Source organism: Staurois parvus, unplaced genomic scaffold (assembly GCF_062004578.1).
Source record: "Staurois parvus isolate SC_StPar_1 unplaced genomic scaffold, SC_StPar_1.0 ptg000397l, whole genome shotgun sequence".
NCBI lineage: Eukaryota > Metazoa > Chordata > Amphibia > Anura > Ranidae > Staurois > Staurois parvus.
The window spans coordinates 2,574,455-2,862,812 of record NW_028318193.1 but is presented as its reverse complement, the minus strand read 5'-3'; the positions used below and the strand labels follow the sequence as shown (position 1 = coordinate 2,862,812).

The following is a 288,358-nucleotide window of genomic DNA, read 5'->3' as shown; positions in this document are numbered from 1 at the left end:
TCTCACCAAATTTGAAGATTCACTAGTTTGGAACAGTAGGGTCTTTGCACAGCAGCACTAGGAAAGTAGCACAGTCTCAGTAGCACTGCTCACAGCAGCACATGGCTCTCTTCCCTTCGGTCACTGCAGGAAAATGTTGTTAGCACAGTTGGTGGCAGCATGTGATCCAGCATATCTTTTAAGCTCTGCAGCTCTGTCTAACAGCAACACATGGCCACGGGAAGGGGCGGACTGACAACTCATGGGGCCCCCGGGCAATAGGGGATTACGGGGCCCCTGTGTCCTTGCCCAAACTCAAAAAAGCCTATGAAAAAGGTACCAGGGGCATTCATGGGGCCCCCTACTGACCCCGGGCCCTCGGGCAGTGCCCGAGTTTCCAAATGGTCAGTCCGCCCCTGGCCACGGGGTCATGGCACACTTTGCTCAGGCATGGTACAGTCCATGTGCTCTCCTCCAAACTCTGCAGCAGCAGCAGTCCCAAGACGTCTCTCCAGGTTATCCATAAGACTGCCCCAGCTCACAGCCTTTCTTGTCTGCTCAGAACCCCAGTTATACATCCGCTTTTTGTGGGTGCTGACAGATCTCTGCCCTATATCAAGTGGTGGGTGAGGTGAACTCCTGTCTAGTCCCTAGCTGAGGCAAGAAACCAATGAGAGTCTTCTGTGCTATTTGCTTTGGCTGCAATGGCAGCCAATCTATATCCCTTTCAGCATCTCCACTGACCATGTGGTCTGTCTCTGGGCAGGGGACAGCATCAATCTTCCAGTGCCCCTAACAATCACAAAATGCACGAGGTAGTCCCAGCATTTGTATCTACATAGTCCTAGAGGACTTACCTATTCCCTATAACTATGACCCTTGCTTTAACCTTATATCTTTCACATCATTCTTTTCACAAACTTGCAGGAATTTATGAGCAGAGGAAAAAATACATTGTAAAAAAACAAAATATAAACAGTCCTTGCTTAATTATAAATTATATGCAGTTGGGCACCATTAACACAAATCAGAGGAATAAGGTATGACAGGACAACAGAAACTCACTGAAATGTCAAAGTACTATGTCTAGCTGTCTTATGATATCCATTACTGTCTATTTGAAGAAGGTGGTGTATTATCATACAATAAATTTGGTCATGAAATTTTGAAAGTTGGATGGATCAAAGGCATTTTCAGTCTAGGAAATAAGCACATCAATGTGTGTCTTTCTGCCAAACTGGAAAATGAGATTATGGAAATGGCTCTGAGGATAAAAAACTGACAGCCTCAAATGTTCTTCACAACCACAATTTAAAGCTGACCCTTCTTTTACAGCTTACCTTTTTGCAAAGTTGTACAGGCCCCTCTCCTGTACTGGAATTGCCTACTATGATTTCACTGCACATTGCAAGCTTCTCACATTGCACATTAGAAGCTGCAGCAAGTTAGAGCCCACCTCACTGCCTGGGTGCAGAACAGCCAGCATCATCTAGCTCTCCCTTCTCCAGTCTGACAGTGCCTAGGTTCAACTGCTTGAAAATGCAGTCTGCCTAAGAATGCCCACTACTCCAAATTGACATCAACCCATCCAGGCATATAGATATTTGTATAGCTCCTCACATGAGCCAGCTCACTGCTTGTATTTAGGCTAAGAGCTCTTGAGAGGAGTACTAAGGCATGGTGCTGGGATGTTTTCAAGATGCTATGTACAGTACTATTCTGGCCCTCTCCCACCAGACATGGTATGCCTGAATTGCATGGATAAGCAAAGAGTTGGTATAATTGGGTCTAAATTAAGGTATGCAATGGAAACACAGAGGTTTTATTTGAACTTTTCATTAGCATATTGATTGGGGGGGGGGGAGGAGGACCCTGAGAAAGCTAAATATAAGCAGAATAATCTTCAGCTGTAAGGTATGAAAGTTTACCAGTGCTATCAAGTTGTCATTTTACACCTCGGATGGTCTTCCCCAAGCATGAAAACCGAATCTGCAAAAGGGTAATGCTAAATATCCTCTCCACAGAATGATGGATAGAAGCCAGTAAAAGTAGCAGAATTCATTTTTTTCTAAGATCTGAAGCAAGGTAATAAATGTATAGGTAAAAGGAAAGAAATTGACAGGAGGTGGCTAGTCTGTCTACTACATCGTGTATGGGAAATCCGGAAGATCATAATGATTTCTAATTATCAAAATTGACAATTTCATATTGTCTTCATTTGTGTTCTTTTTCTAAACTCATCTAAAGAGGAGCTGTAATGTATGTATGACATATACAAAGTATCACAATGTTACCAGGGGGTGATTTGGGCTCATATTAAGGTGCAGAGTCTAAGAAATGGCTAGGCCACCACATGGAGCATTGGAATTGGTAAAATCTGGTTGAGTTCTGACAACTGTTTCCTTGGCATGCTAACCAAAACTATAAAAAAGATCTGGCTGGAGTTCCACTTTAATGAAAAATATTTTAAATAAAACAATACATCACTTCCACAGGAGAAATTAAATCAATAATTCAAACCACTAAGGACAGTGTTTCTAAAGTGCCTAAGATTCCTGTGTGTCTTTTTGACCATGCGGTTTCCAGTATGTGGATCATACTTCGGGATGAGATGTGTGGTGGTGTGAATTGCATGAGAAACGCAATGCGGCTGCATTGATTCCTGCACCTGCAAAAATCCCGCAGCATGTGGACTAGTGTGAACCTAGCCTTACAAGGTCATGTTCAATTGACAGAAGAATCAGGCTGTTCAAACACTCATTGTTCAACACAGATAGTTTTTGATTAAGGATAATTTGATGAATGATATATTTCCCTCTGTAATTGAGATTGAAAGGGTAGAAGAAAATCTAAAAGCAATGCAGACTTCTCTAAAAATTCCTTCAAGAGGCAGATAGATTGCAGGTAATAATTCAAAGAGACCCAGATCCTTGGCAAGTTACTTTTCATGGATTTTCTGAAGGTGCTGTCATTCTGCCAGTAGGGATTCTGTGATGTCACAACAGTAGATAAAGCTGAGCATTTGCATGGATGTTTTCAGTTCTTCATTTGAAAGGGTCCTCAGATTCAAGATGGGAACAAATAGCATGCAGACGTATTCCACTAACTTAAAAGTTTGATACAAGTCTGAAATGATGACATCCATTGTTGGGAAGAACATAACTTTGAACTTTGACCAAACTGCATCAGCTGTGGAACTCCAACTGGTGGTACTAAAGCCATCTAAAAAACACAGACTTTGTCAAGAAATAAGTTCTATCTCCTAGGACTGTTGCTGGATACAATATACGGTACAGTGTACGGTATTTATACTTCCAAAGAAGGTCTTCATTTCAGAGGAGTTTAAACCTGCATGTACACTAACAAGATTCAATTAATGCAGTGCACAAAACAAAACAAAACCATTGCATACTTGTGATGAATTTTGAATCTTATACCTTTATTTCTTCCTGACATGTTGACTCAGTTATCGTATCCCTGACCTCCACAGTGTTTGACATCAATGCCATGTCCACATAATCTTAAGAGCATAATTGTGTCAATGTGTTCACCAGACTTCTCAAAAAAATCTAAGAATTCCAGGAGCTTCTCTTGAATGCACCATTTTCCTTTCACTACATATCCAGAATAACATTTTGTTCCAAATATATTATACTGTATATGGCGCTACATCAAAAATCATAGACAAATCATATAATTCTTGCCTTTCAGAAAGTATTATGAATTTGTTTTCTTTGGAAGATAATAGATAATGTACAGGTAGGTTTCCTTTTTCTTGTCTGTTTTTCACTTTCTCCAAGTGGTCCCTAAGTACATTATAATGTTTTGAGACAAGTTTGTGTATTGCAAAAAAGTTACCATTATTAATGCCTTCAGTTGTTTGAGAACCTCTTTCTCAAAACCCTGGCTTGATGGCTGGTGGGTCTGCAGGCCTTTAACAATAAGGGGACCCCCAGATACCACCACTCTATGTAAATGAGAAGGGGTAAATAATGCCCTTACTCATTCACGCAAAAAAAGTAAACTGTAAATAAACAAACTGAAACGTTTTAACAAGTCCTTTAATGAAACAAAAAAATCCCCAAATGTCTCCCAGTTGAAAATCCATTCTCAATCATGTCATTTAGGAATGTAGATCCAAGAGGACACTAGTGTATTTGATGGTTATGGTGGAAAGGTGCCGTATAGTCAGCAGTTCAGTGTGTTTGCAGAGTAAGCCAGCAGAACGAAAACATTGTTTGAGGTCCAATCCCCTGTACAAATCATTAGTAATACCTCATCTGGAATATGCAGTTCAGTTTTGGGCACCAATTCACAAAAAGAACATTGGGGAACTGGAGAAAGTACAGAGAAGGGCAACCAAACTCATAAGAGGCATGAAGGAGGTCAGCTATGACGAAAGATTAGAGGAACTAAATTTATTCTCTCTTGAGAAGAGGAGATTAAGGGGGGATATGATCAACATGTATAAATACATCAGTGGTTCATATAGTGAACTCTGTGTAGAGTTATTCACCCTGAGGTCATCACAGAGGACAAGGGGGCACTCTTTACTTCTGGAGGAAAAGAAATTAAAAGAAATTTAAAGTTTATCCAGGGAATATCCAATAATTTACTAGCAGGTGTAGTAGAGTAATAGAAATCCAACAGACCCAACAGTCATGACATGCATGCTGCTGATTCTGTGTAATTGAATCACTAATTGAAAGGGGCATGTTCAAAATAATAGCAGTGTGGAGTTCTATTAGTGAGGTCATTCATTTTTTGAAAAACAGGTGGCAATTATTGCCCTTATTTAAGGAAGGAAGGCAGAAAATGTTGTACATGCTGGTTACAGTGCATTTCTCTCTGAAATTCGGAGGAAAATGGGTCGTTTCAGACATTGTTCAGAAGAACAGCGTACCTTGATTAAAAAGTTGATTGGAGAGGGGAAAACATATAAAGAAGTGCAGAAAATGATAGGCTGCTCAGCTAAAATGATCGCAAATGCTTTCAAATGGCAACCAAAACCTGAAAGACTACCATTTGAATGGATAAAAGAATAGCCAAAATGGCAAGGCCTCAGCCAACAATCCGCTCCAGGAAGATCAAAGAAGGTCTAAAGTTACCTGTGAGTACTGTTACAATTAGAAGATGCCTATGTGAAGCCAAGCTATCTACAAGAAGCCCCCGCAAAGTTCCACTGTTGAAAAAAAGACATGTGCTGAAGAGGTTACAATTTGCCAAAGAGCACATTGACTGGCCTAAAGAGAAATGATGCAACATTTTGTGGACTGATGAAAGTAAGATTGTTCTTTTTAGGTCTAGTGGCCGGAGACAGTTTGTCAGACGACCCCCAAACACTGAATTCAAGCCACAGTACACTGTGAAGACAGAGAAGCATGGTTGCGCAAGCATCATGATATGGGGATGTTTCTCATACTACGGTGTTGGGCCTATTTATCGCATACCAGGGATCATGGATCAGTTTGAATACATCGGAATACTTGAAGAGGTCATGCTGCCTTATGCTGAAGAGGAAATGCCCTTGAAATGGGTGTTCCAACAAGACAACGACCCCAAACACACCAGTAAACGTGAAACATCTTGGTTCCAGACCAACAAGATTGACATTATGGAGTGGCCAGCCCAATCCCTGGATCTTAATCCAATAGAAAACTTGTGGGGTGACATTAAAAAATGCAGTTTGAGGCAAAACCAAGAAATAGAGAAGAACTGTGGAATGTAGTCCAATCATCCTGGGCTGGAATACCTGTTCACAGGTGCCAGAGGTTGGTTGACTCCATGCAACACAGATGTACAGCAGTTCTCAGAAACAGTGCTTATACAACTAAATATTAATTAAGTGATTCAAAGGAAAGCAAAATCTTCAAACATTTTTCAGTTTATATAGTGAATGTTTGAGTTTGTAAAGAAGAATACAAAACACTGCTATGTTTTTGAACAGTTTAATATTCACTTTTCTTCAATTTTTTTTAGAGGAACAACATAAATGTGATATATTTTCCTTCAGGTTTTGATTTGGAATAGAATGTGTAGTGTTCCCAATGCATTTGTGTGTATGGAAATAAAAGCTATTAGAAGGATTTTGAGCTTTATTCACTTTTTTCAACACACTGCTATTATTTTTAACACAACTGTAGCTAGAAATAAGACTCAGGCCCAAACCAACTCTGCCCTAATAAACACAAAAACATACCCACAGTGTGTGAAAATGTGTTACAAATCACTACGCAGCATTATATCAAATGTAAAATGAAAAGCTGGCAAAATAATTACCCACATGCAGATAATAATAATAATCTAACACCAAACATGTAATGTGCTATCCTTGGTGTTCACAAACATAAAACATAATTAATATCCCTTTAAATCTACAATACACCATGTGCAATGTATGTTTTAAATAAAGTCCAAAAAACTCCTTTTATTATTCAATTTAATAAAGTGATAAAAAGTCCACAAAAGTGCTTGTGAAAACAGAAGCAAACCAATGCAGCCACCACCACCAGAAAAGATAGCCAAACTTCTTACCCTGTAATATGACCCCTATATTACAAGGAGCTCACAAAGCGCTAGCTGTTATACCACCATTCCACGTTCCTTCCTGCCCCAGACCAGCTGAGATACTTTCCCAGGATCTCATGGACAACTCACAGGGCCCACATGGATGGTTTCCAGGGCATACATCCAACACCAAGGACCATGGGACCGCCGGTATTCAGCCACTCAGGCCGCTACACCTCTTCCTGCATGGACCATATAATTAAAAAGGAAGCACACTGCACGTAGCGTGATACTGTTTAAAAGCTGCTAATTAATCTTAGCCTATATGCTTTCAAATAAAACTTTGTATGCAAAATCAGAAAACATTAAATGATACTTGTGATGAACAAAAGGGCACTATCGGCATCAGTAACCACATCGTATGCATGAAAACATAAAGATGTCAGACACTGTGCCCCTCCTGCCCCAACGTGGCAGTTTGTTACCAATAATGTCTTCAGGGGAAATGGAAGCCTATGTTTGATGTTTGTGAACCCTGAGGATAGCGCTTTACATGTATGGGTTTAGATATCCATTTCATCAACACTCCTTTTCTTTGGAGTATTTTTTACTGTAGATATCTCAACATATCTTTTGAGGTACAAGCTCACTACCTGTTAAAAACAGCACATGCACAGCGTGCCCAACACTCAACTATAATTAAAAGTGGTGCAGAAGGAAAATGTATACAACTGCTCTATAACAATACAATTTAATTAAGATTTAGATGTGATAAACTGGTATGTTAATTCTTTTAATAGGACAGATCAGTTAAAGACTTGGAGAGTTTTTTTCATTGAACCAGCCAAGTCTGAGATCTCCCTCCACCTGATGGACTGCAGAGATCGATGCAGAGATTCCTCAGATTTCACAGTGGACAATCGCTTATCTAGCTCTTCTATTCTTGATGAAATGTGGAGTAACTCAGTCTTTTTGTTTTCTATCTAGACATAAAAATAGAAATATGTTATCATTAATTGTAGTTAGTGTTAGTAGTAGTTATAGTAGCAGAAACAGTATAATTTTTAAAATGCGTCAAACTATACAAATATCTGACTAATTAGACTTATCCCAACCATCAAGTCATAATTTACATGTAATTTTTTAGTCATCACCGAAGAAATACAACAGTATTTATCTAAGGCAGGGGTGCTCATCCTTTTGAAGAGTGAGGGCCACTTTAGTGATTTAGCAACTGGTCGCAGGCCACAATGAAATTAAATGGTTCAGCATTTCAAAATATTTATTTTGAATAGCATAATGAACATTTTCCTCCTGCAGCTGCTGAATGCCAGCAGGAGGGAGAGGAGGAGAAGCCGAATTTCAGAGGTTGCAGGAGGAAAATGGAGAGGATCTGTTCCTGTATATGTTGCCCCCACTGCCCCTACTGTGCAAGTGTACAACAGAATATGACAGGGAGGATGCACAGGCCCCCTGGTGCATGGGGCAGGGTCGCAATTGCGATCCCTGACACTACACCAGTGGTTCGGGGTGTGTGGTAAAAACACATCTCAACTATGGGGTTTTATCATTCCCCTAAGCTTACTGTCCTCATCCCCCTATGAGGCTACATTCGCATTGATGCGCTGCTGTTTACTTGCACAGCAGGGGTAGCACAGTGCAAATTTCCTGCAGGTTAGCTGCTCTGTCATAGATTTCTATTACACCTTGCGGGTGTTGTACACTTTCTGAAAGTGCACCAAAACTCCTGCATTCAGTTTTAGGCCACATCAGAGGGTTCCAAGGGCCACAGGTTGAGCACCCCTGATCTAAGGATTATTCCATTTGGTGAATTCAGGATTTCCAGGACAAGCTCGACTTGCCAGTATTGCTAAACTTGCCACCACCTTCAGATCACTCCAGGTGAACTCAGTGGACATCACCTTGACTTTGATTTACGTAGTTTAAAATAGTGCCAGTTAAATGTGATTGTGTCTCCCACAATCTATTGCTTATAAATGACCCTGTCATATGCTCTCCCACAGGAAGCTTCTGTGCTGATGTACATTGCCTAGGAACATTTTACTGTTACCTTTTTAAAAAAAATCTGTGAAAAAAATGCAGACTACAAAAATTAGGAAATATGTCCCATGAATTACACATGCAGTCTGTTATTACTGTAATACAAAGGAACAGGTTTTCAAGAGGCTGTGGGACATCAGCAGCATTTCGATGTGATAAAGTCTAAAAAACTGCTTCCATCACCCCAATCGCCCCAATTTTCTAAGATACACAGCATTTTGCTACTTACAATATAACAAATAATGGTTTATATCTGCTTAAACAGTCCTGCCAGCCTATACAGGCACTACACTAATATCTTCATATGCCACCATGTCAGCAACATTCCCTATGTCTTACCTGTCACAGATATAGCTCTATCAATATGGCTGGTCTTAACTCACCCTTTAGTGAGGGGTCTGGCTTATCCAAAGCTCCCTTATTGGTCTTTCTAAGCCAGCTGACCTAAGTTCAAAAGCCAGGCAGTGCATTATGGTTACGAAGAATTCAGTTTGCTGAACTCCAGCATTAATTTGTCAGGACCATAAATCTCAAACATGCTGAATTGCCTTCAACCCATGGTGATGGCAAACCCGAACAATACCCCTTGTCAGAGTAAATAGCAGTATGTCTGAAGAAAACAAAACACTGCATAACCAATAGGAACACCTAACCATAGCTGAAAAATATGATGACGGGAGTACAATGATGAGGGTTGCCTTCCTTCCCCAGCTTGAAACCTCATGAAATGTTAAAGCTGATGTAGCTGGGTCAGGCTATGTCTTTCTGCAACTCAAAGACATTTGCTGCACAGATGAAGACTCCCTTTCTTTCACTCTAGTGTTCACTGCAGAGTAATCATATATTTTCCTGCCGAGCTTCTGAAAAATGAGTTTGACGATGGAGATTCAGATTCAACTGAGTTGGCTAAAACAAGTGAGAGGGCCCAGAAAGTCTCAGGAGTCTCTCCAAGATCAGTGTACTGACCAGTGTGAGCAGGCTTTCTGCCAGTTGAAATGGAGCCTAATGACTGCTCCCATCCTGGCTTAGCTTATGCTGACCCAACCAAGCTGTATGAACTGCATGTGGATGCCAGATGGACAGACTAAGAGGGGTGTTGTATCAAGAGAAAGGTGGGCACCTGTGACCAGTTGCTTATGAGTACAAAACTCACCTTTGCTAAGCAGAATTATCCCACACATAAGTTGGAATTCCTGGCCCTGAAGTGGGTAGTGGTGGATAAATTGAGAGACTACTTGTATGGTGCAGACTTCGTGGTCAAAACGGACAATAACCCACTCACCTATATCCTTACCACAGCCAAGTTGGATGCCACCGAGCACAGGTGGTTGGCCGCCCTGTTAGGGTTCCACTTCAGTTTGAAGTATCGTCCTGGGGCCAGGAACAGAGATGCTGATGCCCTGTCAAGGAGACCCTATGATTCAGGGACCTCCTTTGAAGAGTAGACCCAGCTGACGCAAGAAGGGACACAAGCCTTGTGTGGAAAGCAGGATGTCAGGCCAGAGGGACAATCAGGGCCGAAGCCATTGGGGTCTCAGCTACAGGTAGTCCCAAATACTACTGTGATCACTCCCAAATCAGGGATGAAAGCCTACCAAAACTTTCAAGCAGGGATTTGAGGAAGGATCAGAAGGACAATATTCTCTGTGGTTTAACCCTGGAGGCTCTGTAGAGTCAGAACCCAGACCGACTGCTGACAGACTCTCCAAATGAGGAACGTCTAGTACACAAGGAATGGGACCATCTGCAGTTACGTAACGGGATGGTCTACCGAAGGGGCCCCTCGGATGATCCTGAAGACAAGTGGCAGCTGTTCTTGCCAAGTAAGTACAGTGAAACAGCGCTGACTGCTCTACATGACAATCATAGTCACTTAGGGCCAGAAAGAATGTTCCAGCTAGTAAGGGACCGCTTCTATTGGCCCTGCGTGCAGGCTGAGGTTGAAGGAAACTGTCAGTCCTGCTTGCGATGCATACAGAGAAAGACTCTACCTAGTAAAGCTGCTCCAGTGGGCACCTTCAAAGCCAGGGGCCGATGGAATTGGTGTGCATTGACTTTCTATGCCTGGAGCCTGACTTGAGTGGACAGGGGAATGTCTTGGTAGTAACCGACCATTTCACCTGGTATGCCCAGGCCTTCCCAACCAGAGACCAGCAATCGTCTACAGTAGCCAAAGTCCTGGTTGAGAAGTTTTTCATCCACTATGGCCTACCTCAATGTATTCATTCAGATCAGGGGAGAGCCTTTGAGAGTAGACGCATTAATAGACTACTAAGAAATTAAATTTTGACCTGAAAGTGAGAGTTCATGATCTACAACCTGGAGAAAGAGTGTAACGGAGGAACCTGGGCATCCCTGGGACATATCGCATATGGCATATCGATGGAAATCACAGCCCTATATCATTTGCAGACAGTTGCCGGGGTTGCCAGTGTATCAGATTCGCCCAGAAGTGAACACAGGCCCACTAAAGACATTGTAATCACTTACTGCCCTTATCGGAAGCAGTCCGTGTGCCCCAACAGCCCAAACCACAGATTCAGTCCACCTCTCAAACATCACACACCTCAGCCAGGTCTCAATGTGTGTCAACAAGCCCAGATGAAGAGGACAGTGAGGATGAAGAAATGGGTATGGATTGGTTGTGGCCGTCATGAAAGTAATGTTATTAATAAAACGTAGATTACAAAATGTTAAGTTTTACTCAAATTAGTTGATGCAAAAATAAATACACCCCACAACAAGCACTACTACAGCTAGTATTTTGTATGTCCTCCATGATTTGTAAGGACAGCACCAAGTCTTCTAGGCATGGAATGAACAAGTTGGCAACATATTGCAACACTGATCTGTTTCCAATCTTCAAGAACGACCTCTTTTAGAGCCTGGATGCTGGATGAAGAGTGATGCTCAAATTGTCTCTTCAGAATTCCCCATAGGTGTTCGATTGGGGTCAGATCAGGAGACATATCACTTTCACCCAGTTCTTCTTCAGAAATTGTCATGTGGGAAAAGTGCACGACGACCAAGGGCACAGAGTGATGGTAGCATCTTCTCTTTCAACATAGAGCAGTACCTCTGTGAATTTATAATACCATCAATGAAATGCAGCTCCCTGACACCAGTAGCACTCATGCAGCCCCACAGAAGGACTCTTCCACCACCATGTTTCACTGTAGGCACCGTGCATTTTTCTTTGTACTCCTCGGCTTGGCGATGCCATACAGTTTTGAAGCTATCAGTTCCAAAACATTTATCTTGGTCTCATCACTCGAGAGTAGAGTCCCAGTAGTCTTCTTTTTCAGCATGGGCCCTGGTAAATTCTAGGAGGGCTTTTTTGTGCATGGGCTTTAGGAGAGGCTTCCTTCATGGACGACACCCATGCATACCATTCCTTTGCAATGTATGTCGTATTGTGTCATGGGAAACAATCACCCCAGTTTGGCTTTCTACTTCTTTAGCTAAGTTCAGTGAACATGCATGGTGATTTTCTTCAACCCTTCTCATCAGAAGACGCTCCTGTCGAGGTGTTAACTTCTGTGGATGGTCTGGAGGACTCTGTGAGATAATTACATTTTTATATCACTTTGCTACAGTATTCTGACTGCTAAGTAAAGCTTTGATGATCTTCGTGTAGCCTTCACCTTTCTTGTGTAAAGAAATTATTTTCTTTCTCAGGCCTTGTGACATTTCTCTTCCATGTGGTGCCATTGTTGACAGCAAGAAATGGAGAGGGGTTTTCTTTGTTAAGTAACGCCTTTTATAGTCAACTATCTGCTGGACACCTGTTCAATGAATAATTAGACTCACCTGTAGTTGAATTCTTGTTAATTAGGATTTTGTTGTCCAAAATTTAGCTTTGCTCCTAAGACTTTCATTAGGGTGTAGTCATTTTTGCAACATGGTCTTGAATGAATTTGTTAGGGAAAAATACTTTTTTGTGTGTGCAAATTAGCAAATCTTGTTTGGAATCAATAGCCCGCATTTGTGGGAGTATTTGGCAGTATAGTATCCCATAGAAAATGTTGATTCTGAAAGGAAAGTAAAGGTTTTCTGACATATCTGTTGGAGTGTACCCATTTATGCTGAGCACTGTATATTTCCTTGCTACAGCCATGTTAGTTCTCTTGGCACGGGGACTTGGAGACTGACAGTAGGGGAGTGTAACTTCTTCCCAGGAGTTCAAGACCACAGTTCAGCGGTGCACCAAGTGAACCCTGCTCAGGTGTGCTGTACCATATCACAGTGCAGGGCAACCCTCAGGATTCCAGGGACTGTGGCATTTTTTTGAAGATTGGACCAGGCATCACTGAGCATTGCGCAGGCCTCTTCACCAGTGGGTTGACCGGTTACCTGGAGGCCATAAAGTGGCATCCTGTACTGCCAAGAGCCAGACATCATGCAGCAGAGTTCGGTTGCGCCACTCTCCAGAAACTTGGTGAACGGGTGTATAGCCAACAATCCTCCTTTTTATAGACACTGCATGCGGACATCTTTAACTTCAAAGTTGCTGTTGAGGAGTACTATCTGCTAATTTCTTTCATCCAGTTGTTACTATTGCACAGTGACAAATCTGTGCCTCATCATAAGCAGGCTAAAATTAAGGAACACACTCACCGTTGAGACTCCCCTATCCAAAAAGACTCCATGTGTGGGGAGGCTGCTGACTGTATATTAATATTGATGAATTACTGCTTAGATATTTAAAAGAGAAACTCCTATTTAGAGTCAATATATTGTGTTGTTTTGCCTGTGGTGTCAGGGCCTAGAGGGAGCTGACTGACCAAGGGTCTCCTCTTCCCCTTCTTGCCCCTGGGATCATAGATCTGCTGAAGATTTGACAGTGTCTCAATATATATTGTTATAAATCTGTGAGAGACTGATGTTCATAGCAAGAGAGTATATTTGTTGGTTCAGGGTCTGTTTCATTATTGAGTTAATATATCCAGTAAAGTATTTTCTAAAATTCTAATATCTGTGTTGGTGTCTGCAGTGAGTCTTCTAACCTGGTGTGCCAGAGGGGTAGAGGTTGTTCTTGGGGTTGAATCAAAGCAACAAGGGACCCAAAATATTCTAGCAGCTCCTTCAGGGGTAGCACTACAATGAATTTCAGGATGTTTGTTTGTTATCTAAGGCTCTGTTCACACTTGTGGACTTGTCATGTGACTTTGGACATAATGTCACCCATTCGGATCTATGCAACTTGAAAGTCGCAGCAACTTTGGAAAGGTTCCTGCACGACTTTGATGTGACGTGAGTGCCAGGGAGTGTACGGTCGCATCAAAGATGTATTAAAAGTGACACTGGAAATCTTGCAACTTTGAAGTTGTACAAGTGTGAATGGAGCCTTAAACTCAGGCAGGAGGCTCTTTCAGGTTACATGGCAATAATCACAAGCTCAAGAATAAAGCCTGAGGGTTATTTAAACTTTAGTTTACAGCCTATCTGTGAGATTGGAGTCAGGATTCTGGTCAGAATCTTGATTCCAATTTCTCCAAAATGCTGTGACGTGATTGGATGCTTGCAAGATATTCCAAAAATATACAGAAGCTGATAAAACATTGTTTACAGAAATGGGTCAAAAATACATTCTAGTTATTATGGGGTTGATTTGCGAAAACTGGAGAGTGGAAAATTTGGTGCCGTTGCGCATCGTAGCTAATCAGGTTCTAACTTCAGCTTTAACAAAAAAGGAAGCCGAGCTACATCAGATTTTGCACTTTACATTTGTTTCAAATAAAAGTGCTTTTATCAAATATAAGGATTTACCTTTAGCTTCATGCACATGAGCACATTAAAATACTCCTTTCTATGCTGGATTTTTCTGCCAGGATCTGGAAAATTCTGCATGAAAATGCTTGTTTGGCCAAGTAAGTTTAAAAAGCGTAGGGCGTTTAGAAGCACTTGCACATAAACTTATTCTATTGGCTAAAATATTCATTCAACCTGGCCACTGGTATTAAATTTATGCTCAAAACATAAAAACAAAGAGGGCGCAAATGCCTAGCGATGCAGCCCTTCTCAGAACCGGGAAATCCAACACTATACAAGACCTAAAAACAAAGAGGGCGCAAATGCCTAGCACATTAACCTTGACGCTTTATTACAAAATGTAAGAGACAAAAAATATACTCACAAATCCAGTGAGCTAAAGGCAGATGCATATAATACAAGAGTCCGCTCTCCACCTCCCCCTGGAGACAGGATGACAAAAAGCATCTGACATGTTTCGAGGACCCAATCCCCTTCCTCTGAGGAAGGGGATTGGGTCCCCGAAATGCATCAGCTGCTTTTTGTCATCCTGTCTCCAGGTGGAGAGCAGACTCCAATATTGTGTGCTTAATGCATCTACACAGGGGTGGACTGACAACTCATGGGGCCCCCGGGCAATAGGGGATCATGGGGCCCCTGTGTCCTTGCCCAAACTCAAAAAAGCCTATGAAAAAAGGTACCAGGGGCATCTCATGGGGCCCCCTACTGACCCCGGGCCCTCGGGCAGTAGCCGAGTTTCCAAATGGTCAGTCTGCCTCTGCATCTACATGTTCACTAGTTCTGTGAGTATACTTTATGTCTCTTACATTTTGTAATAAAGTGTCAAAGTTAATGCGCTAGGCATTTGCGCCCTCTTTTTTTTAGGTTTTGTATAGGGTTGGATTTCCTGGATCTGAGGAGGGCTGCACCGCCATCTCTTTCCAGTCCTGGTTGTGTTAAGAACATGTGATATTTGGTTTATGCGATGAGTGTCCCTAATAATTTCTGAGCACTGAAGTGTCAATTTTGTACTCTCCTTCCTTATTAATTGATGCACATCCACACACATGTATGCACATTCATGCTCGTATATATGTAAATTATAGCTGTAAGCTTCTAACCTACCCAGCAAACACAGCAACCAGGCTACAATAAGAACTTTGAATAGAGTAAGAGAGGGTTATAACCCCTGTCAGATTTTTTTGACCATCCGTGTCCCATTTTGGAGATTTACTTTTACTTCCTGTCCCATAACCTAACAGGAAGTGAGAGGAAATCCCTGCAAATTAAGGGAACCCTTTGGGGACCCCCTATGTCACCAGAACTAGTGTCCCCCATTGAAAGGTTTCCCCTCTGTTACTTTTCTGGATACAACCCAAAATTAGGGATTTGCTTTTACTTTCACTTTCAATGATAATGGTAAAGAGGACAAAGAGAGGGAGTAAATCTCCTTAACCACTTGCCGCCTGGCCTATGGTCAAATGACGGCTGGACGAACACTTTGTCTCTTCGGGAGGGCGTCCTTCCCGTATCGCGCCTTGCGCGTGCTAGCAGTGCTGCGCTGTGGCGAGATCTGTCACTGGCCGTGTACCTCAGACACTGCCGATGACAGATCTGTGTACCGGCCCCATTGCCAGTACCATGTGACCTGCTGTGACCAATCACAGCAGGTCACATGACAGTTGTATACAATGGATGGCTTCCTTTCATGCCAACCATTGTATACAAGTGTGTCTAGCTGTGAATGGTCACAGTGATCACATGCAAAGCCCATCTGTGTCATGTGATTAGTTGTGGCCAATCACAGCTAATCACAACAAAAAAACTTTACTTAAATCGATTTAATTCAGTTAAATGCTTGCTTATAGCAAAGAAATTCTTTGCTATAAGCAATCAAACTGTGTAAAGAAAAATAAATACTGATCACTTCCTAAAAGTAGTACAATGTTACTATGATAACATTATACTAATTTGGTCACAGTGCAATATGAAAAAAAAACCCTTAAAAAAATTTAATAAAAAAATAATAAAAAAATTATCTTTTTTTTTCGTACTGTCACCAGTCAGTGTCCCTGATCACCCCCACACCAGTTATATGCTGACACTGTACTGTACTGTACTGGAGACAGTATGTAAAAAAAAAAATTGTGAAAATAATTTTAATTACTTAAAAAATGATGACAAAAAAAATTATAACTTCAAAAAATTTGCCATGCCTCTTATGAAATATGTCGGACTGTCTACTTTGCAAAAAGGGGTCATTTGGGGGATATCTGTACTGTTCTGACATTTAAGGCCTCAAAAAACTAGATTGGCTGTCAGTACTTCAGGATTGATCAATTTTCAGATATATCCCATAGTTTGTGAACGCTATAACTTTCCTACAGATTAAAAAATAAACACTGATTTGGGTTATTTTCACCAAAAGAAATGCAATTGTCATTCAAAGTGTGAGAGCGCTGAAACCTGAAAATTGGCCTGGGCAGGAAGGGGGTAAAAGTGCCCGGTACTGAAGTGCATATTGGGGGTACAGACTGAAATCAAAACTGACAAGGGTTCTAATCTCTCTCCATACAAAACTAAAAAAAAAAAAGTTTTGCCTTTAGTTATACTTTAATCTGAATTTTCTGTAACCTAATGCAGTCATGCTCTACAGAGTACAACACAGGGTCAGTGGGGATTTACATCATTAGGGTGGTGCTGAGTAACATCCTCTCTGCTTTCCATATCACTGATCACATTAAAATGTCCAATGCAGCCTCTGATAAACACATGATTTACAGTATACTGCTTGGTACTGTCTAATCTCCTACTGCATGTAAACACCTTTTGAAAGAAACCACTGATTATAGTCTCTAATTAGTGTCAGATTTATATTTTGGCAGAGAATCTGTTTTCTTTAAAGATTTTGTCAAATGCATACAGTGTGTGTGATGGTGCTGAAACTGATAACCCCTACGCACACAAAAAGGCTCAAGAACAAACTGTTTCTCTGCTACTTGACGCACAATTTCCAGAAAAAAAAAAGCAAAAAAAAAAAGCACACTTCAGTTATTTATCCATCAGTATGATAAACAATATAGCTTAGGGCCCATTCATAAGGTCATTTTTTCTTGTTGTGGTTTACTACATATCCAAATTTCATTTAAAGGGATTGAAAAGAAAATGAAAAGAAATCCTGCACTTTGCCTGCATTTTTTCCCAAACCAAAGAAATGAACAGCAACACACTGCACACAATACATGATGAATGCTGCTGGACATAAAATAAGAGGAAACCTTCTCTTACATATTGGAAAATACATGTTAAAATGCTTGCAGAAATGTATTAAAATGTAATTGCAATGCAAAAATATTCTTATAGAGAACCTAGGCATCAGGTCTATTTTTTCATAGGGAGATTTTGCCTGCTTTTCCCTCCAACAAGGTGGAGCCATCTTTGTTTAGGCATCGTCGATAGTCAGCATTTACTTACTGAGATACTGTCAAGTAAATGCTGGTGTCTATGCAGTTCTTGGCTGTGTTCACAAATGTCTGACACAGATTAGCCCCCTGCTGCTGCTCTCACCTTGTGACCTGCTACATAGAAACAATGTTACCATGTGATTAGTAGGGAAGAGGAGACTGAAAATAAGCTTTCTCCTACCTGCAGGAGCATGACCTTGGCCTAGATAGAGCCATTTGTCTGCAACTAACAAACCCGTTAAAACAAAAAAAAAATGTCAGTTTGCCCTTTCATTACAGCACACAGGTCCGGGACAAGGGGTGGGCAGGAGGGACAGCTGCCCTGGACGCAATGGATTTCTGTAGGGATGGGGGCACCTTCCTTCTGTTGCAAGGCTGACAGGTGTAGTGACAGTGGGAATGATTTTGAAAAGTGAGTGACTGCTGGGTGTAGGATCCCCTATGCTTGCATATCATGAATGGGATGGGGGTGCAGTTTGGCATCTTTGCCCTGGGACCTGGAAGAGCTTGTTCCGGCACTTACAGCACATATCTTATACTGATCAATCTACATCCAGTTCCTTTCTGTACAGTGCATACACTATATTGCCAAAAGTATTGGGACGTCTGCCTATAACAGCTTCAACTCTTCTGGGAAGGCTGTCCAAGAGGTTTAGGAGTGTGTCTATGAGAATGTTTGACCATTCTTCCAGAAGCGCATTTGTGAGGTCAGGCACTGATGTTGGACGAGAAGGCCTGGCTCTCAGTCTCCGCTCTAATTCATCCCAAAGGTGTTCTATCGGTTTGAGGTCAGGACTCTGTGCAGGGCAGTCAAGTTCCTCCACCCCAAACTCGCTCATCCATGTCTTTATGGACCTTGCTTTGTGCAGTCATGTTGGAACAGGAAGGGGCCAGCCCTAAACTGTTCCCACAAAGTTGGGAGCATGAAAATGACCTAAATGTCTTGGTATGCTGATGCATTAAGAGTTTCCTTCACTGGAACGAAGGGGCCAAGCCCAACCCCTGAAAAAACAACCGTACACCATAATCCCCCCTCCACCAAACTTTACACTTGGCTCAATGCAGCTAGGCAACTACCGTTCTCCTGGCAACTGCCAAACCCAGACAAGTCCACTGGATTGCCAGACAGAGAAGCAAGATGGTCACTTCAAAGAACACATCTCCACTGCTCTAGAGTCCAATGGCAGCATGCTTTACACCACTGCATCTGAAGCTTTGAATTGCACTTGGTGATGTAAGGCTTGGATGCAGCTGTTCGGCCATGGAAACCCATTCCATGAAGCTCTCTATGCACTGATGTTGTGCTAATCTGGAGGCCACATGAAGTTTGGAGGTCTTTAGGTATTGACTCTGCAGACAGTTGGCAACTTCTGCGCACTGTGCGATTCAGTATGCGCTGACCCCACTCTGTCACACTTTGTGGCTGAGTTTCTGTTGTTCACAGTTGCTTCCACTTTGTTATAATACCACTAACAGTTGACCGTGGAATATTTAGTAGCAAGGAAATTTCACGGCTGGTGTAGAATATTTGTAGAGGTAGTCTGCATGCCTAGGTGCTTGATTTTATACTCCTGTGGCCATGGAGGTGATTGGAACACCTGAATCCAATGATTTGGGGGGTGTCGCAATACTTTTGGCAATATAGTGTATCTTATACCGATCAGTCTAGTACCTTCTACCTCCATCTGTCATATTTGAAAGAAAAAAGTATCTAGTTGTAACAGAACATATCAATTTTTACCTGAAATGCATCCAAATTGGCCTGTCTAGTTTTAAAATTAAAATCACTGTTAATGAGCGCAACTTTTGAATCTATTCAGTTTTTTCTAAGCCTGAGAAACTACAGCACATGGTACAGCAACCTATTTGAAAGCTCATGGCACTGCTTGCAGTAAAGATTTATTCTGGCCAGTGACCCATTATGCATGGGCACCATGCCAGTCATTCACTGCATGCCACAAGCCCCAAAGACTTGTAGAGAACCCTACCCCTGGCTATGTAAGTGTACATATAAATAAAAGTCTTCCATAGTGAATTAAACTATTATGATTAAGTGTTTCATCTTTATACAGTACAGTGATAAAGATGATTAAAAATACATTTAGTCATTTTTACATGGCACAAATTGTTTCCCAGAATACTTTGGAGGTAATGCAGCATACACATGCCTTTGATGAGATTCAGGTACATTGTGCCATCTGGTGGCCACAGGCTTTATTACATAGCATTACAGTATAATCAGGAAGGTTACTAAGAGCGTCAAAAAAGTGTAGCTCTGCAATCTTGCACTGGTGAGAACTAACAGGCTAGACGCAGCTGTATGCAAGCTGGAGACTTGGCTTTATATTTTAAACTGTGAATATGCTATAAACTAGTATTTCTGGCACATTTGGCCCCTGCAGCATATAGGAATCGTTGCACTAGCTCTGCCCATTATTTTTTTAGGAATAAATCTTTGTCTTTGTGACAGTAATGGCATGTACTGTAAATACCTTCAGTAAAACACTACTGTACTTTGTAAAACATTATGTATATAGTTTCAGTTTAATCTCTACCTGATCGTATAATACATATATGCAGTGGCGGGATAAGTGCACTTTAATGCCCAGCTGCAACACATATGCGCCCCTTGTGGTCTATGGTAGTCCAATTGTGGCTGCACCGATTACAGTGGTCATATGACTGGGTGGCCACTGAAGCCTCCCTGTATTAAAGGAACTGAAAGTGTTACTAAACCCAGGACTCTGCATTCACTCTATCTGGCATAGAAATGCTATTATTTTAGTAAATATAAACTGCTAAATACATTTTCTCATCAGAAGGTACAGCAGTCTTGTGACTTCTATCAGTTTCCAGCAGAGCACTGGTTAAAGCTTGTAGGAGGCGTTTTCTTTCTGCTTTAAGTGGATGCAGAACCCATGGCCACATTCACATTCCCTCTCCTAAGACAAAAAAAACCTCTCTAGGAATACACACCAAACTGAGCATGTGCAAAGTGTCTCCACATGATATGTCTTATCAGGAGATAAGAGGGGGGCACTGGAAGAAGGGGAGGATCAGAGAAGTCAGGGTCAAACAGCATTTTTACACAATGCAGAGGATTAACCCCTTAGGTTCCACAGTGAGTATAACAAGCATGCTTTACTTCATACACAGACTGATTTTACTGTTCTGGGTTTAGTAACACTTTAAGGGGCTGCAGTGAGGAATGAGCAAAAGTACAACACTGAATTCAACAAACTATGTAAATCAGTGAAAAAATGTCTATCTTGTCAATTCTCCTGGTTGTTAATGCTATATAGCAAACACTACATCTGTAAGAAAGTGCAACCAGTTTTTAGTTCTCTGTGCTCCATTGTAGTCAGAATGTATACAGCTATTCACATGTAGGATAGATACAGTACATCTCATTCCAGAGGGCATTGATCTAGATTTTCTCTCTCTGGTCCATTAGAAATCAGATTCAAATTTGGTTATTCCTCACTTCTCCAGATGGCCGAGAGGGGTGTCCTGTTTTGTGCAATTCCCTTACCTTCCAGTTACAGCAACCCTCACCCATTTCCTCTTTCCTTTTGCTTTAATATGCCAGTATTTACTATATAATGGTTGTACATTTCCCATTAGATCCCAGAAAGGCCTCAAGACTGCAAAGCCACCGATGGTGGGGACCTTCTAGGCTATGTTTGCTTGGGGGGATGGTATAATAGTTCCCCTCTTCTCTTTCCTTGGGTGGGCACAACTTTTTCTGTTTTTTTAAAACTGTTTTTCTATGTCTGTATCTTTAGGATGTTTGTAAGATCAAAAGTTGTAAAGTTCAGAACATTTCTTTCTACTTGCTTATCATGGTCCAGTTATTCTTTGTGGACTGTGTGAATATGCTGACTTAAATAAAGAATTAAAAAAAAAAAAATCAGACTCAAATGATAACATTTAAATAACTAACTGTCATACAATTTAAGTGTAACCATGTTAGTTACACTAATTACTTTAACCTTTTTGCTGCCCTTGACATATATCATAATTCAGCAGCAAGGAGAGGTTCAACACACACACACACTCCTGGCTGCTGTAGTAGCATACATGTGAATCTCACAAGCCCACTGTTGGCACTCTGATAGAAGGGACTGGGAAGCTGTATAGCTGCCTGCTTGCTTCCAGAGATTAATTGTATTGTAATTGGTCATTACCTGATTTTGCAGCTGACTAACATGGTCAACTAGCAAGGTCTTGTCTCTCCATAATTCTGTGTTGATTTCCTCTTCTTTGGCCAAAACAGCTTTCAGCTCAGCAATCTGACTACTCATAGTATTTGTATTTAGATCTTGAAGTGTGTTGCCACTCAGGAGCAAGTTAATCTGTAACATGGAAAATAAAACTGAAACAACTATTTATTTGGTTGAACACCAAGGGCATGTAATGTATTTGGTTTCTTTTTAAACAATTTTAGATACTGTATATTTTTTTAAAATATGGCACATTCATTGTCTAACAATAACAAAATATTATTTAAACTTGCCACACACATTACATCTGTATCTTTTTACAGTATCTTTAGGTTTTCTATCAGTTATGCAGTGTGAAAACCTCCAAGGCCAACCAAGGCAGAGGCAAGAGTGGTTCCTGCCTTGAGCTCTGTGCTGGGAGAATTGCAGCTACTGTAGCAATATGTTATATGCTGTGTATGGCCTCTAGGGGTCTCACTACTTAGATACTGGTACAACTGTGTTATTCCCTCTCTTTGGTTGTAGTTCTTATGCAGACACATGTATAATGGCAGCTAGGAGCATCTAATAAAATGTCTCCTGTTAACTACAGTGTGTGAGCATCTGAGCAGGATCCACTAACAGAACAGCTACGACCAGAGTCTCTCCTGCCCGTTTGTTATCCCCAGTCATATCCAACACTGTGCTGCATTGAGCTGTCAGACTTAGAGCTCATTCATGCAGATTACCCTGGAAAAGCACTGTATAATAAGTCCTGACACTGTTCCTGATACAGAGCTCAGCAGTCCAGCTGCCAAAGTGACTACAGTACTCTGTTGATTACACCAGGAGAAACACTCTTCCTGTCATCTGCAGAGCTCGGCTGTCAGTGTGACAAACCTGCTCCTCACTTTTTTATATAATTTAAGGCTACTCTTGTAGCATTCATTCATAAACCACTGGTATTTGTATATATGTTACTATTATTTGTAGAATGTATTAAAAAAAGTTTCTTCTTTATACAAAACGTTAGGTCCTTGTGGGCTTAATAACCCTTTGGGTAACCCTAATTATTTTTTTTACTAACTTCTTCATATCCTTAACTTAGGGGTGTAGTTATAAAAATGCATAGAAATTTGACCAGTAAAAGTGCAAGTACATTTGTTCTGTATGAATGGGGCAATAAACAGGTTTAGGTTATCTCCTGTGCCTTTTGTATGTTTTAATTACTTAAAATGGAAAATGACACATTTGGCCACTAGATGGCCCTAAGTACCACAGGAAATTCCTTTTAACCTTAGCGCCTTCTAATGGCCAAATGCAATCTTTTTTTTAACATTTTATGTCAATTAAAGACATTTGAGCAGCACAGGAAACAATCTAATATAATTTTCTTTCTCCAGATTTTGCACTCTCCAGTTTTAGTAAACAAGAACAAAAAGAGGAAAGCTCCAAAAGGACATAGGTTCTAACCCTTACCTGTTCTATTCAAAGCTAGAAAAAACATTTTGGGTATATTTTTCTTGCCTTCCTTGTCTTTGTCCTGTAATTACCTGCTCCATCAGATCTTTTAAATGTTCCTTCTCTTGTAACAGAAGAGCCTCCTGCCACTTTAGCTCCTTGCTCAGCTGCCCTTCTCTGTCCTTGACACTTAGAAGCTGAGCAACACTAGAAGAGTTATGAGTATAATTCTCTTCTTTCAGTTGTCTCTGCTGGAAATCAAAAAGTAGTACTGTTAATATATACTGTATTACCCGCTGCTATCTCTCACTATCTGGCAAACATTACAGTATGACAAAATTAAAGTTATATACAATTCTGAATGGAAAAATATTTTGCAGTTATCTGCGCCAATTTAGCAATTTTAGAAAACTACTTTCTCACCAGGGTCTGGTGACGTCTATGCGTTCTAGACTTCAGGCTGTAATTGACTGCAAAGGATTTGCAACGAAGTATTAAAAAGTGAAAGTTTGATTTATGATTATTATTCTGTCCCATTACTTTTGGTCCCTTAACAAGTGGGAGGCACATATGCAAACTGTTGTAATTCCTACACCGTTCACCTGATTTGGATGTAAATACCTTCAAATTAAAGCTGACAGTCTGCAGCACATCTTGTTTGTTTCATTTCAAATCCATTGTGGTGGTGTATAGAGCCAAAAATGTTAGAATTGTGTCGATGTCCCAATATTTATGGACCTGACTGTATATATACACATACATATTTGATTTTAAAACTGAGGAAATATACCATTTTCAGAAAAAACTAAGGTAAAATTGATGGCAGCAACATGTCTAAGAAAATCAAGACAGGACAAAAAAAAGCTGGCAAAATATGTGGTAGTACGAGGAAGATCTGGAAGAACATTTTGCAACAGGTCAGTAACATGACTGGGTATAAAAAGAGTATTTTAGAGAGTCAGAGTGTCTCAGAAGTAAAGATGGACAGAGGTCCAATCTGTAAAAGCTGCATCTAAAAATTGTAGAGCATTTTCAGAATAATATTTTTCAATGTAAAATTGCAAAGACTTTAAATATGTCATTATCTACAGTACATAATATCGTCAGAGAATCTGGAGAAATCTCTTCGTGCAAGAGACAAGGCTGAACAGCAATACTGGATACCTGTGATCATTGGGCCCTCAGATGGCACTGCATTAAAAACTGGCATGATTCTGTGATGGACATCACTGCACTGAATGGGTTTAGGATTACTTTCAAAAATCACTGTCTGTGAACACAGTTAGCTGTGCAATCCAAAAGATGCAAGGTAAAGCTATATCCAGAAACAGCACCATGTTCTCTGAGTTAAAGAAGAATTGCAGGCAAAATTGTTATTTTCCCATGCAGTGGAGCTGTGCCTGCACGGCTTGGGTTAAATGCTTGTTTTTGTCTACGGGCTAGGAAAACAAAGATATACTTACCTAATCCACCAATCCTTTGAGTGCAAGACTGATCCCCGCTGCTCCTGCCCCCCACACACTAGCGGTCTTGTGAATGGGCTGTTCCTGACATCATCACACCCATAGACCAGCTCCAGATGTGAGAACGGCAGGAACAGTCCACTGCTAAATGTGGGGGAGCATAGTTTTCCATCGGATTGGAGGACGGGGCAAGTATAGCTTTTCCCTAAACCCCCTAGACAAATGAACATTTAACCATGCAGTGTGGGCACAGCCCCACTGCATGGGAAAATAAAAGTTCTGACTGGAGGTCTAGTTTAAAGCTCATATAAAATGGACTGTTGCAAGGTGGAAAACTGTTCTGTGGTTAGACAGATCAAAATTTGACATTCTTTTTTGGCAACCATGGGTACCATGTCTTCCAGAATAAAGAGAAGAGGGACCCTCTGGCCTGTTATCAGTGCTCAGTTCAAAAGTCTGCATCTCTGATGGTATCGGGATGCTTATTAGTGTGCATGGAATGGGGAGCTTGCACATATAGAAAGGCACAATCAATGCTGAAAGATATATCCAGGTTTTAAAGCAGCATATACTACGATCTAGAGAACATCTTTTTCAGGGAAGGCCTTGAATATTTCAGCAGGATAATGCTAAAACACATGCTGCATCTATGACAACAGCATTGCTTCATAGTAGAAGAGTCTGGGTGCTTTACTGGCCTGCCTGCAGTCCAGACCTTTTACCAATTGAAAATATTTGGCACATCCTGAAACGAAAAATACACCAAAGGAGTCCCAGGACTTTTGAGCAGTTAGAACCCTAAATCAGGCACAAATGGGACAACATTCCTCTCCCAAAACTCCAGTAACTGGTCTCCTCAGTTCCCAGTCATTCACAGAGTGTTTTTAAAAGAAAAGTGGATACTTCATTATGGTAAACATGGCCCTGTCTCAACTTTTTGAGATATGTTGCTGTCATCATAATTTCCCGTATTTTCCTTAAAATCGTACAATTTCTCAGTTTAAACATTTAATGTTTTCTATTGTAAATAAAATATGGGTTTATGAGATTTACAAATTACTGCATTCTGTTTTTATATAGATTGTACACAGCCTCCCAACTTTCTTTGGAATTGGGAAGATTATATATATATATATATATATATATATATATATATATATATATATATATATATATAATTTGTTCGCACATACTATTGCATGCCATACTTGCTAAGAGAGTACTGTATGTTATGTGTATCATGAGTCAGTTATTCTACATTAACATGTTTAGTATTCTAAAACTACATCTGTTGCTTGGCAATCTGAGAGGTCAATATAAGTGGGAGTCAAGAGAGAAAGCAAGAGAGAAAGCAAGAAACACCTAAGTGTCCCTCCCATTTAATCATGTACCAGTGCAATACAGGAAGAAGAAAAACAGCTTGTCATTGGAATGATCTTGAGTACTGACACATTAAACTCTTAATTTATTTTTTTCTGACATGGATGTTATAGTGTATGGATGTTGTAGCGTATGCTTACAAAGTGACTGAGGACAGGCTATAATGCATTTGTTTATTTTCTAACTGAATAAAAAAGAAGGTCTGGGTTTTTCAAAATTTTTCCCTGGAAAATCAATCATTAAAAGCGGAGTTCCACTCACTCTGTAAAAAAATAAAAGTCAGCAGCTACAAAAACTGTAGCTGCTGACTTTTAAAAAACAGCCACTCACCTGTCCCACAATCCCGCATTGCCCCCACTGCAGCCTGTTTCACCAGCCATCTTGTATTCCAGGCGCCGGCATCTTCAGTGTGGGCACCCGGCTCTGACAGCTTGCAGCTTCACAGCCGGGTGCCCACTGCTCATGCGTGAGTAGTGCTGCACTTCCTGAATGGCCCAGTCGTCTTCTGGGACCCGTCACTTGTCCCACAAGACTTCAGGGAGGGAGGGTAGGAGGACAACTTCTGTTTCCGATCGCCTAGGCAATCGCAGCATAAGTGGGAGCGGGTACATGTCAAATTCGGGTACCCGTTCCCCCCCACTCCCCAAAGGTGCCAATCCTTAATGGGGAGCGGGGGACCAATCTTTAAAGCGGAAATTCCCCTTTTGGGTGGAACTCAAAGACCGTTGGCAATATAAAAGGCCATTTTCAATGTAGATCCAGTTTTCATAATCCATTATTTAGGGAGCTTTTTAAATTAATATTTATTTGGGACTGATGTTTACATTTTGGTTAGACAGCCAAACTTTATAGTTTAAAGTGGCACCAAATGCAAAATCACAATTGACAAATGAGATGCATTGGGGTTGATTTACTAAAACTGATGCAGTCAGTCTGTGCATGGTAAACAATCAGCTTCTAACTTCAGCTTGTTCAATTAGACTTTGGCAATAAAACCTAAAAGCTGACAGGCAGATGGGTTACTTCATCAGTCACAGCCAGGCTATGAATTTTGGAAATCCCTCAGGTTCAGTTTAAGGAAGAAATAATTAAAGTTTGGTCATAATAGCATCTGATGCAATGATCTTACCATTTCCAGTTGCTTGATAATTTCCAATAACTGAGCCTGCAATACACTATTTTCACTATTAAGGGATGCACAGTCATCCATCATTTTCTTTCGCAGAACACGGTCCTGTTCAGACTGCAGATCTTTCTCTCTAAGCTGCTGGTGAAGGAAGCTTATTTCATTCCTAGAAGTCAAAGTATATAGACATTTTGTAAAAGCCTTATATGCTTCTCTACAAAGCAAAGAGGTTGACATTACCAACTTTGTTGGAATTAAATACAGTGTAACCTCCTTGCATCAGTCTGCTGATGCATAAAGTCCGCTTGCTACTGTAAGCATGTTCCTTGTGTTAGAAAACTGTGCGCAATGCAATAGAACCTTATTGACTGATACTGATGCTCTGCCCTTTCCCAGTCTGAATATTTGGCTGCAGAAGGTTACATGAAGTTGTTGATATAAAGGCAGATTCATGTGCGAATACCAGCTGTATTTAACCACTTCCAGTCCGGACACTTTTACCCCCTTCCTGACCAGGGCAATTTTCAGCTTTCAGTGCTATCGCACTTTGAATGACAATTGTGCGGTCATGCAACACTGTACCCATATGAATTTTTTACCATTTTTTTGAGACAGATAAAACTTTATTTTGGTGGTATTTATTCACCGCTGGGATTTTAATTTTTTTTGCTATGTAACTGAAAATGTCCAAAAATGTTTTAAAAAAGTGTATTTCTTATAAAATTTTGCAAATAAATAATATTTCATCATACATCTTGGCCAACATTTATTCCGTTATCTTTTTAGTAAAAAAAAATAATAATAAGCCAAAATTAGTTTATAACCAAAAATTATATTTTTTTTATATTATTATTTATTTTATTATTATTTTTTTTTTTACATACTGTCACCCTGGCAGTACAGTGTCACCATGGTGACACTGTACTACTTTTGGGGGGTGAAGAAGATTTTCTTTTTTCTTTTTACACTGATTGCTTTTACATCCATATAGGATGTAAAAGCAAACATTTCTCTTTCTTTCTGTCTGCATTTTTGCAGCCATTGAGAACTACAGAGTGAGTTGTGATTGGTCACAGCTTGTCACATGGTACAAGGCTGTTGTGAATAGCCTTGTACCATGTGACCTATGTGATCATTCGCAGATTTCACACGTAGTAAGCAATGATGTCAGAAGTGACATCTTGCTTACTACTTTGCATGTGATCACTGATTGACCAATCAGTGATCACATGATCGGGTCTTCGTATAGAGGTCCTGTCCGACGATCGGTGTTTCACTGTGTCTGGAGGGGAGCGCACACAAGTAGGGTGCGGGAGGCGTTTATAAACGGCCACCCGACCCTGCACTGCCACCGTCTGGCCGTTTATATACAACGGCCGGTCGGGAAGTGGTTAACACCCTAAGTCCTCATGCAAACTTGACATTTTTACAGCTGCTGTTTTTGATTTGTAAACTTTTTTTCTACAGCTAGTAAACCCCCCAGCATGTTATCCTATGTGTCCATGCACTCAGACTATAATCAACGTTTTTTGGCTGGAATAAAAACCCAGGACTAGTGGGTTTCTAGAAGAGTTTTCTAGCTGCAAAAATGCTCTAATGCTGAAAAACGCAGCCAAACGTAGTAAAACGTGTGTCTGTACCAAGGTCAAACATTCCAGGGTATGTAAACTTTTGTTCATGGCTATTTGGGTGATTTCTGGTATCATTATGATTTAAAAAGAAGCCAAACAACTATTTGATAATAAATGGCTTCATATGATCATCATCCTTCAATAAAAGAGCATTTTTTTGGTTTGATTAGCCATATTTTCAATATCAATGCCAACATTTTACAATTTCTGCCAGGGTATGCAAACTTTGAAGCACAACTGTATTTATAAAGCCATGAATCTGACATAACTACATGTCTACCTACAAATTTTTCATTTTTTTAAAATACAAATTTGACATTCTTTCTTCTGAGCCGTTGATTTAGTATTTTTTTTCACTCAAAGAATATCATTCACATCATATTACACACGTTAAACAGTTTTAGTTTGACTTTTGTTTGTGTGTATATCTGGGTAATTTATGTGAAAACGGGTCTCTGCACTATATATACACAATGATCACACAGACAGAATTTTTTACCTTAAATCAAGTGTCAGTTGGTTGTTGGCTGTTGCTGTGTGTTTAATCAGTTTATCCTCCATTTCATGCCTGGCTGAATTTGCCTTCAGCAGCTCAATTCTCTTCTGTGACAGCTGGTTTTCCACCTCTTTCTGATTTTCCAATCTTTGCTTTAGCTATTTAAAAAAAATGGAAAAGCCCAACAACACACTGACATCAGAAATGTTCCAACTTTTAATAACAATAAAAGCAGTTCAGTGGTTGAACTGGCAATTGTTTACTTCATTACGAACTCTAACTCAAAGGCTAATCCGTAAGTCTGGCCATATATGCAGCAATTTTCAAGCAATCTATACTACTTTCAATCTGCAACTGTTACTGGTAGGTTGCAGTGACCACTTTCTTCTTGTTTAGGACTAAAAGCTGGTAGCTAGTTAAAAGTGGTTGAATTTGCAGGAAATTAATATTTGTATGACTTTATGAGCTAGATTTATACATTTCTCAAGTGTGATTGCTCCACAATGATCAGTTTTTCACCACATGGATTTTATTATTTGTTTGTTTCTACAGTGAAGGAAATAAGTGTTTGATCCCCTGCTGATTTTGAATGTTTGCCCACTCACAAAGAAATTATCAGTCTAAAAATCGAATGGTAGGTGTATAGTAACACTGAGAGACAGAATAGCAAAAAAAAAATTCAAAAGAAATACATGTCTAACAAATTATGCACCGATTTGCATGTTCATGAGGGACATAAGTATTTGATCCCCTATCATTCAGCAGGATTTCTGGCTACCGGGTGGCTTTCATACAGGTATCAAGCTGAGATTAGAAGCAGACTCTTAAAGGGAGTGCTGCTAATCTCATTTTGTTACCTGTATAAAAGACACCTGTCCACAGGAGCAATCAAACAATCGGATTCCAAACTCTCCACCATTGTAAAGACCAAAGAGCTGTCCAAGGATTTCAGGAACAAGATTGTAGACCTACACAAGGCTGGACTGGGCTACCAAACTATTGCCAAGCAGCTTGGTGAGAAGGTGACAACAGTTGGTGCAATCATTCGCAAATGGAAGAAACACAAAACAACTGTCAGCCTCCCTAGGTCTGGTGCACCATACAAGATCTCACCTGGATGAGGAGGAATACTAACTATGACCCCAAGAACACCATCCCAACTGTCAAACATGGTGGTGGAAACATTCTGCTTTGGGGGGGTTTTTCTGCTAAGGGGACAGGACAACTGCACCGCATCAAAGGCATGATGGACGGGGCAATGTACCATCAAATCTTGGGTGAAAACCTTCTTCCCTAGCCAGGGCATTGAAAATGGGTCGTGGATGGGTTGTTCCTAGCCAGTCTCTAGACCTTAATCTGATTGAAAATCTGTGAAGGGAGCTGAAAGTCGAGTTGCCAAACGTCAGCCACCAAACCTTAATGATTTGGGAGAGGATCTGCCAAGAGGAAAGGGCCAAAATCCCTTCTGAGATGTGCGCAAACCTGGTGGCCAACTACAGGAAACATCTGACCTCTGTGGTTGCCAACAAGGGATTTGCCATCAAGTACGAAGTCATGTTTTGTGAAGAAGATCAAATACTTATTTCCCTCATGAACATGCAGATCAGTGCATCATTTGTTAGACATGCATTTCTTTTGAATTTTGTGTTGCTATGCTGTCTCTCAGTATTACAATCCACCTACCATTTGAATTTTAGACTGATCATTTCTTTGTGAGTGGGCAAACATTCAAAATCAGCAGGGGATCAAATACTTATTTTCTTCACTGTGTATGGTCAATATCATGAATATAGAAATGTACCGTAAACTCAACTCTGCATTATTGGCTCTATAGGACTTTAAGGTTCTAAAGGCTGAAAGTTTTTTTACCTTCATGCATTCTATGCATGAAAGTAAAAAAAAACTTTCATTGTGCAGCTCCCCCACCACCCCCCTTATACTCACCTGAGCCCAATCCCCATCCAGTAATGTGCATGACAGCAAAAGCTCTCCCGGTCTCTGTTTCTCAGTGGCTGAGAGACAGCAACAGAAGCCATGTTATAGACACACAGAGGCAGCTCGGGAGTGAGCATGCATGACTGCCCCCGTAGCAAGTGGGTTGCTCTGGGGGCACTCATCAGTGAGGAGGGGCCTGGTGCGCCATCAGGGGCCCCAAGAAGAGGAGGATCAGAGCTGTTTTGTGCAAAACCATTGTACAGAGTAGGTAAGTATTTTGTTATTTATAAAAAAAATGGAACCTTTACAAATGCTTTAAATGATTTAGGCATCATGCATATACCATTTTAATATATGCTCATTCTTGCAGGATTATCATTTTATAAATAGTCTAGCATACCTAGTGGAGTACACTTTTGAATGATCAACAACAGTAAAGATGCTCATATAAGAGGCCGATGAAACACACAGGTCATCCAATTTGACAATCATTCTATGTGTGGAATACAAAGAACTGACCCACTAAATTCACATGAACATATTTTAGAGGGGATGGATAACAGAGTCATATGATGACCAGATCTGTCTATGCATTCACCATGCAGCTTTTTCTTCCCTTGTTCCCGCTGCTAGTTGTGATTGCAAGTTAAAAGACAAGTAGAAGGGGTCTGCCCCACCAATCTATCTGCAGTTTGCAGACTTGCTGGACAGATGTCATTTTATCTTGGCCTGGCCAATCAGGATGACAAGACTCTGAGCCCTGGTTCACACTGATGTGGTGCGGAATTTGCAGCATTTTCAGTGTGAATTGCACACCGCATCAAAATCGCACCCCGTTCATGCGAACCGATGCGGGTGTGTATGTTAACAACACCCCAAAATCGGTCTGCAAAACGGAGTGCGATGTTCAGAATCGAATTGCATAGGTGTGAATAACCATGCGATCCAATTCTAGTGCGGACCCAAAAAAGGGTCCTGCACCTTTTTGGTGCGGGTGCGGTGCGATTTGAGCCATACATAATGTATGGCTCCGATCGCACCGCACACAAATTGCATGTTATTTGCACAGGAATGAGGTGTGGTTCCTGTGAGAATCACATGTGATATACCGTACCGCATATATGTGAACCCAGGCTAAATGTTAAAAAACACCAGGTGAAGATGAGACTGTTGAAAAGGGCATCACAAAATAAGCATGTCATAATAATTTGCATATATGCTCAGCATACTTACACATTTTTGCAAAAGCCCCTGGAGGCCCCAACATTTCTAACAGTTTAATTCCACTTTAAAATTAGGCATACATCCAGAGATATCCCGCTGATGTTATCTGTATAGCTGTAGCATCTACATGTTCTAAACATTGACACCAAATTTGCATAAAATGGTAGGTATTCTCTGGCTGCATATATGGGCTTGAGATTCAGGGGGACCTCATTTACTTTTTTGTGCTGGTTGGTAGGCTGCAGTCTTTCCAGTGTAGCAGTATCAACTTATGTCAATTATTTAAAAGCATAGGTTACCTAAACAGTATTACCCACTTCAGCCTCTGCAACATGCCAGGTTGAAGGGATTATAACAGGATGATGCCTTCAGCTTTTTTTTTTCTGCCGGTGATGCACTTTTATGTAAAAGCAATCCTAGTGGCTAATTAGCTGCTGGATCACTTTTACAGGCGGTGGAAGGGGGTCTCACTGGGAAGCATGGGACTGAGGCCAGCAGTTCTGCCAGATGACCATAGAGGTGACCAAGGACTGGAATGTTCCCAGTCATCTCTATGGTCTAAGAACCTGGAAGCATTGAGTATTTTGTCATTTTGTCAAACTGACCTGGGTTTGATCCTATGCTTTGAAGGGCGGATGAGAGATCTGGGGTCTAAATAAGTTGACCTGTCACTGCTCCAGCTATCACAAAATATTCATCCCTTGTGAAAGCAATAAAAATGACAGTGTCAAAATAAAAAAATTAAATAAATAAGAAAATGAAAAAAAATTAAAGCACCCCTGTCCCCCTGTGCAGCAACCAGTCTTCCCATTCTACTCTGACCTCTAACATCAACAAGGCATTTTCGTCCACACAACTGCCGCTCACTGGATATTTTCTCTTTCAGACCATTCTCTGTAAACCCTAGAGATAATTGTGCATATAAATCCCAGTAGATCAGCAGTTTTTGAAATACTCAGATCAGCTAGTCTGGCACCAACAACCATACCTCATTCAAAGTCACTTAAATACCCTTTCTTTCCTTTTCTGATGCTTGGTTTGAACTTCAGCAAGTCATCTTTACTAGGTCTAGATGCCTAAATGCATTCAGTTGCTGCCATGTGATTGGCTGACTAGCAATTTGTGTTACCAAGGAACTGAACAGGTGTACCTAATAAAGTGGCAGGTGAGTTATTTATTTATATATATATATATATATATATATATATATATATATATTTGGTGCACTAGATGGGCAACAATGAACAATGAGACGACCCCCAAAAAGGAATGGTTTTACAGTTGAAGGCCACTGAAATTCTTTCCCCTTTCTTTTCTGACAGTTTTTCACTAGTTTTTCATTTGGCTAGCGTCAGTGTCACTACTGGTAGCATGAGGAGATACCTGGACCCTACAGAGGTTGCACAGGCAGTCCAACTCCTCCAGGATGGCATGTCAATACGTGCCATTTCCAGAAGGTTTGTATCACGTACCTAGTGATGGAGGTCAATGGAGAGAGGGCTTCCCTTGCGGCTAACTTCCGGACTCCCCTGAGAGTGGGACAGCGGGAGTCAGGCCCAAAGTTGCACAGGTCGCCTGTAGGAGTGCTGGTTGGTGGTCCACTCAGAAGCACAGCTGGTGCACGGATACAGGTCTGCAGACAGGAGGCGCCTGTGCGTGGTATGCAAGCCCTTCCGGGATTTAGATGTTTACTGGGTAGTCGGTTCAAGCCAAGGTCAGGTACAAGGTAAGGATCAGAGCAGACGTAGTCAGATGGGATAGTCAAGGTCATACACAGAGGAGAGAGAGAGTATCCATAAGCCAAGCCAAGCAAAGGTCAGATCAGGGGTAAAGCAGAGTAGACAGGTCCAGGAGCAAGCCTAGTCGGTATCAGGAAATCACAGGTCACAATCACAGGAAACAGGAAAAAGGCACGGGGAGCTAGAGATCATCCAGCGACTTGAGGAAGTGATGAGCCTCCTTATAAAGGCCATCTGGCACCAAACTGAGGCTGATGTGTGCTTCTGCGGCCATGCAGGGTACTGGCAGAAATGCCAGATCTTCCAGAACCTCTGCCGTGGACAGGACCCTGACAGTTTGCTGTGTCTCCCAGTACAATCTCAAGAGCATAGAGGAGATTTCAGGAGACAGGCATTTACTCCAAGAGAGCTATACAGGGCCGTAGAAGGTCCTTAACCCATCAGCAGGATTGGTATCTGCTCCTTTGTGCAAGGAGGAACAGGATGAGCACTGCCAGAGCCCTACAAAATGACTCCAGCAGGCCACTGGTGTGAATGTCTCTGACCAAACAATCATAAACAGACTTCATGAGGGTGGCCTGAGAGCCCGACGTCCTCTAGTGGGCCCTGTGCTCACTGCCTGGCAACATAGAGCTTGATTGGCATTTGCCATTTGAACACCAGAATTGGCAGGTCTGCCACTGGTGCCCTGTGCTTTTCACAGATGAAAGCAGGTTCACCATGAGCACATGTGACAAACATGAAAGGGTCTGGAGAAGCCATGGAGAATGTTATGCTGCCTGCAACATCGTTCAGCATGACTGCTTTGGTGGTGGGTTAGTGAAGGTCTGGGGAGGCATATCCATGGAGGGACGCACAGACCTCTACAGGCTAGACAATGGCACCCTGACTGCCATTAAGTATCGGGATGAAATCCTTGGACCCATTGTCAGACCCTGCACTGGTGCAGTGGGTCCTGGGTTCCTCCTAGTGCATGACAATGCCCGGCCTCATATGGCCAGAGTATGCAGGCAGTTCCTGGAGGATGAAGGAATTGATACCTTTGAATGGCCCCCACGCTCTCCTAAATCCAATAGAGCACCTCTGGAATATCATGTTTCCGTCCATCTGATGTTGCCAGGTTGCACCGCAGACTGTCCAGGATCTCAGTGATGCCCTGGTCCATATCTGGGAAAAAATACCCCAGGACACCATCCGTTGTCTCATTAGGAGCATGCCCGGCCCTGTCAGGCATGCATACAAGCACGTGGGGACCATACACACTACCGAGTACCATTCTGAGTTGCTGCAATGAAATTTCAGCAAAATGGACTAGCCTGCTGCATCATTTTTTCACTTTGATTTTTGGGGTGTCTTTGAATTCAATCCTCTGTAGGTTAATCATTTTCCTTTTCCATGAAACGATGGGGCATCCTTACGTTCCTAACACATTACCCAATCTATATCAGCATAGATGTCCAGCATGATATTTTTCCCCATTGAGATCTGATATGTTTTCAAAGTGTTATTTTAATCTTTTTGAGCAGTGTGTGTATATATATATATATATATATATATATATATATATATATATATATATATATATATATATACACATACATATACACACACACACACACACAGTTGTGCTCAAACGTTTGCATACTCTGGCAGAAATTGTAAAATTTTGGCATTGATATTGAAAATATGGCTGATCATGCCAAAAAATGCTCTTTCATTGAAGCATGATGATCATATGACGCCATTTCTTATCAAAAAGTTGTTTGACTTCTTTTTAAATCATAATGATAACAGAAATCACCCAAATGGCCTGGATCAAAAGTTTACATACCCTGGAATGTTTGCCCTTGGTACAGACATACAAGGTGACACACACAGGTTAAAATGCCAATTAGAGGTTAATGTCCCACATCTGTGGCTTTCTAAATTGCAATTAGTGTCAGTGTATAAATAGCCAATGAGTTTGTTAGCTCTTACGTGGAAGCACTGACTAGGCTAGATACTGAGCCATGGGGATTAGAAAAGAACTGTCAAAAGTCCAGCGTAACAAGGTAATGGAACTTTATAAAGATGGAAAAGAACATAAAAAGATGTCCAAAGCCTTGAATATGCCAATAAGTACTGTTAAATCACTTATTAAGAAGTTGAAAGTTTGATGATCTCTTGATACCAAGCCAAGGTCAGGTAGACCAAGAAAGATTGCAGCCATAACTGACAGAAGAATTGTCCAGGATTCAAAGAAAAACCCACATGCAACCTCAACAGAAATACAGGCTGCTCTGGAAAAAGACAGTGTGGTTGTTTTGAAGGAGCACAATATGATAACACTTGAACAAAAATGAGCTGCATGGTCAAGGTGCCAGAAAGAAGCCTTTACTGCACACAAAATGGCCTGGTTAGACATGTCAAGGTGTTGTCATGCATATTGTAACCAAGCTTTTTTGTGGCATTGGTGCAGTAAAAGCTTCTTTCTGGCACCTTGACCAAATAGCTCATTTTTGTTCAAGTATAACCGTATTGTACTCCTTAAAAACAACCACACCATCTTTTTCCAGAGCAGCCTGTATTTCTTTTGAGGTTGCCTGTGGGTTTTTCTTTGAGTCCCGAACAATTCTTCTGTCAGTTATGGCTGCAAACTTTCTTGGTCTACCTGACCTTGGCATCAAGAGATCCCCGAACTTTTCACTTCTTAATAGGTTATTTAACAGTACTGATTGGCATATTCAAGGCTTTGGACATCTTTTTATGTCCTTCTCCATCTTTATAAAGTTCCTGTCAGGGCTCCCGGGTATGACCAGAGGTGTGTGACTGACGCAGGGAAACGCAGACTTCAGATAAGTTATAAACAATTTATTAACACTAACAATACAAACATAAACGCAGTGCAATACTAAAACATAACACAGTGCAAACGAACCAAACCAAACCACCCACAGATAACAGTACATACAGTGCAAGCGTCGTCAGGCAGGCCGGGTAAATATCAATCGGGCAGGTAGGTACAGGGGGAGCAAGCGGAGAATAGTCAGGTCACGAGCAGGGTACAGCAACTAACAGGCAGGTAGGTACAGGGGGTCAGGCAGAGCATGGTCGAGGTCACAAGCCAGGGATCAGAACAGGAGAAGTCAGCAGAGGTCAGAATCAAGCCGAGTCAGCAACAAGACAGGGACAGGAACAGGAACAGGAGCAGGATGCAGGAACAAGATACAGGGCCCAGGAAAAACACAACACCAAGGCAGAGTCTGCAGGTCTGCAATGTCCCTTAAATACACCAGTATAATTAGTTCCAGGTGTTTGACTGGCTGCAAGGTTGAGTCTCTGATTGCTGGGAGCACCCGCTGGCCAGCCCCGGTACTGCAGCTCACAAGGCAGGTGAGTCCCACCATTGCTGGCCAGTCCATTCCTGACAGTTCAGTTACACAGGACTTTTGACAGTTCTTTTCTGATCCCCATGGCTCAGTATCTAGCCTAGTCAGTGCTTCCATGTAAGAGCTAACAAACTCATTGACTATTTATACACTGACACTAATTGCAATTTAAAAAGCCACAGATGTGGGACATTAACCTCTAATTGGCATTTTAACCTGTGTGTTCTGTCTCTCCAATCTAAGCATTGAAAGTGTGATCTCTGTAACTTACAGTTGTGTTGAGATAGCGATAACTCCAATCTTAGTTGAATGACACAGCCAGTGACTCAATCCAGAAGACATCTTGTAGATCTTGTGAAGTTTATTCCATAAACTGAGAGAATCTTACAACAATGAACATCGGATAGGTCAAAAGATCATAATGTGTCCTGCTTCATGACATGAGGCTAGAGCTGCAATGCATTTCTGGTAAAAAGGGTGGGCTATCTATACAGCATTAGCTAAACCAGAGGAAAGTTAGGAGCAGAGACAAAATATAGAGAACACTTAAATGCATATGACAGTCATGTGAAACATGACACCGTGTGTGTCACCTTGTGTGTCTGTACCAAGGCCAAACATTCCTGGGTATGTAAACTTTTGATCATGTCCATTTGGGTGATTTCTGTTATCATTATGATTTAAAAAGGAGCCAAATAACTATTTGATAAGAAATGGCTTCATATGATCATCATCCTTCAATGAAAGAGCATTTTTTGGCATGATCAGTCATATTTTCAATATCAATGCCAAAATTTCACAATTTCTGCCAGAGTATGTAAACTTTTGAGCACAACTGTATATAATGTCAGAATTGGCTGGGGGCTGAATTGATTAATCACTAACCAAGAACAAATATGCAGATAAGGACTTCTGACTTTACTTTGACTTTCTTAATATGCATACCTGCTCCAGATCAGTGACTGAGAAAGTATTGAAGGCAGAAGGTCAGTATAACAGCCAAGCAACTAGCATTTTCAAAAGAAATTCACCAATGGCAGCCCTTATGAAGGTAGAAAGGTCTGCTTTAAATTTATCAGCTTAAACACTAGAACAGTGGTACAAAGCTAGGGCTGCAAGAACACAATCCCCAAATGTGGGTCAACATTTGAAGACAAAGATTTAAGATTTCCTTCTTTGGTGTGCTTGCTGGCCTAGGGGAGGAAAGAGAAAAAAAAAAAAAAAGAAGGAGCAGAAATCCACTCCTGCTACCCGCATGTACATACATCAGTGCACATTATACATAGAAACCAGTTTTTTTAAAAACCTTACCACAAATTGATATGATTGAACGGATTTCTTTTACAAGTATTTTTAAAATTATTGAAATTTCTTTAAGTACAAAAGCACTGCGTTTGTGGATAAGCAGTGTTTAAAGTGTAAAGTGTTGCATTTTCATTTTTTAAAATAACAAACATGTTAAACTTACCTGCTTTGAGCAATGGTTTTGCACAGAGCAGCCCCAGCCCTCCTTTTCTAGGGTCCCCCACCAGTGCTGTCTGCTCCTCCCCCCATAGAAATCCACTTGCTATGGGGACACTCAGGTGTGCTTGCTCCTGGGCTGGCTCTGTGTGTCCACTGACATACAGAGCACATCTCGGCCTTGCCTCTTGCTCCCTTCTCACTGGCTGTAATTGGCAGGAGCCAATGGCTACCACTGACTTTCTGTCCAATGAGAAGAGAGAGAGCCAAGAGAGCCACTGTTCCCGTGCTCATCGCTAGATTGATCGCTAGGGCTCAGGAAAGTAATAGGGGGAGAGGGGGGCTAGCACACTGAAGGTTTTTTACTTTTAAGGTAAAAAACCTTTAGGCTTTAGAACAGCTTTAGGAAAAAACTACAAATCAGATCTTAACAGCTTACTTTCTTTATATTTGTGGTAAGGAGTTAGCACTCATGAAAGTTGCAGTTTGGTGCTACTCCCACTGCTGACCTTGCTGCCATAAGCACTTATAACAGGAGCATATATAGTAATTTTACGGGTTTTTTTTTAGATAAACTTGAAAATATCAGCTCATTGTAAATAATCAGTACATCTTTAGGTTTCAAAGACATTTTGATTATGTATTATTTGAAATTGTATACTATATCTACAAGTGGGTAGTTATATTGGTTACCTTTGTGATGAAGACTCAGCTTCTTGCTTTACAGTGCATCACAATAGCTGTGCTTTACACGCAGCTGACTCACTGAAAACAATGCACTCCCTGTGTGACTGATATCTTATCTCAACTGTTGTAAAGAGGCACACAGCACAATTGAACTGTGCCACTGAGTTCTCCTTAGTGGCTAATCTACAAATATTTGCATTTAATAAGATAACAATATAATATTTTACATGCAAGATCATGAAAAACTAATATAAATGAAAAAGTCTTTTAAAGCTAAACTGAGGGCAGATATGAAACACAGAATGTAATGCAATGTTACATTAATTAAAAATAAATATATTTTAAATGCAATTTAAATTTGTCTTGATATCACTCTTTTGTAATCCCCTGTTCAGTAGGAGAAGGAAGGTCAATACACTGAGCCTATGTACACAAGCCCTAAATCTTTGCACAGGCTGGACAAATTTATTAGAAACGCTTCGGCAGATAGTTTTGTATTTTAACTGTGAAATTAGCTAGCTAGAGTCCAAATTTAAAGTTACTGTAAAAATATATTTTTTAAATTAAATTAAAAAAAAAACATTAAATTAGAAAAATCAGTTAAATAAAAAAAATTATATACTTACCTGCTTTGTGCAAGTTTATTGCACGGAGCATTCCCTTACCCCCTCTGCTGGAGTCCCCCAGTGCTCTCGACTGAGCAAGCCATAAACTGAGCGGGCAGAGTCGGGCTGTGTGCTTCCATAGTGGGGCAACAGATGGTGGGGCATTTTTACCCTAATGCATAGTTCTGCAGTGTGTAATTTTAACTCTCCGCCCCCTGTTTTCTGAAAGCGCAAATGCGCTTTATAAATTCTGGTCTTTGAACAGATATAGAGAAGAGAACACTGCAGATAACTTATGTAGGAGTATTTGTTTAATCTCTATGTATTTATTACCTGAGGCCAGTCACTTCATTTGGTAAATGTAAGGGTTTACAATCACTTTAACCGCCTCCCACCCGCCATATAGTACAATGACGGGCGCAATGCGGTTCTATCGTTCTGGGAAGACGTCATATGACGTCCTCCCATTCTAACCGCGCATGCGTGGCGATCGGCGGTGCGCTGTGTCCCTCGGACACAGCGGATCACCGATCAACAGAAAAAGCCGAACATGTCGGCTCGGTCATGTGATCAGTTGTGTCCAATCACAGCTGATCGCATGTGTGACGGAAGCGTAGGCCGGAGAGAACACACAAAGAAGATGGTAAACACACAAAGCTTTATTGAACTATGGAAGGCACTCAATCGGGGCAGCTCTTGGCACTCCGCAACATGTGGCTTGTAGGGACAATCACGGTAAGCGAGCTCACGGGGACTCAACGGGACCTTGACTATAGGACCTGGCCTCAGCACAGCTCCCACACACAGCTTTCTAGGGACAACAGCAGCCTCACAGGGACACAACGGGACTTTGGCTGTGGGGCCTGGCCTCAGCACAGCTCCCACACAGCTTTCTAGGGACAACAGCAACCTCACGGGGACACAACAGGACTTTGGCTGTGGGGCCTGGCCTCAGCACAGCTCCCCAGCAGTGCCACATGTCAGTGTCCATCAGTGCCAGCTGTCAGTGCTCATCCATGCCACCTGCCAGTGGCCATCAGTGCCACATTTCAGTGCCTACCAGTGCACATCAATTCCACATATCAGTGCCCATCTGAGCTGCCTTTCAGTGTCACCCATCAGTGCCACCCATCAATGCCAGTCAGTGCCACCTATCAGTGCTGCCAATCAGTGCCACCTATCAGTGCCAGTCAGTGCCGCCTATCAGTGTGCATTAGTGCCGCCTAACAGTGCCAGTCAGTGCCCCCTATCAGTGCCTTATATGAGTGCTGCCTTTCAGTGCCCATCAGTGATGCCTGTCAATGCCCATCAGTGCCACCTACCAGTGCCTCCTCATCAGTGCCACCTATCAGTGTCCATCAGTGCAGCCTATCACTGCCCATCACTGCAGCCTCATTAGCGCACATCAGTGAAGGAGAAAAATCACTTATTTACAAAATTTTATAACAAAAACAAAGAAAAAACTTTTTTTGTTTTTTTCTAAATTTTCAGTGGTTTTTGGTTTGTTAAGAAAAAATAAAAACCCAGAGGTGATTAAATACCACCAAAATAAAGCTCGGTCACAAAAATAATGATAAAAATGTCATTGTCATTCAAAGTGCAACAGCGCTGAAAGCTGGAAATTGGCCTGGGCAGGAAGGAGGTATAAGTACCCTGTAGGCTAGTGGTTAATGCATTAAAGTGGAACTACACTGTATATGAGCAACACAAGCCGAAAGTGCTATTTATTTCATTTTTAATATTCAATGCAAACTCCCCCATCCAACCATGTCTGCATGCTTTATTTTGCTCAGAAATCACTTGGAAAAACACCCTCCTAGCATTTCTGGCCATGGCCATCTTGAGTAAGTGCTAGTGAATCATGTAGCAATTACTTCCTGGAATACATCTGCCCTTAGCTCAGGCATGCACACAGGAGGGTGTGTTTAGCTGAGAAAACTCCTCTTCCCCTTCTAAAGACTCCTGGAATGACATGATTTGCGTAGGCATGGAAACCAGGAAGTGACTAAAGAAATGTAAAAAAAACTGTTTAAAACAAGTAAATATGATATACTTTACTATCTATTTAGTAATACTAGCAGCATAAGGATTTAAAATAGTCAATGTTGATTGAGACAGTGAAGTAAATCTTTATGGTACAAAATGTCTTGACTTTAGAACCACTTTAAAACATGCACTCACTAAAAATATACCAACTTTCCCATTAAAGCAAATATGACTCTGAGGCCCCATGTTGACTGTAAACGTGTAAATACTGGTTGTGCATACCTGTGTCTGAAGAACTTGCACTTTTTGGTTAGTGTTGGCTAAGCTGAGAATCTCTCGGTCAAGCTCCTGTTTGCTGTGCAGTATTTCCATCTCCTTATGTGCAATCTGTCTGTTAGTGAGCTCTTTTGTCTTCTTCATTTGAACAATCTCCTCCAGCAACTGTTTTTTTCCTTTAGAATGAGAAGCTAAAAAGACAATGCAAAACCCGCTTATTTATAACCATCAGTTACTACCATTGTCTCACTCTTCAATAGTGTTAATAAAGATAGAAGCTAGAGAACAAAACACAAAGATGTGACCTCTATTTTTAATCTAAATGTTGGAAATAGTATGTCTCTCTGGTAGATAAGAGGACTGAGTAATGGCAAATGTTTGTGCTGTGTAACGTGTTTTCCACATTAACAAATAGGTTTCAATCTTGTTCAGTATAGCACTGCATAGAGCAATGATAGTATACAAAGTGCAGTAATCAATACTAGTAAGGTTTAACTTTACTGTAGTGAGATCAGTAAAATATGAATACTGATTGGTTGCTGCAATGTACTGTACAGTGCACACTTGTCAGGCTATTAGTGGTATAATTCAAATACTGTAATTATTTATACTTACCTGTAAGTTCCATATCTCGGAGTACAGTACAACACACAGGCAAAGTATTCGAAGGCCCTGTATTACAGGCTCATACCTTCAGGTGACTGGTTACTGTAAAGATTTTGGGGACACGCCCAGGGCACCTCACCTGCTTCACTTCATGATTCCTCAGTTTTGTAGTCCTGTTTGGTCTTGTGCTGTACTCCAAAATATGGAATTTACAGGTCATAATTTCTCCTGGGAGGTTCTCACGCAATGAATGAGAGAGATGGGTAACAACTAGGCAAACAGAACTATGCCATCAGGCCCAATAACGACACGGGTCAACATACCCAACTTCAGAGAGCCACTAAAAGAAACTTGTGGCTGAAAGCTGCATCTGCAGAAGTTTGGTCATCCACCTGCTAGAACTTTGAAAAGTATGAACGGAAGACTAGGTGGTGACCTTGCACAGATAGCCTACAGATTTGGCTAGATGCCAAAATGCCCTGGAAACTCCCACCGATCTGGTGGAATGGGCACATAAAAAGCACAGGAGGAGATTTGTCCATGAAAATGTCAGCTCTAGAAATCAGATTTTGTACCCATCGGTGGACTTGGAGGCAGGGCGTCCCTTGCAAGGTTCTGGGGACAGTACAAATAGGAAACCTGTCTATCTGACCAAGGCTGAGCTTTAAGATAGACTGTAATGTTTCTGAATATGTCTAGACAATGAAATTAGGTTTCTTTTGGATGCTTTGGAACTGGGCATAAGGATGTTAGGCCTCATTGAGGTGGAAGACTGATACCACCTCGCAAAGAAAGGATTGTCTCTGACGTAAGACAACATTGCCTTGCTGAAGTATGAGAAACGTCTCCTTACAGGAGAGAGACACACCAACTCAGGGACATGTCTGACCAGTGTGTTTAAATAACAACCAAAAGGATACTTTGCAGTAGAGGTTATCTAAGGGAATATCCCTAATGAGTTCTGAGAATGGTTTCTGCAGAGAACCAAGTTGAGATCCCACGGAAGCAATAGAGTGTTAATGAGAGATACACCCTGAAGAAAAGTTTTTACAAGGGACAGTGAAGCAAAAGGTCTTTGAAAGAGGATGGAGAAGGCCAAGATCTGTTCTTCAGAGTGCTTACGGCCATGTTCTGGTCAAGACCTGATTGTGGGAAGACCAGAATGCAAGGCCTGGAGTAACCTCTATGCTTGAACTGTCTGTGTTCAGACCAGGTGAAGGAGGATTTCCAGGTACAGTAGTAGTTCTTCCTGTAAGTGTTTTTTCTTGCTTTTAAATTGAAAAATAAGAAAGAAGTTTGCGCCAAGCTTCTCTGGACAAAGGCAACACAGCTGTGGTTACTTCAGCCAAACATTTGGTACTATATGCTAACATATAACATATTTTGTAACTGCGCTCTTACCCAACCCTCAAAAAATATACTTAAAAAATACAGTGAATCCAAATTATATAATCAATAAATACCTACAAACATAAATGCATCAAATGACAGATATTCCATAAACATCAGCGTAACAATTATATCCAAGTGTTCCGTAGTCAAAGTTTCATAAATTCCTCAATTCATGTGTATCAATTTTAAGTGCAATGAATAAATATATAAATAAAAATGTATCACAGTACAATAAAACAGGTTCATCAATGTGCAAATATGAAAATGAATAATCCAGTGTCTTTATGCAAGAAAGCCCACCAAAAATGCAATAAACCAAAACTGCATCAAAGGGCAAATACAAAATAAATAACCCACGTGACTTTATGCAACAAAGTCCTCCAAGAAACAAAATGCCACTGTGCTGCGTTGTGCAAAAAACTTTTCCTTAGTGCCCTTAATGCACCATGTGTGCAGCACCTTCACACACATACTCGACAGTAATTGAATGAGATATCCTCAGTGTCCAGATTAACACATACATATGTAAAGGCAATTGTTTTTATATGTGTGTGTCATCTAAAGCAGGTGTAACAGGATCCAACTGAGGCAGAGAAATTGGAGTAGGGGAAAAGGCATGGTGTTTTTGGTCTCTATTAAAGCTTTACTTGTCCAAGGAATTGTGACATAGATGCAGAAAAGTTTGCTTTTGTCAGGTAGGGTGCTTATTGCATTCTTGAAATACAGCTACAGTGGGGATCGAAAGTTTGGGCACCCCAGCTAAAAATTTGTATTAATGTGCATAAAGAAGCCAAGGAAAGATGGAAAAATCTCCAAAAGGCATCAAATTACAGATTAGACATTCTTATAATATGTCAACAAAAGTTAGATTTTATTTCCATCATTTACACTTTCAAAATAACAGAAAACAAAAAAATGGCGTCTGCAAAAGTTTGGGCACCCTGCAGAGTTAATATCTTGTACTGCCCCCTTTGGCAAGTATCACAGCTTGTAAACGCTTTTTGTAGCCAGCCAAGAGTCTTTCAATTCTTGTTTGAGGTATCTTTGCCCATTTTTCCTTACAAAAGTCTTCCAGTTCTTTGAGATTTCTGGGCTGTCTGTCACACACTGCTCTTTTAAGGTCTATCCATAGATTTTCAATTATGTTGAGGTCAGGAGATTGTGAAGGCCATGGCAAAACCTTCAGTTTACGCCTCTTGATGTAATCCCCGTGGATTTCGAGGTGTGTTTAGGATCATTATCCATTTGTAGAAGCCATCCTCTCTTTAACTTCAGCTTTTTTACAGATGGCATCAAGTTACCATCCAAAATTTGCTGAAATTTTATTGAATCCATTTTTCCTTCTGCTCGTGAGATGTTCCCTGTGCCACTGGCTGCAACACAACCCCAAAGCATGATTGATCCAACCCCATGCTTAACAGTTGGACAGAGGTTCTTTTCATTAAATTCTGTGCCCCTTCTTCTCCAAACATACCTTTGCTCATTCCGGCCAAAAAGTTCAATTTTAACCTCATCGGTCCACAGAACTTGTTTCCAAAATGCATCAGGTTTGTCTATATGTTCACTTGCAAAGTTCAAACGATGATTTTTGTGGTGAGGACGTAGAAGAGGTTTTCTTCTGATGACTCTTCCATGAAGACCATATTTGTACAAGTATCTCTTTATAGTGGAATAGTGTACCACAACTCCAGTGTCTGCCAGATCTTTCTGGAGGGATCGTGCAGTCAAATGTGGGTTTTGAATTGTTTTTCTCACAATCCTGCGAGCTGTTCTGTCTGATATTTTTCTTGGTCTTCCAGATCTTGCTTTAACTTCCACTGTTCCTGATGACTGCCGTTTCTTAATTACATTCCGAACAGAGGATATCGACATCTAAAAACGCTTTGCTATCTTCTTATAGCCTTCTCCAGCTTTGTGAGCGTCAACTATTTTCAGTTTCAGTTTTCTAGACAACTGCTTAGAAGAACCCATGGTGCTGATTGTTGGGGCAAGGTCAGATGAGTCTGGGCATTTAAAACCTTTGAGATTGACATAACCTGGTCTTCCCAGACGATGATTGAGAACAATCCATGACACTGGCAGGTCTCAGCTTGGCAAAGGGGGCAGTGCATGCTATAAATTCTGCAGGGTGCCCAAACTTTTGCAGACGCCATTTTTTTGTTTTCTGTTATTTTGAAAGTGTAAATGATGGAAATAAAATCTAACTTTTGTTGACATATTATTAGAATGTCTAATCTGTAATTTGATGCCTTTTGGAGATTTTTCCATCTTTCCTTGGCTTCTTTATGCACATTTATACAAATTTTTAGCTAGGGTGCCCAAACTTTCGATCCCCACTGTAGAATAAGATGCAGAGGCCTGTGCTAGAGCCAGCTCCTGCTCCAATGCAAGGAACGCATCGTCAACGAGGTTAAGTGTTGTGGGGGCCTTTGGCAAGGAGAATATTTGTCTTTGGTTTTGCAATAGCTACCTTTCGCCTGGGTTCTGCTTCAGCTACGTATGAGGGTATTCCCCTATAGGGTACTCATGGAGTAGGGTGCAGCATATACAGTAAGCAAATCCATGTGTAACTAGAATAGATTGATAATGTTACAATGCTGTTAAGTAGCTCCAACACCTTGTCTTTCTTGGAAGAAAGTAGTAAATGTAAACATCCTATATTCTGTAATGAGCTTTTTCTTACTGATTTGCTACTCAGTAAAAGATTTAATGGAATTATTCAGTACAAATCCCCTGATGAAGCCATGTGATATGTGATGCAATGCGTTGGATGGAAATGGAGTTCCGAGAGTGATTTTTGGTACTTACATTCCGTGTAATGAATGCAACATTACTTTTTATTGTACGTGAGTGCAATTACTTTAATAGAAAGGGTTGTTTTATTTACTACACTAGATTCCTAATGTACTCTTGAGCCTATTGTAGTGAACACGCTGAACCCCCCCTTACCCCAAAGGGGAATGCACATATAAGAGGCTTGATGTGCCCAAACACAGGAGAATGACATCTGATATATTGGGTATCCTGGGAAAGGGGTGACCTATGTGCATTGTGACCCATGTTTATGTGGGTCATAATCTGGAGGTGAGGGCACAATTCACATAGAGGTGGAGCAAGTTACTTCATATGTTGATGTGCAGTACTGGAGGTTTTGGTTACAAAATCCATTGATAAGAGGATAAAAAAGACTTCACAGTTATGCAGGCCATAGACAGGTAGTTTATCGGCCGAATTTTCGTCCGCACACAAAAAAAAAACAAACAAAAAAAAAAAACCAAAAAAACCCCCAAAAAAACCCCCCAAAAAAATAAAAAAAAAATCGGCCGATATTCGCGCCGTTGGTGGGGCCAGCCCGTTGGCCATTTTTTGCGGATCTCCTCATTTATTTTTATCGGTCATGCTGGAAAATTGGTGGAAGCGTCGGCAACGGGGCCGACCGATTTTTCGTTTATCGGCCGAATGCCCGTCTATGGCCTGCTTTACTCTTTTACATTTGGACTTTATTTGTCACATACTGTTTAATGTGTCTATTATTACAGTACTGGAGCTGTGGGTTCACAAAAGATAAGGATTTATTAATACAATTCATTGATAAGAGGATATTCAAGATTTCAGAGTCAAGCTTTTTTATATCTGAACTTTGTTACATACTGTTTCATTGTGTTTATTGTTGCAGCATTGGAGTTTTAGGTTCACAGGAGATTAATATTAACTAATGAGTCAAGTGTCATTGAATATTTGTATTTTATTTTTTTTTTTATTTATCGTATATATCAGAGACGAATTTGAGTTCTTTGGCACTATAATATTATAGTAATACAAAAAGAAGTGTTTACATTTTCTATTTAGAGTAGCATTCAGTAGACTGAGGAGTATTTTTTACCCAGGCCTCCACAGAAAAAAAGCTTTCTTCCTTATTAAATGTAATTTAATTAAATATAGAATCAGTTACCTTCAGCTTCTCTGATCTGCCCTTTCACATGTTCTAGATCGCGCTGCAGCATTAGTGAATTTGCATCTTTACGTTTCACTTCAAGCTTCAATCCTTCACCCTCTGATCGAAGGTCCTAAGAAAAATGGTAACAGTATAACTCTACTTGTTTTACAGCAAAACTATCTTCCCTGTCCTAGACTGCACATACCTTTAAAATGTTTAGGCACTCCATTGGAACTACCACCCATCCATCCTTCTGTTCAATGTCTTACAATACTCCTTACAAATTTTATCTAGTGTTCTCTGATCGTACCAGTGTCACTTGCTTTACTTAGTATTGTCCTGTACTTGACTTCACAGATGGCTGGTGAAAATGTAACTGCAGATCTCTGTCACATGAAAACCAAGGAAGGGGTACTTTCTATTCTTACTACATAGAGGAGCCTGAAATAGGCAAAGGACTTCGAATTTGCTTGTTTTTGTAGCTACAACATTTGACATTATGCCTACACTCACTGGGGATCATTTACAAAAGGAATAGAGCCTGTTCACTTGTAAAAATGAATGTTTACTGAGCTTAGTAAATAAAGTGACACGTGTATTTACTACCAAAAATGACCAAAACCTTTTCTAACATGATTGTCTTCTGGGTCAGGAAGGTAATGTGGTGAGTGATGTGTGCTGCACCCAATAGCAGGTGTGCTTAAGACTCAGGACTGCAATTCTCAGGAGTGCATATCGCACAGAGTGCGGGACTCAGGAGTGCATATCGCACAGAGTGCGGGACTCAGGAGTGCATATCGCACAGAGTGCGGGACTCAGGAGTGCATATCGCACAGAGTGCGGGACTCAGGAGTGCATATCGCACAGAGTGCGGGACTCAGGAGTGCATATCGCACAGAGTGCGGGACTCAGGATCACACAGAGTGCGGGACTCAGGATCACACAGAGTGCGGGACTCAGGAATGCATATATCACACAGGGTGCAGGACTCAGGATCACACAGAGTGCGGGACTCAGGAATGCATATATCACACAGGGTGCAGGACTCAGGATCACACAGAGTGCAGGACTCAGGATCACACAGAGTGCAGGACTCAGGAATGCATATATCACACAGGGTGCAGGACTCAGGATCACACAGAGTGCAGGACTCAGGAATGCATATATCACACAGGGTGCAGGACTCAGGATCACACAGAGTGCAGGACTCAGGAATGCATATATCACACAGGGTGCAGGACTCAGGATCACACAGAGTGCAGGACTCAGGATCACACAGAGTGCAGGACTCAGGAATGCATATATCACACAGGGTGCAGGACTCAGGATCACACAGAGTGCAGGACTCAGGATCACACAGAGTGCAGGACTCAGGAATGCATATATCACACAGGGTGCAGGACTCAGGAGTGCGTATCGCACAGGGCTCAAGAGTGCATAACACTTAGAGCTCAGCAGTGCATATTGCACAGGGCCCAGGGCTTAGGAGTGCGTATCACACAAGGCAAAGGACTCAGGCAGTGCATACTGCACATCATGCATATTACACATGGTGCAGGATTCAGCAGTGTGTATCACACAGTACATAGCTCTCCCCCACCCCTCCTTTTCCCACAGCACAGACAGTACAAAGCTCTCCCCCACTCCTCTCTTTTATCCAGTATAGAACCCTATAAGAACGTGGCTGTAATGCCCTTTTTCATGCTTTATGAATTCCCTTATTATATTTCCTTTGGGAATATATGGTGCGGTACTTAGCTATTATCATTCACAGAAATGATGTAAAAAAAAAAAAAAAAAATCAGACACTGTACAATTGATACCAAAAATCAAATCTATCACATATAAAAGGAGGATGAGTCCATTTATTCTGCCACTGCAGAATAATGAGCAGGGTTAAACTGGCTGCTTTGATGATTTCTATTTAAAAGAGGACTTGTACTATTACAATAGCAGCCTCAGACAGACATCTTTAATGCGTGGCATGATATACTGTTATAATAAATGGTAAAAGATGTGCTTAGATGTGCTGCTCCTCTTGGCTTCTTCTGGTGCCAGTCACCCTACAAAACAAACCCTGAGAGATTAGTCAAGTCATCGGGATGAATAACTCTTCGTCCACCTCCTCCTGAACTTCATACTCCTAAACTTCATGGCTGAGATTACATGAGGAATATCTCAGCATGTGTCTGATACAGGAACAGGGCTTTGAGCAGTGGCTTCTTAGCACATTTTTTACCTCTTTATACTAGGGCAGGGCAGTTAGGATGGGCATGGTTTGTATAGCTTTGTTCAAAGTCTGCTTTTAACTCTATTGCAGAAAGCTGCATAGAGTTGGGAGAACAGCATACTGCAGAAAAAAAATATGTACAATATGTTTGCTTACATAACATTTTAAAATATAATATCCACTCAACAAATCAGATTCTAATATTCAGCAGAAAAAAATTATCAGTTTATATGAAAAAAACAAACAAAAAAGACTGATATAGTGAGACTTTCATGGTACGCAAATTATTTAAACAAGCATATGCTGTTAAAGGTTTATTATATATATTGTGATCAGACCATAATATAAGATATATAAGACAAATCATACAAAGACAAATATATTTTTGATTTGTAAATGACTGCATGTACAGTATTTGTAATGGGACAGGGCCATGTTGGAAGCAATAATTGTGATACTGATGCAATAATCCCAGATAGGCATTTTATATGTCTTATTTTGTATTAATTTTGGGGTGTAGGTACTAGTGATGTAAGGCCATCCACACTAGAATTCCAATCTGATATATAAAATGATCAATTATATAGCTTACTTTACAGGTCATGATCATTCACATATATACCCTAGAAGTATGGGCTTTACTGTATATTTACTATAAATAAAGTAAAAAAAATTGTTTATTACCATCAATGTCCTGAGAAGGTGCTCTGCCTCCATGGTGAGTTGTGGTGAAAGTACTTTGGCCTTTTTAGTCTGCCCACGAGTGAAAATCTGGAGTTAAGAATAAGCTCTCTAATAGTAAGTTATTTGACCAATCTATTTTCTTTTTCTTACTAAAGTAAAAATTAGCTAGTATACTAATACTAATAATAAATGATTATTTATACACACACTATATTGCCAAAGTATTGGGACGCCTTTCTTTACACGCAAATGAACTTCAATGGCATCCCAGTCTTAGTCTAAAGGGTTCAATATTGAGTTGGTCCACCCTTTGCAGCTATAACAGCTTCAACTCTTCTGGGAAGGCTGTCCACAAGGTTTAGGCGTGTATCTATGGGAATGTTTGACCATTCTTCCATAAGCGCATTTGTGAGGTGAGACACTGCTGTTGGATGAGAAGGCCTGGCTCGCAGTCTCTGCTCTAACTCATCCCAAAGGTGTTCTATTGGGTTGAGGTCAGAACTCTTTGCAGGTCAGCCAAGTTTATCCACCCCACACACACTCATCCATGTCGTTATAGACCTTACTTTGTGCACTGGTGCGCAGTCATGTTGGAACAGGAAGAGGCCATCCCCAAACTGTTCCCACAAAGCTGGGAGCATGAAATTGTCCAAAATGTCTTGATATGCTGATGCCTTAAGAGTTCCCTTCACTGGAACTAAGGGGCTAAACCCAACCCCTGAAATACAACCCCACACCATAATCCCCCCTCCACCAAACTTTACACTTGGCACATTGCAATTAGGCAAGAATCGTTCTCCTGGCAACCGCTAAACCCAGACACGTCCATCAGATTGCCAGACAGAGAAGCGTGATTCGTCACTCCAGAGAACACATTTTCACTGCTCTAAAGTCCAGTGGTGGTGTTACACCACTGCATCTGACGCTTTGCATTACACTTGGTGATGTAAGGTTTGGATGCAGCTGCTCAGCCATGGAAACCCATTCCATGAAGCTCTCTACACACTGTTGCTTTGCTAATCTGAAGGCCACAGGAAGTTTGGAGGTCTTTAGCTATTGACTCTGATGATAGCTGGTGACTTCTGCGCACTGCACTTCAGCATGCGCTGACCCTGCTCTGTCATTTTATGTGGCCTACCATTTCGTGGCTGAGTTGCTGTTGTTCCCAGTTGATTCCACTTTGTTATAATACCACTAACAGTTGAATGTGGAATATTTAGTAGCCAGGAAATTTCATGGATGGACTTATTGCACAGGTGGCAACCTATCATGGTACCATGCTTGAATTCACTGAGCTCCTAAAAGTGACCCATTCTTTCACAAATGTTTGTAGAAGCAGTCTGCATGCCTCAGTGCTTGCTTTTTTTTACACCTGGGGCCATTGGAACACCTGAATCCAATGATTTGCATGGGTGTCCCAATACTTTTGGCAATATAGTGTGTGTGTATATATATATATATATATGTATAAACAAAAACATAGATTGGAATGGTTGCAACATCCATTTTCCTTTTTTCAGGCTTCCATGAGTCAACAGCCAAAGACATCACAGGAGAGTTGGATGTATTGGCCAAGTTGAATTATGATTGTGACCTTTTGGGTAAAAGTATGTAAGTTTTTGGGTTAACCAAGTGTGCACATTTATGGAAGAATCAAGGAGAGAATGCAGCCAACCTGGCAGCAAGAAGGGAGCACAGCCAACCACTGCTTGTCCTAGAGGAGCCAAAAGCGATCAAGAGTTTCACTGTTGCTGATAGATCTTCTCCAAAGTCATTCACCTGGGAGTTTCTGCTATACCCATAAAACCACTAAAGTTAGCTTCCATAACCATTTCACATGTATAGCCTGTTTAAAAAGTAGGGAAAGGCTGCTTGCAGTGGTTAGCTGACACCTTTGGGTTCCTGCACACTGCCTCTGATCGCCTTTAGGTGGCTCCAGAGTGCCCAACATCTGACTGCACCGTAATGCAAAATTCCAACCACCTTACTGGTTGACATCTATGGAACATCTGTTTTCCACCTCACTATATCCTTACTATTTACCTTGTTCTGTGTTGGGTTGGAAGGGTCAAAGCACCTTGTCCCCCCATGCATACACACAAATCCAAACACGTGCATAGGTCCAGCATGTGTATGTAAACAATGATTGGACCATACATGAGGTATTGGTGCGAATGTCAGATTGAGAGCAATAATTCTAGGGCCATAATTCATAGTTAAAACTAAACTGATAACCTGTAAAGGCTTTTAAAGCGTAAAAAAATAGAAAAAGTATAGCTTTGTTGCCAACTATAAGTCTTGCCATGTTTGGTATCTATTTATGTGATGCAACATCATCTTTTAAATTGTATCAAAAATATTTTAGCGTATTTTTCTCCTGAAAATTTAAATTGATAAATGGCTGTGTAAATATTGTGCAACAAATTTTATTCTCCAGGGCCCCTGCTTTTAGAAAATATGTAATGATTGGGAGTTTTAAGCAACTCTCCATCAAAAAATGCTGATTTTAACCACTTGCCAGCTGCCTTATAGCAGATGTACTACGCAAAATGATGTGTATATATATACGTGAATTGCATTTTTGGGTAGGGGGCATGCATGCACCGCCCTACCCTTGCCGCTATTGGCTACTGGGGATATCAACCACCGGGTCCTAGTTGGCAATTCCCAGCCGGAACTCGGTGATCATCGGCAAATCTGACAGGGGAGAGACCTGTGTGTAAACAACTCTCTTCTGTCAGCATGGACATGCTGCTTTGTATCTCTCTGCACAGCAGAGAGATACAAAGCAGCATGTCTCCCAAGTAAAACAGCACAGAATGTAAAACACATACAGCACACTGTTAACCCTTTGATCACCCCCAGGTGTTAAACCCTTCCTGCCCAGTGTCATTAGTACAGTATCACTGGGGATGTCAGTGGCAGTTAGTCAGTTGCCACCCAGTGTCAGAATACCAACTGCAGTCCCGTTATAAGTCGCTGATTGCTGCCATTACTAGTTTAAAAAAAGATAAAAATAAGAATTCCATTATATATACCACCATTTGTAGACATTATAACTTCCACGTAAACCAATTAATACAGACTTATTGGGATTTTTTTTAGCAGACATGTAGCAGAATACATTTTGGCCTAAATTTATGAAGAAATTTAATTTTTTTAATTTTTTTTATTTGATGTAAAAAATATTGTTTTCTTTTTCAAACTTGTCTTTTTTTGTTTATAGCGCAAAAAATAAAAACCGCAGAGGTGATCAAATACCACCGAAAGAAAGCTCTATTTGTGGGAAAAAATTACATAACTTTCATTTATGTACAGCTTTGCATGACCGCGCAACTGTCAGGTAAAGTAGCGCAGCACTGTATCGCAAAATATGACCTGGTCGGGAAGGGGAGTAAATCCTCTGGAGGGCAAGTGGTTAATACGTGTGCAATGACAGCAAGTAGTTTTGAAATAAAAGCTAGGCAACTAGCATTTTAATAAGCTGATTTCCGCTCTTCTAATATGACGGTTGCCTTTTAACCAGGGACTGACTGACAACTCATGGGGCCCCCGGGCAATAGGGGATCATGGAGCCCCTGTGTCCTTGCCCAAGCTCAAAAAAGCCTATGAAAAAGGTACCAGGGGCATCTCATGGGGCCCCCTACTGACCCCGGGCCCTCGGGCAGTGCCCGAGTTTCCAAATGGTCAGTCCGCCCCTGATTTTAACGCATTTACTGCCCTTTTACCTTACATAAGTCCCAGCAACTGAACGGAAAAGGATATAGAAAGCTGGCCTCCATTTCAAGGAAATAGATTTGTTGCTGCAGATTCTTAATATACTGAGCTTCCATGGTGAATGTAGTCGAATCCATTCTCTGTAGACAACGCTTTGTGAAAACCTAATAAATGCACAGACACATACTGTAATATATAAATACTAAACACAACCAAAGCTCTCAACTTTACAGATGTATTCCCTGTGGCAGCAACCTGACTGTAGATTTGGTGTGGTAATGCTGCCCTCTGCTGCCCATGTTACATATTACAATGCAATCTTCTGGTGCTGTTTATATTAGTGAAAATTAGACTTCAATATGTGTGCACTGTGCAGTCTAGGTGAAAGCAGAATGATATTCCCTAGTTCCCTGGATAGAAGATATATGCTTTGGTTCTGACGAGCAGTATACTACCATAAAACAGCAGCAGTAGCAGATCCAATGTTCAGTGTGTTGCAGGCTTGCAGCTTCGGTTGCTGTGATGGTTGCCCAGGCAGCAGGCACTTCCTGTGAGGGAGGAGATACTTCTGTGGAGTGACACACACTCAGAGCTGAGCTTTAGTCATGAAGCATGGTGGTCAGTGAGGCTGCCAACTAGGGTGGCCACATCATCCCTTTAAAACCGAACACATATTGATTACACAGGCTCTGTGGCTGATTAAGGTGGTAATTAAACTCACTCAGTGCCTTATCTGCAATAAATCAGCTTCAGAACCTGTGTGAATAATATGTGTTTGGTGTTAAAGGGTTGAGGTGGCAACCCTACTGCCAACCCTCTCCAGACTTGAAGAGACACAGTTAATGACTTTAAGGGCTTCCTGTCCGCCCTATTATTTATTATTTATTTATCTCAGGTACTTATATAGCGCCTTCAATTTACACAGCACTTTACATATATATTGTACATTGACATCAGTCCCTAACCCTCAAGGAGTGTACAATCTAGTACAGTCCCTAACTTACATTCATACATACACATACTAGGGCCAATTTAGACAGGATCCAATTCACCTACCAGCATGTCTTTGGAGTGTGGAAGGAAACCGGAGTACCCGGAGGAAACCCACGCAGGCACAGGGAGAACATGCAAACTCCAGGCAGGTGGTGCCATGGTTGGGATTCGAACCAATGACCCTAGTACTGCCAGGTGGAAGTGCTAACCATTTAACCACTGTGCTACCCCATAAAGCAGATATACTGCTACAGGGCAGCACGGGTGTGCAAAATCACATATATATGTGATTTTGCATTTCTGGGTAGGGCCATTTGTGGCCGCAGCTGTCAGTCACCAGGTCCCAGCCGGTGATTACTTGCCAGCACCCAGTGATTGCTGAGGATCTCCGACGGGAGGGGGGGAGAACTGTTAGTTAACAAAACAGTTCTCCCTGTCAGCTTGTGCACACTGCTTTGCATGCCAGCCATGCAAAGCTGTGTGCTTACAGTGAAGCACACAGACACAGCCCCCTAGTAAAGCACACCCAGCACACAGTTAACCCTTTGATCGACCCCAGATGTTAACCCCTTCCTGTCCATTGCCATTACTACAGGGTCAGTGCTTTTTATTAGCACTGATCAATGTATTGGTGTCACTGGGGATGTCAGTGACACCAAGTCAGTTCCCCCCCAGTGTCAGAATGCCCGCCGCAGTCCCGCTATAAGTCGCTGATCGCCGCCATTACTAATGAAAAAAAAAATCCCAGTTTATATACTGCTGTTTGTAAACGCTATAACTTTCACGTAAACCAATTAATTGGGTTTTTTTTTTTAGCAGCAGCTATTAGACTCTGTAAGATGTTGGTATCAGTACCTGTGTCTTCCATCCAGACCTGGACACTGGTGCCTCCTGCACCTAAGAAAATGTCAGGGACGCGCAAGGGTAAAGCTTGGAAATTCTGACCACCACCGACCACACCACAACAGGAAACCCATGTTCTGTGTTCAAAACGCACTGGGTGTCATCTGCTGCCGGTGTTAATGTACTCCTAAAGACACCCCAGGTGCGGATTGCAAACACTGCGTTTGCACGTACCAGATGGCAGGGTACCACAGTATTATGCGATCCAGTTGCAGTATGTTTTTAATCACTTGCCTATGGGGCACTTTTACCCCCTTCCTGCCAAGGCCAATTTTCAGCTTTCAGCGCTGTTGCACTTTGAATGACTATTGCACGGTCATGCAACACTGTACCCAAACTACATTTTCAGCTTTAAGTGCATGCAACACCTAAACTTTCTTTTTACACTGCTCAAAAAAATTAAAGGAACAGTTTTTATAGTTTTGCATTTGGCTAGGGTCAGTGTCACTACTGGTAGCATGAGGTGATACCTGGATGCTACAGAAGTTGCACAGGCAGTCCAACTCCTCCAGGATGGCACATCAATACGTGCCATTGCCAGGAGGTTTGCGGTGTCTTCCAGGACAGTCTTAAGAGCATGGAGGAGATTCCAGGAGACAGGCAGTTACTCTAGGAGAGCTGGACAGGACCATAGAAGATCCTTAACCCATCAGCTGGACCGGAATCTGCCCCTTTGTGCAAGGAGGAACAGGATGAGCACTGCCAGAGCCCTACAAAATGACCTCCAGCAGGCCACTGGTGTGAATGTCTCTGACTAATCAGAAACAGACTTCATGAGGGTGGCCTGAGGGCCCAACGTCCACTAGTGGGCCCTGTGCTCACTGCCTGGCACCATAGAGCTCAATTGGCATTTGCCATTAAATACCAGAATTGGCAGGTCCACCACTGGTGCCCTGTGCTTTTCACAGATGAAAGTAGGTTCACCCTGAGCTGTAAAAATAGGTATAAGTGAGCGCTAAAGGTAACGAAGCTGCTGAACACAAAAGGTACCAAAAACAACCTCCAAAGATTCACATATAAAAAGGTGCAGCGCTTATATATTAAAACATGCAAGATATCAAAGTGCAAGAGTATATCACTGCAAAACGCAGGCAGGGTATGATTATTATACTGCCCCTTATAGTCTCAACTGACACACAAATATATAGTTCACAATCTCCCAGTGAGTAGGGTGAGGTGAAGGATCAAATGGATCTCTGTTGACACACGGTGATAGCCAAAAAAAGGTGATGTATGGTGATATCCAAAACTGGTAAAAGATTGTGCACTCACCAGATGCACAACCAATATGCGCATGTAAGAGATAACCCCTCTCAAGGTATGATTCCAGGACTCATCAAAGGCAAGATCTGGTCAATCTCTACGATGTAGACCCTCAGCTGTCATGCATGGCTCTGTCCCCTATAGCTCTTTACTCTGCAGGTAGTTGGAAGCTCACCAGAGAGCCCCAGAAAGAAACAAGGAGGCCAGAATAGCGTGATACCGCTTAAACATGCGTGCATTTATTTCATCCAGCAAAAAGGGTATAATAAGACAATACTGACCAGACAAGAAAGTTAGCCGCTGGGACACCAGTGGTGCCGGCGGTGGTAAACGTCACTGTGCCGCAGTTCCTCCCTCTATATGAGATATGAAATATGAGAGCAGATTCACCCTGAGCACACGTGACAGACGTGAAAGGGTCTGCAGAAGCCGTGGAGAACATTATGTTGCCTGTAACATCCTTCAGCATGACCGCTTTGGTGGTGGGTCAGTGATGCTCTGGGGAGGCATATAAATGGAGGGATGCACAGACCTCTACAGGCTAGACAATGGCACCCTGACTGCCATTAGGTATCAGGATGAAATCCTTGGACCCATTGTCAGACCCTGCACTGGTGCAGTGGGTCCTGGGTTCCTCCTGGTGCACGACAATGCCTAGCCTCATGTGGGGAGAGTTTGCAGGCAGTTCCTGGAGGATGAAGGAACTGATACCATTGAATAGCCCCCACGCTCGCCTAACCTAAATCCAATAGAACACCTCTGGGATATCATGTTTCGGTCCATCCGCCTCCAGATTGCACCACAGGCTGTCCAAGAGCTCAGTGACACCATCCGTCGTCTCAGGAGGATGCCCCAACGTTGTCAGGCATGCATACAAGCACGTGGGGGCCATACAAACTACTGGGTACCATTCTGAGATGCTGCAATGAAATTTCAGCAAAATGGACTAGCCTGCTGCATAATTTTTTTCACTTTGATTTTCAGGGTGTCTTTGAATTCAGTCCTCTGTAGGTTAATAATTTTCATTTCCAACAAACGATGAGACATCCATATGTTCCTAACACATTACCCAGTCCATATCAGTATAGATATCCAGCATGATATTTTTCCCCATTGAGATCTGATGTGTTTTCAAAGTGTTCCTTTACTTTTTTTGAGCAGTGTATTGGATAGAATATGTGTTAGAACCAGTCTTTTTTTGGCTGCAGGTGGACAATATAGAGTACCAGCCTGTAAAACCCTTCATTACCAGACGATCTTTCAGTTTCCAGCACTATGATAATTAGAATTACTAGATAATTAGAACTACAGGTGTACCTCGGTTTACGAACGCATCGGTTGTCGTAATTTTCGGTCTACGAATGAAAATCCATTGAAAATAATGCCTCGGTTTACAAATTTTTTACAAATTTTTTTTGCAATATGAAGTGTATGTCAGTGCAGATTTTTAAATGCAATTGCTGGCATTTTTTTTCTTCACTATGGCTCACAGAATAAGCTGTCACTTTCCCCAGAGCTAAAGGATACTTTGTTTCTTTTATCTTGGGAAACAAACTAAAAAGAAACATTGTTACTTTTAACTCAGGGAAATAAATTAAAAGGAAACTTTCTTTCTTTTAGCTGGGGGAAAGTGACAGCTGATTCTCTGAGCTATAGTGAAGAAAAAAAAAGCTGGTAATTACATTTAAAAACCGGCACTGACCTATAGTTACAGCGACTTTTTTTTTTTACTTTTATTCTGACCTCCGGAACTGATTAATTGGTTTTCAATGCATTCGTATGGGAAACCGCGTTTCGGTTTACAAATTTTTCACAATACGAAACATCCTGGAGAACGCATTAAAGTTGTAAACTGAGGTACACCTGTATTGTTACTTGGTCATGCAACACTTTACTCATATTAATTTTATAGAATTTTTTTAGAAAGATAGAGCTTTCTTTTAGTGACATTCAACCACAGAATTTTTTATTTTTATTTTTTACTATAAAAAAGGAAAAAAAGACTAAAAATGGTACAATTTTTTTTTTTTGTTTTTCCTTCAGTCCTTAAAAAAAATTATGCCAGGATACTTAAACTCCCCTCTCGTGCATGATAGACGCTAGAGTCAAGATGGAGCTTAGTGGAAGGTTCCCTTGGCTCTGGCCTGTATTGTTTTGTAGACGTGAAGTTATTTTCATTCCGAATTGAAATTCGGACAAATTTTTCCTTATTTGGAAATTCGGATATATACACCATATGCCAGTGTTTCCCTGAAGACAGGCTGGGATAGAGCTGGGTCATATGACAGCTGTATATCGATTAGGAAAAAGGTACTTATATTTTTATTTTAAATAATTCCATCATCCATATACAGAAAGAGAAGTGATAACATAAATTAAACAGTGTGTGTTTAGTATCACTTTAATTTCTGTTTATTCCACTTTCTCTGCAATAAGAGGAAGGGGGGACTCACAGAGATACAAAGATAAAAACTACATTGTTTACATCTCTGACCACTGTGATTGGTCTCTGTATGACCAATCACAGCGACTGCAAGGTACAGAGCTGCTCCCAGAATGGCTTGGTTTACTGTTATTACCTGGTGAAATGGCCACCCAATGGTGTTGTAGCCAGTGTTGTTTATAAATGGAGCTGGGTAAATAACCATCCACCACGTTACTATTTTTAGACGTACAGTGGTAGTTAGGTGGTTATGTCCTTTTTCAGGGGAAATATTGATGCCATTGTTTAAAGCGAAACTAAAGCCCCAAATAAAAAAAACTGCAAGCAGACAGGCTCTTTTTTGTGGACGAGGCATGAAATGTCTTTTCTGCAATAAAATGAACCTATCTGCCTGTTTTCAGTTATTTGTAGAATGTACACCGAGCTGCGCAGACACAGCTCAGTATGTTGAGCACAGCACCTGTATGTCAGGTGACTGAACTTCAGTGCATGTGCAGGAATAATATCATCTTGTACTGTTCAATCAAGACTGCCGTAGACTGTCACCCGGAAGAAGTAGAGACAAAAAAAATTGCGGCGCTGGTAAGGAACCACGCAGGCATCAGACTGTTTAAGCAGAGGAAAGTATTATGGACTTTAGTTACGCTTTAAGTTCAATGTGTTGTTGTCCTAGCCATGACAAATCACGTTTAGGCACCATTCACACAAGCGTTTAGCCATGCTGTCAATCACAGCAACAGGAATATGATTCTTCCAGGTGGGATTGGCAGCCACTTGCAGATAACTGCGGACCCCAAGCCTGCATTCTACAGGCTATTCATTCCTGCAGCTATTCATTCCTGTTTGCAAAACCAATGATCACATGCAGTGATCATAGCTTGATGCACATGAAATGTGTTCAGCCGCAATCACTGCAGGTAAACCAACTTAATCACTACTACTTTTACATGTAAGTTGTACATACATGTACCTACACTTTAAAGCTGAACTAAACCCATTTTTCAAAAACCGCTAACTGGTAGCCTTATTATGACAGAAGAGACTATATGTCTCTTTTGTCATAAATGCTTCCCCCTGCCTGCCAACTTTGTGATACCTGAGTGTACCCTGAGCCACATATAAGTAGCTCAGTGTTTTGTGCCAGAATGAACAAACTCCCATGTGCATCTGCACTCCCATGTCCAGAACAAATGTGCAGTGTTCATTCCGAACAAACAGAAATGAGGGGGCAAGGGAAAGGTTCTGAAGTTTACGGGGGGATGTTACAGGGAGGCAGAAAAACAGTTAGGTTATGTGTTTGGAATGTTTTAGGAGAATATAGATATTATTTTGTGTCACTTTAATGCCTTGACACAAAATTCCATATCCTGAATTGAAAAGTATTGACTGGCATATTCAAGGCTTTGGATATCTTTTTATATCCTTTGCCATCTTTATAAAGTTCTATTACCTTGCAAGCCTTTTGACAGGTCATTTCTGCTCCCCATGGCTCAGTATCTAGCCTGCCCAGTGCATCCACATGAGACCTAACAAACTCATTGACTATTTATACAGACACTAATTGCAATTTAAAAAGCCTCAGATGTGGGACATTGACCTTTAATTGCCATTTTAACCTGTATGTGTTACCTTGTGTGTCTGTACCAAAGCCAAACATTCCAGGGTATGTAAACTTTTGATTAGGGACATTTGGGTGATTTCTGTTATCATTACAATTTAAAAAGGAGCCAAACAACTATGTGATAATAAATGGCTTCATGTGATCACTACCCTAAATAAAAGACAGTTTTTTGGCATGATCAGTCATATTTTTAATATCGATAGAAAAGATAGTGAGCGCTCCTAGTTTGGCAGCAGCTAAAACACCAAAGGTACCAATAAAATGCCTCAAGTTAAATGAGAAAAAATATGGGTGTAGCGCTATAGTAAATAAACAAATATACATAGGTGTAATGTCCATAAATGTAAAGTTCAATTAGAATAAACTTTCAAAAGGTGAAAACCAGCAGCAGATGAACTTGTGACATCCATTAGTAGTAAGAGTGCGCACTCACCAGAAGCGCATTGGAAATGCTCATATAATGTAAGCCATGAAGGTATCAATAATCTGGTGAAATTTCCTCTATGGTGTAGTCATCAAGTTGGAAGGATTAAGGTATCTGCTGAATCCAGAGGACCCCTTAAGGATGGATACAGGTGCTCAACCTGAGTAGAGGGCTCCTTTTTCTCTGGTGGTGTAGTGAGAGTAGGGTAACCTGTAGGCTAATAGCTCCATAAAGGAGCCAAAAAACAGGTGCCCATAGTGTAGTATGTAAACGAATTTATTAATATGCAAAACAACATAAGTCACAGGGTATTGTATTAAATTGGATAATTTTTTTGTCATATTTTCAATATCAATGCTAATATTTCTGCAAGGGTATGAGAAATTTTGAGCACAACTGTATCTGTATCCAGGAACTTTCTTTGTTCACTTTCATATAAACTATGGTTCATTTTCGCTGCAATTCTATTTAACTTTAGGTTGCTGGCAAGTACTAAAGAACTTCATATCTTCCCAGAATAGCTTGTAATTTTCCACTAGAAAATCTTTCCATCTTTCCACTATGTAGTACCACGGGCAGGGCTTTTTTGCATGGAAACTCAGGGGAATGCAGTTCTGGCACCTGGCTGCTGGGGGATTTATTGTTGCTGGAGGGGAATGGTCCACTGTTGCTGGATCTATTGTTGCTGGGGGGCTCAATCATTCCTGGGAGGGCTCTACTGTTGATGGAGAGGTCTATTAATGCTGGCTGTTGGGAGTCTATTGTTGCTGTTTTTCTTGCCTTTCTTGTTATTAACAAATTCCATACAAGTTACTTAGCACCACAAAAGTATACTTAGTTCTTTATGCTCTAAAAGGGAGGTACTAGGAGGTGGGTAGGGGGTTGAACCAAGGAACGATGCTTAGAGGTGGGTAGGGGGCAGAGACACAGGGTGACTCAGGAGGGAGTTCCTGCAACTTTTCTCTAAGAAAGCCCTGACAATGGGGAATACAGAGTACCTTGAATATTCATCAGTGATTGTGAGAAAATTACTTTTTAGTTCTGGAGCTTTTATCAGATTATACAAGTCTGAGTATATTACGTCCAGGGGCTGTTGGGCTCTGCTTTGCTTTTTTTTTTTTTTTAAGGGTTTCCCTGTCATTTTTCCTTTAACCACTTCAAGTCCGGACACTTTTACCCCCTTCCCAATTTTCAGCTTTCAGCGCTGTCACACTTGATGAATTTTTTAGCATTTTTTTGAGACAGATAAAACTTTATTTTGGTGGTATTTATTCACCACTGGGATTTTAATTTTTTTTGCTATATAAATGAAAAAGTCCAAAAATTTAGAAAAAGTGTTTTCTTATAAAATTTTGCAAATAAATAATATGTCATCATAAATCTTGGCCAAAATGTATTCCGTTATCCTTTTAGTAAAAAAAACAAAAAAAACCAAATTAGTTTATAACCAAAAATTATTTTTAAAAACATTTTTTACATTTTTAATTTTTTATATTGTTTTTTTTTTTACATACTGTCACCCTAGCAGTACAATGTCATCATGGTGACACTGTACTACTTGTGGGGGGTGATGAGGATTTTTTTTTTTTTACACTGATTGCTTTTACACCCATAAAGGCTGTAAAAGCAATAATTTCTCCTTTTCTCTGGCTGCATTCTTGCAGCCATTGAGAAATACTGTGTGAGCTGTGATTGGTCACAGCTTGTCACATGGTACAAGGCTGTTGTGAATAGTCTTGTACCATGTGACCTCTGTGATCATTCACAGATTTCACACGTAGTAAGCAATGAAGTCAGAAGTGACATCTTGTTTACTAATCTGCATGTGATCACTGATTGTCCAGTCAGTGATCACATGATCAGGACCTCGCACAGATGTCCCGTATGACGATCGGTGTTCCACTGTGTCCGGAGAACACAGAGGGCACCAGATCGCAGTGCTGCACGCTCCCTGGAGGGAGGGGAGGCCGTTTATTAATGGTCACCCGCCCCTGCACTGCCACTGGAGGTGCTTAATGCAGTCAATATGTTTTATTCATTGATGGCATGGATCAAAGTCTATGCCAATGCTGAGGTGGTCTTGAGCTGCTCTCGTTGTTGTTACAGGATTCCACAACTCAAAACAAAGATGTAAGGTACAAATTTAGTTAAAATGGTTTCCTTTTTGGCATTGTTAAACATTTCAGAACAGCTAAGCTGATACAGTTTGTATTAACAAATATGTGCAAGTATAAGGCCCCTTTCACACGGGTGGTTAGATTTCAGCTTTTAGCTGAGGTTAGAGGAACTTATTTACCGCAGCTAAATGCAGACAATGCATCTCTATGGCTCCATTCACACACTGCGTTTAGCAACATTTTCGAAACATAGCGTTTTTTGCGTGTAGGAAAAATAAAGTTGACAGCGTCAACTGTACTGCAGCTATCTGTACATAAACACAGTTAATCGCAGTACAAAGAAAAAATAAACAGTTGCTATAGAAAAGGCAAGAATTACTATCGCAGCTAAACGTAAACGCAATGTATAAATGCGAGTGCTCTCTGTGCCAGGAGTGTTGGAATTTCAAAATAAAAAAAACAACCGCTCATGTGAAAGAGGCCTATGGGTTCCTTTTGTGATAATGCAGCTGCCACATTTTAATGTTGCTATATTGCCTTGCTTAGAGAACAAATTTACTGACAATAGGTTACTCTAAAGTAAGTTTATAAAGTACCTTTCTGGTATTTGATAGACAGAGCTATGCAGATAACTTTTCTCTATTTCATTTTTGACCAGCTTATTCGACAGAAGTCAGCTGTGAGATTGGCTTCTGTCAAAAAAAAGGACCCGTACACATGGGCTGAATGTCATCCAGTATCTACTGTTCTGGCTGATTCTGGATGATAATCTGCCCGTGTTAGGGTGCAACAGGCCCAGCAGTTCCCAAAGCTGAACATTATTTCCTGGCAGTTCAGCTGCAGTACTTAGTTGGCTGGAGTGGAAAGGACACTAACAATCCAATTCATGACATTTTGGCCATAATGGATGTGCCTGGGCAGTGAAATGCCATGGACAATCCCTCAAAAGGTGTGCTCTCTTTTACATAATCTGGTTAATTTGTAATCCCTAGACTCAAGTATCTCTTCTGTTTTGGTGGCCTTAAGAAGACTATAGTCATTGTAATGATGATTCAGAATGTGCCTTGATAAGTGCATTCCTTAAAGCCTAAGTTGATGTTAGATGGATGCTTGTTGAGTCTCTTTCTAGATGTCTTTAATAATGTCAACTTTTGCATGTGCCTGTGCTTGCCTCACCACATCCAACTGTATTTCTAGTAGTAGAAACGTTTTAGTTTTTTTCTTTAGCTGGCTTGAGTTGATCTCCAACCTTTAGACTCAGTTCCCACTACTGCAATCCCAAACTACTGCATCTTTTGTGATTTAACATTGCAGTCTATGGCATACAAGTCATACCAAAGTCGCAAAAAAAAAAAAAAGTTAGTTTTTTCTTTTCAATGGACGTCCTTATTTGTATAATTTTCTATTAGTGGCATCTGTTTAATTTCCATTTAGGAGTTATTTAAACTTTTCCTCCAGCTCTAATAAAGGGGGATTGTATGGCTCCCAAAATGCATTGCTTGTCTTTTGCCCTGCTGATTGCAACTGGTTGAACAATAAAGACTTTGACCTCCTAAGCATTTCATATTTGACAATCTCCTTGACCTAGTACACCATCACTGTCAAAATAGTAAAATTCTGGTTGCATCTAATTGAATGCAGCTGCTGCTTGGCAGGTTAATTTTGCACCCAGCACCTTTGATTCTTCAATGTTGGGTGGAAATGTGTCGATCGGATCACCCTGTTACCGGAGTTCTGTTCTTCTCCCAGTTTTCCTTTTGTGTTTGCCAGGCCTGGATGATGTAACTCCTGCACAGTACTAGCAGGAACAGAGGAGACTTACAATCTCTTCCTGTCATGAAAAAAAATCCTTCACTTTTTTTTCTATGATAATAACTTTACACATTTATTTTTCTCTTTTCTGCTCTGGTTAAACATCCTTCAGGCAGCGACAAACTCATTTCCCCAAGCTGAAGAAAGAGTTTGAGCTGTGTTATGCAAGGACAAGTAAAGATTCTAAATATTTGGAAACCATCTTCTGATCGTCTTTGCAGGAATATTGCATCCTAAAGTGAGTTACATACAGTTGTGTTCAAAATAATAGCAGCGCGATGAAAAAAGTGAATAAAGCTCAAAATCCTAATAGCTTTTATTTCCATACACGCAAATGCATTGGGAACACTACACATTCTATTCCAAATCAAAACATGAAGAAAAATATATCAAATTTGTGTTGTTCCTCTAAAAATATTGAAGAAAAGTGAATATTAGACTGTTCAAAAAAATAGCAGTGCTTGTATTCTTCTTTACAAACTCAAACATTCACTATATAAACTGAAAAATGTTTGAAGATTTTGCTTTCCTTTGAATCACTTAATTTTTAGTTGTATAAGCACTGTTTCTGAGAACTGCTGTACATCTGTGTTGCATGGAGTCAACCAACTTCTGGCACCTGTGAACAGATATTCCAGCCCAGGATGATTGGACTACAATCCACAGTTCTCTATTTCTTGGTTTTGCCTCAGAAACTGCATTATTGATGTCACCCTACAAGTTTTCTATTGGATTAAGATCCGGGGATTGGGCTGGCCACTCCATAACGTCAATCTTGTTGGTCTGGAACCAAGATGTTGCACGTTTACTGGTGTGTTTGGGGTCGTTGTCTTGTTGGAACACCCATTTCAAGGGCATTTCCTCTTCAGCATAAGGCAGCATGACCTCTTTAAGTATTCGGATGTATTCAAACTGATCCATGATCCCTGGTATGCGATAAATAGGCCCAACACCATAGTATGAGAAACATCCTCATATCATGATGCTTGTGCAACCATACTTCACTGTCTTCACAGTGTACTGTGGCTTGAATTCAGTGTTTGGGGGGTCGTCTGACAAACTGTCTCCGGCCACTAGACCCAAAAAGAACAATCTTACTTTCATCAGTCCACAAAATGTTGTGCCATTTCTCTTTAGGCCAGTCAATGTGCTCTTTGGCAAATTGTAACCACTTCAGCACGTCTTTCTTTCAACAATGGGACTTTGCAGGGGCTTCTTGCAGATAGTTTGGCTTCACATAGGCGTCTTCTAATTGTAACAGTACTCACTGGTAACTTTGACCTTCTTTGATCTTCATGGAGCTGAGCTGATTGTTGGCTGAGTCCTTGCCATTTTGGCTATTCTTCTATCCATTCAAATGGTAGTTTTTCGCTTTCTTCCACGTCTTTCAGGTTTTGGTTGCCATTTTAAAGCATTTGCAATCATTTTAGCTGAGCAGCTTATTTTCTGCACTTCTTTATATGTTTTCCCCTCTCCAATCAACTTTTTAATCAAGGTATGCTGTTCTTCTGAACAATGTCTGGAATGACCCATTTTCCTCAGAATTTCAGAGAGAAATGCACTGTAACCAGCATGTACAACATTTGCTGCCTTCCTTCCTTAAATAAGGGCAATAATTGCCGCCTGTTTACAAAGAATGAATGACCTCACTAATAGAACTCCACACTGCTATTATTTTGAGCATGCCCCTTTCAATTAGTGATTCAATTACACAGAATCAGCAGCATGCATGTCATGACTGTTGAGTCTGTTGGATTTCTATTACTCTACTACACCTGCTAGTAAATTATTTGTCATGTAGAAATATCATTTCTACCAAAAACAGTGATTGATCAGGTTAGTGTTGTCTGACTGCTATTATTTTGAACACAACTGTACATTCATATTTTTGTTTTTACCAGTCTATATTTTTCTATTTTCAAACAGAATCATTACTGAACTGTCACACTGCTGCCAATTTTTTTTTTTTTATGGAAGATACCATCTCTCTTGAACTGGTACATAACAGTTTGCATATTCACTAGCTAAAGAAATACCAGTCTAGCATTACTGGCCATTTTCCTGAAAAACACAGCATTCATCTACACACATTTGTAAAAGGTAATACTGAGCAGATGTTCAATACAGGAAATGAGAAAGGGTTTTTGTTCATTTTATTTTATTTGGTGTGTTCAGATTTTTTTTTCATTAAGATTTTAAAATTCAAACCCAACTTCAGAAAAATGTAAACTTCCCCCCTTGCAGTGCAGCTTTAGTCTAAAGGCAAAGTTCCACCCACAGGCCAGACCTTTGGGTGGACGAGTAGAGCACTGGGGCCACCCAGAGCGAGGAATCAAGCATTCTACAAGCACTCATAATGAGCAATGGAGGTATTATTTTAAATTCCTGGTGTTGGGCTTTATGATTTTTTCTTAATTTAAAGTAGAACTATAGGCAAAACTTTTTTTTCCCATTTTAGATATAGGAAGGGAGGGCTGTGACACCTGTCAGATTTGGTTTTTTTTTCCCATTGTGGAGATTTCCCTTCACATTCTGTCCCATAGCCAAACAGGACATGAGAGGAAATCCCTGCAAATTAAGGGAATTCCTTGGGGACACCCAGGTCTCCATAACTACTGTTCCCATTGGAAGATTTCCCCTCTACTAATTTTCTTGGGACAACCCAAAATTTGGGATTTTCTTTTACTTTCAATGATAATGGTAAACAGGACAAATCGAGAGTGAATCTTTTAACGGGGTTACAGACAGCAATAGAAAACAGGCATGTTCTAATCCATCTCCACTCTGTCCAGAACCAAAGTTCTGCCTTTAGTTAGTAGTCTTTGAATCATGTGTCCCTCAATGAATAAAAAAGAAAAACTGCTGAGTCATACTGCAGACTACAGGATGATTTGTACAAGGACAAATAAAAACTAGTAAACAGCCTAGTATAAACACTCCCACTCCCAGCACTGAGGGCTGCATCAATAGGAGTGTCACAGGCACACATTCTCCTCTCATTTTCCTACCATTCAGGGAGAGAATGGTAGGAACATCCTGACACTGCTCTTAATCACAAGGGACACACACAGGTCTTCTTTCTGTGGTCCTTACTGCCCACCTACAGTGACCTGGGTCTGAACCTCATTTGCTACCAGCAGTTGGTTAGAGAATATCCAAGACATAACCCAAGATACATTGCCTCTGCTTTGCAGTGCGACAAGTCAGATCCTAGAAACAAAAGGGAGAATCTCTGCTGCATTAAGTTGCACCAGTTAATGATCCACCAACACTCTCTGGAGGATTATACTGCAAGGTTGCAATTTGGGATTTCATGGGCCAAATTTATCTGATCTGCTTATGTCCTTCGCAGCCTCTGAGCCTTCTGCCAGGGAGGCTATGCCTAATGAGAAGTCTTAAAAATCCTTAAAGGATGATGTTGCCTCTGAGTAGCTGCAAGAACTGCCATTGCTCCAAAGCTTAGAGAGACCATTTCAGCTCTTAATGATACAGTAGAAGAACAGCCTGTAGCTCCCACTAGTACTGCTGCCTGTCTAGGATTCCTTAGAGGTCCCAAGACTACTAAAAACATTTCCAGTGCACCCACTAGTCTCAGACATCCTCTAAGGAGACAGACTCATGATAAACTCCTCACAGCTCTCAAATGTTTTTGGGAATCTTTGCCAGATCATTTTCAGGTCACCTCTTGATACTGTAGGTTTCTTTTGTAATAAAGCACTGGTGATTTCTGTGGAGGATGCGTTGGTGTTTTAAGTATCGCATAGATAGGTGTTTGGAGATTGTTTCCAAAACCTTGTTTTTTCTGGCAGGCCCTGCATAGCAACCTGCCCTGGCTGTGACGCTAGTCTTTCAAACACTAGGGGAATGGATTAGGCTCATTAAAAAGGATCCATTTTCCCTGCACACCGATTCCCTATTTTTGGAGTGTCATGCTAGTATCCTTAGGCTACTGTGTAAATGGATAAATTGATGTCTCCTGTCATTTAACATATGGCGGACTCTTGGGCTATGGAGCAGGCAAGCAAAATGTGGTTGCTGTATGTGTCCTTTGAAGGACAGTGCCACTTGGACTCCCATCAAGGATGACACTGTGGGAAACCTTTGCCTCAATTTGAAGTCAAGAAAAGTTTCCTTTGTTACTCCCAGACCTCTACTTCAAAATCCAGATGCCCAATTCAGCCCCAAACCTGCACAGAAATCCTCTCCAGCATGAAAGGGGCATCCCCACATTGCAAGTGGGGGGACATATGTTAGTAGACATCTGCACAGACAACATTTTTGGATATCCGAGTATGGGAGGTGGTTTCGTTTTCCAGGGAATAAGAGTTCCAAGTTAAGAGCTTCACTAGTCACATCTCTCCCCATATAATGCCTTCCAAACTGCCTGAGCTTCAACACAGATCAGTATAACTCTAGCCCTTGATTTTCAGGATCAAGGGGTTATTGCCCCAGTTACCATGGTAAATAGGGTGGTTGAACAAAACAATCATCTATGGGCCACCTAAGAGGCAGATTTAGTTGGGCAAACTGTGGTGCACAGCAAGCTTTATTTGCTGTGCTTTCCAACTTCTTGGGAGATATATGAAACTCTTATGGGTTCAATCTACCAACAACTGAAATATCATTTTTGGCTGAACTGAGCCTTTAAGACCAATCAGTTGATAACAGACTAAAATAAAGACTGTTTAGTGGTTTTGTACATATTTAATTTTTTTTTTTAAATAGAATTCACATATCCAAAAAAAGTTTAATTTTTATTAGGAAATCATATCAGTCAAACCAGCCAGCAGGTTTAGAGCCAAGCTCCTTTTCACATACTGTAAAGTTTCTGTAACTACAGTTTTGTAAAAAAAAGCATGTTGATTACAACTCCACCTGAATGTGTCATCAGACCAGTAACTCATCATTTATCACATTGCATGGCCGAAGTTTCAATCAGGATATGTGGAAAGGGGATCACTTATATTGTGCAGTCTCTTGAGCCAACCCAAAGTTCACTGGAAATAGTTTTGTGTGCGCGCTCGTGTTTTGCATTGGTTACAGCCAGGTGTGTGCGATCAGCCTAAACAAATCAATGACAGGCTGACACTGTCTGCAGCTGTTCGCAAGGAATTGTGTTCATTTTCAGAAAAAATGAAAAGGTGAACTAAGCCTTTAAGTATCATCTTTGCTCACCGCAACCACTTCAATATTTCTAGGCTATAAGCATAAAACCTAAAATCTGAGTGAGTTGCTATGTGTACCAAAATTGTTAATCTCTGAAGAAGTCAAAAGAAGTGCCACTGCCAGTGTAAGATATCATCAATCTCTTATCTTAAGTAGCTCTTATATTAAAGTAGAAATTCAGTCAAATCCTTGCTATGCATTAACCTGCTCTCACCCCCATTTTAACTACCCTGTGAAAGGAAAGATGTCCATACTTGCCTATGCTGAGAGCACTCCGGTTTGGTCACATGATCTCTCCAGCTGTCAGCTTCAGTGAAGAGGAGAGATCACCAACAAAGGCTGCAGAGCCTATGCAGTGAGGTTACCCATAAGCTTACTATGGGGCATCTGTTGTTGGCTGTCCCTCTACATTGATACCAGAAGTGGGAGCTGATCATGAGATTGGACAGAAGTGCCCTCAGAATAGTTTAAGCATAGACATCTTTCCTTCCACAGGGTAGTTAGAATAGGCTTAGAATGGGAATGTTTAAGTATGGTTAGGATTTTACAGGACTTCCACTTTAAGTGTTATGTAGAGCCCAAATTTTTTTTTTAGATTTCCTTGCACTTCCTGGCCTGCTTATGATTAGACATGAATCTTTCAAAACAGCAACACAGACAGAAATAAAAATGCTTTTTTAATAGGAGTATGTTAGAATTCCTTTTAGATTTATATTTTTGTCTTTGTACCTTAGCAGTTTTATTAGAAAGGGAAGAAAAAAATCTGCATGTCAGCGGGAAACAAATAGAAGATAAATTTGTTGAACAAGTATGCAAAAAATAAATTATGTGCACACAATAAATAATATCAATGATATACATGACACAGGTTTATAAAAAAAAGAAAGAAAAACTTTTATTTTTTTTTAAATGTTACCCTGACCATTTATTTATTCAACATACAAGTCTCTTTATGTTCAGCATTTACTACAAGGCTATCTTAAGTATTTTAATAAGGTGGCATGTTAACTCTCACCTACCTCAAACACATATCTACTCAAACCAATATGTCAAAAACGGAGAAACTGAAACATTCTGGCCACTGTCATACATAACTAACAGGAAAAACAATTCAGGAAATAAGGCACTACAGTATATTTAAACGTATGCAACAGCTGTGTGTATTCATATACTATTTGTATACATATATACACCTCTAAAAACATACTTAAAGCACCAAATGGAAGCCTATGGAACCAATGTTTGTATTCAGCTAGAAGCCATGGTTAAGTCATGTGCAATTAATATTGTCTTGTAAAGTGCAGCTTGTACAATATAATTAAATAAATTACATTAGAAAAAGATGGTGTGTAATGCCAAACAGATACATTAAAGTGGAACTCCAGCCAAACAGCTAAAATACAACGTTTAAAAGACTCGTCATTCCATTTAGCCAGTCAAGTCATTCATAAACCCTGCCTCACTGCACAGTCAGGATTGACTAGTCATTCTGCAGTTCCTGGGTCTGCTCTGCTATGAATGGTCATCACTGCACTTCTGTGCTCCTTCCTCCTGTACATTGCCTATATTGGCAGCATTGTACAATGCAATAGGGACTCTATAGCTCACATATCTGCTCAGCAGGTTTTTTTTTTTTTTAATGTTTAGATGCATGAGGGGGATATAAAAACAGAATTTAGGTAGTTATAATAGAATTCATTTAAAAGACATTCATGATTTTAAATACATAACTGGGCTAAAGTTTGTTTTTAATATATATATATATATATTTATTTTTTTTTACGAAGTTCCACTTTAAGTTACAGTACAAGAGACACACACTGATTATTCAATAAGCAATGCAAACAGGAAAGTGCCAAGTGTAAAGTGGAGTAATCATAGCATCCAATCAAAAGACAAACCAGATAGCAAATACACAGATTCTGAGCAGTTGCTTTGGGTATTACACTTCAGACTTTGCTCCTGTGCCACTATATTGAATAATCCAGAAAGTGAATAATTTTCCCACTAAAACAGTAAAATGCATAAATAATTATGGTAAAGAAACGCTAGCATAAACAAATGTAACAATGCATGTAATAATGAAAATATTCCTAAAAGGTTTATACCTTAAATAATAATATATCCCATCAGCAGAGCAGCTTTTTTAAAGAAATGTTGTGATGTGAAAAGAAAAAAACAAAACATGACATAACTGCAGGCACCATAAGGTACCAGTACTCACAACAGCTTTACATTTGCGCTCACAAGCACTCCAGGTATGTATAGAAATGTCCCACAAAGCTTTCCTTCTATGTGCTGGAGGCCATAACCCAACTTCATACCTCAAAATCAATCCTCTATACTTGTTTACTCTATCCAAATGCTGGAACATTTCTACATTAGGGGTGCCCACTCTACAATCATGAGATGGCCAGTATTTGCATGCTGTATTTAGAGGTCCCTTTGAGTGCTTCTGAGGGCAGTTACCATGGATCCCTGCCCCCCCTTTTCCCCAAGTATACTGAAAGAACATCTAATTCCAAAAACTATTTTTTTTTCTGTATTGCAGTTTATAAGTCCTTAAAATGTGATAGCTGAATTAGCTTTCATTTTTCAAGAACATTTACAGCAAGTAGAAAAAATATCTGTTGATCGTGACAGACATGCATTTTCTATGTCACATCCAAGTGAGCTGTAAACACACAGAACCTTATTACTGTGCAAACCACTAACTCTTCAATCCGACATGTAATGGAGAAAAACACGGGCAGGCATGTTTGAAGTGCAGCCTGTGCGACAACCATGGCGCCCACCAAAAGTATAGAAAAAAAAAAGCTTAGTCGTGAAGGAAAAAGTGTTATTCAGATTACAGGTGAAAATAGCTGGCTGAACAAAAATTAAACAAAAACGAATTCCTCCATCCACACAAATGTGGTGGATGGTGTTATCACCCTCCGGGACATTGTATTCCAATAGCTGGACCCTACACTCAGAACACAATGATCAGCAGCTGAAGCCGCTAATGGAGAAAAATTTTGCAACATCACTTCGACAGAAGTCAAACAATCGACTTATGTTGAGTGGGGATGGCCACACATCAATCGAAATTACTCCGGTCCCTGCTGAACCGTCTGAATTTCAGTGTATGCCCAGCTTAAGGACTGGTAAGATGCAATATATTACAGGTTTGTTTTCGGGTTTAGTTATGTTTTAATGGTGCCTGCACTTATGTAATAATGTTTTGCATTTCTTACCCCATCACGGATTTACCCAAAAGGTGTCAGTGCACACTAGTCATTATGTGCACCTGAAAAGACATGCAGTAGCACACATGATGCTGGTCTTCTTCAAACATAAAATTTCTGCTCTTGTATGCAAACCATTCATTGTTATGCTCAGAACTATGAGGGCTGTATTGGGCCTGTTCATTCAGTTGTATTAAATAGTAGCTACGGAAGATACTTTAAAACAGAGATTCACTGAACACTATAGTAGCCGTGTTGCAGGCCTTTCACTGCCAACCTTCCCATCTGAAAATAGCCAGTAAGCAAGGGTCTGGACAGTATACAGCCCTTTTCTCTCTGTGCAAAGTAATAAATTAACAAGGTAAGATGGATATTTTTTTTAAGGAAAGATATATCCATACAGGAGCAGACTCTTTAGTTGGAAAAAAAAAAAAAAAAAAAAGAAGGAGTAGAACATTGTGTTCAGACAAAATCAATTACCACTAAACCAAAATGTCAGATTTTTTTTCAGGGTAGAGAATGTCTACACCGTCAAAGGTTTGCTAATGCCAAATGGAGAATCTGTACTTTTGAAAATGGTTTTAGATTGCCAAATTTTCAGTACGCTAGCCAGTGAAAATCTTTTAATTAGATTTTTAGTACTCAAAATGCTGTTTAGAAAAACATGCACAAGTCTGCCTAGGTATGGACAATATTGTCCACTGTTAGTACTAGAGCAAATACGAAGAAAAAAAAAAAAAAAACCCTCAACTTTTCTAGAATGTTCTATATAATCCAAATGAGACATCCACAAATAAAAAACAGCAACAGTAGCTTTACACATTTAACAGAAACTCCATGGTACGCTATGTCAATGAAATAATTACATTTCAAGATTTAATTGAACTTCTAACAAAGTAAAACATAGGTGAAATAAAAAAAACCCCAAAAAAACAAAAAATAAAAAACACATTTATAAACAGGAATATTCATAACTTGGTTTTGTCATTTACGTTAGGAATATTAAAAAGGTCAAGTACTGCAGATTCATACAAATATTTCATTTCTAGATCATGGTCAACTTAAACTATTTTGCAGCAAAAAGAAGTTTCACTATAGCTACTATATGAGGCTGTAAGATGACACATTAAATAACATGTATTTTCTATATAGTCTTACAGTTATTTGGCGCTATGTCAAAACAATTATAACCTTGAAAACAAGATTCACATTTAAAACAAGTAAAAAAAAAATGACTAGAAGATAATTGTAGAGAACTTTTCAATAAAAATGACACATAAGAGTCAGTGCACTGCAAGGTACTGAGTGACTTACCTCCTAACACATAGGTTCATTTACATATGCATGCTAAAGGTACCCACAGATACACTAAAAATATTCAGACATATCATATATAGTTCATGTAATCCTACAATCAAACTAAAGAATGTGAACAATGGCACAAAGAAAAAAAAGAATTGACTGAGAAGTTCCAGCCAGGATGATAGACTTGATGGTAACGTCAGGAATTGTTTGTGATCACTTCTAGCCTATACAGTCTGATCATTATCAATATCAAACACACACATAGGGACAGAGACTTCCTAATGTCCATGGGTACCCTCAGCACAGGTTTTTCTAACTGCCAATGGAAACAAATATGAAAGGCAATAAGGCAACAACAGTTTGTCTTTTCTGCTTAAGACAACATTTGTATGTACATTCTGGCCCCTAACTGCACATGTAAAAAAAAAAAAAAAAAAAAATCACTGTTTTAAATTCCCTAGAATTCAATATTGTTCCTTATATAAGGAGCTTATGGCTTCCAGATGGGACTTATACTTAAAACAGAATTCTAAGCTGCCTAGGACATCACTGAAGGCAAACATTAAAAAATCAATAGTAATGCATTAACTATACTTTTTTTTGGCAAAATAAACGTTACAATGGCATTTTCAAAAAAAGGAACTCTAGTTAGGGTTGCCATATTTTATGTGTTTTTTTGCATGCAAGTTTTGACCATATGTGTGTGTGTATACATATATATATTTTGTTAAAATGCCAGTTTGGGATTGTCATAGCCACCTAATCAATTATGAGACTGCTATGATATAAACTAATGGTTTTGAATCATGTCCACTATTCACAACAAACGGTATGTATATTTGCAATAAAGGGCAACTTCACTTATAGAGGGTGGATTTGTTATTTTTTGTTTTGGAGTGAAGTAACATTTAAAGCAGAATTCCAGTTGATTTAAAAAAAAAAAAAAAAATAAGTCAGTAGCTACAAAAACCGTAGCTGCCGACTTTTAAAATTCAGACACTTAACTGTCCCTTGGTCCAGCGGTGACCTCACTATGGCTTGTTTCACCAGCCATCTTCTCTCCCCGGCATCTTCAGTGTGGGCACCCGGCTGTGACAGCTTGCGGCTTCACAGCTGGTTGCCCACTGCGCTTAGTCAATTACAGTGGGAGCAGGTACTGGTCAAATTCGGGTACCCACTTCCCAAAGGTGCCAATCCTTAATGGGGAGCGGGGGAGAATGCATTAAAGTGGAACTTCCTCTTTTGGGTGGAGCTCCACTTTAAATGATTCCACGATTATGGAACGCGTTTCATCTTTGCTGTGGTTATGGTAAAGGTGGAAAGTTTTTTCCTTAGATGCATTTTATGCATTAAGATGAAAAACCTTTGTCCAGCACCCCCTACCCCACATTTTTACTTACCTGAGCCCAATCTCTATTCAACACTGTGCCTGAGAGCATCGGTTCTCTCCACTCTTCCTCACTGACCATGGAGGCAGCAGGAGGAGCCATTGGCCTCCTGCTGCTGACAATCACAGCCTGTGGAGGAGAGAGCAGGACAGGGCCAAGCTATGCTGTGTGCGTCTACGGACACACAGAGCGTGGCTCTGGATCGAGCCCACACAAGTGCACCCATAGCACACTGCTATGGGGACACTCTGTAGGGGGGGAGGTGCCAGGAGCACCAGCAGGGGACCCGAGAAGTGGAGGATCAGGGCTGCTCTGTGCAAAACCATTGCAAAGAGCAGGTAAGTATGACATATTAAAAATATTAATAATAGGTTTACAATCACTTTAATGCTAATCTAACAGTTAATAGGTATTTTAAGGTCACCACAGCCAACACAGGACATCTGGAACACATTAGGTTCGGCTTTTATCTACTTAGCGAATCTGCAGGGTATGTGCCGCAATGAATGTTCTAATCAGTCATTGACTAACATCAGCTAAGAATAGAAAAGGTACGCATACCAAGCGCAAACGTGGACAGCTACCAGAACATAAAAGGTGAAAGTACTCTGTGTAAGACTACTTAATGCTTCAGAAAAGAGACACTGCCCCCACCTAGCAAGTCACTGAACTGTAGCCATAAATGAAGGACATTATATATTTCTTTGGGGGTCAGTTAAAACAGGTTTATAATGGCAGCTTCTTCATTTCAATGCTCCCAGGTGCCCTTTTAACTATCTAACCAATAATTAAACTATCTGACCAATAATGATCTAATAATGTAGGCAATGGGAAGTGCTACTTATAGCAGCTGTTAAAAGAGAAATTAACTCTGGAAGCTTTGGCCATAAAAGGCAGGCAGAGGTCAAAAGACTAATCCCCAAGTATTGCTTATGCAACTGATTTCTCATTACGGACTTACTGTGCCTTGTTCTACATTGTGTGTCTGTGTGGGGACAGCCATCCTAGCAGAGGCAGGATGTTGCTTCCTTATGTCAGAACCACTAGCAAAGGGGCATTTTCTGGGAAATGCTTAGGCACATTTAACATTTCTAAATTTTTAATTTTGGAGTTCGGTTGAACTTTAGGAGCCTTGCATTACGTAAAAGGAAGAATCCATTTATCTACTATGTGCAACATCTATTTTCACCCTTTCATATCCTCCAATAAGTATATGCACAGACCTGCAAGTAATCCAACAAAAATATTGCTTATAGACAATATAAAGGGTATTTCCTGGAAAAAAGGAGGTGACAGACCTCCACATTTCTACAAAATGAAGAGAATAGATCCTAATAGGACCAGATTTTGTCTGTAGTTTCACATTCAAAACCTATCTACAGAATATATGTATGCTACTTTAATTGGATGAATAATATCTTTGGCAATTAAAGTGAACACTGCTGCGCATGTTGGCATTACGGCTATTGGCAACTTTCATGATTCTGTTGTAAACTGTCCTGAGAAGTCAATAATTCAAGTAGTGGTTACAGATAAATAAGAATTGAATGTTTTGGATCATACAGATGTGGCACCATTTCAAGAGATTCAGCATCCAATTCAAACTTTCAGGAGCCACTAGTAATAGTTGAGGCACTACTGGCTGAAAAATAGATTACTAGTCTTTGAAGACAAAAACTGAATTATGGTTCAACTCACAAAATGACACTATTTTAAAGTGGAATTGTAGTCTTAAAAACAAAAAATAGCAAGCTGGAAGGCATTTTATTACATACTATGTCCTATCTGCAATAAAGGATTCTCGCTCTTCCTCATTTCAGTCTTAATTTACTTTACACTGTACACTAAGCTAAGCATGTGCAGCTCAGTGTACAATTCCAGCATCTGAGAGGTGCGGAAATGAAATAAATCCAGCATGACTATCGACATCCTGCTACCAGCCAATGAGGACGGCTGAAGAAGGGCTGGGAAGAAGATGACAGGGCTGGCAAGAGAGTTTGCAATGTTGAATTGGAGGGGAGTATTGACAGATTTTAGTTCTGCTTTAACTATAGAAACAGCATTAAAACTTCATATGGATGATTTTTCAGAGAACAGCAAATCTAAATTATTTTTGGTTGGAGTAACAAATAGCAACTGTGGCATCAATTACAGAGATTTCTCTGTTTCTGCCTTGTCATTGGAGCAGAAGCAGAGAAGGAAATGGAGAAGGAAATTCAATTTACTTTCCTTCATTAACATGGAAAAGGATTAGAATGATAGCAAAGTTTCTATTACAGTCTGTGTCACTACTTAGAATGTCTCTGGGGCAGGAAGAGGGGACATCTTCCGTGTGCCAGGGAATGACAGGAAGTGAAAGCAAATCTCCTACGCAGGGATTCAAACTGCAATAAGAACCTGCTAGAGGTTCTGTCTACCCCCAAATATATTAAAAACTAACTTGTCCTTAAAAACTGACACTGCAAATATGATTGGCTAGTGAGAAACACTAACACTTTCCTTCTCTCCAGCATTTGACTCTTCCACAAAAATATGCATCTTTTATGCAACTCTCAAGACAGTCATTTACAAATTTGAGTACTAAATCAGATACAAACATAGCTGTACTTGAACATTTTTGTTGCCAAGTGGGACTGGACTTCAATAAAGATTCAATATGCAGTCTCATTGTTAACTTGGTACAGAGAATAGATTGGGAGGAATTCAAACAAAATGTCAGAGAATACTAAAATATGTGCATTCCTTAACACATCAAAGTGGAACTTTAAGCAAAATTAAATTATGACCCATTCTAATCCTCCCCCCTACACAATATAAAAAGCTGATCTATTTATTATTTTGAATTGCCTTTCTTTAAAATTAAACTCACCCCTGCCTTTTGCATAGGTAAAAATGTTGTTAGCCTTCTCTTGCAGCCTCCCAGGATACTAGCATCACATTTTCCTGGAGGCATGAACTTCCACATAGTAATGGAAGAAGGATCTGGCACTACATGATCAAGGGGAAACTGCAAGAACTGGGAAAAGACAGCCAGCTCCCAAAAATGTAAAGATGGTGGCACTGGACCAGGTGTCCAGAGGTGGTTTAAAATAGAACAATGCTGAATTCACTGGGCATGCAAGTATTTTTATTAAGGATTACCTTGCTTAAAAAGATAAGAAGAAACTTTATTTTTTTCTCTTTTACAATGAAGGTGGAATTTCTCCTTTAACGTTTGATTAATTTTTTGGGGCTTTAGGCAGCTACAATGGTTTTGAAGAAGACTATATTAATAAGGTCATCATTTACATAATCTTGTATGGAGTGAGAGTATAGCTGTATATAACCAATAGAAACCAAACTTAAAGTTTGGCTATGCTATGGACATTCAAATCTTTACACATTGCGAACAACCACTCTGAAGACATTTTGCCATCGGAGACACTAAGAGAAGAATTCATCTTCCTTGGCTAAGCCTGGCAGCCTGCCAACCTTCTAAAGCAAGCAAACAGCAGGTTCTGACCTAAGCCCCTTTCACATGGGCAAACTCCGCAAAGCGGATCCGCCTGCTCAGCAGGGAATCTGTCCTCTGATCCACACTGAGCAGGCAGATGACAGCTCTGTGTCCGCTCCGCTTGTGCAGAGCAAACAGAGAAAAAGCCAGCTGTTCTCTGAGGCGGTTGAATGTAAACGGACCGCCTGTCCATTCACATCCAACTGTCATCCGATCTGCTAGACAGATAGGGAACGGATCCCCCATCAGTCTGTGTTTAGCAGATTGGATGCAGGTGGCTGAAAACGGACACATGTCCGTTTACATCCACCTCACCATAGAAAACAATGGAAGGTCCGATCAGGTCTGCCTGTCTGTTTTTTGGATTGGTCCACCCAGTGAAAGAGGCCTAAAACCTGACTTCATTCTACGTTGTGATGTTTGAGGATGAATTGCATTACAGTGTCTGAAGCTACAGAGGTCAGAGAGGGATTGTTATAAGTGCATTTACTACTTGTTCAGAATATGTGAATACTAAAAGGGTCCATTCACATGTATATTACTGCCTGATACTTGAATGCACATACCACGGTACCATTTATTTTGAATGGCACCCTAACACACCAAAACAGTAGTGAGCAATGTGCCCCCAGCACTGCAGGGCACCACGGTGCAAATTCAATGCCATTTATAAAAATGGGTCATGTATTTAACTTGCATAGCGTCAAGGCAGTGTATCCATTTTGAATGGGCTGCCAAAGCATCACAATGCAGCCAATGTGTGATTCAACACACTGCAACACATTCCTGTGTGCAGCTGTGAATGGGCCCATAATGTCCATAACCTGGCCACAGGTTCACATTACATTTACTGTAGACAGATTAGTAAAGAGGCTGGCTGCTATGAATTACTCCACACTACATATCATCACTGTGATTTACACTATAATAATATGCATGCTTTCAACTACTGGTGTACTTGTCTTAGAATCTCTTCTCTAATGTAGTAAAACCTTGTTGTGTACACTGCTGGTTCCTTCCAGAGGTTAGAAGACTTTGCATTGATTTCAGCAGGGTACATATTTCAGTTCAGTGGTGCACATAATATTTCCAACTGATTGAAGGAAACCAGCCTCCAACTTTCATTTTACAATGCAGTTGAGAATTAAAAGAAGAAAAAAAAAATCTAAGGGATGGACAACAAAACCACTGCTTTTATGTCAGGCACAATAATAAATATGGCTCACTGGGGTTGCCAACTAGAACTGCAAAAGATGCCTTAACCCCTATCCAGGATCCAGTATGTTTATGAAACCTCAAGGACTGACCTGTGCAGTGATTGTGATGAAAACATGGCACTATCCTGTATTCTAACTAACTGTATTAACTTTGCACAATGTTCTTTAGATTTTCCAAAACTAATATGGCTGTGTTGTGGTGAAAAAATGTGTATCCAATCTGGCAGGACCTTGCACTACACTTTTGGTAATTCCAACGTGTGGTAAGCTTAGTGATTGGGAAGTGTGAGATACATACAAATGTGATCATTCATAAAACAAATCAAATTGTCACTAGGTGATATACAATGGCGCTTAGTGTTTTTATCACCCAACAATAAAATAACTGACATATCGCTTCTCAAACATGTCAAGCTAACTGGTACACAATATATTACCAATTTTTACTGCAAATGTTTGTTGTAATTATATCTTACTGCTACACATACAGAATGCGTAAAGAGATTCACATGAACTTCAATGCTGATGATGCTTGACCACGTTTTCTCCCTACAATAGCAGGACTCTTTATGATTTCTTCAGTAACTGGTACAGGAGTTTTCCATATATAGATTGGTTCTTTGACAAAGGCTTTAGAGGGAGACACAGGATTTGTCAAGTCTTCGCGTTCCAATCCAAGCACTCATTTGATTGTCTAACCAATGGGAGTCTAGTCTTTAGCCTACACTTCTAGGAAGGGAATGGCAATTCAAATAATGTTCCAAAATAAACATACAAAATATTACAAATAAAAAAGAAGCAGCAATTCTGGGCATATCCAGCTGGGAGTGCACCATGAAGAGGTGGCTTTATGGTCTGCCTTTGGGGGTGGTACGGAAAGCAAAGCATCAAATGGTACTGTGCTCTACAGTCCATCTTCTGGAATTCTGCGTTTTATTGATGATAAAGCTCTCCAGTACACAGTATTACCCCCTACAGGTCTGTTTCAAGCTTTAGGCGGTCCCCTATCCTTACCACGGCATACCCGTCCGTGTCCTTTTCCGTTTCTTTTTACAAAGGCAGTATATAGGCAATCCAAATAACCCTAAAAAGAAATGAGAGTTTGGGTTAAAAGACACACCAATTTGCTTTATCACTAGAAATAGTATTAACATCAATCTGGTCTCACACAGAGAGATATAAATGTAAACTACAGAATTCCTTCATCACAATTAGTGTTGTTGAACTCAATGGATAAAATGAAAAGAATATTGCAGCACAGTGGTTAAGGGGTTAGCACTTCCACCTAACAGCACTAGGGTTGTCCATTTAAATCCCAACATAGGCACTGCATGCCTGGAGTTTGCATGTTCTCCCTGTGCCTGTGTGGGTTTCCTCTCAAACTCCAAAGACATGCTGGTAGGTCAATTGGCTCCTGTCTGAATTGGTCCTGGTATGTTTATAAATGTAAGTTAGGGACGTTAGACTGTAAGCTCCTTGAGGACAGGGAGTGATAAGAATGGAAAATTATATAACATACGCACACATATATATATATATATATATATATATATATATATATATATATATATATATACAGTCATGGCCGAAATTGTTGGCACCCTTGATATTTTTCCTGAAAATCAAGTATTTCACACAAAAAAGGTATTGCATTAACACATGTTTTGCTATACACATGTTTATTCCCTTTGTATGTATTGGAACAAATATAAAACAGAGGCAGAAAAGCAAATATGACATAATGTCACACAAAACCCCAAAAATGGGCTGGACAAAAGTATTGGCACCCTTAACTTAATATTTGGTTGCACACCCTTTGGAAAACATAACTGAAATCAGTCGCTTCCTATAACCATCAATAAGCTTCTGACACCTCTCACCCGGAATTTTGGACCACTCTTCCTTTGCAAACAGCTCCAGGTCTCTCTTATTGGAAGGACACCTTTTCCCAACAGCAATTTTAAGATCTCTCCACAGGTGTTCAATGGGATTTAGATCTGGGCTCATTGCTGGCCACTTCAGAACTCTCCAGCGCTTCTTTGCCATCCATTTCTGAGTGCTTTTTGACGTATGTTTGGGGTCATTGTCCTGCTGGAAGACCCAGGATCTTGGACGCAAACCCAGCTTTCTGACACTGGGCCCTACAGTGCGACCCAAAATCCTTTGGTAATCCTCAGATTTCATGATGCCTTGCACACAGTCAAGGCACCCAGTGCCAGAGGCAGCAAAACAACCCCAAAACATCATTGAACCTCCACCATATTTTACCGTAGGTACTGTGTTTTGTTCTTTGTAGGCCTCATTCCGTTTTCGGTAAACAGTAGAATGATGTGCTTTACCGAAAAGCTCTATCTTGGTCTCATCTGTCCACAAGACGTTTTCCCAGAAGGCTTTTGGCTTACTCAAGTACATTTTGGCAAACTGTAGTCTTGCTTTTTTATGTCTCTGTGTCAGCAGTGGGGTCCTCCTGGGTCTCCTGCCATAGCGTTTCATTTCATTTAAATGTCGACGGATAGTTCGCGCTGACACTGATGCTCCCTGAGCCTGCAGGACAGCTTGAATGTCTTTGGAACATGTTTGGGGCTGCTTATCCACCATCCGGACTATTCTGCGTTGCAATCTTTCATCAATTTTCCTCATCCGTCCACGACCAGGGAGATTAGCTACAGTGCCATGGGTTGCAAACTTCTTGATAATGTTGCGCACTGTGGACAAAGGCAAATCTAGTTCTCTGGAGATGGACTTGTAACCTTGAGATTGTTGATATTTTGCCACAATTTTGGTTCTCAGGTCCTCAGACAGTTCTCGTCTCCTCTTTCTGTTGTCCATGCTTAGTGTGGCACAGACAGACACACAATGCAAAGGTTAAGTGAACGTCTCTCCTTTTTATCTGCTTTCAGGTGTGATTTCTATATTGCCCACACCTGTTACTTGCCCCAGGTGAGTTTACAGGAGCATCACATGCTTGTAACATTCTTATTTATCCGCAGTTGTGAAAGGGTGCCAATACTTTTGTCCAGCCCATTTTTGGAGGTTTGTGTGACATTATGTCGAATTTGCTTTCTTTCCTCCCTTTTTTTGTTTTGTCCCAATACACACAAAGGGAATAAACATGTGTATAGCAAAACATGTGTTAATGCAATACGTTTCGTGAGAAATACATGATTTCCTGGAGAAATATCAAGGGTGCCAACAATTTCGGCCATGACTGTATATATATACACACACACACACACATATATATACATATACACACACACACACACATATACATACATACATACATACATATATATATATGACTTGGTGCAGCTGATCGGCCATGGAAACCCATTCCATGAAGCTCTCTATGCACTGTTGTGCTAATCTGAAGGCCACATGAAGGCTGGAGGTCTTTAGCTATTGATGCTGCAGACAGCTGGCGACTTCTGTGCGCTGTGCGCTTCAGCATACGCTGCCCCCACTCCCAGTTGCTTCCACTTTGTCATAATACCACTAACAGTTGACCATGCAATATCTAGTAGCAAAGCAATTTCGAGGATGGACTTGTTACACAGGTGGCAACCTATCACGGTACCACACTTGAATTCACTGAGCTCCTGAGAGTGACCCATTCTTTCACAAATGTTTGTTGAAGCAGTCTGCATGCCTAGGTGCTTGATTTTATACACCTGTGGCCATGGAGGTGATTGGAACACCATATATATATATATATATATATATATATATATATATATACATATACATATACATATATATATACATACATATATACACACACACACACACATACACACAGTCAGGTCCATAAATATTGGGACATCGACACAATTCTAACATTTTTGGCTCTATACACCACCACAATGGATTTGAAATGAAACGAACAAGATGTGTGTTAACTGCAGACTGTCAGCTTTAATTTGAGGGTATTTACATCCAAATCAGGTGAACGGTGTAAGAATTACAACAGTTTGCATATGTGCCTCCCACTTGTTAAGGGACCAAAAGTAATGGGACAATTGGCTTCTCAGCTGTTCCATGGCCAGGTGTGTGTTATTCCCTCATTATCCCAATTACAATAAGCAGATAAAAGGTCCAGAGTTCATTTCAAGTGTGCTATTTGAATTTGGAATCTGTTGCTTTCAACTCTCAAGATGAGATCCAAAGAGCTGTCACTATCAGTGAAGCAAACCATCATTAGGCTGAAAAAACAAAACAAACCCATCAGAGAGATAGCAAAAACATTAGGCGTGGCCAAAACAACTGTTTGGAACATTCTTAAAAAGAAGGTACGCATCGGTGAGCTCAGCAACACCAAAAGACCCGGAAGACCACGGAAAACAACTGTGGTGGATGACCGAAGAATTCTTTCCCTGGTGAAGAAAACACCCTTCACAACAGTTGGCCAGATCAAGAACACTCTCCAGGAGGTAGGTGTATGTGTTTCAAAGTCAACAATCAAGAGAAGACTTCACCAGAGTGAATACAGAGGGTTCACCACAAGATGTAAACCATTGGTGAGCCTCAAAAACAGGAAGGCCAGATTAGAGTTTGCCAAACGACATCTAAAAAAGCCTTCACAGTTCTGGAACAACATACTATGGACAGATGAGACCAAGATCAACTTGTACCAGAGTGGTGGGAAGAGAAGAGTATGGAGAAGGAAAGGAACTGCTCATGATCCTAAGCATACCACCTCATCAGTGAAGCATGGTGGTGGTAGTGTCATGGCGTGGGCATGTATGGCTGCCAATGGAACTGGTTCTCTTGTATTTATTGATAATGTGACTGCTGACAAAAGCAGCAGAATGAATTCTAAAGTGTTTTGGGCAATATTATCTGCTCATATTCAGCCAAATGCTTCACAACTCATTGGATGCTGCTTCACAGTGCAGATGGACAATGACCCAAAGCATACTGCAAAAGCAACCAAAGAGTTTTTTAAGGGAAAGAAGTGGAATGTTATGCAATGGCCAAGTCAATCACCTGACCTGAATCCGATTGAGCATACATTTCACTTGCTGAAGACAAAACTGAAGAGAAAATGCGCCAAGAACAAGCAGGAACTGAAGAGAGTTGCAGTAGAGGCCTGGCAGAGCATCACCAGGGATGAAACCCAGCGTCTGGTGATGTCTATGCGTTCCAGACTTCAGGCTGTAATTGACTGCAAAGGATTTGCAACCAAGTATTAAAAAGTGAAAGTTTGATTTATGATTATTATTCTGTCCCATTACTTTTGGTCCCTTAACAAGTGGGAGGCACATATGCAAACTGTTGTAATTCCTACACTGTTCACCTGATTTGGATGTAAAATACCCTCAAATTAAAGCCAACAGTCTGCAGTTAAAGAACATCTTGTTTGTTTCATTTCAAATCCATTGTGGTGGTGTATAGAGCCAAAAATGTTAGAATTGTGTCGATGTCCCAATATTTAAGGACCTGATTGTATATATACACATATACATACACAGTGAAGGAAATAAGTATTTGATCCCCTGCTGATTTTGAATGTTTGCCCACTCACGAAGAAATGATCAGTCTAAAAATCGAATGGTAGGTGTATTGTAACACTGAGACACAGAATAGCAACAAAAATTCAAAAGAAATGCATGGCTAACAAATTATGCACTGATTTGCAGGTTCATGAGGGAAATAAGTATTTGATCCCCTTCACAAAACATGATTTAGTACTTGGTGGCAAATCTCTTGTTGGCAATCACAAAGGTCAGATGTTTCCTGTAGCTGGCCACCAGGTTTGCACACATCTCAGGAGGGATTTTGGTCCACTCCTCTTGGCAGATCCTCTCCAAGTCCTTAAGGTTTGGTGGCTGATGTTTGGCCACTCAAACTTTCAGCTCCCTCCAGAGATTTTCAATCAGATTAAGGTCTGGAGACTAGCTAGGCCACTCTAGGACCTTAATGTGCTTCTTCTTGAGCCACTCCTTTGTTGCCTTGGCCATGTGTCTTGGGTCATTGTCATCATGGAACACCCATCCATGACCCATTTTCAATGCCCTGGCTGAGGGAAGAAGGTTCTCACCCAGGATTTGATGGTACATTGCCCATCCATCATCCCTTTGATGCAGTGCAGTAGTCCTGTCCCTTTAGCAGAAAAACACCCCCAAAGCAGAATGTTTCCACCACCATGTTTGACAGTTGGGATGGTGTTCTTGGGGTTATAGGCAGCATTCTTCCTCCTCCAAACATGGCGAGTTGAGTTGATGCCAAAGAGCTCGATTTTGGTCTCATCTGACCACAACACTTTCACCCAGTGCTCTTCTGCATCATTCAGATATTCAGTGGCAAACTTCAGACGCGCCTGGACATGTGCTTTCTTGAGCAGAGGGATGTTGCGGGCATTGCAGGATTTCAATCCTTGTCGGCGTAGTGTGTTACCAATTGTTTTCTTGGTGACTGTGGTCACAGCTGCCTGATGATCATGGACAAGATCCTCACCTGAAGTTCTGGGATGATTCCTCACTATTCTCATGATCATTGACACTCAAGACCTGCACAAGACCTAGGGAGACAGACAGTTGTTTTGTGTTTCGTCCATTTGCGAATGATTGCACCAACTGTTGTCACCTTCTCACCAAGCTGTTTGACAGTAGTTAGGTAGCCCAGTTCAGCCTTGTGTAGGTCTACAATTTTGTCCCTGACATCCTTGGACAGCTCTTTGCAATGGTGGAGAGTTTGGAATCTGATTGTTTGATTGCTCCTGTGGACAGGTGTCTTTTATACAGGTAACAAAATGAGATTAGCAGCATTCCCTTTAAGAGGCTGCTTCTAATCTCAGCTTGTTACCTGTATGAAAGACACATGGTAGCCAGAAATCCTGCTGAATGATAGGGGATCAAATGATTATTTCTCTCATGAACATGCAAATGAGTGCATAATTTGTTAGACATGCATTTCTTTTAAATTTTTGTTGCTATTCTGTCTCTCAGTGTTACAATACACCTACCATTCGATTTTCATTTCTTTGTGAGTGGGCAAACATTCAAAATCAAAAGGGGATCAAATACTTATTTCCTTCATATATATATATATATATATATATATATATATATATATATATATATATATATACACACACACACACACACACACACACACACACACACACACACACACACACACATATACACAAGAGCCCCATTATGCAGCATGTAGAGGACAGGGTTTTTTTACTCAAGCTGTAGCCATTTCAAAAAGAAAAACTGTAAGACAACATACTTCTTTTGTTGTGATGAACCTGGAATATATCTAGCAGATTTAAAGAATATGTAAATCCAACATTTTTTATTCCTAACATGTGTAACATGTGTGTATGAAAAAGTATCCTGCTCTCTTTGTATTGCTTCCTTTATGTAAATTCCTGGGTGTTCCTAACAGTCCCTCTGCTTTTCTATTACAAATTGACCACAATAAGCAGGAGAACACACCGTGGTCAGTTTTCTAGCTGTGCTGGGATTTCAGTGTGCTCTCCTCCAATGGTCAGACTTCTGCCCACATGCCCCACCTGCACAGCCATTCACTGGGAAGATCAGTGTGCTGTTTTTTCTTCTCTCCCAGCTCTCATGCAGTTGCAAACAGAGGGAATGTGATCACTTATAAAAAGAAGAAAAAAAATGTATTTATAATGTTTTTATATCTATACAAAATGTTTTGCCTTTCATTCCTTTTTTAAACTAAATGTGTAGTTTTACAAGATGAGAGTTTACAAATCACTTTAAAACTGAAAGTTCAGTTGTTTCAATTCAACTAATTTCAAGTAGCTTAGTAAAGATTGCCATGTCTAGGGGCAGGTCAACTCCACCTAAGATGGCAAAGTAAATCTTTTCTTGCAAATACAATCAAGAACTCTACATGATTAAATTTACAAACCAGGTTTCCCAGTTCTGACTATATGACATGACCATTACAAAGCAAAATGGTGGAGCCAAGTTCACCAGAATATAGAATAAACAAATATGTAGAGGATGCAGTGTTAGAGAATAACATCTTTGTTGTTTTTGTAAGAAAGAAACAAATGATGAAAAGTCTCAATAATAAAGTCTCCAGGTTTGGAAGCCTGCAGGTCATTCTACCAAGTTGTGAGCACTAATCTTTGGGATCATAGCAGAAAAACCAAGCAGACTGTTCTCAAAGTTGGATCAACAGCCTGGGGTCGAAATTTCCTTACAGGTTGCTTTGTTCCCTCCACCAGGAGGAACCCAGGACCCACTGCACCAGTGTAGGGTCCAACAATGGGTCCAAGGATTTCATCCCGATACCTAATGGCAGCCAGGGTGCCATTGTCTAGCCTGTAGAGGTCTGTGTGTCCCTCCATGGATATGCCTCCCCAGACTATCACTGACCTACCCCCAAATGGTCATGCTGAACGATGTTACAGGCAGCAGAACGTTCTCCACGGCTTCTCCAGAACCTTTCACGTCTGTCACATGTGCTCAGGGTGAATCTGCTCTCATCTTTGAAAGCACAGGGTGCCAGTGGCAGACCTGGTGTTCAATGGTAAATACCAATTGAGCTCTATGGTGCCGGGCAGTGAGCACAGGGCGCACTAGAAGAAGTTGGGCCCTCCGGACACCCTCACCAAGTCTGCTTCTGATTGTTTGGTTAGAGACATTCACACTAGTGGCCTGCTGGAGGTCATTTTGTAGTGCTCTGGCAGTGCTCATCCTGTTCCTCCTTGCACAAAGGAGTAGATACTGCTCCTGCTGATGGGTTAAGGACCTCCTACAGCCCTGTCCAGCTCTCCTAGAAGAACCGCCTGTCTCCTGGAATCTCCTCCATGCTCTTGAAACCTTCTGGCAATGGCACGTATTGATGTGCCATCCTGAAGGAGTTGGACTGCCTGTGCAACCTCTGTAGGGTCCATGTATCGCCTCATGCTACCAGTAGTGATACTGACACTAGCCAAATGCAATACTAGTGAAAAACATGCTACCAGTAGTGATACTGACCCTAGCCAAATGCAATACTAGTGAAAAACATGCTACCAGTAGTGACACTGACCCTAGCCAAATGCAATACTAGTGAAAAACAGTCAGAAAAGTAGGGGGAAAAAAAAGTCAATGGCCTCCACCTGTAAAACCATTCCTGTTTTGGGGGTCGTCTCATTGTTGCCCATGTAGTGCACCTGTTAACTTAATTAACACCAAAGCAGCTAAAACTGATTAACAACCCCCTCTGCTACTTAACTGACCTGATCAGTATCGCAAGAGTTTAATTGACTTGATGCTATACTCTGATTAAAAAGTGTTTAAATTTTGTTGAGCAGTGTACATGAATCCGTACAAACCAAGGAGCTTCAGAAACATATAGTCAACATTAGGATGCACAGAAGGTGTTCAGATTATGTCCAGAAAAAGCAGATTGACCCAGGACTTCATCTGTCAGCGTGCACAAAGCTGAAAATAACCAACTGTTATATTACAGCAGAAAATGCTTTTAATATGCTGAACAACCAGTTGACCTTTTGAATATTAGGTACACAGTTGCTCAACACAGTTGAATGTTATGGTAAGTTATTTGTTAGAGAGATTCATAACATCTATTAGATGCACATTCATAACGAGCTATACAAGCTGATGAAACAAACATGTAATTAAATCACAGTAATATACAGGATATAGTATGCATTACTCTACATGGTGCATCATTATGTGTTCTTACCTATTACAACTGCAATGGCTCCCAAAGCCAAACCTAGGACGAGGAGTAAGGGTGCAATGAGTAACTTGCCGGCTGAAAAATAAGAACTGCCATTTTAAAGAATTCAATAGTTTATGCATCTAGGACTACTTATGTTCTTGAAGACCGCTATTTTATCATCTCCCTCCAACCTAACCGTTTCTTGGCTAAGAACGAAGTTGATATAACTGACTTTAGGGCTGTAAAAGTATCTACATTCCACTCAGTCATAAAAGAAAGCTCTGAGGCCACTATACTTTGTTATAATCAGCACGTTTTAGAGAGAGAGTGCCAGGATCAGATGCCACTCGACTTTTCCTTAGTACTGCATGCCTTTACCACTGTGTTTAAAAAAGATGAAAACCCTTCAGAAGAAATTCCTTTGTAACACTTTGGCTGTGATCTTTTTGACATAACATGGGTCTGCCATGCCTGCAGCTCCATTGTTGAAATGAAAGACTTTTCTTGCAGCTTCCACTGTTTTTAAAAACCTAGTATCATGGCATGACCACAAAGACATAATGGCTGTCTAGGGGTTCTTTTTGCTAAGTGTTACAAACCAGAGCAAGAAGGGAGGCCTGTCTACTCTGCCACATGGAAAGGTCAGAAGGAGACTGTGGATTTCCTTGTCAATGATAAATGCTCTTGAAATGCTGATTTATAAATGATGGTTCCTGATTTTAAAGTGGTATCCTAAAATAAACCTAAGGCAAATACTGCTCAATGCAATATTCAGAGAAGATGACTAAACATTGTTAAAAAAGCCCTTCCCTAATGATGAGCCCAACCATTCATAATTATGGGTAATTATGATGGAATGGACACTTTGGAAACAAAGTGGTACAATACAGATTCGTTATTGTGGTGTTATCCCCAGTAATTGCACTAGCAGAAGTTAGCTGAAAGGGTATTTAATTGTCAAACTAATATCACAAACCATTCAACCAGAATAACTGGGGGTCTGTAATTAATGATGTCAGGTGCCCCATCCTCCACTGATGAAAAGTATATGCTCATTTTTACTAGGTGATGGCTAATATACAAAATACTCACTATACTCTACAATCATGCAGCAGCCAGCCATCCGGACTCTATTGCTAGAATGTGACTGGGTACCTCTACATCTTTATGTATAGTTCAGGATCACTGACAGTCGCTGGTCCTGCATTGCATATGACAATATCGACAACTGGTCAGAGAATAATAAGAGGATTGGCTTCAAGGGACTAGTCGTTACAACCATAACTGGTGGGAAGGAAGACTGTGGATTAAGGTAAATATACCTCTGTATTAGATCACCTCCAAGTAAAAGGGGCATTATATTCTTCATCAGTGGGGAAGATTTGAGGTTGGATGGGGATATAGGAGGAGAGAACACTTTTTGATTTTGTTGCCCAGAGTTAGGCATTAAAAAATACTTTTGACCAGTGGCTGGGCACCCTCACGCACCATAGAATCAGAACTAGCACAAACAGAAAGCAAAGCAAAGGTTTGTGGGAACACAGCCATTCCTGATGTAGATGTCCAAGGTGAAAAAGACAAGGATGGGGATAAGGCCACTGACTGATTTTCACATGTGCTTAAAAAATTAGAACGAGGACCCCAAAAGAGTAAGACCCCTTACATTGCACACTAAAGGTATGAAACATTTTTAATTTAGGTGCAAACACTTCTTCAAACCTACGCAGTGCACCAACATGCAAATAAAAAAAAGGCAGTAACATATATACACACCACAAACAGAGCCTCGCACTAATCTCCTTAGGTGCGGTCTCTCGGGGAGGTAGCGGTATTTGCATCCAAATACACTGAGGTTTGACGTGTGATCACCAAAGAAGCGCAGCTGACGATATCTCTCCCCACAACGGTAGCAGAAATTAGTGTTACACTGGGAACACGTCATATGATCACAGCCTTCTGTTCTTTGAATGTGGACCTGGGGGGAAAAAAAAGCATCACATTAATATAACAGATATTCGGATAAAGTGGAACTAAGGCCAACCCATTCCATGTTTTTATGTGGGGGCTGCCACTACCCCTTCTGGAAATGCTACTTTCCTGACTCTTTTACTGACCCACTGGGTTACGAATACTGAGTTGCTGACCTGAAACAAGTATAATGAGCAATAAAGTCACATAATATTTAGAAATCCTTATTTACATGTTCAAGGTCATGAAACAAAGTTCTATTAAAACAGGGTTACAACCATACAACTAGCATTTTAGAAAAAGAAGGTCAGCAATGGCAGCCTACATATATTTCACCAAAACCAGCTTCCCTCAGAAAATGTAAACCCACATCAATAACACTCCATTCATTGTACAGCAGGCTTTGGACTTGTTTCCTTGTTCCTTTTCTCTACCTTGAAAGTCCTGGTAATTCTGATAATAGGAAAATATGCGGCACTTGCCTACCTTCCTAGAATGCTGTACTTGGCTAGACCCAATCTGAATCACGTCGGGGACAGAGGTGCACTGACAAGATTGGGCAGTGGAAAGGAGCAAAATATTTTGGATTTGTTTTTTATACAAAGTTTTCTTTAGGAAAGGCCAGAATTTAAAATTCCTTTTGTACAATAAACCTAGTTTTTATGCAGGCCATAGACGGGTCGAAAACCGTCCGTTTTAAAAAAAACAAACAAAAAAAACGAAAAATCGGTCGTTCAGTAGGCCAATGTTACCACCAATGGTAGAAAAAAAAAGAAAAAAAAAGAAAAAAAAAAAAAAAAAACAGCCGATTTTTGTCCCATCTCAGCCAGCATTTAAATACTTCTGTCCCTGCAGAGAGCTCTGCTATTATATTTGGCATGAAAAATTATAGCGGTTGCAACATTTATCTATTTCGGATACAAATAGATACAATGTTGCAACCGCTATACTTTTTCATGTCAACTATAACAGCGGACTGGAATTCTTCTTTTTCTTCTTCTTGCAGGTCATGGCTCATGTGCAGATTTTTTATCGGTAAAAATATCGGCAAAATCGGCCGATTTTTTTCCAACTTTACCGATTAAAAAAAATGTGCCAAAATCCCGAAAAACGGCCGACCAATTAACCCACTAACGGTGTGAAAATCGGGCGTTTTTTTTTCCGCCGAAAAATCAGTCGATTTTTGACCCGTCTATGGCCTGCATTAGGATTCATATTACTGTTGCCAGTTCAGAGTATTTATGTTGTTCTTCAAAATCTAATTTTGCAAGGGGTGGACAAACACTAAATTAAATTTTAATAATATAATAAAAAGATTTTTACCTGGACCATTATTTGGGTAGAAGAATGTACTACTGGATGCCGTTACACTGTGCAATGGCTCATTTGGGTGCAGAACACGCAGAAAGTGTATAGTGCAGCTAAAGCCCTTACTTTCTGCTAGAAGCTAAAAATGTTGCAATATTTCTTCCAAACAATAGATCCACATACAAAAAGGCACGGGTAATTGGCTATTCATTTTATTGAATTTTTGTTTGCCCAGAGCTCATTGTGAACAGGATCTGTACTAACGGCTTAGATATACCAGTTTTACATTCCACAGGACAGCCAGCAGAGGGGGCATTAGCTCCAGTTAAAAGTCCTATTCTTTTTCTTGACTTAAATTCATTTGCAGTAAAAAAAACAAAAAAAGTATGTATTTTTTGTATTGCCATTCAAACAGCATTCCCAAGAATAATTTAAAAACTTTAGCTACTGCTTACCTTTGTAGTTGTATCTTTGCAGTTTTAGACACAAGACTTTTATTGTTCAAAATAACATGCACTGTACAATTATGGAGCAGATTTTAAAGGTAAAAGTATCTAAAAGAGCAATACCATACAATGCACCACCCAAGCCTTGAGATCTAAAAGGCAAAAAACTTTTTTTACCTTCATGCATTTCCTGCATCAGGCCAAAAAATGTCCAGTGGTAGTATTATATCCCCTATATACCTAACTGAGACCTATCTTGATTCAGCACTGTGCCTGTCTGCAGCTGCGCTGGTCTGTGTTCCTCTCTGTGCTCCTTACAGGACAGAGGGAACCATTGGCTGCTGCTGCTGTCAAAATCCTGTAAAAGAGGGAACAGGGGCAGGGCCAAGCTGTACTGTGGGTGTCACAGAGTCCAACTCGGGAGCAAGCCCTAACAATTGCCCCCATAGCAAGCGGTTCGCGAAGGAGGAGCAGAGAGTGCAAGCGGGGGACCCCAGACCGATTCAGGGCTGCTCTGTGCAACACCATTACACAGAGCAGGTAAGTAGAACACATTATTTTAGAAGAAAAATTCTTTACAAACACTTTAATCCTTTGTTAGGACAAATCATGCGCACAACTAGTTTATGACTGATAAAGAGATCTGCCAGCATTCAGCAGAAAGGGTTAATTATGGTGGCAAACAACTCTCCTCAGCCCCCTCATTACATAAGGGATATGCCAAGTAGGATGTATCAGCAAGAAGAAAAGGTAAGGGGCACGATTTTCTTTATTTTTTAAGTAATGCTATGTGAATGGGAACACAAAAGTAGGTGTTATTCAAAAATTGGCTGCAAAAGTGGAAATACACTTTAACCTCCCTAGCGGTTTTCTCGAGCCTGGCTCGGGGTTAAATCTAGCTGTCAAAAGGAGCCAGACTTGGGGTCACCGTAAAATACATACCTGGTCCTGAGATCCGTGTCCCGGGTCCTGCAGCCGCCCCGTGCCATCCCCTCCGACCGTCCCATCTCCTTCCCGGCTATCTCACGCTGATCAGTGTGAGACAGCCGCGCTGTGCCGTCGGGGGGAGGGGCTTGCGGGAGGCAGGAGTTTTAAAAATAGACCTGTGTCAAAATAAAGTGTTACTCTAGTGCATACATTGTAACATTACCTCAGATATATCCATAGTGCAGTTTTTCACTTTCTGTGACTAAAAACGGTTTTGCACTCATGGCTTCCAAAAAGCATCTTGCTAGTGCCAAAGTGGTTTATGATGAGCTAGCAAACAGCGACAGTGAGGAGCTGCTTGAATTGAGCGATAGCCACTCATGTGGAGATTTGTCTTCAGACACCGACAGTGAAGATAGTGGCGAATCTGAGATTGACTTGAGTGATCTGCGAACGTGGTGCACTATTGATTGCGGTACGCCAGCGCCACCAAGATTTCGGTTTACTGACGCACCTGGTATGAAAGTCCACATTGAAGGTGACAACCCCTTGGCATACTTAGAATTGTTTCTGACCGATGAGGTTATTGAAATTATCATGACGGAGACAAATAGGTATGCAGCACAACAATTAGCTGCTCCACACAGCAGCTTTTCACGAAGCAGAAAGTGGGAACCTGTGACCAAAGAGGACATTTGGCTGTTTCTCGGTCTAATTATTCTTCAAGGAGTGGTGGGGAAACCGCTGCGGAAGTGGTACTGGACTACCAACAAAATGCTTGCTACGCCGTTCTTTGGCACAGTCATGACGGAGTACAGCTTTTCACTTATTATGACATTTTTGCACTTTGCAAACAATGAGGATTTTGATGAAACAACTCACCCGGCTCCCAAGCTAAAAAATGTGGAAAGTCTCCCAAATAATTGTCAGAAATTTCCAGCAGAGCTATGTGCCAAGAGAGAGACATTAGTATAGACGAAAGTCTAATGGCCTACAAAGGAAGACTCATCTGAATACAGTATATCGCATCTAAGAGAGCACGATTTGGCATCAAATCCTACCTGCTGTGTGAATCCTCTACCAGCTACATATGAAACACAGTTATATACACCGGCAAAGGAACAACATTTGATCCCAAGTACAGCAACTACGGAATGGCAACATCATCCGTCCTGTCACTGATTGAGCCTCTGCTAAACCAAGGCTACTGTGTAACAATGGATAATTTCTACACATCCCCAGAACTTTACAAGGTTCTTCTGCAGCACAAAAACGGATGCATATGGAACCGTTCGGGCTAACCGGCGCAACCTGCCATCAATGTCTGGAAAAACCAAACTGAAGCCTGGAGAAATAGTTACCAGGCAGAAAGGCAAAATGATGGCACTGAGATGTAGAAAAGTATCACAGATGCTTATGTGTAAATGTTTTCCTTTCCATTATCTAGTTTTTATTCACTTGCAATGTGTCTTTGAACGTACAAGAAAATTACACAAATCAATTCTCTAGCACAGCCCTCTCCTCTTCTGGGGATGTCGAATCTATGCTACCCTAGCTCCTTTGCCCCTCCCCTCTTGCATAATCATTTATGTAGCAGATGGGGGAGGAGTGCAGGGAAATACAGATTGGCACTTGAGTAACAGCTGCTGGGGCTGCTGACATTCCATCCAAGGTTGTGGTACCCAACAGCACGTCTCATGTCTTTCAGATGTCTACACAAAGGGAGGCTTTTACAGTTAACCACCTCCCGTCCGGTCATTGTATATAAACGGCTGGATGGTAGTAGTGCAGGGTTAGGTGGCCGTTTATAAACAGTCTCCCCGCACCCTGCTTGTGCGCGCTCCCTGGGAATGCGCAGCACTGTGATCCGGTGCCTGCTGTGCCCTCCGGATACAGTGGAACACCGATTGTCGGGCGGGACCTCTGTGCGAGGTCCTGATCATGTGATCACTGATTGGCCAATCAGTGATCACATGCAGAGTAGTAAGCAAGATGTCATCATTGACATCATTGCTTACTACATGTGAAATCTGTGAATGATCACAGAGGTCACATGATACAACCTTGTACCATGTGACAAGCTGTGACCAATCGCAGCTCACACAGTAGTTCTCAATGGCTGCAGGAATGCAGCTAGAGAGGAGAAATGATTGCTTTTACAGCCTTTATGGGTGTAAAAGCAATCAGTGTAAAAAAAAAAAAACAACATATCTTCATCACCCTCCACAAGTAGTACAGTGTCACCATGGTGACACTGTACTGCTAGGGTGACAGTACGTATAAAAAAAATATAAGAAAAAAAAAAGTTAAAAAAAAAGGTTTAAAAATTATAATTTTTGGTTCTAAACTAATTTGGGTTATTTTTTTTTTTTACTAAAAAGTTAACGTAATAAATTTTGGCCAAGATTTATGATGAAATATTTATTTGCAAAATTTTATAAGAAAAACACTTTTTTTCAAAATTTCTGGACTTTTTCATTTACATAGCAAAAAAAAAAAAAAAAAAATCCCAGTGGTGAATAAATACCACCAAAATAAAGCTTTATCTGTCTCAAAAAAATGCTAAAAAATTCATATGGGTACAGTGTTGGATGACCGCGCAATTGTCATTCAAAGTGCGATAGTACTGAAAGCTGAAAATTGGCCTGGACAGGAAGGAGGTAAAAGTGTCTGGACTGGAATTGGTTAAACAACAAGTATAAAATATACTGTATAAAGTGCAAATATAATCTTATGGAAATATTTTGGTTGAAATTAATTGGCTGGCAAGAGGGTCTTTAAAAAAAAAAGAAAAAACTCCTGTTCAGATCTCCAAGGATTCATATAGCGGTTTAAAACAACCCTACACTGAGAAATATGTTGACTGCTCTTACCCTGCACCTTTTCAAAATTCTTGCTCCCTTGGAAGCATGTGGATACATTTACTTTACATTTACTTAAAAGATGGATTCACATCTGTGTGTTGCTGTTAAACATGGTAACACACAAAACTGACATCAATGTGCTGTGGTAATATTCATTTTGAATGGCACCCAACACACCATGTGAGTGCACCACTACGCATGGTGCATTTAACGGTGTCACTACACACAGATGTGAACCATTTGTGCACCAAATTAAAAAAAAATGTCCATGAACATGCATTGTGGTGGTGTGTTGACAGTCCTTTATAATTTAATGGGCTGCCTTACCACAACACATGTTCCCATGAAGAATAATGCACTGTAAACACCACAAAAAAGTCTGAATCAACTTGTTTTAACCACTTGCCCTCCTGAGGATTTAACCCCCCCCCCCCCCTCCTGACCAGGCCATTTTTTTTGCGTTAAGGCACTGCGTTACTTCAACTGACAACTGCGCGGTCATACAACACTGCACCCAAATGAACTTAACAGCCTTTTTTCCCAACAAATTAAGCTTTCTTTCTGTGGTAATTGAACGCACAACATAAAAAAAAAAATAACTATTTTGAGAAAAAAATATTTTTGACTTTTTGCGATTTAAACATGTCCAGTAAAAAATTTTAAAAATCAAATGTCATCATAAATTTAGACCAAAATGTATTCTGCTACATGTCTTTGCTGAAAACAAAAACCCAATACGTGTAAATTAACAGGTTTACCTGAAAGTTATAGCGTTTACAAATGGCGGTATATATACTAGAATTTTTTTTTTCTACTAGTAATGGCAGCAATCAGCGATATATATAGCAGGACTGTGGCGGGCATTCTGACACTGGGGGGGAACTGACTTGGTGTCACTGACATCCCCAGTGAGACCAATACAGTGATCAGTGCTAAAAACAACACTGACACTGTACTAATGGCACTGGGCAGGAAGGGGTTAACATGAGAGGCAAAGGGTTAACTATGTGCTGGATGTGTTTTACTATGGGGTCCTGTGTTTGAGCTTCACTGCAAGCAGTGTGCAGGAGCTGACAGGAAGGAGAACTGTTTTGTTTACAAACAGTTCTCCTCCCCGTCGGAGATCCTCGGCAATCACCAGCCGGGACCCAGTAATTGGCAGACGCAGCTGCGAATGGCGGCACGGTTAGGGCATGTGCCTCCTACCTGGAAATGAAAAATCATGTATATATACACATCATTTTGCGTATTTGTGCCACCCTGTAGCAGTATTTCTACTATAGGGCGGTCGGGAAGAATCAGGAGGGTAATTGAGGTCCTGTTCTATATTTGGAGGAAATTTTCCTCTACTCTGGGAAAATGGTACCAGTTGCTGGGTGGAAAGAGCTGTTCAGAAGCAGTCAGTGGGAGAAGTGTCGTGTGACTCTTTGATGCAGCAGTGCTATATGTGTAAAAGTCCTTGCACATGTGAGTGGTAGCGTGTATTGTGAAAAGAATGTAGTGAGCGCAAAAGGAAAACCCACTTCATCCACATAAACATATAAAAAGAGAGAAAGTGCAGCGCTAATGTGAGTATCATAAATAACATTAAAAGGATTGTAACATAAAAACTGGTGACATGGGTGATCAAATTATAAGTGCATGGAAAATTATCAAAATCACAAACAATAATGGATGACAGATGTGGAAATCCCTCTAGCAGAACATATGATTTCTCCACAACATAGCTTGGTCCCCGATCCAATATGGCCAAATCCACTGTCTATGAAAGATCTCTACTGCAAATGGATTTTTAAAGGAGACTCACCAAGCCTAAAGTAGTCAGGGGTTTGTACACCATAAAATCATTAAGTCCAGTGAGTGACATTTAATATTCATAAGCTGTGGGTTATACTGCCACCTTATTATTATTGATGGAACTGGGTAGGATTTTTTGGATACTCTTAAAAATTTACACATCAGAACCACAAAGAAAACCCCAAGAAATAAGCCATTCCGGTACACAGAGTTGAAGACCGCACACTGATCATCGGAACTCGATCACTCCGGACCTCGGACCAACATACAAGTGAATCACATCTGTTGGTTGGTAAATTAGATCATGAATTTGTATTTCAATTGTGCATTTGACTATTGCACACATTAAAGCAGGGGTTTTCAACTTTTTGACATTCTTGGGCCCCATTGGAAGAAGAGAATTGTCTTGGGCCACACAAAATACACTTAACATAACCCCTAGTACACACTTGTGCAGCTCTGTGAGCTGTGTTTTGCGTGGGCACGGCAGCTCATCCATTTGAATGGGCTGCTCTGCCTCCTGAAAATGCAGGGAAAAGGTCCCTGCTCCATTTTTGAAAACACAACCTGCAGTGAAACCACAAGTGCAATGCTGTTCCCAGTGCCGGAAGTGGCTGCTGTGATTTCAAGTGAGTGTGGGTACCACTAAGATTAATGGCACCCACACGACGCATCTCCTGCATTTTTCTATTTGAATGGTTGTGGCTGTGGTAACATGAGCAGACCCACAGCAAGAATCACCAACACCAATGTGAACTAAGCCTAAAGGCAAACAGGTGCCCCATCTGCAGCCACAGCACTGTCACAACATATTCCAAAACAGAGGATCAACAACTCTCTGCATATGCTCCAGCCTAGATCCAGCCATGTGGCATTTACTTCCCTGGCACTAGCCAGAGCCCCTGAATCTGCTGTTGCCAGTGCTATTGAAAACCTGGCATCCCTCCAGAAATGCCTGGCTTGTCAATGCCTCTGCTATGCTTGCACAGCATTCCTGGCGTCCCTCCAGACATGCATGGACCAGGCTTGTCTATGCCGGTCGCCTCGGCTGCAATGCTTGCACAGCATTCCTGGCGTCCCTCCAGACATGCATGAACCAGGCTTGTCTATGCCGGTCGCCTCGGCTGCAATGCTTGCACAGCATTCCTGGCGTCCCTCCAGACATGCATGGACCAGGCTTGTCTATGCCGGTCGCCTCGGCTGCAATGCTTGCACAGCATTCCTGGCGTCCCTCCAGACATGCATGGACCAGGCTAGTCTATGCCGGTCGCCTCGGCTGCAATGCTTGCACGCATCACCGGCATCCCTCTAGACGCGCATGGGCCGGGCTTGTCCCTGCCAGCCAAAATGCCTGCACGCATCCTCTGCATCCCTCCAGATGTTCCTGGACCTCATGCTCAACTCTCCCAGGGTGGAGACCTTGGCTTCAGGGAAAACAAGTCAAAAACCTGGGAAATTCAAACTGAGGCATTAAGGAAAAATCATAATTAGAGAAGGGAAGGCAAAATGTGGCTGGTTATATGTAAATGGGAATGTTTCCTATAAAAGTAACTTTCGCCACTAGATCTACTTATTGAACAGATCTGTAACATCTGTCTATGCATTTCATAGCGATCATATAGTCCATATGAGTTGCCCAAGCTGGTAACATGTTTCATTGTAAGCCATAGATTCCAGGTCACTAACAGAAATTGTGCCAGATGGTCATAAAAAACAAAATAATGAAATCATCCAATCTTACAACATAGGTCTAATCTATAAAAAATGTGTAAACTATAATTATATGAATGTGGCAGTAACAGATGGTAAACTATACTATACATACATCATATGTAATCACCCCTCCGAAACACTTGATCTTTTCTCAATCTCCAACTGTTCTACAATACAGGGTATTCCATTCTCCGACTGCTTATCCCACCCACTGCTGTAATCCTTCCGATAATCCGGATTACATTTGTGAAGGTGACAGGGAAAACGGACTGGCACAGTATCAAGTGAACATAGTATTGGTTTCTGTGGCCCAATATTGAGGCATAGGTTTTCTAGGGCAGTCGGCTGAATGCTGTATATACAGAGTACCAAGATCTGCATTACCCCCAGAAGAATAAGAAAATGCTGCCTATCTTTCAAAATGATTCCTCATCCCCCATTTAGCTATCAAACTTGGATATCTCTCATGCCACTAACACTATCACGTCTTTCTCTTTCTGGACTCCCCACATTTTCAAAATATTCATATCACATAGGCTGGCTCCACTCCTTTCCTTCACAAGAATATACAACAAAGCCTACATTTTAACACTTTACAATAAAGTAGAGCAATGTGCTGCATATGTGGTGTAGCATTATTCTGACAGGCACCATACAGTAGAAATGAATGCTAAAAGGCAGCAAAATGCAGATTTGAATGCTCTGTGCAATGTTGTGTGCGGCAAAGTCAAAAATAGCACAGGTGTATTTTTTGTGTTTTGAGGACCAGTCCTTAAAAAGTGAATGCCTCAACACACTAAAAAGTTAGCAAAGTAGTTGCCTACAAGAAATGTAGCTCAATGATTGCCCTCTGCAGCTTTTCTTTTAGCACAAGATTATAGAAAACACTGAAGATCATCTTGTGTTTCATCTGAAAACAGAACGCCTTCTTGCTATTAACACACTCCAAACAATGGTAGCAATCAATAACAAAGTGTGTTTGTTCTTTTACCTTCTGCTCAGGAGTGCACCAGAATTGGACTCATAACTGGGGGTTCCCCACCTGCTCTGATCAGATGGCCACCGAGGCTTTTTTTTTGCCTCAGGCAATGTGAAACTGTAAACTACTTTGTCTTTTGCCAAATCAAAGGTGTTGCCCAAACAAAAGCTTCTATCTCAGACCATGCAGTTGTCAGTCCCGTCCTTCAAAAACACGAAGATCACATACGGAGGACAGAGAGATGAAAAATAAAACCACAGTGGATAGAGATGAGTTGCTTTGTATTGTGGAAGAAGGGATGTTTAGAAGGTCAAGAAATGGGCAGGTGTAATAGATTACTTGAGTGCTGTGGTAGAAAATACTTGATGATAATCATCTGTTAGAAAACAGATAACCACTTGCGGGCTTTTTGGGAAGAAAGACTGGCCCAGTTAAATAACCTCTGGTTACAAAGCAGCCTTTTGCTGCAATGCATTGTAAATTATTAATGTGAGAGTGACGTGGAGTGTAAATACAGATCCAAAGCAATCCTGCTGACAAAAGAGAACAGAGAAAGAGCAGCTCACCTATCACCTTCACCCGATTACACAAGAGCAGCTGAAAGGATTCAGACATGGAATGTTGTGACATATCTGCACTAAAAGAGCAATCCGCTGACAGATGCTCATATGAGAGGAAACGGACATCTAGGAAGTCAAAGTATGTCCACTTTTAAAAGAGAATTAAAAAATTAACATGCTGACCCAGTGGAGAATCCCACCATGTATGATACTATCATGTTTATACAGATCAGTGCACAAGGTGGCTAAATCAGCCTCATGTTCTCAACCCAATTAATGAAACGTGAGCCTCAAAATGGAAAAGCTGCTCTTTTCAGCATATAGGCTTTTAAACTCAGTAGTTGGCAGAACATTTACAAGAAAAACAATCTGAACAGTGATGTTTAGTTATTGTCCATTCTAACCTAAAAGTGTCACCACTGGACAAAAAAGTACACTGCTAAAAAAATGTAAAGGAACACTTTGAAAACACATCAGATCTCAATGGGGAAAAATATGTTGGATATCTATACTGATATGGACTGGGTAATATGTCAGGAACATAAGGATGCCCCGTCATTTGAATTCAGTCTTCTCTGTAGGTGATCATTTTTATTTCCATCAAAGACACCCTGAAAATCAAAGTGAAAAAATGGTGGAGCAGGCTAGTCCATTTTGCTGAAATTTCATTGAGGCAACTCAGAATGATACTTAGTAGTTTGTATGCCATGCCCCCCGCTTGCGGTTTTGCATGCCTAACAATGTCGAGGCATGCTCCTAATGAGATGACAGATGGTGTCCTGGGGTATTTCTTCCCAAATCTGGATCACGGCATCACCGAGCTCCTGGACAGTTTAAGGTGCAATCTGGCGGAGGCGGCGCATGGACCAAAACATGATATCCCAGAGGTGTTCTATTGGATTTAGGTCAGGCGAGCGTGGGGGCCATTCAATGGTATCAATTCCTTCATCCTCCAGGAACTGCCTGCATACTCTCGCCACATAAGGCCAGGCATTGTCGTGAACCCGGAGGAACCCAGGACCCACTGCACCAGCGTAGGGTCTGACAATGGATCCAAGGATTTCATCCCAATACCTAATGGCAGTCAGGGTGCCATTGCCTATTGTCTAGCCTGTAGAGGTCTGCGCGTCCCTCCATGGATATGCCTCCCCAGACCATAACGGACCCACCACCAAACGGTCATGCTGAACGATGTTACAGACAGCATAACATTCTCCACGCCTTCTCCAGACCCTTTCAGGTCTGTCACATGTGCTCAGGGTGAACCTGCTCTCATCTGTGAAAAGCACAGGGTGCCAGTGACGGACCTGCCAATTCTGGTGTTCAATGGCAAATGCCATTCAAGCTCTATGGTACTGGACAGTGAGTACAAGGCCCACTAGAGGATGTCGGGCCCTCAGACCACCCTCATGACGTCTGTTCCTGATTGTTTTGTCAGAGACATTCACACCAGTGGCCTGCTGGAGGTCATTTTGTACGGCTCTGACAGTGCTCATCCTGTTCCTCCTTGCACAAAGGAGCACATACCGGTCCTGCTGATGGGTTAAGGACCTTCTATGGCCCTGTCTAGCTCTCCTAGAGTAACGGTCTGTCTCCTGGAATCTCCTCTGTGCTCTTGAGACTCTTCTGGCAATGGCAAGTATTGATGTGCCATCCTGGAGGAGTTGGACTGCCTGTGCAACCTCTGGAGGGTCAATGTATCGCCTCATGCTACCAGTAGTGACACTGACCCTAGACAAATGCAAAACTAGTGAAAAACAGTTAGAAAAGATGAGCAGGGGAAAAAAAAGTCAGTGGCCACCAGCTGTAAAACCATTCCTGTTTTGGGGGTCGTCTCATTGTTGCCCATCTAGTGTACCTGTTGTTAATTTAACACCAAAAGCAGCTGAAACTGATTAACAACCCCCTCTGCTACTTAACTGAGCAGATCAATATCCCAGGAGTTTAACTGGCTTGATGCTATACTCCGATTAAAAAGTGTTCCTTTAATTTTTTTGAGCAGTGTAATATTTGATATACAGTTTCCGTTACTTCGTTTTGCATAGTAGAAAAGGATGATGGGGCATCAAATTCGGGGCTGTCCGTCAGTGTAACTTGCTGCTATCTCAGAGATGGCATTAGTGTTGTCCATAGCCAATTACTTACCTTTATGAGTAAATGACACTTATTACAGTAATGGAAACCTGTACTTAAAAAAAAAAGTATGTAGACTACCATTGCTGGCTTCATTTTGAAATTGGTATTTTCCTGGCTGTCTATGGATTCAGTATCTTTTGAGCCCCTGAAAGTAGATATACACCAGGATAAGGGTAGCGGTTTCTGGGTCACGTATAAACTTAATCCTCTCTCCTATGGATCCAGCTGACAGTACATACAGTTCCTACAAAGCATACAGGGATGGTCTCTGGCACATCAGCAAAATGTCACCCAACATTTAATTTGCCTTGGGAGACTGGTCCCACAAAGAATGCTACAGAGGAGCTGTGAAGAGGCTTTGAAATGAATGGTGTGTTAGACATGCTGTACATGTGCCTGTACCTGCTAAAGCCAGATATATATATATATATATATATATATATATATATATATATATATATATATATATATATATATATATATATATATATATATCTTTCCAGACTGCAAGCTGCAACAACCTCAGGGATGCCAAGCTATGTGTTCTCTTTGCATTGTAATAAACTATATAAGCACAAGTTCCATTTGCATTAGTGCAGTTCTAGTTTACCTCTATAAATGAACTACCTAAATGTGTAACTACTCACCTTACATCGAGGACATTTCTGGGCATTTCTTTGCCCATGTTCAATCTCATTGGCCCAGTGCCGTAATAGCTTGTCCCCTCTCTTGTAATCTCTACAATTAACGCCTTCATGCCAGGGAGAATGGCACTTAAAACACCATACAAATTGGCAAGATGGGCACTGAATCTGGGGAGAGGAAATAACAAGAAAATGTAAATTTAGGTTGGAACACCATAAATGGACAGACAGCATTCTATATTATGTTCAAAATCGTGTTATGGCTGTTTTCCAATATACTATAACCAAGAACCTGTGATTCCTGAACTATACAGAAGAGTACAATTTATCAGAACCCAATTAGGCCACATACTATGAGATAACTGGACAGTTTGTTATCACTAGTATTGCTCACTGAAGAATGTTGGAGTCTACAATTAAAATGTGGACCCAGGGACATGCTTTCACTAATGACTATTCTATTCCCTGATGTACATGGTGGAATTAATACAATTTGAATAGACTAGGTCACCTGCAAGGATGAAGTATGACCTGAACACATCACTATTGCCCTATACCCAAATTAATAGAATGAAATGTGTTTTAGCAGCTAAGGTATAAGGTCTTTGTGATATTCATTATGCAACTCCGAATGTCCCTTGTGGACCCATGTTATATCTACCACATTATATGGAAAGTAAGTCTGATCACACAAATTGTACTTTTCTCTCAAGAGTGACTGAAGGGGATTTTTCAAGTTTTTTTTACAGTTTGAAACCTTGCTGAACCAATGCACCCACTGTTTTCGAAATTTAACGTGTATGCTTAGGTTTCCTTTTTTAAACATTTTCAAAATCTTTCAAAAAAACAAAAATTGAAAGATGCACTATTAACAAAATGTTGTGCAGAATTTACAAAAAATGCACATTTATCAAATTACGAGATTGTGATTTAAAGTGTTAAAGGTCAGGTTCACCTTTGGGAACATGTTACATGTTCCACCCAGTTTTAGGGTGGAACATGTAACATGTTCCCATAGCCGCAGCCCCCCTGTCTCTGAGAGATAGTACTGGGAGAAGTCTCCCTGTACTGTCAAATTTGAAAACAGCGGTGCCGTGCAGGGCTCCACCCACACAGCTGCATCATTCATTCACGGACTTCCGTAAATAAATGAACTGCAAAACCCGACAGCCTTAGTGGCTGTTGGCTTGTAATTTTTAATGAACTACCACAGCGCTGTGTAGCGCTGTGGTAGATCAATGAAGCTTCCTGTCAGAATATCTGCTTGCTCATACATCTCGTACGGCAAGCAAATATTCTGACAGGTGTGCAGGAGACCTGCATGGCATCAGTGATTTACTGATCGTTGGTGCAATGCTGTCCAGGCTCCTGCAGACAAAAATATTAAATGCACATTTTTTACATGCAAATAAAACATTCATTTATATTCCTCCTCCTTTTGTGAATTGAGTGAAGCCTGCCCTAAACACTTCTGATACTTTTCATAGCTCCATCCTGTCCATTTTTCTAGAATGCACCAGCAGTTAGGACAAGTGCCCCCTAAGAGTAAGAGGGAGTGACATTTTTCTCAGCACACGCATGCAAATTGTACTCTCCTTTGCTTAGCGGCTGTGATGGTAAAGAAAGCCTTAGATTACAATTATGGAACACTATTCATGGACTGCCTTTAAAAGGTGAACGTTAAATCTACACTATAGGTCCAGATCAATATTTAAATGCACCCTTGGGTATGGTTTTAAATTTGTCTATTTAATCATACACAATCAAAGTCCCACTGACCCTCTGCACTGAAAGAAACTGTACTGATGGTAGCGTTGACCCCTTCTTGGGGAAGGGTAGTGCTGGTGGCTATTATTGTAATATTGCATCCTTTGGAATATGTACACTTACTATGGTCAAAGCTATGCAAAAAAAATCCATACCTTGAATTCAGCTTTAATAGCACTATTTAACTAGGCTTAGAGCCAGATTTAAGAAATTTGGTGCAGAGTTTATCCCCAGGGAATAAAACATTAAACTTGTTTGGCTATTTCTGCACTGCTCTCACTCCAAGATTCATTTTGTGAATGACCAGGAGCAGATGGGGCAGAAACTGAACTCCACAGTTGGGATCTACAGGACCTGCAACGTTTACTCCCAGAGTGGCTAAAAGTACACCGAAAGCTGTATAAATCCAACATCTTAAATTGTTTTGCAAGACAGAAATGAACACCAGAGGGTGCAGCTAAGTGCAGCAAGTTTAATAATATATTGATAAAACAGTAAATGATGAACTCACATTTAGTGGAGTAAATAAAGGCATATCATAAAAGCAGACTTGGGTCCCTGGAATGACTACATCTGTTTGTATGATATGCCTTTTTTTACTCCACTAAATGTGAGTGCATCATTTGCACTTTTATCAATAAATTGAACTTGCTGTACTTCGATGCACACTCTGGTGTTCATTCTCTATATTACAGATACCCTTCTTTCTGCTGCTCTAAGGATAAGCAAGCTAGTCTTTTACCCCCTTTGGACTTATGAACTGTGTACTTTATCATTATCAAGGTTATTTGTTGTTTTGAGCAACAGTTTACTTTTATTTTAAGACAGGGAAGAAAGCCTGCATGTCGGGGATTGTTTTTTAGGCAAACCTGCTTTAAATCTGAAAAGGTTATAGTGTCTGGAATTGGGCTTTAGGAAAAGTATCTACATAGAAATATGTATGCAGCCGACACGGCTATGTTTGTAAACAAATCTGATCACTATATCCTAGCAGACATAATAATGGCATGATGATCACATGAATAGTAACTATGCTGACTGGCTCCCAATCATTAGTGGATGCCCTGAGTTAAGAGTGACGGTGCAGTTGCACACTTCAGAGCCCACAGCACTAAATGCTCCAAGCCTGAAAAGAAGAGCGTAGAATAATGTTCTCACAATATGAGTGAATGCCCTGGGGAATATTAATCCACAGATTTGAAGACAGCAAGGGGTTGGAGCTCCCATGGCAAACTGGAAAATGAGCATCTCTAAGTTCCTGCCTTTACTTCTGCTGCAATCATATTTAAATACACCAATTACTGCTTTAAAACTTTAACCACAAAATTGATATACTCCGTTACAATGAGTTAGAGCAAAAAATGTAGCATTAAAATTAAAATGTTCCTGTATGAAATCAAAAGGATCAGTATGAATTTAGGCAACAGTGATGTGCATAGGTAGTATGCTATGTATAGTTATCTAATTAATTTATACTGCATTAGGTTCATTTACTGCATTATGTAACTGCTCCACATACCTAAACCTTTCAACATGCTATGGTTAAGTCAATAGGTTGGTATGCTAAAAATGAATGTGATCCCTGTATAATCCCAAAGGGAATGTGTTCGGTTTGGCACAAAAGAAAACAGAATTAAAAATCAGGCCGTTCATATTGAAACCAATGTGGCTACACAGCCCAGCTAAATAAAACTGTTGCCTCAACATTTATTCATGATTTTGTAATATGAAATAATCTCTTCTCTCCATGTCAAATCTGTCATGTGCTCTTCCCCTTTAAAGCTTTAAATGTTCTTAAAGATGACATGAGAACAGATGCATTTTATAGAAAGTTGATTTATGTTCGTAAGATTTATAAAAATTGAAAAACTGAAACCATAATGTAGGCTAGGTATACAGATGGTATTTAAACCTGTTCAGAACCATCTAGCCTGTAATTAAACATTTTTTGATCATTTCCAAGGCACTTCCCCTGAAATTAAATAGCTGTTAATGCCACAGTAATCCGTGCCCTACTTTTAGGATCACTAATCTGAGTGTCATTGGCTACACATGCTCACTTTGAACTTGCTCTCGGATTTGGTTGGAGTTGGAATGTGACTCTTTCTTTTAAAGGTCGTAAAGTGCTTGCACTGCGGGCAGGGCTTGGTGCTGGAGTCCATGCGGCTAAGTTCCAGGAAGTACTTGTACTTGATGATGTCATCATGCGGCAGGCTGTATAAGACGGTGGATTCATCTAGATGTTTATTGCACTCAGTGATGGGGCATTTAATCTCCACTTGCCCAAGCTGCACCTGTCAATTCAAAACATCAAAAAAAGTTAAAATGCCAATGTCTATTTTTGTCAACTCCTAAGAGTTAAAACATCAGGTAGATATTAAAAAAAACACCAGCTAATTCAGTTATGTATTTATATATACAAAAAGCACATTTATTTTTCATTGCAACTAGTGAAAGTACAAGAATTTGACTTGGTATCAGTCTCCTGTAATTCATTGTACAGTGCATCTCAAACTGGGAGAGAGAGACAAAACTAGGAGACATTCTTCTGTGATGCATACACATAAGCTGACTGGGGGAAAGAGATGGCGATTTTTATTGCCATCTGTATCCTCATTGAAGATTTTAACCCACTTCCTGCCAGGATGACAGGGTGCGACAAGGAAAAGATGGGATCTCTCCCTGATCATTTTTTCCTTATTTGGTGACAGACAGGACGTGAGTGTAAATATCTCTAATGTGGAAACCGTAAGCAATAAATACGTAACAGATTCTCACTCATCTGTTAGCCAAAACATGTTTTCATTTTTGTTGAGGTTAAGCTTTAACCAATTAAAGTGGTAGTAAACTCCACTTTATGACTTGTACCTAAAATAACCCTTACTCTTAGAGGCCGGTAACATCACAGGTACATGCGTACTGTGCTCTGAATGGAAAGCACTTTGGAGTATGCCATCCATTGAGAGCGTTGTGCTGCAACAGTGACTCCATGTGCATACACAGGAGTGACATCATTGCAGTCCCGCCATTCAAAGAGCCTGAGATCACAAGCCCTGAAGGAAGATTGAGTGAAGATTGAAGTGCCGATAGCAGTGACTCCAGCACTGCTGGAGGGCCGTGTTTTAAGGTAAGTCTGTTATAATGTGCTAGTGTGTGGTAAATACTAGCATATATGTCGTAAACTGCCTGGGGGGCCCACATTGTTTTTTTGTTTTACTGTAGGACTTTACTACCACTTTAAGCCAAGTGGAATCTTTTGGTGACCCTTTTTTCCATAGCTTATTATGACCCAATGGTAATAAGAGTATTACTAAATTCTATTTTGTTAAAATTAAAATAACAAACTTGGTATACTTACCAGCTCTGTGCAATTGTTTTACACAGAGTGGCCCCAAACCCTTTCTTCCCAGGTCCCGTCGGCTTGCTATAGGGGCAGACATGCAGGCTTGCTCCCGAGCGAGGCTCTGTGTCTCTATAGACACAAACAGCCCAACTCGGCCCCACCCCCTTTCCCCCTCAGTGGACTTAATTGACATTGACAGGAATCAATGGCTCCCACTGCTGCCTCCATGTCCAGTGAGGAGAGAGAGAGCAGCGATGATGCTCTTGGGCACAGCGCTGGATTGAGTTCTAGCTCATGTCTTGGAAGGTTTTTTACGTTCATGCAGAGAATGCATTAGGTAAAAAAAATGTTAGTCTTAAAAACTACTTTTAGTGTCCAAATGATGGCCAACGACAGCAAAACTAGTTTCTGTGGGTTAGCATACCTTATTGTTTTTTGCAGTATTTTATCAAGGACTGCAGCAGGAGTTGAAGTTTGTGTTTTCAAGGAAATATGCAAACTGTAAAACAGTTTTTACTGCATGTTTACAAACCAACAGTAAAGGTCATCCAATGTCTTATGAACTACTTCTTATCAGATGGAGAACCTTGCACCAACTAGCAGAATTATGTTGAACATCTTACAAACAACAATTTGTTGTGGTCATTATGGCATCAGAAAAGTTTGGCAGTGATGTACATACATGACATGCTAAGTTCCTGAGACCTCAAAGTGAGACTTTGTATACATACAGTTCTTACTTAACCACTTCAAGTTCGGACACTTTCACCCCCTTCCTGTCCAGGCCAATTTTCAGCTTTCAGCGCTATCACACTTTGAATGACAATTGTGAAAACTTTATTTTGGTGGTATTTATTCACCACTGGGATTTTTTATTTTTTTTTTACTATATAAATGAAAAAGTCCAAACATTTTGAAAAAAGTGTTTTTCTTATATAATTTAGCAAATAATCTCTCTATAAATCTTGGCCAAAATGTATTCAGCTATCTTTTTAGTAAATAAAAAAAAATTATATATATGTATAAAACCCAAATCAGTTTATAACCAAAAATTATAATTTTTCTAAAATTTTGTTTACATTTTCATATTTTTTTTTATTTTACATACGGTCACCCTAGCAGTACAGTGCCACCGCCCTGGAAAAAAAAAAATCCTTTCCCTACGATGCCTCTGAACTGGCTTGACAGTTCTTAAATATGTAAGGGGTGGGGCCACCCGGTGACATCACTCATGTGACCCCACCCCATGTGACATGGGGCACGGTCACTCGGGTGATGTCCCTGGGTCGGTGGCAGACATCGTGATTGACGTTGGATCTACTGCAGAAGACAGATGACCCCACGCCATTCTTTTTTTACATTTTGGTGCAAGAGTTCCCCTCAAAAACCATACAAGACCCAAAGGGCTTGATATGGATGGGAGGGGGGACCTCACGCCTTTTTTTTATTTATTATGGTGCTGGTTTTTAAATGTAATTACCACTTTTTTTTTTCTTCACTATAACTCAGAAATTAGCTGTCACTTTCCCCACAGCTAAAAGAGAGAACGTTTTCTTTTAGTTCATTTCCCCAAGTTAAACGACACAAAGTTTCCTTTAACTCCGGGGAAAGTGACAGCTAATCCTGTAAGCTATAGTGAAGAAAAAAATAAGCCGGCAATTGCATTTAAAAATCAGCACCGACGTACACTTCGTATTGCAAAAAAATTTATAAAAAATTTGTAAACCGAGGCATTATTTTCAAAGGGTTTTCATTCGTATACCAAAAATTACGTTACCGAGGCATTCATAAACCGAGGTACCACTGTACTCTCTTCTACAAAGCAATCTAAGTTTATCTCAACAGGCATTAAAGCACAACTCCAGTTGAACAAGTTATTAAAAGCAGTGTGAACATGTATGAAAAAAATATAAATGTATTTCAATGAGCTAGTTTATACACCACTGGCAAACATACTGGAGCACACATGAATGCACCACCAATAAATGTAAATGCAACTTGATATAAAAAAAAAACAATGCCACAAAATGCACAGCAGATGTCCTGCAAATACATTACAAATGGATGTAAAGGCGCATACGGAACTGCACACTTAACAAGAGGATTGAATTGGAAACAAGACCTTAAGCAGATTTAAACATAAAATGCAAACTATACCTTTCTAATAGTGGAACACTTTCATGAAAATTCTAGACTAAAAACAGAAAATTCAGTTTTCACTTGACCGAAATGGACAGTTTTTTTTTAAATATATTTTTTATATACACTGCTCAAAAAAATTAAAGGAACACTTTTTAATCAGAGTATAGCATCAAGTCAATTAAACTCCTGGGATAAGTAGCAGAGGGAGTTGTTTTCATTAACACCAAAGCAGGTGAAACTGAAAAACAACAGGTGCACTAGATGGGCAACAATGAAACAACCCCCAAAACAGGAATGGTTTTACAGATGGAGGCCATTGACTTTTTTTTTTCCATACTGCTCCAGGATGGCACATCAATACCTGCCATTGCCAGAAGGTTTGCTGCGTATCCCAGCACAGTCTCAAGAGCATGGAGGAGATTCCAGGAGACAGACACTTATTCTAGGAGAGCTGGACAGGGCCGTAGAAAGTCCTTAACCCATCAGCTGGACCGATATCTGCTCCTTTGTGCAAGGGGGAACAGGATGAGCACTACCAGAGCCCTACAAATGACCTCCAGCAGGACACTGGTGTGAATGTCTCTGATCAAACAATCAGAAACAGATTTCATGAGGGTGGCCTGAGGGCCCGTCATCCTCTAGTGGGCCCTGTGCTCACTTCCTGGCACTATAGAGCTCGATTGGCATTTGCCATTGAACACCAGAATTGGCAGGTCTGCCACTGGCACCGTGTGCTTTTCACAGATGAGAGCAGGTTCACCCTGTGCACACATGACAGACGAGAACGAGTCTGAAGAAGCCAAGGAGAACATTATGCTGCCTGTAACATTGTTCATCATGACCGTTTTGCTCCTTTGTGCAAGGGGGAACAGGATGAGCACTACCAGAGCCCTACAAAATGACCTCCAGTAAGGCCACTGGTGTGAATGTCTCTGACCAAACAATCAGAAACAGACTTCATGAGGGCCTGACATTCTCTAGTGGGCCCTATGCTTACTGCCTGGTACCAAAGAGCTTGATTGGCATTTGTCATTGAACACCAGAATTAGTAGCTCCACCACTGGCGCCCTGTGCTTTTCACAGATGAGAGCAGGTTCACCCTGAGCACATGCGACAGACGTGAAATGGTCTGGAGAAGCCATGGAGAATGTTATGTTGCCCGTAACATCCTTCAGCATGACCGTTTTGGTGGTGGGTCAGTGATGGTCTGGGGAGACATATCCATGGAGGAACGCACAGACCTCTACAGGCTAGACAATGACATCCTATTAGGTATCGGGATAAAATATTTGGACTGATTGTTAGACCCCACGCTGGTGCAGTGGGTCCTGGGTTCCTCCTGGTTCACGACAATTCTTGGCCTCATGTGGCAAGAGTATGCAGGCAGTTCCTGGAGGATGAAGATATTGATACCATTGAATGGCCCCCACGGTCGCCTGACCTAAATCAAATAGAATGCCTCTGGAATATCATTTTTTGGTCCATCCTGATTGCACCTCAGATTGTCCTGGAACTCAGTGATGCCCTGGTCAAGAGCTGGGAGGAAATACCCCAGGATACTATCCATTGTCTCATTAGGAGCATGCCCCGTCAGACATGCATACAAGCACGTGGGGCCATATAAACTACTGAGTACTATTGAGTTGCTGCAATGAAATTTCAGCAAAATGGACTAGCCTGCTGCATCATTTTTTCACTTTGATTTTCAGTGTCTTTGAATTCAGTCCTCTGTAGGTTGATAATTTTCATTTCCATCAAACGATGGGGCATCCTTACGTTCCTAACAGATTACCCAGTCCATATCAGTACAGATATCAAGCAGGATATTTTTCCCCATTGAGATCTGATGTGTTTTCAAGGTGTTCCTTTCTTTTTTTTATAGCCGTGTATTAAAAATGAATCTATTAAAACAAAAATCTATCATAAAAAAAACGTGCATGGAGTTACCATACACTTTTCTTTTTCTTTTTTTTTTTTTACAGAGGTCAAACTTCATCAATGTTGACTACACCTTAAACGGTGTTGTTGTTTTGCATGACATAGCCACATAGCCTAGAAAGAACTGGTGTAAGCCAAGGCAGGTAACTTGTGACCCACTGATGTCCTGTTTTAATCTGTTCAGCTCATGTTAAATTGACATACGGTTGACAATTCCAACCTGAAGTATCGTCCTCTGTACAAACTGACAGAGCAGCAGAGGTTTAAAAGCTTAGTCATTCTTAATTACATTACATGCAAATGCACAAAAAGGGTTCAGTGCCAGCTAGAATAGCACACAGAACCAATCCAATGAACAAGGATCTAATTATTCAGTATAGTATAAATAGACATATTATAGGTAAAATCTAGTATGTGTCACTGCTTACATAAGAAGCAAGTGCACATCATATGTCAGGATTAAACACCAATGATTTGTGTTACAGGAGCTCACTCTATTAAACAGATCATTCTACGATATCTTAAGAATTTGGGGAAGACAACATAGTTAACAGTTGCCATCAGTCGCAATATAATTACATACTAGACCTCTCACACTGGTTATTTTTTTTTTTTTCTTATTAGAGATTGAAATATTTATAGCATTGCTAATAAAAAATGTCTCAGACTTTTTAGGTCCCATGAGATAGTCACATTCTCCAGACTACGGAAGATACATATGCCATTTGTAACTTGGTAATATAATCGGTCCAATAAAAATATTTGAGATAAAAAAAATGATATACTGTATCTATAGTTCTACACACTTCACCATACTGTGTCCCCCCTTCCGCAAACCACCAGAAGCTGGGAAAACATGAGTAGATTTTATACATTTTTAACAGGCTGAAACCAGGCTTTCAAACATGCATTTGACAATGGATTAGGGCACTGAAATGCATTGTGTATTTACATTGCCATTCATTGCCCAAAATGGTATACTTACATATTATACTATATTAAATGCCACATTTGCATGAAGTATCAAGGGAAGATCAAAGCAGTTATGCAAGTCTCATGAAATAATAATTAGCACAGCTTTTGTTACAGGTTGGACATTTTAGATGTACTCCAGGTAACAAGAGAACCATCTACAAACAAGCTATTACAAGCTTTTAATCTCTTTGAGCATAGTAGTGACAGCCAACTTGTGTAGACAGGTGGGTTTAATGAAACCGATCATTAATTACTGCTATGAAACCTCCTGGCAAGAGCCTGTTACGAAGAAGCTTACTGACTTTTTCCTGCTCAAGTTAAAAGTTAGAGTATCACAAATACACTCTAGTGAAAGTTCAGCTTCAACAAATATGCAAACAAAAACATACAGTAAAGCTTGTGAGGAATACAAAATAGCTAGAAAAAAATGCAAATGCCAAGAATACAAAGTGTTCAGATTTATTTTTTGCAGTTTTTGGCACTTTGTTGAGGCCAAAAAAAATACTAGACCAGGGGTGTCCAACCTGCGGACCAAGACAGCTATGAACGCAGCCCAACACAAAATCATAAACGTACTTAAAAATGTTCAAAATAAAATAATTTTTTGCAAAAATGTCTTTACACTTTGCAAGCACATGCAGCCAGAGAAAAAAATGTAGCATCTCCTTGGACTTTTATTGAAGTTTTACCTTCCCAAAGAAAAATATCCTCACAATCACACCTTATTCATGTCATCAGCTTTCGGCAGCACCTATATTTGTGAGCAACTATTTTCAAGGATGAAGCACATGAAGGGCAAAATTAGAACCAAAATGTCTGATGAGCACCTTGAGTATTTATCAAGAATTGCTACTACACCCATTGAACCAGAAGATGCGTTACTTTTTCAAAAAATATTGCACTCGTTTTACACTGCCTTCTTAATTTTAGAATTAAAAAAGAAAATAAAGAAATTACATTCTATCGCACAGATTAGGCATATTATCTATATCAGTGATTGTTAACTTGTGATCTTGATCTTAATCTTTGTTATTGGTCACCCAGGTCACTTTATGAGCACTGCATACATAGATAAATATGGTATGTGTTACCACATGGCTACTTCATCTAAGCAAACCTTAAATCTGATTCCACATTTTTGCTTTGCGGAAGCGCATGCACTACCGCAATGCATGAAAACATGAAAATGCTGGTGTGCTGTGGTGTCATTCCTTCTTGATGACACCCCAATGCATCTTGCCCTTGGTATGACTTGCATGGACGCACTACAGTGTGTGGTGGTGTGCAGCATTACCAAAAAAAGAAACCTTTATTATGAAAAGCACAAGTTAAATGCACAGTAACTGAAGAAAGCTATACACCAAGCAGTTACCAAATGACTTGCTTGGACACCCATCCCTAACTACAGAAACCCACTCTATGTGCGGATACATGCAAACAGCAACAGTTGATGTCAGCCTGTCACTACAATGTACAGACTGAGCAACCTTTGCTATTTGCATGTACTGGTCATCCCAGCTGCAAGAATCTCCTAATCCTTGCTACCGGAACTCCATGTATGGGAGCAGGCCTAGGTTCACATCTGTGTGGGTGGTTCCGCTGTGGATCCACATGAAAATCCATGCAGCCGCACCACCCGCACAGAGGAATGCGGACCTGTGGGCGGGTGCCATTAGTTCTAATGGCATGCTGTCCGCACTGGGAACCGAGGTTCCCGTGCAGGCTGAATTTTCAGGAGAAGTGCAGGGACGACTTCTCTGCATGTCACGGGGCATGGGAATCTATTCAAATGAATGGGCTCTCTTGCCAGCACAAAACACGACTCACACGTCCACATATATGTGAACCAGGGCTAAAGGCTCATGCGAAGAAGGCCTTACTCTCCCTTCCTGGCTCTCCTAGTGTGCATATCAGAAATCATCTTGCTTTAGGCCCCTTTCAGATGGGGCAGATCCTTCAGCATGATCTGCCTGCTCAGTGGGAAATCTCGCCACTGATCTCCGCTGAACAGGTGGGTGACATGTCCCCTCTGCAGAGCGGACACAGACACTACCCGCTGATTTCAGTGGGACGGTCAGATGGAAACCGGACCGCCTGTCATTTCCACCTGTCATTTGATCCGCTGGACGGATGGGGATCCCCATCCGTCTGTTTTTGGCATAAAGGATTAGATGCCAGCAGGTATCAGAGGACTATTGTCTGCTAACACCCGTCAGTCCATAGAAGTCTATAGATGGACCGATGGGGTTCATCTGAAAAACGGACAGGTGGACCCATCAGTCTGCTCATGTGAAAGGGGCCTTACACCTCCTCCTAATGTCAGCTTCACAATGAGAAACTGTTCAGCAACTAGTGGCGAGACTTGGTGGTGCAGTGGATAATGCCTATTGTTGATATGCCCTGATCAAGTCACTTTGACATTTTTATATTATTAAACTACTTTAAACCTGCACTATCCAGTGTATGTTTATTTTAAAGTATTTCTTTCTACATCACAAGCTGCCTCCAGGTTTGCAGCCATTTTTTACCATTTACAGTTACATTGACAGTGGAAAGTATAGCCCTTGCCATACTTCCAGCCCTGCAACTATGAGAGTTGTGGCTCCTTGCCCCTTGTCCATTCACAGAAAGCCTTGTATTTTGTGAATGATTCACATAATATTGTCAAAGGAAAGTTTTACTAGATATGAAAAAGAAAAAGAAAAAAAAGGTTATAAAATATTTTATAATATATAATATTAGCAGGGAATGGTTAAAACCAGTTCCCCTTGGGGCTCTCATGCTCCCTGACTTGTGCTTTTAATTTGAACACCTGGCACAGGGGTATGTCGGATAGCTGGAGACAAGGGCCGCTGCATTGTGTATGAGGGCAGCAGTCTGGCTCTCCAGCATGCTGCCAGCAGAGTGTTCTAAACTTTGCTGCAGCACACTAGTTCAGTTGAAGGATAAGTTTACCTTTGGAACATGGAACATGTTCCCATAGCCGCAGCAGCGCCCGCCACCCCTCCCACTCTGACAAATAGTACAAGGAAACTTCTCCTCGTACTGTCTGTCACATTTAAAAACAGCATGGCCTTGCGGGGCTCCGCCTTTGCAGCTGTAGTTTTCAGTGAATGGCGCTCCACAGCGCCATGGTAGTTCATTGAAGCGTCAGAATATCTGCTTGCGTGTACATCCCATATGGCAAGAAGATATTCTGACAAGTCTGCAGGAGACCTGCACGTCATCAGCGATTTACGGATTGTTGGTGCAATGCTTTACAGGCTCCTTTGGACAAAAATAAGTGCACATTTTTTTACCTGCAAAAAATGTGCATTTATTATTTTTGTCCAAAATGTGAACTTATCCTTAAAAACAATTTTGAAATAATGTTTACAACTGTGCAGACTTTTTTTTTTTTTTTTTTAAATATTCTCTATTTGTTTTGAGAGTAAAGCAACCAGTTACACATATAAAAAAAATCTGCTTATTTCACAAAAAAAGTCCTATAAATGAAGAATCTCAACATCACAAAATTACCACACATGAAATAAACAAGGCTGAGATCAGATGACATAAAATGGACTTTCTGTGCTTCCTCCCATTTTTCTAAACTATTTAACCAGTTAAACAGGAAGGAACAAACAGACCTGAAAACAGTCGTTGGATTTCAATATTTTCTAAGCTGCTGAACAGGAACAAGTACAGGTCAGCAAAGGCTGTATCTATATTCTCGCAGTACATTCATTACATAACATTATAAACAATGGAAAACAATTACATTTGTTACAGTTGCTGAGTCCACTATATACCAATTTTAAAAAACAGCTATGCTGTATAACCAGAAATGACCAACTAAAATGAATAGACAGAATGACTACCATTACCTATGGCACTTGTGTGCTCTGCTGTAGACAATATGGCGTCCTATTAAGATCTTATCCAGTACAGCTGCTGTCTTCAGCCACAGTGTGACAACCAAATCAGCTACCACAAGAGTGATGCTGGAATGCATCTGCAGAGTCCATTCGGAGGCAGTCACTAGTTCATATGCCTTACTAAGAACTCTATTCAGGCACATTCCCACAGCTAAGCACTCCCAGGGTGGCAGTCACTGGAAAGGACATCATAGAACAAGTACAATCTATCATTCTTGTTTCTGTATACTGTGCAGGAACAAAAAAAAAGCGTGGTTCGTTTGCACACAGCTTGATCTAAATGATTTTACTGGCACAGCGACATTTTTTGTAGATATCTAGGTGAGTAGACATACATAGTCCAAAAGTTTACTTCATCTCATCATTTAAAGCAGAACTCCAGCCAAACAGAAGATAAAAATAAAGAGCTTTAAGGCGGCTTCCAATGTGCTTTGGGCAAAGCACAGCTAGCCACAGTTTTCATGCAAGTTAGCTGCACTTTCTTATAGACTTCTATGATGTCTTGCAGTTTTTTGGTGCAGTTTCAAAAAGAGTGCCAAAGATGCAGCAAATTTTTGGCAAAATCACAGCAGGGCAGTGTGAAGCTGCCCTAAGATAACAAAGCCAGCTTCAATGCACAGATTTCCCCAGCAGTACTCTTTTCTGCAACTAGAGGTCCTCAGACGTATCATTCAACCCACTTCCTCTGAGCCCAGGTAGTTTAGAATCTGCCCCAGCCTGTGACTGGACAGTTAAAGGAAAAGCAGCAAAGTGATGAGCTCATCTCTTTGCCACTTTGTGTTGTCTACCTATCAGCCAAAAACTGGCTTCTTGTGCTGCTTCTTCCTCCAAACACTTTAGCTCTGCTGTATGGGGACTTCAACAGGTTGAAATCATGTACATACATTGATTGTGCTAAAAAATGCATTTAAAGATGTATTTATGGTCACAGAGCTGCATTAGTTTGTGTCTTTTAAATTTGCCTCGAGTTAACATTTACCGCTGGTTCACATATATGCGGCTGTGCAGGACGTGTTTTGCGCCAGCACGAGAGCCCATTCATTTGAATGGACTCCTGTGTTCCTTGACAAGCAGGGAAGAAGTCACTGCACTTCTTCTGAAAACGCAGCCCGCACGGGAACCTCGGTTCCCAGTACGGCTGCGTTTTCCTGTGCAGGCAGCATGCCATCATAACTAATGGGTCCACATTCCTCTGTGTGGGTGGTGCAGCTGTACAGATATTAGTGCGGATCCGCAGCGACACCACCCGCACAGATGTGAACCTTGCCTTAATGAAGCAGCTGTATCATAAGACCACTACAGTCTATATCAGCAATGGGCAAACTACAGCTCGCGGGCCGTATATGGCCCGGCGGACCTTTTAATCCGGCCCGTGGAGCGTGATGCTGTCAGGATGTGTGTAGGCGGGGCAGCGTGATGAACGTGAGGGGAGCTAGGCTCCTCTCACAGTCCGCCCTGAAGACCGGAACAGCGCGGGCACACGGCGAGAGGAACGCGCGGAGCAATGAATGAATTACTATGGGGGATGAATTACTATATGGGGGATGAATTACTCTATGGGGGATGAATTACTCTATGGGGGATGAATTACTATATGGGGGGATGAATTACTCTATGGGGGATGAATTACTCTATGGGGGATGAATTACTCTATGGGGGATGAATTACTCTATGGGGGATGAATTACTCTATGGGGGATGAATTACTATATGGGGGATGAATTACTCTATGGGGGATGAATTACTATGCTTACTATGGGGGATTAATTACTATGCTTACTATGGGGGAATATTACTATACTTACTATGGATGACACATACACATCATTCATCTACTCTTGGTCTGGCCCCCGGGTCCAATATATGAACCCATTGCGGCCCTCAAGTCAAAAGGTTTGCCCACCCCTGGTCTATATGGTTATTCCAAATTAAACCAATTTTGGAATTGGGCTTTACTTATAGGGCTCATGCACACAGGCATCCGTGGCTGTATGCCATAAAATCTTGGTGTATTTCTCCACCCAGGAACCACATGTGCTACGTATGGCCGTCTATAGGAAGCAATGGCTGTAAGTAGGTATACGGCGGTACTTTTGTAAATGTGCACATGCATGCAGACATACAACCCTGTATGCAGACTACGCAAATTTTACGCAATACAACCACACACACTCATATGCAAAAGCCTTTAGCACATAACACATATCCTTGATGAAGGATATGCTGCTGGCAAAATATGCTACAGTCCTGCTGTGTGCTTTCCCAAATTATCAGTAGCTGGATAATTTGAATAAAAAAATGAGGCCTGAGTGTTTCAGGGATAAGAGTGGGTAACAGACTATTGTTTGTTATGAATATTGAATGCACATAATCTCATAAGCCTCCCAGTGAAGTGTCAGACCAAGAAGTCCTGGAAAGCTGCTATGTTTTCCCATGTTGGTATGTGAGCACACTGCTCTAGGTACATTTAAAAACATGTCTGATGCTCAGCCAGGGGAATCTGTGAAGAGCGTATTAATAAGGCAGTGGGTCACTTTCTCTGGCTGCCAATTAGAAGTGTTCTCATGCAGGGTGATTCTGGGGAGCTGCCAGCCAGAATACTTTTTTAATGCAAGAGGTCTTAACAACTACTCGGCTGACGTTAATTGCTAATAGTGATGTTCACATGTTTAAGTATGAGCCATTAAATAGTCGTCCTCTTCTGAGTCATGCATACGGGAAGCACCAGAACACAGAAAATTGCATTTATTCACAGTAGCAAACGCATAGAAAGGAGCCAATTATCTCATACTGGTTCTCTACCAGCCACCCAAACTCTGTGCAACAATTTGTATAGGGCTTCTTCCTGAAGCACAGCTAATTAGACACATGAATTTACACTATCAGATGGATACATATATATTTTAAAAAAAAATCTCTCTCTCTCTCTATATATAAATAGCATTTATTTATATATATTTTTTTAAATCTATAAACATGATTACACATTCTACAGACATTTACAAAATAACGAACATAAAATGGCTTTAAATGAATACATTGCAATCACTAGAAGGAAACCTGGAATGAGAGAAATATGGAAGCTTCTTCTTTTTTTTTTTTACATTTCTGAAAAATGCTAGTTGGCAGTCATGATTTGCTTCAATACATGGGGTCTCTGGCCTGGAAAAATATATTTATGACTTTCCTGCGCTGCATATGCAGTATATCCCGGGGTCAGTAAATAAGAAAGCCAATGGGTCTGCATAACTACCATTCTCCATAGGAGGTCCTGACCATTATATTGTGACCAGAGAAGTGTAGTGTTACCATAGTGCCACCGTACTGCCCTGGGGAGGTGATCAGGATTTTTTTTTTTTCCCCCACACTATAATAGCTTATTACAGTGATGATCACTGTTATAAGCAATACTTTTAATGAATAGTATCCATTCATTGCCAGTATGTACTATTCTGATAGCTGTGACGGGCCGATGCTATCACATGGTACAGATGTTGTGTGAGTGGCCCTATCTGTACCATGTGAGCACTGTGACCAATCAGAGATAATCACAATAGTACACAATGAATGGCTACGAATGAAAGCTGTTCGTTGTGTACAGCTGTCATGTAATCGCTGTGACTGGTCAAAGCTACAACAATATGTCATCTGCGGTGTTCGGTGAACTGATCTTGCCACCGTGCACTATATGACATCCACCCAGAATTGGAAAGTTCCCACTTGGCCATTTTTTTTTACTATAGGCCTGGCGGTAGGTAGTTAAACTTAAAAAAACAATATTGCAGCTTACCAATTCTTAGATACGGTGGCTGAGTTAGTTTTATTTTATAGGTTTTCAATCCAACCACTAAGCTTGTTTTCTTAAAAAAAAAAGAACAAGCTATACTGCAAATATAGCAGTTACATGGATGAGACAAACTATGCAACACTGGCAGGAGAGCTAACAATGATCAGTTTTATTTATGTAAAACCTTTATCCCAAAAGGGGAGAACTGTTGCTGTAATGGCTTAAAAAGTATGAGCTGGAGTTTGGCTTCAATTTGCTAGTATAGTATAGCTAAGCTCACGTTTGCGTGAAACGCATCAACTCTATTTGCTTGTAGAGCTGTGATGTTTGTGTTTTAATGGGTTATTATTGAATCATTTTGGAGTTTTTATATTTTTGAATGCGGTCATCCGTATTCTTTTGGATTATATCATGTTGCTGTGAACTGAACCGGCACCCTGTTACATGAAACTGGATTTTTACAGTCATGCCAAAAATTATTGGCACCCCTGCATTTCTGGCTTTTTGTTTCTCCCCTTTTTTTGTCTAAATACAAACAAAATAAATAAATATAAGAATGCATACACATTTGTAATTGCAACAATTTTCTTGAAGTGGTGCATTATCTGACAGAAATGCAGGGGTGCCAATATTTTTGGCCTTGACTGTATATAGTGGACTGACCTGAAGCGGTGTGCTTGTTTGCATTATATGGTTCTGATTAAGATCAGATGGATTCCAGGAAGTAAATGCTACATAAATCATCTGCCCTTACTCAAGATGGCCGTGTCTAGAAATGCAAGGTATGTGTTTTTCAAAGAGACTTCTCAACAAAATAAAGCAAAAGACATGGTTGGATAGACAAGTTTGCTTTGCAAATTAAAAATGAATTAAATAGTGTTTTAAGTTTGTGGTGCTCAGATACAGTTTAGTTCTGCTTTAATTCTAAAATCCCTTCTCTTTGTGTGGGATGGACTTTGTTACTAATAGCTGTAAATTTTTATCTTTAGAACTATACTCCCCCGCCCTAAAAAAAAAAAAAAAAATCATCACACATATATACACTCTTCCATGCAGTTCAATGTCTGCCTAGTGCATAGTGGTGATGACATGCTGTGTGTATGGCAGATTATGCATGCCTTACAAACATGATGAGGTCTGCCCTACACACTTTCTGGTACATATGTCAACATGGGATGCAAGAAACGAATATGAAGTTTATTGTTCACACACATGCCCCCCCTGTATCACTCTCCATACCCTATCCTTTACACTAACACTTGATCTTACCCCTAAACTAGCACTTTAAATGAACCCTTGAAGGGGAACTAAACTGCTTAGAAATTCTGGGGCCCCCAGGAGCGTTTGTCATAATGTGCAAGTATGCAGAATATATTCACACATTATCACACACACTTACCTTGTGAAAGCCCTGCTCCAAAGATGCGATGGTCATAGCCCCCCTCATCACCAGCACATTCTTCTTCACCTGGTCTTATTCCAGGTTCAGAATTTCAGCCATTTTGAATGGCCAGGCCAGGATGACATAACTCCCACACATGCACACGGCACATGTTACTTAATTTCAGCACAGAATTGTGTCCGGTTTATTTGCTGAGCTGTGCATCAGATTACCCTCAGAAAAAAAAGAACACACTGAAAGGGAGAAGCATTTATGAGCAAAGATACAGTCTCCCCCTGACATAAAACATCTGTCAGCATTAAAAAAAAAATAAAAAAATGTGATTTTGCAATGCTTTGCAGATTGGGTGTCAGTCTTGAGGAGTGGGTGTTCCTGGAAGACTGTATTTGCATGCAGGCCACGCTAGATAATGCCCACATGTGATGCCTAAAGGAAATGAAACCCAACAAATAAAATGTGGAAAGCCAAGGACAATTAGGCAGGGGACAAAACCAACTGCAGCCCAATAAACTGGAACAGATTACATTTGTGTTCTTGGGCTTAGATACATGGTTCTGTGCTTTTAAAAATAATTTTTAATATTTTTCAGTCTCATGCTTTTATTAAAAAATATCTGGGAATTCTCCAATAAAATCCTTGTTTAGGCTCTTCCTGTGACACTCCGTTTCTAAGTTGTACTCCTATGTTGTCTGCAGCTCTTGCTGGGGTGCATTCATGTAGCCTTAAAGTGGCTACAAAAAAGGCTGGATGAGGTCAGCAATGCAGATATGCAACAAAAGATAGAATACAGGTGTAAAAAAAATTAAAGAGGAAAAAAAAAAAAAAACCTGAACATAATGCAGTAAACGTTTTCAAACTGCAGAACAGGCCCTGAAACGTCATTATCTACTAAGCAACACAGAAACAAATAGTATTTTCCAGGTTACTGAGCCATGTATTTTGGCGTTTCCATTGGCTATGTGTAAAATAATGCTGTTGTGACTACCTGGGTGTTTAAAGCCCTGAGGTGTGTTTCACCTTTTCTTCCTCACTTGTCTAAGTAAGACAACATATTTAGTGTGTGACAGGTCATTGATGTGCACATTTACATCACTAAAGATGGTCATACAGTCAGGCAAGATTGTTTGTGAAAATTTTTTTTAAACTGGTAGTAAAATCTCTTTATTTACAAAAATGGTCCCCCATGCAGGCTTAGGTCATCATGTACTAGTATGCACTGCATACTAGTACATCTTGACAGACTTACCTGCAGATGAGGATTATGATGATGGTCCGGCTGCCATCTTTGTGAGTGGTTACCTGTAATTTTGTTTTTATGCTCCATGTGGCTGCAAGAACTTTTAAATAAAATGCTACACTATATTTCGCTGTCTCTGGGCTCTGTGTGTGAGCGCTTTCCCCAGGAGGTACCTCACCCTGGATTTATCACTGCATGGCGAAAGGGAGTGGATGGATGCATCCTTAGGAGTGATTTCCATTCAATGTTGTTTTGCTTCTTGCTTCTGTTGAGTGCATAGCGGTGGAGGATTGTCACAGAAGACACTTTTTATCACTGATCATTATCGATTCACATAATATGTTGGACATTTTCATTGCTGGTCATCATTGACACAGATTATTTTTGGGACACTGCAATACTGGACTTTATGAAAGTGAATATTCACATATTTGTCATCTGGTTTTTGTATATTTATTAGCGCTGTACCTTTATGTGTTTATGTAGTGGAAGTAGAGGGTTTGCCACATTGTACTAGCTGAACATATATTTCTTTACGCTCACTGTTCACATTTTTTTACGTATATATATACACACACGTGATTTTTTCACAGCCGTGCCGCACTGTAGCAGTACTTCTGCTATAGGGTGGATGGCAAGTGATTAATGTAACTGTCAATAAAAGCCTATGGGGTCAATTCACTAAAGGTTACCGCATGCGATAACATGGTCACGTGACTCGTTTGCATAAATTATTGCATGAGCGTAAAAAAAAAAAAAAAAGAAGCCAATTCATCAAAGTAAAATATCGAATGTGAGGTAAATACCACACATTTGTTAAAATAGTGAGATAAATACCACAAAAAAATGAGATAAATCATTAAAGTCAATTAATTAAAAACACATTCATTATTTATTACCAGGTGTTTGCTGGTGGTATTTTAGAAATGTACAAAACAACAATTAGAGGAACTCTGCACTGGCCAGAAAGTGAAAGTATACAATGTATCAGTGTAAAAATGTTCTCCTCTGAGCCCAAGAATGAAAATAAATTGTAACATTTCATCAGAGGGAGGTCATTTTGTGAATGAAAGCACACTACAATGTTTACAGTTTCACAGTATTGCTGTGTGCATACTGGTGCAATGTTAGACTGCGAAGAAAAAAAATGTGAAAAAACACCATATAACGCAAAATTCAAGTGCTAAATATTGCAAAACAAATATTTACCACATTTAGTAAATAATGCATGTTTTTAGTGAATTGACTACTTTTGAAGTAAATACCACATAAGTTATTTCAACTAAAAAATGAATGCGGTATTTATATCTTCGTGAATTGACCCCTTTGACACTTATGAAATGCTTGTAATTATACTTCAGTTTACCCTAGTAACATCTGACAAAGATCTAAAAACACTGAAGCAGCAGATTTTGTGAAATTAATATTTGTGTCATTTTCAAAACTTTTGGCCAGGGCTGTAGAGTCCACCAAGTACAAAAATTTCAGTGCAAAATGCAATACCAATATAAATGATCAAAAGCTGTAAAATGTACACACCACGAGTGCTCACACACTCCTTACCAGATAGATATGATCTCAGACAAACAAATAGCCATACACCATCCAAGGCAACACCACATGCTGTGGCTCCGCACCAATATCATAAGGCTCCTTGTAAATATCACACACACATGTACATGGTTTAAAAAGGAGAACAAAAACTCACTGCACCCGATAACATTCAGTAAAATTTACTTAGCTATTACATTCACATGAGATGGGTAGAATCACAGTATCCAAAAACAAAGATGGTGCCGCCGCAACTTCCGCCAGTGTGTGCAATAATGTCACTGGCAATAAACTCCAACCTGTCCCAACTGACAACTTAAAAATGTCACTTTCTGTACCCAAGACACTGGTCATCATGAGAGAAAGTAAGCATAAATCTCCCTAGTGGGGACATTACACAGGGGTTTGAGTCCTTCCCCATTCTACCAAAAACTTAAATCATAAAATGTTTGACTTTACCATTTAAAAAGGGAAGAAACAAAGTGACATGAGAAAATTTTTATTTGTGTATCTATTATGGTCAGGACTTAAAAACAAACATGACTCATCCATTTCCCTTACCACTCCATGCTGCTCTGTTTAGAGGGCAATGTTTCAGAGGAAACCTCAAAGGGAATAGATTCTGTTCAGTCTATAGATTAAGGAAGCATCATCAACCTGGTCTCACAGTACTACAGGGCAGAGAAATGCTCACATATTACTAGCTGAGCGCTACACTCCAGGAATAAGGACGGCTCACTGCTGTCACTAGAAATGAACCACACTGCAAGATAAAAAAACAAAACCACACTGCAAAAAAACAAAAAAAACAACAACAAAAAAACAACAAAAAAACAGGAGGGGGGCTTCAGGGAAGGGGTACACAAAATATGGAGCTGGTTTGCATGTAAATGTATACAACAAAGATTATCTATAGGTAGTAAAAAAAACAGTTTAAAGACTCAAATTAAAGAAATAAAGTAAAACTGCTTTATCCCAAAAAAAAAAAGAAAAACCACAACAGTGAAAGCAGGTCTAAGCACACCATTCAATGGTTGCACATGTACACAGATGATAAGGTCTTCAACAACTGCAACTAGTATTTAAAAAAAAAAACAAAAAACTACTGACTATTTATGTCACCAGTCCATTGTTACTCCATAAAGCGTCTCATGTTACGGGCTGTTATTCATTTGAGACTTGTGTAGTGCAAGCAGAAATTATTCAGGACACAAGCTAAAGCATATGCTATAAGGAAGCAATATCAATGTGCCACCTGTCTTGGGGAGGCAAGTGATGGGAAAGGTCATAATCTCCTTTGTAATAAAGACTTACCAGAGTAAGTCAGTTCTGTGTTTCTTCTATGGTGATAAAAGCAAAATAATCCACATAACATTTCTGCCTGTTAAATATCCTAGTTATTAATGATGAGGCAGGTTGCATTCTAACACAGATATGATCTAATAAAATAGTAATTTCAGGGCACACATCTCCAAAGATCCAAATTAGCATTCTTGAATAAAGATTCCCCCAGATATCACTAATGCTCAGTTCAAACTTACACATGGTAGCCAAACAAAGCTAAGGCTTACAATTGAACTCCAGGACACTTTCATTTAGATATATTCTTCAGCAGTCACAAAGAATAGAAATCCTGATTGTGCACACAAAATACCCTTACAAACTCAGATATTACCTTGTAAAAATAGCAATGATATCATCACTGTGCTGAGCAGAAAGCAGAGCTGTGGGAGGGGCACAGCAGGCTCTACTCACTCTAGGCTGCCTGTAGAAAGTTACAGCAGGGTGGAGACAGGACCAGTAACCCTGCACAAAGAAAGCGAGCAGAAGGGACTGGTCTTTATAACAGGAAGCTTCTGCACAGAGAAGACGTTTCACACAGGAATACTGCACAGATCTACCAAGAAATATACCCACGTTTTAAGTAAGAATGGGCACGACTCTTGTACTTAAAGTGTTTCTAAACCTACAACAGTAAAACCAGTCTGTGTATGAAGCATGCTTGTTATACTCACTGTGGAACCTAAGGGGTTAATCCTCCGCATTGTGTAAAAAGGCAGTTTAATCCTGATTCTCTGATCCTCCCCTTCCTCTACTGTCCCCAATCCATCCGCTGAAAGAACAGAGCCTTGGGGGCAAGCTGTAAATGATCAGTTTGATGTACATTGCTAGAGAGTTTTTTTTTTCTTTGGAGAGTGCTGCTAGACAGAGGGTCAGGGGTTATGCAGCCTCATAGGACAAATAGGAGAGAATAAAAAAAACTTCTCCTACAAGCTTTAACCAGTACTCTGCTGGACACTGATAGAAGTCACAAAACTGCTGACAAGAAAAGGTATTTAACAGTTTATATTTACCAAACTAATTGCATTTCCATGTTCTATGTATTGTGGGAAAATAGATATAGTGAATGCAGGGTCCTGGGTTTAGTAACACTTTGAGTTGGCTATACATGGCTCAGTTTTTTTTTTGTTCAGCCAGCTGGGAGAGCAAAGAAAAAAAAAAAACACCCAAAATTATTCCCTCATTTACACATTCGAGATGGATGTGGGAATCCTTGCGCTTTGTCATTGTATTCAGGCAACAAGGGAATCAGCTGAACTCCTCCACTGTAAATATACATTGATCAGTGCTAGAGCCTACTGCCTGTACTGCTGTTAGAACTAAAGTTTTCCGGCAAGCCTGTTCATGAGCAGTTGATCAGTAGATCTTGTGAAAAAGGAAGTAAAATGACCAACTCTTCTTTTGAAATCAGCAGTGGATTTTTTTAAAATGAAATTGATAGGGTTTTTAAACATTGGAGGGGCAGTGATTTGTGCCAGCAGATCTCTCAGAATGAAACCAGATGGATATATGAACGCAATAATCTTGTACCATCTGGCCCCAACATCATAATAGGTCTTAATTGCTTTATAACTGATTTTTACTTATTATATAGTGGTGGGATATAGTTTACTCGTCAATATTTTTAGTTTGTATGTATCACTTCCAATATTTCTAATAAGTAGAGAATATGTTGAGCCCCGATTTGACTTTAACTCCTTCCTGGATTTGTGGATTTGGCATAGGATTTATTATCATTGATACATATTTTTTCTCCTTAGTGAAAATTGATGGCGATTTGGTATCTGAAAGCTAGGTGGACTGTTTCACTTACATTAGTTATAGTGACTTTTTATGTTTCAGATATATATTTTTTATGGGTGTTAGAATTTGTTTGTACATTTGCAATTTGCGTATGGAATGTTCACAATCTATATATTTTAGACTTTTTTTTTTTGTACATTTGCAATTTGCTTATGGAATGCTCACAATCTATATATTTTAGATCTCATATTTTAGACTTTTTTTTAACACTAACCGGCCACTTTATTAGTTACACCTGTTCAATTGCTTAATGACACAAATTGCTAACCAGCCAATCACATGGCAGAAACTTAATGCATTTAGGCATCTAGATGTGGTGAAGATGACTTGCTGAAGCTCAAACTGAGCATCAGGAAGGGGAAGAAAGGGGAACGTGGTATGGTTGTTGGTGCTAGATGGGCTGGTCTGAATATTTCAAAAACTGCTGGATTTACTGGAATTTGCACACACAACCATCTCTAGGGTTTACAGAGAATGGTCTGAAGAAGAGAAAATATCCAGTCAGTGGCAGTTGTGTGGATGAAAATACCTTGTTGATGTCAGAGTGATTTATTGCTGCTCACGGGCTCTGGGCTTCAGCAAAATGGCAGCCTCCAGCAAGAAGAAAAACAGTAACAATGCTGGAGGTAGTTTAAAGCACACACTGATTTTGTTAGCACCATTAATAATCTGTAATGTATAGTTCTTGCTAACAAACATTTTTTTTTATCAGACGGTTATGGGTAAAGTTTTGCTTTAAGGCAAGTTAAATTTATTTATGTAGTTATTGAAGCCAACACAACAATTTACAAAAACAACCAATAAGTTCTACTGAAAGTGTTTCTCTCTTCAGACGTATTTAAAAAAAGTTTGATAATAAGACGACACAGAGGGGTTTATTTACTAAAGCTGGAGAGTACAAAATTAGGCTCACCTCTGCATAGAAACCAATCAGCTTCTAACCTCAGTTTGTTTAATGAAGCTTTGGCAATAAAACCTGGAAGCAGATTGGCTTCTGTGCAGAAGTGAGCCTGATTTTGCACTCTCCAGCTTTAGCAAATAAACCCCAGAATATCTATACAACACATGCAGACTCTGTGTGATTGCTACATTGCTTTGCTGCATTTTTTAAAGATGACATTGTTAATGGAAAATTTATGCAGTGAAATATTATTGTACATCTTTTCCTTCTAAAGTAGATTTTTCAATGGGATATCAATGGATTTCTCTTTTACCCCTGAGAATTACCATGGAATGTGGTATCTTGACAAACTGGGCACACATTGGCCTTACTGACATTGCCTGGCTCAATAAACGTCACCTCAAAAATTGCAGGAGCTTAGTGAAAATCTGTCTGGCAAACAATGACTTCATCCCACTGGGGTGAAATCCAAACATTTACAGCAGTCACCAGAACAGTTGGCAAAGAGATATTTTCTAATGGGGACACTTGTTCCAATAACAGCTGTTTAAGGAGGGATTACAGTTGAACTGTAATCTTTGTAAAACAAAATAGACAAATTCAGGATGCATTAAAACATCTATTTTTAGACGCCTCCCTATAGTTTTACTGCACTGCGCTTCAGCAACAGCACAAAAACCATTAGCTGTAGTGTTGTTGTCATGGGTCAGCGGTCTTTATATCTAGGCTACTGCTGGGATTTTGAATTTTGGGCTGGTGCACAATTCTGGAGAAAACTACATTAACACTTTAAAGTAGAACTTATCCCCCCCCCCCCAGGTTTTCCCCCTTATCCTTTGTCGATGGGTTATCTACAAAAAACATTCCTGACACACAGCAAATTCATGGTGTCCTATAGTGACCCACCACTCCGCTGCTGCACATCTAGTCTGGTGCTGACAACTTCTTCTCTGACATTGTTGGGAGCCAGCCGTCTCTTCTGAATTCTTGCAGCTGCCCTCAAATGACACATCATTAGGGGGTTGTCTACGTAATTTTTCGACTAAGCCACGAGGTCCATGGTAACTCTGGAGGAGCTACAGAGATCCTCAGGTGGGAGAATCTCTCCACAGGACAACTATTGGTGGTGCATTCTATAAATCTGGCCTTTATGGAAGAGTGGCAAGCAAAAAGTAACTGCTGAAAGAAGCCATAAGAAGTCCCATTTGCAGTTTGTGAGAAGCCATGTGGGGGACACAGCAAAAGATGTGGAAGAAGGTGCTCTGGTCAGATGAGACCAAAATTGAACCTTTTGGCCTCAAAGCAAAATGCTATGTGTGGCGGAAAACTAACACTGCACATCACCCTGAACACCATACCCACCGTAAAACATGGTGGTGGCATGTTGTGGGGATGCTTTTCTTCAGCAGGGACAGAGAAGCTGGTCAGAGTTGATGGGAAGTTCTTAGAAGAAAACCTGTTAGAGTCTGCAAAAAAACTTGATTTGGGTGGAGGTTCACCTTCCAGCAGGACAACAACCCTAAACATACAGCCAGAGCTTCAATGGAATGGTTTAGATCAAAGCATATTCATGTGTTATAATGGCCCAGTCAAAGTCCAGACCTAAATCCAATTGAGAATCTGTGCCAAGACTTGAAAATTGCTGTTCACATATGTTCTCCATCTAATCTGACAGAGCTTGAGCTATTTTGCAAAGAAGAATGGGCAAAAATTTCCACTCTCTACATGTGCAAAGTAGAAAGTAGGGAGAAATCCAGTGAGGACAACTGTTCTGGTGATAACTATCTAAGAGGGTAAATCTGTTAACGTTGTAAAGTTTCTTCTTTGAATAAGTAGTGCAGTATTTAAAAAAAAAAAAAAAAAAAAAAAAAACCCACCACATGTACTTGCCTACCTCCTGCAACATTGATTTGATACTGCAAGCTGTCCCCTGCTGGCTCTAAGCCCGGAAATTGAGCAATCACATGACCACGGTTTTCTCAGTTCTTGGTCTTCACTGAGTATAGAGTGGTGATGGTCAGTCACCAGCTCTCTACTATGCCCCTCCAGCGCTTACTGGAGCGCTGGGCAGGAGAGAGGGTGGAATTGGGTTCCCTACAGAATCTGGAGTGGGTCTGTGACGTCTGCCTGCTGTTGGCTGATTCTGGGTAACAAGAGAGCACAAGTGCACTCCTGTGACCCACATGAGAATGGAGTGGCCAAAAGAGTTTGGGACATACTTCTCTCAAGGCTCACAACAGAAAGCACTTAAAGTTGCCCAACTCATTCATTTAGAAGCTCCATTAGGAGCTCCTAAAAAGATCAAAACCCTCTGTATTGCAACAAAGATACACTGAGAAGTACTTTAATGCACGGTTGCCATCATTTGTGTCACACAATACAGCATGGTTGGTTTTAATATCTTCAATAGTGGGAAAATGTCTCCCCACAAGCTGTTCTTGGGAAGGCACCCACTTGGCCATTACAGACACTTGCCCTGCGGTCATTTAATTTACCTTTAAAACTTATGCTGGCCATAGATAAATCAAAATTCAGTCAGTTCAGCCAGGACTAGATGAATTTCGATATATACGTGGGCATTCTTGTTCTACAGAAGTCAATCGCAAGATCAACTTCTGTCATACGGGAAAGTTGGAAAACTTTTGTTCATCAGTGGAAGCAGCCAATTGGCTGTAGCCTCTGAGTGTATTCTGGCTGAAAAATCTGGCTCCTCCATTCACCTCACTTGACACATTTATGGCCAATTAACCTTTTCCTGCCGGCGCCTTCTGGCCCTTTAAGAGAATGGAAATGCCAGGAGGTGGGAATTTCGATCATGTAACAACTGTGACACAGTCAGCTAGCTTAAACATGTATTGCAGTGTATCTGCAAAGTTTGCTAGAAAGAGTACATTGCAGAGTGCAGAAGGTTCATCCAGAAATTTTATTGTTAACATGTGGTCACACACCTTTAGCACCTGCTAGATGATATACACGTAGAAGCGTTTGGGATATGAGCACAGGTATATCTTACTTTTATGGCATTGCAGGTCGGTGACTAGACCAGGGACTTGTAGCTCTCCTACAACCTGTTTCTATTTGCCCCATACTGGCACTATATCCAATGTAGCAAGATACCCTAGGGGTATAGGGAGCGGAGGAAATGTAATACTTACCTTATTCCTCACATCTGAGCTCTTCTCTTTGAGGCCCTGTCTTGCCGACAGGCCCTCACATACAATGCATTACTACTGGCCCTTCTGAACAGAGAACATCAAGCCACATAATCTTAAATATTATAATACTACACAAAGGTTTTCAATTACTGTATATACAGTTGTGACCAAAATTATTCAACCCCCACTGAAATTGAGTGTTTTGGCCAGTTTGACATTGCTTTTGATCATTCAGTCATCTTGCTTACATTTACATTAAAGAGGCACTTGTAGGTCAGACAAATATAACATAACAGTTATAATGAAATAACCACAAATGTCTTTTCTGTGCTCACAGCATTATCAGTTTTATTCAACCCCCAAGTGACATTCAATCTTAGTACTTAGTACAGCATCCTTTTACAGTTATAACAGCTTTTAAACGTGAAGCATAGCTTGACACAAGTGTCTTGCAGCGATCTACGGGTATCTTCGCCCATTCTTCATGGGCAAAGGCCTCCAGTTCAGTCACATTCTTAGGCTTGCGCACTGCAACTGCTTTCTTTAAGTCCCACCAGAGGTTCTCAATCGGATTTAAGTCTGGTGACTGCGATGGCCACTCCAAAATGTTCCAGCCTTTCCTCTGCAACCATGCTCTAGTGGACTTGGAGGTATGCTTGGGATCATTGTCCTGTTGAAAGGTCCAACGTCTCCCAAGCCTCAGGTGTGTGACGGACTGCATCACGTTTCCATCCAATATCTCCTGGTACTGAAGAGAATTCATGGTACCTTGCACACGCTGAAGCTTCCCTGTACCTGCAGAAGCAAAACAGCCCCAAAGCATGATTGACCCTCCACCATGCTTCACAGTAGGCAAGGTGTTCTTTTCATCAAAGGCCTTGTTCTTCCTCCTCCAAACATAGCGTTGATCCATGGGCCCAAACAGTTCTAATTTTGTTTCATCAGTCCACAGAACACTATCCCACAACTTTTGTGGTTTGTCCACATGGCTTTTGGCATACTCTTCTTATTCTTTGGAGACAGCAAGGGGGTACGCCTGGGAGTTCTGGCACGGAGGCCTTCATTACGCAGTGTGCGTCTTATTGTCTGGGCTGAAACTTCTGTACCCACATCTGACAAATCTTTTCTCAGTTCCTCAGCAGTCACACGGGGACTTCTCTCCACTCTACGCTTCAGGTAGCGCACAGCAGTCGAAGTCAGCATCTTCTTTCTGCCACGACCAGGTAGCGTTTCAACAGTGCCCTTTGCCTTGAATTTGCGAATGATGCTTCCTAAGGTGTCTCTTGGTATGTTTAACATCTTTGCAATCTTCTTATAGCCATTGCCCTTCCTGTGAAGAGAAATCACCTCTTCTCTTGTCTTCCTGGACCATTCTCTTGCCTTCACCATGTTTGTAACCACACCAGTAAATGTCTAGAAGGAGCTGAGTATCACAGTCATTTTAAAGCTGCCTAATTGGTGCTTATTATGCTTGATTGCTGCTCGGTGACATCCACAGGTGTTTTCAATACCTGATGGAAAGCACCTGTATGAACCTCTGTTCTTCAGAGTGGTAGTCTTTAAGGGGTTGAATAATTGTGGCAATGAAGAAACCACATAAGAACCATTTACTACTGTATTACATAAACAATTGATGTCATTTTAGTTGCATTTGGGTAGTTACAACGTCCTTGTAGGATTTGATTCTGAATACAATTCCAAATGTACACTATAGTCCCTAAACCCCTTTACAGCATTGGGGGTTGAATAATTTTGGTCACAACTGTATTACAGTAGGTTTTCAAGTGACAAAGAGTAAAACACTACAGCTTCTATTTATTTCCTTTCTTTAAAATGACTACATAAAACTGAAGGAGTTTGTTGAAATACAGTGAAATGCTGTCCCAAGTCACATGCATCTGCTCTTGTTGAATCATGACTTCCACACCTACAAAATGCTGTGTCATCCAAGAAATGCAAACAGAATGTGATGCAGATACATAATGCTATGAGCACACCTCTTCCGCCAAGGCCTGTTTAACTAAACATAACCAAAGGATTATGCATCAGATCAGCCACTTTTCTTTACAAGAAAGGCATTTTAAGCCCATTATATAGGTAGCTGCACAAAGGCATAAAGTCACCTCATCCCATACTAATCATATACCACTACATATTTCTTTACATTATGAAGATTTAAACTATTTTCTGCAGCTTTCTGAACAGACAAATTAAAAGGACAACTGTGGTATTGCTTTTCATTCCTGTAGAAAAGCTGTACTCATGGTGGCCTCAAGCAGTCACTGGGAGTACAGCTTTTTCAAAGAAAATATGGGGCTACAGCAGTGCGACCATTTTACAGAGGAAAGGCTGTGCTGCCTAGAATGGGACTACACATTAAACATCACTGGAACAGGGCATGCACTCAAGGGGGTGGGGGGTACATTTAAAACCACAATTGTTCTTAAGGGCTCTTTCACACTGGTGCAGATTTGATACGCCTTTGCAGGGTGACAAGCACATGAAAATTATTAGCCATTAAATCATAGGTTATTGTTCACACTACAGGTGCATTGTGCTTTGAGAAGTCCAGCATGCTGGTGCAGTTTTTCAAAAGCCCACCAAAAAGGCACCTTCCAATAGAAGTCCATGGTAATGCATTAAAGCATTCTCCACCCTCTGCCTGCTGATTGTACAGTAATGAAGCAGCAGTGGAATGAGGAGTTCATCTCTCATCCCTTCAACAGGTTTGTGTACACATGCAGAACACCTGATTGGCTCTCAGTGCTGCCCTTTCCTCTACCATCATGAGTTCTGATGCACAGGGGTTTGCAAGAGGCCGATGCCAATCCAAGTCCTTACACTAGCTGTTTTTAAAGTCAAAAAGGTTTTCTATAACCTAATGCATTCTATGCATTAAAGGTAAAAAAAAAAAAAAAAAAATTTCCAGTTGCTGTTTTTCCCTCCTCCTCCCTAAATACTTACCCAAGTCCTGTATCGATCCAGCACTGTGCCTGTCTGCAGTTCTTCTCTCCCCTCTCTCTGTTCTCACAAGTTTGGCTGAGAACAGCAGGAGTCATTGGCTTGCAATCGCCCCCGCATGTGTGCCCCCATGGGAAGCAGCTTCCTATGGTGGTGCGTGATAAAGAGGAAGAGCTGCAGAAGTATGACTTTTTTATTTTAGTTAAATGAATACAGTTTTTGGATATTTAGAATTGCTCTTCTCAGAGTTTTTTTTTTTTTTTTTTTAAGTCATGTGACCGGTACACAACCAATCAGGGCTATGCAGTCACAGGCTCATACTGCAAACATGTTCTGCTGGTGTAGAGTGCATACATCAGCAGAGTCATAGATGCCATTCCCAACGATCCTTGCCTGCTAAAAGAACAGGAAAGACCGTGTGACAACACAACAGCGCTGCAGGAATAAGGTGCTTGGAGGATTAAAAAATAAATAAAAGAAGTGTGATATGATATATGAGAATATATTATTGTCAAATAACACTTCTCCGTTTAGCATCACTTTAACACACAGGGCCCTATAAATCCAGGAACAGCCTGCCATAGACTTTGGTGCTTTCTTTTAAGGTGTAATTTTTTGTACAAGGGGCCTAAGGCCAGGTTCACACTGGTGTGCTGTGGATGTAAGCAGTTTACATTTATTTATTTATTTTAGGTACTTATACAGCGCTGTCAATTTACGCAGCGCTTTACATATATGTATTATACATTCACATCAGTCCCTAACCCTCAAGGGGTTTACATGATTACACATGCATTTTTTTGCCATGGTCCCAATGACTTCTGTTGGGTTGAGCCTTTTGGCGTGCTTTCACAAAATGCAGCAAAGTCCTGCATGCTGCATCTTTCATGCGCTTTCAAAAACCAAGGCAAAAACTTGTGACCTAACAGAAGTCAATGGGACCACAACTAAAAACACACATAAGCCACGCATACATCTCTGATTCAGCCGAAACGCAGAGCACCAGTGTGAACCTGGCCTTCATCTTGGCATGAGCAACTGTCAAATTCCAAATATGTGATTGGTCTAACTTTACTGACTACTATATCAGATAGAAGGCCTCACATCTCCAGTACTTTAGTGAACTATTTTCTTTAATACAATTGTCTCCTAAAGTCTGATGCAGCCAAGACCTATTCCATGAAGTAAAAGGAGATACCTATTTAGCTTACATAAGCGATAACATACTGCAGGAGTATTTTTGTATACACTGTACATGAGTGAGGATTTTGTCCAGTCAGAATTGAGAATGAAGTCTTAAATGCTTACAAGGAACACGACCTAACATTTTTCATCCAGGAATTGAAACACTACACCCATCTATCCCACTCCCTTTTCTTGGTAATGTGAATCTGGGAACCCGTATTGTTTACTTATCTGTATTTGTAATGCCGAAGAGGTATTCCCTATCACAAACTGCTAGAAAAGAGAGTGAGAGGTATCTCTACAAAACCCAAAAAAGGTTTCCCATACAATTAGAATATGTTCTCCAATAAAAGCCCTCTGTCAAAACACCCACAAAATGTCTTTAAGGGTTTTGCACAGAGTAGTGCTGATCCTCCTCTTCTCAGTTCTCCTGCTGGTGACCTGGGCTCCCCCCCACTGCTAAGTGCTCCGCATAGCAAGCTGCTTGCTATGGGGGCACTCATGCAAGCTCGCTCCCGGGCCTCACTCTGTCTCCATATGCCACACAAAACAGGCTCAACCCTGCCTCTGCTCCCTCCTCACTGGCTGTGATTGACAGCAACGGGAGCAAATGGCTCCCCCTGCTGTGTCTGAGCCAATGAGGAGGCAGAGAGTAGGGATACCAGCCGCTCTCATGCACATTGCTGGATCAGGCTCAGGAATCTATTTGGAGGGGGGGCTGCATAGTGAAGGTTATTTACCTTCATGCACAGAATGCATTAAGCTAAAAAACCTTCAGGCCGTTCACATCTGGCATTTTGGGATCATTCTGCCTGCGATCTCAAAATGCAATGCAATAGTGAGAAAACGCAGCACACGTTCAGGTGTCATTAATTTTCAATAGCGCCTAAATACAGTGCAGTTCTGTCATGATTGTCGCGTGATAAATCGGGCTGCAATCGCAGCAAACCACATAGTGTGAAGCTTCTCGTCCACAAGAAGCTCCTGCTCCTTTTATAGCGACAAGCTTCACATGATGCGACAATCACAGCAGAATAGCACTGCATTTAGGTGCAACTGCAAACAAATGGCACCTGAACATGCACGGTGCATTTTCCCACTATTGCAGTGCATTTTGAGATCGCAGGCAGAATCGCAGCAATTCTACCTGAGATTGCAAAACACCAGATGTGAACGGGCCTCAGGTTTTGCAACCACTTTAATTCATAGGGTGAAATTATTGTAGCTCGATTGTGTTTTGAACAGCTTCCTCTTTGCTTTCCAGCCATTGTATGTATTGTACACTTCTAGGTGTGTAGAATACTTGCTCCCCCTCTGGCCATTGCAGTTCCCACCAGGGTGTTTGTCACTACAGGACATGTGAACCATCAGTAGGAATCCCAGTTGCTGCTGATGGGAGCAAGTACAGTTGAATACTTGCAGAGGCTGGGAAGCGGATTTTCAATATATGGCCTGTGGGAAAGGCAAGTATATAAACTCTTCTTTAACTGGCAACATCTGACCCTACATAAAGCTGTTTTTATTTCTGTTTGTGTCCATTTTGGATAGATTTCCCATTACTTGCTGACAAAAGTCATAATTAGAGTGTTTGTTGGATAGCATTACTGGTTTAATAAATGGTTTCATTAGTTATTAGGAACTACTAAGTGCTATTGGAAACTCACTAGGGGTTTCATTATTTTTTCAAGGCTTAGGAGAAGGATTTGTATCAACACTGTATGATAAAACAAGGCTGCCCATGAACAGTTTGCTAAGCCCAGGTTCACACTGATGCGGAATTTGCAGCATTTTCTGTGCGACTTCTGCATCGCATCACAAATGCACCCCGTTCATGTGAACCACTGTGGGTGTGTATGTTAACACCCCAAAATCGGTCCACAAAACGTGGTGCGATGTGCAGAATCGGATCGCATAGGTGTGAATACCCATGCAATCCGATTCTAGTGCGGACCAAAAAAAAGGGTCCTGTACGGATGGGGTGCGATCTGAGCTATACAAAATGTATGGCTCCAATCGCACCGCACACAATTCGCATGATATTTGCACAGGAATGCACCGCGGTTCCTGTGAGAATCACATGTGATATACCGCACAAGTTTTCAAATTTCAGGATGTTTTCCAAGTCTAGAAGACAGTAACAAGCATTTCTATTGGTTTAAATTTGTTGGAACATTGTAGGATGATTGCACCTTTTATCTGCAGCAAATCAGAGCCAAGTAGATAAAATATTATACATGTGCTAATGTCCGCATTGGAGAGGGGGGGGGGGGTTATAGCAGGAGCCCATGTGAGTCACCTGATTCCTGAAAAGGTCATGAATTAGACGGGCAGTCCAAAGCCAATGTCTACAAGCAATGCAAAGGCCTGTGCCAACTGGCTATGGGCTTGTGTTGATGGCATTAGTTTGACATCAGTTACAGAAGCTTCTGAGATTATTCAAAATTCATCGACAGGTGCATTCAACTTCTTTCTGACCAGCATTTGACCTGCTTCAAGTTAAGTTTTTAAATTCCCACAGATTTGTATTAAGATGCAAAACCTGCTTGAAGTGACCAAAACCCTGTCAACATGGCCTGAATATATCACAGCATCCTTTGCTACTCTGTAGCAGTGCAATTCCTGAGTGATAATCACTTGTATGCACGTAATTCGAAAATGTACAATGTTTTATCTTCTCCATAGTGAAAAGAACAGTTCCTTCACTGCATATGCCCCATATACATGTAGGCCAAGCTGGGAAGGAAAGGGTCACAGTGGTGTACAATCCAGGGAAGGTTCCACAGATCCACCTCTTGTTGCTAGGGGTTGAACGATTTGCTAGCCCATGAGCACGATAACCATTCTAAAAGCTTTTTCACAACCTGCAAATAAACAGCTAAAATGTATTCTACAAAACTAATGGGCATACACTACCGTATCCACTGCTTCAAAGAACTGTCACCACAAGAACCTTTGCTTTATTACAGTAAGGCTACTAAACTAAACGAACACAAAAGAAAAATAAAACTGGTCTGAATGCAATTTTTCCCATGTAACAATCTGCCTGCTATGGTTTAACCAGATTAGACCCTGTTCACTAACACAGAAAAGCAAATACTAAGGCCACTGAAGCAAGCGTACAGTATGGTACACATCACCTTTTGTTCTAATGAAAGCAGTTTCTGGGGCTGTGCCGCTGTAAAGAAACTCTTTGTCAAAGCACACGACCAAACATTTACAGCCTGATAAAATTCTCTCATGGCCAGAATTGAACTGTTACATTTGCCAGGAGCATCAAGGGTCACCAGTCTATCCAGCTGCTAAGGAATGTAACCCATCTAAAAACACATTTACGTTCCTTCCACTATGGGAAACAAGCAACCCAGGGAGCTAGTGTGTACACCTATTTACATACCAACTACCTCATGTAGAAAATTCCCCGGCTTACAAAAATAAAGTTGCCATAGTAATCAATTCATTTTCTCAATTTAGTTCATTAAAATATAAAAGGAAGCATCCGACTGGTTGCTATACATATCTATACAAAATGACATGATTTTTCAGTCTCCAGAAATGTTTCAAGCTTCCAGTATGAAAATTGGACAGCACATGGAATAAATGTGACAAAGTTAACAGTAAATGGTCAAGTACTCATGTATGGTAAACATAGAATAATCTGCATAATCTTAACAAGGCACATTTATCAAAACTTTTTTTTATAGGAACTCAAACATTTGTTCATATATGATCCCCTTACAACACATTTACCACCAGTTCTTGCATCTCTCTACAGCAGTGGTTCTCAACCTTCCTAATGCCGCGACCCTTTAATACAGTTCCTCATGTTGTGGTGACCCCCATCCATAAAATTATTTTCGTTGCTACTTCATAACTGTAATTTTGCAGTGGGAGGAGTAGTGCCACATCATTGGTGTCAGTGAGAGGAGTAGTGCCACATCACTGATGTCAGTGGGAGGAATAGTGTCCCATCATTGGTGTCAGTGTGGGAGGAATAGTGCCCCATCATTGGTGTCAGTGAGAGGAGTAGTGCCACATCACTGATGTCAGTGGGAGGAATAGTGTCCCATTATTGGTATCAGTGGGAGGAATAGTGCCACATTGTTGGTGTCAGTGGGAGGAATAGTGCCACATTGTTGGTGTCAGTGGGAGGAATAGTGCCACATTGTTGGTGTCAGTGGGAGGAATAGTGCCACATTGTTGGTGTCAGTGGGAGGAATAGTGCCACATTGTTGGTGTCAGTGGGAGGAATAGTGCCACATTGTTGGTGTCAGTGTGGGAGGAATAGTGCTCCATCATTGGTGTCAGTGGGGGGGGGGGGGAATAGTGCCCCATCATTGATACTAGTGTGGGATGGATAGTGCCCCATCGTTGGTGTCAGTGGGGGGAGGAATAGTGCCCCATCGTTGGTGTCAGTGGGGGGAGGAATAGTTCCCCATCGTTGGTGTCAGTGGGGGGGGGGGGGAAATAGTGCCCCATCATTGGTGTCAGTGGGAGGAATAGTGCCCCATCATTGGTATTAGTGACACCAATGATGGGGCACTATTCCTCCCACTTGCTGACTCCTGCTCCAGCCTGGGCTCGCTCCCTCCCTCTCCCATCTACAGCCAGCATACCTGGCTGCAGCAGCACCATCTGCACGCTACAGACACTTACCTGTCAGATGTCTTCCTTCTCCGGCCACTCCCTCGCTCGATCTTCTTTGATCTTCGCGCTGCTGCTTGGCTCCTCCTCCTCGCTGGTGATTGGCCGCCTGTGTGCCTCTCCTGAGCTACAGTTCTGGCAGCCAATCACTGGCGAGGAGGCGGAGCTCTTGAGTGATCCCGGGGATGTGGCCAGATGACAGGGGCGGCATGTCATCCCGCGCACACATCGCGGTCCAGGGAAATGTGGACATATTTGCATGTGGGCGGACCCGCCTGGAGACTGATAGAGGAGCGGTGTCTCGGTTCCTAAGACCATCGGAAATATGTTTTCCGATGGTCTTAGGAGACCCCTGTGAAAGGGTTGTTCGACCCCCAAAGGAGTCGCGACCCACAGGTTGAGAACCACTGTTCTACAGTGTGTGATTGACAGCTCAATGCACCATAATAGTCAAGAACAATCGCAACACTATATAGATCACTGAACTGACTTGCCATATTTGTATATCTCTCCTCAAGGCCCCATTCACACCTGAGCTTTTTCTGCATGTGGCCTCTCTCCACTCCAAAAACGTAATAAACAAACTCATGTACCAAATGTCGGTAGGGAGCCAAGCGCGTTTTGCAATGGGTATTTTGGTACGGTTTATTGCACAATCCACGTTTGGGGGAGACATTAAGAAATAATGAAATTCCAAATAATGGAATTGCAAACGCGTCACACGTTTGCAGAAACGCTTGTTTCTGCCACGCCCAGATGTGAACGAGACCTATAAATAGAACTTATTTCTCTCATATGAATTATACTGGAGAAGGACTGTGTGATGAGTCATGCATACCAGACAATTGTTTAAAGATGAACAGCACAGAATTTTAAAAACACAAACTGGCTTAAAAGGCAACACAAAGCACAGGAACTAGAAAAAGTAACCATAGAGACTGACCAGTAGTGCAAGATGTATATGCATCAACCTATATTTATCATTCTTGATGTAAGTACCACATCTAAATTTCTTAATGTTAGTGCCATTTATGCTATAAATGTTTATGAAGGCACATTTATGCTGGCTACACATTATACAATTTTCTTTAGATTTACCTTCAATTATATAGTGCAAGGGTCTGCCTGATGGCATACAAATTGAAAGTGTTTAGGTTTGACCTCATATTATATGGTTTTGGTAAATCTAAAGAAAATTATACAACACAAATTGTATAATGTGTAGCCAGCTTTAGTCATAAATATGACACAATACAGATAAAAAGGCAAATATTACATACTACTCCACCATACAATTTCAGTTTATATTTTAATAAACTCCACCAAAAACATTTCACGCAAGATGAATTTAGATTTTACATAAACTTTTATTATAATAAACAAAATCAGGGATACATATAATTGTGCTAAAACAGGGGTCTCCAAACTGTCTAAGCAAAGGGCCAGTTTACTGTTCTTCAAAACTTTAGGAGGGCTGGACTGTGGCCAGCAGGAGTGGAAATGTTCTTGGCATCAGTGGGAGTAAACATTGCCACATTTGGTATTAGAGGAAGGAAAAGTGTCCTGTCATTGGGAGGAAGAGTTCCCCATTACTGCTGTCAATGAGAGAAATGGTGTCCATTGGTAGAACAGTGTCTTGTATCAGTGGGAGGAACAGTGCTCCAAGGGCTGGATAAAGGCAAGAAAAGGGCAATAGTTTGGAGACCACTGTGCTAAAGTATCACATGCCCTAGACCAGTTATTTTTGTGTGTAAAAAAAAAAAAGAATCTATTATGCCATGAATTGGCTCGAAGGCGAAATAGTGTAGCAAGGCAAACAAAATCAAGAAGAAAAAAAAAGAGCACTCCTTTTATAAAAGGGTCAGAGCTTGTTTTGGTCCTACTTTTTCTCCTGCTGGTTGGGCGATACTAGATCCTCATGTGGGTCTCTCTCGACACATGTAAATTGCCCTTGGTTTCACACATAACCTACAACTGACCCTTTGTACCAATCAACATGAAACTGCATTTTAAATAGGCATAAATCAGGTTGATTAACAACTCTCACTTGCTAATTTATGTAGCTGTCCAGATAGTGTACAAAATGGTCCTAAACCTTCGGCTACATGGGCTAATCTCAGAGATGGCAAAATCTTATTGGGGAAATTTTGCTTTATGTGCTATAGCATGAGATTGTTATATTACATTTATGAAATTAACCTCACAGGGTATACTAAATTAAGAAAATTTGCCACAAATCTCTTAAAGCGGAACTAAACAGCATCTGAGCACCACAAACCAAAAATGCCATTTCATTAATTTTTAATATTCATTGCAAATTCATCCATCCATGTCTCAGTGTTTTATTTTGCTGAGAAGTCACTTTGAAACACATCCCCTAGCATTTCTGGCTATGGCCGACTTGAGTAAGGACAGATGATTCATGGAGCATTTACTTTCTGGAATCCATCTGCCCTTAGCTCAAGCATGCAGACAGGAGGGTGTGCTTAGTTGAGAAAACCCCTCCTGAAGACCCCTGTAACATATGACATTATTTGCCTAGGCCTGGAAACCAGGAAGTAACTGAAAGTAACTGAAAAAGCTATTACTAAACCAGTAGTGCTAGCAACATAAGGATTAAAATAGTCAATGTTGATTGAAAGAATGAAGTTAAAATTGTCAAGCAAGTAATCCCCCATAGACGTTGGGGGAAGACTGTTGTATGTACTTCTTGAATAAAGTGTGCCATGGTGTAATTGTGGGAGCGTGATTGCTGAATCACCCTACTGAAAATCTCTCATGTAGCAGCTAGCATTTAAAGTAATATGATTCAGAATTGAGATCAATCCCGTGAGATTTTAGTGCTGCAACTGAGCTACAAAAAAAAATAAAAAAAAAAAAGTTGTGTAGCTTCAATCGGACACTTTTTGGGCCAGCTTTTAAGGTTCATAAATATTAATTTTACAATATTTTCCACAGATAACATTTACTGAGTGGGTTTCCTCTGGGTACTCTGGTTTCCTCCCAAACTCCAAAGACATGCTGGTAGGTTAATGGGATCCTGTCTAAACTGTCCCTAGTATGTGTATGTATGAATGTAACCTTAGAGATTGTACGCACCATGAGGGTTGGGGACTGATGTGAATGTACAATATCTATGTAAAGCGCTGTGTAAACTGACGGCGCTATATAAGTACCTGTTATAAATATCGTGAGACTATATTGTTAAAGTGGTTTTTTACCTTCATGTATTCTATGCATGAAGGTAAAAAACCTTCTGTGTGCGGAGCCCCTCCAATCCTTACCTGAGCCCTCTCCAATCCAGCGACGTTCTCAACAATTTCTGCTGTCTGGGGACTCTTCTTCCTCATTAGCCGAGACAGCAGTGGAAGCCCATTGGCTCACACTGCTGTCAATCACAGACAGTGAGCCAATGAGGAAAGAGCAGGACCTTATAGACGTCTTATAGATGCATAAAGCAGCGGCTTGGGGATGAGTATGCAGCAGTGCCTGCCCTAGGGGCACATCTTGAGGGGGAGGAGCCAGGAGCCCCAGCATGGACCTGAAAAAGAAGAGGATCAGGGCTGCTCTATCCAAAATCACTGCACAGAGCAAGTATAGACATGTTTGTTAAAAAAAACAAAAAAAAACCCAAAGCTTTAGTGTCGCTTTAAGCTACTCGGGGTAATTTTTCAATTTCCTACAACCTTCCATTCTGGACTTCAATACACTGTGGGATGAAAAATTAGTTGCAAACAAAACAGTGTTGTGAAATGAAAATATATTATTTTGACAATCTTTATAACTGTATATAGGCCACTTCAATATTTTTGCAGATTAAAGTGGTTGTAAAGGCTAAGTTTTTTCTTTTTTGTAACTTCATGCATTCTATGCGTTCCAGCAATGTGCACAACAGCAACAGCTCTCCGGAGTCTCTCCTATCTCATTGGTTGAGACAGCATCGGGAGCCATTGGCTCCTGTTACTGTCAATCACAGCCACTGAACTAATGAGGAGAAAGCGGGGGGAGGGGTCAAGCCGCACTCTGTGTCTGAATGGACAAACAGAGCAACGGCTCAGGAGCCCCCAAAGCAAGCTGCTTGCTATGGGAGCACTCGGCAGGAGGGAGGGGCCAGGAACGCCAGCAGGGGACCCAAGAAGAGGAGGATTGCGGCTGCTCTGTACAAAAACACTGCACAGGGCAGGTAGTTACGACATATTTTTTATTTAAAGCAATATTAAAGGCTGAATGGTTTATTCCACATTTTCAAAAAAAAAAAAAAAAAAAAAACACACACACACACACACACAATTGAATGTAGCAGCTGATCTCATGATAAATGTGCATTTAGGCTACTTTCACACTGATCGGCTGCAAAAACAAATAGGCGTTTTTACCGCGCTGGGCGTGTATAAAAGGACATGCGACTTTAAAACTGCACCAAAAATGTTTCTCAGTGGTGTTTTTGAGGCGCTTTTCAGGAGCTTTCCATTGATTTCAATGGGAAGAGGCGTTTTTTTTTTTTTTTTTTTTTTATTTAACTCCCCAAACATGCCATAAAGATGCTGCAAGCAGGAGTTTTTACACCGCACTGCAAGCACAATGCCTCAGTGTGAAATCATACATAGATATACATTCACATACATAGGGAAGTGTTTTTCTTGAGCTTTTCAGGCGCTTTTAACACAAAAACGCTTCAAAAACTCCTCAGTGTGAAAGTAGCCTTACCCAATTTTTGCATCATTGTGTTATGAGTGCAATGCACAGGCCCTTCAATATCTTTCCCCTGTTTCAGGCCCATACAAAATGTATGGACCTTAGATTGTATGCCCCTTGAGGGTTAGGGACTGATGTGAATGTACAATATATATGTAAAGCACTGCGTAAATTGACGACGCTAAAGTACCTGAAATAAATATGAACCAGCTGTTGAATGAAGAAATGCAGCAGGACTACAGAATGATGAGGGATCACTGCTCATTTCTAGGAACTAGGACTTGCAGTATTTTAATGTAAACAACCCCAGGCATAAATGACATGACCACATGACCATGCTAGGAGAGCTATGTACAGCTGCACTAGATTTAAATCATTACAATGTTTGACAGAAGCACCCCACAATTCAGTTAAGGGGGTAAGGGGGGGGGGGGGGTTGAAGCATAGTCTTAAATGTTGACTTCGCCAAAAGAAAAAAACAAAACAAAACACAACATCTACATGTATGGTGTGCAATGAATTGCGCACTGTAATGCATAATTGAAAGGCAGCTCAGATGGGCACTGATATGTGGCATTGATGTGCACTGGTAGACACTATGTGGCATTGATGGGCAGTGACAGGTGGCACTGAAGGGGCTACACTGATCATCAGGGCACTGATGATCAGTGTAGATGTCCCCCCTGGGGAATGCAGATTACAGACTCTCCTCACAAGCTGTCAGCATGACAGCTCGTGATGAGAGAAATGCTGATAACTGAAATTTCCTTATTTACATGCAATCAGCTGTGATTGGACACAGCTGATCACATGACCGAGCTGAAGTCATTGGCTCTTTCTGCTGATCTGCTGTGTCCCAGGGGGCTCGCATGCCCTGTTAGAGTGGGAGAACGTCATATGACGTCCTCCCAGAACAAGAGAACCGCCTTGTGCCCGTCATTTCCTTATATTGCGGGCAGGACGCGGTTAAATAACAAACATGTTATACTTACCTGCTCTGTGCAGTGGTTTTGCACAGAGCAGCCGTTGTCCTACTCTCCTCAGGTCCCCTGCCAGCGCTCCTGTCTCTTCCCCCCTGCCGAGTGGCCCCATAGCAAGCTGCTTGACACCAAGCATGGCTTCACCTTCCCACTCCCTCCTCACTGGCTGTGATTGGCAACAGTGGGAGCCAACTGCTCCTGCTGCTGTCTCTGAGCCAATCAGGAGGCAGAGAGCCTAGAGATTCCCTGCTCTCGTGCAAATTGCTAATTGAGATTGGGCACATGTAAGTATAATGGAGGCCTGGGGGGAGCTAAGCATTGAAGGTTTTTTTCTATCTAAAAGCAGAGAAAAGGTAAAAAAAAAGAAAAAGACTAAAATCAACTTTTACAACCACTTTAATCTGAAGTCTAAACACTTCACTGACATTTGTGCATCTATCTCCATAAAACTGTCTCCAGAGATCTCCATAAAACTGAAAATAATACACTTGTGTCATAAAGATGACAGACATATGTTGATTACCATAGCAACAAGTCCTAAGTAAATCCCATAAAGTACAGTTTTTCCTGCTTTTTCGCATTACAACTTCCCCTGCAAGTGATGTCAGCCAAGTGGGCAGGTAACAGCTGCATAGCAACACATGGACAAGTTGCCACTAAAGCTGGAGGGGCATAATACATAGTCCCAAAAATGGGGATCAATAAGGTGCTGCTATGATTAAGCTTCTTGTTGATGGGATGGACTGTCACAACAAGACCAAAAACCAAAACAGGAAGTGACAGAAGGTAACCAGTCACAGGTATAGAGACCAGTAACAACACAAAGCATTTGGGTGCAAGGAAAACACAGGCCTGTCAAAAACTAAAAAAAAAGGAGGAGATGGCAGCATATGGAAATATAAAAACAAATCAAGCTATCTGGGGTGCAACGTATCAGCCGGGTAGTGAACTCATCACGCTGGGGGAAGCTTAGACGCCATTTTGACAAGTTGAGTATGCTAATGACCTGTTACATAACACTATGAACTTTTCAAAGTGAGTGGAATTTTTTTGCTTTTAGGTGACCAGGTGAATGATGAAGAAAAGCGCAAGCAACCCTCCTTTTGCAGGGGAGGTCCATGATATAAGGTGAGGAGATGCACGTGAGTTGTGGTGTATGGGCCCCTTACATTAGACGTGTTTTTTTGTTTTATAGGCTTTAACAGCGATATATTTACTGTATTTTTTCGCTCTATAAGTCGCACTTTTTATCCCCAAAATGAATGGGGGAAATGTCTGTGCGTCTTATGGAGCGAATATTGACCAGGACTAACACCCCCCCCCCCCCCATGTTAGAATACCGGGCCAGCCACTCAGCTCTTCTGTGGCAGAAGAGAGGAGGAGTCAGCAGTGCAGCAACACCAGGCAGGACCCAAAGCAGCTGCCCCTTAAAGCAGAGTTCCAGCTGAACAAAAAAAAAAATCCAGCAGCTACAAAAACGGCTGGTTTCCGCGGCCGTCTTCTACCCCTGGCGTCAGCATCTTTAGTGTGGGCACCCGGCTGTGACAGCTTGTGGCTTCACAGCCGGGTGGCCATTGTGCATGCACGAGAAGCACTGCACTTTGTGAATGGCCACGTAGTCTTCTAGGACCTGTCATGTGTCCCAGAAAACTACAGGGAGGGAGGACAACTTCTGCTTTCGATCGTCTAAGCAATCGTAGCGGAAGTGGGAGCGGGTAACTGTCAAATTCGGGTACCCGCTCCCCCCACTCCCCAATGGTCTGCAGTCCCTGGTCATCTCCTGTACTATGTCCGCAGTCCCTGGTCATCTCCTGTACTATGTCCGCAGTCCCTGGTCATCTCCTGTACTATGTCCGCAGTCCCTGGTCATCTCCTGTACTATGTCCGCAGTCCCTGGTCATCTCCTGTACTATGTCCGCAGTCCCTGGTCATCTCCTGTACTATGTCCGCAGTCTCTGGTCATCTCCAGTACTATGTCCGCAGTCTCTGGTCATCTCCTGTACTATGTCCGCAGTCTCTGGTCATCTCCTGTACTATGTCCGCAGTCTCTGGTCATCTCCTAAATATTTTTTTCTTGTTTTCTTCCTCTAAAACATAAGTGCATCTTATGGTCAGGTGTGTCTTATGGAGCAAAAAATACAGTATTTTTTTTTTTCACATTCACACACTTATACTGAATACTAGGGGGATCCGTTTATGATAAAGGGTTATGGTATGAGGATATATGATATTTGATTTGTTATGTCATATTGGAAGCGCTTCACCAGTATTTGATGTAGATTCATTAACACAGTGGAGTGACTGCACAGTTGGGTGGCAGTTGCTTTCCCGATTTAAGTGGAAGTAAAGTCCACTTTATAAGCTGTATCTCCAGGTAAACCGATAATAAGTCTTACCTGTAGGTACAGTGAATATCTTTTAAACTTGCACCATATAGGATATTCACATAGCATGCAGCTGGTAATGTCACTAGCGCATGCCCTCTGAAGGGTCGGTACAGTATGCCAGACCTTCAGAGCTTCATGTTGCAGCCAAGAGCTCCCACTCGCATGCAGAGGAATGATGTAATTGCGGCTTCGACTATTCATAGCGCCAGAGCCCACGAACCTGGAAGACAGTGAAAATGGCGGTGCCGGGGAGCCGTGGCAGCACGTGAGGGCTCCGTGTACAGGTAAGTTTGTCATAATGTACTAGTACGCAGTGCATACTAGTACAATATGATCTAAACCTGCAGGAGGCCTTTTTTTTTTTTTTTCGGGCGGTTTACTACGACTTTAATTTGACTTATTTTACTGATTTATTTATGTATTTATAGCTGTTGATCTAGAGTACTAATAGCATGGATTATTTTCTATTTTTATGATTATATAATGATATATATATATAAATAAATATACACATACATAAATACACACAAGACAAAACTATTTTTTTTTCTACTCTGTATATATTGAAAGCAGTAATAATCTTCCTAGAATTACATCAAGAAGACATAATGCAGAAGCTGCTAACCTTTTTCTTATTCGTAAAATGATTCTACATTTTAAAATACTTACATTTTCCTAATTGCACCCCTGTAATTTATGGCTTTCTGCGCCTAGCTTCTCCGAACTTCCTGTCGGGATGCGCACACACCTAACATCAGTACTACTCACTTTATTAGACTCCTCAGCACTACATGTCCCATCATATGTACCACGAGTGAGCATGAACAACCACTCCTTGCCAAAATTTTGCTCATGTAAGGATGCTGCTTGCACCAACATGTACTGACAGCCAAGAGAATACCACAGGACAGTACAAAGGGACAGCACTGCCTTCGAGAGGGGTTGTCCATTATTTTCCTTTGGAGGAGGAGCATGTCTTTGGAGTTTACAGTCCTCTCAGTCTGCCTGTGTTTGTTGGACACATAGCATACCAACATTGCCCTTTAGTTCAATGCCAGGGGGACATATCAAAAGGGCGGCTCCAACAAGGCTCCATAGGACCCTGCAAGCAAAAGGAGTCACCCTAACACCAAAAAGCAGGGCCATCGCTGAGGGGTCCAGCAGCAGGAAAGCAATACCTTAGAATATTGAAATAGGATGTAAGTTCTGATATCAGTGGTAGAAAAGCAAAGATACATTTTGGCTTTGATATCACTTTAAAACCACTCATATTTTGATCCTTTGAAACAAAAATTGTCTATTTATAACTATAAAGTGTGGAAGTGAAGCAGCAAAGAATAGCATGACACAAGCAGGGCTGAGATGTATGCAGGATCCAGATTGTGCAATTTAGAGGAGCAGGATGAAAGAACTGGTAGTCATTATCTAGAGTCAAGTGTACAGCTCAGTTTTATTTTGATCATAAAGTCTCCAAGAATCCTGTATAATACCACACCTCAGAAGTGCAACTAGTTCCACATTAATACTAAATAACAGCCTATTACAAGTAATCTCTTATTTGCAGACTAAGGACAAAACAGCTTTTGACAACCAATACAACATTCCTGACAGACATTAATGTGCAAGATTTCATTACAGTCAAAACTCCTACTCTTCCACACACATAGTAGATGGCAACCCTAAGTATAATTACAGTTTTCAAAGGCCATCAACTACTATTTTTTCAGATCATTAAATGTATGATTACTGATAGGATAGAGCTAAAGAAAAAAGGTAAAGGGTAAACTGTATTTTGCTCTGGAACCAGCTGAATGGTTAGGGAAAAAATATCCAATCCATTCTGAGAACAAACAGAAGAGATATATATACTATTACAAGTTGAATCTGGTACATATCAGACTCAGATCAAAATTTTTATATAAAAAAGGAAAGAAACATTTTCAAAAGACCTAAAACAGTTTTTCAGATTTTCAGACAGAATTATATTATATTAAGCATGGCTGACTCCATTGGCATAGGCAAGTAACTTGATACAAGCTACCTGCGCCTACTGTTACTTATGCTGCCCATACACAAATTTTTGGTTTGAAAAGTTTTGTTTTAAGAACGTTGGCTCGATTTTCTAAATGTTAGTGAGGTCAAATCAACATTTGTTTTCGATCGCAGTGACGGGAAAATCTGAAGGGGCAGAATAGAAAACTTTAAGTCCTCATGCACACTGGACATTTTTACAGCTGCTGTTTTTGGCTTTTGATGGTTTTTTTCTACAGCCAGTAAACTCCCCAGCATGTTATCCTATGTGTCCATGCACACAGACTGTAATCAACGTTTTTTGGCAGGGGCATTTTTTGGCTGGAAAAAAATGCCCAAAACTAGTGGGTTTCTAGGGGATTTTTTTAGCTGTAAAAACAAACGCAGGTAATCGCGGTAAACTAGCGTTTGTGTTTTTTAGCGGTTTTATTAGATGAAAAAAATTACAAACGCTAAAAAACACTAAATATAAAAACTATTAAAAAAACGCTGAAAAACTCAACTTTTTAACGTGACTTTACACAGCTAATGTTACCAGCTTTATTAAAAACACCCAGTGTGCATGGAACCTAATTGTAATGCCTTATATTACCTCCAGTCTATCAGCTTCTCTGGGTTCAGATGCTGATCTTCCCTGAGAGTCCTGTACTGAGTTGTATGTGTGCTGCATTGTGTATACTGGCATGTATGAACAGTGTACTGAGCTGTGTGCTACACTGTATTTTCTGATATGTAAACAAATATTGTATTCTCTATGTATGTCAACTAATCGGCTGACCAACTAACCCATTATGAAAATAGTCGACAACTATTTTCATAATCAGTCATAATCGATTATATTGATTAGTTGTTTAAGCCCTATACTGTTGGATACTGATACACTTTGTTTATAGCCACAAAAATATATATATACACACCACAGAATTGCCATGTAAAGATAAGAGTTGCTTCTTGACAGAGCTTCTGAAAATACTCACCACATTACAGTAAAGGTCTGATTTTTTATCCTAACATGTGCTACAGATTTCTTTGTTATCTGATGTACAATACCTCTCATGCTTTGAGACATACCTCACAAATCAGGCTAGGTGGTTAGTACTCTTGCCTTTAATGGACTTTAATGGTACCCAAGGGACTAAGGTGGATTTACTAAAGGAGTAGAGGCTGTTAGTTGAGCAAAGTAAATGGCTTCCACTCCTTTAGGACCCGTTCACACTAGAAGCCACACTGAACACATGGCTGCTGGGAATGCACTCTGAGGAACAATGCCAATGAACTGATCCTGCTCCATTGCACGGTTTACTTATTTTTTTATATATTATATATATTTTTTGTGACACTTCGTTACATTCTACTGGTCGCAGCATGGGGCGATGCGGTGGATTGTGCTGTACTGAAAAAAGTCCTGCATGCTATACTTTTTTCAGAAAACACCACCAAGGCATGGTGGAGAGAACTGGCATGAACATATCTGGTGCAGGGGCGGACTGACAACTCATGGAACCCCCAGGCAATAGGGGATCATGGGGCCCCTGTGTCCTTGCCCAAACTCAACAAAAGCCTATGAAAAAGGTTCCAGGTCCATCTCATGGGGCCCCCTACTGACCCTGGGCCCTCGGGCAGTGCCTGAGTTTCCAAATGGTCAGTCCACCCCTGACCTGGTGTGAACAAGCATTTCGTGAACCATCCCTGTCACAGCATGAGGAAGGTACTGCCGATAACTGGCAGCTGTCACAGAGCAGATCAGCACTGATCACCTACTGGTGATCAGTGCCCTGCAGTGCCACCCAGCAGTGCCCAGCAGGGCCTCCCATCAGTGCTGTCCAGCAGTTATGCCCGTCAGTGACCATCATTGTTGCATATCAGTGCAGCATAATCAGTGCCTGCTCATTAATGCCCACCAGTGCCGCCTCATCAGTGCAGCCTATCAGTGCCCATCAGTGCTGCCTATCCGTGCCACCTCATCAATGCCCATCAGTGCTGCCTATCAGTTCAGCCTCATCAACGCACATCAGTGGAGAAAAATTACCTGTTTGCAAAATTTTATAACAGAAAAAAAAAGAAAAATGGTTTCTTTTTCAAACTTTTTTGCTATTTTTTGTTTATAATCAAAAAAAAAAATAAAAAATTTAGTGGCGATTAAATACCACAAAAAGAAAGCTCTATGCATGTGAAAAAAAATGATACAAATTTCATATGCGTACAATGTTACATGACCGCACAATTGTCATTCACAGCGCTGAAAGCTGAAAATTGGCTTGGGCACAAAGGGGGTAAAAGTGCCCAGTAGATAAGTGGTTAAGTGACTTTGAACGTGGCATGGTTGCCAACGCCAGATGGGCTGGTCTGAGTAGTTCAAAAACTGCTGATCTACTGGGGTTTTCACACACAATCATCTCTAGGGTTTAAAGAGAATGTTCCAAAAAAGAGAAAATATCCAGTGAACGGCAGTTGTGTGGACCAAAATGCCTTTTTAAGGTCAGAGGAGAATGGGCAGACTGGTTTGAGATGACAGAATGACAACAGTAACTCAAATAACCACTCATTACAACTAAGGTATGCAGAGTACCATCTCTGAGCGCACAACATGTTGAACCTTGAAGCAGATGGGCTACAGCAGCAGAAGACCACTCCGGGTGCCACTCCTGTCAGCTGAGAACAAAAAACAAAGGCTACACTTTGCACAGGCTCGGCAAAAACGTTGCCTGGTCTGAGGAGTCTCAATTTCAGCTGCAACATTCAGATGGTAGGGTCAGAATTAAAGTGTTACTAATCCCTGGGCCCTGCATTCACTCTATCTGGTCCCCCAAAGTACACAGAACATGGAAATGTAATTATTTGACTAAATATAAACTGAAAATACCTTTTCTCATCAGCAGTTAGAGCAGTCTTGTGACTTCTAACAGTGTTCAGCAGAGCACTAGTTAAAGCTTGTAGGAGTTTTTATTTTGTTCAAGCAGGATGCAGAACCCCTGACCTCTGTCTGGACAGTGCTCATCACATGCACTCTCCCTAGAAAAAAAAAACCTCTAGCAATACACACCAAACTGAGCACACTGGAGGACACTGGAAGAAGGGGAGAATCAGAGAAGTCAGGATCAAACAGCCTTTTTACACAATGCAGAGGATTAACCCCTTAGGTTCCACAGTGAGTATAACAAACATGCTTTACTGCATATACACACCGATTTTACTGTTGTGGGTTTAGTAGCACTTTAAACAACATGAAAGCATGGATCCATCCTGCCTTGTATCAAACGGTTCAGGCTGGTGGTGGTGGTGTAATGGTGTGGGGGATATTTTCTTGGAACACTTTGGGCCCCTTATTACCAGTTGAGCATCGTTTAACCACTTTTCCACCAGGCACTTTTACCCCCTTCACACCCAGACCAATTTTGTATGACAATTTGTATGACAATTGCACGGTCATGCAACATTGTACACATATGAAATTTTCATAATTTTTTTCATACAAATATAGATTTCTTTTGATGGTATTTAATTGCCATGGGGGGTTTTATTTTTTGCACTATAAACAAACAAAAAAAAGAACAAAAATGTGAAAAAATTACAGTTTTTCTTTGTTTCGATTATAAAATTTAGCAAGCAGGTAATTTTTCTCCTTCACTGATGTGTGTTGATGAGGCTGCACCGATAGGTAGCACAGATAGGAAGCACTGATGGACACCGATAGCCTGCACTGATGAGGCGACACTAGAGGGCATTGATGAGGAGGCACTGATGATGCTGCACTGATATGCAGCAATGATGGACACTGATAGGTGCAACTGCTGGGTGGCACTGATGGGCACTGGTGGGTGACACTGATGGGCACTGATTATCAGTAACCTGATTATCAGTGTGGGTGTGCTCTGTGACACTTGCGGCTTATCGGCAGTACTTTCCTTACACTGTCACAGTGTGAGGAAAGTGCTAACGAATAACCAGCAACAGTATTTACTTTGTGATATGCTGTATCATTGGACACAGATGATCACGTGGTAAAAGGCTGCTTTGATTGGCCTTTTTCCATGTCATGTGATCAGCTGTGTCCGTGGGACACAGTGATCACTAACAGGGCCCGGTGTGCATCGCCCGGGGCGCATTCTGGGAGGAAGTCATATGACGCCCTCCTAGGACTGGACAACCGTGCTGTAGCTGCCATTCGGCTATAGCACAGTTGTAAAGTGGTTAAATGCAATGGCCTACCTGAGTATTGTTGCTGATCATGTCCAGCCCTTTCTGACTACAGTGTACCCATCTTCTGGTTGCTACTTCCAGCAGGATAATGCACCATGTCACAAAGCTCAAATCATCTCAAACTGGACAATGAGTTCACTGTACTCCAATGATCGCCACAGTCACCAGATCTCAATCCAATAGAGCACCTTTGGGATGTGGTGGGCCAGGAGATTCACATCATGGATGTGCAGCCGATAAATCTGCAGCAACTGCATGATGCCATCATGTCTGTATGGACCAAAATCTCTCAGGAATGTTTCCAATGCCTTACTGAATCTATGTCACAAAGAATTAAGACAGTTATGAAAGGAAAAGGAGGTCCAACCCAGTACTAGCAAGGTGTACCTAATAAAGTGGCTGGTGAGTGCATGGCCTTGTTCTAGTACAATGTTGTAATGGTGTTATAATGTAAACCCTTCATGGGAGCTGCATGTAGATAAACAATGTCATATCTCTGCTTATGCAATCCAAAGAGAAACAGGTTTTTCTTTACGATACACCCATGTGCCACAATGACAGGTTGAAGCAGTCAGACTTGATTGCCCCTCCCATAACAGATATATGGCAACAACATGTGCCACGGAAGAACACAAACCAGGAAGTAGAACAGACCCAAACAAAACACATGCTTTAACAGGAACACCTGCATGATGTCAAAGTAAGGCTGTTGTATAATAACCTGGATAGATCACGTGTGTAAACTAAAGAGTAAGTGTGCTATCACAGTATACTTACCCTGTGTGCCACCCAACTCCCATTCATGACTGCAAATTTACCAACCCGTCCCTCATTCCTGTGCATACTTTTTATCTACATACTGAATTCTTGCAGTGCTAACGTTTACACCCTACTGGTCTGCCTTTTCATTCTGCTGTCTGCTATCGATCGCTATAGACTTTTATAGGGGCATTTCCTAGGAGGCTGCCCTATAGTAGTCTTCAGGAATCAACTGCAGACAGATGCAGACAAAAAGGAAGAAAATTTGGGCCTGCAGGATGTAAACACTGTAGCAGCTGCAAAATCCTCGTGAGTATGCAGCTGGGGTGGTGGTGGAGGGGGGGTGGCAAATAAAAACCCAACTGAACATTTTTAAATGAACAAAAAAAAACAAAAAAAAAAAAACCTGAACTTTTATTTTACAGCCAAACTCTGGGAAAAAAAAAGTCCTCCCTTGCAATGGGGTTGTACCCACACTGCAAGGGTTAACTGCTTGTTTGTCTAGGGAATAGAATACTTCCCCAATTCTTTGCTGCCCTATTCTCCTCAATGTCCTCATGTCCATTGCAGGGCTATGGTCCATGCATCGGTCTTGATGGCATCAGGGACCACAGACCACCAGAGTGTAGAAAAAAGAGGTTGCAGGCACTGGTCTAGCAGCTAGGAGGAATCTGCTGGAGCAAAGGATCAAGTAAGCAGAAACGGATTTTCCAAGTCCCCTAGACCAGTGATCTCCAAACTACGGCCCTTTGCTTGCCTTCACCTGGCCCTTGAGGCATTATTCCTGCCACTGTCACTAACCATGGTACACTATTCCTTCCACTGACACTAACAATGGGGTACTATTCCTCCCACTGACAGCTATTTCTCCCCCAACACCAAAGATGGGGGATTGTTTATTCCCACTGGGCACAGTCCGGCCCCCCTAAAGTCTGAAGGTCAGTAAACTGGCCCTTTGTTTAGAAAGCCATTAGAATTTGTTTTCCATAAACATCAGCCATAGAAAGAGAAGAATGGCCTGTCCTCTGCCACCATGCCAGAGATGGACTCTTGACTTCTATGGATGATGTGGAGGTCTGACAGGACCCCTGCTGAGTCAGATCTCTTCAATCAGTAGGGTGCATGATTTATGCCGTATACAGAGCTATAACTGACTCTGCAGGAGGTGTATTGGACTTCGGCAAGAAGACCACTGCTTCATAACAGAGATCAAGAATTCCCTCTGCAGCTGTTAGCAGTGGACAGGCTTTTTTACTCAGGACCCGACTGCTTTAGAAAAAACAAAAACATTAAACACATTTTGTTTTAACCCTTTTAGTGCGTTTACATTCGTACATGCAGATATGTATATTTTTTTTTCATCAAACAGGAGACAAAGTCCCCTATGTGATTTGTTTAGGCCCACATATGGGTAAGCAGTGCCCGAATTACATAGCGGGAGCACACACACATGGGGGGCACTTTTACTGGGAGCTGTGGAAACAAGCGGGCTGCGGCACAGCCGCCCGACTTCTTCCACCTGACATGTAGGAGACTGCTTGTCAGTTTTATACACAATCCCGGTGGCTGCAGCCTGGCAGCAAAAGGGTTAAAGCAACTGTATTGTATTTAACCAATTAAAACGAAGACTCAATTAGGCTTGTGTTCTGTGTTATGCTGAAAAATATAGTTACCATTTAAAGTAACCATGCTGGTCCAACAAAATATGTCCACTACAAAAAGATGCGGCCTTTCTGCGTGCTCTAATATAAAGTAGCAGCATTAGCCACGGTGAAATTCGTAATGTCATTCACCCACCTATCCACCTCAGTCAAAGGAAGTCTTGTATTTATCAATAATAAATATATACACTAGAATTCTGGCGCACAAACAGGACCAATACCTATAGCCAGTTTTCGTATTAATCAAGCAAGAACACCCTTCAAATTTACTTAAAATTAAACAAGTCCATATAGACCTAGTTGGCAACAGTGGCAGCCATCCGCACAGTTTGGCCAGCTCTGTATGAATAGGATAAAAGAAGAGAAGGGGAGGCGCCAGCTAAGTGCAGTATTAGTAAAAGCTTTTTATTCGTACCAAATTAAAAACAAACACAAGATGTGTGGGTATACAGGCACTTCAATATATGTTCATCGCTCACTCCCTGTGTACATCAGGAAGTGATCCAGAGGCCTGTAGAAGGAGTTGAAGCTGTCGTAGCCCATCTCCGGTTCCGATCCGCTCTTCCTACCGGTGACGTCACTTCTGCCTGTGTGTTTCACGCTGGTTTCGGTGCACTTCCTGATGTACACAGAGCGTCCTGGGCCCCATCAGTTACATCTCCAAGCTTGGATAGTGGAGGACGACACTGCAGGACTTTGGAGTGAGTGGTGAACCTATATATTTCAGAGCCTGTATACCCACACATCTTGTCAGTGTTTATAATCTGGTACTAATAAAACACTTTTACTAATACTGCACTTACTGGCGTCTCCCCCTCTCCTTTTATTGTATTCATCACTAAATACCAGGGTTCATTTAAATGGCAGTGAGGGCTGCCTGTCTGCCAGCCATCTCTTTCCACAATGTTCTGGATTCAACTAAAACATGCAAAAACTGCAGATAGACCCACACTGCAGCCAAACTGCAGAGTAGCAACATGCAACCAGGCTATGGGTCTATTAAAGGGCTACCAAAAAAAGGCCATTTTTCGCAATATGGCGCTGCGTTATTTAACTGACAATTGCGCAGTCATGAAATGTTGCACCCAAATGAAATTTACGTACATTTTCTCCAACACATATAGCTTTCTTTTGGTGGTATTTGATCGACTGTGCATTTTTTATTTTTTGTACTATAAACAAAAAAAATGACCGACAATTATGAGGAAAAAATAAATAAATTTGACTTTTTGCTATTAACCACATGCCTACAGGGCACTTATACCCCCTTCCTGCCCAGGCAAATTTCCACTGATGAGGAGGCACTGGTAGGTGGCACTAATGGGCACTGACAGGCATCACTTATGGGCACTGAAAGACAGCACTTATATGGCACTGTTAGGCGGCACTGACTGGCACTGTTAGGCGGCACTACTTGGCATTGATAGGTGGCACTGACTAGCACTGATGGGTAACACTGAAAGGCAGCTCAGATGGGCACTGATATGTGGCATTGATGTTCACTGGTAGGCACTGAAATGTGGCACTGATGGGCACTGGCAGATGACATGGATGAGCACTGAGAGCTGGCACTGATGGACACTGACAGGTGGCACTGCTGAGGCTACACAGATCATCAGGGCACAATGATCATCAGTGCTCTGATGATCTGTGTACATGTCTCCTCCGAGGAATGCCGATTACCAGCTCTCCTCTCGAGCTGTCAACATGACAGCTTGTGAGGAGAGAAATGCCAATAACTGGCATTTCCCTGTTTACATGTGATCAGCTGTGATTGGACACAGCTGATCACATGACCGAGCCGACATCTTCGGCCCTTTCCGTTGATCGGTGATCCGCTGTGTCCGAGGGACACAGCGTACTGCTGATCACCGCGCTGCGTGCTCCCGGAGCCGCGCATGTGCGGTTAAAATGGGAGGACGTCATATGACGTCCTCCCAGAACGAGAGAACCGCCTTGCGCCCGTCATTGTACTACATGGCGGGCGGAAGGCGGTTAAACATGTCCAGTAAAAATTAAAAAAAAAATCAATTTTCAGCAAAAATTTAGGCCAAAATGTATTCTGCGACATGTCTTTACTAGAAGAAATATCCCAATACGTGTAAATTAATTGGTGTATGTGAAAGTTATAGCGTTTACAAATAGTGGTATAGATACTGGAATTTAACTTTTTTTTTTACTAGTAATGGCGGCGATCAGCGACTTATAGCGGGACTGCGACCGGTATTCTGACACTGGGGGGGAGACTGACTTTGTGTCACTGACATCCCCAGTGACACCAATACAGCGATCAGTGCTAATAAAAAGACATTGTACTAATGGCACTGGGCAGGAAAGGGTTAACATGAGGGACGATCAAAGGGTTAACTGTGTGCGGTTTTATTATGTGGGCTGTGTGTGCTTCATTGTAAGCACACTGCTATGCAGAGCCATACAAAGCAGTGTGCAGGAGCTGATTTTTTTACATACAGGTCTTTCCCCCGTCGGAAATCCTAGATTGCTGGGCGCCGGCGGGGAATCTCCAGCTGGGACCCGGTGATTGACAGCCGAGGCTGTGAATGGCGGTGCGGGCAGGGCACACACCCCCTGCCCAGAACTGCAAAATCATGTATATATACACACACATGATTTTTGCGACCCTGTGCTGCCGTGTAGCAGTATTTCTGCTATAGGGTGGTGCGGAAGCGGTTAAAGAATATGTATACCCAACATTTCCTATTCCTGATATGTGCCTGCTGTACCATGTACTTATATGAAAAAGTATTCTGTCCTCTTTGTATTGCTTCCTTTGTTCCTGTCAGTCCCACTCTTTTCTTGTTAAAAACTGACCACACTAGGCATGAGCTGCGCATTTGTGGCTCAGATCACATTAGTCGCTGACAGGCAGGGGAGACATTTATGACAGTAGAGACCTTTAGGTTCTCTTCTGTTTTAAATATCCTGAATGTCCACAGATTTTAGATTTCAGGACTTTACTACCACTTTAAGTAGGAGAACATTAACTAGAAGAAAAACCAGCTCTGTCTTATCTGATAATCTAACTGGCCATGTCTGGATGTGACAGGACGGTTTTATTAATTCTGCAAACAATATTACCAAATCAAGCAACATGTTAAGATTCCTTTGAAGCTGACCTCCGGGATACCTACCCACCCATCTCCATTTCACCTATGATTTTTTTTAAATCTTAAAACATTTTATTCCAGAAGAAAAAAAAACCCAAAAAACAGAAGACAGATTTATGAGCAACTGAAAGTATACGAAGATCTTTCCTTTTCCCCTCCCACATCTCCCTAATGATCTTTTTTACCATAATGGACACCCAATAGCATGGTAGGTAGGGAAAGGCCAAACAATATTTGCAGGGAAAGTTAAGATTTGCATATAACCTTACCTGCCTAAATCTATGGATCGTTTTTATGTGCAGTTTCCACTACTTCTACATTTCTTTTATCATATATGCACTGATTTGTCTTGGCTTTTTATAGGTTAAACACATGTGTTTTCTACATGCATTTCCAATTTTGAGAGCATTTTGATCGTAGTTCTATGTATTAAAAAAGCATGTATGATGCAGGTATTGCACATTACATGTGTTTATCATACTGTACCACAGACTCATATGGAAGATATGCTTGCAAGTGAAATGTCTTAAAAATTCACCACATCAAGCATACAATGAAGGAAATAAGTATTTGATCCCTGCTGATTTTAACTGTTTGCCCACTCACAAAGAAATGATCAGGCTAAAAATCGAATGGTAGGTGTATTGTAACACAGAGACAGAATAGCAACAAAAAATTCAAAAGAAATGCATGTGATGCAAATTATGCAGTGATTTGCATGTTCATGAGGGAAATAAGTATTTAATCCCCTTCACATGACTTAGTACTTGGTGGCAAATCCCTTGTTGGCAATCACAGAGGTCAGACGTTTCTTGTAGTTGGCCACCAGGTTTGCACACATCTCATTTGGGATTTTGGCCCACTCCTCTTGGCAGATCCTCTCCAAGTCATTAAGATTTGGTGGCTGACATTTGGCAACTCGAACTTTCAGCTTCCTCCACAGATTTTCAATCGGATTAAGGTCTGGAGACTGGCTAGGCCACTCCAGGACCTTAATGTGCTGCTTCTTCTTGAGCCACTCTTTTGTTGCCTTGGCCGTGTGTTTTGGGTCATTGTCATGCTGGAACACCCATCCACGACACATTTTCAATGCCCTGGCTGAGGGAAGAAGGTTCTCACTCAGGATTTGACAGTACATTGCCCCATCCATCGTTCCTTTGATGCGGTGCAGTTGTCCTGTACCCTTAGCAGAAAAACTCCCCCAAAGCAGAATGTTTCCACCACCATGTTTGACAGTTGGGATGGTGTTCTTGGGGTCATAGGCAGCATTCCTCCTCCTCCAAACATGGCGAGTTGAGGCCAAAGAGCTTGATTTTGGTCTCATCTGAGCACAACACTTTCAACCAGTCCTCCTCTGCATCAATCAGATGTTCAGTGACAAACTTCAGACGGGCCTGGACATGTGCTTTCTTGAGCAGAGGAAGACCTTGCAGGCACTGCAGGATTTCAATCCTTGTCGGCGTAGTGTGTTACCAATTGTTTTCTTGGTGACTGTGGTCCCAGCTGCCTGGAGATCATTGACAAGATTCTCACGTGTAGTTCTGGGATGATTCCTCACTGTTCTCATGATCATTGCCACTCCACGAGGTGAAATTTTCATGGTGCACCAGACCTAGGGAGACTGACAGTTGTTTTGGGTTTCTTCCATTTGCGAATGATTGCAGCAACTGTTGTTGTCACCTTCTCACCAAGCTGCTTGACAATATTTAGGTAGCCCAGTCCAGCCTTGTGTAGGTCTACAATCTTGTCCCTGACATCCTTGGACAGCTATTTGGTCTTTGCCATGGTGGGGAGTTTGGAATCTGATTGTTTGATTGCTCCTATGGACAGGTGTCTTTTATACAGGTAACACAATGAGATTAGCATCACTCTCTTTAAGAGACTGCTTCTAATCTCAGCTTATTACCTGTATGAAAGACACCTGGTAGCCAGAAATCCTGCTGAATGATAGGGGATCAAATACTTATGTTCCTCATGAACATGCAAATCAGTGCATAATTTGTTAGACATGCATTTCTTTTGAATTTTGTGTTGCTATTCTGTCTCTCAGTGTTACAATACACCTAGCATTCGATTTTTAGACTGATCATTTCTTTGCGAGAGGGAAAACATTCAAAATCAGCAGGGGATCAAATACTTATTTCCTTCACTGTAGATAAGCACTGTGCCTTAAAACAAAAACAATGGGATGGAACATGAATGGGTCTTTCCAGTGTACAGAGGTCCTCTGATAAAAAAGCAGAAGGGTATCAGAAAACTTGTGGACATGTACGCACAACCCATCAACCAACATACAGTACATAAACAGCCAGTACTGAAGGATTTGAAGTAGCTGAAATCTACAGGTCCAAGAGACTTTTTCAAGTTATGCACCTAAGCGCTAGACAGATATGAGGGATCATTTCAAGCACATTTAGGCAATAGATGCTGGTTGAGCTCCCTGTAGTAGCAAATGGCTGTGCTGGCATCTCACAGAAAAAGCATAGCAAATCAGAAAAGTCAGTTTTCCAATCTCGTGTACATATTTGTAGTGACACTTTCCTATCAAGCTTGTTTTGTTATGCAACTGCTGCATGATGACATAGAAACTGATTTGTATTCTATGACAATTTACTGTAAATCTGCGCCTAAGGATGCTTGCAAGGTTTACTGAAAGTGCTACAGTTGACACAGGGGTACTCTAAATGTATCTAGTAGAACTATGTTTTGCTACAATGAGCGCAACAAGGCTACATCTTACAGCAATGTGATATGAAGCATGACTAATAGGGTGCAGGTCTTTCTCTCAGGATGCATGATAGGTGAAAAATGATCACACTGAGGAAGCAGGACACTTACAAATATTCACTGCCTGCTTTTATGGTAATCATCAAATCCTATGCTTGCAATTGCTAAAGTAATAAAAAGGATGCATGCATTATAGCAAGGAGTCAGTAAATTACAAATCATTTAATATTTCAAGGGCTCCTTTACTAAACACTATCAGGGTCCATCCACACCACTTGCATTGAGGTAATGTGTGTTGTGCACTGCAGTGCTGTTTACTGTATATGACACCCTAACGTACGTGTGCTGAAATACAACGCAGCACCACACAAGCATTTTGAATGGGCTGCTTAAAGTAACATGCATTACAGCACGTACGCCATTAACACCAAAAGTGTATACCAAAAATGGTATATGCAGGGCTACTAAATAAAGCCCATAATGTGGAATACTTATCAATTTTACAGACATGCACACATATGTATGTAAAAATACAAGTTAAAAATGGTATTCTTTGAATACAGTTGAGTTTGCCTATGCACAAGAGAAAAACAAGTGTCATATAGAAATAATAATTAGTAATAGGACATGCAAAGTGATCTATTTTTTTTAATTTTTCATCCAAGATTCACATTTTTTTTTTAAACTGAATGTATGAATCTTGAATAAAAATTGTGCAAATCTTGGATGAAAACACTGCTAAATGGACCACAAAAAGAAGTAAAGTATTGGTTGTTGGTCAGGGAAAAGCACAATTTTATGCAACTACAGACAGAAAGCAACACTTAAAGCAGTTCTAAAGGCGCAAGGTTTTTTACCTTCATGCAAGGTAAAAAAACCTTCTGTGTGTAGCAGCCTTCCCAGTCCCCCTAACACTTGCCTGAGCCCCATCCTGATCCAGCAATGTCCATGAGAGCCTCTGAGCTCTGGGGACTCCCACTCCTGATTGGCTCAGGCAGCCAATGGGTCAATCAGAGCGTGAGTAAATCAGGAGGGGGCGAGTCGCAGCTCTTTGTGTGAATGGAAACGCAAAACCACAGCTCGGAAGCACGCCTGCTCGGGTGCCCCCATAGCAAGCTTACTTGGGGGCACCCAATAGGAGGGAGGGGACAGGAGCTCTGGCAGGGACCTAAGAAAGAGGGAGATCCGGGCTGCTCTGTGCGAAGCAGGTATGACATGTTTGTCATTTAAAAAAATAAACACACAGACATTAGGATCACTTTAACCACTTGCCCTCCAGAGGATTTACCCCCTTTCTGACCAGGCTATTTTTTGCGATATGGCGTTGCAATACTTTGACAATTGCGTGGTCATGCAACGCTGCACCCAAATTAAATTTAGGTCCTTTTTTCCCCACAAATGGAGCTTTCTTTTGGAGGTATTTGATCACCTGTGCGTTTTTTTTTGGGCTATAAATAAAAAAAGACTGACAATTTTGCACAAAAAAAAAACAAAAACCAAAACAATATTTTTGACTGTTTGCTATAAAATACATCCAGTAAAAAAAAAAAAAAATCAAATTTCATCATAAATTTAGGCCAAAATGTATTTTGCGACATGCCTTTACTAAAAAAAAAATCCCAATACATGTAAATTAATTGGTTATCTACAAATGGCGGCATATAGATTTATTTTTTTATACTAGTAATGGCGGCGATCAGTGACTTATTAGTGGGACTGCGGCGGGCATTCTGACACTTGGGGAGACGGTCACTGACAGTGACACTAATAGTGATCAGTGCTAATAAAAAGCACTGACACTGTACTAATGACACTGGGCAGGAAGGTGTTAACATCTGAGGTGATCAAAGGTTTAACTGTGTGCTTTGCAGTTTGCAGTGCTTTACTGTGTAAGGACACTGCTTTGTATTGCTCTGCTATGCAGAGCAATACAAAGCAGTGTGTTGGTGTTGACAGGGGAGAGATCTGTATTACATACAGACCTCTCCCCTGTCAGTGATACTCGGCAATTGCCGGGTCCTAGCGGGGAATTACCGGCTGGGACACGGTGATCGACAGCTGAAGCCACCCCCTACCCGGAAATACAAAATCACGTATATATACACGATTTTGCGCAGCCCTGCGGCAGTAGTTCTGCTATAGGGCGGTCGGGAAGTGGTTAAAGATAGCAAAGTAACAGGATCTTATTAAAGCTAACCCCACATCCATTAATACTTCCCTTCACAGCGCTCCTTTCTTTGTCACATAGGCAGAACAATTTATAAAGACAAAATGACAAGGGGACATAAAGGTGGCTATATGCTTCCCAATATTAGCAATAGATTTGCACTTCTAATTTATAATTCTCATCATGCAGGAAAATCTCAATGCCTTGTGACCCTGCCCCTTTCTCTATAAATAGAGCTGTGCACTGCTTGTGTACTTTCAGTTGCGTCAAGAAGAGGACAAAGATCTGTTCCTACCCATCATTCAAAATGATAAAACTGCATGATTAAGACTACCTTAGATTACAGCAAACTATTCACAGCCATCTTTATTGTTCAAGTGCTCTGAACTGATAAACTTCCTACAGAAACCAGAGGGTAAGCAGATGTGCCAGCACAACCCACCTTCATCAAACATGAGCAGCTGGTGGTGTATATCCCATTGAAAGAAGCAGCAGAGGCATTTGCCGGATTACATTGTGGTGGGAACAACTAGCAGGGCTTTCTAGACTGAGAGATGGTTATTCTCATCAAGAAGCCTTGGTTAGTGGTGTCTGTGCATAGCATATTGGACACTATCGGGGAAACAATCTAATGCCATGGACCCCTTCAGAACATTAGATCCTGAATGTAATTTGACTATATTAAGAATAAGCAGTGACAAAGCAACTCTGTAAAGGTGGTCTAATAAACCCCATAACAGTCCACAAATGGACAGCTTCTCCTTAACGGACTCAGCATCTGCTTTAATTGGGTCAGACAGGTTTACTACAATGTGTACAAACTGCCTCAAGTATTAATTATCAATATTTTTACTTATGGAAACTAAACATTTTTCAGTTACCATCAAATATACGTTTCAATAGCTGAAACGGATGACCTACCAAGGACTCCCACGTTTTCCTAAAGACTCAAATTGTAAAGAATAATAAAGACATCTCCAATCACAATGTAATATGTTAATCTGAACAAATGAATGTGCCAAATCTAGGGCTAACTGTGTTGCTTATAAGAAATAGACCGGTTATGTTCCAAGAAAAGATCCACAAAATGAGAGGAAAGATCTGACTGGATTAGACTGTTTAATAAAAGCACTGCACAAATGACATTAAATGACAGTCTTACAGTAACACATTGTCATAAAGGGAAAGTTAAAGCAGATGTAAACCCAGCACCTAAAATCTCGTAAATTTACCGTCTTGATGCCAATTCAAAAGCCAATTTTGGTATTTGAAAATCTGCAGTTTCCATTAAAATAACACCTGGTGATCCTGCAGGGAAACCCTCATTCAGACACGTCCTGCTATGGGAGGGACAACAATTTCCTAATCTTGTTCCTGCATTGGTCACACTGTCACATGAAACCCTGGTTGACAGTAGATACAACAGGCAATGCTAACAGTTGTTCACCATTGTCAATCTCAGGAAGCCTGTCCAGAGCAATGACGAATGCATGAAACAGGAAGTTCTGAAAGAGGCTGGAGGAGATCAGCAGAACTGAGACAAATTAAAAAGGTACAAACAGTAATTTATGAGGTGACAAGACATGACAACTGTTTGATGCTTGTGCTTTAGCAAAACAAAGGTCAACCATTAGGGTTTTTATCTACTCAAGCACACATGAGCACTAAGTACACCCAACACTCAATGTTTCTATTTCCTTAGTTGTATAAGCGGTCAGCACTTTCCCAAACTGAAGGACCAGGGCAGTAGCATCAATGCATATGCAGTAAAACAAAACACTTTCAGCCATACACCCTTTTTGTCCCAGCTTCTGGGGAACACTCAGCCATCATGATTAACACTTGACAAGCTTCCCGTTTGACACCAATATTTATATACACTCCCTAGCATTTCTGGAAGTGGCCATCTGGAGTAAGGGCAGATGATTCATGTAATGTATCATTTACTTCCTGGAATCCATCTGCCCTTAGCTCATGCATAGGCTATGCTGAGAATCCTTCCTCCCCTCCTGAAGACTGCTGGGATGTAAGACATTTGCCTAGGCATGGAAAGCAGGAAGTAACTAAAGAAATGTTCAAAAAAAAAAAAGTTTAAAACAAGTTAATATGATATATTTTCCCATTTATTTACTAATGCTAGCATGATTAGAAATAGTCCATGTTGACAGAGAGGGGAATTCCTCATTAATAAGAGACCCTGTCACCAACTTAACCACTTCCATACCGGGCACTTTTACCCCCTTCCTGCCCAGGCCAATTTACAGGTTTCAGTGCTCTCACATTTTGAACAACAATTGCGCGGTCATGCAACACTGTATCCAAACTAAAATTTTAGCATTTTGTTTACACAACTAGAGCTTTCTTTTGGTAGTATTTAATCACCACTGGGTTTTTATTTTTTGCTAAATTAACAAAAAAAGACTGAAAATTTTGAAAAACAAACCCCACGTTTTTCTTTGTTTCGGTTATAAAAGTTTGCAAATAAATAATTGTTCTTCATAAATTTAGGCCAAGATGTATTCTGCTACAATCTATGGTGAAAATAACCCAAATCAGTTTTTATTATGTATCCTGTAGGAAAGTTATAGCGTTCACAAACTATGGGATATATCTGAATATTGATCAATCCTGAAGTACTGACAGCCAATCTAATTTCTTGAGGCCCAAAAATGTCAGAACAGTACAGATATCCCCCAAATGACCCCTTTTTGCAAAGTAGACAGTCCGACATACTTCATAAGAGGCATGGCGAGTTTTTTGAAGTTGTAACTTTGTCATAATTTTTCAGAAAATGAAAAAAAAATATTTTCACAATTGTTTTTTTTTTTTTTACATACTGTCACCAGTGCAGTACAGCGTCAGCATGTAACTGGTGTAGTGGTGACCAAGGACACTGGTGACAGTACGAAAACAAAAAAAATGTATAATTTTTTTTCAATTTTTTTATTACATTTTATTCTCTTTTTCTTAAGATTTTTTTTTTTCATTTTGACCTATGACCAAAGTAGTATAATGTTACCATAGTAACATTGTACTACTTTGGGGAAGTGATCAGTATTTTTTTTTTTTTTTACACAATTTGATTGCTTATAGCAAAGAATTTCTTATATGGTTATAAAACTGAAGGTAAAAAAAAATATCAAGTATATAAAATGCTTACTTGCTGTGTTTTTCTTAACATAAATGGTTTTCTATTCACTTACAATGGGCACTTGAACTTGGCAGAAAATTTTACTTTCTTAGCACAACTTCCCCCCCGCATATCATGGCTCTCTCCCCATCAAGGTTGTCAACTTCTCTCAGTACTGGCCCAGCTCCTCTGCCCCTCCCTTTTCCTCCTACATATTTTATGCAGCAGCTGCAAGATGAGCGAAGAGAACCTTTTTATCACAAAGGAACCCTTGCCAATAATTCAGCTCACTGTATATTAGTGTGGTGGTCAGTGGGAAGAATGCACCCTTATAGATAGGCAGAAATATTATTGGTGTCAGTGGTTATATATCTGAGATGTGGAAATTATTAATTGCTCAAGGAGCCCCTATGAAAGTTCGGAGGAAAAATAGCTGAGAAAGGCTTCTATAAATTGTCATTGGAGTGACAGCTGTGAGTCAGCTGGGGCTGCCGACATCACAACCAAGATGGTGGCACCCAGCATCTTGGGGCTTTTGGATGCCTACACAAGAAAGATATCTAGGAGGTAAATAACATGCATAAAATACATTACCTGCACATATGGGGTTGATTTACTAAAGGCAAACAGTCTATGCACTGCAAGTGCAGAGGACTCTGAAATGAGGTGAAGCTTTGCTGATTTCTTTCATCCAATCATGTGCAAGCAAAAATGCTGTTTTTTATTTTCTTTGCATCTTCCAGATCTAGAGCAACTGCACTTTCAGAGCACTTGGAGTGTACTTGCAGTGCATGGCCTATTTGCATTTAGTAAATCAACCCCATAATCTTATAGGAAGATTTATGTTAAAACAAATCGTCTTGTGGCAGGCTTTCTTTAGAGGAAACCTGTACTGGGAGAAAGAGGAGGGCAAATCACAATACTTACTGAGTCACTGATCAGAACAAGAATGAAGCAAGTAAATCTGCATCGTCATCCAAGGTCAGTGCCTCAAAGTATTATTGTCTACAGATCAATCTGACAACAGTCGTAACTCATTTTCAATAAAAAAAAAAAAAAATAGATCAGCAGGGTCAACCTACGTATCTTCTCACTACAACTTTTGAACTTTTAAAACAAACCAAGGTAACTTACAAGACCATAAATTAGATTTTGATGCTGTCAGGTAGACCTTTGCAGTTTTCAGTGGTTGGTAAAATGTGTTTATCTAACAGACCAGAACTAAATCAAAATCTGTGTGGCCAGAATTAAAACTGTGCTATGGGCAGATATAAAATTAAAAAAAATGTTAATTAATGCAGGTATATTGGTCAATAAAGATATAAACAAAATAAAAAAAAATTCTATGACTGGATAAATACAAATCATTTGGCATATGATGTATTTTATATTTTCTCAGCCATCTAATTAGCTTAATGGAGTTCAGCTTTAAGCAAAATATAATGACAACTGAGGCCAATGCATATTTTGACAATATCTGCCTGTGACTCAAAAGTATAGACCTCTTGACAAGGAAGATTATATGTGCTCTATCCTGCATTGGCTTCAACTGTCAATCATATCAAGTGAAATATATACACAAAGTGATTGCTACCAATACACAAATACCAGTGAATCCCTTGCCCTAAAAACAAACAAGGGGGATCAGATACCATGTGCTTATCCATGTAACACACCATACAGGCCTGTGTGCAGCAGCACCTGTTCCATTGCAATCCTAACATCTTTATGTGGATGATGTCATTTTTGAATAATTTGAGCCTTCCTCATTTGGCATATTTTCTTGATGTTGGTGATTTATATAGAGTTCTGTAAAATGAAAGTCTTTTCACAAAGCGCTGCTAATGTGCTTTGATTAATCGTGTTCAGTATCAAAAGATCTAAGTGCTGCTAGGATGACCCAATGTTTGTGCGCAATGATGTGAACATTGTTTACATGGCTGTAAGAGCATGCCTACAGAGACAAGTACATTTGTTTTTTAGTCATTTTAAAAAAGTGTTAAAAATCCAATTGAGGGTTTTTATACAGTAATGCAATTAGACTGCATAAAAAAAATAAATGTGGGCTAGTTTTTTTTTACTTTTCTTACTGTACTGCACTGTTAAATTGGGCAACTATGTGGCAAATGAGGTTTAATGTTGATAAATGTAAGGTTATGCACTAGGGAGCAAAGAATATGCATGCATCATACATACTGGGGGGGGTACAACTGGGGGAATCAGTGGTGGAGAAGGATCTGGGGGTTCTGGTAGATCACAACCTTAGTACTGGCATGCAATGCCAAGCTGCGGTTTCTAAAGCAAGCAAAATCCTCTCTTGTATTAAAAGAGGTATAGACTCTAGACAGAGAGATATCATATTACCCCTGTACAAATCATTAGTAATACTACATCTGGAATATGCAGTTCAGTTTTGGGCACCAATTCACAAAAAGAACATTGGGGAACTGGAGAAAGTACAGAGAAGGGCAACCAAACGGATAAGAGGCATGGAGGAGCTCAGCTATGAGGAAAGATTAGAGGAACTGAATTTATTCTCTCTTGAGAAGAGGAGGTTAAGGGGGGATATGATCAACATGTATAAATATATCAGTGGTTCATATAGTGAACTCTGTGTAGAGGTATTCACCCCGAGGTCATCACAAAGGACAAGGGGGCACTCTATGGAGGAAAAGAAATGTAATCTCCAAACACGGAAAGGTTTCTTCACAGTAAGAGCTGTGAAAATGTGGAATAGACTCCCTCAAGAGTTGGTTCTGGCCAGCTCAGTAGATTGCTTTAAAAAAGGCCTGGATTCTTTCTTAGATACACAGAATATAACTGGATACTAACATTTATAGGTAAAGTTGATCCAGGGAATATCCAATTGCCTCTCAGGGGATCAGGAAGGAATTTTTTTTCCCTGCAGGAACAAGCAGGAACAAAATTGGATCATGCTTTGTTGGGCTTTTTTTGCCTTCCTCTGGATCAACTGTGGGTATAGGATTACAACTTTGTTCTTTTTTAATAGTTGAACTGGATGGACTTTTGTCTTTTTTCAGCCTAACTATGCAACTATGTACTGCTCAGAAGAGAGAGATCACTGAAGGAAATAATGTTTGGGAAGATCAAAGGCACTATGCGAAGAGGGAGACCAGCTACTAGGTGGTTGGATACATTGACTACTGCTGTGTTGTGACACTGGAAGATCTTGCCAGACTAGCACAAAATCAATTTCTCTTTAGGCACTGGTTCACACTGAATATGACTTTGAAATCGTGTGACTTCACTTAAAGTCACACAATTTCAAAGTCGCATGTCAGTGTGACTGCAGGTGCGACTTGTAAGACATCTGTGCAACGTCATGCATAGATGCACCTGAAATCGCAGAAAATAGACCAGGAACCTTTTTTTCAAATCGGTGCGGCATCGCAAAGTCGGAGTCTCATCAATTTGAACGGTGCCGGTTGAGCTGTAGTTGAGCTTTAAAGCAGAAATTCACATCCAAAAGAGAGTTTGTTCCCTTCCAACCCTGCCCCTCTACGATCAGAAGTGTTTTTTTATTTCTACGCCGGTTTTTTTTCCCTCATGTCCCTTCCCCGCCACCAATCTCACCTAGCAAGAAAGATGTGTCCCTGGTTCTGCAGCTTCATGAGATACTATGACTCTAGGACCAGGGGAAGCAGAGTGGTCAGAATATGCCCATCACAAATAATCAGTGGTCGGCTTTCTACACCCAGAGGAAGCAGCCAGCTCCCATCAGTGGTGACACGAAACCTGGGCTATGACACCTGTACAGTGGGACAAAATTGGATTTGCATGGACAGGTGAGTATATGTTTGGAAGGGGGGGGGGGGGGGGGGAGGAGACACCAGAGGCTGGCAGTGGGGAATGAAATTCCTCTAACACCCCGGTCACATCAGGTGCAACTTGGCATACGATTTGCATGCCATGTGACTTGCAAATCGTATGCCAAGTTGCATCCTATTGTGCGCTATTAGAGTAATCATATCGGTGCGGTTCCAACTTGGCCGGAGCCACATCGATTTCTAAAGTAGTGTATGCACTACTTTTGGTGCAATTAGCATAGACATCTGTGTCAGATGTCTTGCAAATCACACCTCAAATCATCAAGTCACCCGACTTTAAAATCATGCGACTTCATTGTTCAAAATCGGCTTTGATGTGACCAGGGTGTTAAGATACCTATGCTGAGAGAAAAATGCAAGCTGCCATTGCTGATCTATTTCTAGAAATGCTAGATGCCTAGTTTTTCCAGGATTTTTGTTTCAGAAAACAAAGCAAAAGAATCAGCATGAAAGCCATCCAACTAACATTTTCATAAGGCCTCATGCACTGCGCATTAAAAACGCTGCTTTTAGGGTTTCCAGGTGCAGTAGCATTTTGGCAGAAAAAATTCTGGCCAATGAAGTGAATTAATGCAGAAGTACTTGACGCATCTAAATAAGTTTACACGCGGCAAACTTTTTTTCTGCCAAAATGCTGCTGCCAGGAGGAAAGGCATTTAGGAGAGATGGACAAAATGCCCTGTGTGCATGCGGCCTAAGAAGGTCAGCAGTGGCATTTCTAACAGAATACGTATGTTTTTACTCCAAGTTGCCCGCAATGTATATAGTAACGTTTTCAGACATAGTACTTTATACTCTCAGTATAAATTAGTCCTACCTGAGTACTAGAAGGGCAAAGCTGCATTCGTTTCTAGTTCTGTAATAGGCTGTCTCTAACTGCTGCAAGTCCAATACTAGCAAATCAGGAACCAGTCAGCATGGTTCCATATGACAAGATTACCATCACAGTCAACCATGGGGATCAATGGAAATTGCTTAACAATCAAACTTCTTTTAGCTGCAATGAAAAAACAGTTCAAATGCAGGTTAGATAGTAAGGCTCCATTCACACCAAAGCGTTTTAAGTGCTTTTTGCAGAAACGCACTACAGTCCATTTAACATTGTTTCCTGTAGAACAGCGGTTCTCAACCTGGGGGTCGCGACCCCTTTGGGGGTCGAACGACCATTTCACAGGGGTCGCCTAAGACCATCGGAAAACACATATTTCCGATGGTCTTAGGAACAGAGACACCGCTCCTCTGACTCAGACGATGTGTGGGCGGGATGATACGTTGCCCTGTCACCTGGCCACACCTCCGGGATCACTCAACAGCTCCGCCTCCTCGCCGCTGATTGGCCACCGGAACTGTAGCTCAGGAGAGGCACACAGGCGGCCAATCACCGGCGAGGAGGTGGAGCTTGGAGAGGAGGAGCCGAGCGGCAGCGCGCGTAGATCAAAGAAGATCGAGGGAGCTGCCGGAGTAAGTGAAGAGGAGAGCGGCCAGAGAAGGAAGACAGCTGACAGGTAAGTGAGAGAGCGAGCCCAGGCTGGAGCAGGGGTCAGCAAGGTAAGTATCGTTGGTGTCAGTGGGAGGAATAGTGCCCCATCATTTGTGTCACTAATACCAACGATGGGGCACTATTGCTCACCCCACTGACACCAACGATGGGGCACTATTGCTCACCCCACTGACACCAACGATGGGGCACTATTGCTCACCCCACTGACACCAACGATGGGGCACTATTGCTCACCCCACTGACACCAACGATGGGGCACTATTGCTCACCCCACTGACACCAACGATGGGGCACTATTGCTCACCCCACTGACACCAACGATGGGGCACTATTCCTCCCCCCCACCGACACCAACGATGGGGCACTATTCCTCCCCCCACCGACACCAACGATGGGGCACTATTCCTCCCCCCACCGACACCAACGATGGGGCACTATTCCTCCCCCCACCGACACCAAGGATGGGGCACTATTCCTCCCCCCACCGACACCAACGATGGGACACTATTCCCCCCCCCCCCACCGACCCCAACGATGGGGCACTATTTCCCCCCCCCCCCACCGACCCCAACGATGGGGCACTATTTCCCCCTCCACCACACTGACACCAACGATGGGGCACTATTCCTCCCCCCACCGACACCAACGATGGGACACTATTCCCCCCCCCCCCCCCACCGACACCAACGATGGGGCACTATTTCCCCCTCCACCACACTGACATCAACGATGGGGCACTGTTCCTCCCACTGACACCAACGATGGGGCACTGTTCCTCCCACTGACACCAACGATGGGGCACTGTTCCTCCCACTGACACCAACGATGGGGCACTGTTCCTCCCACTGACACCAACGATGGGGCACTGTTCCTCCCACTGACACCAACGATGGGGCACTGTTCCTCCCACTGACACCAACGATGGGGCACTGTTCCTCCCACTGACACCAACGATGGGGCACTGTTCCTCCCACTGACACCAACGATGGGGCACTGTTCCTCCCACTGACACCAACGATGGGGCACTGTTCCTCCCACTGACACCAACGATGGGGCACTGTTCCTCCCACTGACACCAACGATGGGGCACTGTTCCTCCCACTGACACCAACGATGGGGCACTGTTCCTCCCACTGACACCAACGATGGGGCACTGTTCCTCCCACTGACACCAACGATGGGGCACTGTTCCTCCCACTGACACCAACGATGGGGCACTGTTCCTCCCACTGACACCAACGATGGGGCACTGTTCCTCCCACTGACACCAACGATGGGGCACTGTTCCTCCCACTGACACCAACGATGGGGCACTGTTCCTCCCACTGACACCAACGATGGGGCACTGTTCCTCCCACTGACACCAACGATGGGGCACTGTTCCTCCCACTGACACCAACGATGGGGCACTGTTCCTCCCACTGACACCAACGATGGGGCACTGTTCCTCCCACTGACACCAACGATGGGGCACTGTTCCTCCCACTGACACCAACGATGGGGCACTGTTCCTCCCACTGACACCAACGATGGGGCACTGTTCCTCCCACTGACACCAACGATGGGGCACTGTTCCTCCCACTGACACCAACGATGGGGCACTGTTCCTCCCACTGACACCAACGATGGGGCACTGTTCCTCCCACTGACACCAACGATGGGGCACTGTTCCTCCCACTGACACCAACGATGGGGCACTGTTCCTCCCACTGACACCAACGATGGGACACTGTTCCCCCCCCCCCCCCCCCACCGACACCAACGATGGGGCACTATTCCCCCCCCACCGACACCAACGATGGGGCACTATTCCTCCCCCCACCGACACCAAGAATGGGGCACTATTCCTCCCCCCACCGACACCAACGATGGGGCACTATTCCTCCCCCCACCGACACCAACGATGGGACACTATTCCCCCCCCCCCCCACCGACACCAACGATGGGGCACTATTCCTCCCACCGACACCAACGATGGGGCACTATTCCTCCCACCGACACCAACGATGGGGCACTATTCCTCCCACCGACACCAACGATGGGGCACTATTCCTCCCACCGACACCAACGATGGGGCACTATTCCTCCCACCGACACCAACGATGGGGCACTATTCCTCCCACCGACACCAACGATGGGGCACTATTCCTCCCACCGACACCAACGATGGGGCACTCTTCCTCCCACCGACACCAACGATGGGGCACTATTCCTCCCACCGACACCAACGATGGGGCACTATTCCTCCCACCGACACCAACGATGGGGCACTATTCCTCCCACCGACACCAACGATGGGGCACTATTCCTCCCACCGACACCAACGATGGGGCACTATTCCTCCCACTGACATCAGTGATGGGGCACTACTCCTTCCACTGACACCAATGATGTGGCACTACTCCTCCCACTGCAAAATTACAGTTATGAAGTAGCAACGAAAATAATTTTATGATTGGGGGTCACCACAACATGAGGAACTGTATTAAGGGGGTCGCGGCATTAGAAAGGTTGAGAACCACTGCTGTAGAACATGTTTACAGCTATGCTTTTTTGAGCTGCTACATTTTTGGAAAGGGTCATGGACTTTACTGTAGCAAAATTGCTGCTTTTTGCTTTTAAAAGAGTTCAATGCAGAAGCTGCTGAAATGCATGGCAGTGTGTGTTTGCCGCATTTTTGCATTGTTATTCTGCCCAGCAATGAAAAAAAATTCCACTTTAACAAAAAAAAAACAAAAAAAAACAAAAAACAAAACACCTGAACAAAATGCAGTAAACCGCATCAAAAACACATGTAGAAAAACGCAAAACAAACTGGAGAAAGCATAAACGCAAAATGCATATATGTGAACCAAGGCTGACAGCAGCTCAAATACACCTGTCAATTAACTTTGATTAATGTCAGAAGTGTCTCAAAGCATGTCAAGCTGATGCCATCGACAAACTTAAAGCAGAACTACACTGCATTTGAGCACCACAAACCAAAAGCGCAAATCATTATTATTTCCATTTTAAAAACAAACTCCCCCATCCATCCATGTCTCCATGCTTTATTTTGCTAAGAAATTGCTTTAAAAAACACTTCCTAACATTTCTAGCAGTGGGCATCTTGAGGACGGGCAGATGATGTAACATTTACTTCCTGGAATCCCTCTACCTTTAGATGCATGCAGGCAGGAGGATGTGCGTAGCTGAGAAAAACCCTCTTGAAGATGCTTAGGGTGTATGACATCATTTGCCTATGCCTAATAACCAGGAAGTAACTGAAGAAATGTCAAACAAAAAAAAAAGTTTAAAACAAGTAAATATGCTTTAGTTTGCCATCTAGTTACTGATGCTAGCTGCATAAGGATTAAAAATAATCAATGTTGATTGAGAGAGTGCAGTTCTGCTTTAAGGCCTTTTGTACATGGATGCTTGGGCTTGTACAATGTACCATAGTTTTCGCTCCATAAGACACACTTGACCATAAGATGCACCTAGGTTTTAGAGGAGAAAAACAAGAAAAAAAATATTCTGAACCAATGGACTGCAGACAGTACAGGGGATGACCAAGAAGAGACTGCGGACACAGTACAGGGGATGACCAAGAAGAGACTGCGGACACAGTACAGGGGATGACCAAGAAGAGACTGCGGACACAGTACAGGGGATGACCAAGAAGAGACTGCGGACACAGTACAGGGGATGACCAAGAAGAGACTGCGGACACAGTACAGGGGATGACCAAGAAGAGACTGCGGACACAGTACAGGGGATGACCAAGAAGAGACTGCGGACACAGTACAGGGGATGACCAAGAGACTGCGGACAAAGTACAGGGGATGACCAAGAGACTGCGGACACAGTACAGGGGATGACCAAGAGACTGCAGACACAGTACAGGGGATGACCAAGAGACTGCGGACACAGTACAGGGGATGACCAAGAGACTGCGGACACAGTACAGGGGATGGCCAAGAGACTGCAGACACAGTACAGGGGATGACCAAGAGACTGCAGACAGTACAGGGGATGACCAGGAGACTGCAGACACAGTACAGGGGATGACCAGGAGACTGCAGACACAGTACAGGGGATGACCAGGAGACTGCAGACACAGTACAGGGGATGACCAAGAGACTGCAGACACAGTACAGGGGATGACCAAGAGACTGCAGACACAGTACAGGGGATGACCAAGAGACTGCAGACACAGTACAGGGGATGACCAAGAGACTGCAGACACAGTACAGGGGATGACCAAGAGACTGCAGACACAGTACAGGGGATGACCAAGAGACTGCAGACACAGTACAGGGGATGACCAAGAGACTGCAGACACAGTACAGGGGATGACCAAGAGACTGCAGACACAGTACAGGGGATGACCAAGAGACTGCAGACACAGTACAGGGGATGACCAAGAGACTGCAGACACAGTACAGGGGATGACCAAGAGACTGCAGACACAGTACAGGGGATGACCAAGAGACTGCAGACACAGTACAGGGGATGACCAAGAGACTGCAGACACAGTACAGGGGATGACCAGGAGACTGCAGACACAGTACAGGGGATGACCAGGAGACTGCAGACACAGTACAGGGGATGACCAGGAGACTGCAGACAGTACAGGGGATGACCAAGAGACTGCAGACAGTACAGGGGATGACCAAGAGACTGCAGACAGTACAGGGGATGACCAAGAGACTGCAGACAGTACAGGGGATGACCAAGAGACTGCAGACAGTACAGGGGATGACCAAGAGACTGCAGACAGTACAGGGGATGACCAAGAGACTGCAGACAGTACAGGGGATGACCAAGAGACTGCAGACAGTACAGGGGATGACCAAGAGACTGCAGACAGTACAGGGGATGACCAAGAGACTGCAGACAGTACAGGGGATGACCAAGAGACTGCAGACAGTACAGGGGATGACCAAGAGACTGCAGACAGTACAGGGGATGACCAAGAGACTGCAGACAGTACAGGGGATGACCAAGAGACTGCAGACAGTACAGGGGATGACCAAGAGACTGCAGACAGTACAGGGGATGACCAAGAGACTGCAGACAGTACAGGGGATGACCAAGAGACTGCAGACAGTACAAGGGATGACCAAGAGACTGCAGACAGTACAAGGGATGACAAGGAGACTGCAGACAGTACAGGGGATGACCAAGAGACTGCAGACAGTACAGGGGATGACCAAGAGACTGCAGACAGTACAAGGGATGACCAAGAGACTGCAGACAGTACAAGGGATGACAAGGAGACTGTGGACCTTTGGGGAGGGAGAGGGAGTGGGTACCTGAATTTGACAGGTACCCGCTCTCACTTCCGGGGAGGTGTCCTCCCTTTACACGGTGTTCCAAATTATTATGCAAATGATATTTTTCTCATTTACCTAAATAATTGATGTAAATAACAGTCAGCATAATTCTCATGTTATCAGCTATTAAGAGTACAATTCACATTTTATTGAACAAACCTCCTAATAACAGGATTTTTGTTAAACATAAAAAACTTACAATGCACTGTTCCAAATTATTACACACAGTAAGTTTCAAAACACTTTATAGGTTGTAAAGAACTGAAAATTGTCATTTGTTGTGTTTGCAGCATATTTACTGAAATCAAAAGTTATTTCAATCAAACTTTTAACAACATTTTAACTTTTTAAACATTTTAACAGGTCACATTACATTGTAACATAAGACCCCTTATTTGATAGCAGCTTCACAAGTCTTGCATCCATTGAACTTGTGAGTTTTTGGACAGTTTCTGCTTGAATTTGTTTGCAAGATGTCAGAATAGCCTCCCAGAGCTGCTGTTTGGATGTAAACTGCCTCCCACTCTCATAGATCTTTTGCTTGAGGATGCTCCAAAGGTTCTCAATAGGATTGAGGTCAGGGGAGGATGGAGGCCACACCATGACTTTCTCTCCTTTTATCCCCATAACAGCCATTGATGCAGAGGTATTCTTTGCAGCATGAGATGGTGCATTGTCATGCATGAAGATGATTTTATTACAGGAAGCATAGTTCATCCTTCTGTACCAGGGAAGAAAGTGGTCAGTCATAAACTCCACATACTTTGCAGAGGTCATCTTTACACCTTCAGGGACACTAAAGGGGCCGACCAGCTCTGTTCCCATGATTCCAGCCCAAAACATGACTCCGCCACCGCCTTGCCGACGTCGCAGCCTTGTTGGAACAGGGTGGCTGTCCACCAACCATCCACTACTCCATGCATCTGGACCATCCAGGGTTGCACGGCACTCATCATTGAACAGGACTGTTTGAAAATTAGTCTTCATGTATTTTTCTGCCCAATGCAGCCGTTTCTGCTTGTGAGCATTGGTTAGTGGTGGCTGAATAGAAGGTTTATGCACAGTTGCAAGACTCTGGAGGACTCTACACCTTGATGTCCGTGGGACTCCAGAGGCACCAGCAGCTTCAAATGTCTGTTTGCTGCCATGTAATGGTATTTTAGCAGCTGCTCTCTTGATCCGATGCATGGATCTGGCAGAAATCTTCCTCAATGTGCCTTTATCTGCACGAACCCGTCTGTGCTCTGAATCAGCCACAAATCTAATAGTGCGATGATCACGCTTAAGTTTTCATGAAATATCTAATGTTTTCATACCTCGTCCAAGGCATTGAACTATTTCACTCGGCAGCAGAGAGATCCTTTTTCTTCCCCATATTGCTTGAAAATGGTGCTCTGCTTAATAATGTGGAACACCGTCCTTTAGTAGTTTTTCCTTAAATTGGGCTCACCGGCCAATCTAATTATTACAGGTGTCCGAGATTGTTTTCAGTGATCAAAAGAGCCCTGACACACAATGTCATCCATGAGTTAAACTGAAAAACAAAATATTTAATCTTTGTGACACTTAAATAGAATTTGCATAATAATTTGGAACGCGGTGTAGTGTGGGAACCCGGCTGTGACAGCCGGGTGCCCACTGCGCATGCGCAAGAAGCACTGCGGTTTGTGAATGGCCGGGCATCTTCTGGGACACATGACAGGTCCCAGAAGACGCCGGGCCATTCACAAAGCGCAGCGCTTCTCGCGCATGCGCAGTGAGCACCTGGCTGTCACAGCCAGGTTCCCACACTAAGGATGCCGGCGCGGGAAGACTAAGGTAAACTCCTGCAGAGAAGAGCTGAGCGGCCAGCCTGGTATTCTGACACGATGTCAGCAGCGGAAATACCAGACTGGCCGCTCTATATTTGCTCCATAAGATGCACTGACATTTTCCCCCCTTTTTTTGGGGGGGGGGGTGCGTCTTATGGAGTGAAAAATACGGTAAATTCCGGTGCTATGTACAACTGTGCTGTCTGTAATCAGGTATACACCAGTGCTCACATAAACGTGAGTATAGCATTTAGGTGGAAATAGTTTTTCTTATTGCAGCACAGACTATACCAGAATACAGCAATGCACAGCACCTGGGCTGGGGAAATACACTAGAATGTATGTTGCATGGGTGCCTATGTACAAGAGTCCTAATGCCTGTCGACAAAAGGCCCTGAAATGAATTTTTTGAATTGCAGCAGGCAGATCCTCCTGCAGTCTCAAAATCCAAGCTAAGCAGCGTAGATAAGATGTGTCTGTCAAAGTCTGCAGTAACAAAGAAAAAAAAACGTCATGTGATCAATAGTTGGAGAACCCTGATAACAGTGCACTGTTCAAAGCCAGCACAAAGCCTAAGCTTTCTGTAAAATGTGCATAGCATAAAAAGCTGGGAATTTTACAAAAACCCATATGTAACTACTTTTCTCTAATTTACCTAGGCTTCAAGGCTGGATTCATACATTTGCGTTGTGCCAACATGCCTGTTAATGTACAATATTGGATGCTTTGTGTTGGCATGGCTTTCCTTCAGAATGGCACCTCAAAACACAGTAGCTGCCTATGCACCCATGCTACAGTGCACCACAACACACATCTGTTGTGTGTTGAACTGCCGAAAATTCTGCGGGTGTAGTTTTGTGCACTCAGATACATTGCCAGCCAGACCAAACTGAATGGGCCACTTCAATTTAGGAAAAAGTGTGTAGCATGCATACAATAATGGGGTAGGGCTCATTCACACCAGCAAGCCGCACTGTACACACAGGCACTTCCACAGCCACCACATCTATGATTGGTAAGCTGCAATTTATTATGTTTAATATCGCTTTAACTTGAAGAAAAAATGTGCAACAACTAAACAGTGTACAGCTCTCAAACCCACATATAGTACTAGGTGTCAATCAGTTTCTATTGGTGGGAACAGTTTTTTGATCCAATATGTATTGGTAAAGTATAACTAAAGGCAAAACATTTTTTTAGTTTTAGAAAGAATGGAGAGGAATTAGAACACTTGTCAGTTTTCATAGCTGTCGGTGTCCCCCATTAGAGAGATTCGCCCTCTCTATTTTTGAGGCTCCATGCACACTAGCATTTTTTTTTTAAGTTAAAAAAATGATGGGAAAAATGCTGGATAGAAAAACGCTGGTAATAGTGTTTTTTTTTAGTATTGTCCAAGTAGTGTTTTAGTAGCGTTCAGAAGTGTTAGCGTTTTATTAGAGTTTTCACAGTATATGTAGAGAAAACAAAAAAGCTAGATAAAAGCTGTTAAGGGTGTTTTAGCAGCTCTAAAAACTCTACAAAAACAATTGTTTTTCTGCTCCTAGACGCTGAAGCTCAAAAAATTCTAACAGCCTAAAGTAGTGTGCACGGACACATAGGATAACACTCTTTAGCTTCTAGGAGCAGGAAAAAAATATGCTGATAACAGCTTCCAAGAGCTTAAAAAATGCTAGTGTGCATGGAGAATAAGGTGAAAGTAAAAGGAAATCCCAAATTTTGGGTTGTCCCCAGAAAAGGAATAAAGGGGAAATCTTGCAATGGGGACACTAGTTCTGGTGACCTGGGGTCCTCAAGGAATTCACTTAATTTGCAGGGACTTCCTCTTGCCTCCTGTTTGACTATGGGAGAGGAAGTGAAGGGAAATCTCTGCAATGATGGCACACAGATGGCAAAAATAAAATCTGCCAAGGGTTATAACCCTCTCTTGCTCTATCCAAAAAGAAAGAAAAAGCAAGTTTTGCTTATAATTCTACTTTAAGGTCCACATGAAAAAGTGTGGTTTCTATAGAGAGGGGAATGTCACATATCACACATATATTAATAAATAGTTGGTGCTCTTAAACCCACCCTTCTAACTAAAATGTATCACCACTTTATATAAACACATATCAAATATTTCACCTTCTCTAATATCAACATTAGTAATATTGAATGTGATCACATTGTGAATCAACAAGGTGTGTTCCACAAAGAATTTCAATCCATCACAATAAACAAAAAGTCTACAAGTATGCGATTATCTAGTCCACACATCAGTCCATTCACACTTCTGTTACAACATACACTGGAATAATTTCACAATTAAAAGTGACTCCATTAGCCTATTAACCACTTGCCCTCTGGAGGATTTACCCCCTTCCTGACCAGGCCATTTTTTTACGGCGCTGCGTTAATTTAACTGACAATTGAGCGGTCATGCAATGCTACACCCAAATGAAATGTATGCCCTTTTTTCCCCACGAATTGGGCTTTCTTTCGGTGGTATTTGATCGCCTATGCGTTTTTCATTTTTTGTGCTATGAAAAAAATTCTGACAATTTTGGGAAAAAAAAACAATGTTTTTGACTTTTTTGCTATTAAACATGTCCAGTAAAAACATTTTAAAAATCCAATTTCGACAAATTTAGGCCAAAATGTATTATGCTACATGTCTTTGCTAAGAGAAAAAAAAAATCCCAATACGTGTACATTAATTGGTTTAAATGAAAGTTATAGCGTTTTTTGTTTTTTTTTTACAAGTAATGGCGATCAGCGACTTATAGCAGGACTGTGGCGGATATTCTGACACTGGGGGGAACTGACTTGGTGTCACTGACATCCCCAGTGACACCAATACAGTGATCAGTGCTAATAAAAAGCACTGACACTGTACTAATGGCACTGGGCAGGGAGGGGTTAACATGTGGGGTGATCAAAGGGTTAACTGTGTGCTGGGTGTGTCCTACTATGGGACTGCGTCCATGTGCTTCACTGTAAGAACACTGCTTTGCATGGCCATTCAAAGCAGTGTACTTGAACTGACAGGGAGGGCGCGGCACGCCCCCTACCCAGAAATGCAAAATCACGTATCACCTGTAGCAGGATATATGCTATAGGGTGGATGGGAAGTGGTTAATAACCATTTCCCATTCGGCCCATGTAGATAAATGGCCGGACGGGAGTGCTGCCAAAGCAGGTGGACTTTTCTAAACGTCCCCCCGCATCTATTACCTGTGCACGTTCTGCACCGCAATCGGTGCCCGATGTGTCCTCCTCCGGACATAGTGGAACACAGATCGCTGTACGGTAAACATCTGTGTGAGGTCCCGATTCATGTGATCACTGATTGGCCAATCAATGATTACAAGAACAGTAGTAAACAAGATGTCACTTCCTGACATCCCTTACTACTTGTGAAATCTGTGAATGATCACAGAGGTCACATGGTACAAGACTATTCACAACAGCCTTGTACCATGTGACAAGCTGTGACCAATCACTGCTCTCACAGTATTTCTCAATGGCTGCAGGAATGCAGCCAGAGAGAAGGAGAAATTATTGCTTTTACAGCCTTTATAGGTGTAAACGCAATCAGTGTAAAAAAAAGAAAAAAAATTTTTCATCACCCTCCACAAATAGTACAGTGTCACTATGGTGACACTGTACTGCTAGGGTGACAGTATGTTAAAAAAGAAAAAATATTAAAAAAAATTAGAAAAATTATAAATTTTTGGTTATAAACTAATTTCGGTTATTTTTTTTTTTTTTTTACTAAAAAGATAGATGAATAAATTTTGGCCAAGATTTATGAAGAAAGATTATTTGCAAAATTTTATAAGAAAACATTTTTTTTTTTTTTTAATTTATATAGCAAAAAAAATAAAAATCCCAGTGGTGAATGCCACCAAAATAAAGTTTTATCTGTCTCAAACGAAATGCTAAAAAAATTCATAAGGGTACAGTGCTGTATGACCGCGCAATTGTCATTCAAAGTGTAATAGCAGTGAAAGCTGAAAAATGGCCTGGACTAGAAGGGGGTGAAAGTGTCCGGATTTGAAGTGGTTAAATAGTTATTTATGATGACCACAGGAAAAAAAGGTCAGTGTAGCATCCTATTCTTTGAGGGTAAAGCACATCAGGTTATTATAGGCATGTTAGTAGGTACTATTTTTCATTCACTACATTTTTATAAATAGGCTCCACTATGAGGAACTCTGGAATAGGGTCGATCTGGTGCTGAGTTTCCTGCTTCAGCTGAAAGCTGACAAGTTGCAATGGACAACAGCTGCAACTTGGCTCCAGTATCCAGATAAAGAATGACACCCCCACTGTACAGAGCTACATGACAATGTTGCATTAGTGAGTGTGACTAATACAAGGTAGAGTTTTTCTATTCTAATTTTAACAATTTTCTAATGTCTTCACATTCAAAAGTTATTTTTAAAGTATAGTTAAAGGTACATCAAATGCTGAGCAATGCTTTGCTTCTAATTATGGCTTAAGAGTGATTGTAATTTAATCAATGACAAATAATTATAGAACACACGCACAGGAACACACACACAAACACACACGAACACTAGACTTTCTCTATTGAGAAAAAGAAAATACATGCCCATATCCTCCCTGACATTATCTCATGTCATGCTGTGTGCCTGGGACAGGTTGTTTTCCTAGCAGATAAAACACTCAGCCACACAGGAAGTGACCCTGTCACCAAAGCCGAAGGGGGTGGGTGAAACTTCTACTAAAACACAAAAGCGAGATCAGAGTTCCTAAGTTGTAACAAGTCTGCAGGAAAATAACAATTAAATAATGCTGTGATACTGTAACATGCCCTTACAATCACACTACTTTGATTTACTCCACAAGGCCTCCTGGTGTTACTACAGAACTGTACATAAAACTTTTCACAAATACTATATTCTTCACACAACTGCCCTTGTAATGACATTGCACCTCAAATCAAAGTGCCCCCTCACACGCAAAAAAATAAAAGAAAGAAATCAACCAGTGTTCCTCCAGAGGTTGCTAGGTGTTCCCTGAGCACTGTCTCTCTGATGAGCAAACACTGACCCAGTGATCTTTTTATCTATCTGTAAGCCCCGATTCACACGGGTGCAACATGCGATTTACAAATCCCACTTGAAGTCGCATCTAATGTATTTCTATGGCACTGTCTTAATCAGTGCGATTTGAAGTAGCACAATTTCAGAAATAGCTCCTGCACTAACTTTTTCCAATTTCATTGCGACTTGCATTGACTTCTGTTCAATGACGTGGCAAGCCGCAGTGAAATCAGAGGTACAAATCACACTGATCTCTGGCTTCGAATTCAAAGTCACATTCAGTGTGAACGAGGGCCCTGTGTTTAGGGGCATTTAGGGCCCATTCACACTACCCACGTGCTAAGCTCCCATGTGCAAAGGAATTAAAATACATTTCCAAATATGTTTGGAGCCAATATCTAAATGCACCTGAAAGTAGAAAATGCTTTACTATGGAAGAATAAACATAGACATTCAGCTGTGTATAGTTGCATTCAGCCTAGCTGCATTTACATAAAATGTTTCTGCATCTTGGGCCCATTTAGCCTAGTTTTGCAGCTATATGCATGGAAACATGTCTAAATGCAGTTAAGCACAGGAACATTGAAATGCAGGAAAAAGAGATCTGGGAAGTATAAAAGTTGTTTACACTTTCCAGATAACATCTCCTGTGTTTAGCGCAGATGGCCCGTGTACACGTGGCCCAAAATGCCTAATTTTTGCATGAGAGCTAGCGTCTAGTTTGCCAGGCAGCCAGGGGCATTGCAATGCATTGTTTTAGCACATCACACTGTTGTTTTTTTTTACTTGATAGTGTACACTCCATTCATATCCCAGCACAGCAGCACAGTGCAGGGACATAGTCTGCATTTTTGGCAGCTCTGTAGTGTGAACAGGGCACATAGGAAACAGCTGTATTCTATTTGCCCTAGCGGTGATCTCTGTTCTGTGCAGAGAAAACGCAGGTCACTGCATACAGTGTGAAGGAGTCCTTAGAGAAAATAGAATTATGTTCAGGAAGGGTTGGAGTCTGGAGAAGACAAAGACAGGGAACAAGTTACATGAGACTGTTAGAGATCAGTCATTACAGCCCCTTTACAGAGCAATGCTCCTACTACTGACCAATGCGGTCCAAGGAAGGAATACAGTAGCCACATTGGAGTATCCTCCATTCATGCTGTAGAGTGAAGATGGCTGAATTTGTTAGATTGCTTTCATTGAATCCAACTTTGAAATTGTGTGATGCCTATGCAGGTCTCATCTGAACTTGCAAAAAGTACTGCATGAAGTCAGAGTCGGAATCGCACCAATGACCATTTCCATTGCTGGCATAGGGGGTGCGACTTGTCATGCGATTTGAAACTATCAAATACCATGACAAGTCGCACCGGTGTGACTAGAGACTAAAATGAAATGTGCATATGCTGCATAAAATAAACAACAATCATCTGTTTGATGCTCCAAATGAAATGTATCAACCTTATGCAAATAGCTCAAACAAAACAATGATACAACACCCATTATTGTGCAAGTCTGGGATAAAGTCCATAAACAACCATAAAGTCCCGTAAGGAAATTTTACAAGCAAGTGCAGAAAGTATGTAAATTCTGAAACCTCCACCCAAGTGGACCCCTTTGGGCATACTCTCCCCTCAATATACTGACCCTCACAACATAGGTCAAATCACCCTCCAACATGATCAAACAGATCTACACACCCTCAGCTGGATCATCCCCAAACCAAATCGCTCCCTAGCTGTCCCCAGTTGGCACCATCAATGGGGCACTATTCTTCCAATTGATACCAACAATGGAGCACTATTCCTCCTATTAAAATCAATGATGGAGCACTGGTGCCAGAGCATTTTCTACTCCCACTGGCCACAGTCCGACCCCATAAATCCTGAAGCACTTAAATTGGCCCTTTGCTTAGAAAGTTTGGAGACTTCTGATCTAGTGGCTAAAATTTGAGGGCAGTCGGGTGTAAACAGACAGAGGGCCCATTTACCCCAGTCTGCCTATATAGCAGAGTGGGCTGTGTCTGCTCTGCATAAACTAAGCGGACATGGACCTGTCATCCACCTGCTCTGCTCAGCCAGAGCTCAGCAGACAGATCCCCCGTTAGAGTCGTCCCCGAGTGTAAGGGACCTTAGAGATCACTACCATTGCAGTTCCTTTACAAATCAAAGCTCCAACTACTATCAGGCCACCACAAGTACCAAAAGGGCCACAGGTTAGCTGCCAGGATTCTAAGAAACATTGTGCTCCTGGATCTAGTACACTACTGCAATGGGCTGCTTTTTCAGAGAGCGATTGACAGGTGGCAGGGAGATGTCACCTCCACACTGCCTTAACCCTGAAAAGTGGACATGGCAAGCAAAATGGTTATGGCGTGGGCACGTTTGGGCAGGTATGCTGACAAATACCAATAAATATTGTCGTAACGGTGAAGCAAAGCATTGCGCCATGTGTACCATCCCGTTTTGCCCAGATTTGTGCTTTAAGCTATGCCAACTAATTTTTTTTTACCCATGTAGTTGGGCTGTGCTCGCAGTGCATAGGTCAACTGCTACTTTTTTCTAGGGGTGAGCACAAAGAGTATACTCACCTGAACCCTCGGAAAACCGCATTCCCTCACGGTCAAGTGGTGAACTTTTCTTGTCTATGGAGCGTGCAGATTTCAGGTACAAGCCATGGTACTTGTCTGTTAATTCACCGGATATATATATTTTTTTTTATATGTTTTATTTATATATATATATATATTTAAATAAAACATATAAAAATTATATATATAAAGCCGGTGAATTAACAGACAAGTACCCAATCCATTTTCAAAATCGCTGAAGTGTGGGGGTACAGGATTGGTCTTGTGAGAGGATTGGAAGATCAGGTAAATATACCTCCCCTGTCCTCTCCCCTAGATTAAAATGAGCAGTTAACCCATGCAGTGTGGGCACAGCACAGGGGAAAAAAAAAAAAGGTTGCCCGGAGTTCAGCTTTAAGGCTAGGTTCGCACCTCTGCGTGTTTTGATTGATGCTTTACTGGCACGTTTTGCTTTTTTTAACACGCTTGGTTTCTGGGGGGGGGGGGGGTTATATATTCCAATAGGAAAGTATTGACTTTTGATGGGACTTGGGATGGGTGTAACTTGGATGGGACATAGATGCGACTTTGCAAGGGTGTGACTTAGATGCTACTTGAGGACCAGAAAGTGTAAAGTAGCACTACATGAACAGAACGGTCATACGTTCCCATTACCAAAAAAAGTCACATCAAAGTTGCACCCATCCAAATTTGCATTAGGCTCCAGTCACACTTTTGTGACTTCAAAAATCGATTCAAGTTTTTAAATCAATTTTCATTACAACTTTACAGTGCAACTTTGGCCTTGACCAAAGATGATTATTTGCGCTCTACAAAGTCGCACACAAGACACATGTATAGGATCCAGGTGGGACTTTGGAGAGTTTACATTAAGGTCTATGGCGCTCAAGTCACATGAAAGTTGGACCAAAGCAGTGCAGGGAACTACTTTCAAGTTGCTGCGATGTGAACGGTACTCATTGGGAAAGATGGGGTGCTATTGTCATGCGACTTTGGGGTCCAAAGTTGCATGACAATAGCACCCCATGTTTCCCAATGAGTACTGTTTACATCTGTGCAGCCTGAAAGTTGCTGTGATTTGAAGTTGCACATTTGTGAACGGTACTCAATGGGAAACATGGAATGCTATTGTCATGCAACTCGGGACCCCAAAGTTGTATGACGAGTCGCATAAGTGTGAAAGGGTTCTCAAAGTGCCATCAAAGTTAATACTTTCCTATTGGCAACAAAAAAAATGCAAACAAAATTTAAAAATGCACTACGTGTTTTCCTGCCATGTCTCCATTGAAGTCTACTGAACCAAAACGCACCATGCTGCAAAAAGTCCTTTCCAAAAAACGCAGTGGCTGAAAACCGCGTAGGTGTGAACGTGTCCCATAGGAAACCATGGTAAATGGACCGTAGCGCCTTACTAAAAAGAGGTGTGAACCAGGCCGAAGTTGGGCAAGTTTTCCCCCCCAAGTGTGAAGCAGGCCTGGAGGGTAGAGGAAGTCCGGGGAGACGATGAGCAGTGGTAGAGAGCAGGGTGGGATTACCTGGGAGCTGAGATACCTCTTGAGACACTCCTCACAGACCCCCTTCTTACAGCACGGCAGAGGTTTGATGGACTTGTCCTCCAAGCACACCCGGCAGCTCATCATGACTTTATGTCCGCCATCCCCGAGGCTGCTGATCAGGAAGGGGGCCAGTTCCAGCTCCAGGCTGGCAGGACTGAGGGGCAGTTCACCATTGTTCCGGGGCGGGGAGCTCCGGGAAGGGGGTTCGGCCATAGTGCGGGGCTCCCCGGTGTACAGAGGAGGCATGTCCCCGGACAAGTCACTCTCCACACAGTATACAGTGCATAGGACGCCGCATCTCTTCTTCGGCTTGTGGCCCGCAGAGCCTCCCACCACCAACCTGTCTTCTATCGGAGGGGTGCCCGCATCCTCCACCTGTTCCTGGGGCTCCCCACTACTCCCTCCATAGGGGTCTGCCCGCACACCCCTCTCTGCGCCCCCGTCGTCGTCCTCCTCCTCCTCTTCATCCTCCTCGCTGCTTGCGATGTGCATGTGCTGTGTGTGCTGCAGCTCGTCATGCTGATCCCCCATTCCCGGTGCCCGTCTGCCCATACAGCACAACAAGTAGACACTTCTCCTAGTTGACTTGTGCTTCCGGGTCCCTCCGGGGGCCTGTCCCCCTCACAGCTGTGACACCCACAAGGCACTGGGCTCCCCGTCCGTCCTCTACTACTTCTCCCTCCTGGAGACGGAAGCCCCCGTGCATAGCCCCTGTCTGGAGGCTCCCAGGCTCTTCTACTCTCCCCCGAGCATTACAAAGCGGCCAGCACTGAGGAGACAGAGGCGGGGACACAGCGCTGCTGCTGCGGCGGCTTCTGCTGCTTTCCTGCTCTACCAGTGTGTTCAGCTGTTACCGTATTGTGTCTAGTACGGGCATTCAGGTGCTACCGTACTCCTCCTTCAGCTCCGACACACGGCACCAACAACACGGGGTCACTGGCTACCGTATTACTAAGAATACGCGCCTCTAACCCGGGATAGTTGTGTCTGACATTCTCCACTGTTAGGCTGGCCATACATTATACAATTATCTGCAGATTTTTGGTTTAGATTTACCAAAAACCATATAATAGGAGGACAAACCTAAACAACACTTTCAGTTGTATCCAATTAGGCAGGCCCTTGCACTACATAGTTGAAGGTAAATCTAAAGGAAATTGGGCAGAAAATCTGCAGATAATTGTATAATGTATGGCCAGCCTAAGTCCCCCTGCACACAGGACGTTAAGAAAAAATCTAGAAGTCTTCTTCCTGGCAGCAGCGTTGTTGCCGAAAAAACACTTGACACTTGAAAGGGCTCTTTCACATGGGTGTTCAGTATGTCCGTTTTTCATCTGTCCGTTTACAGATGAGAAACAGACACCTATGTATTTCTATGGGCTAGCAGATGTAAACTGATGATCATCGGTTTACGTCTGTTAACGTCCGCATCCCTTGACATTTGTTTTTTTGAATGGAAGAAAAACCTAATTTTCTTCCGTAAAAAAAACAATGGAAAGGATGTAAACGGACGTACAGTCTGTTTTTGCATTGGTAAAGGATGTAAAAAGGTGAAAAACGGATGTAAACTGATGAAAAATTATGAAAAACAGATGAAAACGGATGTAAACTGACAAAAAACTGATGTGAACTGATGAAAAACAGATGAAAATTGAAGTGAACTGATAAAAAACTTAAGTGAACTGATGAAAAACTGACGTAAACAGATGAAAAGCTGATGTAAACTGATGTAAACAGATGAAAAACTGACATGAACTGATAAAAAACTGATGTGAACTGATGAAAAACTGATGTAAACAGATGAAAAGCTGGTGTAAACTGATGAAAAACTGATGTAAACAGATGAAAAACTGACGTGAACTGATAAAAACCTAACGTGAACTGATGCAAAACTGATGTAAAAAGATGAAAACTGATGTGAACTGATGAAAAACTGATGTGAACTGATGAAAAATTGACGTGAACAGATGAAAAACTGACGTGAACTGATGAAAAACTGATGTAAACAGATGAAAACTGATGTGAACTGATGAAAAATTTACGTGAACGGATGAAAAACTGACGTGAACTGATGAAAACTGATGTGAACTGATGAAAAACGGAGGAAAAATGATGAAACACTGACGTGAACTGATGAAAACTGACGTGAACTGATGAAAAACTGATGAGAACTGATAAAAACTGATGAAAAATTGATGTGAACTGATGAATAACTGACGTGAACTGATGAAAACTGACGTGAACTGATGAAAACTGATGTGAACTGATGAAAAACTGATGTAAACAGATGACAACTGATGTGAACGGATGAAAATCTGATGTGAACGGATGAAAAACTGATGTGAACTGATAAAAACTGACGTGAACTGATGAAAACTGACATGAACTGATGAAAAACTGATGAGAACTGATGAAAAACTAATGTAAACAGATGAAAACTGACGTGAACTGATGAAAAACTGACGTGAACCGATGAAAAACTGATGTGAACGGCTGAAAAAGTGATGTGAACTGATCTGTTTTTACTTGGAAAAAACCTGACTGAACTGATGAAAAAAACGAAACACCCATGTGACAGAACCCTTAGGCTTTATGTAAATGAGCCTACTCTGATCGCCGGCCGCGGGAAAACGCAAATTGCGGCAGACCACGGCTGTCGGTCATAAACGGATGTAAACAGGTGAAAAACGGATGTAAACTGATGAAAAATTATGAAGAACAGATGAAAACGGATGTAAACTGACAAAAAACTGATGTGAACTGATGAAAAACAGATGAAAATTGAAGTGAACTGATAAAAAACTGAAGTGAACTGATAAAAACTGATAAAACATTGATGTGAACTAATGAAAAACTGAAGTGAACTGATGAAAAACTGAAGTGAACTGATGAAAAACCGACGTAAACAGATGAAAAGCTGATGTAAACTGATGAAAAACTGATGTAAACAGATGAAAAACTGACGTGAATTGATAAAAACCTGACGTGAACTGATGAAAAACTGATGTAAAAAGATGAAAACTGATGTGAACTGATGAAAAATTGACGTGAACAGATGAAAAATTGACGTGAACAGATGAAAAACTGACGTGAACTGATGAAAAACTGACATGAACTGATGAAAAACTGATGTAAACAGATGAAAACTGATGTGAACTGATGAAAAACTGACGTGAACTGATGAAAACTGACGTGAACTGATGAAAACTGATGTGAACTGATGAAAAACTAATGAAACACTGATGTAAACAGATGACAACTGATGTGAACGGATGAAAAATTGACGTGATCGGATGAAAAACTGATGTGAACTGATGAAAAACTGACGTGAACTGATGAAAAACTAATGTACACAGATGAAAACTGATGTAAACAGATGAAAACTGATGTAAACAGATGAAAACTGACATGAACCGATGAAAAACTGATGTGAACGGCTGAAAAGGTGATGTGAACTGATCAGTTTTTACTTGGAAAAAACATGATTGAACTGATGAAAAAAACGGAACACCCATGTGACAGAACCCTTAGGCTTTATGTAAATGAGCCTACTCTGATCGCCGGCCGTGGGAAAACGCAAATTGCGGCAAACCGCGGTTTTGCTGCATTTTGCGTTTTCCCACGGCCGTCGGTCATAATGTTCCTATCCTGAACGCAATTCTTCTGTGTTTAGGAGAGGGACATTTAGCCTTATCTAAACGACGCAGCAGCGCCTAAACTCTGCTAAAAGCCTTTGTGTACATGGACACATAGGCTTTTATGGAGCTGAGTTTAGAAGCTTTGGTAAAAAAAATGCCAAAAGCTCCTAAACCTGAGTTTAGGCGCAGCAGTGCACATGGAGCCTGAGACCCTTGTCACAGTGGATGCGAATTGGCACGCGATTTGCATGCCAATGCAACTTGCAGCCTATTGTCTGCAATTAAAGCAGTCATATCGGTGCGATATGTTGTGCTGCATATTATTCCCCACTGAGCAAGGTTCTGACTTCTGGTTTGCATTTTGATTGTAGATTTCTGGCAGAAGAAATGCTAAACTCGCCTAAACTGTGTACAAAAATGATCTATATGAGCTTTTTTTCTGCCAAGGGAACTGGCATATTTTTGATGCCCAGGGTACATGGATCCTCCACTAGCTATGGGCAGCTGCAGTTAAAGCTGTAGTAAACCTTGTACTTAAAATGAAAAAAAAAAACTTTTCCTCTGCAAGGGAATATCATAATGTGTTAGTATGCATCGCATACAAGTACATTATGTGAAATTTACCTTAAAACGAAGCCCTCCAGTGGCGCGATGTCACCACTGACAGGGCTTCCATCTTCACTTGGTCCTTCTTAGATTTGCGGGCTTCGGCAGCTTGAATGACCGAGCCATGATGACGTCACTCCCATGCTTGTGTGCGGAAGTAATTTTTTATGGCACACAGCTCTAAAGGAATGGCCGTTCCTTCAGAACGCATGCACCGGTGCTGCTTTACACGTAAATGTCTCCTAAACAGTGCACATTTAAGAGATATTCCCAGTACACACAGGTAAGCCTTATTATAAGTTTTCCTATAGGTACAAGTAATAGAACAGACTTTACTACCACTTTAAACTGTTAAAAAAGGAATACTTACATAATAGTTCCTTCTGGCCTAGAGATAGAAGAATGGACAGGATTATAAATCTAAAATTTCTGAAAATGTTGAAGCCATGGGAAAAAAAACATTTTTCCCTGTTTTTTTTCCAGAAAAAAAATAAATTTTTTTGGAAAAACCGAAATTAAATTCAATGTAGAATAGTTTTGCAAATTGAAAGTCATTTTGTTACCCTGGTAATGTGAAATGCGGTGTCTAAAAAATAAAAATGCGGAGTAGAAAAATATTATGCTTGAAATAAAAGTACAACTTATTCAGTCAATAAACTAAATTTGATTTTTAAAATTGTGTTTTTTTTCATTACAATTGGAATAACAAGAATTATATATGTTAACCACTTCCTGTCCGGACACTTTTACCCCTTCCTGTCCAGGGCAATTTTTAGCTTTCAGCACTATCACACATTGAATGACAATTACGCAGTCATGCAATACTGTACCCATGTGAATTTTTTACCATTTTTTTGAGACAGATAAAGCTTTATTTTGGTGGTATTTATTCACCGCTGGGATTTTTATTTTTTTTACTATGTAAATGAAAAAGTCCAAAAATTTTGAAAAAAAGTGTTTTTTTTAATAACATTTTGCAAATAAATAATATTTCATCATAAATCTTGGCCAAAATTTATTCCGTTATTTTTTTAGTAAAAAAAAAAAAAAATCCAAATTAGTTTATAACCAAAAATTATAATTTTTAAACATTTTTTTTTACATTTTATTTTTTTTATATTATTATTTTTTTATTTTTTATTTTTTTTTTACATACTGTCACCCTAGCAGTACAGTGTCACCATGGTGACACTGTACTACTTGTGGGGGGTGATGAAGATTTTTTTTTTTTTTTTGCACTGATTGCTTTTACACCCATATAGGATGTAAAAGCAATCATTTCTCTTTCTCTCTGTCTGCATTCTTGCAGTCATTGAGAATTACTGAGTGAGCTGTGAGTGGTCACAGCTTGTCACATGGTACAAGGCTGTTGTGAATAGCCTTGTACTATGTGACCTCTGTGATCATTCACAGATTTCACACAGAGTAACCAATGATGTCACAAGTGACATCTTGCTTACTACTTTGCATGTGATCACTGATTGGCCAATCAGTGATCACATGATCGGGACCTCGTACAGAGGTCCCGTCCGACGATCGGTGTTTCACTGTGTCCGGAGGACACAGCGGGCACAGGATCGCGGTGGTGCGCGCCCCCAGGGAGCGCGCAAAGCTAGAAAAGGCGGGTGCCGTTTATGAACGGCAACCCGACCCTGGACTGCCACCGCCCTGCCGTTTATAAACAGCAGGCGGACGGCAAGAGGTTAGGAACATTTTAATTTTACATGAGAACAAGTAACCACTCCCTATTCCTCAAAAGCAACACAAGAAGCAAGAAATCATCAATATAAAACTCCAGAACTCTGGAGGGAAAAGCTACTTGCGCTTTCATTATGGCCCTCAACATTTCATTCCATAAACTATATGTTAATGTCTTTCGGGCACCTCTGGCATTCAGGGATGTATTTTGTCATCCTTGTAGCATTTGGAAAAGAATATTTCTTCTCACAATGTTTGAAAATTGCAACTTTGCTCTCTGCGGAAACTGTACTTTGGAAATGCTTCCAAACTCTATATATTAGTCTCACAATTTTACTGAAAAGAGGAAAAAAAAATACTGACTATACTATAGGTAAACATTATGCTGTGATGATGGAGAAAATTAATAGGAATCATTTAAAGGTTATAAACTAATTTGTGAGACATATTTACCCTCTTACCTGCCAATTAGGGCCTGATAGGATAGAGACTATCATCTACTGTATCCCAACAATCACTCAACTGTAAGATGGACTCCACAAGCAAACTAAACTGAGTCTTTCCCCTGCAGTGCCCCCTAGTGGAAAAAATGCATATTTCTCTTGTTTGAAAACTGCATTGAGACGTACAGTGTTACATGAAATGTATTTTACATCAATTGTATTTTACATAAAGTCTGAGAAATCTTTCAGTAAAATCTTAATTTTATAAAGTTTGAATACCATATCATAGATATATTATCATTGTAAAGGAGCATTTTTTTTATTTTTCCGGAACAAAATAACAAAATGGCTTTGGAAAAAACAGGGAAAACCCTGTTTTTCTCCCAATTTTTCTGTTTTTTTACATGCTGTCTCATCTTTAGACAGGACCAGTGGCTGAGACTTTCTCTCTCTCTTTTTCCACTTCCTCCTTCTGGGTTTTAAAGCCCACCTCCCAGAGTAGGGAAGTGCTAATACATAATTATACATCACACTGTGATATTAGCAGCCAACAGTAGAGGGCAGAAGATCCCTATACCTGTTCTGGTGACAACCCAAAAGTAGGGATTTTCTTTCGCTTTCAAGCTCAGTGAATACAAGAGAGAAACAATTTTTCCCCTATACAAAGCATTAGTAAAGCCTCATCTGGAATATGTAGTTCTGTTTTGGGCACCAATTCACAAAAAGAACATTGGGGAACTGGAGAAAGTACAGAGTAGGGCAACCAAACTAATACGAGGCATGGAGGAGATCAGCTATGAGGAAAGATTAGAGGAACTGAATTTATTCTCTCTTGAGAAGAGGAGATTAACTTCTTGCCAACCGCAGATAGCCGAATGACGGCTACACTGTGACTGGCTAGTTCTGGGAGGGCGTCATATGACGTCCTCCCAGAACGCGCTCTCCTGCGCACACCCGGCGATCTCTGTGATCACTGTGTCTTATGGACACAGCTGATCACGTGATGTGGTAAAAGGCCAATCACAGCGGCCTTTTACCACATGATCAGCTGTGTCCAGTGACACGCTGATCGCCGGGAAATGCAATTGCCGGTTCTCGGCTGCACTTTCCTCACACTGTCAGAGTGCGAGGAAAGTACTGCCGAGAACCAGCAGTTGTCAGAGAAGGGATCGGCACCGATCATCAGGGCACTGATGATCAGTGCCCTGATGATCGGTGCACAGCAGTGCCACCCACAAGTTCCGCCCACCTGTACCCAGCAGTGCCGCCCACCAGTGCCCAGCGGTGCCACCCACCAGTGCCCAGCAGTGCACCCACCTGTGCCCAGAAGTGCCACCTACCTGTGCCCAGGAGTGCCACCCACCTGTGCCCACCAGTGCCACCCACCAGTGCCCATCAATGCAGTGCTGCCAGTCAGTGCCAGCGGTTGTGCCAGTCAGTGCCCATCAGTTGCGCCAGTCAATGACTAGCAGTGCCGCCAGTCAGTGCCCAGCAGTGATGCCAGTCAGTGCCACCTATCAGTGCTGTCTATCAGTACCCATCATCAGTGCCGCCTATCAGTGCCACCTATCAGTGCTGCCTATCCGTGACACCTCATTAGTGCTGCCTATCAGTGCCGCCTATCCGTGCCACCTCATTAGTGCTGCCTATCAGTGCCGCCTATCAGTGCCCTTCAGTGCTGCCTATCAGTGCCCATCAGTGCCACCTATTAGTGCCCATCAGTGAAGGAGAAAAATTGCCTGTTTGAAAAATGTTATAAAAGAAACAAAGAAAAAAAATTTTTTTTTCAAATTTTTTGCAATTTTTTGTTTATGGTGCAAAAAGTAAAGTCCCCAGTGGCGATTAAATACTACCAAAAGAAAGCTCTATTTGTGAGAAAAAAATGATAAAAATGTCATATGGGTACAGCGTTGCATGACCGCGCAATTGTCAATCAAAGTGCAATAGCACTGAAAGCTGAAAATTGGCCTGGTAAAGAAGGGGGTATAAGTGCCCGGTCTGGAGGAAAAGACACCTCCACATATGGAAAGGCTTCTTTACAAGGAGAGCTGTGAAAATGTGGAACAGATTCCCTCAAGACCTGATTCTGGCCATCTCAGTATATTGTTTTAAAAAAAAGAGCTGGATGCATTCCTAAATGCACAAAATATAACTGAATACTAACATTTATAGGTAATAACACCAGAGATTGTTGATCCAAGGCATATCCAATTTCCGTCAGGTGATCAGGAAGAGATTTTTTTCCCCACTGGAACAATATTGGATCATGCTTTATTGGGGATTTTTGCCTTCCTCTGGATCAACCGTGAGCATAGGATTCTGCATTTGGAGATCTATTTATTTTTTTTCTATTTGATGAACTAGATGGACTTGTGCCTTCTGTCAACCTGACTAATTATGTTGTAAAAACTCATTTGCACGTGCAGCTTTACATGCACTTTTACATGCATTTGTGGTGCTTTTGCAGTGCACATGCATCATGCTTGCAGTTTATTAGGGCTCTCTCACATGGACGTTTTGATCAGGTTCGTTTTCCAGGCGGACCTGATTGGAACCTCCATTCTCCTGTATGGAGCGGCGAGTGTAAATGGACATGTATCCATTTACACCCGCTGACATCCAATCCAGTCCGCCCAAAAAGGGACAGATGGGGATCTAATTCTTCATCCATCCATCCGTTGGATCACGTTGGATGAAAACTGACCGCCCATTGAGGAAAGAGCAGCTCTGTGTCTGAGAGATCAGCAGAAAGATCCCCGCTGAGCAAGCGGATCCGCTAAACGTCTCTGTTCCCTGTGAAAGGACCCTTAGACATTTTTTTTTTTTTTTGCTATGTTGCATTTACATGTGTTTGTGGTGCTTTTGCAGTTGGTTCACATGCATTCTGATGTGTTCATGTACAAAAAATAAATGTTTATGCATTTAACGTGCATAAGGTATAACTGAAGACTTTTTTGTTTAGTTTTGGATGGAGTGGAGAGTGATTAGAACTCCTGACAGGTGTTTATTGCTGTCTGTGCCACCATTAGGGAGATTCACCCTCTTTATTTGTCCTGTTTCCAGATTTCCGCCTGGCAGTACTAGGGTTGTTGGTTCGAATCCCAGCCACGGCACCTCCTGCTTGGAGTTTGCATGTTCTCCCTGTGTCTGCATGGGTTTCCTCCGGGTACTCCGGTTTCCTCCCACGCTCCAAAGACATGCTGGTAGGTTAATTGGATCCTGTCTAAATTGGCCCTAGTATGTGTATGTATGGATGTGAGTTAGGGACCTTAGATTGTACGCTCCTTGAGGGCTAGGGACTGATGTGAATGTACAATATATATGTGTAAAGCGCTGCGCTATATAAGTACCTGAAATAAATAAATCACTGAGAGTGGAAGTAAAGAAAATTCCAAATTATGAGCGGTCACCAGACTAGGAATAGAGGGGAAATCTTCCAATGGGGACACTAGGTCTAGTTACTCTGGTGACTGCCAGAGATTTTTTCTCTCTTTGGAGGGATTTTCCCTCACTTCCTGTTTTGGACATGGGTTATAAATAGGCTTAGTCTAAAATTAGGTTTGAACTGAACCTGGAAGCAACCTGTTGATCCTGCCAGATCAATCAGTATCAACCAGGACATTCCTTGCAAAGGGGCAGAGATGCTTGTGACATTATTGACCTAATATGGCCACGTGCCCAAATTTAGACACTAGCAATGACCCACGTGTGTTGTGATAATACATTTTACAGCTCTCAATGCAACACATAGTAATTCATGAAGATAAACTTTGAATGGTACTCAACACAGCTAGGCAGCGTAACACATTTGGGTTTCAGCACGCTGCAACACAGATTTGAAAAATTAGGACATGTTCATTAAAATAAGCATTGCACTGCTTTGGCAGCGTCTTTAAGAATAGGTTGCAATGCATGTTAATGGGCAAAATACTGCATTGGTGTAAACAGGTCCTAAAATTAGTTTTTCTTTCGCACCCTGCCCACAAATAGTGACCCATCAGACAATATCACCAGAATTAGCTGTACTGTTTGTTGCCTGAGCTACAAGAGGAATCACCTATCTAAATTAGTGATGGGTCAAACACCCCCCTGTTGGTTCGCAGTTGAACGGAAGTTCAACTGCAAATTTTGAACTTAATGCAAGTCTATGGGACTTGAACTTGTGAATTCAAAAGTGCCCATTTTGAAGGCTTATATGCAAGTTATTGGCCATAAAAGGGATATGGGGACTTGGGTAATGTCCTGAGGGATCAGGGGCAGACTGACCATTTGAAAACTTGGGCACTGCCCGAGGGCCCAGGGTCAGTAGGGGGCTCCATGAGATGCCCCTGGTACCTTTTCCATAGGCTTTTTTGAGTTTGGCCAAGGACACAGGGGCCCCATGATCCCCTATTGCCCGGGGGCCCCATGAGTTGTCAGTCCACCCCTGTGAGGGATATGAATCAGTGAAAAATAACATGTTCAAAAAGTACCAGTTTTTAAAGGAGCAGTCATTGTCATTGCTAAAAGTAAAAAAAAAAAAAAAAGAAAAGTAAAGAAAAATTTCTTTAACCACTTTACTACCATGCTATAGCTGAGTGACGGCAACAGCATGATAGTCCATTTCTGGGAGGGCATCATATGACATCCTCCCAGAATGGGCCCCCCCTCCCCCATGTGCCCCCTGCGGCGCACACCCCCCGCTGTCCGTGATCGCTGTATCCTTTGGACACATGACATGTTAAAAGGCCAATTGCAGCGGTTTTTGAGAAGTAATTTATTAGAAAAAAAAATAGTTCCATCGTTGTAATCCATCATCAATCATGGCATCCAGCGTTGTCACAATGGCGCCGACTCACTGAAATGAAAAAAAAACTGACGCCCACTGACCCGTCCGCACCCGCTGAGCACTCAGACATTTGCTGGTCAGATGTAAAAAATTGGGTGGAGCGAGTGGTGATGTGTTCAGGCACATTGATTTGGCCAGTCACAATACACTGTCAGAGTGCAGTGCATTGTGGGGTGCGGCAGACGAAGAGCCCGCTGAATGCCAAAACACACGAACGGCCGATGTTCGAGTCGAACTTACGTTATGTTACGGTATGGACATCACTAATCTGAATATGTACAGAATGCCCCCAGCAACATAATTACCTGCTTGTGTGATGTCTGCAATAAGATACAAGTCAGATTTCAGGCATCCCCCGCAACAAAAATGTCATTTTTGGTGAGTTACTCCAAATAGGAAAGCACGTCTAAGCCCCTAGCCGCAGTGGGTGGGACTTGGCATGCGATTTGGATGCCATGCGACTTGCAAATCATATGCCACATTGCACCATATTGTCTGCAATTAAGTTATATCAGTGCAGTTCCGACTTGGTTGGAGTTGCACCGATTTCTAAAGTAGTTCATGCACTACTTTTGGTGCGATATACATAAACATCTGTGTCAGATGTCTTGCAAATTACACCTCAGATCCGGATGAGATCCCGACTTTGAAATCGTGCGACTTACAGTGAAGTCGCACGATTTCAAAGTCAGGATCGGTGTGACCGGGGGATAAAGGGATGCAGACCCTACAATTTCCTCTTTAGAGCTGCAGGTGCAGTAGCTGACTGATAATTATGAAATTACTCCTATTAGATTCACTTTCCACATAGACACAAACAAATAGCTCTTTCTTCAGAATACCAAAAGGTACAAATCTGCAACAACGTTTGTTAAAATCATTGCAATGTATATAGATCACCCAGAGGGGAATGTGTTTTTCTCAACAAAAGTGGAGTTACTCTATAAGCACACTTTGAGGCAGTAATAAAGTGGGGGTTATTTACTAAAACTGGGGCATGCAAAATCTGGTGTAGCTCTACATAGAAACCAATCAGCTTCCAGGTTTTATTGTCAAAGCGTAATTCAACAAATTTAAAATCTGATTGGCTACCATGCACAGCTGCACCAGATTTAGAAAATCTACCCCATTGTGTTGCTGTGCATTTTAATTTATTTGCACAGTAAGAACCAAAATACTTTTTCCTTAGCACAAATCACAATGCAGTATAACACATTGCACTGCATTTAAATGCATATTCTATTTCAGTGTTTCTCAACCTTTTTTCAATCAAGGCACCCTTTAAAATTATGGACAGTCCAAGGCACCCTTTAAAAATATGGACAGTCTTGAGGCACCCCATTTTAGAATCGGGTGCCTCAAGACTGTCCATAATTTTAAAGGGTGCTTCAGGACTATCCATAATTTTAAAAGCGCACCCCATTCTAAAATGTGAAAAACGCTTCTAATAGTTTTATATAACGCAGTAACATCCACACATATAGGACACCCAATGTTAGGCGATTTATTCTTCCAGAGTAAACACACTTTTGCATACTGGTACTGACTAGTATTCCAATGTTTCTCTTCTCCCTCAGTTTTTCTCCATCACTGAGCTAATGTGACCCCAACACTGATGGAGAGGAGCAGGGAAAGGTCAAACTAGGATGCTGTGCAGGCAGCTGACATCCTCCTTATCAACTGATGGTGTCATTGGTTGTCAGGACACCGGCGGCTAGAAGGTTGTAAATGATGCACAATGAAAACTTGCGGCTTTGTGTAACTAAAAAGCAGGCTTGTTCCACCCGCTGGCTTGTATAGATGTTTTGGGCAATTTTTAGACATTTTGCGAAGGCACCCCTGAAGAAAGCTCAAGGCACCCCAGGGTGCCTGGGCACTCTGGTTGAGAAAGGCTATTTCATTTAAACCCACAACCATAAAATCAGTCTGTATATGCAGTAAATCATGCTTGTTATACTCTCACTGTGGAATTTAAGGGGTTAATCCTCTGCATTGTGTAAAAAGGATATTTGATCCTGTCTTCTCTGATACTCCCCTTCTTCCAGTGTCCCACTCTTATCTCCTGAATAAGACATATCGTGTGGAGACACTGCACATGCTCAGTTTGGTGTGTATTGCTAGAGAGTGTTTTCTTTTTCTTGGGAGGATGCATGTGATCAGCACAGAGCCAATCAGCACTGTCCAGACAGAGGGTCAGGGGTTATGCAATCTTATAGGACAATCAGAGAAGAATGAAAACTCCTCCTGCAAGCTTTAACCAGTGCTCTGCTGAACACTGATAGAAGTAACAAGACTGTTCTAACTGCTTATGAGAAAAGGTATTTGCAGTTTATATTTGCTAAAATAATTGCATTTCCATGTTGTGTGGGAGACCAGATACAGTGCATGCAGGGTCCTGGGTTTAGGAACACTTTAAGCTGAACGCACACCAAAGCAGCATGTTGGTGGGCATTAGGCCTATTAGAAACAATGGATTTTGGTTTGTCATTGCCCATTATATTTAAACAAAAGTCTTAAAGCAAAAGATAAGCTATAGACAGGACAGCAGCTAAAAGTGACAAGTGACCTCAAAATCAACCACAAAGTAAAAGACATACAATAAAGTACTCTGATATTACTATAAATGCACCAAATACAGGTGTACCTCGGTTTACGAATGCTTCAGTTAACAGAATTTTCGGTTTACGAATGAAAATCCATTGAAAATAATGCCTCGGTTTCCGAATTGTTTTCGCAATACGAAGTGTATGTCAGTGCCGATTTTTAGATGCAATTGCCGGCTTTTTTTTTTCTTCACTATAGCTTACAGAATTAGCTATCACTTTCCCTGGAGATAAAGGATACTTTGTTTCTTTTATCTTGGATAAAAACTAAAAGGAAATATTGTTTCTTTTAACTTGGGGAAATAAACTAAAAGGAAACTTTCTTTCTTTTAGCTGGGGGGAAAGTGACAGCTGATTCTCTGAGCTATAGTGAAGAAAAAAAAAAGCCGGTACTTACATTTAAAAACCTGAACTGACCTATAGTGACAGCGACTTTTTTTAAACTTTTTTCTGACCTCCAGAATGAATTAATTGGTTTTCAATGCATTCCTATGGGAAACCGTGGTTCGGTTTACAAATTTTTTGCAATACAAAACATCCTGGAGAATGCATAAAATTCAGAAACCGATGTACACCTGTATGTTGATTGCCCAACTGCTAGCAATCAGAATTAAAATACACTTTCCTAACTGACCCTAATCCTTCCCTATATAGTAGTTTGTCAGTTTTCTATATATTTTCCCTGCAACAGCTTTCAACTAACAGTATGGCTGCTCTGTGCCCGTTTCCCCCCTCTTTTATAGTGAGGGGGCTGGCTTATCCAGAAGCTCTGTTATTTCTTTTTCTAAGCCTGCTGGCCATAGTTTAAAGGCTATGCAATGCATTCAAGTGGTTGTAAATCTCAGGCATGAAATATGAACAAAGCATATCCCTCTATTATGTGTGCTTCTCTCAGTTAAGAGCACTAAGTGTCATTTCTGTCTGCTCCGTCATTCTTCTTTTATCAGCATCAATCACTTCTGACAAGTTTTCCTGACACCAAGAGAAAAATGGTGACAGGGGAGGGACTGCCAGCAGATTAACATCCTCAGCTCTGTTCCTGTGAAGGGGTTGTGTCTCTTCCTTCCAATCAGCTCTCAGAGCTCTCATCACGGAGATCTGCAGTGTGTATTTCAGCTCTCCGTCCGCTGTTTTGGGAACACTCAGACAAGCTTTATAAATTCAGCTCTTTGAACGGATGTAGAGAGGAGAAGACTGCAGATAGACAGGTACAGCTTATGTAGGAGGATTTAATCTCTATGTATCCCCTGAGGTCAGTCACTTCACTGGGTATTTGTAAGGGTTTACAACCACCTTAAGGTGTAAAAATCAGGCACAGTGATGGTGAGAAGGGTAGTTGCAGGTGCAATGCAGGAGTGATGCCTTTGAGACAAGCTTTCAGCTGTAACTCCAGATGCAGTTTTTAGGTTGGGCAGAGGGCTTAGTGGTGTAAGTGTCAAGGTCGGCAAATACTGTGCCCGTGTAACCTGCAGCAATAGATGGGGAGTGGGGAGGTGGTGTGAGCTGAAGGGACAAGATACTAGAACAGTGGTTCTCAACCTGTGGGTCGCGACCCCTTTGGGGGTAGAACAACCCTTTCACAGGGGTCACCTAAGACCATCAGAAAACACATATTTCCGATGTGTAAAGAGCAGCTACTGTGTAGAAAGCAGCTACTGTGTTGAAAGCAGCAGTATTGGAGGTAAAACGACACTTCATGAATTATAATTAATGGGTAAATAATTTTATGGTTGGGGGGTCACCACAACATGAGGAACTGTATTAAAGGGTCGCGGCATTAGGAAGGTTGAGAACCACTGTACTAGAAGGTCATGTAACATTACAACTCGGAGTCAACGTCTGCACACATAGGCAATTAGAGCACAATATTATTTACCTTCTTGCTGCTATTGCACATGTGCCAGGTATTGCCACCTTTTCGTCTTATCCCAAAAACTCTACATTACTTACAGAGAGGATCCAGCATTTTGATGCACTGCTGGTGATCTCCTTTAAGCTACAGCATTCTACAAATACGCTATATTGGCAAACAGCTACCTGTATTGTCACCAATAACTTATTTGTGGTTCTTACATATCACATGATCTATTGAAGAGAGCCACAAACAAGGTATTAGGGATGGGAGACTCTGTGCCAGGAGCTGATTGCTGGTATGTGCAGGTATTGCTGAAAGTTTGAGGTGATAAGCAGCACACTATATGTTGGATGTGGCTCCTGATCCTGCTGCCTATGGAACCCTATATGCTTCTATGGGGCCAGGAGACAGATTAGTCTATAGATTTAAGTTTATGAAGTTTTCCTACATGTGCACAGAAAAGGCGAAGTAGAAGACACACCAATCAGAGATAATCGGTTCAGCAGAACACCTGTGGATTTGGTGCCAAGTGTGAATATACAAAGGAGGAGTGAAAGGTGGAAGAAATCTTCAGAAAATGCTGTTAAAAAATATCCTTATCCTTTAAGATAAAAACAATCATGATGCAAAAAAAAAAAAAAAAAAAATATATATATATATATATACATATAATTTTTATATCTATATATATACTGTATATATATATATATATATATATACACACACACACAGTATATTGCATGACAAATGTTTTTAACCAATAATAGCGCCTAACTTATTATAATTCTGAACTGCCCTGAAAAATATTTGCTAAGATCCCAAACATTTTCTATGCCAGCTTAGATCTAATAAGCGTAAAGTTTCTTAAAACATAAGGAAAGCACATACTGCCTGTAATTTTGGGAAGCATTCTCTTAAGTCTTTATAGTCCTCACTTCATATGGCCAACAGTGCAGATAAAAATATTAAGGCCCCTCCACACTATGCCATTCCATAGCAGTGTGCTACAGCATAAGTTACGTGTTTTGCATTATGGCAGCCTTAGAGTTCATAAAGAATGGGCTGCCAGCGCATGACAACAGAAAAACAAACAAACTACACCTTTTTCTTTTAATGCAGCACACCAAAATGCACGGCTGACATGGTCTGGGTTGAGGCTTGGAGACCAGAAGCTATAGCAGTAGAGAGGCTCCCACCGACCAGCAGGATAAGTACACAAGCAGGTCACCCTGGTGGATGATTCGGACTCACCCGAGGCATGAGGTCTAAGCACTAACTGGTTTTACCAGAGCTCCTGATGGTGGAAATGGGTTTTGCTGCATGTTAGTACCATGTTGTGGTCCTCAAGATTACCCCACCAGGAGATGAGCAAGCCTGGGTCCAATAGCAGATATAGAAGATAGGGATTAAGCAGAAGCATAGTTATCAAACAAGCGAAAGGTTGGTAACGAGTGGTTGCAGGTTGGGATCAATCGGAAGAGTAGACAAGGAACAAGCCAAGGGTCAGTAACGAGTGGCAGTGAAGATAAGGACAGCTGCAGATATGCAAAACAGCAAGGTATCAGCTGGACAGAGCACTATAATCTGGAAAACAGAAAGTGTAGAGACATGGCTTATATTAGGAAGTTCATGGGAGGAGCTGAGGGTTTAAGGTTCAAGAGAAACAAGACACAAGGCAAGATCGTCAAAGAAATCAGGTAGTGAGCTTTCAAGCATCCCTGGTTGTTCAGCAAAAAGATCTACTGCTGGATGCAGCAGAGGATATAGGATCAAATTCTGGTACTGGCAATGGCACATGTGTTACAGTGCACTGCAGAGTGAAACGGTTCGAAATGCATGGCATTGCAATGCACCACACAGAGTACCTGGTGCTACTCTTGTGGTAAAACACACATTATTATAATGCATAGGTCTAAAGGAGGCCTATGGGTCACAGCTGGCCATACACTCATCAAATGGGTTGAAATTCACTCCATGGGTGTTCCTGTCGGTAACACTTGGGTCAACAAAAGTAAATTTTTCAATCAGATTGGGTGGAAGCGCTCTAATCCCCACACATGCATGGTATTTCCTCCATCATAGTAGCTCAGAATCAGAGAGAGAGCTTGTACCTGTGGTGATGGGAATGTCACAGCAACATCCTAGCAACAAGGCAGGATGGAGGAACACCATCTATAGAAATTTCTCAGTCAGGCTTTAGTCAGAGCTACACAGGTTTTATCTACAGGTGCCCCTTACCTGCATTGGCAGTTTTTTGTTGAAGGTGATCTCACACTTTAATGTGCTGTGATGAAACAAAAGAAATCGTGTCACCAACCACTACTACTGTTCCCAGTTGATTAGAGCCTGATTACTTTGCAGGTGTACTTCCTGCTTCCTATCACATCCCCTGGAAAAAGCCACGTGTCCCTGTAGCGCAACGCGTTGGGGAGGGGCTTTGACGTCACCACAGCAACCCGACTTCACGGCGCGTAAAGGTCTATGTGAGCGAGTGTGAGCAGCCACGCAGGAGACCTGTCGCAAACACATTTAGCGGTTTCACTGATTTTAACTCAGCGCTTTTTACACTGAATACTTGTGAGTGCATAAGAAGTAGTTGTGAATAAAATTGTTCTTTTAAAAAACGATAAGGCACCATGTACCTTTTTCTTTCCCACTATACCAACGAGGAATAATACAAGGAGATGGAGCACTTTTTATTGCCATGAGAAAAAGCTAACCTACAGACCCACAATCATCCATAATCAACCATCAGGAGTATCCAAGGGAGTCTCTAAAGATATCCAAGATATATCAAGGATAAACATCATAAAGCTGTGTTAGCCCAGTGTTGGACTTAATGGAAGGTGAGCGCATATAAGTATCTATATTCCAGCAAGAATCTGCAATCATGTTTGACTAATCAACTTTAATCGAATTTATATAGACTGTTTTTGGACACTATTCATTTCTGATTTAAATTACTAATATGATATTTTTTTCACATTTTTTTTTTTTCACATTCTATCATTTATTTATTTTGAAGTTGTAATAAGTTGATTTGGAAGGTTCATTATTTCTGGAAGTATTCATATCTCACATTTAGGGCGCAGCAATAAGCAATCAATTTATTGTACTTCCTGCTTTACTCACCATGAGTGGCCAATCAAGTGTGATCCACTGGGGCTTCAGGTACTATATAAGGAGCGTGGTTAAGTGTGTGGGCGTGCCCCTGATGATAGTACCTGTGACGAAACGTGTAGGGTGGAGCCACGAGCACATGCTACTGCGCATGCGCGAACGGCCAATGGCCAATTTGAAAACTGGAAAATTTGGATTTTTTTTGCCAATCAATGTCTAATGATGTTTGCTTGCATGTGAGTGCAACCATACTTTAAATAAATGTTGTGATTATGGTTTTACACTATGTGGAGTGCTCTGCTCTTTCTTTGCATGTTTTCCACTAGGAGTGCAAGCCTTATCCTGAATGGTTTAGCTACCCTAATTAAGGTCCATTGTTTGGAAGATCCTTATCTGCTGTTTTGGTGATCTGGAGGAGGATTTGAGTGACCGGTTTTCTGGATTGTTTAACAAAGCAGGATTGACCACTCTTAACAGGGGGTCATGCCTTTCTGGTAAGTCTTCTGTAGTAGTGGTTGGTGACAGGACAACTGTCCTTGGATTTCTTTTGTTTCATCACAGCCTCTGGGACTTTTCTTTTCTGATGGACTATTTTTTTGACACATTTTTCACTGTTTTCTTATGAATATTTGTAATTTATTAAGCGCTGCACTTTTATGTATTTATTGTTGATTGCCTAGTATCAGGGTTTTTGTGTTCAACTGCTATATGTTTTACACCTCATTTTTGATTATTGATTATCTATTGTGGTTCTTATTAGCGCAGGTTTATATACATATTTATCCTTACTTTAATGTGCTGCAGAGTTAACGCAGGCACCAGTGTACTTCCAGGGAAACTGCGTTGATGAGGACAGTGATAATCGCAGAGGCTCTGCTGAGTCAGGGACTAGTGTGTTGCTGAGTCAGGGGCTAGGGGGTGGTATGTGAAAAGGTTCCTCTAGGTCGATGATTGCAGCACTGAATATTTCCAGGGACATGGTGGTACAGGAAAATGTAGAAGAGAAAAAACATGATCAAAAATATCCTTCATTTACATGTGCTATTTCTGTAAAACAGAAGAATGTTAAGATCTTAGAATACATTTAAAAGTTCCTGCATTTATTTTTCATGCATACCTTTTAGCAGCTTCTCCTATGGTATGTAACTCTTCAGGTCACATTTATTTGGTAAGGTTTTACCGTAACAAACTTGTGCTACTGTTTTTGTATGCACTAAAGAAGCTACTAAAAACAGATATGACCGCCAGCTAGAATCCTTCTGTTATTATAATATTGCTATGACTACAGACCATATGACATATGGCGTATGAATATAGATATATTATTGATGCCATAGCCGTGGGATGGATGTGCCTAAAGCCAATAAACACATTTGGTGGAAATCACAGATACGGTAATTTGTGACATTTAGCAAATATGACATTTCTCAGATTTTTTGTAAGGATCATTTTGTGCTTTATTAGGTTGAGGAAATGACTTTCTGCTGTTCTGTATTACTAAGCAAGGGTTTATTTCCCTGTTCTCTTTCTCAACCTCCCTATAACTTTTTAAAGTTATTTCATTTAACCTTCACTTACAAAAATAGTTGACGGGGGGTTTCTTTGTTTTGATGTACAGTACATTGACAGGATGTGTGTTTTACATTTCATTATACATGTTTTGTGAACAACATTGGAGCCCAGAACTCTAGCAGTTCACTGATGGAGGCAGATTAATTAAAGGACAACTCCACTTTCATGAGAAAAACAAATATAGTGTAGCACTACCCCCTTAGGAGATGCTGAAGTTTTGTGACCACCTATAGTCCTGTACAGCCAGGCAACATGCATTTCCACAACAACTTGAATCCAGAAGTCCAGAAAATCAGTCCTTGAGCTTGTTTCTGATATTTTATTAGGGGGATATCAACTTGGATAGGGAAAGGGGTATATGGGATGACAGACGGAACCGATGAATTGAGGACAACTTCCTGTAACTATTTACAAGTCTACTGCAACACAATTTCTTTTGGAGAGCTAGCCAGCATCTCCCAGTGTATCTCTCCAGACCCCAAATATTCCTTGATGTGGCTGCCTGAAGGAAATCCCTGGACAGGGGATCCAACCCTGCCACTTTAAAAAAAAAATCCCAGTAGGTTTGCTAATCTGGTTTACCACCAGAGTGCTCCTTCCCCTATCATGTCCAGGGGTGTAGGTTTACTGTGCTGCTATTGATTCAGTGGCTGCTACCAGGTCTTCAATCTTGACAGCTCCTCCTCTGCTGCTCAGGTGGTCCTCTCTCAGGGGGGTTGATGAGGGTGCAAGCTTTATTCCTGTCCAGCTTCTCTGCCTATAGGTGAGCCCTTCTCCCATCTGGGACCCCTCCCAGGCTCCTGCACTCCAGCCTGCCTCTCCATCTTCCACCAGAACTCTCCTGCTGCTGAGCAGGCTCAGCTACTCTTAAAGGTTGTCCTGGCTCCTTACCATACCTCCTGTTGGGGATTGGCCAGGATCCCCTAAGAGTACAAGCCAGCCACTCCTCAGATCCACCCAATGCTTCTAACCTTTCTCCAACATTCTAGAGCAGAGGGAAATTCTATGGGAAATTACGTCTAAAGGGATACAGTAAGTAAACAGGCTCTTGCACTACAGAGTGGATAATAGATCGGGAGGAGATTGTACAATCAGATTGTATAGTGAGGCTCCTTTGTTTACACTATTTTATGTTACTCTGCAAGACTTTCAGTAAGCTTGTTAGCTTGTTAATAATGCACCTAGGGAAAAAGAAACCCCTTGTGAGAGTACAACATTGGGGGTACAGTGTTGGCCAGCATTTCAGAGGAAAAGGACTTGGGGGTACTTATTTCAGATGATTGCAAAATGAGCAAACAGTGTGGCCAGGCAGTGGGGAAAGCAAATAGAGGTCTAGGAAGCATCACTAGAGGGGTCATCAGCAGGAGGAAGGAGGTCCTTATTCTCTATGTAGATCTTTAGTTACCCCTGGTTCACATCTGTGCAGGTGGTGCCGCTGCAGATCTGCACAAAAATCCATGCAGCCGCAAAACCCGCACAGAGGAATAAGGACTCGGGGGGCGGGTGCCATTAATTCTAATGACACGCCGCCCGCACTGGAAATCACAACTGTACTGGGAACCGAGGTTCCCATGTGGGCTGCATTTTCCGAAGAAGTGCAGGGACTTATCCCCTGCATGTCCCGGGGCACGGGAGTCCATTCAAATGAATGGGCTCTTGTGTCCGCGCAAAACACGTCCCGTAGGAACGCAGAGATGTGAACCTAGCCTTAGACCTCATTTAAAATACTGTGTCCAGTTCTGGAGACCTCACTTACAAAAAGATATTGATAAGATAGAATGAGTCTAGAGATAGGTTACAAAAATGGTGAAAGGTCAGGGAGATAAAACATATCTAAAACAATTTCAAGAATTATACCATGTACAGTCTGGAGGAAAGAAGGAAAAGGGAGACATGATTGAAACTTTTAAACACATCAGGGGGGTGAATAAGGTTCAGGAGGGCAGTATTTTCAACACGAAACCAAAATCAAGAACATGGGGATATGATTTTAAACTAACTGGAGGAAAGTTCAAAACTAATCTTAGAAAGTATTATTTTACTGAAATTGTAGTTGATGCATGGAATAAACTTCCAGCAGAAGTAGTGAGCCAGTCAACAGTAAATAACTTCAAACATGCTTGGGACAAGCATAGATCTATACTCAAAAAAGTTAACAAAGAAAGAAAAATAAAAAACCAACCCCCCCAAAAAAACACTAAAAGAAGACTAAACAAAAACTCCCCCCCCAAAAAAAAAAACCCAAAACACACAAAAAATACCCAAAAAATGGGTAGACTTGATGGACCACTCGTTCTTTTTTTGCTGTCACTTTTCTTTTACAAATAATTTTATTATAGAATAGATAGGAGCAAAGAATCAATCAAAAACAAATGCATTGACCAACCGAAATAAGGCATACAGGGTATTCATGGAATATTCCAGAATATGTACTGGTGGAGAGACATAGAATTAAACTGTATACTTAAGTGCCATGTATATAAAAAAAACAAAAAGGGAGAAAACAATGAGTAAACAATTAGAGAGCAATGACAATATAAACTTTAAGGAAAAATTGTCACTATATCAGCATACAGAAAGCGGAGAAGATATAAATAGAGCCTCTCCAAATGTAGATAGGTATTCCACACGTAGGGCTCTCGAAGGAGTCCAGCATGAGGATTTAGTAATGCGGGTGCGGCACTCAAAGCAATAATCACAATCAGTACAAATAGTATAAAACAGGTTCGACAAAAGAAAAGAGAGGGATGAAGAGTAAGGAGACGAGGACAAAAACAAAAGCAAAAAGGGCTTCAGGGCGATCGCAACAGAAAAAAGAAAGAAAAATAAACTAATACGTAAATTTTATATCGACAGAAGGGACTGATCGAATCTCGATGGTTGGGCTATATCAAGCCAGGGACGCCATGTCTGCAGGAATTTTGTGTGGGTATCCAACAGTATAGCCGTCAGTTTTTCGTTAACCATTATGAAGTTCATCCTGTTTTTGACAGCCTCGAAGCAGAGGAGGGGAGTCTTCCAAGCCCTCGCAATTGTCAGCTTGGTGGCCATAAATAGGTGTGAAGCCAGCTGCCCTTCGGGACGCAGTAGGTCCACTAATGGTTTAAATAAAAGTGCTTCATACGGGTTGCGCTTAATGTCTGTGTGAAACATAGTACGGAGGAGGGCATAAACTCTGATCCACAATCTACAGACCTTGGGGAAAGTTCACCAGATGTGAACCATAGTACCCATCTGTTGACAGCCCCGAAAACAAGTCGGAGAATATATAGGGATAAAACGAGCCAGACGAGCAGGCGTGTAATACCATCGATAAAGAACCTTATAGGCATTTTCTAGAATGATAACATTCCTAGAACATTTAGATAACGCTTGGGTCATGGTCCGCCAATCCTGTTGATCCAAAGTGCCCCCAAGTTCCGACTGCTAATGCTGATGATAGGAACGGATCGGAGGAGTTCTATAAGAAATAATGGAAGAATAGACCAGAGAGATTACGCCCGGAGCATGGGGTCTGTGTCTACATTGACTTTCAAAGGGGGTCAACCTGTAGGGTCCTGAGTGCGTCCGTATTAGTGTATTAATAAAGTGGCGGAGTTGAAGATAGCCAAAATGTTCCCGCAATGGGATATCATGAGAGGAGCGCAGAGTTTCAAAGGTGAGTATTCGAGTGGGAGATAGCATCGAATGTACATCATGGAAGCCATTTGCTTGCCACCAGGCAAACTGTCCAGGATTATCATGACCTGGGGGGAATAATGGGTTATGTAGCAAACATAATAACGGTAAGTGGGCAGAGATGAGGCCAGCGGAATATTTAATAGAATCCCAAAGACGAAGCGTTATCGTCAGCGTTGGACTAAGGGATGAAGGTCGATGAGTAAAGGGAAGCCACGTTCTGCTGTCACTTTTCTATGTTTCTATGTAACTGTTTTCTGACCCTAGTCTGAAGTTACTAAAAGGGAGCATGAGTGTCATATGGCAGATATTCTAAACCACTGTAGCACTAGAAAGCAGTAGAGGGGTATGAAGTATGTCACACTCCGGAGCAAGACCATTACTAAGGGTAATTAATTACACAACAAAAGACACAAGGCAACTAGTCGAGGAGCGGTACCTGGATAAGGTAGGGTATCCTCTGGTAGCGAGGGAGTCGCTATTCAGCCTCCTTCCCTAGCAGTCCATCTCCCATAGCGACAGGGAGTACACCAGCATCACAGAGGCCCTCAGCCTAACTGTAAGGTACGTCAGAGGAAAAGTTAACATAGGACATATATGAGATCCACTGTATGATTCCGATGGGATCTCATTCTGTTACTAGAGTGAGGTAATCGAGGTACAGTGGTTGGTGGAGGTAGCTGGGTTCGGCCCGCTACTCTGAACGCAGCACATACCAGACACTGGATGTAGAGCTATGGGACAACACTTATAAAGGAACTGGGCTTCATACTACATGCAGTGTCAGCTCATCTCTAAATCGGGAGACTGCCTTAATGTTAGACTGTTCACATGTTTCCGTCTGGTCACAGAGGTCACAGAACCTCTTGTAGCTGGGTCACTAGGGTTGATGATATTTATGGGAATCTGCGCTGCCCTGACCATCCTCTTCACCTCTGGCAGCTTCCTGGATACAGTGGAGTAAGGACTCGGGAGGGGCATCTGTGCCCAGAAGGAACCGGATACAGTACACTTACTGGGCTTGTGTACTAAAGCAGGTGGCTGCTCAGCACAGACACACATCTTTACTCTATGTAAGCTGCCGGAGGTGAAGAGAGAGGGGCCCAGGGCAGCACAACTACCCATAAATATCAACTCTAGTGGCCCTACTTCCACCGCATCCACAGAAGCCACTGAGCTGGCGGTCAAAGTTGCAGAGGCAAATCTGGGACAGGACAGCTGCCCCTTTTGCTGGCCTTGGTTAGGACATATAGCCCCGGCCCACCGGGCGAATGCCTGGTGAGTCCTATGGCCAACTCGGGCCTGTCTCCAAACATTCCAACAAGCCTGATGTAAGCAAATGGTGTGAGGGATCTGAACATGTCACTGGTTCACCAGAATATAGTTCAGATACTCTTTCCTACAAACACAATTCAGCTGTATTCATAACTTGCAAGGGAAAATTTGATGAGTCATACAGGAAACACTTTCCGTAAATAATCAGAAAAGAGAAGGTGAGGCACAGAGTCAAAGGGTGTAGGCTTTGTCTGACTGACCGGCTTCATTAATCACTTAGGAAACCCAGGAATTTTGTGTATTGTAAATCTTATATTTGCTTTCCCTATTTAGAGCCACTCTCTGCCCCTTCTATTTAGAGCACCCCTCATCTACTTTTGTAGCGCTCCCACCCCCATAACTGTTTTTTTGTTGTTTTTTTTTTAATTTGTAGCGAAACATATCTTTTTTTTTTTAGTCATGTAAAGTTGCAGTAATGTGATTTCTGCAGGGTCTGGCTGTGGATATGCTCTTGGACAGTGTTTCTCAACCTTTTTTCCGTCAAGACACTCTTTAACCCTTTTGTTACCAGGTCTGTACAGTGGGGGGTTTACACACACCTACAGCCACTGGGAATGCTTCCTGCCTGTCAGATGGAAGCATTCAGGCAACTGTGCTGCTGCCTGATTGCTACCACATCCCCCAGGTAATGGCGCCCACCCCAGCGCACCCCCGTTATCTATCCTGGGCTCCGCTTGCCCATCTGTGGGCCCAGCATAGCAGGTGCTGCTGGGTAGAGGAGAGGGAGTTTTGCACTTCGCTTCCGGATCTCCATCTCAGTGCCCCAGTCTTTTAGACCCTGGATATCTCATTAAAGAGAAATTATCACCAAAAAGCCACCATATGGGGTTTACTTAAAAAAATTAAGTAAAAAAACTTTTTTATTACATTGTAAAAATGTAAGTTACACCCAAGCACATAGAAAATGTTTGAGGCCCCTCTCCCCCACATTTGCGCACATATGAATGTAAATGCACGTGTCAGGGGTGCCTATGCATGAAAATGTTGATTGTAATATACATGTTACATATCGCTGTGCACACTGGAGTGAGAGCAATATTTGTAACACCCAGGGGCAGACTGACCATTTGGAAACTCGGGCACTGCCCGAGGGCCCGGGGTCAGTAGGGGGCCCCATGAGATGCCCCTGGTACCTTTTTCATAGGCTTTTTTGAGTTTGGACAAGGACACAGGGGCCCCATGATCCCCTATTGCCCAGGGGCCCCATGAGTTGTCAGTCCGCCCCTGGTAACACCAGACCTCCTGGGTAACGCCAAACTGATGACCTATAGTGGACTTTTAAAGCATTGCCTTTGGAAAATATAGCACACTGAAGTTTGTCACCATTTTACAGGTGCATGCAAATTTAAGGTTTGACATGTTGGGTGTCTATTTTCTCAGTACAACCTCATCTTTTATATTTTACCAAAAATTGGATAATTTATTGTGTATGTGTGCCCTAAAATTAACTTTACAACTACCCATATTTTATTCTCTAGGGTGTCTGCTTTCAGAAAATATATATATCATGTTTTGGGTTTTTTTGTGCAATTTTCAGGTCTAAAATGAATTTTGTGTGAAACGGCTCTAGCAGCGAAAAGTTTAAAATTCTGCATACTCTCGAGGCACCCCATTTTACAATGTAAAAAACTAAGCTAGTAGTTTTACAGAAAAAGCAGCAACATCTACACATATAAGACATCGAGCATTAGTAGTGATTTATTCTTTCAAAGCAAATATACCTTTGCACATTGGTACTAACTAATATCTCTAATGTTTCTCTCTGCCCTCAGCTTCTCTCCCTAACTCTAATGTGACCCCAGTGCTGACAGAGAAGGGCATAAGAGGGGCGAACAAGGATGATGGGCAGGTGCTCAATATCCTCCTTATCAACTGATTGCATCATTGGTTGTTAGGACGCTGGCAGTTGGAAGGTAGTAATGGTGCAGAATGAAAACCTGTGGCTTTGTGTAACTAAATATCAGGCTTCATCCACCCACTGGATTGTATAAAATTTTTAGGCATTTTTTAGGCATTTTACCAAAGCACTCCTAAAAAAAACTAAAGGCACCCTGGCTGAAAAAAGCTGCTCTAGAACTATATGTTCCAAGGTGCACAGCCAGCATGATGAATAAGGGTCTGTTTATCACACCTATGGCCAAGAGGAAGGGGCTTAGTTACTGTGGGTGAAACACACTAGGAAGGGGACTAGCTTAGATCCCTCCATGAAGAACCAGCCATTAGATGTGGTGACTGCTTTATTTTTCTCTTTTTAATGTTTTTCCCCTCTGTTTTCACCTGGTGATCTGTCCAATAACAAACCTCCTGTATTAGAGTGCCAATATTCTGGATGAAGGAGAACAGGGGTCACGTTTGGACAGCAGCATGGTCAGTGTAGATGGAGTGTTACAATGCATGCAAATTGGAAGCTGAAATCAACTGCCCTGGATGCTTTTCTCCTGACAGCAAAAAAACACTGGACACTGGTAAACACATATACTCAATTTACCCACGTTTACCCATCTCAAACACTTGGGCATTTATTAATTTCATTGGCCAGAATAATAATTTGTTTCTAGCCATTGAAATGAAAAAATGCCCAAGGTCTAAGAGCGCCTAGTGTTAACACTCATTTAGCCAAGTTTTGCATTTTTCTCCCAAAACACGTCTCTCCTGAATGCGTTTATTCTGGGTTCATTTTACTGCCTCTAAACCCTTCTGCTCCTAAACTGTGGTAAAAGCCTATGTGTGCATGGACATATAGGATTTTAAAGAGTTGAGTTCAGGGGCATTAGCAAAAAACACCAAAAGCTCCAAAAAATGTGAGTTTAGGAGCAGTATTGTGCATTAGATGTATAAGCAACTTTAAATACACCAACAAATGTAAGCCAAACTCCAGCTCACTCTTTATAATTAGTTACAGCACACAGTTTTTTCTTTTTAGGATAAAGGTTTTACATGAATAAATAAAATCTGATAATTGTAAGCACCCCTGCCAAGAGAGCTTGGTCTTTTGAAAAACAACAGACTTACTGGCTGGATCGCCAGATGAAAATAGAAGAAATAAAGTCTAAACAAGAAAACTAATATAGCCATCACATCTAAGAATTGGTGCGCTGCAATATAATAAATATTTGTTTTTGGGTTTAATAGTGGTTTAAAGTGTTTTACAACTCTCACTGCACAGTGCTTTAAAGTGGCTGTATACCTCTCACTTATGAAATGTTTTCCTGACACCAAGAGATAAAAAGGTGACAGAGTAGGGAACTTCAGCAAACAGCTCATGATTGACAGCATCAGTTCTGTTCCCATGCGCTGTGTGAAGGGGTGTGCGTCCCTTCCCTCCAATCAGCTCTCACTGAGCTCTGCAGAGTGTAACTTCAGCTCTCCACCCCCTGTTTTCTAAACTCTCAGACAAGCTGTATAAATTCTGCACATTGAATGGCTGTAGAGAAGAGGGGCTACAGATAAATAGATACAACTTATGTAAGATGATATGTTTCATCTATGTGTATCACTTGAAGCCAGTCACTTCACTGGGTAAATGTAAGGGTTTGCAACAACTTTAAAGCAGAAAAAATAGATGCAGTGGGATTTCAAGCAATAAGAAGGAAACAAAAGTTCTGGACAACATTCTCTATACAAACAGTGGGAAAACCCTGGAGATGGGCTTTAAAGATTTTTTAAGAATTCACAAATGGACTAAATAGTAATGTGTTACATTTACCTGGAACTAAGCCAATGAATAATATCACAGGGTGCATAATCCTCCTTGTAATTGCAGCATGTGGTACAGTAAGTATACAGGAGAACTTCAGTATCTTGAAATGGAATACCAAAAAATAAATAAAGCTGGTGGTCAGAATTTATCAAAAATAAAAACACAGGTTTGTGTGGATTATCCCCATAAATTTTGGAGTGAATCTCTTACTATATTAAGTTTTCAGTTCACTGGATACATTTGAATCACAGAAGTTATTCCCCATTTTTAGGCTTTCCTACCAATATCTCAGCACATTCAGATCATGTATGTGCCAATACAATATGATACAGAGAGACCAACTTTGGCTTTTTATTCAGTTTTTCAGCCAGGAAGATAATGTTTCTTCTTCTAGCCAATAAAAATGTGGCTCAACTGCCTGTTTTTACTGCCCCCAACCACAACTCAAACTAACAAGAAAGCATAGGGAACCTGGGATTGTCTAACTCCAACTTATCTAACACACAGATGGGAAGAAGGGCATGCAAAAACATATCAAAAACAATAAATTACTAAAAACAAAGTAGTTGTTGTGGCAACATGGTCATTGTTTTTTCCTTGTTTTTCTGAAAAACTTTTACCTGTGAATGACCTGACAACACACCTATAACTGTGTCTAGATACAGATATATGCTAAAGGCATTTGTGTCAATTATTTTTTGGTGGCAGCACCATCAGCATCTTGGCCATGGCAGAAAAGTTGATGATGATAAGGGATGAATGTGACAAAGGGTAGCTATTTTTTTTACAATAGTTACACAGTTCAATGCACAGATAACAAAAAAAGCTGAACTTTGAAATCTGCAGCTCACGCTGTCCCCAAACCTTGGTTATCATTCATGCCCGATTTCTATTTATATAGATGTCTTTGGGACTGCTGTCTATCAAGTGAATTGTGTCTAGTTGCCAAGAACTTGCCAGCTCTTTTTTATTTGGGTAGATCTTCATACAGAACTATCTGGAGATCTCATATACAGTAGGATGTCCGTCCTAGACATCCTTTAGAATTCCATCAGGGCACAGCACAGAAGACAAGAAGACAAGAATAAGAACCTGTCGATGCCAGCACTGGACACTCCTTCCCAGGGGTGGACTGACAACTCATGGGGCCCCCGGGCAATAGGGGATCATGGGGCCCCTGTGTCCTTGCCCAAACTCAAAAAAGCCTATGAAAAAGGTACCAGGGGCATCTCATGGGGCCCCCTACTGACCCCAGGCCCCCTACTGACCCCAGACCCCAAGTCCACCCCTGCTCCTTCCCTCCCTCCCTCCCCAGCCTCTGAACCGTCACACTGACAGGCACATGGTTGAGGAGTTAAGGCTAAATTCACCTTTTCCAGAAAATAGCCTAAGCTAAGGGACCCCAGTTCATATTAAACATCTGTGCAGCTCTGTAAAATGATCATTAACCCCTTCACGCCTAAGGGTAAAACACATCTTAATGCCTAAGCACAATTTTGCAACGTTGAAGTGTTAGTAAAACCGTACATATCATCACAATTACTTTGTACATCCAGGTGGATAATACCTTGTTTTTTCAGGACAAATTGGGCATTCATTTGGTGGTAAATTGTAATGGATATCTCCTGATTTTTTTTTTAATTTAGCTGTGTGTTTCTTGTTACTACCATAACCTACCACCAAAGAACAACCCAAAATAAATTTTCCAGCTCTTGACGATCGCAGCAATACCATATATTTGTATGTTATTTGATGTTTGTACCCATAGTACAGCCCAGAAACAATAGTGCACATTTTGTTTTTTGTTTCACCTAAAACACACTGACACTGATACCAATAATAATTAAAAAAAAAAAAAAACCCTGACCTTTGACCCTGACCTCTTGACCTTTAACCCTGACCTTGACCCAAACACTTACCCTGGTATTGAACTAGATCAGTGGTGGGCAACTTTTTTTTTCAACTGAGCCAAATCTCGCCAAAACCACGATTGAAATTTATTTTGAGAGCCACATTTTTAAAACTGAAAATACATCCCCCATATAGTAATTCATCCCCCATAGTAATTCATCCCCCATAGTAATTCATCCCCCATATAGTAATTCATCCCCCGTAGTAATTAATCCCCCATATAGTAATTCATCCCCCATAGTAATTCATCCCCCATATAGTAATTCATCCCCCATAGTAATTCATCCCCCATATAGTAATTCATCCCCCATTGTAATTCATCCCCCATAGTAATTCATCCCCCATAGTAATTCATTCCCCATATAGTAATTCATCCCCCATAGTAATTCATCCCCCATATAGTAATTCATCCCCCATAGTAATTCATCCCCCATATAGTAATTCATCCCCCATAGTAATTCATCCCCCATATAGTAATTCATCCCCCATATAGTAATTCATCCCCCATATAGTAATTCATCCCCCATAGTAATTCATCCCCCATATAGTAATTCATCCCCCATATAGTAATTCATCCCCCATAGTAATTCATCCCCCATATAGTAATTCATCCCCCATAGTAATTCATCCCCCATATAATAATTCATCCCCCATAGTAATTCATCCCCCATAGTAATTCATCCCCCATATAGTAATTCATCCCCCCTATAGTAATTCATTCCCCATATTGTGTCAATTCACTTACCTTTGCTCCGTGCGTTCCTCTCGCCGTGTTCCCGCGCTGTTCCGGTCTTCAGGGCGGACTGTGAGAGGAGAGGAGTTCGTCACGCTGCCACGCCTACATCCTGACAGCCAATGTTTGCCACGCTCCGCGGGCCGGATTAAAAGGTCTGCCGGGCCGTAGTTTGCCCATTGCTGGGCTAGCTGCAGAGTCCTGACTTTTGGGGCGGCCGCCCGAGAGGAGGGAGGGGAGCGGGCGCCCGGCACACAGAAGAGCCGCATTAAACTGTTTAAAGAGCCGCATGTGGCTCGCGAGCCGCGGCTTGCCGACCACTGAACTAGATCAAACCTTGATCTAGGTATTTTTTATTTTATTTTGTAATATTTATTTGTTTATCTTTTTTTTTAACAAACATTTTTTTTCTCTATGCCAGGAGTTAGAGAGATACAATGTATCTCTCTCCTGCATTCATAGAGAAAAAAAAACAAGGGGGCAGACTATACAGTGACTGATCACTGTGACAGCCAATCAGAGGCTATCACAGTGATCTTGTGACTCGGAATCGGGAGTCCCTGGTCCCAATCGTTAGAACAGGACCCAGGGCTCTCAGTGACACCACGGTCTTTGTGCTGGGAGCACGCTGTGTGGCACGCTCCCAGCAGAAAGACAGGTATGCAAATATGTGGCCCCATGGAAAAAAGCCCAGTTCTGTGAGGCCACATATTTGTGGTTAAAGTGCCACTAAACAGGCATCATAAAAAAAAACTATCAATAAATACTTTATTACATGCTGTTCATACTCAACCACTATGAGATTTGTTTTCTATATTCTGCAAATACCTGGTTGATCCTGCTGCTCTCTATTTCCACCTTCTGTTCATGTCCCCAATTCAGCTAGGGATTTCACAGCTGTAGAGGCAACTCTGCACGTGCTCGGTTTTCAGTGAGTTTCTGATTTGACTATTTCCCCCATATCACATCTGAGCATTTGGGTGCATACCCAGTGGTAAATGACAGCCCACTACCTCTCTCCTCCTCCATGCCCATGAACTAACTAAAAGTAAACACAATAGGGGCGAGATATTACATATAGATTAATGGAGCAATTTTATTCTAAGACACAGCTGGTGGGGCGTGACACAGCCTGTGACTGACAGAAATCTGTCCACACCATGTTATTCCCACAAAATAAATAAATAAAGATTTAATTTCAAATATATATTTTGTAAGCCAATTTAAAATAGTTTATTGATATTATTTATTTTTACTCTGTATTCCAAATGCTCTTGTTTTTATTTTGAACATGTGACCAGTAGCAGAGGACTAGAAGCTCCTCCTGCTTATGTTTCCCTGCAGACAGGTATGGAAAGATCTGGATCATGTGACAGCTGTATATCGATTAGGAAAAAGGTACTTAGATTTTTTTTAATTAAAATAATTAAAGTGCCATCATCCGCATACAGAAATAGAAGGGATAATGTAAATTAAACAGTGTGTAGTATAACTTAAATTTTATTGTTTTACCTGTAGACCATTTAGATGTTCTCAGAAGCCTGGCTAAAAGATTCCTAGTTTGCAAACCCCACGTCATAAGTTGTTGCTAGAACGTGAAAACCGTCGGATGTTTACCTCCAGCATTGTAGGCCATACATTGTTAATATAATTAACAATCATTTTACTAAGCTGCGCAGGTTTTTAGAGCGGAAATAAACCCATCGATTTAATGGTTTCAAAAAACAGTTACATTCAAGGCATGCCAGAAGTGCCAGCTGTGGCATTTGCATGTGCTCTCAATCAAACTGTCAAACCATAAAATGGCCAGCGTCATAACTGATAACACATGTGCAGCATCATGGCAGTTATGGATCAAACAGAAGCTAATATGGCAGCTTCCTAGGATAGGAGGGTTTAATTCTACTTTAATATCTACTCGAGTCCCTTGACTGCATTGGCTATTCTCTGGAAAAGGTGAACTTAGCCTTTAAACTAGAGGAGGGAATTGAGAAACTAGTTCCCCATCAGATACCCTTTACTTTTGATTGATGGTGGATGGCAGAGGGCAGATCCATGGCCTCTGTTCAGTCCAACAGTGGCTTTGGAATCCACCCACTGCCATGCACTATTTATCACAGGCAAAGTGGATCTAATGGGGAACTACGTCTCTGAGACTAGTTCCCCATCAGGTCACTATGTTTGTGATTAACAGGGGATGGCAGGGGGAAGCTGCTATTGGACTGAATGCCCGATGCCATTCACTGTCCATCACTGTCAAAGCAGACCTGATGGGGAACTAGTCTATCAGAGTTCCCATCAGGCTCCCCTACTGTAATTTCAGTGTGACTTGCCTCATTGGTTGCTAGGAAGCAGGTGGCCTTCATCCTAGGAGCCAATGCAGTAAATGTAAAACACAAAATATTAATGTAATGAACACATAGCCCCCCCTTCCCTGTAGACTAAATTTGAGTCTATCCTAATTACTACCTGTTCACTGATCTGCGAACTGGCGGTAATTCTTTTAGAATCTTTCCCAGCCATAGTGACAGATTCTAAAAGTAGCAATAGTAAAAAGATTCTGCATCTACTGCAATGTCTGTACCATTACTGAAACTGGTTCAAGGCTTTCATGAATTAGGTGCAAGCAGGGCTTTTTTTCTTAGAGAATAAGTGCAGGAACTCCCCCTTTCTGAGTCACCCCTTGTCTCCGCTCCCTACCCACCTACGAGCACCATCTCTTAATTCCACCACCTACCAATACCATCCCTTTTAGTGAATACAGAACCAAGTATAATTTTGTGTCGTTAAGTAATTTGTATAGAATTTGCTAAAGATAACATAAAAAGCAGTAAAATAGATCCCATGCTGCTAGCAACAAAAGCGCCACAAGGAACAAAATAGCCCCCCAACAACAATAGATCTCCCAGCAGCCAGCAACAACAGATCCCTCCCCCAACAGTAGATCCTCCACAACAAAAAATACCCTTCAGCAACAATAGACCCCTCATCAAGATATCCCCCAGCAACAATAGATCCCCCAGCAGCCAGCATCAATGGACCCTCCTGCACACCACAGCCCCCCTTGCCTTGACATACATTCAGTACCGGTGGTGCCAGAAATGCATTCCCCAGAGTTCCCGCTGAAAGAAAATCCTTGGGTGCAGGCCATATTAGAGTGGTCATATAACCAGAAAAGTAATCTTACTGCTTTATTGAATTCCTCTGTATGTGTCTTGTATAGGGAGCCCAATGTTTTTTCCAGAAGTTTCCATTAATTTTATATCTATTTTCCAACAAGCTGCATGATTTTGTGATTGCCATCTATATATTGGTCTGTGTCCAGGTTGCTAAGCTTATTCCTTTGCGCACACTTTCATATATTTGTGCATTACATAGTGTACATCACACTATTCCTAGACGTTTGCACAATTATGCATGCCTAATTTCTGCCAATACACTATGTATATTGAACCATGTCCAACTGGCAAGGTATATGCATTTGTGTAGATTTCCATACAGAACTACTTGTTCCTAGTTGGACCATACTACTTGCAGATCCCCTCTGTAGGGAAAGTGGGAATGACTGCCATATGGGATTTTGCATACTGATAAAGAGATGTTGTCATGTGGACATCTTCTTCACATATGAGAAGTGACAGTCTCCTGTGGAAATGCTTGTATGTATTTATTTCCTGGGTCTACAACCCCTAGCCAGGGTAACACTTAAAACAACACTGCATTATTTGCATGAAATACAAATTTATTGAAATTGGGCATAGTTTGGAGATTCAGAGGTTAATTTACTGAAAGCAAAAAGTCTGCTTTGCAAGGGAAGTTGCACTTTGCAAGATAATTTAACATAGAACTTAATGAATGGGGTGAAGCTCTGATGATGTCCATCATCCAATCATGCACAAGCAAAAACACTGTTTTCACAAAGATATGGAGAAAATTCACTTTGAAAGTACAACTCCACTTGTAAAGTGAATACCCTATATTCCTGTAGTAAAAAAAAAAAAGAAAACAAAAAAAAAAAACCTCAGAGTTCTTTTGGAATCAGGATTGAGTTATCCATTTTTTGGGGATTTAAGACCCAGTTGTGTCTGGTTATTTATGCAGTGGACTATTATTTAAATAGTGAAGACCACAGAGGGGGTTTATTTAATTATGCATGCAAAATACATATTGAGGATCATATGTACCGAATAATATCATAAAAACAATTGCTATGTTCTTTTCCAGTCAGAGCTGTATGGTTATTAGATGTTTTTAATCTTTTTTTATTCAAAATTTTACTCTGCAAATAATAAAGATTAGGGTTCTCTTGTATAACTTTTCCTCTTCTACAGTATATATGTATGTACATTGCATTTTTTAAGCATATTGGGTTGTGCTGAAGTCCCATAAGGAGAGTTTCTGTGGATTTTATTTAGAAAGTTGCATATTCAACAAGTGATTCCAGATAACAATTATGAGTGTTGCAGCCTTTTATGAGGTTTTGTTATCTATCTATCTATCTATCTATCTATCTATCTATCTATCTATCTATCTATCCATTTGTCTATCTATTCCTCAAGTTTTTAGACTGTTTTCATTAAGAGCTTCCTGAATGCCCTGATGTATGACTAATAAAATCTTGTATTTTCAGCTGATGTTGTCTCGGTCACAAGCATGCGTCACAGATCCCAAATGACAGGAACTCACCAGAGCTTTCCCTTCTGAATGACAGACAGGAAAGTAAGCTCTTGCAGGCAAACAAGAACAGCTGTTGCCTAGAAGAAAGAACAAGCTTATGAGAATTTATCAGAAATAGCATACGTGGAGGAGGTGGATGATAGCAGAGATGGTAATCATATGGCAATAGTCACATGGCAAGTATGACATTTATCATTTATCTGGTTATAAATAGATAGTTTTAAAATTCTTCTACTCTTTATGAAAACATCTAGCTATCTTAAATGGACATTTTACAATGGTTTGCTTACAGATTTCTTAACTTTTTCTGAAACCTTTTTACCGCATACAGTATGTTAAAAATATGTTGTAAACTGTTCCATGTTTTGTATGCAGACCAGTATGGATTGGTACCTCTTATTAAAACATCAAAGGGCAGATTTTAAACTCTATACCATTATAAAACCCCTGCCCTTCTTATTAGTCTTCCATAGTCTTGTGCCAAGACAGACAATGCTAAAATAGAGCAGGACTTTGCATTTCTTCAAATTCCTAATAGAAGGAGCTAGCTGGTGCTGTTAGGCATGGCAAACGTACAGGCCCTTTTAGGGGAGGTCCCTGTTTTTCTGGTTGCCAAGAAACTGGCTTGTCATTCTGTGCATCCAAGTATAGACTATATCTAGATGAGTTGGTGGAGCCTAGACAAAAGGATATGGTCTGCAAAGTGAGTGAAAGAGGGACCCTTGTAAGGAGAGAGAAAGATACACTAGGGGACACTAACTAGGTCACCAAATTGCAGTAGGGTGTCGCTCCTGTTAGTAAACACTTCTTGTTTTATTGGTATGACCTTTGTCACTCAAGTGAGAGAGGAGCTGGGTATTTAAGACAGGAGTGGTCAAAGTGCGGGAATCCATTAGATATTGATCACTGAGTGTGCAACTGCACTACACTTTCCCCTTTGGGGAAACCTGGAGCTTAGATGAACCCTTATATGGGCTTAGAAAAGAGAGGGTTAGAACTTTCTCCTGAGCACTGTATCTTCTCCTTGGGAACACCACAGAGTTGGGACCACTTCCCGCATATACTAAGTCCACAGCATTTAGCTTTTATTACCCAGTAGGATCAAGATGCCCTCATTACTATATCAGTCTCTCTCCCTCATATCCCTTCTATGGCTCTGCCCAGCTTGACATGCCCCCAGATGGCACACTCATGCCCAGGAGTCAACCATTGCTCATCAGAGGACTCCTAAGCCTTATGCACCCCACTACAGGACCTGAAGAAGATGGTCAGGGGATACAAGGTGACCACAGCTGTTTCTTTCTGTGTTCTGTACCATCTCGCCTGGGAGTTCAGCTCTGCAAGGGGCACTCTAGGTCAGTACTGCAGGAGACTACATTTTGGCAGCTCAGGGGTGTATGGCTCCCATGCCCCATCTCTCACTAGCCTCCTTTCTTACTGGCATTTATATGGGCACTAACTACATCCATGACATCTCTAAGGAGGAACCTTTGTAAAAGCGGACACCCAATTACAACATTCCCTTACCATACTATAATGAGACTAGAACTACCTAGTGGCAGGCAAGCCTACTGCACCTGTGAATGGCTATTGCCCTCGGTCCCGCTGCTGCAGACTCCAAGATATGGCATCATCTTGTCAAAACCAGCAGAAATTGTACTTCTGGCCTTACTGGTCCCAACCCTGATGCTCAAAAAATGGCTTCTTTAGCAGTAAGGAATGCGGTCTGCTGCTCTGAACCTCATGAGAACTCCACAGTCATTCTATATATCCCAACAGATTTCTACAGGTGGGAACACTGGAGCCGAAAAATGACTTACAACAGGTCTAACTATCCCTACACCCAAAAGATCTTGAATACTCTCCCCAATTTCTTTGGGACCTCCAGGAAGTCTGTACTGCTTGAGACAGGCTGGCTTTGGTGGAGGAATGTAGACATTTCATATGGCATCTGACCACGGTCTTTATCACCCTAACAGGTATGCTTTGTCAGGATACACAAAGTGTGAAGAATATTTTCTGCTACCACAAGAGGCCCACCTTCCCTTCATAAAGGATAAGGAACCTCCCAATTCCCCTTTCTGAGACTCTCTAACTCTGCACAGGTATACTGGGATTTTCATGTGCAGTTTTGGATATCCTCTATATCTAGGCTTCACAAGGAGTACTGCTTCTAATCTTGACAATTTTCTCCACTAACTGTTTCCACATGTTCAGCAATTCTGTGGTAGAACTCCTATTTATCTAATTTTAGAGAAAATCGGTCTGGTCTTCTGTGCACTTCCTGCCTCCTCTTCCACCTTCTGATTCTTCTCTGTTTGTTTCTGCTTGTTTCCTTCCTGTTTGGCCTTGACCTTATCTACTGTCCTGACAGGTATTGTTTTAGTCTCCTCTAGATCTCCCAACTGGCTTAAAAAGGTAATGGCTTCATGCATCTTGCTGTTTAATCCTAGGCCTCCTGACAAAGACAGCAAAGGAACCCTGAGATCAAGTGGTGCAGACTTCAATAGCTTAGAGCTCAGAGCAGACACATGGGAGTTTATTTACTAAATCTGGAGAGCACATAATTTGGCTCACTTCTGCATAGAAATCAACCATCTTTGACAATAAAACCTGGAAGATTATTGGTCTCTATGCAGAAGTGAGCCTGATTTTGCACTCTCCAGCTTTAGTAAATAAACCCCAAAGGGTTCCATATCTGGACCCATCCATTATGGAATCTTAGTTAATCCAGTTATACATTGCATCTCATGTAAGCTGGCAATACTCTCTCCCATCGTTGTCCACGAGTAGATATTTTCGCGCTCACTAAGACTAGGGTATACTCTAACTATCCCATCTCTCACAAGGTATAACAGTGAAAAATGTGCAGTAAACTCTCTGGCTTTTCACATGGGCTGTTGCAATTGTGGATCATGGGTTAACACACAAACTTAGAAGCCAATTTAATTCTTCAGACCTCTGTATTTTTTTGCTAGCTCATGGAGTTCAGTTTGTGTAAATTCCCTTAACTCTTCAAATTCCACATCTCTGGGGTTGTGGTAATGCATCTCCCCATTTGTCATATCCCCTCTATCATGTTGTTTTTTCCTATGGTTAATAATAAGAGGTCTGTCACACTTTTTCTTCTCCACTGGGTGATCATCATCGGAAATATGAAATTCTATCTCCTCACCCTCACTGTCGTTGGAGGAGAGCACATCCTCACAATCCTAGATCCGGTATGTGACAACGGCATGTACCTTGGTTCTACTAACAGATTTATGGCCCTTCTTTTTCCTTAAGGCATTATTTGATTTGGTAATGAGGGCTGCACACCACTCTTGCAAATCATCAGCCTGACTAGCAGTTGAATGTACACACTACAAAGCAACTGCTAGCTGGTCTTTTAATACCTTAATTTCTGCCTCTGCCTCTTCCCTCCTTTGTAATTCAATATAGAAAGCATGAAGGAATTACCATCTAATTCAGGACACTTTTTTCTTCTCTGTTTTACCTAAATCAAAACCTTCAGCCGGGTTCACATATATGCGATGCAGTACATTGCATGTGATTCGCACAGGAACCGCACCACATTCCTGTGCAAATCACATGCGATTTGTGTGTGGTGAGATTGGAGCCATGCATTTTGGTTGGCTCTAATCACACCACACCCACACCAAAAATGTGCTGGACCCTTCTTTTTTTGGTCCACACTAGAATTGGATCGCATGGGTATTCACACCTATGCGATTTGATTCTGCACATTGCAGCGTGTTTTGCGGACCGATTTTGGGGTGTTGTTAACTTAACAAACACACTCACAGCGATTTGCATGAACAGGGTGTGATTCTGATGCGGTGTGGAATTCACACAGAAAACGCTGCAAATTCCGGACCACATCAGTGTGAACCTGGGCTTAAGGCTAAAGTCTACAAAATGATCTGAGACTTTATCACCCCAAGTCCTATTCCAAGGAGAATTCTTTGCAAATTCCTTAGCAAGAGGCACCCACTGACTGTCTCTGGCCTAGGTAGGCAGGCCACCTTCTGGACACCAGAAACCTCTGCAGCCTTGGCTGTGAAGTGCTTTTCTTAGCACAAGCAACAGAAAACACTACAGGAAACAGGTCTGATTCAATTAAAATTTAGCACAAATCCCACCATGAGCCCCCAATTATTTAGCTTTGTATCTTTTAAGGTCACTTTGTGGTAAGGCAAAGAAGCAATAAAAACCTGTGCTGTATATTATTTGTTTTTATTAAACGGGAATGCTATACATACAAACTAATTACAATTATAGAAAAACAATACAAGACATAGAGAGTATTACAGATATACATACAACACATGCACACAGTACCTAACCTTCCTAGCACATGAACATTAGCAATAATCTGTGTACAATAGGGATACACTAAAAGTCACTTACCTACGTAGGTAATCAGGGCCCCATAACATCTATTTTTTTTTTGTTGTCAAAGCTTAATTGAACAAGCTGAAGTAAGAAGCTGATTAGCTACAATGCACAGCTGCACCAGATTTTGCACTCTCCAGTTTTTGCACATAGTGTGAATCCAGTTTGATCTTTCCTTCCTCTATCTGCATGAGTCACTTCAGACAACAGGAAATCCTTAGAGACCATCCACCTAATTCTTCTCCTTTCTCTTCTATTTTCTCCTTGTAATACCCCCCCCCCCACACCTACAATAATTACTAATAACATTTAACGTAAGGGGTAATTTCTACATTGACCACCATGTTCTGGGTATGCCAAATGTGTTATTCTTTTAAATAAAACTTTCAATAGTTTACTGATTCTTTTAAATAAAAAATAAAATAAAAATTTTACCATGAGACTGAGATAAAATAATTTTTACCATGGGTTCCCTAAGACCTCAAAATTATTTTACGGGTTCCTGCAGTGCAAAAAGGTTAGACTTGTGCACATACTGTAGATGCCTTCAGGCATCTGATGTAAATTGTGGTCGAGGAAAGACAGCTTCAGAATGAATGGTTGTACGTGTATGGTCGTAAACCCCTGAAAGTTGGATTTTGCACTTTGGATGCCCAAAAGTGTCCGTGTGCATGAAGTCCAAATCTGCATCACAGTGTATTATATGAATGACTATATCCCTAAATATTGTGTTTAGTTGACTGTACAGTATGTAAGCAGCTTGATTATGTCACAGTTTAAGAGGGAGAGGTGAGGAAAATTTATCATAAATAAATATTACATTGTATTATCTGGGAAAACAATAGCCACAAATATTTTTTTGCGTGGCAGAGTACTGGAATAGGCCACTCACAAATTTCAGGGCACAGGCTGATTTTCCTCTCTGTATTAAAATCACCCACTGCAATGAAGGCCCTCTCAGACAGCAAACTGGATGCAGGGCAAGCCAGAAACTCAGTACATATTGTGCAAGCACTCTGCCAGTGGCCCAGCCTGGACACCCAGTATTCCATGGGATCCTCACTTCTGAGAGAGTCTGCATGAGCTTTAGGTCTTATTTCCAATCAGGAAATGTAGAAAAGAGGTTCTTATGCAGCATCTCTCTCAAAGTGAGGATATCAGCCACTTTATCCTTCTGTTGGGAATCTAATAAGGTGGTCTCTTTGATGAGCTGAATCGTGGGGTCCTTGCACAGATTTGTTATCATAAAAAGACTTAAAACTGTCAAAAACTGCCAGCAAAGAGTTCTCCGTGTCGCTAAGCATAACACTGTCCTCAACAATCTCACCCTACCCATATATAATACCAAGGTTTTAGAAAGGGTAAAATGTCCCTCTTGAAGTCTGCCATATTTTCTCCTTCCTGTCTATACTATACCTCAACCCTCCTTTATACTGTATATACCTCCTCTTTGCTTCTCTCCATGCTTCCCTTGATGGAGGCAGTAGGCAAAGGTTCCTGCTGGACCTGAGACAGCAGCAGCTCCTCCTCTTCCTTTTCTTGATGTGTTTCTAGTGTCCAGTCTATTAGGCCACACAGTGTGTGCTCTCAGAAGAACAGCTGTGGATTTGTATCACTTCATTGCAGCTCACAAATTTGGTTGTCTGTTGAAAAGGTTCCAGAATGCAGCATGATTCCTGATTGATGAGCTAATGATGTGGTGAAAAGGCTCCTCAAAGCCTGTCCTCGTACCATAATTACACAGAAACTCATTGTTGGCACATTACTGCTGGTGCACCCACTGCAGCATGGCCAAGTTTAGGTTCCCTCATAAAGATCTCTAGCCCCACCTGAGGCATAATTTGTCTCTGGGAATAAAAAACTGTGCTGAGGTTTTTCTCCAGGCAGAGAGGAAAAGGACAATACCATTAAGGCCCTTAATGTTCATCATTGGCTGATGGTTACGCACCAGAAGGGGTTCTTTCTGTCCCTAGATGACAAAAAGACAGAGTGGCCTGGGACTACATGGAGTTAACCCTGCGCTTCCTGGGTATACGCAACAAATTTTGCTCTAGGGTCATGTCTTTGTACACTTCACCTCAGGCTACAGTGTGCACCAACAGCCACCTATCGGATGTCTTCCAGATACATAACGGCATGAGACAGGGATGCTTACTCTCGCCGATTCTTTTTATTCTTACCCTGGAGCCTTTCTATGGGTTCTTAGAGCCAATCCATTGATACAGGGGATCCAGACACAGAGAGGTGAGGTGAAAATAGCTGCCTTTGCGGATGATTTATTGCTGCTTTTGACTGACCCTTGGTCTACCCTACCTGAATCGTTTCGGGACCTGGACAACTTTCAATCCTTGTCCAACTCAAAATCACATGCTCTTAACATATCTTTGGCAGAGGAGAATGTATCCTACTGTGTGAGCCATAATCCTTTTACTTGAAAAAAGATATGATAACATACCTGGGAATCCAATGACCTGCAGATCTGTGGAATCTATATAAATGTAATTTTCAACCACTCTTGTCTAACATAGTTAGAGATCTTAGCAAATGGGACCGATCCTGTTATTCATGGTTTGGTAGAGTGGCCATTTTTAAAATGAATGTACTGCACTGTCTCTTGTACGCCTTTAAGACTGTTCTCATAGCCTTGCCAGCTTTTTTTTCACCCCCCTGAAACATGCTGTGCTTACATTTCTTTGGCATAAGAAATCTCAGAGAATCAATCACGTCTTGTTGACCATGCCTAAGCATAGAGGTGGAATAGGCCTACCAGATGTTTAAAAATATCACTGGGCATGCCATTTAGCTAAATTGGTTGACTGGTCTTTTCATGACCGGGTTAAGCCTTGGGTCCAGGTGGAACAACTGTTTTCCGAGACGTCCCTTTACGCTCTACCTTGGATACCCTCTGCTCAAGCACACCAGGTGTTAAAGGGCCACCCTCTTCTGAGATCGACTCTCCAAATTTTTCGGCAGGTCTGTAAATTCTATTCTATCTTGTTGATATCTGGGCCTTTTACACCTTTGTGTTTTAACCCTGGACTTTCCTTCTGGTGCCTCTGGAAACTTTCTCTTGGGCAGTTGGCCCAAGAGAATACTGAGGGCCCTCCACTTTTTTGATAGAGGATGGTTCAGGGACTGCATGGTCTTCTCTATGCAAGATCCTACTGAATAAATACCTTTTTGGGCCTATTTTAAAGTTAGACATTTTCTTAATGCTCCTTTAACTCGGGCCACATTTGCTCGAACAAGAACAGCTTTTGAAAATGCCTATTCTTTGGAGCAACCTCAGGCTCACATGATCTCCTCCATTTACTCGTCTCTCTTTCCCACTGTGTCATTCTCAGGTGCTATTGCACATTCCAAATGGGAGCGGGATTTGAACGTTACCCTTACTGAGGAATATTGGAAGAACGTATGCCTTAGCACGCATGAAGGTACATTGAATGTCAATAATCAGGAAAATGGCTATAAGCTGCAAACTAGATGGTGCCGTACCCTGACCGTGGTCCACAAGTTCTGCCCGACGGTAACTGACCAATGTTGGCAATGTAAGTCAGCAACTGGAACGTTATTACATATCTGGTGGCAATGCCCAGCTTTAACGAACTTTTGGATGGAAGTCCAACGTATTACCACCACTGTTGCTGGAATCCCCCTGGCGAACACACCTGCACAGTTCTTGCTACACCACTCTGGGTATATCTAAATGTTTATACTTCAAGTCGTTGGTGATGCACATAATCATGATTATGACCAGATTGTGCATCCCTGTCCAAAGTATGGGCATGTTGGCTCCATGATCAAACTCAGCCTGAATATATTGACTTACTCCCCTCTGCAGGGTTAATATACAAGCCTAACCTGCACACAAGCTTGAAGATCAGTCAGTGGCAGTAAGCCCCCCCTATCCTGCTCCTCCGGGGGAAGTGTTGTGTGTGGGCATATCCCTCCCTCCCCCCCACTCAACATCACCCTTTCATTCCCTATTCCTACTCTCTTCCTTATTCTCCTTCTCCCTTTCTTCTTCCTTCTCTTTCCCCCTTACTCCTCCCCCAGCCTCCCCTCCTCCCCTCCCCCTTTTTTTTCCTTTTTTCTTTTCTTTTTCTCTCCTCTCTTCTCTCCTCTTTGCTTTTCTTCTCTTTTCCTCCCCCATTTATCTCTACTCAATTTTTTTTCTTTCGATTTTGTTTCCTTTTTCTTTTATTCCACAGTTTTACTCATTTCATTCAGCTTTCCCCTTTTTTTCTGGTTTTGTTGGGGGTTTATCCCCATTGTTTTCAATGATTATTATTTCGCACAGCCATGTTGGCAAGTACATGGCTGACCCCATAAAGTTGTAGAGGAGTCTTCATTTATCCTCAAAGACTTAATTACTATGAGGAGGCTCCCTTACAATGGCTTACTCTGTTTTTTTCTACCGTCTAGTCATAGAGTTCCATATTTTGTCCTGTTTATAAGAATATTGGATGCTTCCAACGAAGTGCCCTGAGCTTATGAGTTGAGTGTGTATAGATTATACTGTTGTATAAACGCTTTTGATATTTTTGGGATATTTTGCACTTGTGCCTGCCTTGGTTTGCTTGACACAATTTTGTTTGTACTGTTACCTTTCAATAAAACTCTTTATGGAAAAAAAATTGGTAGAAGCATCTTGATTAGCACTCTGTGAGCTCTCTGCCTGAAGCTGATCACCCTCACTATATATAAAACCACATAATTTTATACACTCACATATCTGTTGTTTATTTTCAGGAGCTAATGAGGTTCAGTTTTCTGTGGGAAAATGTGTTTCACACAGGCCATTTTTAAAATTAGCAGTGTTTGTACAAGTCCTGTAATTCAATTTAAAAACAAATTGTGGTATATGTGTGCGGTGTTAATTATTGGCCAAGAAAGTACAGGTTTTGACTATTCCCATTGTTTTAGAGGCAGTCTTTTCAAACACTGGACCCAAGCTTGTTAGCATATTGTCAATAAGAATCATCAGAAGCCTAACTATTTGACATATTTGTCCTATGGAACTTATAGTATTATGCTGCTATTTAGAGTTTGTGGACAGAAATGGGTCCCTGGAAACTGAGGTAGGAACTCAATTTGGGTCATGCCCATGTGGAACTGGTTAACATACTTTCTAAATAATAGGCCAGTAGCACAAGCTGAAAGGGAATTGCACTACCAAGGGGACACACTAGAAGCCACACTACAAGAAAACAAATTTTTCCTCCAGGTGCTTAAAATGCCTGGAGTCCTGTTTGCTAACAAGATCGCAGACCAGCTATAACAGAAGCTACGTCATTTTGTTTGTGTATTCCTTTACCACTGTCAATATTAATTTGCTAGGAAAGGAGAAATAGCATGTCTGTATGTGTATGTATGCATATTTGTAGCACTCCATATGTCTCGTATTGTTTTTCTGTAACTGTAAATAGTTTGTATACATAGCATTGTTGTTTAGTAAAAGCACGTAAATGCTACTACTGAGTCATTTATCTTGGATTTTCTTCAAGAATTTGACAGACAGAATTAGTAAAACGATTTGGATTTGAGTTAATTTCCAATTGAAAATAGGGGTGTCAAAGATGAACTGATTTGCAGACAGCTGATGTTGGTGCTGCATTTTTGCCAGGCTTGCTATGGCTGGTTATGACTGCCATAAGTGTCCACAAGCCCTTCTGGCCTGACAAAGGACTTCCTAGAAGCCAGGTAACTTCATGATGAGCCACTGCATCACCAAGTTGAGTACATGTGCCAAGCAAAGCAGATGGGTTGTGTTTTGCAGGCAAAGAGCAGCCATCAGGTTAGTGCTCTTGACACAAACTACCTTGTCTAGACAAAGGTGGTGTGAGCATCTTTGTCCATGAGTGGCTACTTCCCTCCAGGCATACAAGCTGCAACACAGCATGACAGAGTTTATCTTGTGACATTGCATATTTCTGGAGCACTTGGAGGGGGGCTGCTGGTTCCAAGGAGTCAAAATATTAGGCCAGTGAGGAGTGCATTAAAGTGTCAGTCCTGTCACCTTCAGACAAGACATAGCACCAGCTATCTCAACATGATCCATTCTGCATCGTTGCCAGGCACCACTTGATGTAGCATATCTCAAGTCTCTGAAATCCCTTGTAAGACTTCCATTAGTGTCACTAGAGGCCATAAAACTCCAAGAAAAGCAAAACACAGTCTTAAAACAATTTGTTGAGTCTGTAAACTGTGAATACAGGAATGAAGGTCTTAATTGGTGGTTCTGTTGCTTCTCTGAACTGAAAATATGTAGATCACCAATAAAGCACAGTATATGGACATATAGCAACTAACTCTCCTTACACAGACTGTCAGCTCTCCCTAACTACTCCAGCACACATTGACAAATACCAGCAGGGAACCCACTCTTATTGTAAGGGGGCTAGCACATTGCAAAGCCCCCATTATTGGCAATTTTAACCATAGTGACCACAGTTGAAAGGTCAGGAAGGATATTATGAGTCTTTTAGAATTTGTTGGAATGAATTTCACAGGAAAGAAGTGTTCTGCAGTGCATGTCATGCCTTGACAAGCATTGCGGTGTGCTACATTAAACAGCCCATTCAAAATGAATAGGCTGAAATGCTCCTCAATCTATTACAATCTTGGCCAGGTTGCATTTTTCATTATAGTTCAGTAAAACGCACAGGACACTATGCATAGTGCTGTGATGTGTTGCATATTTTTTGAAGATGTGTTGGTGTGCCATTCACAAAGAATTGCACTGCAGTGCACCAACATACATAACATGTATAACCACATGCTGTAGGGTATGTATGGGCTCTAACTCATACCAAGAGTTAAGGTTGTGAAGTGTAAGTTTGTGAAGATCTGAGTTTTTTTGCCATTTTTATATCCCTAACTTGACCTTGTGTCTGTTTAAGAACAATATTTTATTGGTGAAGCCTTGGTATTATCTCTACCTGTTACACAAACACAGATATAAACATTCACACCTAAAGAATTTAGTACTGTATAGGAGATCTATTCCATCTAGATTGTTTTTTGTGTGTAGACATCGTTCGGTTAAATGGCTATTTAAAAAAAGATCTTTCAATTAAAATAATAAAACGTATTTCTGGATAACAGTAAAGTGATTTAAACAACCTACATTATTAATTTAAAACTGGGCTTTTGCCAGAAACACAATATTCACAACAGAAGCATATTTAACCTATTGTGACTCATATATTATTCATAAAACTGTAATTATCGTCTGGGTTTATATGTTGTAAAGCACAACTTGTCTTTATAAAATCTATATTAGCAGACGAAACTGGGTACTAAACAATTATTTCACAAAAACGCCTGATAATCAGTAGTATATGCTGGTAACTATTAAGACAGAACATTTAATGTTTTAAATTAGGCTGCTATCTTTTATAGAAAAAAATAGCAGCCAGGCTTACAGCATTTTATAGAAAACTCATGTAGATTACTTCTGTGGACATCAAAGAGAAATTTTACTCTCAATAACAGCACGACCGGCCTCTGCAAACTCTGGTGATCACTAGTGGCTAGGGGAAGTGACCATAAGGTGGGACATCTAAGCGGCTTCAGAAAAATGTACATGAATGGCCCTTGTGGCCACCTCAGAGGCATGCGTGGTCATGCAATGCTGCAGCCAAATGAAATTTACGTCCTTTTTTTCCCATGAATTGAGCTTTTTTTTTATGGTATTTGATTGCCAGTGTTTTTAATTTTTTGCGCTATAAAGAAAAAAAAGACCACCAATTTTGAGAAAAAACTATGTTTTTGACTTTTTGCTATTAATCATGTCCAGTAAAAAAATTTAAAAAATCTAATTTCATCATAAATTTAGATTTAAGTTTTATTTTTACTAGTAATGGCGGCGATCAGCGACTTATAGCGGGACTGCGGCAGGTATTCTGACACTAGGGGGAACTGACTTTGTGTCACTGACATCCCCAGTGACATCAGTACAGTGATCAGTGCTGAAAAAAACACTGACACTGTACTAATGGCACTGTGTAGGAAGGGGTTAACATGAGGGGCAATCAAAGGGTTAACTGTGTGCTGTTTTACTATGTGCTGTGTCCGTGTGCTTCACTGATGGCTGCGCTGTGCATAGCCATCCAAAGCAGAGTGCCTGAGCTGAGAGGGAGGAGAACTGTCAGTAAACAAAACAGTTCTCCTCCCCATCGGAGATCATTGGAAATCACCAGGCATCGGCGAGTAATCACCGGTCGGGACCCGGTGATTGACAGCGCGGACGCAGGTGGCGGCACGGATAGGGCGCGCACGGCTCACACGCGCCCCCTACCTGGAAATGCAAAATGCAAACGAGCTGACAGGGAAGAGAACTGGTTTGTTTACAAACAGTACTCCTCCCTGTTGCAGATGCTCGGCAATCACCGGGCACCAGCGAGTAATAACCGGCCGGGACGCACAGCTGCAAATGTGATTTTGTGCAACTGTGCGTGCCTGTAACAGTATTTCTGCTATACCGCGGTCAGGAAGTATTCACCTGTTAGGTGTTTGGATTGTTTACCAGTTCACAGTTTTTTTTCTTCTGCCACTAGGTGTCCTCTGTTCCTAATAGCTTTTGTAGCCAGGTGCTGGCAGTTGGTTCCTTTAAGAGAAGAAAAGAGATTTCTGAGATTGTTAATGTAGGAACAACAGGTCCCAGTATGTTAGACTGCTCTATCTATATGGATGTTATGTATTCTCCACTGATTGGGCAAGCATAAAGCCATGGAGGAGGAGATTTTGCTGAAGGGGATTGTGGGAGATGTAGTTCCACTGTTGGCGATGGCACTACCCTGGTGTAGAAAAGACTAGAATTCCCAGGAGGTCATAGTATGAAAGGAGGAGTAGAAGACTGACAGTGTACTGCCCTGGTGGGTTTGGGGCAGCTGGCACCAGGATGGAGAAGTATACAAATACCAGGTCTGACGTGCTCCACTCACCAGGGCCTCTTTCAGCAGCACGTTCTGAGCAACAGTGTCTCCAGTGAAGAGAGAGAGATTGTCGCCACATCCATCACCCATTTACTCCAGCTCTTACCGGGGGGAAATAAGCAGGATTACCGGTCTCCAGCTACAGCATCAGCATCCTGTGCAGGTTTGATCCATGAGGAGCCCCTCTGCCAGTAGCATCCAAGTCTAAACTGCAGGACTGGTGGGATGTTTCTTAACCCAATACATGCACACTGTTCAGCAGGAACACATCCATACCCTCTCACTTTCTGAGTTAGTGACCATAATGGGTACCACACCATAGACCACCATAGTTATAACAACTTCTACTGAGGATTTTCCCAGTGCTCTGGAACTGGCTTTGCTTTGAATTCTTTCATACCTATTGTCACTGTTCATTTATTCCTTAATCCAAAGAACAAAAGGTATACCGCTCAGGCAAACAATCCAGATCAATCCACAACAGGTGCAGGCTCTGGCTCGCCACCACACACAATGCAATAGGAAGAAGGGTCAGCCGCACACCGGAGGATAAATGAATATAGTGTGTATTTATTGATCCATAGGACACACAAAACACCAGGACATGAATACAGGACTTGTTAACGCGTTTCACATGACCTTGTGCTTAATCATATCATGTGACAGGTCCCAGAAGACTACGGGGCCATTCATAAAGCGCAGCGGGCACCTGGCTATGAAGCTGCAAGCTATCACAACTGGGTGCCCACACTAAAGATGATGAGGTGATGAGGACACCACTGGACCAAGGAACAGGTCGGACCGAGGAGCAGGTTCTGCTGCACAGAAGAGCCAAGCGGCCGGCCCGGTAACATAGCGACGATGGGGGAAATACCGAGCTGGCCGCTGCATATTCGCCCCATAAGACGCACAGACATTTCCCCCCATTTTTTTGGGGGGGGGGGGGAAAGTGCGTGTAATGGAGCGAAAAATACGATCTATATATAATAAATATATATATTATTATTATTATACAGGATTTATATAGCGCCAACAGTTTGCGCAGCACTTTACAATATAAGAGAGACAGTACAATTACAATACATTTCAGTACAGAAGGAATATGAGGGTCCAGCTCGTGGTGTGTGTGTGTGTATATGTATATATATATATATATATATATATATATATATATATATATATAGTTTGCAGTCTACCTTTCACACAGACTAAACTATGTACACCTATTTATTTATTTTAACTAAAGAAATGTAGAAGAATACATTTTGGCCTAACTAAATGAAAAAAGCTTATTTAATTTAAAATATTAATTGCAGAAACTAAGGGAAATGTCTTGTTTCAAAAATATTGGTCTTTTTTTATACAGTGAAAAATAAAAAAACTCAGTGGTAATTAAATACCACCAAAAGCAAGCTTTATCTGTCTCAGAAAATGATATAAAAGTCATTCTGATACAGTGTTGTATGACATATGAATGTAAATGTGCACGCCGGGTGCGGCTACCTAAGAAAATGATAATTGCGCTATACATATTAGGTATTGCTGAGCATGCTGAAATGAGAATAATAATTCTAGGGCCATCATTCATGGTTAACTCTAAACTGATGACTTATAAAGGCTTTTGAAGCTTCCCTATGGACAATTTTAAGCCTTGACATGTTTGGAATCTATTTACTTGGTGCAGCCTCACTTTTTATATTTGACCATACTGGGTGATATATTGTGTTTGTGTGCACTACAATTTACATTAGTGTAATTCTTACTGAAATTTGCGTAAACTAAAAAAATAGCAAATACCATCATTGTTATTATATAGGATTTATATAGCGCCAACAGTTTGTTCAGCGCTTTACAATATAACAGGAGACAATACAGCAACAATACAGTTCAATACAATAGGGTCAGGAGGGCCCTGCTCCTTGGAGCTTACAATCTAGGATGTTCTGTTTTAGGAGTTTTTACTAATATTCCAGCCTAAAATGCACATTTTATCATGGGTGCAAAAAAAAAAAATTTAGCAGTGAAAAGGATAAGGCGAGTCTATTCTGACCCGTTGTGTGTTGCTAAGGATATGTGTTGATTTTTTTTTATAGTTTAGATATGTGATTTTTAAATTACATGTGTTGTGTTTGAAGCTAAGCCTCCCCTATTAATATGCAAATGAACCAATTGGACTGGTTTATGAGCTCAGCAAAGGAAGTCAGGCTACAGGATATGACATAAGAGGAAATGAGGGAGGGGAAAAGGACTTGTGCTTAAACAAAGGGAGAGCTGTTCTGGAAGCAAAAGGGGAACACACTTGTTCTGAAGACAGATGAGGAAACAGTTGGTCTCAAAGAAACATGAAGCATATTCCATCAAACGTATGGTCAAATGCAATTTATTTGGATTCATCACCAAAACTCACATCAGAAGCAAATCCTAGACACTGGCAGAACAAAAAAAGTTTGTTTCATTTTGGATCTATTCGTTAAGTTACTAATTTCATTTTGTTGGATTCATAGCAAAATTTTGTTTCTTTTAGTTGTATTTCATTTATTTGTTTTTGACCGGATTTGAATTTTTCCTATGGATTAGAAGTATTTGAAGTGAAAATATTGAATCAATCTGAATTCAATGTGAATAGCTGGTTCTATTCTATTCAAAATTTGCATTTCGGAAGACTGCTATATTCTTTATATTTTATTCTATTTGAAATTCGAATTTTGGAAGATGGCTATATATTTTGCATTTTATTCTATTCTATTTTAATTTTTCTGTTCTATTCTTTTCTATTCTGTTCCTCTATTCTTTTTCTATTCTGTTTTATTCTATTCTTTTTTTATTCCATTCTATTCTGTTTTATTCTATTCTTTTCAAAATTAGAATTTCCAAAACAACGCTATATTCTTTCTATTTTATTCTATTCTATTTAAAATTTTAATTTCGGAAGATGGCTATATTCTTTCTATTTTACTCTAGTCTATTTTTTTTATCCTATTCTTTTATTTGGTATTCTATTCTGTTCTATTCTATTCTTTTTAAAATTCGAATTTCAGAAGATGGCTATATTCTAATACACACAATCTTTGAAGAACATCAGCAATAGTCAGCAATTTATTCACATCTCAAATTTCTTTTTGAATTTGATTTTGTTTTTGAAATAGTTTTGATCATGATTTGAATTTTGATGATTTATTATTTCAGACAAAATTTCATTTTACTTTTTCTGATTTGTTTAAATACATTATTGGCGTAATTTAGGTACATTTGAATCTCTAAATAATGAAAATTTTGTTCGAATTTCAATTGGGAATGAAACAAACTGCACATGTCTAGCAAATCCTCTTCTCAAAAGCTGAGTTTTCCGCACTTTGACAATTGCGTGGTCATGCAACGCTGTACCCAAACTAAATTTTTTCATTTTGTTCGCAGAACTAGAGATTTCTTTTGATGGTATTTAATCACTACTCAGTTTTTTATTTTTTGCTAAATTAACAAAAAATGCAGAAAATGTTGAACAAATAACATGTTTTTCATGGTTTCTGTTATAAAATTTTGCAAATAAACAATTGTTCTTCATAAAGTTAGGCCATGATGTATTCTGCTACATTTCTTTGGTGAAAATAATCCAAATCAGTATTTATTATTTTGTCTGTAGGAAAGTTATAGAGTCCACAAGCAATGGTACTGACGGCCAATCTAATTTATTGAGGCCTAAAGTGTCAGGACAGTATAGATATCCCCCAAATGACCCCTTTTTGCAAAGTAGGCAGTCCGAGGTATTTAGTAAGAGGCATGGTGAGTTTTTTTAAATCGTAATTTTGTAGTCATAATTTTTTTGAAAATTAAGAAAATAACTTTTTTTTACTATTTTTTGCTTTTTTTACATACTGTCAACACTGCAGTACAGCTTCATCCTCTAACTGGTGTGGCAGTGATCAGCTACACTGACTCGTGACATCATGAAAAAAAAACAAAAACATTTTTTTTTAAACTATTTTTTTACTTTTTTTGTGATTTTTTTTTTTCATAACACACTGTGACAAGAGTAGTTTAATGTTACCATAGCAACATTACACTACTCTGGGGAAGTAATCAGTAATTTTTTTTTACACATTATGATTGCTTATAGCAAATAATTTCTTTGCTATAAGCAAGCATTTAACTGAATGAAATTGATTAATTCAGGTTTTTTTGTTGTGATTAGCTGTGATTGGCCACAGCTAAACACATGACACAGTTGAGTTGCGATTGGCCTAGTCTGTACATGTGACAAATCTCAGCTAGTGACACAATTGTATACAATGAATGGCATGCAGGGAAGCCCCCCATTGTATAAAATTGTCATGTGACCTGCTGTGTTTGGTCATAGCGGTCACATGGTACTGGCAATGGGTCCGTACACAGATCTATCTTCGGCTGTGTCTGAGGTACACAGCTGGTGAAGTTTGTCGCAACAGCGCTGCCCCGCAGGCATGTGCGAGGAGCGATTTAGAAGAATCATATGACGCCCACCCTGATTGACTAGAGTCCTGCTCGGCCATCATTTTACTATTGGTTAAACAGAGAATGGGTGCTCTGGTGAAGGTGGGGGGGGGGGGGGAGCTAGCCACTAAGAGAACTAGAACGACTTCAGTTCTTCTGCTGTGAGCTTTGAGGATGAATTGTTTCATAATGCATAAAAATGGCTGAAGTTAGGCTTTTTCAATCAACCTTTTTCAATCAGTTAATTATTTTCAATGAAATACTGACAAGGTGGAAACCTCAATTTCATAGTTGATTACCAATTATAAGTTTTCAAGGATTTACTGCATTTATGATGCTTTGGTAATTTTAGTGCTGATGATTCAGAAAAGAACAAAATCCTATCAGAGGTTCTTTATATAATTTTGCATGGAGTAATAGTGTGCTTCAGCAGCTTAATTGCATATCTCAGTGTTTATTGTTTACAATATAGAGTCACGTGCTGCTTCAATTAAATTTTTTATGATATTTGCTGCCTGTAAATGCAAAGGCTGGCCTTGTGATAAACAGAAATGAGGACAGATAGAGGAGAGAAGGGCAGTTAAAAGTTAACAGCAGAACTCTTATGATTGTGTGCATGGTTTCTTACCAGCTGGTGTCTGTGTGCATTTTTTTCTGCTCGTGTGCTGTTGTTTATAAAATACCTCTGGTGACTTTGCAACCTGTTTCTCAAAACACAGCAATATGGTGTATTTTCTGTTCATATAGCACAGATTATATGGCATTGAAATTAGAAAAACAAAAATAACTACACAACATGCACACACATTAACCATTTCAAGTCCCGACACTTTCACCCCCTTCCAGACCAGGCCAATTTTCATCTTTCAGCGCTGTCACACTTTGAATGACAATTGCCCGGTCATGCAACACTGTACTCAAATAAAATTTTTAGCATTTTTTTGAGACAAATAACACTTTCTTTTTGCTGTATTTATTCGCCACTAGTATTTTTATTTTTTTGCTATATACAGTTGCAAGAAAAAGTATGTGAACCCCTTGGGATTACGTGGAGTTTTGCATGAATTTGGCATAAAATGTGCTCTGAACGTCATCTAAGTCACAACAATAGAAGAACACAGTCTGCTGAACATAATACTACACAAACATTAGCTGTTGCCATGGTTTGATTTTCTGAAAAATTATGACAAAAAAATACAACTTCAAAAAACTCACGAAATTAGATTGGCTGTCAGTACTTCAGGACTGATCAATATTCAGATATATACCATAGTTTGTGAACTCTATAACTTTCCTACAAACTAAAAAATACATCCTAATTTGGGTTATTTTCAGCAAAGACATGTAGCAGAATACATCTTGGTCTAAATTTATGAAGAACAATTATTTATTTGCAAACTTTTATAACAGAAACAAAGAAAAACTTTTTTTTTTAAATTTTCGGTCTTTTTTTGTTAATTTTAGCAAAAAATAAAAACCCCGGAGGTGATTAAATACCACCAAAAGAAAGCTCTAGTTGTGTGAAGAAAATGATAAAATTTTAGTTTGGGTACAATGTTGTATGACCGCACAATTGTCATTCAAAGTGTGAGAGTGCTGAAACCTGAAAAGTGGCCTGGGCAGAAAGGGGGTAAAAGTGCCTGGTATGGAAATGGTTAAATAATGACTGAAAAAATGCGGTACATTTTTTGCAACTGTGCAATTCACTAAAAATTTTGCGGTAAATAACTCTTGTGGTAAAATATTTGTATTGCGGTAATTATGACATATTTTCATGCAGTAATTTATTGAACGGTAGCTGGTTGTTAAGGAAGCCAACTGCAGCATCCTTAACAAAAGATGACTCATCAGGTGTCCCACTGACAGCTGAATGTAAACAAAACATGCCAGCAATTACAAATGATAAAAAAAACAGTGTGGGGCTCCCCCCCCCATCCTTACCTATCTGTCTGGATTTTAAGAAAAACCCCACACCAAAATTAAAATAAAAAAAAAACAGCCCTTAGGTCTGGTATGGATTTTGGGGGAACCTCACACCAAAAAATTAATTTAAAAAATGGCGTGTGGGTTCCCTTACAATCTTAAGGGGTTTAGGGCCTGTTATGGATCTGGGGGGGACCCCACACCGTTTTTTTTAACTTTGGCGTAGGGTTCCCCTTAATATCTATACCAGACCCCTAGGGGTTGGGGGGGGACCCCCTTGCTGCATCTGAAAATATAATGCATGTGATACTGCCAGTAAAACGCTGGTAATAAATATTGCATCTTTTTTTAACTTTCTGTTCTGCTTGTGAATTGGACTTAACAGCTTACTGCATGGTTTTTTTGTGCGGTATTTACCAGCACATTTTTAATTTTGCGTTAAACACTACAACAGAATCATTATTTTTTTGTGAATTGGACATTTTGTTACCGCATGCAATAATTTATGCAAATGAGTCACGTGAGTGTTATTGCATGCGGCAACCTTTAGTGAGTTGACCCCTTTGTGTAGCATGGTATGTTGAACACACACACAATAGGTAACTTACAAGTTAAAATCAGTGCGTATCAAATAGTCCAGGTCTGCAGCTCCATTTATCCATAGCAGGTGTGCCCTGTCTTAAAATGTTTAGTTTAGCAGCGATTTGTTGGTAGGGGGGTGCCCCCTTAGTGATGTTTCAGGAAGTGATGTCACTTCCGGTCCACCATGCTCTCTAATGACGTTACCAGCTACTTCCTGTTTCCACAAGCATCTGGATTTAACCAATAATTTGCTGCTAAACTAAAAATGTTGGAACAAGATACACCTGCTACCTATGCCATGGAGCAGCAGAGCTAGACTATTTGATACACACTGATTTTTCCACAGATCTGTAAGTTGCCTACTGTGTGTTCACCATGCTGCACCACATATGTCATGTGGCCCTCACACCCAGCGCCAGGGGCAGACTGACCATTTGGAAACTCGGGCACTGCCCCATGAGATGCCCCTGGTACCTTTTTCATAGGCTTTTTTGAGTTTGGGCAAGGACACAGGACTATTTCCTGGGGGCCCCATGAGTTGTCATTCCACACCTGCCCAGGGCTTTTTTTCAGCCCTCCCCCCCCCCCCCTCTCCCCACTGTCATTTAAACACCTGTAAACACAGAAGCCTTCCACCAAAGCTTAAGCTGTTAGCATTGTCAAAGATGAAGAATGTTTGAATTGTATTCCTGCCTGACACTGTTGTCTTGGACAGAGGATTCCTGACACTATTGAGAAGCTATCTAAGTTGCATGCCAGTTGTATAAAAACTGGCCCATGCAGTCATTTAATGAAGTGTGCTAGTTGCATGTAGGAAAAAATGTTGAGGGAAATCTTTTCTCAAAAGTAGCAACAACAGACCTTGACTTCCTCTGGACTTAAATTAGGCCTCTTTCACACGGGCGTTCCGTATGCCCGTTTTTTATCTGTCTGTTTACGGATGAAAAATGGACACCCATGTATTCTATGGACTAGCAGATGTAAACAGATGATCATCCGTTTACATCCGTTATGTCCCTATCCGTTAAAATCTGTTTTTTTGAATGTAAGAAAAATTGGAATGGAGGAAAAATGAATCTAAACGGATGGAAACGGATGGAAAATGAATGTAAACAGATGAAACATGGATGTAAAACTGATGTAAACTGATGAAAAAACGGATGTAAATTGATAAATAATGAATTTAAACTTATCTCTTTTTTCTTTGAAAAAACATGACTGAACTGATGAAAAAAATGGAACGCCCATGTGAAAGGACCCTAACTCCAGGTTTTATTGAACAATAAACAGCTTGTTTGAAACAAGCTGGTCCAAACAAACAATCTCTTTCGCTAACAGGTGTGCTTGCTGTCAGTGCTGTATCAGCTACATACAGTATAAAGCACTGTATTCTGGCAGCAGGATGGAGACTTTCTGTCTGGCTCCTGGAACAAAATTGAGTCTTACTGATTGCTGCTCAGCCATTCACAGTAGGCTTTGTATTTTCTGAATGAACACAGAGCAAGACTGGGTGCAAACAGAAAATTACAAAGGTTTGCTGAGCACTCTGATGCTTTTTATCTGCAGCAGCTTTCCAACATTTTGCTTGTCTGGTTTATAATAAATTTCCTTAAAGGATTAGTTTACTATATAATAACATTTACAATGCAGTCAAGGAGCCTCAGTAGCTAGACCGTTTCTGTGATGATGGGTACACATAATGAACCATATATCTTAGCTTATGTGTAGGATGGTGTGGATCGATCAGAATACTTTTTGTCCTAGATCTGTGACCTACAGGCATTTCATTTGGGCAAAGCTCAATTTCTCGAAATTGCATCATGATTTGGAAACTACTCGGGCTCTTTGATTGCACTGTAAACTTTATTATAAATTTGAACTAACCCTTTTATATGTGGTGACATTTTGTCTTTGGAAATATGAGGGGCTGTCAGCACAAGTCACACATTGCATTAGCAACAGTCATTAGGGCTAAAGGAAGAGGGTGTCCTGGACAGATATACGGTGTTATGCCTGTGATACTTCAGCAATATGGAGAGCAACAGTGAAATGTTGTGCATACTTGCCTTAAACAAGTATGCAGACAAGGGGGAGATTTAATAAAAATAGTGCGCTCTGAATCTGGTGCAGCTGTGCATGGTAGCCAATCAGCTTCTAACTTCAGCTTCTTCAATTAAGCTTTGACAATAAAACATGGAAGTTTATTAGTTCCTATGAAGAGCTACACCAAATTTGCACCATGCAGTTTTAGTAAATACCCCCCTAGGAGTCCTGAATTTCTTATTTTTTTGGATTATTATATCTTTTATTAAATTATTTCTAATGCACAGAAGAATAAAAAGAACTTCACCAGTACATAAATTCCAATTGCGTCATCTTATCCCCTACCCCCCCGCCCTTCCTCCCACCTCCCCCCCCCTCCAATTTCTCCAGTCCATATCCAAATTGCTAGTTTCTACCCCTTCTCATGATTATCTATCTATATCTGTAGCCCTTCCCTTCTATCTTCTTCTCTCTGTCGGGTACTCCTTTAGAACTCCCTCTATTACTCTTCCACCTATATTCCAGCCAGTTCCAGATATCTTTTAGATGTTTTGAAAATTAACCATCTACTCCATGTTTTCCTAAATTTTTCTATTCTATCTTCCTCAGTATGATACAACTCCTCCATCCTGTAAATATTTTCCACGCTGTTAACCCAGTCATTTATTCTTGGTGGATCTGAGGCTACCCATAATTTGGGAATCAGCTCTTAGCTGCACTGATTAGATGGGATAATACCGTTCTTGTAGTTTTACTAAAGGTTCAAATTTATAAAACAAACATGTCCACGGGTCTCTCTGTACAGTAATCCTGCATATTTCCTAAATATATTGTAATGTTCCCTTCCAGTAATCCTGTATTTTTGGGAAATCCCACAATATGTGTACCATTGTTCCCTTTTCCCCACAACCTCTCCAACATAAAGGTGACACATCTACTTGTTTATGTGCCTTACTCAGTGTATTATACCATCTAACCAAACATTTATACAGTAATTCATTTCAATTGTGCTCATATTCGTCACCTTGTGTTAATTTGAATATGTTATTCTTTTGTTGCTCATTCAATTTTGTTCCAAGCTCCTGTTCCCATTTTTCCAAGAACTGGGGATGATCGATACCCTCTATATCCATAAGAATCATATAAATCCTGGAGGTGCCCTGTTTAGGAACTGTAGTTACTAGAGATGAGCGAATTATTCAAAAATTCGATTCGGCTGATTCGCCGAATTTGCGGGAGAAATTCGATTCGATGCGAATTTATTCGCTGCGAATTTAACTAATTAAAAGGGTTTCTAGGCTTCAGAGAGCCTTTATATTAGTGCAGAACACTGTACCTTTAATTTAAATGCCCTTGGAGTCTGCTGGGGAAGAGAAATAATACTGTCAGTCAGTATGACATGCAGATGAGTGCCGTCGATCTTAGAATCACCGCACACTTCACTCATTTGGGCAGTCACGGGGCACAACGAAGAAGAAGAAGAATGAAAAGAAGAAGAAGAAGAATGAAAAGAAGTATGAAAAGAAGAAGAATGAAAAGAAGAAGAAGAAGAATGAAAAGAAGAATGAAAAGAAGAAGAAGAATGAAAAGAAGAAGAATGAAAAGAAGAAGAAGAAGAATGAAAAGAAGAAGAAGAATGAAAAGAAGAATGAAAAGAAGAAGAAGAATTGAAAAGAAGAATGAGAAGAATGAAAAGAAGAATGAAAAGAAGAAGAAGAATGAAAAGAAGAATGAGAAGAGGAATGAAAAGAAGAATGAGAAGAAGAATGAGAAGAATGAAAAGAAGAATGAGAAGAATGAAAAGAAGAATGAGAAGAATGAAAAGAAGAATGAAAAGAAGGAGAAGAATGAAAAGAAGAATGAAAAGAAGAAGAAGAAGAATGAAAAGAAGAAGAAGAAGAATGAAAAGAAGAATGAAAAGAAGAAGAAGAATGAAAAGAAGAAGAAGAAGAATGAAAAGAAGAATGAAAAGAAGAATGAAAAGAAGAATGAACTATATTACTATATCAGTATCTAATGGATGCTGGAGAGTTAAACCCCCTAACACCTGCTGTGCCCATTATGAGGGGTTCCCACCATCCCTGTGCTGAGGTTCTGGGTATGCACACCTGCTGTGCCCATTATGAGGGGTTCCCACCATCCCTGTGCTGAGGTTCCAGGTCTGCACACCTGCTGCGCCCATTATGAGGGGTTCCCACCATCCCTGTGCTGAGGTCCCAGGTCTGCACACCTGCTGTGCCCATTATGAGGGGTTCCCACCATCCCTGTGCTGAGGTCCCAGGTCTGCACACCTGCTGCGCCCATTACTAGGGGTTCCCACCATCCCTGTGCTGAGGTTCTGGGTATGCACACCTGCTGTGCCCATTATGAGGGGTTCCCACCATCCCTGTGCTGAGGTTCCAGGTCTGCACACCTGCTGCGCCCATTATGAGGGGTTCCCACCATCCCTGTGCTGAGGTCCCAGGTCTGCACACCTGCTGTGCCCATTATGAGGGGTTCCCACCATCCCTGTGCTGAGGTTCCAGGTCTGCACACCTGCTGCGCCCATTATGAGGGGTTCCCACCATCCCTGTGCTGAGGTTCCAGGTCTGCACACCTGCTGCGCCCATTATGAGGGGTTCCCACCATCCCTGTGCTGAGGTCCCAGGTCTGCACACCTGCTGCGCCCATTATGAGGGGTTCCCACCATCCCTGTGCTGAGGTTCCAGGTCTGCACACCTGCTGCGCCCATTATGAGGGGTTCCCACTATCCCTGTGCTGAGGTCCCAGGTCTGCACACCTGCTGCGCCCATTATGAGGGGTTCCCACCATCCCTGTGCTGAGGTCCCAGGTCTGCACACCTGCTGCGCCCATTACTAGGGGTTCCCACCATCCCTGTGCTGAGGTTCTGGGTATGCACACCTGCTGTGCCCATTATGAGGGGTTCCCACCATCCCTGTGCTGAGGTTCCAGGTCTGCACACCTGCTGCGCCCATTATGAGGGGTTCCCACCATCCCTGTGCTGAGGTCCCAGGTCTGCACACCTGCTGTGCCCATTATGAGGGGTTCCCACCATCCCTGTGCTGAGGTCCCAGGTCTGCACACCTGCTGCGCCCATTACTAGGGGTTCCCACCATCCCTGTGCTGAGGTCCCAGGTCTGCACACCTGCTGCGCCCATTACTAGGGGTTCCCACCATCCCTGTGCTGAGGTTCTGGGTATGCACACCTGCTGTGCCCATTATGAGGGGTTCCCACCATCCCTGTGCTGAGGTTCCAGGTCTGCACACCTGTTGCGCCCATTATGAGGGGTTCCCACCATCCCTGTGCTGAGGTCCCAGGTCTGCACACCTGCTGCGCCCATTACTAGGGGTTCCCACCATCCCTGTGCTGAGGTTCTGGGTATGCACACCTGCTGTGCCCATTATGAGGGGTTCCCACCATCCCTGTGCTGAGGTTCCAGGTCTGCACACCTGCTGCGCCCATTATGAGAAGTTCACACCATCCCTGTGCTGAGTTCCTGGGTCTGTACACCTGCTCTGCCCATTAGGAGGAGTTCCCACCATCCCTGTGCTAAATTCCTGGGTCTGTACACCTGCTGTTCCCATTATGAGGGGTTTCTACCATCCCTGTGCTGAGGTCCCAGGTCTGCACACCTGCTGCGCCCATTACTAGGGGTTCCCACCATCCAGGAAGCTCCACTTTTTGACAATCTCCCCAGCACCTCTTTTATTTCATTTAATAATGGGATATAATTTTCCTGGTACAGGGCTTTAATTGAAGGAGTTAATTTTATTCCCAAATAGCCTATTTCCTTTTCCGTCCAAGTAAATGGAAAGTCTTTTTGTAGACTCAGCTTCTCAACCTTTGGTATATTGATGTTTAAGATCTCTGACTTTGCAGGGTTTATTTTCAAATTTGATAGCGTGCCATACTGTTTTAATAAACATTAAATTAGGCAACATTATTCTAGGATTTACAATATTGAACAACATGTCGTCAGCGTATGTTGCCACCTTATGCTCCACTTCCCCTATTTTTATTCCTGCTATGTCTACACGCTTTCTTACCCTCACCAGGACAGGTTCCAGGGATAAAACAAATAATAAAGCAGAAAGTGGACATCCTTGTCTGGTTCCGTTAAACATTTTAAAGAACTGAGAGAGAGGTCCATTGACCTTGTCTGCTGCTGACGGAGCGCTATAAAGCCCTTTTATCCACCTTAACATTTTAGGGCCCTATTCCTAATACCTCTAGCGTATCAATCATGAAACCCCAGTTAACCCTGTCAAAAGCCTTTTTGGCATCAATTAACAGGAATAATGTCGGCAGTTTCTTCTTTTTACCCTTTGTAGGAGGAGCAATGATCTCAGGCCATTGTCCCTACCTTCTGTTCCAGGAATGAATCCTACCTCATCCAGGTGTATCCACTCTGGTATCAACTCCTTCAATCTGGTTGCCAATACCTTAGCGTACAATTTAGTGTCAATGTTTAGTAAGGATATGGGCCTGTAACTCACACAGTGTGTGCTATCCTTCCCTTCTTTGAGTATAAGCGTTATAAGTACCTGCAATGACTCCTCCCTCATTTCCAGCCCCTCCCCTATTGCATTCATATATCCACACATTTCAGGGACCAGGAGATCTCTAAATCTTTTATAATAACCCACAGTATATCCGTTCAGGCCAGGGCTCTTTCCTATAGCTATATTTTTTAGGGCCATTGTGGTTTCCTCCAGGGTAATAGGTCTCTCTAGAGCATCTAATTTTTCTTCTGCTATTCTTGACAGCTCCACTTCATTTATATATTTCTGTCAGTTTTTCTTCTTTTCCTCCTCTGTTTGCTTTTGGTTTCTAGGACTCACATCATACAGCCGGCTATATTTTTGGAACCAATTGGCAATATCAGTGGTGGCATACACCATTTCTCCTTTGTCGTATTTAATTTTTTCTATAATGTTTTTGGATTTCTTTTCTTTTAGCTTCCTCATCAAGTATTTTCCAGGTCTATTCCCCCACTGATATATTTCTTTTGAGACCCTGTTGAATATCCTTCTCGACTCCTGTTCCAGATCTTTTAATTCTTCTCTTGAAATAATTATCTTCTGATATACATTTGAACCTGTCTTATTTTATGTGACTGTTCTAACTTGTAGAGCTCCTCCATCACTATCTTTATTTTGTTCCCTCGTTCTTTCTTTTTTTTTGCTCCCATCAAAATCAATATTCCTGTTATATGCTTTATGTGCCTCCCAGATTGTAGCCACCGACACCTCCTCAGTCTCATTAAGCTAAAAAAATTGCTCAGTTTCCTGCCTTAATCTTGTCTCTAATTCAGGATCCTGTATAAGCATCTAATTTAGTCTCCACATAGTTATCTTTTTCCTGATCTCCTCCTATCCATAGTCTCATTGTGACGAGCATGATCAGAACTAGACGTAACCTCTATGTTGGCACTAACCAACAACTCCAGTTGTCTATGCTCGATCATCATATAATCTAGTCTTGAATACGATCCATGTACCGGAGAGAAGAAGGTGTAATCTCTTTCTCTTGGATGTTTTACTCTCTAAGTATTGGTCAGTTGACACTGATATAATAACCTCTTTAATAATTTTGATTTCCTATGCCCCTCTCTCCGCGTACAAGATGATGCATCCATTTGAGGATCCAAACACAGGTTTAAATCTCTAGCCACAACCAGACTACTCTTTTTAAATTCAGAAAGTTTTCTTAACACTCCCTCCAAGAATGTTACTGGATTTTTTTTCGGGCAGTAGATATTAACTAGTGTATATTCAGATCCTTGTAATTTTCCCCTCGGAAATAGAAATTGGCCCTCCGGGTCCTTCATTCTTCCCTCCAGGATAAAACTCACATTTTCAATAGCTCTTTTAACTGGAGAGTCTGTGTAGTACCACATTGCATAGTACTTAGTGTATAACTTAACATTTGTATCATGGGTTAAATGTGTCTCTTGAAGAAACACTACATCTATGGAGTGTTGGTGAATTTCCCTAAGTATCTTATGTCTTTTTGTTGGGGAGTTTAACCCTTTCACATTATAAGTCATAAACTTAATCAAGCTCATTTCAACTATTATTTCCCTACCCTAACAGGATTCCCAACACAAAAGACAGATACAGACATTTTAAGATATGGACTTTCTCCCTTCCCTCCCTACCAAAAACCCCCATTATCCTCTTCCTCCCTCTGTTTGCCCACCCACTACCCCATAGCACACCCTCCCTTCCCCCTTCTCTTTATCCTAAAACCCTCCTGGCCTATATATTGCCCTGGAATCTATCGTGAAATATTCCCACTAGTGGATTCCTAGTATGGGGTGAGACTCAAAACATGCACGCCAACACCAATCTTTAACTCATATCATCCACATTCTTGGCCTTCAGACCGCTCACCAGATCCACGTTCTCACTGCTCCTCCATCCCTCCCACCCATTATCTCAAACTGGGAAGGAAGGGACTGGGGGCAAGGGAACCATGGTGGGGCTGCAGAGGGCCGGGAGAAAGGAGAGGGGGAGAGAGAGAAAAACAGAGAAAGAAAAGGGGGCTCTCTCTCCAAACCTCACCCCCCAACACCACGCCCTCCTAATTCTTTTTCTTAGATACCGGCTGCCATTTTCCTAATCCCTGCCCTCCACTCCCTCTAGGCCCCTCTGACTATGCTTCAAGATCTATTTTCTGTAAGTCTAATTTCTCGCAAAAGTCATTGAGATCTTCTGGGAACCTCAGCCTTGCCTATTTTCCATCTTTCCATCCAATTAAGGATGCTGGGAAGCCCCAGTTATATCAAACTTTTTTATCTCTCATATGCTCCAACAACAGTTTCAAAGATCTTCTAGCCAGTGCCTCTGGAGCAATGTCCGCAAAAATATGCAAATTTGTTTCCTCATATTGTATTACGGCAGAGTCATGCAAACCTTTCGATAGTCTCTCTCTATCTTCTAAGTGATGAAATCGCACTATCAAGTCTCTGGGGCTTTCCGCCGGTATTCCTTTTGGCCGTCTGATCCTTTGTACTCTCTGGATTACATACTCTTATTTTCTCCTATAGATCTCTCTTCCTGTTCCTCTTCTTCTGGTATACCCCTTATCCTTAAGTTATTTCTTCTATTGCGATTCTCCTGGTCTTCCACTATAAATGAGAGCTTTCTCTGTTCTGTACGCATCATCTCCATTTGCGTTTCTAAATTATAATTACAAGTAATTGCGTTTATACCTTCATTCTCCCCTCTACTTCTTCAACTCGAGTTAGTATTCGACCCAAATCATTGCATAATATCCCCATCTCACTTTTCATGGACATCTCTAGTTTCGCAAACATTTCCGCCATCTCAGTTTTTGTAGGTATTTGTGACATGGCTCCTTGCTGTTCCATATTTCCTTGCTCTCTTATACTTTCCATGTTTGTAAATTATTTGGTCTGGTTCTCTTCCAGTGTCCCGAATGACAGTCTAGCTTGATCTACATCATACTTTTTAATTCCTTCATGCTGTTTCTCCATGGTTTGGGTCTCTGGGCCTTTCCCCTCAGGAACATGTATTGATTATATATGATTGTGCTTGTATTTGCATTTAATTGGGGGGCTTCCCCCCCTTTAACAGATCTATTTTCATTTCATTTAAGGATATACCGTTAGAAGGAAAGACCCTTTTTTCTTTTCTTCTGATGGCTCTTACTGCCTCTATTGTACTACTTTAGGAACAATAATAATCTAGCCAATTCTGCCCACAACTAAACACCCCGGTTCATGTAGTCCTTGTATAGTTCTCCTTCCCACCCCAGTGCACAGGTGTATTTTAGATTGCAAAAGTTTATATCAGGAACAACAAAGGATTAAATGTCCTGCCGTTACCTACGGCAGCTCACCACCGCCTTCCGAGCCGACCATACAGGAATGCCCAATCTCGCTGCATCTCCAGTCCCCGCCGATGTCTCCAAGCCAGGCTCCAGGAAGGTCCAGGTGGATCAGTGGGAGGAACTCTATGTGTCAAATGGCCTGGGGTGTTTCAGGATCTCAGGGTCTCCAAAGGCTGCTGTCTCACTGCTCTCCCATTCCTTTAGGACCATTTATCATATTCAAAATTGCCGCCATAGTCTCCTGGGCTGTCACATTGGTGGTCACATGGTCGGTCACCTGGATGCTCTTACTGTCCCCTTCTCCTCCGGTACCGCTGCCTCCAGCTCCCAATACATCGGCGTCCGGAGGGTCCAGCACTCCTCTCCGACCACCGCCACCCGCGACTCTCCCAAGGGCTCCTCCGGGCAGCACTGGTCACCACTGGCTCCTCTCATCGGCTGCCACCAGGACTGCCCACACTCGGGGTCCCCGCGGGATCAGACACTGCACCGGCCCGGACCTCAGGTAAAGCAGTAAACTGTCACATGTGGAGGGCGTCTGGAGCTCCTACTCCTCACAGCGCCATGTTCAGGCCCCTCCCCCCTCTAAAACATGGAAGCTTATTGGTTTCTATGAAGAGCTACACCAAATTTGCACCATGCAGTTTTAGTAAATACACTCCTAGGAGTCCAAAATGTCTGAAGTCACTAGCTGCAAAGTACCAGAGCTAGAGATAATCTATGTAGACTTGTTAGTGCACTGTTGTGATCAGTCATGTAAATCTCTCTCCAATGCATTGTATTGGGATGGTGTAATAGTCCAGCACCAATCCAAGGCTGACTGTGTATATTTGCAGAGTGAAGGAATCTGGTACTTTCATGTTGAGTAAAACAATTCAGAATTATTGCAAAGAATTGCAATTGACAATATTGTTGTATGTATGTTGGTGTCCTAAAATGTACGTATGGTGAAACTTTTTTTTTTTTTTATAATTTTGGATAGAGTAGGGAATGATAAAACTCCTGCCAGTTTATTTCGTCTTGCCATTGTCCTGTTGGGTAGATTTGTCTTCACTTCCTGTCCTGAAGACACAACATGCAGTGAGAAGAAACCCCTCCAAAGTGGTAATGTTGGATCCTCTGTTCTTTGCCTTGACTCCAAGAACAACCTCGGCCCTTCTGGCACATCTGCTTGAATAAAATGACTGCTTGCGGCAAGCAACCACACAAGTGTAAAATACCTGCTTGGCTGTGGGGTATTGCCAATAAATAAACACTCACCTATTTAGTGGTAAACACGCAGGCAAATTAGGACACAGTCTATGTCCAAATAGTGGAAAGACAAAAAAAAAAAAAATAAAAAAAAAATATATATATATATATATATATATATACTGTGTGACTCTGTATCACTAACCAGAATCAATACATAAATTAGTGAGTCAGCAGTAAACAATGTATACAGACTCTAAATGCTGCAAGAAAAATTATAGCTCTACGTTGGTTCTGAGAACACTCTAATGAATGAGCAGGGGTATGGTATCTCTTTAACTAGCAAATGGGTAAAGACTTTGGGTCTGGCATGGCCAAGCAGGACATGTGAGCGGCTGTGCTTCACAGAGCTCCCGCTGATCATCCTGTAACCTATCCTTTACTAGAGAGATTTCTGTCACTCCTGCTGTTTCTGCTCCTTGGTCCCAGTCCTGGCATCTCTACATCCTGATGGTGAACCCTTAGATCCAATGATACAAAAACCAGGAAGATTCGGCCAGCGCAGACTTCCAACATGGTGCTGCTACTCCACAGGTACAGTGTGCACCTAAAGGAGAGGGTGACAAGATGAAGGAGGCTGCTAGAAGGTCTGGTAAAACCCTGTGGGGAAGGAGGGCCCCCAGGACATGCTGTATTACACCCAAAGGCTTACAGGGTCCTAGGACTCAGATGCCCAGGTAGCCTCCACCCTTTCCCTCAATACACAGCCTGATGATCCACCACAGCTGCAGCTTTGAGGGATTGAGGAGGACAAACAGGCTGAGCAGCGTATAGAGAGGGACATTGACCAACCAAAGCAAGAACAGCCAACTCTAGTAGATATCCTTAAGGCTTTACGGCAATGCACTGCATCAGTGCAATCTGTGAAAGAGCAAGTGGGGGGACTGAAGTTAACCGTCTCAGACATGACATCCAGAAAATAAGAGAAAGGGCTACAGCTGTGTAGAGTCGCATAAGTGACTTGGAAGACAAACTTCCCATAGTAGATACCCATTTTACTGTACAGTTAGCCAAGACCAACAGCCTAAGAATGAAAGATCTTGAAAACCGTCTGTGACGCAATAATGTGCGCATTATTGGCCTTCCTGAAGTAACCCCACACAATTCGCCGAAACCTGGCTACTCAATATTTTTGCCAAAGAGGCATTCACTCCTTTTGGTTGCAGTAGAAAAGGCTCATCACACCTTTACACGCCTCGTGCCTTCTGGACAGCTAGACCTGTTTTAGCACATCTCCTCAACTATAAGGATCGGGAGATTATACTCAAATTGGCTAGGAAGCATTCCATCATTCAATTCCATGGGGCTAAAGTCTTATTTTATCCTGTTTTCTGTGTGGAGGTGCAAGAAATTTCTTGAGGTTCAAGGATGCGTCTGGACCCTTCACCTGACTTATGCGATGCTGTACTCTGCTCGCTGGAAAATTATTGCCAATGGTCAGTCACACTTATTTGATTCTGCTACCGATGCCTCAGATTGGCTGGACACCCATGAGGCTCAGCTATACCATCTTCCACATGATCTGGATGACTGATCCTTGTTACCACAAGCTCCTTCTCAGCCTGGAAGAACTGAATTACCTTGTCCATTTATCACAGGGATGTTACCTTTGTGTCCCATTGCTTTACAGAGCTCTATCCATGTTTGCTATCCTATCCTTTGTGGTTTTATTTGCTTGCACCTGGGGGTCAGAATTGTTACCCTGTGGGTAAGCGAGCACTGAGTTCAATAGAATGTCCCTCAGTTTGTTTTGTTGGGCACTGTTGCACTAACGTTTTGACTGAACTCTCATACTTTTTTTCAATTGTTTGCCTTCTAAGCTTGAACAGCTTTTTCTTTAATATGAGCTGTATTACACTTTTCACTATGGTGTCTGGACTCTCTGATTGCTCTGAGTGGGAAATGGACCCCCCCCCCCATGTGCTTCTCCTTCCCTAGTGGTATCCTATCATTACTACCTCTAACCTATGTATGGATGACATACCTTTGATTTCATTGAACATTAGGGGGCCTCAGTAACCCACTGAGGGCAGATTTGTATTCTTGTATTGTAACCTATATCTTATTATATGTGTTCTAGCAGTTGTTTATATACCTCCACATTTTTCAACCAATGTATTGAGACAATTGATAGCGTTTTTACTAGACAAACCTATTGTACGATTGTTTGAGCTGAGTGACTTTAATGGGTATCTAGACCCCGCTCTGGACAAGCACCCACCAGTGGCCACAGGCTCCCAGGCTAGAGGTTCTATCCTCAGTCGGTTCCTGAATGAAGTAGGCTGGGTGGATTATTGGCTTATCCGTTACCTCACCTCCCACCAGTTTTCATGCTTATTAAAAACTCACACTATACTTTCCCACATAGACCTCTGTGTGGGTAACTTGTTTGCTGCCTCCTTAATTAAAACAATTGCTTATGCCCCTAGAAGTATCTCAGACCATTCCCCACTAGTGGTAAAGCAACTAGCCAAGCCGGTATATGACCTTCTTAGGGCACCATGGAAATTTAACGCTTTCTGGTTTAATTTATTCCCTTCCCATGACATCATAGCCCAACAGATAGATGATTTCTTCCACCATAACGATCCCCAAGTAGACCCTTTACTTACGTGGGATGCTTTTAAATAATTTTTTCGGGGTGTGTTTGTGGCAGAAATATCTGCAATTAAAGACTTTGGGTTGGCTATTGCTAGGGGCAGTCTTTAGTCCTGACTCTTCCCTGGCTAAAACGTTGGAGCTCATCGCTGCTCATTAAGGCAGTAAAAAAAAGGGCCTGCAGGCAGTATTAGGGTTGTGGGATAGCTGGTAGGTAATTCCTAATGGTTCAGTCACTAACGGTGGTAACAAGTAATGGCCACAAGGCCCTCTCACCAGACCCATTGATACTGTAAATTAGCAGTATTCTCTGAGATTGGATGTTTGCTCACTCTGGGTTGCCCGTGATGACTCTGGCAGGGGGCATGGCAGTGGCTCTGTCTCTTCACATGCAGGTCACTGATCTGCTTCTCCTAGCTTCTCCACATTGTAGTGGCTTGCAGTGGCATGGTCTCCATCAGTATCTGGAGATGACACCCAATGGCACATCTCACTCCCCTCTCTGTCCTCCTCCCCCAGCTTTTTTTTCAGGCTCCCTGCTCCCTCCTCTGTGGATTTAGCAGGGTATTCTTGGGGCCGTAGTTTGCTCCCTAGGGTTCCAGTGTACTATATGTCTCATAATGTTCCACTCTCTCTCTGGTTGGTCCTCCCTGCAGCCAATGGGGGGGGGGCAGAGCTGGGATAATGTAGAGCCCACTCCTGTCGCATTCTGTCATGCTGCTGACAGCAGGAGCAGGGGTCGAGCAGGGGAGACACACTGAAAGCCCGCAGCTTGCCTCTCCCTTGTCACAGCACCACTCTCTGTACTCTCCTGGTGGACTGAGAATGGTGGGGCTGTCACTGCTCACAATGGCTGAGGGGGGGCTCGGCAGCACCCTACATACATACCACTATATACAGTACATATGCTTCAAGTGGATGATTTACCTTTAGCTCTTGTTCCAGTGACAAATGTAAATTTTGGATTTCCCATCACTTTCTGTCTCGGTGACAGTGATTGCCAAGACAAATAGAGGGGTGCATCTCCCCCAAGGATACACAAGTAACTATAAAAACTAAACAAGGGATTCTAACTATCACTCCTTCCAAATTTAATGTATGCATTGGATATGTATACATTTAATACTTAACCACTGTATATGTCTCCGATGTTAAACTGCATCAGAACAGAACTGAAATAAAAAGACATGAGTGTGGGAGGGAAATCAATTACACTGCTGACTGTCAATGTCACATTGTGTTGTTAATATGGTTTAATTAAGAATTGGATTTCTATGTGACAATATATAAAATATGTAATTAATATAAAGGAAGAATTTGTTGAATGATGATCTAGGGGCTACAGATTGCTCAAGCACATGCTGCAAACTTCAACTGAACCTTAATTCCGTTTGTCTTTTAGGCTTCAAGTTGAATAAACGCACCCTCTACTGGAGAAAAAGTGTAAAATATTTTACAAAATATACAGCTTTCTCAAAGTGAACTGCTGAATTGTTTTGGAAGGTGGAGGCTCCAGGGCTGTCGAATTCTTCCGTTACTAACATAGAACATGGAAATGATTGGTTAAACCCACAAGTACTTTATTTTAGACATGTGCGATTAATTTTGTTATGAATCAAATTCAGATTAAATTTTCGTTATTCAGAGATTCGGATGTATCTGAATTTCTGAATCACAATAGTAATGAATTTCAATGAATCCAAAATAAATTATAACAAAAACAAATACATTCATATTTATTTGTTTCATCCGTTTGTGACTTCAGCTGGTTTTGTAAGATCAATACTATGTGCCACACTCCATGTTACGATTGGCCAAAGTTGCAAAACATCAAAGTCACAAGCAAGTCACATCAAAGTTGCATCAAAATCGCAAGCAAGTGGCATCGAAGCCACAGGCAAGTCACTGAAATAACATGACATAAGAAATGAATCTGAATCCTCTGAAATAACATCCAAAAATACAAATTGATTTGGAGCAACGACTATATGAAATGAATCTGAATATACTAAACGAAATCTGAAAATGAATCATTGTAACATAATGAATATGATGAAATTAAATTACATGACTAACTTAACAAATGAACCTGAAACAAAAAACATTTTCCTGGCCAGCCTCACATGAGCACACCTGGGTTTATTCCTTCTCCGAACCCTCAGGATCACCGTCCCTAGCAGAAATAAAAGAGAGACCCTCCCCACCTGTTCTTTCTTTTTGGTTGACTCCAGGCCACCATCAATGAAGCAGAACGTAAGGACTTCACCGCCACTGCCGCATTCCCCCCCCCCCCGTGTTCAGCCTCTCCTGGGATGGAAGGTCCAGAAAAGATAGAGGTACAGTAAATCCTCTTAAAAAACTGGAAGCCTTGTGTGCTGGGGCCACAGGTAGAGATTGCGTAGCCTCCCTGGCGGTATTCCCGAGTGTAGCTCGGGGCAAAGTTTCAGTACTACAAGCGGTAACCCCGAGCTACACTCGGGCTTACCATGCGGCGCTGCTCCGGGATCCCTCGATCACTTACCTTGTCCTGCGCTCCCACGATGTCCCTCCTGCAGTGTCCCCTGCAATGTAATCCGGTGGATGCCGGCATCTGCCATCTGGGTTCCGTTCCCTCTGAGCGTCGAGACATACGGGGGACGGAACGGCGGGAAATTTGAAAATGACAAAAAGTGACATTCACTAAAAACACTAAAATCACATAGTAAAACATTACTGTATCAAACCATTTCACATACATTTTGTCCCTAATGCTTTGTCCTGTGCCCTGCCTGCATTTTGACTGTTTTTTCTGCCTGGAAACTGAGAAACATCCATGGCGTCCGAAAAGCGTCCCTTTAGGTCAAAAGCGGTTTTAGACCAGCTAGAGAACAGCGATAGTAAATCAGAACCACTTGCAGAATTGAGTGATAATGATTCGTGGGGAAATTCGTCATCAGACATTGAAAACGATTTTACGACTTTGCTCAGTGAACTTGGTGCTATATTTCAAATTTCAGTGTTTTTGGTTTGATTATATTATCAAGTTAAATTTATTATTATTATATTATTTTTTATGATTATTTATTAAATTATAATTTATGATTTCATATTTCAAGTTTTATCCTACCCGGGATGTTTACTAGACTCTTGTTTGGACAGATTTCAGTGAGTTATTCCTAAAAATTACAGGCCTACAATATAAAACGCCAAATTTCCATGCAAAATAATGGTACCACTTTCAGCACCAAAAATCTGAAATAATCATACCACCAGGGAGGTTAAAGAGCATAAAAGTTTGTGTGGCTGTGGCAGCATATGGCAAAATACCTCTCTCTTTCTGTACCTGTCCTGTCCCAGGCTCTTCTAGGAGCTGCACATCCACTCTCCCTGTCCTTTCTGGCAGCTGGTGATGAAGTCAAGGGGGTGGGGGGGCAGAATCAATGCCGAAGGTGGAGGTTCAGACCGCAATGGTGGCGGCTGATGGCCACAGACAGAAATACTCTCTGTGTGGGTAAAAGTGCTACAGGACTGCTGCAAAGGAGGGACAGGGAGATGGTCACATGGGGGATCTCTGGCAGTAACATGTGTGACTTGCTCCAATCCTTACCTAGGATTTCCCCATCTGCTGGATTTCCACTGAGCCTCCAGCTCTGCTGTCACCCTGAGTACCAGCTGCCTTATTTCAAGATAAGATGGAGGACAATTTAAAGGTCTGGTAAAGGAAAAAAAAAATGAGGATGGAGATTTTTTTTTCCGTTCTTTTCTTCTAAAACTTATCTTTTCTTTATCAATTAGCCCTAAGAAGCCCTAAAAGGAGACATTCACGGAGAGAAAAGTCCCGCCAACTATCAACCTCTCCACATATATCTGAGCTGTGTTCAAAACATATGCTGCATTTACCTGACAGCCTAGGTAGCCGCAGAACCAAAAAAAACAGAAGGACGGCTAACTGATGGCCTGTGTTGGGCCTGTTTGGCTCCCTCTATGCTCAGAAAACTCTTATGCAATGAATGCATGAAGGATATAGCCACAGAAAAAGAAGCTGAAGACATCAGAATCAAGGATAATATCCATGAGGGTATGGCTGACAGTGCATACCTGGTCGCAGACATCTTTAAGAGCACATCAAATGCCAGAAGTACTCCGGTACACAAAGTCCACCATTGGTGCTGGGGATATCCTCTGAGACTTCATCGGAAACAGAGAAATTCACCAAACACTCCTCTAATTTTCAGTTGATAGAACCATATGTTACAGCAATTAAGGAAGCCATAAAATGGGAACAGGACTCTCAGTCCCTGGAAAAAGTCAATAGATACTTCCCAAACCTAAAGAGGCAGGGAAATGTATTTCCATTTATGATGGAGATCTGCAAACTATTCGAGGCCAGATGGGACAGACCAGGAAAGAAAGTGAATGCCCAAAATCACTTCGCACAGCTGTATCCTTTTAAAACCTCAGATGCCGAGGAGTAGATGCGGCATTACAGAGTCTGGCGATGCATATGTCCCTTCCATTAGAGGATTCTACCACATTCAGGGACCCAATGGATAGAACGGAAGATCCTGATCACCGAAGGATCTATTCCATTGAAGGTGTGGCCTGTCGGCCAACCATAGCCCTTACATCTAGCTCAACAGCATTAAAGGTTTGGAATGAACGTAGAAACAGCCCTGAAAGCAGGAGTGGAGGCAACCAGAATTATTACAGCTTTAGAAGAACTCAATCTGAGAGTGGCATTCCTAGCCGAGGCATCCATAGATATAGTAAAACTGCAGGCAAGGCTTATGGCACACTTAGTGACTGTGAACAGGGCCCTGTGGCTGCGTCATTGGGTTGCAGATGGTGCATCAAAACAGGCCCTTTGCAATATCCCATATAATGGCAAGATGTTTTTCGGCAAGACTCTAGAGCAGGCCATTAGGGCAAATTATGGGAGGAAGATCAGGTCTTCTACCGCAAAAGAATAAAAAGAGACAGCAGGCCTTTCGTTCGGGACAGGCCGACTTCACAAGAACAACAGAAGCCAGATCATATAGACCAGGTCAGAATACATCAGGGGCCAATGGAGAGGAATGCAAAGCTCCTTCTTAAGGGGCTTAAAGTGAGACGTCCTATGGACAGTATAACCGTCCAACCCCTCCAAGTGGGCGCAAGACTCACAGCCTTTTGGGGGGTGTGGACGAAGGAATATTGTAGACCAATGGGTTCAGAAGATGGTAAAAAATGATTACAAGATAATTTCTTGGGAAAAGCCGCTCAACATCTTCATCAAGCTAGAATGGCTTCGAGATCAGAAGAAGAGGGAGTGCTTAATCTAATATGTAGTCAAATTGCAGCTGAAAACCTCCAGTTGCGACAGTGCCCCCAGAACAACGAGTGAAGGGCATTTATTCACTAATCTTCTTAGTGCTAAAAGCCTCGGGGGACCTCAGGTCAGTTCTGGACCTGAGATCTCTGAACCTTTTCATCAATACCAAAGGATTCAAGATGGTGTCAATATATACAATTATATCTGTCATACAACCAGAAGATTGGCTAATATCAATTGATTTGATGAACACATATCTACATGTTCTAATCAACAGGCACCATCAGAAATATCTAAGATTCACAATATTAGAAGACCATTATCAATTCAGATGCTTGCCCATCGGGATCAGTGCTGCTCCCCGAATCTTCTCCAAAATTCTACTAGCCACCATAGCTGTCATTCGGTTAAAGAAAGTAAGGATCTTCCACTATTTGGCATATCTTACTAGTTGCACAATCAAGTGAAGAACTGGTGCATCAGAGAGAAATGGTGTTCAGAATCCTGTCCAACTTTGGATGGCTTAAAAAAACTCAGAAGAGCCAGCTTATTCCAACTCAGAAGATGGAATACCTGAGACTAAGGTTCAACACACACAAAGGCCAAATCTTTCTGCCCGACCGCAAGATAGCTGAATTAATAGCTTGCGTCATGAGCGCGATGAGTTCAGCTGCACTCCCAGCAAGAGACTGCATGGTGCTCCTGGGAATGTTCATGGCAGCAACACCTGCAGTGCCCTGTGCAAGATTTCACAAGAGGGCTTTTCAAATGTCTTTTCTAAGCCAGTGGGACAGTATATCGCTGGCCCAGAGATATTGCACTAAACCTGTAGGTGAAAAAGAGAACCAGAGCCTTTGCTAAATGGAGAAATGGTTTTGATAATAAAGTTGTCAAGTTGGCAGTACCTCCATCCAGAGTAACCAAAGCAGAAAAACCTCTGCAATCAGCATACAGTATAACATTAATCATAAGTATACCAGTAGAAATAACACAAGCTTTATATGAGAAGGTATTCATAATAGTACATACAATGTACTAACAGGTATTATCAGCAAAGAGTTCTAATAGAAGTCCTGGTGGAATTGTGCATATATACAGTATCTAGGTATATATGGTTATTAAGAGAGATAAATCCAGATGAATGTTGCAGCAAAGTGCAGTTGCAGGGGCCCCTGAGAATGATGTGGCATCTGTCTTTGTGTCCGAGACTTGAAGACAACTGTGGTATTGAGGAAATCCTCCAACTGCTTTCTAACAAGCCTAGAACGTAGACCTAGATATCTGGCACTAACAATCTCTCCTTCTGATCTGGGTGAAAATCCAGAAGCAGTAGCAGCCACACTCCAGATGGCTCCTGGTATCTATTTCACCATTGTTTTACTCTCTTTCTTGGAATCACCTGTGAAGACTGAGATTGAGCTCTGCAGTCACTTTTGGAGCAGTTGTTTTCTTATTCTGGGTCACAATTCTGTGCAATGTTCTTTCTTTTCTTTCAGTCAGTTGACCATGTTAACCACTCTTATGCTAATCAGACACCGTTTTCCCAGAAACTGTATATGACATCATATCCTTTGTTACTGTACCTTGTGACATGGCGAATAAATTGGCAACTTCAGTCACAGAGGCACCAGCTAAATGATCACCAACAATTTGCCCATTTAGAAGCTCAGTAAGTTCTGACACAACTCCGTATTACTAGCAGTGCACACAGTGAATGACAAAAGTGAGGCTTCCCTCCTGTTATCTAGGTGTCTCATCACACAAGCAAAAGAATAATACATCACTTCCACTTTCAGCTTGAAGCATGTGGTCACTTTCACAACTGTTAATCATGTAGCATTTCCATTTTTTTTCTAAGCCCTGTATAGCAGACCAAAATGAGGAACAATTGAGCCGTAAGGAGGGAAGAGAGACTTTGTTCCAAAAGAGGGACAGTTCCTTTAAATCAGGGACATTGGGAGCTATGGAAGAAGTATGCATGATCAGGAAAGTCAATATACATGTACCAGAGTGTCAGCATGAGAGCCAGTCAACAAGAATTTTCAGAAGATTTTCAGCAATGGTAATCTTCATGTGTCTCTTATATTTATGTTAAAACTGTCTGGGCAAACCAATGCCCAACCTACCTCTTATTCTGTGCTAGCCACCCTCTGGTATGTGGCCTTGCCCTTACTACTCCAAAGATTGTCCTGGCATTTGTTACTAATAAACTAATATTGTAGGAAATATCACATTTAAAGACATGGCCCTGCCCCATATGACAGCACAGAGGTCTGGTAATTGACTGCACCAGATGCTGTGTTATGAGGAGGCATTTGGTGTACCACATGCTGTAGCAGTGGGGATCAGAGCTGCTGTAAAGGAACTGGAGGCATGGAGTGGGGTGGTCTGTTGGGAATATTTTTTTTTTCAAAATTGTCGGTCCTTTTTTTTATAGCACAAAAAATAAAAAATGCACTGGCGATCAAATACCACTGAAAGAAAGCTCAATTCATGGGAAAAAATTACATAAATTAAATTTGGGTGCAGCGTTGCATGACCATGCAATTGTCAGCTAAAGTAATGCAGCGCCGTAACACAAACCGCTTCCTGACCACTTCCTGACTGCCCTATAGTAGAAATACTGCTACAGGGCGGCACGGGTGCGGAAAATAATGTATATATAAGTGATTTGCGCTCCCATTGTTTTCACGCTCCTCCCACATAGTGTCAGATTGCCCGTCAGTATACCAGTAATCACATTTAACCCCTTGATTGCCAGGAACACGCTCATGCACAATAAACCTCCATTGCTAGTATAGTGTCTGAATGGCTCAATATCTTTGATCAGATCAGCACTATGCCAGCGTTCACATTACTGTAGTATAGCGGTAGCAGGATCAGCTGTAGCACCTGCCAGCACCTGCGTTTAGCCCCTACACTTACCCACCCCCCCTTCTCCCCCAGCAAGTGCAGTGTCAGTAGGTCACTGTCACTTGATACATTGCACACAAAACCGCATTGTTCGCAAAATCAGGCCTGATCTCTGTTAGCACTTGCCGGTAAATTTTGATGACTCTCATATCCAGCAGAGTGCCAGTACTAGTACCACACTACCTTTTGGTGAACTGGCGAGCACCAGTGGCCTAGTACATTCTGGTCTTTCACATACCAGCACTGAAGTATCACTTGATGATGTGGCGAGTCACATAAGTACAGTACAAGTTGGTGCGGTGGCGAGCACAAGTATTGTCCCGCAACCACAAGAATTTGCACACAGGGCCGTAGAGCCCCTAGTATCCTTCCAGATGTGCTTGCAAATCCCGATTGGCAGCCCACAAATTCTGCAGCACCCGTACTTTCCCCCATCCACTGCTCAACCCGGAATGCAGGTGGAAAGAGCAAATTTAACAACTCCCCTTGATTTTTTGGAGCTGTTTTTCATGGAATATCTGTATGCATTGATGGTGCATCAAAGCAATTTATATGCACAACAATTTATCACCCCAAACCCAAATTCAAACCTTGCCAGACCATTCACATGGAAACCCATTACAGTTTCTGAATTTAAATTTTTTTTGGGCATAACCCTCAACATGGACATTACTAAAAAAAATTAATTGCGGTTGTATTGGTCCACAGACCTGATTCATCATATGCCCGTGTTCTCTGCTGCCATGGCCAGGCATAGATATGAGAGTATAATGTGTTTTATGCATTTCAACAACAACACACTCTGTCGTCCTTGGGGTGACCCTGAATTTGACCGGCTCCACAAAATTCAGCCCCTCGTAAATCGCCTTAACCAAAAATTTGCAGATGTCTATACTCCCCAGCAAAAAAATCTGTGTTGAGGAGTCCCCCATTAGTTTTTCTGGCTGCCTTGCATTCAAACAATTTCTTCCCAGCAAGCGTGCCAGGTATGGGGTCAAGATGTATAAGACCTGTGAGAGGGCAACAGGCAATACTTATAAGTTTTGGATTTATGAGGGAAAAGATAGTCACGTGGAGCCCCCCCGATGCCCAGACTACATGGGGAGCAGTGACAAGATAGTTTGGGACTTGGTGTCATCCCTTTTCCATATGGGGTACCACTTATATGTGGACAATTTCTATTCAAACGTGCCACTATTTACACATTTGTACATTCTTGGAACTGGTGCATGTGGCACCATGCGACCTAATGTGTGCCCACCATTAGAAGTGGGTGGATGCAGGGGAGTATATTCTAATGGTGGGCATACCACACTCTTTTTCTGGCAGAGATTTCTTCTCTTTTTTTCTTTCAGCCCACAGGCTGCATACAAAAATAAAAAAAGAACATAGCATATATACCCAACAAGGACCAGCGACATACTGGTACATCACTGGACTTTGAATGGTTATGCCAGGTACAGCTGCAGGCATCATCCTGGTATCGTTTTTTTCAGCCGGTGATTGGCTTTCATGTTAAAGCAATCCTAGTGGCTAATTAGCTGCAGGATTGCTTTTACAAGCAGTGGGAGATGATGCCCCCCTCCCCCGCTGCCTTCCACGGCCTTCTCGGGCAGTCCCGTGCCATAGGAGAACCTGTGAATGCAGCTGGTGTTTCTGCCAGATGACCATAGAGCTGATTGGAGTCTAAGAAATCGGAAGCTACGAGCATTTCATCACTTCAGTTTCGCAGGATATAAACAGCGCCATTTGTAAATTGGGAAAGCATCTGATCACACCAATCTTGGTTTGATTAGGTAATGTAAGGGCAGAGAAGATATCTGGAGTCTGATAGACCCCAGATTTCTCAATAAAGAATATATGACAATGCCCATTGAAGTTATAAGGGATATTTGCATTCCCTGTGATAGCATTAAAAGTGATAAAAAAAAAGAATAAGAGGGACAGTGTAAAAATAATAAAAAAAATCAAAATAACTTTAAAAAAAAAAGCAACCTCGCCCCCCCCGCGCACACATCCGTGTGCGCGAGCGTTGACCCTGTGCCGGTATGTAAACAGCGGTTGCACCATGCATCTAAGGTATGGCCATGAACGTCAGATCAAGGGCAGTAATTCTAACACTAGACCTCCTCTGTAAATTTAAAATGGTAGCTTGCAAAGACTTTTAAAACATTGCCTATGGATATTAAAAATGTATGCAGTTTGTCGCCATTGCACAGGGCATGCGCAGTTTTAAAGCATATCATGTTTGGTATCTATTTACTCAGCATACCATCATCTTTTATATTTTACCAAATAATTGACCAATATATTTTCTTTTTGTGCATTAATAGTAAAAAAAGGTGTATTTTTATTTTTTTAAATTGCGTTTGAAAAATCGCTGTGCGAGTACTATATAACATAAAAAATTGCAGCACCCACCATTATATTCACTAGGGTGTTTGCTTTAAAAAAATTTGAATGTTTGGGGGTCTAAATTAATTTCCTAGTACTGATTTTTTCATGTGAACAAAAAGTGTCAGAAAAGGCTTGATCTTCAGGTGGTTAGAAAAGTGAGTGATGTGTGGCATACACTTCTAATGCTGGGCATAAAATGCCCCCAACCCATAAAACGACCTCTTTTTGGAAAGTAAACACCCCAAACCATTTGCTGAGAGGCATGTTGAATCAATAGGATTTTTTTTTTTTACCACAAGTTTTTGGAAAATGACAAAAATATTTTTTTTTTCTACACAAAATTGTCACTTAAATGATTTATTGCTCACACATGCCATGGGTATATGTGGAATTACTCCCCAAAATACATTTGCTACTTCTCCCGAATATGGGGGTACCACATGTGAGAGACGTTTTGGCAGTCTAGCCAAGTACAGGACCCCAAAATCCAATAAGCACCGTCAGGCTTTTAAAGGGCTGTATTACCTCATTACACTTTCTGACTACCTTTCACAGTTTTGGAGGCCCTGAAATGTAGTGAGGATGTGAAATGAGGGAGTTATGCACCTTCAGGCTTTCAAAGTGGTCATTGGATTTCAGGCTCCTGTATGTGGCAAGGCTCCCAAAAAGTCTCACACATGTGGTACGCCCATACTCGGTAGAAGTAGCAGAATGTATTTTGGGGTGTAATTCCACATATACCCATGGCTTGTGTGAGAAATATATCATTTAAATGAAAACTTTGTGTAAAAAAAAAAGAATGTTTTTCATTTTCTAGAAACTTGTGGAAAAAAATAAATCTTCCATGGACTCAATATGCCTCTCAGCAGATAGCTTAGGGAGTCTACTTTCTGAAAAAAGGTAATTTGGGGGTGTTTGTACTATCCTGGTGGTGTGGGGTATAATGGTGATCAGGAAGCTGGTGTGGGGTACGAGGGTGGTCAGGACACTGGTATGAGGTATAGTGGTGATAAGGATCCTGAACTAGGGTATGTTGGTGATCAGAATGTTGGTGTGGGGTATGATGGTGATAATGATGCTGGTGGGGGGTTTGGGGGTGATCTGGATGCTGGTGTGGGGTATGATGGTGATCAGGATGCTGGTGTGGGGTATGGGGGTGATCAGGACACTGGTATGGTGTACAGTGGTGATCAGCACACTGGTATCACATATGGCAGAGATCAGGACAATGGTATGGCATATGGTGGTGACCAGGACACTGGTATGGCATATGATGGTGATCAGGACACTGGTATGGCATATGGCTGTGTTCAGGATGCTGGTATGAGGTATGGTGGTGATCAGGACGCTGGTATGCGGTATGCTGGTGTAACTGTGAGCACTGGTGACACTAGGACAGGTGACAGGGGCTGGGTGCATTGTCTATTAGTACTACACTAGGGGAAGTGATCAGGGACATTGTGGGCTGACTGGCACTGCAGTCTGTGAGTGTACATACAGCGTGACAGGCTGCTGTATACTCACAGGCTGTAGCAATGGCTCTTTGATCTGTATGAGAGCAGAAAAAAACTATGTTTACTTTCAGTTTGCTATGTTTATCATTTGATTGCTCTGATTGGACACAGCAATCACATGATACAAGACCAGGTGATCACCCAGACACAGAGGTAATGTAATCTGCTATGTCCTCTGTGAGCCTCCCATGAGCCTCAAATGAGGAATGACATCAACCCGAATTGGCACTGCTACTGTCCCTCTGCTTATGTGCACTTGGTTGATGGTAAGCAGTTAAAGATATACTGCAAAGAGTATTTAGTAAAACTATGAACAGAATATGTAGTCATGGAATTTGTGTGGACATAGAGAGGATAAACTGAGTACTGTAAAAACAATGTTATTATGTATCATTTAAAAATATATTACACAACAATAAAAATGACTCTCCACATAGGGACTTACAACATGCAAAGATTCCGATTACAGTTTAAATGTGGACATGGAAATCCTTCTTCAAGAGCACAGAATCAGAACACTGGAACCCACTTTTAATCTCTAATAGAGTAACATCAGCCAGTAGGGTAGACTGGAATTCATAGTATGTGCATGTTGCCAATCAAGGTGCAAATGAGTAAGCCAAGGTGAATACACTGCCTCTTGGGTGGGAAATGCAGGTACAATCAATAAACAGCCAATGGTCTTCTACACATAATCTTAAAATAGAAGGATCAACTTCCCAATGGGGAACCATCTAGACCCAATGTAAGTAAGTCACCATAAAAACAGCATGGTAGTCAAAGCAATGAAAACACATTTGTTCCTAAGAGGGGGCTCTTGATAGGTGTCTTAGAAACAAACTCATTTCACATCAATGTTTCCCCCCCACGGAACACAGGATAGCAGGAAAAACCCAATAGAGGTTCTAATTTTTTCCCCCACTCTATCCAAAATTTACAAAAAAAGGTTTTTGCTGGATATATTCTTTAGGTCTCCTGACTTTCACCCAGCCTATATATTGGTAAAGGAGATGGGGTCCCAAAATGAAGTCAGTGTGTTGTTAGCAGAGGCGCCCATTATAAAACGATACTTCTAAGTAAATTTTTAGGAATGTTGGTTTATTTATCAGAAGAACAGATTAAAACACACCATCAAGGCGTTTTGTAGCTCTTTAGTGGCCAGTTCATCATGAAAAAGGTGTATAGTACACATTAATGGGTGGGATCTGTGTACTTAGACAGTATACTCTAGATTCAAGGAATGGACACAGATCCCACTCATTAAAGTGTACTGTACAACCTTTCCTGACGAAGTGGCTACTAAGGAGCTATGAAATTCATTGATGGTGCATTTTACCTTCCCTTATTACTAGGAAATACTAACCTTCCTGAAGAATGCACGTGAAAGCATCTTTTTTCTAATGGTAGCCTCTGCTGACCACACTATTAGTTCAATTTTGGAATCTTCATCCACTTTACCATTGTTCACCAGATCTGATTACAGCCAAGTGCAATGCAGGAATAGCAGGAAAACTTAGATACGCATTAACAACTTCCCACCAGCCGTAGGCTTTTATGTGACCTCTTGGTGGGTGGGCTTTAACTTCGAGTGGCTGCATATACTGTATATGTCCCTATGTAAACAGTGAGCACAGTAACTGGCAGGTACCAGAAAGCTCATGATGCGTACTTGCGATCAGGAGCTTTCTGACAATGTGACTGCCAATCACAGCGGTCACATAATCGGGATGGTTGCCTCCACCACCCGGTATTTAGAACTTGTTAGAGGGCCAGGAGGCAGCAGCGGGAAGGGGTTAAGTGTAAACGCCTACACTCTGCGTGCACAGTCATATTCTCCGCATGTGCTAATATAGGTTGCTTGACCCTAGGATAGGTATTCAGCAATCTTTTGAATGTAAGTATATTATTACTGCACTTTTTGCTATACTTCCCATGTACAGTATGCACAACTGAATAAGAGAAGGATCTCTCGCTGTATTTTTTCATTGTCTCTGCTCAACTGGAGTGCTATTGACTCATCCTATATGATGCCTAAGTAATATTATATTTTAGGAGCAGCACATATCTTTGATGCTGATTTCTTTAAATCTTGTTTTTGCAGCAAAAAAAAAAACACTTTCAGATATATATAGAAAAAAGTCTGTTGGCAACAAACAGTTTTTTCATGTACATCAATTTCCTGCTGAGCCAACAGAATGAAAGACATTTCTTAAATGACAACAGGTCTATTAGTGCAGGCTTTGTAAGAGAAGCCTCCTAGTGTTAGCGGATAATAAAGTTGTGTGTTACCTGGAATAGAGTTAAAATGATGTCAAGACCTTGTGATTTTCTATTTAGTACTATGACTTCTAGGAAACAGGATAAGTGGCACAATGACAACATGTGAAATGATTGTGCCCACCTTCCTCTGTAGAGGGTTTCTAGAGTAAGCCATTTTGTATCATTTGTAAAGAAAAATGTCCTGGGTTCTTTGTGTATCAATCCTAGAAGGCCTTTTTCAACATTATTTGTCAGGGATTCTCTCTAAATGTTTTCACCATAGCTCAGAAAACTGATATCTCATAGCTAATGCATTAGTTCCTACACTGAGAAATGGTCCTGATGTTCCCATGCACTGCGTGTATCTGAAACCAGGTTTTCTTTTTGATAAAAGTCAGCTTAACTGATATAAAACCTTATAGAACAAAAAATCATAGGTGTAATTTTTTTGTATAATTTGGGCACACTCAGGGGCGGACTGACAACTCATGGGGCCCCCGGGCAATAGGGGATCATGGGGTCCCTGTGTCCTTGCCCAAACATAAAAAAGCCTATGAAAAAGGTACCAGGGGCATCTCATGGGGCCCCCTACTGACCCCGGGCCCTCGGGCAGTGCCCGAGTTTACAAATGGTCAGTTCGCCCCTGGGCACACTTACATTTCCTTTCAGCCCTCAACATCTATAACTGGTAAAATTTAGGTTACCAGATTTTCAAAATGAAATCTGGGGACACCCTACTGACTGAGCCCCCTTGTATCCACAACCCCATTTGTAGTCATAGCCACAAAAATCACACCCTATTATTAACACACCCTGAAACAATTGGTCACAGACTTCTGGAACAAAGGGCACACTTTGGAGGTAGAGAAATTCTGTACCACATGTAATGTGCCTTCATGGATTGTGTGTGTGGCCAAATTGCTGTAACAGTTGGAGGGTCTTAAAGTGATATGGTTCACTCTTATTTCCAGTGAACTAGATTTAAAAATTTACTTATCTTGATATTGTGGATTCCAACAGGGTCTCTGGTTATATGGAACTAAATCTTTATCCAGTGTTATCTGAGTTTAAGATCAAGATGAAGGCATGAAGTAACCTACCCCTTTCTCTTATTGGCTGTATCAACCTCTTTAAAATGAAAATCCTCCCTAAGTTCACATACCTCTTCCGAAATTCCCCACAGTGGCTCCCCAAAACCTTTTTTATTAAACCAAACAGAATTTCTCTCTCCTTCCTCTGGGGCTGTAAACCCCCCAGGTATAAGTTCACAACTCTCACTAGACCAAAATAGATAGCTGTGGACTATCTATGCCGAATTGTTTCATATATTTTCTTGCTTCCCAATTAGTGACTATGCACTGGTGGCTACTGTCTGACTTGACTAATACTTCTGTTGTCCTGGAGGCAGCGATTTTGCAATCCCTAGCAGCCCTCCAGTACCTAGTGTTCAGAGGAACAGAATCTCATCATAATCTTACTCCATCTATGTATACCACCCTTCAGGCCTGGAAAGCTGGTCGTCATGTACAGTCCTCCTCTTCTAATACCTTATCCCTACTGCGATGAAGGTAGTGCCGACCCCTGGCCTTCTCATCAACTCATGACAAAGGGCCAGCCAATCTCACACCGTGCTGTCACTTGTGTAACAATGCTACCCTCAGCTGCACCCTGCACAGAGATTTTCCAGCTCACGGGACCACAATCTAGGTGCCAGCAGCCTGAGAGCGATTGTCACTGGGTTATTTAATTACACAATTGACCCTTCAAACGCCAAATTGCCACCAGATAGCTTTGGGACTATCAACCCTTCACAATATTAACAATAACAAATGTGAACAATAAATGTCTGTAACACACACTGCCACAACAGACAGGTATATTCAGAGGATTATTACATATAGTAGCACTCTTCGAGAGACAGGGAATCTTTAGTTTGCATTAAAAGCTTTAGAGATAATTTTAACACTTTTCAAAATAAGGTTTAATAATGAATAGGTCAAATGGTGCAATTAAAATGTTTACAGAAAGGGATGTTACAAAGAAATAAAGAGAACAATAATGCAACAGAGAGATAAAAGAAAGGAGTTAAGAAGGCAGAGTACTTGCAAAGTCATTGGTTTTAGCAGAGTCCAATTGTTCAAGCAAAAACATTGCCTTGACTCTCAATTCATTTAAGATTTTCCTTGGTTGATGTTTAACGAGAGCTCCCTTACTACATCCTATCCATCCCTTTTCTATGATTTCAAAGGGGTGTCGCCAGAGACCAACTGACCAATAATCTGGTTTAAGGGATTAGTGCTGGGAGGCCACCATTTTATGACCAATTCCCAAATACAGTTTTACATTAATATTAATAATTTCCAATACGTGCAGGTGGTATTTTAGAATATGGCAGAATAGTATTCAGAATTATATTTAAAACCCAGGGATACCAAACACGGCATACTTTGTCACCCAAGAGGGAGGAGACTGCTTTCTCCCCTTGTGTATGTGCTAACATAGTCATGTATAACCTTGATTTGTTTGGTATGATATTCCCCATTCAAATATATACCTATTAATGTGTCCTGTTCCTGTTGATTTCTATGAATTGTATGTAGAATTTCTTCATTGTGGAATAGACGTTTTATGGCATGCTCTGCATTCCTAGAGCCTTAATGACCTTACACGTCATGTGTGATGGCTTGGGCAGAGGAAAGTGTTTTTCATGGTTCATAAAAACAAACATCCTGCCAAGACTAATTATCTGTTTACAGCCTTGGCCAGGTCTGAACACTAGGTCAGTTTGTGTTTTAAATAAGATAAGAGGTTCTTTTGAAGTTCATTAAAAGTTAGAGCGACAAACTCCATAGTTTGGGGGGTGGGGGGGGGTGTAGGAACACTTCTCATGAGGCTTTCACAAGATGGCTGTCATGTACAGCTTCCATGTCTCTATTGCGCACAATCGTTACACCCACATACTGCCCTCTGGTTGAACCCCTCCCTTCCACGCTTTGCCACAATTCCTGACCCCCAGCCATGGGCCAAATATAAAATAAAAATATTGGAGCACATCCTTGGACATAAGAGTTTACTCCCCTTCCCAATTCTACAATCTAGACTTAACTTACCTCCACATTATTATTATAGATACTTTCAGGTTTCCCATTGCCTTCAGGAGCCAATTTCCAGTGTCCCTCTCCTACTCAAAGTTAGAGGCTATTCTTCGTGTGCCAGATTTGGAGAAACCCACATCTTAGTGGCGGCAAGCCGTGAGTTTTCCTCTCTACAACAGAAATGGTGAGTAGATATCCCCAGTCTGGATGATAAAGACTGGTCGGAGAGTTAGGATTCCCCCTTTTCTCCCTTAACCTCCTCTAGCGATCAATGAATACAATTTAAAATGTTGCACCTGGCTTATTTCACTTCACACCGGTTCCACAAGATTCCCCTCAACCTGTTGGTGCTACTCGTATCGACCAGATGAATTTTTCCATATTTTTGTTCAAGCTCTGCTATAGTGTTGTACTGGCAGGCTGTACCTCAAATCATTAGAAATATTATGCATTTCTAAAATCTGCCCTTCCTGACCAATGACACCACAAAACAACTTATCCACGCCTTGGTTATATCCCGCCTCGATTACTGCAACTCCCTCCTCACTGGTCTACCGTTACACAGGCTATCCCCCCTTCAGTCTATTATGAATGCTGCTGCTAGACTCATACACCTTACCAACTGATCAGCGACTGCTGCCCCTCTCTGCCAATCCCTCCACTGGCTTCCACTAACCCAATGTATAAAATTCAAAATACTAATCACAGCTTACAAAGCCATCCACAACACTGCCCCTAGCTACATCACCAACCTCATCCACAGATATCGCCCAAATCGCCCGCTCCGCTCCTCCCATGATATCCTCCTCTCTAGCTCCCTCATCACCTCCTCTCACGCTCGCCTCCAGGACTTCTCCAGAGCCTCTCCCATCCTCTGGAACTCCCTACCACAGCATGTCCGGTCAGCCCCCACCCTGTCTGCCTTTAGGCGATCTTTGAAAACTCACTTCTTCAGGGAAGCCTACCCCACCTCCACCTAAGAACTGTACTTGAATCACCTCCGCCAGATCATCCCCCGCAGCTATCACCTTTTGTATCACCTCCCCCTTCCTTTAGATTGTAAGCTCCACGAGCAGGGCCCTCCTATTCCTTCTGTACTGAAATGTATTGTAATTGTACTGTCTGCCTTATATTGTAAAGCGCTGCGCAAATTGTTGGCGCTAACTAAATCCTGTATAATAATAATAATTAATAATAATAATTATGCAAATTATAGAACCTTTTGAGCTGCAATATTGTCTGCTGGGAGTGGTGGAACCATTGGCAGTGGCTAAATGTACCCTCTTGAGTCTTTTGTTGTTTTATGCCCTTAAAGCAATTACAATGTGCTGGAAGCAAGCCTTTCTTCCCAAGACACATTTCTGGATGCGTTAGCTAAATTCCAACCTGTCTTTGTACCAAGCCACCTACACTAATAGAGGGTGCCCTGTAAGTTTCAAAAAATATGGTCCTGCTAGCTAGAAAACCTCCACCTACTCCACCACCACAATGGTGGAAGATAGAGCGGCTTAGAAATCTATATATTCATTTACTGTGTTATCTTTTAACTCCAAATGGTCCCCTTATTTCCCCTGAATTTGATTGTAACTGCTTAAGCCTTGCACATCCAGTGATTCCCCTCCTTTTGGGGTTTAGTTTAAGATTGTATTTACTTTTGTCATGTTGGGCTATTGGCCCTAAACCCTATTCAATCAGTGTAATACACCCTAAAATAATACAACAGTGCTCTAAATAGTTGCTGCTAAAACACTGTTAGTGACTTTGCAACACCTGTACCAAAATACATAACAATATTGTGTAGCGGAACAAACTAATATCTCATATAAAAACTAATCAAAAAACAAAAATTAAAGTCCCATAAAAAAGTCTCTTACAGCACCACTGTGCAATGCGTAAAATAAATCTTCTCTCTTCTTCAATGTAAACAGTGCCACCACCATTAGGTGAAAAACCTGCTCACCTCACCTTAGGACCTCATCAATAGGTCATTAAGCGCTCAACATATGGACACACTTGTGTACACCCTCTGTGGTCTTCCTCCAGCTCCTTTCCCAGTAACGCCACAGTATACACTCCTCCAGCTGACACTCTCATATAATATGTATTATGGAAAACAGAAAAGTGGAACCATAGTGCTATCTATAAAAATAAATTACAAGATGTAAGAAACATCAGTGTCCCTGATTGTCAGTGTCCCTGATCACCACATAGTGGCCCAGCAGTGTTCCTGATCGCCACAGTGTCCCTGATCATCACAGTATCCCTGATCGCCGCAGTGACCAAGCAGAGTCCCTGATTGCCACACAAGTGGCCCAGAAGTGTCCCTGATTGCCGCAGTGGCCCAGCAGTGTCCCTGATCACCGCAGTGTCCCTGATTGCCGCACAAGTGGTCCAGCAGTGTTCCTGATCGCCGCAGTGGCCCAGCAGTGTCCCTGATCACCGCAGTGTCCCTGATTGCCGCACAAGTGGTCCAGCAGTGTTCCTGATCGCCACAGTGTCCCTGATTGCCGCACAAGTGGTCCAGCAGTGTCCCTGATTGCCGCAGTGTCCCTGATTGCCGCAGTGGCCCAGCAGTGTCCCTGATCGCCACACAAGTGGCCCAGCAGTGTCCCTGATCGCCGCACAAGTAACCCAGCATTGTCCCCGATTGCCGCACAAGTGGTCCAGCAGTGTCCCTGATCACCACAGTGGCCCAGCAGTGTCCCTGATCACCGCAGTGTCCCTGATTGCCGCACAAGTGGTCCAGCAGTGTCCCTGATCGCCGCAGTGGCCCTGATTGCCGCAGTGGCCCAGCAGTGTCCCTGACCACCACACAAGTGGCCCAGCAGTGTCCCTGATCACCGCATTGGCCCAGCAGTGTTCCTGATCACCACACAAGTGGCCCAGCAGTGTCCCTGATCACCGCATTGGCCCAGCAGTGTTCCTGATCGCCACACAATTGGCCCAGCAGTGTCCCTGATCCCCACATTGGCCCAGCAGTGTTCCTGATCACCACACAAGTGGCCCAGCAGTGTCCCTGATCGCCGGATAAGTGGTCCAGCAGTGCCCCTGATCACCGAAGTGTCCCTGATCACCGCAGTAGTCCAGCAGTGTTTCTGATTGCCACACAAGTGGCCCAGCAGTGTCCTGATCATCGCAGTGGCCCAGCAGTGTCCCTGATCGCCGCAGAAGTGGTCCAGCAGTGTCCCTGATCGCCGCAGTGTCCCAGCAGTGTCCCTGATCACCGCAGTGTCCCCGATTGCTGCACAAGTGGTCCAGCAGTGTCCCTGATCACCGCAGTGTCCCTGATTGCCGCAGTGGCCCAGATCACCACACAAGTGACCCAGCAGTGTCCCTGATCACCACACAAGTGGCCAGCAGTGTCCCTGATCGCCGGACAAGTGGTCCAGCAGTGCCCCTGATCACCGCAGTGTCCCTGATCACCGCAGTTGCCCAGCAGTGTTTCTGATCGCCACACAAGTGGCCCAGCAGTGTCCTGATCATCGCAGTGGCCCAGCAGTGTCCATGGTCGCCGCACAAGTGGTCCAGCAGTGTCCCTGATCGCCACAGTGTCCCTGATTGCCACAGTGTCCCTGATCGCCACACAAGTGGCCCAGCAGTGTCCCTGATCACCGCAGTGACCCAGCAGTGTCCCTGATCACCATACAGTGGCCCAATCAGTGTCCCTGATCACCTTACAGTGTGCCTGTTCATAAAGTGTCCCTGATCTCTGCCACACCAGTGGATCCTGTTCACTGCCATCGTCTGTGAGGAGAGAGATCCAGTACAGCTAACTGTGAGTAATTTTCAGCCTTTGCACAGAGTTTACACACACTCACAAAACATTGCCAGCCACCTCACTGTATCTCTGATTTTTGCCCAACAGTGACTAGTGTGAACCAACTGCAGCCAGATATCTGTCCATCACTGCAACACCATCCTGATCACTGCCATACCAGTGGGTCCTGATCAGTGTCAAAAATATGGCCAAAAGATCATATACAAGCGAGGAGGCATTTCAAATTCTGAGTATGACAGATGAGAGTGACGGAGAACTTAAAACATACCTTGGGGTGTTTGCTTTCCAAAATGGGGTCTTTTTATGGATAATTCCATTGTCCTGATGCTCCAGGACCTCCAAAACAGCAATAGGTAGTTAAAAAATTAGATGTGCGATCTTTGCCCTTAGAACGCTAACAGGTGCTTATTGGATGTGGAACCCCTCTATGTGGCCAGACTGTGAAAAAGTCTCACACATTTGGTATCACCATATTCAAGAAGAGTTAGAGAATGTGTTTTGGGGTGTAATTTTAAGTATGCCTATGCAGTGTATTAGAAATATCTCATAGATTGACAACTTTGTGTAGAAAAAAATACATTTTCATTTTCTTTTCGCATTTTCCAAAAACTTGTGGCAAAAAATGAAGTCTTCAGAAGACTCTGCATGCCTCTTAAAACATACCTTGGGGTGTTTGCTTTCCAAAATGGGGTCATTTTGTGGATAATTCCATTGCCCTGATGCTCCAGGACCTCCAAAACGGCAATAGGTAGTCAAGAAATTAGATGTGTAATTTTTGCCCTTAGAACGCTAACAGGTGCTTATTGGATGTGGAACCCCTCTATGTGGCCAGACTGTGAAAAAGTCTCACACATTTGGTATCGCCATATTCAGCAGGAGTTAAAGAATGCGTTTTGAGGTATCATTTTAAGTATGCCTATGATGTGTAATAGAAATATCTCATAGATTGACAACTTTGCGTAAAAAAAAATACATTTTCATTTTCTTTTCACATTTTCCAAAAACTTGTGGCAAAAAATGAAGTCTTCAGAGGACTCCCCATGCCTCTTAAAACATACCTTGAGGTGTTTTCTTTCGAAAATGGGGTCATTTTGTGGGTAATTCAATTGTCCTGGTGCTCCAGGACCTCCAAAACTGTGATAGACAGTCAAGAAATTAGATGTGTAATTTTTGCCCCTAGAACGCCTAAGGGTGCTTATTGGATGTGGGGCCCTTGTATGTGGTTAGGCTGTGAAAAAGTTTTACACATGTGGTATCGCCATACTCAGGATGAGTAGCAGAATGTGTTTTGGGGTGTAATTGCAAGTATGCCTATGCCGTGTGAGAGAAAGAACTTGTTAAATG

General features: G+C 41.5%; 1 protein-coding gene and 2 pseudogenes across 2 annotated transcripts; 1 reads left to right on the top strand and 2 right to left on the bottom strand.

Moving 5' to 3' along the window:
- Nucleotides 1-5,913: 5,913 nt before the first annotated feature.
- LOC149455323 (uncharacterized) lies at nt 5,914-55,913 on the bottom strand (annotated as a pseudogene). Its single transcript, XR_016314077.1, has 10 exons — nt 55,824-55,913; nt 55,417-55,532; nt 51,652-51,730; nt 48,753-48,867; nt 42,809-42,993; nt 29,525-29,679; nt 27,398-27,560; nt 23,518-23,676; nt 21,950-22,117; nt 5,914-7,469 (listed from the first exon to the last, which is right to left on the bottom strand). The product of XR_016314077.1 is annotated as an uncharacterized LOC149455323 (transcript).
- Nucleotides 55,914-72,979: 17,066 nt separating this feature from the next.
- RNF217 (ring finger protein 217) lies at nt 72,980-196,135 on the bottom strand. Its single transcript, XM_089686438.1, has 6 exons — nt 195,295-196,135; nt 111,567-111,800; nt 107,743-107,907; nt 94,171-94,372; nt 92,419-92,490; nt 72,980-83,824 (listed from the first exon to the last, which is right to left on the bottom strand). The coding sequence occupies exons 1-6, from the start codon at nt 195,865-195,867 to the stop codon at nt 83,751-83,753; spliced, it is 1,320 nt and encodes a 439-aa protein (XP_089542564.1). The 5' UTR covers nt 195,868-196,135; the 3' UTR covers nt 72,980-83,750.
- Nucleotides 196,136-261,990: 65,855 nt separating this feature from the next.
- Nucleotides 261,991-271,919, top strand: LOC149455321 (uncharacterized; annotated as a pseudogene).
- The last annotated feature ends 16,439 nt before the right edge of the window (nt 271,920-288,358 follow it).

What these genes read in the sequence shown, in the direction of transcription:
- RNF217 (XM_089686438.1), bottom strand. Translation starts at nt 195,867, where the DNA reads ATGGGCAGACGGGCACCGGGAATGGGGGATCAGCATGACGAGCTGCAG. An exon ending in AGAAATGTCCTCGATGTAAG is followed by an intron (nt 94,373 to 107,742) that starts GTGAGTAGTTAC and finishes TTTTCCCCCCAG; the next exon opens with GTCCACATTCAAAGAACAGA. An exon ending in AGTGCGAGGCTCTGTTTGTG is followed by an intron (nt 92,491 to 94,170) that starts GTGTGTATATAT and finishes CTTATTTTTCAG; the next exon opens with CCGGCAAGTTACTCATTGCA.